General features: G+C 45.6%; 2 protein-coding genes and 1 long non-coding RNA gene across 13 annotated transcripts in view; 1 reads left to right on the top strand and 2 right to left on the bottom strand.

Moving 5' to 3' along the window:
• The window catches only part of zbtb16a (zinc finger and BTB domain containing 16a), an 80,470-nt gene extending 45,814 nt beyond the window's left edge, over positions 1-34,656 (bottom strand). Inside the window, exons 1-3 of the mRNA XM_076979445.1 lie at positions 34,481-34,656; positions 30,353-31,678; positions 3-70 (exon numbers count right to left, since the gene is read on the bottom strand). Of these exons, the coding sequence (XP_076835560.1) occupies positions 3-70; positions 30,353-31,587 (1,303 nt within the window). The 5' untranslated portion in view covers positions 31,588-31,678; positions 34,481-34,656. The remainder of the gene's footprint in view (positions 1-2; positions 71-30,352; positions 31,679-34,480) is intronic.
• Positions 34,657-45,302: 10,646 nt separating this feature from the next.
• Positions 45,303-201,439, bottom strand: ncam1a (neural cell adhesion molecule 1a). 11 transcript variants are annotated; one of them, XM_076980760.1, is made up of 21 exons: positions 201,181-201,439; positions 97,009-97,083; positions 96,158-96,367; positions 95,391-95,534; positions 94,340-94,477; positions 93,939-94,056; positions 91,795-91,955; positions 91,114-91,256; positions 85,958-85,987; positions 81,913-82,063; positions 80,379-80,563; positions 79,116-79,212; positions 77,577-77,744; positions 76,071-76,196; positions 69,377-69,424; positions 61,196-61,320; positions 60,766-60,946; positions 52,268-52,475; positions 52,025-52,141; positions 50,925-51,341; positions 45,303-48,042 (listed from the first exon to the last, which is right to left on the bottom strand). In XM_076980760.1, the coding sequence occupies exons 1-21, from the start codon at positions 201,230-201,232 to the stop codon at positions 47,919-47,921; spliced, it is 3,018 nt and encodes a 1,005-aa protein (XP_076836875.1). In that variant the 5' UTR covers positions 201,233-201,439; the 3' UTR covers positions 45,303-47,918. The 11 variants fall into 11 exon arrangements, with proteins under 11 accessions (XP_076836875.1, XP_076836877.1, XP_076836876.1 ...); XM_076980762.1 differs by lacking the exon at positions 69,377-69,424 and having other exon boundaries at positions 201,181-201,438; XM_076980761.1 differs by lacking the exon at positions 85,958-85,987 and having other exon boundaries at positions 201,181-201,438.
• LOC143481716 (uncharacterized) lies at positions 133,565-138,960 on the top strand. Its single transcript, XR_013122061.1, has 3 exons — positions 133,565-133,670; positions 138,378-138,526; positions 138,940-138,960. It is a non-coding gene; the product is annotated as an uncharacterized LOC143481716 (long non-coding RNA).
• Positions 201,440-285,396: the final 83,957 nt, after the last annotated feature.

Here is a 285,396-nt window from a genome sequence, read left to right as displayed (position 1 = left end):
ACGCAGGCTGTCTAGGAAGCGCTTGCCACACAGCTCACAGCCATAGGTCTTCATTCCGCTGTGCAGCTTCCTGTGGAGAGAGGCAGGGCAAAACAACATCAGGCCTCTGCTTCGCAGCCAAGTCCATTTATTTAACTTGCACAAAGACGCCGCGCCCGGAGCCCCCTGCCCCCCCCATCCCCCCCGAGCACACCGCGTACGTGATTTGATTAGGGTGCCGAGCGGCGAAGACAGAACGGCGTAATTTCACCCCGCAAATAGGACAGGAGCTGCCGTCCACACCGCACTGTTTACTGCAGCCGGGAAGGAACGGCAGGACCAGAATGCACTGTGCGCCAGTAAAACTGCTGGCCATCACAAGACAGATAAATCAAAGCGGGGAAGAAGGCATAATGACAAAATAGCTCTTAATCCAAAAACGCAGACACCCAAGAGCGGATTAAAGCAGACTCCCTTAAGAAAGTAGGAAGTGATTTTCTCTGCGCGACATGAGAGGCACGCTGTTAAAATTCTCAAGATTTTAAAGTGCTATTGTTCATTCACACAGGTCCCTCAGTGCGAATGAAGGGGCTCTTTATTTTAACAGAAACATATAGACGCCCTGTGAGCCCCAAGACAGTGTGCATTTACTCAACTACAGGGTGGGCTGCCTTTTGTGCCCCCCCCCTCCCCAACCCCCAACCCCTTTTTAAAATCCGGTGGCAACCTCTCTGGACAGAAAATCTAACATATATTGTCTTAATTATACCATTTCACACCAGTGGCAAAGATGACCAATCACAGTGGCTCTAGCCTGGGTACAGACTGGCAGAGATGACCAACCACAGTGGCTCTAGTCTGGGTACAGACTGGCAGAGACCAATGACAGGGTTTCCAGCCTGAGTACAAGAAGAGAAAGAACCTTGCGCCCATTTGAATTTCTTGGTAACATGTTTCACGGTTAATCCAAAGGACCGTGCTAGATGCTGGGAAGTAGCCTATATGCAAAGGTTTTGAGGCTATCACGATTGCAGCAATTAGCATACCAGCCTGACCCTGTGGCCTGGGTGGGGATTAGCATGAACATGTTCCTGTGTGTGTCTTTCTCATGGCTGACAACAAAGAGCAGGATTTCTGAATCTTTAACCAGGCCAGTCATCACAGCCATTGCGTCCTCACTGAGATAAGCCGACAGGACACATGAAGAGTCAACACTATGGGATTAGCAAACTCAGGCTGGTTAAAAGCTAAGTGACTGACGCCCATAAATAATATCAGCCCGAGCCCGGGCAGGTACGCGGCTTTATTGTTTTATGGATGCCCTTGCTTAAGAGGGCCGCTGAGGGCCAACAGGCCACTGAGAGTCAGAAAACTGCCAGTGTGTTACAAGCGCCGAGCTGAATTAGCTTTTATTAGCATACTTACAACATTTAGCAATTGATTCCAGAGTAGTAATTAGCTCATTGTCTGCACCTAAGTGCCAAAAGTATGTGTTTAATGAGGAATGAAGAAATACACCTCTTGTTTCTAAAAAGTTTAAGGAACAGTTATTGCCAAATATATGGTTACAAAATGTTTGCAAATAGCGTATTAAACGTTCAGCTTCTAGTCTGAAAGACCTGGGGAGAATATTCAGGGGAAGAACCGTGAACCATAGGTGAATGATAATTATGTCTGGTGGTATTGCTACTGTCCAGCTCAACTAATTGGTCATCAAATGACCACTCAGCAGTGGTCTTTTTGTTACGAGCCGTGCTCATCCACACCACAGACTTCATTGTGATGATTTACACATTTTTGTAATGCAGGCTGGGTTTACATGCATAATACCAGATCTTCTAAAGCAAGGAAGTGTGGTCTAACCTCAGAGAGAATAAACTGATGGAAAACCATTTTGGGCTCAGAGGAGAAAGGAGGAAAAAAAAAGAAACCTCCAGAAAATAAACAAAAGACTAGGAGGAGGGGGGGGGGGGGGGGGGACGGGACGATGACAACAACAACAACAACAAAAAATCCTCTTGCAAAGCGTCCAAAATCCTGATGGCTGTCTTCTAGATGGGGATTGTGGAGACCCAGTGAACAAAGGGAAGAATGAAGCTTCCAAGCCCTTTGGCAAGCTGTAAGTAATTAAAAAGGCCTGTAAACGCCTCCCAGGATAAAGGGCACTTCAAAAGGCAGGCGGGCGAGGGAGTGGAGTGGGGGGTGGGGTTCTGGGGCGTGGGGTGGAGCTGGGAAAAAGCCAGGGGTCTGGGCACCTTTGGGAGACAGAGCGAGACTGTCCTGCCCAGGGATCCAGTAGGGAGAACTCTCACTCAAAGGCCTTTGTGTGCCCTCAATCTGCTCATTGTCCTTCTGCGGAGGCTCTAGAGGAGAGTGGCAGGAGTGACGAGAGAGTGACGGAGAGCACACGCTGTCAGAGTGACACCACGCGTACGGAGGCCGAGCCCCGGCCCTGATGGAGGCCCGATCGGTCACCTAGAAGACTTCGCATGTCAGGAATTGAGCTCTCAAAACCAACATGTCTAGGACGGTAGTTCTTCATGGGTTCTGTGGATCATTAACAGGTTGAAATGATATATCTGGCTAATGAGAGGCTCTTTGACATGTGTGCTTTAACCTCCTCAACAGTGCAAGTGTAGGGACAGGGCGACTCCACAGCGCTTACGCACTACGCATTACCTTTGCTTAATGTCAAAAGGCCACAGCTAAAGGTTGTGAACTCCAGATATCATTACCGAGTTGTATTTTCTGTTCAACCAGAAATGACCCCTGTTTAAGGGACACACACATGCATGTACACGTGTGTGTGCACGCACACACACACACCCCCAAACACCCCTGATATGTGTGGCAGCTCCTTTACCCCTCAGGTCTCTGTAACCAGCTGTGCTTTTAATTTGCCGTAGAAACTATAGATGGAAGGTGTGTGTGTGTGTGAGAGAGAGAGAGAGAGGGGGGGGGGACTTGCCTGAAACAGACTGACTGTAGTCATTAAGGAAGCCGACATAAAACTCTTTCAAGCCATTTGCTCGTTTAATAAGCGACTTTGTCCAACAGTCAGTTTTGACAATGGCAATAAATTTCAAATTTATGTCAACAAAACATATGCTGAACACCTCATTTCAGAGGCGGAGTGGCGTGCGGGCTCGTAAATCAGGGCCGTGTTTGAAAGTGGAGTAGATTACGGGCCTGTGTTATTGAGCTGTGACAGCTCGGCCCGGAGAAATCGGAACTTTCTCACTCTGCTGTGGCCCCTGGGCCGTCCATCAACCGCAGGAGCTGCCGTGTCACAGGGCCCGCCCACTGCCCCGCCCACTGCCACCCCCCCACAGCGCAGCCGCACTGCACTGCTTACGTTGCTCTGCTCCTCCCCAAAACACACCATTAGGCAGCCTGACAGCACTTACCCACCACATTCAGACGATGAACCCCGTTGATAAAATCCATAAAACAAAACCCAGAAGGAGGAAAGGCTATGCTGCTGAAGCACTATACCTCCCTGTGAGGATTAATCATGCTCCACTATCCATCATTTACCATCCTTTTCTGGGTTCGTTTGCCCCACAACCCCTTCCCAGCGCCGACCCCTGCTCCAGATTCAGGTACTGAACGGGGCCTGGTGACCGGGGGGGCCTGCAGGGCGCGTGGTTTACATGCACGGCGTCGGAGGAACAGAGAATGAGGCCAGGCGAGCCGAGGCGAGGCGGGGGCACCGCCTGGGAACGTCCGGCTACGGCGTGCAGCCAGCCAGGCCCCCCATTCACGGGCCTCGCAAGGTCCCGCCCGGGCCTTCAAAAGCAGGCCAGCTCATGTGCACACTCAGATTAAGGTATTTTTCAAAAGGGGGCCCGACAATGTGCCTGAGAGTGCCAGTGAGAGAGAGAGAGAGAGAGGGGGGGGGGGGGGGGTGTTTGAGGTGGATTGGGTGGGGTATATGGGTTGGGGGTGGGGGGTGGGTGGGGTGGATTGGGTGGGGTATATGGGTTGGGGGTGGGGGGTGGGTGGGGTGGATTGGGTGGGGTATATGGGTTGGGGGTGGGGGGTGGGTGGGGTGGATTGGGTGGGGTATATGGGTTGGGGGTGGGGGGTGGGTGGGGTGGATTGGGTGGGGTATATGGGTTGGGGGTGGGGGTGTTTGGGGTGGATTGGGTGGGGTATATGGGTTGGGGGTGGGGGGTGTTTGGGGTGGATTGGGTGGGGTATATGGGTTGGGGGTGGGGGGTGTTTGGGGTGGATTGGGTGGGGTATATGGGTTGGGGGGGTGTTTGGGGTGGATTGGGTGGAGTATATGGGTTGGGGGTGGGGTATATGGGTTGGGGGTGGGGGTGTTTGGGGTGGATTGGGTGGGGTATATGGGTTGGGGGGGTGTTTGGGGTGGATTGGGTGGGGTATATGGGTTGGGGGTGGGGGGTGTTTGGGGTGGGGTATATGGGTTGGGGTGGGGGGTGTTTGGGGTGGATTGGGTGGGGTATATGGGTTGGGGGTGGGGGTGTTTGGGGTGGATTGGGTGGGGTATATGGGTTGGGGGTGTTTGGGGTGGATTGGGTGGGGTATATGGGTTGGGGGTGGGGGTGTTTGGGGTGGATTGGGTGGGGTATATGGGTTGGGGGGGTGTTTGGGGTGGATTGGGTGGGGTATATGGGTTGGAGGGTGGGTGGGGTGGATTGGGTGGGGTATATGGGTTGGGGGGGTGTTTGGGGTGGATTGGGTGGGGTATATGGGTTGGGGGGGGTGTTTGGGGTGGATTGGGTGGGGTATATGGGTTGGGGGGGGGTGTTTGGGGTGGATTGGGTGGGGTATATGGGTGGGGGGTGGGTGGGGTGGATTGGGTGGGGTATATGGGTTGGGGGGTGTTTGGGGTGGATTGGGTGGGGTATATGGGTTGGGGGTGGGGGTGTTTGGGGTGGATTGGGTAGGGTATATGGGTTGGGGGTGTCTGGGGTGGATTGGGTGGGGTATATGGGTTGGGGGGGGTGTTTGGGGTGGATTGGGTGGGGTATATGGGTTGGGGGGGTGTTTGGGGTGGATTGGGTGGGGTATATGGGTTGGGGGTGGGGGGTGTTTGGGGTGGATTGGGTGGGGTATATGGGTTGGGGGGGTGTTTGGGGTGGATTGGGTGGGGTATATGGGTTGGGGGTGGGGGTGTTTGGGGTGGATTGGGTGGGGTATATGGGTTGGGGTGGGGGGTGTTTGGGGTGGATTGGGTGGGGTATATGGGTTGGGGGGGTGTTTGGGGTGGATTGGGTGGGGTATATGGGTTGGGGGTGGATTGGGTGGGGTATATGGGTTGGGGGGGGGTGTTTGGGGTGGATTGGGTGGGGTATATGGGTTGGGGGGGGGTGGGGATCCCAATCTGTCAGTCTATCATGCTGCTTGCTCTTAATAAAGATCTCAGTCAGGTGTTGACAACACACTGCCACAACATTACCATAATGATGATTAATGCTAATTGACTTTTCTATAGAACCCCTCTTCAAGACGAAGGTTGACTGACCCCTCCAATTAAAGTGTCTTAAAGAGAAAAAGAAAATAAAAACGGTAAAGGTTTAATCCTGAAAAAACGTATTCATAAATATACAAACAGCCACCATTTCAGTCAAGCCACACAGAAGTTAAAAGCAAAAAAAAAAAAAAAAAAGCAAAATGCATGGTCAAAAGCATTTGCAATATATCTAAAACCTGGCAAGAGCCATTACAGTGTTCATGTCACGCTCTCATCTACGCCACATAGCTAGGCTAACTATCCCGAGCGTTTCGCTTTTATTTTAGCGGTCTTTGTAGAGAAGACCGGCGAGGCTTTTCCCCCTCAGCCCTTTCCACCCCATTAGGAGTGAATGAGGCGGGCAATGGCGAATCAGACGGCACGGGGAAGAGAACAAAACAGCAGCAGCACCGACACCAAAAAAACGACCAAACCGAAACTGAAAAGATGAGCCCACCCCAACACCCTGCGACTGTACCCGGGAGAAGCCATTACAGCGTTTATGAACCCTGCTGTGAGCACGCACGCACACACACACACGCACACACACACACACACACACACACACACACACCCATTACACTCCGACACAACAAATGAATAATCTAACATCCACTGTTCCCGCCTTTCTGTACATCCTTTAATCCTTTATCCTTTGTTTCAAGATCCCTTTTGCGCCCCCCGCCCCAGTCAGAATGTATCGAGAGGCTGGATAATGCTCGCCAGCGTGGGCTGTCCTGCCCATATCAATGACTCGGCCCTCCATCCCTGCGGCGAGACGTTCATACGAATTCCAGCCACACTCGGCCGTGCCGCTCACCCCGTGCTAACCGTATAACCGTAGCTGAGCACGGGGGAGCTGGGGTGGGGACAGGAGAGTGGAGCAGGATGCCGGCGTGGTGATGACGCCGATGGAGGGCGCTTTAAAACGCCCACACCCTCCTTCCACGGCCCTGCGGATAAGAGCTGTCCCCCCCCCCCCCCCCCCAACAACGCTGTGAGTCGCGTGGCACCGCGGAAGAAGGTGGGATGGTGTGAAATCGAACTCTCGAAGACGATGCTACTCCAATACCAACACACTCCGCCCAGAAATGGCACCGCAGCAATGAGAAACATGCAATTATCATTGGGAGGAGGAGGAGGAGGAGGTTACATGCTGTGTGGTGAAGCTTATCAATAAGGCAGGTCCTCGTTTTCCCGATCGATCCCTCCCTCAGCCAAACCTCTTCACCGCGCAGCTGTAGCTTTCTCCTGGGTTTGGGTTAAGTTCCCCCCACCGTGGGTTGCCCAGTTTGTGTGTTTTTAGCGTGCACACGCGTGTTGGTGGAGAGCTCTTAATAACAAGACAGTGAAGGCGTATTGGAAGATCGTGCCGCCGAACAAAGTTCAGTCATGTTGTCCGGAGGAGCCAAGCTGCCTCCCTACCAACGTCCTCCTGAACCCTCTTCTCCGTGTGCTCGTGAGGCAAAACCACGCAGACGTTGGGCACGACACACGTGAGGGCCCCACCAGGACCCAGACTGCAGGCAGCCACCCTAAACGTGCTACCTGGGAAAGAGAGACCGCTGTTCCTATGTTCCGCAATTTATACCCATAGCCCTCTCAGCTAAGAGTCAGAGCTAATGTTTCTTTTACCTTCAGCAGCTATATGGGCTGCGTCTGTCATTAACCCTCTGAAATGTACACGCCGACTACGCTCAGTACATTTTCCAATAAAGGACAACCACAACGTTTAAACATATCGACGGGCTTCTTGGTATATCCCTTCCTCTTGTTTTTTTATTAATCCCCACCTCCCTAGGACATTCATGTTTGCAAATATCTCCAGCTTGTGTTCAGCGATTATCAGGGGTGATTTGACAGTTTGTGACACCTGCAATAATAGCCGTGGAAGCCAATCAAGAGGGCGCGCTCCCGCAGCGGAGGTAACATAAAGGCAGGAATGTTTCGGGTTAACTCCCATCTTTAGACCTGTCAGAACTCCAGGTTAAATGCCAGCTCCAGCTCCCAAATCCTCCTTTTCTTCCATGTTCTATCCAAAACGGCAGGCTGGTTCTGCCCTGAATATAGCCCAGCCCCCCCCCCCCCCCCCCCCCCCCACACTCTCTCTCTCCACAGTTTGTTATGTTCTTGTTTTCTTCTGCTCCCATTTGTTGATCCTCAGATCTGCGGGGTTAGCGTGCGCGGGCCTGCCGCCACGCTATAAAAAGCTCCAGACGAGAGTTCCCTCTCCGCCATACATTATTCATGGGCATCACCTTCAATTGAGGGGCAGAAATCTCAAGGATGTCTAACTTTAGGTCTTTTGGTTTTGAAAAAGAAAGACAGAAAGCAGCCAGGAAGCATTCCGCCGTGTCTTGTATAATTTATTCCCTCCTCAGAAGACATCAAATGTTTGTGCCCTCTCGCGTGCTGCAGTTTATATCTGCCACGCTTTCGGGAGAGAGCCGTTTCTTCCTGTTCTAACAAGCGAGCACCTGTTACATTAATAAAGATGAAACCCAATAACAACCCAGAACACGGCGGAGTGTGCAAAAGATAAATAAATAAATAATTAAAACAAAAACAAAAAGAACAAGATGCCAAAAGTTAAGCGGCGAGCGACGTAGCGCGCTAGCGGAGCGACAGCACGGCACAGATGTTGTTTATCGTCGGAAAAACATTGCACCCCATCATATCAGTTCATATCATCAGTATCACCACCTGGTACACCATTCACTGTAAACAGCCGCGCTCGGCTCTCTGGGCAGCGCGACAAGTCGGACCGAGGCCTGCACAGACCAGTTGACGAGGAGGAGATTATCTGAGCTTTGGCTGCGACTCTCACAATATTATGCAACGACTCGAGATTGATTCAGCCGCGAGGAGCGCGTTTGCCGACAGAGCCAGGTGCCATGGTCGTTGCCGGGGGTAGAAATAACAGGTCTCGGGGGCGATTCCGTGTCTAGCCACCTTCTCTGTGTGCTCCTCGTGACTCTGTCTGTAGCCTGAGGTGGAGTAAATACTGCAACAGCACTGTGCCAATACCACGCTCCACCTGCGAGGTGATGGGAGTCCTCTGCATGGCCCCTAAGCGTAGTGTGAGGTCTCCTCACCACACTGCACAGTCACACTGGAGACAAACCTAGCACAGAGGGCCCTCTGAGGAGACCAGAACGAGGGACAAGGGGACAGAAGAGACACACACACACACAGACACGCAGGGGCCGACCATGCCAGGAATGCGCCGGATTCAATTTCTGCTGTACATGAGGTCATAATGCGGCTCTCAGGGGGATTTAATGTCACCCGGTCCGGCCGCACGGCTGTCCGTCTGCGTGAGGTTTAATAGAACAGGCCAGTGTTTCAGTTCAGCTGAGCGCTATTACCAAGCACATGGCTCTTGGCAAACTGCATTAAGAAAATTGTGAGGCAAATTTTTTGGGTAATCTAAATCAGCCCGGTGAGAACTAGATGCTGAGTACAGGGGAACGTTTGACAGCTCCTGGGCGCTGGCTATTAGAGCACTACTGACAGGGGGGACATTCGCATCAGGACGCAGGCCCCAGTCCAGCGCAGCACAGACGCTCTCCATTCAGTCTTTTGGTTTTTTTTCTTTTAACTGACCCAGGACCAGCTTATGCCAGCCAGTACATGTGGACCCTCCACACTGACTTCAGACCAGCGCAAGTCACCGGGGAGCCGTAATGGAGTGTGAGTCAGGTCCACCCTGGGCCTCATTACAGACCGCCTGCCGGTCAGGGGCGGCCGGAGGAGCCATGACTCGAGAACAAGAGCGTGAAGAGAAATCAATATGGGGTCTGATTCAGTCTCTCACAGGGAGGGGAAATCAAAATAGACTCCTGTACCAAACGAATAATCATCAGTGGCATGGTCAGCCTGCCAAGGTTGGGCACTCTAGTGCAGAGTGGAGCAAACAGAGAGAACGAGAGGTTGTTCTGCCTAGACTCAGTCTGGCTCTCCCTCACACACACACACACACACACACACACACACACACACACACACACACACACACACACACACACACACACACACACACACACACACACACACACACACACACACACCCCTCTCAGCAGAGGCGCTCTTGGAGCACACTCTTCACTGTTGGATGCAGGTGCAGTCAAAGTGCACAGACGCAGCGATCCTTTCATGAAGCCCTTTCAACTCCTCGCTCCTGTCATATTACATCACGGCGGCTGCTCCACACAGACGCGACGCCCCGCGCCACTCCCGACACGCCGCACAGCGAGATACACCCAGGCCCCGACGTCCAGCGGTGCTGCTGGCCCGAGAGAACAGCAAACCCCCCCGCATTAAATCACGTGTACCGCGCATACCGGGAACATGAATAATGCACGGAGGGGTGGAGCGTGAGCCACCAGCTGCCCCACGTCACCCACCCATCCGTCCCATTAGGTGTCAAGTCTTTCAGCAGCCGCACGTGACAAAAGAGTAATTAATAGCCCAGCGGCGGGCTCACGCGTCCCCCCGCACGCTTCAATATGTCTTCATTTGGCGTGCGGCGGGATGGCGCTTTCTCCAGGCCGCGTTTCCCCTCAGCGCACCCATCAGTCGGGGAGGAGAGGCGCAGGAGCAGAGCTCAAAGCCATCGCGCGAGCGTGCGTGCGTGCGAACGCGCCACACAGACGACGGCCGAGAGGACCTTTGCAAGGTGGCGCTCTCTGAAACACTCCAGCCTCTCTTGTGCTAGAATTATTGTGTCCACACAATTATTCAGTAATAACCACAATCAAGGGGGTTCTCAACATGCAACCCAAGTCTATACTTTTTTTATGAAGTCCTTTCATAAAAAATAAATACATATTATTCTCTCAAAGAAAAGCATTTAAATGACTTTTCTTGAATATGTCTTAACAGTAAGATATGCTTTCCTCTCGTCAGCTGAAATGAATCTGTTGTGTGGTCTGTCAGCATTCCTGAATGTGTAGTTCCTTTTATGATTTCATTCACATGTGATATATTAGTTCCTTGTATTAACTTGTTGCCAGACACATTTCCTGAGTTGAATATCGCCATATTGTGGGATTTACTGTAGAGTGCAACTCTCACCTCCAAGAGTAGAAAAGAAATACAAGCTAATAACTTTACACAGATCATTTCAGTTGAGTGGTTTAGCTTAGATAACGATCACATATAAATTCCACTTTGATACACAGACCACTTTATTCATGTCAAAAATGTAACTAATATTTGCTCTGGAAGAAAAAAAAGCACTCTTCTTTTGGCTTAATTGCTTAAAACCAATAGCACTGGAGTAATTGAATGTGTGTATGGCCTCTCACTTCCACTGTGCACTGTTCTGCCCAGCCAGTCTGCCCAGCGCTGTCCAGTGGGACAACCAGCAAGTTAGTGCTGATGGTATTTAGAACTAGGGGCAATCTCCAGAGAGGCTGGGGTCCAGTGAGCTCCTGCTCACCGCATTTAAATCAGCATCTTAACAAACGTCCCCAAGATCCCTCTACGAGCGAGGAACCCCCCCCCCCCCCCATCCACGCGTGCGCGCGCGCACACACACACACCTTCACGTTACTCAAGACAAGCAATTTGCCTTTTTTGTTGTTTGCTTGACCTAGAGAAAACAATTTCAAAGGGTCTTCCTGTGGACTTAACAGCTCGGCAAGGCAGGTAGGCAGCGGGCAGCTTTTTTCCTCACAGAAGATGAATTGGCGAGCTGTCGGCTCGAGACAGGCCGAGTAGTTGTGTTTCTGTAATGGGACACTGGAAGTGTCTTTGATTAATGAAAGAGCGATACTGAGCTGTTAGGGAGCCTTCCTACTGAAAGAGCGATTGAGACGCGGATACGCGGCGACAGATGCGGGAGCACGCCTGGGCCCGGAGGAGAGCGAGCGAGCGCGCCGCCGCCGCAGACGCGCACTCCTGGCGTATAGCGCGCGAGGGACGCGAGAGCGCCGCGATGCAGGACCCAGGCGCGCTCCAGAACCAGAGTGTCATTAGTGAGCGGCGCGTCGCGCTAATGATCCGCTCGCTGAGAGAAGCCGCACACTCACCACGAGCGAGCGGCACGACGGCCCACATCCCTGCAGTATTCTCATACACACACACACACAGACACTAAAAAATGGGGAACAAATAGAAAAATCTGGCTTACATTTTAAAAGAAAGGGCTTTCATTAATGAATGGCTGGATGGGATTTCTTCTTGCTTTTAGCGAGAACAGAGTTAATCTTCTCTGCCAGTCAGTTGTTCCATTCTTGTTTGTCTGAACCCATTTGTTCTGTCTTTTATTTAGAATTTCTCTCAGACCCCCCCCCCCCCCCCCCCCCCCCCCTTCACCGGCTTCAGTCTCAAACCCTCAAAAAACCGTGCAGTGCTCAACCAAACACGCCTTATTCAAAACATGCCGGAAAGGTTTTTTTGTTTACCCAGTTTTATGAATGCCCAACAATTCTAGGTCTGAGATACAAGAGTCCTCTGACTGGCCAAGATGTGTTCCAGCACCTACAGGGACCGTCCCCAGAAACGGGCTGGCAGCTAGGCACTTCTCCCATTACAAAAAACTTTACTTGAAGATAATACAATGATGTGAATATAATGTGTAAAAAAAAAAAAAAAAAAAGAAAGAATTGAAGAGGATAACTAGGCTGATTGTTGCTAGCCGTTTTGCTAATGTGCATTTTTTGTATGATTTTTTGGTAATCGCTTTAATGCATTTAAAGAAAGCTGATTTTAAAGGGTTGATTAGCTATCCCGAGATGCCATTTTTGGGAGACCACATAACGATTAAGGGCTTTTTCTCCAAGTGCTTGTTTCATGAGCCCTTTTCACACATCACCCAAAATGGTTCAAGATGGTAAAGGGACTAAAAGGGATTTAAACACACACGCACAAAAATTAAAAACACATTCCAATAAAGTACGTCTCTAGAAACAATTATGATTTTAAAGAGATGTGGGGTTTTTTTTGCACAAGCTCATTTTCACCCCTACAGCCCCCCGGTGCCTGAGCCTTGGCCTGGATTATTTTGGGGGGCACGGAAGAAAGGATGTTTATGTTCGTCTTGTTACCAGGCTGTGAGCTCTCCCAAGGGACGGCATTCCTCACCAAAGCATGACTAAAGGTATGTGAACCATCTGGACAAAGCCAGTGGCCACAATGCCCCTACACACCGAGCCCAAAGAGGTCTTTCATTCGCTGGCTGGGACCTTGATACGCATCTGCTCTGGAGGGGTCAACCATCATTTCCACCGTTATCAAGCGCGTTCTCTGGCTTTGCTGTGCGCCGACGGCAGTGGCTGTGAGGGGCGGGCAGGGCGGGGTCCTCTTGTTTGACGGACGATTGACGAGGCTTTTGGGATCTCAATGAAACCAAAGCTACGGGAAAATACAAACACTGGACCAGACCTGCTCAAATAAATGGATTGACTTCACAAACTGCAGAACTTAACGGAGATAACAAAGTTAAATGCTTAATTTCTGTCCTAAGTTTTATGCATTGCAGATACAAATTTCTCTTTTTTTACTTGCAGTTAGATTCCCCTCCCCCCACATACAGCTGCATTCTTCAGTATTTATTTTTAATAAAAGTGGCGACCCAAACCTCTGGGTGAGCCTGCAGTATAGCAGCGGCTGGGGAGATGGGCCTTCGAGTCAAGGCATCATGGGGAATGTGTGTATGCAGGGGCTGGACTGCAAGAGGTCTGAAGAGACTCTGATGGTCCACTTGTCTGCTTGCATCCATGTTTTGCAGAACTCATGGAGCAGAGTGTGAGGAGGATGTACCCACCCACACACACACACGACTACACACACATGCACACACACACGCATGAACCACACACTAGTCACATGAGAGACGGTAGTGGCACTAATAAAGAGGTGGATGTGATAATCAGCTCAGACAGTCCATTTGCAAATAAGTGCCTCTAGTTAATTAATCAATGTGCATTTCAACGACTGTACTGTCAAGGGCAGTCAAGTGCAGTTTGCTTAGACACTGGCTCTAGTAAACAAAACTGTCATTCATAACAGTACATATAGCACACGAAAATAAAGAATTGTGCTTATGTGCAGTCACATTTACCCAATAACTGCCCCAAAGCTCGGGTCTGTAAGCTCTCGTAAATATTCATTACCCCCAAAAAAATGCATTCAGTCCATTATCCTTTCAGTGTCGGCCACAAAACAATTCCACAATCTGAATCTGTCATTGAATTGAAGAAAATGCACATTGTTGGCCATACAAAAAGGCTGCGTGTCAGTGAAACAGCAGGGGAGGCTGTGGTGTTTTCTTCTTAATTTGGGAGATTAAAGGTTAACCTCAGACAAACTGCCTCCATTCTCTGGCCCGTTTGGAGTGAGTGGGGTATTAGGAGACGCAGCTCCATGTGCCTGGACGGCAGCGTCGAGTTCCCAGAGTCCTGGACCCTCACGGTTCTCAGGGTCTTGCAATATTGTGCCGCTTCTACATCCAGAGCGCATTATCTGCGATAAAGCCATTGAAGTGAGGAAATACAGAGAGAGCTTCCTTCATTTATTTTCTTTTTTCTTTTTAGCCCTGTTGGCTAAAGATGTGGGAGAATGTAAATGATCCAAGCTGTGACTCAGGCCTTTCATGCTACAGAGGAGAGTGAAGAACAGTGGGGAATATAATCTACTTCAGTCCTTCTGTTCACGCAGCCACGATCCTCACACGCTCATCCTGACTTCGGGAGCGACCGACTAAGGGCTTTGGTGGCGAACCAGTTGCACCGATTCACGGCTGTGAACCGAGACGCTGCCGTGCAGAAGAGGTTGGCATGGGGAGAATCTTAGCCCCCTCGCCTACAGAGGGCGCTATCATAAGAACACACTGCTTAAAGGAAACTAGATGTCTGTACATTCCAACATGGACGGCTAGAGCATATATCAAAGTCACACCACCAAGGAAGAACATGGAAAACTATTTTGAATACATGTCATATTAAATAACACTCCAAATCATTGGTTATAAGTGGCACTTTTTTTTTTTTTTTTACAATAGATTTATTTGATAAATTAAATGTTTTTACCGCATTAATTAAATACCATTGAAGGTCAGAAAAGTGGTTTGACCGAAAATGGTTGAAAGTTATGCAAGTGAGGGTGCAAACCTAAACTTTACCCAGCTACAGAAAAAAAAAGTTTCCATTGCTTGAGTTAAGGGGAAGGAATTTATGGAGGGAAGGGCTGAGGTGGGGTGGGGGGGTGGGGGTCAAAGGTCAGGCCTAGCACTCAACAGTCAGCCTAAAAGCCCAGATAAGAGCTGAAAGCATCCTGTGTGTAGCTGATACCAGCCCATGGCCAAACAGATACAGTAAAGCTTGACCAACTGGAATCCAGCACTTTAAGAGGTGCAGTTTAAACAGTGGACAAGTTGAGCTGGACATCAATTCCTGAAACGTCAACTGGATGTCAATAAAAGGTCAGGGAAGGTCACCGTGCAACTCAACACTCATGGCCAGGCGTCTAAAGGTGACTATTTGTGTATCAACGCTGAGACTGCTTATCTTCAGCACGCAAGGCAGAGGTGGAGGCCACACGTTTCAGAGGTCCGTGCCGCCAACAGCCCTTTGCTCTCTGCAAGGGCGCCATGCCCGTCTCTCCACACGTCATGTCGAAAAAAATCCCCCTCAATCAATTAGGGTTTACAGGCCTAAACGAAGAATTACATCAAGCGCACGGAAGCCATTTGCATGCTGTGGAGTGAACACGCCGCCTTCATCTAGATCAGACGCAGTCGCACGAGACGGGGGGACCTGACTGGAAAACCAAGCAGTCATCAGAAGAGCATTCATTCGAGAGAAGACACCAGCAGATACTTCTGGATAGACGGCACCCTTTAACGCAAGAGCCGAGGAGTCAGACGGGTCTTAAAATACCCAGGAAAGCACACGCAACACATCACGAGAGAGTAAGAACAGACGCGTTTGACAGGCCATCTTCCAGAGTAAGTGCCATTTTTGAGGAAGCACCAGTGAGCACTAAAGCTAAACCAATCAGTGTGAGAGGTCTTCCTTCCTCTCACGTGCAACTTCCTTTGTGCTATGTCAGATGCCAATCAACAGTGGAAATGACTGGTCTCAGCCGAATCTGTGCATGTGACGCACGGTGGCATGGGCGCACACACACACACACACACACACACACACACACACACACACACGTGAGCATGACACTGCAACTGTTACAAGTGTTCTTATACACACTTACCGCAAACCAGTGCAATCCATCAAACAACTGTGGCAAATATCACTGCGTTGCCCAGACTGACCATACAGGAATTTGCTTAATAGAAGACTGGATTTGCTATTCATGAATTTCACTTTTGAAATGACTTACATGTCAGGAAGGGGGAAAAGAAAACAGCAGGTTTGAACCCTGTGGCTGGCGTGAGCTCCTCCTCGTTTCACCAACACACACACACACGTACACACACACACACACACACACACACACACGTTTTTTTAGCTCATGGAAATGGGATTGTTTCAAGACTGCTGGCGTGCACCCTGTTGGCAGTGTGTAGGACACCAAACACAAGCATGCACAGGCAACACTGTGACTGGTATTTTACCATTAAAACAATGGCCAAATTTAATTAGCCTCATCCCAAAAGAAGCCTCTCTGGTATTGTATGAGGGGGCTGTTTCCCAGACTACAAGAAGGCCATATGCATGTACTAATTGATGAAATAACATTTTCCTAGCCATACCAGCAGCGTCTAGATAGGATCTATTTTTGAATGTGTCTGTAGACATCAGGCATAGCCATAATATTTCTCTCCTAGGCAGCGATGCTGTTAGTGCAGAATGAAAGGCAGGGTCGTCCCTCATTAGACGTGATCTGCCTGCATTGATCCCAGCAGCCGAGCAAAATGTCACCTTAATTAAAATGTGCCTGTGCTGAACCAGAGCGTGTGCAGGAATCGGAGTACACAGTCGTACATGCTGGGATTCACCTCTCCATACGCACGCACCCACAATATACGCACACACCCCCATTTACCCACTCAGATTCTCCTACGTCAACACTGCCGTGTTCAACACTGGTGGATATCATATTGCATTTTCACTTTTTTTTTCTACGCATCTTTTCTGTTGCGTCACAGAAACAAGGGTCAAATGGTGGATTTTATTTGTCTAAAATGGTCAAACCCTCAGAGCTGCGGGTACATTCTGACGGTTGGCGTTGAACAAATGCAAAGGGCACACCAAACTCTGCCTCCAGAACAGAACACAGGGCCCTGGAGGAGCTCCAGGTCCAATCAGTGCCAGTCCAGCTTTGGTTCTGGACACGGATCCAGCTGCGTTTGTGTTTGTTCTCTACAGGATGACGCTGCCGTGCCCGGTCAAGCGTGATCTCGGTACCTTTCCGTCAGAGCTGCTCCAGGAACCCAACCCCGCCTCCCGAGTCCCTGCGTCCAGCCCCCGCTGGGGGACTCGAACCACACCACGTGCGGCGCCGACCTCTGCCCTCTGGGCTCACGCCGAGACTGCCCCGTCTCTCCACCTCTGCCAGGGTGAGAAGGTGTGGAAGGAATTGCACTCGCATTTACATGCGCAAGCCATTTCAGGAGGAATGTGCAGTCTACTGATCTTGATCAAGCAGCATGCTGTTATGGGCTCTGCGTGCCCCGCCACAGGCTGCTGAAGTCAAATTAAGATGCACCAGACGCAGTGCATCTATTTGGGTCATAACTTGTTCCAGTGGTGAATAACCGAGCATTCAAAGGGACACATAAAGCTTGTAGTTCATTTTAATTTCATTACACTATCCAAATCATTCCTTACTCATTACTACAGCGCTGCTAATAGGAGCATATAAAAGCACAGGGCCGAAAAAGCCAGAAACGTTTCCAGCACGGAGGCGGCGGACGCCGATTTAGTTTCGTGTTGCTATACGGGACCCACCACGGCCACGGGGCTGGGCAGCTTGTAAAAATATTAGCGGCGGCATTCATCAGAAACGGAGGACCACTCTCCGGAAAGGGAGAGGCCGAATAAGGCGAATCCTGGTCTGTAGAGTCAGGAGAAGCTGGCGTTAGATGACTCCAGCCTCTCGGCTACGGCGTGCGTGCCCAGGTGCTATCAATTTGCCCCGGCGTGCCGTGGAGCAGCTTCAAGCTGACATGTCCGCCTGCACTGGGGCTGGAAACACATCAGTGCTGTGGGTGAACCGAGCCGCAACACACAGACACCACACCACACCGCCACCACACCACACCGCCAATATCCTCTCATCCATCACCCCACCCACCAGCTGCCGCCCCGGCTGGAACAGCCTCACGCCTCAGTATGGCCGACCACCAACGGTCGGAAATCCATAGCACCAACAAGAAAAATGGGTGTTTGTCCCGACGTGACTAATTGGCACCGTAAATAGTATTTAGAATTAATCACAAGCCAGTAAAATGAGTATTTTTGGATAACAAAAGTCTTGTATATATAAAAGTCTTGCTAGCTTTCCAATGCTTTTATTTCGTTTCATGAAGTGTGAAGTTCTCCACTGCTTGTGCTGGTTTGCCTGGCTGTCCAGAACACCTGAAACGCAGCTGAGATCATCGGGCCGGTATGCATTCCTGCTTCCTACAGGAAACTTACACCCATTTTATTCGAACTCGATCAATCATTTGCAAACAGCAGGACGCCTACAAAACACAACTGCAGCAAAGTGTGTTGTTTACCTCTATACATGTGCGAGAGTAATTCAACACGCCTTAAAAGAGAACATGCTATTCTACAGCGTGTGACTCATGATCATACTCATGTGACATCCAGTATGACAGAGATCCCCAGCTTGGCATGTAAGGTGAACAGAGCTGGATCTAACTAGCTCAGATATCGTTATATAAAGGAAGAATGACGAACCACACCTGCAGACCTAACCGAAACGTGTTCTCAAGCCAGCGTCGCTGTAGTCTGATCCCTGACCCAGCTCGCCCCGGCATCCAGAGGCCTATTCTGCTCGTGCCTGTTCCTGGAGTGGTTCTTTGGGTACAGCGCGGTCCACATGTGGTGTTTATTTTTAGCTACGCGGGCTGGTTTGCTCCTCCTAACAAGGTGTGATTAATCCAATACCGACCTCTCCTTTCCCATAGTACCAGCTACCTACTGTACATTTTATTCATCATCATCAATATTGTTTATTAATTTGGCACTCTGTGTATGCGACAGAGACATGACGCCACACCACCAGCACCTACGAAAGACATGGACCTGTTTGGAAGCCGGGTCTGGAGACCAGGCCTGGAGATGCCTTCAGCCTGCCTGCTGAGGCCATGTTAAACGCGATCTGAAGGCACATCAAGATGTTTTATTTAGATCCGTGTTGGATGGTCTCACATAAGGGCAGACAGACCAATCAAGCAATGTGAGAGTGTGGCACAACGTGTGAGACCGTAGAAGGGGGGGCGTGTCACTGCAGCACCTTAGAGCCAAGTGTGCATTGCTCCAATAAAATAATAAAAGCTCTTTGTCTGCTACTCTCCACTTCTCTCTGAATGGATCCAGGGGGCAAATCAAAGGGGTGAGGAAGAAGGAGAGATAGACAGCTGACCAGAGTGGCACCTTTGCTCTATATAGTTAAATGTGGAGGGGGGGGTTGTTGTGTGCGCAGAGAAGTATAGTACAAGTCAAGGTCAGTAACCAGGACAGAAATTAGGAAGTTTGTTGGAGAGGAAACAGAAAAAATATATATTTTTGTCTTATTATTACAAATATCAGGGTGATTGCAAAACAAGATTCATTCCACAGACATTCCAGAGGACGAAGCCAAATGGATCAGAGTTCAGACTCTGAGCGTAACTGTGCAGTTACAAAACCTGCTCATGTCACACTCCCCCTAAAAGCCAGACACGATGTGCCGTTCGGAGATATCGGACGTTTTGACGTCAGCTCCAGCGTCAGCATTAGCACGGTGGTGTAAAAGACTCGGTGGAGGGTCGAGGCCACCTGAGCTCCCTTCCTCTCCTCACTGAGGAAGAGAGCGGGAGAGGAATGAAGGTGTGGGCCAGGGCCCCCCCCTCCCCCCCTCCCGAGGCTGGGGGAAAGCTGGGCGTAAAAGTGTGACCCTCGGTGCGGAGGCGTGGCCCTGTGGGCGTGGAGGCGTGGCCCTGTGGGCGTGGAGGCGTGGCCCTGTGGGCGTGGAGGAGCTGCTGCTCCCAGACTCTCCGCACCGACCACGCATCAGGAGCCCTGGCCTTGCAGCCGCCGACTGTGACCGACGGTTCACCTCGCACCACCCGGGTCAAATGCAAGGGAACCTCTCCAAGTAACGGCTACAGTCCCAATCTAACAGGCCTTTTTAGAAGAGTTAATTTATTTATAAGAGAATAAGCCTAATTGTAAGTAAAAGTCTCTTTTCAAACACACCCACTGTTTTCCGAACTATGTGCGATTCCTTTTGCTGTGCCACCACTCCAGCTGTCCTCGAGGAGGTCCACACTGACCCATAACTCCCCAGACAGGAGACAGAGTGTCCCCCCGAGTGTTTACAGGGCAGAAAGTGTTGTAACAAATCCACACACACACCACGTTTCTCTTAAGAGAGCGCGTTTGAATCCCTTCACGTCATCGTGAATTTGAGCGGGCCGGGCCTCTCACGCGCGCTCCCACGAGGACGTCCTCACCACACGTTGTGCAGAACTGCTGTAGACCCTCCACCTACAGCACACACGTTCACTCCTCCTGCCCTTGATCTGTAGGAAGCACACAGGCCTCCGAGTCATCACCGCACTAGTGCTAACAACTTATCCCCCCCTTACTAGACTCCAAGCCTCATGCTCCCTCTCTCTCTCTCTCTCTCTCTCTCTCTCTCTCGATATTTTTTCTGGCTAGTGTACACAAAAGGTTTATTTTTAACCGTTCCACACATTAGACAACAGAGCGCAGCTGACAGGCCGGGAATGAAGGAGCCATTACCTCATCACAATAGCGGGCTGAGAGGGACGCAGAGACAATGGGGTGAGGGGGAGAGACCGGAGCAGCTCACAACACAACTCTATTTGGCCCTGGAAGACCGAGCAGAGACCCAGGGAGAAAAGCTAGTCATGCCCGCTGATCTGGGAGTGGAGTACGGAAATGACCACAGCCAGTGGACAGCGCGCGCGCACACACAGACACACACACACACACACACACACACACAGAAGACTGAAAAACACTAAAAAGGATTTTGAGGAAAACCTGAATCTCACAGCTCTGTTAGAAATATTCATTCTACAACAACTGGATATTTCCTAAAGTAGAAATGTTGTTAGAAGTCTGAATTAAGTGATTAATGTAATTAAGCAGGTTTAAATGTGAAGAATGAAATTCAATCGAAATCGCACTTTAATTGGAGTTTCAAGTACAATATGCGTAGAAAACTGTCCTTTATCATTTTATTTGGTTGTGCACAAAAAGCTCTTTCGTTCTCTGATTGGTCAGTGTTCTGTCAAGCAAATTCAAAGCCTCTGTCAAACTCTGCTTGAGTTAGGGCCAGCACAATGGACTGAAAGGCAGGGGTCATTCTGGACCCCAACACCCCACCCAGAATACAGACCTCTGCCCCATGAACTCTGACCCTGCTGGCATTGTGTAACTAAAAATAATAAAATCTGTTCCGGCAGACTGTTCTGCTCGGCGTATTGTATGTAGAACTCTCTTTCTTTGCTTGCTCTCTCTCGCTCTCTCTCTCCGCCCTAACATTTAAATCAAGATTATGCCAAGATTATGTGGGATCCTACTGGCAGATGGTGCTTTTGCACCACGCTTAGAGGAGCCAAGGTTTGGCTGGGCTACTTTCCCTTTCTTAATGAAGGAAAACAAATACTACTGGTTTCAGAAGGCTTTGGGGACTAGATCCAACAAGGAGGCATATGATAGTTCTTAAACGTGTCAGCTTTCATCTTGGTGTTAATCAATAACACACCAAACCGCACGGCCGGCATTATTACCAAAATGGAGATACAGGCGGGACGTTTAGGGTGGCGGAGCAAAAAAAATTCGGCAGAGCGGCGGAGCGGTTTGCACCGGCCGCTCGGAGGTACGGGAGGGTTTCTGGATTTCAGAAATTTTGCCAGTCCTATCGGATCCAAAGCCACGCAGACAAAAGCGAGCCTCCTCATTGTTTGCTAAGTCTCTGGCCCTTTGTTTATGTGACAGGGAGGCCGGTGCCGTGTTCTGTGCCATCGCCGCGCTGTCTGAGCAGCTCGGGCCGAAGCCATTGCACGAAGCCCCCTCCCCCTCTACTTTGTTTTACTGAAGTTTGCCTCTGTGACCGAATTCTTTGCTGATCAATAAAAAAAAAAAAAACCCTACCATGAAAACCCTGGAAGTCATCCTCCCCCACCCCCTCTGCTCTTTGACCTTACTGAAGGCCTGACTGAGCAAAAACACTGCTCTTCCCATGAGGCCCCTGGAGGCTCCCGTTTCACTCGGGCAATGAAAGGGACTACTGTAAATAATGGGGGCCTGTTTGACCCCTCCTTTGTCTGGGCCGAGACCCCTACATCCACTCTACTGTAACAGAGACGACCTCTCACAATGGAAGCTCTCATGGCTGTGAGACCGTGCGCCTCCTGCCACCGGGCCCGCAGAGGTGGGAATGAAAATGAGTCCAGGCAGACTTCTGCTCCGAGCTCCGGGGATCTCCACCCTCTCCATAACGCCGACTTTTGTTCCAGGCACCTCCACTGCAAAAAAAACCCCACACGTTTCTTAGTCTAACGCCAAGGTGTCCTCACTGATATAAGGAGGCTGCGTGGCTGACAAGGTCAGCGGCAAGATGCATCCTGAGCAGTTGCTCCAGCGCACCGAGAGCGTGCGGGGCAGCTGGGCACAGCGGGCTGAAGCCCGGCCCGAGCGTGGCGAGGAACCGTGGGTGTTCCATGCGCGTGTGCGTGCGAGAGGTCAGAGGCTAAGTGAAATATTTCCCCGCTCTGAGGTCTGCGTTAGCATGCAGGAAGCTGAGTCTCAGAGATAAGGCCTGACGTGGAGATAAGGAGGCAAACACCTGTTAGAAGCTCCATCTCCTCCAGCTCTAGTGACACAGGCAGAGCGAGGAGCACAGACACACACGCACGTTACACACACAAAAACAAAAAAAACGGCAAAACAACTAAAAACTTGTCACTTCAAAATGATACCGCAGCTAACCCTGGAAAGAAAGCATCAGTATGGTGTTTCTTTGGTAGCTAAGGTCAGGTGGGGCGTAAAACCACGGGGCGCAGAGGGCGGGGCGTGGGGCGGCGGCCGGGCTGGTGTCGCATGCCGCGTTTAATGGCGTACGCCGTCTCCTGACAGCATCATCCGTATCCTCCTGCCACGGACACAAACAGCAGAAATGATGCCGTTTGAGTCATGGCATGTCACTGCAGGCTGCTCCGGTGATCAGTCCAGTAAATGGAATGGCTTTCGGACGCCAGACAGCGAGAAAGCACAAAACACTTCAGCCTGAGCTACGGGAGAAAGCTCCCTCGCTGTAACACGCCAATAAAACTCTAGCACCCTTTCGGTGACAAGTCTAAAATAGCTGAGCAATACCGACGGTAAATGCTGTATCGCTTCATCCAGCCCGAAAATAAAAAAAAACCCAGAACGTTTTGCCGCATGTAGATCCGCTTTGGATTTAAACGGATGGTGACGAGAGATTGAGCTCAGGCCGCAAACTGCGTGACTTTTCTGGATCATGGGAACCCAACGGTGAGGCGGTTGAAAGATTACTCGAATATTTGAGTTTGACACAATGGACTTAGTCTTTTGGGTGATAAAGTGGCCCTAAATGTCATGCTGTTGACGGTGCATTGGCAGTTCTCAGAGAGAGCACCCTCACGTCGGGTCTAAATGAAGGTAGTGTTCCTGCTGAAATAATCTCTCCTCTATTGAATTAGAGGCATTGTGAATTCCATAATGGAAGTCTCTTAAGGACAAGTCATCGTTTCTCCACACTCTCCACCTGGTGATCACTACGGGCATCTCCGGTCAGCAAATACAGAAATCAATTATGGTTTTAAGCTCTATGCCATGATTTATCCAACTGATCCCACTGGATTACGGTGCGGATTAAAATATGTGGCACGGCTTTCTGCATTTCCTCACCGTGTCCATACTGGAACTCTCAAATGCCTCCAGATCCCAATGAAAGAGAAGACAGGAGAGAGAGAGAGTTTTCAGTCCTCGTCTAAACTAGCTCAACATATACACTTCACACACACAGGCACACACGCCTGGATGGACGCATGCATACACACACACACACACACACACACACACACACACACACACAGGAAAAGTGGGGGGTGGGCGAGAGAGAGAGCGAGAGAGAGAGAGAGAGAGAGAGAGAGAGAAAATACATCTCAGAGGAAATATTTTAGTCAATAGAAAACAAAGAATCAAAAGAATTGTTCTGATTATTCCCATGGATCCCTCTGGTAAAGATCGCCACCGAGCGAACGGCGCCTGTTGGCATGTGTGCGTCGCCCGGCCTTTCAAAGGCGGCGCGGTTTTCACCAGATAAACAAGCCCGCCACAGCCCAGCTCCACTGCCCCTACCTGTGCCGGCTGCACACAGATCTATTGTGATGGGTATTTTATGACCCCCTTTTTAGCACACTTGTATCACTCTATCGGGGGCCCCTTGCCAATCTCTGGCACCCCTTTGAACGGGCAACAAAGGAGCTAATTAGAGCCCCTCTTGGTGGAAGCCCGAGGAAGGTTCTGATTTGATACTTCCAGGGGACTGTGGAGCCCCAGCAGTGCATTCACACAGCCCCCATGCACGCATGGCTTGGCCCTTTACTCCAGCCCGGCATTGTGCATGCAGCTCAGCGCCGCATCAGAACCACCGAGGGGGAACCGACACGTCTTCTTTCATGTGGCCAGCGCCAGAAACCAGATGCTAATGGGAAATTGATGGGATTAAAAACACTGTACTCACTCGAGAGAAGGAAACCGCTGGCTCATAATGGCGCTCAAATAAAAACACTCTCGCAGTGAGGTCAAACGCTTTCTGACAGGAAAAGGAAGAAGCAGAACGCAAAGACACATTTTCAGCAGTGGTTTTTTTTTTTTTTTGTTTTGTTTTGTTTTGAGTTTGGACCCTGACTTCAAGCAGTGTACTTGTTTAAAACGGCTCTTGTCTAATGCAACATGATTCAAAATCACAGCCGCACAGCCCGCGTACCAAATATTACACATTTCTAAAGACCACAAATCTAGGACACATTTTCAGGAATTCAGCACCTAAAGGAAGTGATTAAAAAAAGATGTGGAGCTCTGACCCCTGTGCCTCGTTTTCCCTAACGAAGGGGTGTAGGGGACCAGTGGCCTGTCGGAGTCTGAGGGGAGAGAGAGCCCCAGTAAAAGCCATTTTGGCAGTGGCTGTCTGATGTGTGGAGAGTCTGAGTCCTTGCACCAGTCTGGCAGCTGTTCGGTGGCGTCGTGGGTCAGGTGAGGCAGGCCACCACCAACGCTGCTCTTATCTCAGCTTCCCTGACTGCAGCACGTGTGTGTGTGTGTGTGTGTGTGTGCACACATACATGGCAGGGCACATGCGTATGTGTGTGTGTGTGGTTGGGGGTGCATTCAGTGGAGCAGAATGGCTTTAGATGCTCACGGAGGGTTGGTGTGCCACCTGGCACCATAGTGGGCTCACAGCACATTTCCCTCCGACCGTAATCCCTCCATCTCCAGTTGCAGGCCAGCGATAAGGAGACGGACAGTGAAAAGCACCTCGCTCAGAGCAGCCGGCTACACCGCCGCCCTGTCTCTTTACCAGAGCACCCGCGATGCTTATCGCTTTAATAAGATGGGACCGTGTTGTCTGCCTATCAGAGTTTACTTTTATTTGGTATTCATGCGAGACTAGGCAACCCTGCGCCTCGCGCTACAGACGCGAGCGCCTGCCCCATGTCTAAAACGAGCCTCCCATATGAACGGACGAGACTTATCAGGCATGGAGTCTGGCGGAGGTGCTCACAAATCGCATCGCATCAATAAAAGAAGCGGTAAGCTTCAGCTGCTAAAACAGACGCTTTGATGCTAGTCCGGAGCTGTAGTCAAGGTGCGCAGTCCAATCCACATGATGTGACCCTGTGCTAAGCCCATAATCGATACATCTCACTTCTTGACAGGGAAAACAGAAGCCAAATCTCAGATCAGAGAGCTGCTGGTGTAAATCTTTACAGTTCAGCCTGGGTTTTTTTTTTTAAAGGCAGCCCATAATTGGGTGCTGGCCAACTGCTGCTGAACCTCAGCTGCATGAACACCAGCATGTAAGACACATAAGCAAGGCCTATTTATTAGCCTGGCAATGTCTGCCCTCCACCGAATACAGAAGTCACACGGCACAGTGCCACCAGTCCGACTTTACATCATACGAGCAGACATCATGCACTGTGGGACACGCTATAGCGACATTAAATAAATCACCTGCAGCCATCCAATAGTGTTCTGAACGAACGATTGAAACACATGGGTAATTTCTGAAGAAACTGAATCTAATTTCCTGTAGCTGATGCATCAGAGTTGAATCACACACAGATAATGACTCTTAACATCGCATTAACAAACCAGCACAAAATCATACAATGAACAATTTGGAGCCTCAGAATATATTTATTACCTGAAATCAAAACTGAGAAAAGTCAGAATTAACGTCACAAAAGCTTTCAAACAAAGAATGTCCCGGTTCCTTATTTCTTTTCCTGTGTTCATAATAAATTAATAGAAAGGTCAGATTATTCTACAGCACTTCCCCCATTTGTTAGGCAGCCTTGCGAAGTCAAAACAGAGTTTCGGCATTAGGAAATTTTAATTGGCCAACTTGAGAAAATGATGGGTCTGTTTGAAGTCTCTCACATTGCCTTAATTATCATTGCGCCCAATTACCATATTGCTGCAATGTTAAGTAGTATACTAACCAGTCCAATCAGCTGGTGAAAGGCACATTTTACACAAAACAGGGCAGATAAATTTTACACAAAACAGGGCAGATAAATGAACAAATTTCATTGGCTACTTTATAGACCCTTGAAATTTTAAGAGGTCTTTAGGAAGTTGGCTGGACGACCTGTTTGGCAGTCTGCCCCAACTGATTATGGAAATTAAGACGACAGTTCTGCGATAGAACTGAAGAAACCCACGTAGCACCTTAAATCTAACGTCCACGACGCAGACACCCCTGTTCCCCGCCGCAGACGAGCCGAAACTTCCAACCGACAAACGTTCGCGAACGAGGACTGTAATCTTTACAAGTTTCCACTAGGTGCTCGTCACGGGCCATGCGGTCTGAGCAGGGCACCACCTGCGGCAGGCAGCTCAAGCCTCTGGGTGGGTTCTGCGATGGCTGGCGTGTGTGTGTGTGTTGGGGGGGGCACAGCTGAGCTGCTGTGGCGAGTGGAGGCCGTTGGGAAGCTCCTCCCTCGCTCCACCTCAGCCTAACGCTGTCGTTATCTCGCCCCGCAAGCTCCTCTGAGCTTATCAGCCCGATCTGCTCTTGGTATACTGGGGAGGAGAGCGCAGGGTTATCGGGGCCTCCGATATGTGCAGATAAGGGGCCCGGCCTCCTGTTCAAACACGGCTAGCCGGTGCTCTGGCAGGGGGGGTGGGGGTCTGAGGCACGCTGCGCTGGGGTCAACGCCCCGCTCCTGGTGAAGCCCGGGCAGGTTCCTAGCCTGCAGGAGGGAGCGGTCCATACTACACAAGAGCCAAAACACTATGAAGTTAAGAGCATTCTCAACACCTCCTAGCATCGCTGTCATATGGGGTGTTTGTAGGAGACCCAACACCCACATCTTCCTCACAGGAGACAGACCTAGGGTGACCTCTGCCAGGTGGAGAGTGTGTACAGAATACCAAGCGTCTCTCTTTTCTCACTCATGCACTTTAGCCTGAATCACTGCTGTTCTGGGCACGCTGATTATTTACTTATCAGCTGGTAACTACAATATTTCATAATTCTGTCTCTCTGAAGTCGCACGACCACAAACTCTGCCTTTCTTAGCAAAATAAATCAAAGCTGCTGAAAAATGGCCCCTGGCTAAGAAAAAAAAAACCCCACCGTTATGCTGTTGACGGCACACTTTGATTTAGTCCATGTAAGGAAACCCTGGGTGACTGCAAAACAAACCAAGCCTCTCATATAGGTATCTCACAGTCATACATCTCCAAGACTTCCACACCAGTCCTGAGGTCCACTCCTGGAGGTAGAGGCTCCTCGCCTCCCCTCCACCTGGGACCTGATGCACACCTAATCCAGCTGTCATGAACGTTATGACATAACCCAGGGCATGGGAGAATGAATGGGGCCGTCTAAATTCATGCAGGAAGCAAGCACTTATTGATGCGTCCACTATAGCATATATGCACTAGCATGCACATCCCGGCACGGTCCGGGCCACATCTGGGAGCAATTATAGACAATTAACCTGACCTGTTTGCACCAAATGAACTCACCAAACAGAAATATTTTTCACATTTAGAACTGGAGATGGCGGGGACCCTTGCACAAGATAATCTGTAATTACTCACGAGGCCCATCATCTCCGCGTGTGCAGTAATCTGTCAGGAGATCAAGCCCCCGAAGAGCCTTTAGAAAACACGGCGGTCTCTGTCAAACAACAACACTTGGCTTCAAAAATAAACCGAATTATGAATGGATGCCTTGACTCGATACCACTGGCAATAAATGAGAAAGGCAGCGAAAAAGAAGCCTTTTGAATTTGTGTGAAGGCTTAAATTACAGAACTATCAAAATCAATCTGTACTTCAACCAGTAGTTTATTACTAAATAGAATCTTTCTTTGGCCTTTCTTAACGCAAACCATGACACGTTGACCAACACAGTCAGCAAATTGACTCACCACTTACTCATGGACAGACAACTTTTAAATGACACCATCACGTTATCCATTTCCTTTTCACCATAAACATGTGTAAATATCATGGAGAGTGACAAACCACAAGGTGGTCTATTATCTGGCCAATTAGAAGGTATTTATCCAGACGATTAGTAGGTAAAGTTATCTTGACCAGTTCCCACACACACACGCACACCAGTGTTTGCTGTTTGTGAGACGTCTGAAACTGAATCTTTGCCTGAACTTTAACCATTGTGCATTCCAGCAGATTAGGAGCAAAGTCAAAATAACCAGTGTCTACTGACTCAATCAGGAAAACCACTGAAACCAGGTCTGGGGAAAAATGCCATCCAGTCAGCAAGTGGCACTGAGACAAATGCTTATGTAAGCAACTTAAATTGGAATGTCTGCAAAAATTTGGAGGCCACTTCCTGCTCCGCCATGTCCAGGTGATCTTCAAGCCAGCAGGCACTGCGACCAAGGACCCCTGGATGTGAAAGGGGAATGTTTCTTGAAGGCTCCATACGTCTTCTTAGCCAGCAGGCCTCTGCGCTCACTGTGTCCTGGTGTAAGTGCACGCCTTGGGCTTAAGAAGATCGGTAGGTCTGGCACGGATTTCCTTGCTCTGTCCCCACTCACCACAACCCCCCCACCCCCACTACACTGACAAGAAGCAGAGGCCAGCCCGCATGGCCAAAAGGTTACGCCATGGAGGTCGGCCCGGGTCCTCTGCGTGGCCCTCATTTCCTGAGCTGGACAGTCTGTCCCTCTCATAAAGCTAATAAGGCCCTCCTTGTGGCTGCTAGCTGGGGCCCAGGCAAGTCTGCTCGTCACTGGCCACACCCCAGGGGTCAGGAGGGTGGACGGCCAGGCTGCTTCCCATTAGCCAGCCCCCTCCCCAGGTGCGGCTAATGGGCCCGGGCAGCACCTCCCCAGGACCACTCAGCAGGCACCAGAACAGGCCTGGAAATGATCAGGCACCTGGGACCAGGGCAGCTCCACTAACAACTACCACACACACACTCACACACATCATGACGGCGCACGGGTAAGATTTCTGATGAACTTCTCGTCACCTGTAAACATATCTAAAGCATCTGAGAACTAGTTGAATAGATCAGCTTTGTTTGTTGACTGAAATGATTCTGACTGAATACTTGATAAAGCTTCTTTGAGAAATAAAAAGAAGCCTTTATGTAATTGGTTAAATTTCAATTCCCCCTGTACTCATTACTTTAAAATAGATTATTAAAAAACAAAGATCTAATAAATGTTGGAAAAAATTACCACATTAAAAAAAAAAAAAAAAAAAAAAAAAAAACACACGACAGTCAAACAAGACTATGAAGACTAGATTCATACTCAAACAATTTCTAACTCTATACACTATACAGAATTATCTTTGAGAACACTATATCCTCATATGATATTATTGAATATATATATTCATATATATACACACAAGTTATTGAAGATTAGCACAGCCTAGCTGTAGAAGGGAGCCATTTTTTCAGTGTATTTTTTATTACAGAACATCAGTTTCCCCCTTATAAGAGAAAGTTGTTTTTGCATTGAGGAAATGCAGTATATACAACGTTAAACATTTTCATTTACATCCATCAGTAAAGGAGACTGACCTCCGTCATGAAGACAGATAAACAATCAGCCACTACCACTGTGAATCATTTTCAACTAATAGCTTCCCTAAAGCAATCGTCTTCAATAAAAGCATTTCTAAAAATATGTATGTTAAAGTTCTGTCTTTTCCTGAAGAACAACTACATTAATCATATGCGTACATATATTTCTCAAGTCAAAACAAGGGACATGGAACCATTTTCCCCAAAAATCAGAACCTTTGCCCACACGGTCCATTCAACATGAAAATCCACCTACACAAAAACAAAACCGCTATAAACACAGAGCCCAGCACGTGAGCACGGGCAGGTCCTGGGTGCCTCTGTGGGGGGGGATGAGTTGGTGAGGGGGTGTGGGGGTGTGGGGGTGAGTTGGTGAGGGGGTGTGGGGGTGTGGGGGTGAGGACTCACCTGTGCTGCTCCACTGCCTCGTTGTCAGGGAGCTCAGCGGCGCACACGTTACAGCGCTCGCCCTGGTTGCCTCGGCCGTCGGGCTTCATGCCGGCCGCCAGCTCGCCCAGCTTGCTGAAGAACTCCCTCTGGATGAAGGTCTGGGGCAGCAGGCCGCCGTAGGTGCCGAAGTCCATGGACATGGCGAGAGCCGGGGCCACGTGCAGCGACGGAGCCATGGAGGCGGGCATGGCCAGCATGGGCTCGCTCTTGTGATTGGGCGGCAGGCCGTAGAGCGAGGCCAGGTGTTTCTCCGTCATGCCGGCCACGCCCTCCAGGCCCATCTGGCCCACGTCGGCCTGCGATTCGCCTCCACCGCCGTCCTCGCGTCCGTAATGCAGCTCTCGCGCGCTGGTGATCACGCTGCTCCTGGTGGGCGTGCCGGGCCCCTCGCGGCCCCGGTCCGCCTCGGAGCCGTTGCCCGGGCCCGACTCGGCACCGTGAGGGCTCTCGGGCCCGCCGCCCTCATCCACCTGCATCATCTCCGTCTTGACCTCAGACAGCACCGGGTGGGTGCCGCTCTGCTCGGCCCCTACACCGTGTGGCAGCCCGCTCTGCAGAAGGGACTGGCCAATGCTCATCAGACTGTCCACGGCCGCCTTGGTCGGGCTCATGGTGGACAAGCTGAAAGAGGCAGAGACGGAGGGGCTCTGCTCCACCATGCTGGACAGGGCCAGAGCCTGCTGGGGGGTGGACGCATAGCCACCCTCCTCCCCCAAATGCTTCTTGGCACCCCTGCCATGCCGGCCCTTGCGCTCATCGTCCTCATCCAGGCCACCGTCGTTCATGCCCACCTCTGCGTCGTTCTCATCCGACGACTGGATGGTCTCCAGGATCTTCAGGCACTGCTCCTCCAGGTACTCGATCTCCAGGATCTCTGCAGCATACAGCAGGTCGTCCAGGTCTTCCACCTTGGCTTGGAGTGTGGCAGTGTAGGCGTACTCCAGGATCTGCTGGAAGGTCTTTGGCGAGAGAAAATCGAGGGTGTAATGCTGGCTGTTGCGGTGGAACAGGATCTCGAACATCTTGCTGGTGCAGGCCAGCACCGTCCGGTGAGCGTGGAACTCCTGGCTGTCCACCATGATGACCACGTCACACAGAGTGCCCGCCAGGCGCATCTGGTTGGCCTTGTGCAGGAGCGCCGTGGGGTGGTTAGGGTTCTGCAACTGTATCATGCCCATTTTAGTCAGATCCATAACGTCTCCGAAAGCCACCAGGCCAACTCATGAGTCTCTCTTTCCACTCAGCGGTGTGTTCAGTTATCTTTGTAAACAAGATAAGGTCAGTCTGGAGAGAGATGGAACAAGAGAGTTCTCAGTTAAACATCGAAAAACAGGAATGTGTATTCAATGCCTTTATTGATCTAAATTACAGTGCACCAGACTTGTTTTGTAACTGTATTATCTGGGCTATGGCAAAATCACAACAATAAAACTGCCCAAGACGTTGTCGTTAAAGAGACTGCCTGAACGAATCTGCTGAATTCAAATACAACGCCTAGCAAAAAAGGCCACACCATTTAGTCAATATGTGAGATACCCATGACATTTCGCACTATATGAAAACAAGAGTTAAATCTCAAACCGTCTCGGCAAAACAAGCTACAGTAAATTGCCACACAAATAGCATAACCTTTGCCTCGCCGTCCTGCCGAGACGCACAGCCCAATTCTTCGGCAAGGTCTCTCAAAATGTTAAAATGACAAGTGGCCCCGATGAGAGGAACGAAAATTTCACATTAGCGCTAGGAAACCCTGTCCGTAATCACGCCTTTGTTTCAGTGTGTTCGAGCTTGCCTCACAAAGCCCATCAACAGCCTCCTGAAATGAAATGGCATCTTATTCAGTATTCTCATCACAGAGTGGGACAGAGAGCAGAGCACGGAGGGTGAGGCAAGCTGTTGCCAGGAACAGTTGGAACAGAGGATGTCACAAAAGCTTGAAGCCTGTGTAGCAAACAACATGCCCACCTAAAGCTGCTTTTTAAAATGCCATACCATTTCTGGATTACCCAGAGATAAAATAAAATAAACACAGAATAAAAACGAATAAAATATTGATTTGTTAAAAAAAAAAAACAAAATGAAGACTACTCTCAAAAGATAAATATTAGGATACACAGTTAGAATGTCTGAAAAGGTTGCAGTAATGTTTGGGTGGATGTTGATGTGGTATTTTGATATCCTGGGGCAAACAACTCGTGAAATTGATATAGGCTACACAATATAATAAATTATATCAGGAGAAACGGTAAATCATGTTAATAGCTTGACTGCTATTCACATTTGAGGTTATGTGTACCTGTACAGTATGTAAAGTGTGTATCTATTACATAATAAATGAAAAAATGTATTAAAAAAAAAATAAACTTGGATTTTTTTCCCATAATAAACAACTCAAGGCAACGACCCTTCAAGATAACCACATTACGACGACTTTTACTATAATATGACCACAGGAGAATTTAATCATAAAGGAAAGCACATGACTGAAGTGAATGAAGGCGAAGTGAACCTCTCCTCACTAAATATTAATATGATGAAGATGAAGACTACGGTCGACGTTTATAACGGACACCAACACAGAGAGAAACGTTGGTTCAAGCGTACTGCTAAATATTTCAATAAGGAGGCACACTTTGGATATTTAAACAGCAGCGCCTTCACTCAAACTACCTCAAAACGAACACGCTTTACAAATACTGTTCTGTTTAACCCCACAATACAACCACCTGTTCTGTTAAACACAATATTTGACAGACATGAGGAAATTCGCCCAAGTTATTCGCCTGTGGCAGAATCAACTGACCGGGGGTAAAAATTCGACAATCGCGGCGCGAGCCCGCCGACACGCGCGCGGCACACTGTGGTCTCAGGCTTAAACCAGATCCAAGACCCGGACTAAAACACACGCGTGTCTAACGCCTCGGCTAGCCAAACTGTCTTGATAAAACAGCAACGCCAACAACAGGGTTCAACATTAATGCCAGTGTAATCCAGCCGTCGTAGCCTACTGTGCCTAAAGCGCAAACTGTAGTCTACTGCGCTCCGGTGTACAAACACATCGATCATCACTAAACACCAAAAACGGTCAATTATTATAATAGCAATATTAATAATACATAACATTATAATATTATATTACCCTCTGTCGCACCGAATAAATACTCGCAATGCATTAAATCGTTGTTGGGACCAATTATGGTATATTAGGCAAATTAGGAAATGGCAAATGAATGTCCACTCGAAGCTCGTTTGACTGATCAATGCGTGATTGAATGTGCAGCGTGTGTTGCCCATCACACGTGAATGTGAGTGAAGCAGCTAGTGTTTCAGATGAGGGTGCACAGAACGAGAAGTTAAGCGCCGTTTCAGTAATCGCAGTCCATTACACACAGTTATCCAACACGCGAAAAAATAATAAGTTAGTCTCCGTCGTCGCGTCGATATTACAATCGATTCCCAAGCAGACAGTTGCCAAACTGTGTGTGATAATGGTTGGAAAATGCAGGTAGACACCACCACGCTGCCCTATGCCTGAATTGATTAGACAATAAGATCTATTGATCACTCACAAACGCGTCATTAATTTACCTTTTAGCTTACAGAAACCCGAGACGGTGCAGTCGTGTAATATTCTAAGCAGACGGACAGTTTAAAGAGGAGAATCAGGCTGAGAATGAAGCGCACGGGAGCACGTCGCCCTGTCTGGTGATCTGTAGGTCCAGACCTCACGTCCTCCGGCTGTGATCCCCCGAATACTAAAACACACGCTCACGTCAACATCTCCCCATGTGCGAAGTGTTAAAACATGCACATAAACTCCAACATCCATCAGGTGCTCCGACGTGCGGCGGCACTGACAGCGACACTTTGAGCGCGCGCCTTAAACTTCGCGTGTTGCAAACCGGAGCGAGGATCGCCGTTAAACTTGTTCGTAAACGTGATCAATAGCGACGAGAGCAAACACGAGACGAGATCTTGCACACACGTTTGGAGGGGGACAAACTGCGAGCACGCACGAGACGCGGGGTTTGCGATGGGAGCCGCGCGTGTTGTGACGCACGCGCCCGAGCGCTCCGGGTTACTCACCTGGGCTGCACGCTCTGCGTCCGCTCGCGCGGTTATTGGGACTGCAGCATAGTAAAACGCGGTTCACGGGAGCCGCTCTCACGCGCACTGACTCCTCTCCGCTTTCGCCTTGGCGAATCAACACAATGGTGACGTCGACGCTCACGCGCGCCCGTTTTCCTCCGACGTGCTGCGCGAACGCTACGAAAGCGAGACACCTAGGGGCGTGCAGGACACAGGGCCACGCGCCTCGTCTGGTGCGCTCCGGCTGGTCTCGGTCTGTTATTCTAGTGTGGTTGTGTTTTCACGGCACGTTTCTGCAGCTCTGAGTGGCAATTCGTGAACATGTCAAAAGGAAAGTCCCAAATTTCTTACCTGACCAAGAACATCTTATCTTTCATGTTTTTAACGGGTTTAGTTTGCGCTCAGATGACCACAGAGCAGCTGTGGGGAACCTATTTATTTATTGCAGGGAATAAATGCTCTATAAAGTTATATTCTCTGCTACATGCTGTCTCGTCCACCTGTTACATGTCTCTCCCTGCAGGTTTTTTTTTTTTTTTTTACATCTACTGCTTCGTTCACGAATTGTAAATGAGAGGGGAAGGTTTACGGTGGTGTGAGTGTCGTGCTGGAGAGAGAGCCCAAGTTTCACACTGGGGAAGTGATCGCACAGCACGTCATCTCCTTTGAGCTGCATGCTCCACTGACTTACCCTGGGAGAAAGAAAAGGGCCCTCCATAATCTCCACTTAATCCCCATTTTAGCAGGGAAGAGCAAGATGAGAGCAAAATTATAATACTGTACTGGGTTACGGTGCTCATGAATCTCAATATGGTGATGGTTAAAAAGAAAAAATATATAACATTTATATATATAACATTTACAGAATATTGTTGAAACTCATGTAGCATATTGAACAAAAAACAACAACTTGTAGAACTGTAGAAGCACACAGTAACTTTTTTTATTTGTTAGTGTATGGCTGCCCCATTTTAATAAATTAACTTTGTGCTGTTAAAGCTATAAAATCTATGATGTCCCTCTGCTGTATATATTATAGTGAAAAGGTACGGCTGCAGTTGACCGTTGAGAATCTTGCTCAGATCCTTGCCTGAATAGGTTCTTTTTACACTCGTATAATCCTGGTGCTGTCCTGGGACTTGGGGCCCGCCTCCACAACCTCTGACCTCTACCTCTGACCTTGGCTAGATTTGCTCCTGTACAATCCCCCCCAACCCCCACTTGTAGCCAGCTAGGGACGTCTTTTCTTAACTCTCAGCGCCTTAAGCAGTTACGCTTATCTACCACAAAAGCTATTGTGATTGGGCAGCTATAGGTTTGTCAGTGGTACAGAAGTAACGATGGCCTCATGCAGTCTTTCTTGAAGACATTATCAGACGCCCCAAAGCGCTGGCACGAATACATTTGGAATGTGGAATGATACCCAGATAAAGACTGAAATGTACCCAAAACCGTACCTATGACAATGTGATCAGTTCAATCTGGTTGTGCCTTTCCTTAGGATATGTGAGCAGTTTTTGCATTAATAGCAACATTTATCTTCATAAATCACAGAGTACTGCAGCACTTGGACAGCTTCGCCAGAAATGTGGTGTTTTATTGAAATTACAATTCTCTTTGGTACGCTATATCAAGCTCAAACTAGCCCACCCAACATATGTCATCCGAACCAAGGCAGACACACTCCGTCTCTGTAAGCTGTGCTCAAGAATGCGCGATGCCCTCTTTGTTAGCAGGTTGAAATGGCAGTGTTGACTGAGCAGTTTTATTTACTGAGTGTTTGTTTACCTCCCTTCTTTCTGGGCCTATACCTGTTTGGTCAGATGCCAAGGTGATCCCCTAATCAATACCGATCTGCTATCTGTGAGCGGCAAGGAGACGAGCAGCCTCATTAACCCCTGCTGCTACCAGGTAACAACAATCTCCTTCTCAGAGGCAACTGAGCCCACAACCACTGAACCCACATCGGCCATTACAAGAAGCAAATACAAGTTAGCAATTAAGTCTTTCATTAACCTGTGAAAGAACACATCATTACCCAACAATTAGATTGACGCCTTTTACCCAGTCTTGTAAATATATACTATTGGATCTAAATTTGCGATAGTGTGTTTTTTAGAGTTTCGCAAACAGCTTGATAAACAGAAAAGTTAGTAAGTGATTTGTAAATCAAAGTCAGCGTTCCCCAGTGAGGCAACACTCCGAGAAATTCCAAAGCCTCTGGCAGAGGTGGCGGGAGGGCGGGGCTACGTCTGTGATTGATGTGTCTGTATTTGTGCTTTGTTAGTTGTGTCCTTCTAATGGACTGCAGATGCGAGTGTTCTTTGGGGCAACAGCTAAACCGGCTCTGTTTAGAAATGGATAATAAACTGCGAAGACACAATGACGTTGACCAGACAGAAAGTAATAGGAACCAAGTGGACAAAAGAAGTGGACAAGTAAGGTTTGTTTTGAGGGTCTCTCTTTCCTCCACCCCTGTACTTCCTTCTTCATAGTAAAAAATGAAGAATCAGTTCTAACAGCTAGGGCTGATAGAGAGAGAAATAAGAATGAATAAGTTGGGCTACTTATCCTGTATCCACATCCCTCTATTAGTGCCCTCCTACCTTATCTCCAATCTTCAGTACTTCCTTGTGGCTGCCTCATCTGATCCTAGTGACACTTGATCACGATCCCCATTCTCCTCCACAGATCACCCCAGGGCTTACCATTCTTATTAATCAGGCCTTGTGATAAATTATATTGTTTAAAAATACTTAACAATGTTTGCCCTCAAACATATTTTAATAAGTACATTTGAATTTGTCTTGGATTACCACTGAGATCACTTTACAGTAGAAACGATGGAACTTAATGTTACAGCACATTTGTTCTTTAAGTAAAAGTTTTTAGTTTAATGTACGTTTAGTTTAACGTCTCTTTTGTCCTTTAACGTAGCCTATATCATCAGTGTATCAATGGTCAATTCAGTGGACACAAATACAAAATGCACCTTAAAAGCTTTGAAGTATTTTTTTCTTTTTCTTCACTGATATTTTTCCTGTTGTTCATAATTGCTCTAAATTGTTTGATAAAATATGACAAACATTACCCTTAAAACATTTGGGAAGTGTGGAGTCTGGGGACGCAATTTAATTGGGACTTTTGGCTATGGCAGTTATTAAAATGTGAAAAAAACCCCAACCAAACACATTTTAATACTCATTATTTAAAAACAACAAAATATCTCATTTCACAAAGGAAGATGTGTCAGACACGGTTAATGTCTAATGTTTGTAAATCTATGAGTGAGTTATTAGGTGAGTGTATTCTAAGGCTGCATGTGCAGATCACCAATGCTTCATCAGCCATTTCTATGTACCCGGGAGCTCAGAGGATGATAACTGTGGACTACTTGGACCTTTAAATGCACATACATCAGTGTGAGAAGTGGACCAGCAAAGGATGAGCCTTCATAGTTAACTTCACCAATGTCGGTCAGTAATGTAAAGGTACCTGCAATGGTGAATTGTATAGCACATTTCTCAGCCCACCCTATACTCTCCAATACTCCACTATACTATGATACACTCTATAGAAAACCTGTCTAGATCGCCTCTGTAGGCACATAAAGGGGAATGGGTTACATTTGTGATTGTCCTATACCCTCAATGATCATTGCATTAGATACAGCTACTCTAAAACTGAACCAATTGGGCTTCCATACATTTTGAGGTCAGTTGTTAGTTGTAATCCACCACTGTTGATGACACCATTGTTGTCTGACAACTGTGCAAAGACCAAGACAAACTATCAATTGTTAACTTTCACATAGAATTAAACCAGAAAAGGACTGCTAACCATTTTATTAACACTACAGAGTGGTTGTATGTATTTAAATTAATCCTTAGTTTGTACTGAGAGACAATATAGTCTTTGTGAATTTTAAATTTGTTTTAAAAAAGTTAGTAAAACTAAGCTGTAGAAATCCTAGTAACAGTCACAGTGTACTAAATGATATTATGTTCAATAAAGATGTTCTTTGCCCAATGTTCTATTCTTTCCTTTTGCTTTGCTGTGACATTGGCTTCAGGAATAGATGTGTGTTAGATTGACCTGTTTTATATTGTAATTACATTGAACAGATCTTTTTTTCTTACTTTTCATCTAAGACGTATAAAGTGCATAGTTCATACAAGATGTGCTGTTATTTTATTTCTAGAAGCTTCAATTACTTTTCTGTGCAAAGAAAAAATGTTTTTGTTGTTCTTTCGTTACATGTGATTAGCTTTTTTTGCAGAATGCAGCACAACCTCTTTGGGTTTAGGGCACTGGATGTATACTTCGGAATAATAAAAGAAAAACCTTTTTGCCATTTTTGTCATATAAATGTTAACAGATGGCCTCCTTGGTGCAGCCAGGGAGAAGCTCTCACTTGACTCTGTAGTGTAGACTCCCTCGTCTCTGTAGTGTAGACTCCCTCGTCTCTGTAGTGTGGCTTTGCCGGGTAATTGCCCAGGCTTTTGGTTAGGAAGTGCCTCACCTCCGAGGCTCCTCCAGAGTAGCGCCCAGGTGGTGGGAGGTGTGGTGGTTTGCGGAGGCACGGGGGCGGACCTGCCACGGAGAGCGCGCCACTTTGAGAAGCAGCTTCCCTGCCGTTTCCAATGGGTGGAAATTTTATAAACTTTCTTTTCGGCCTGAGTCAGCTCGGAGAGGCTATTGTCTCCCTGCTGAACAGGACTCGGACACTCAATACAGTTTAAACAATGGCAATGATGATTAATGACAAGGCCGTCAAACAAACAGCGCTGAGTTAGGCTTTCCCTCCCAGAAACCCCGGGTCCCGAAGAACAACACTCCATCCTGTCCTGCTCCTAACCAGACAGGTTATATGTTCTGGCAACAGTCAGTGTGCCAGCACTCTTTAAACATTTAGCGAGGAGTTGAGGGTGTACTTTGTGAGGCAACAAAAGACAATCACCAATTGATATGAACACAAGCGATTTGCGCTAATGAAACGTTCCAGTGTGGAAACACTTGATGGGTGGTGCGGTCACAGAAGGGTGAGCTCTGACTTTACTGTCAGTGTGATCTTCCACTGCACGCTTCACGTCTAGGGGCACCGCAGCTCTGCGGTTTAATAGCGCTATGCTGTATCACTAAACACACTTTCATGCAGCACTGAATATGCTTTTTAAATCTCAATTAGTGTCTACAGAATGAAGGCATGTGATTTTGAATTAAACATCAATTTTTTTGTTTATTGTATGTGGGTGTGTGTGTGTGTGTGTGTGTGTGTGTGTGTGTGTGTGTGTTGGGGGGTGGGGGGGTTACAAGAGGGGACTTGTCCATATGGACAAACGTGAAGGTCCTGAGAGGCCTGTGTCCTGTAGCAGCCACAGGGGAGCCTGGGCCTCCACTGAGCTCCACAGAGAGACGCTGACCCAGGCCAGCCCGGCCCGGCCCACGCCGCCACTCCCGCACGCCGCACAGCTGCCTTTCATTCAGCTAAAGAAAAGAACAGGTTTTCAATCTCTCTCCCTCTCTCTGTCCCTCTCTCTGTCCCTCTCTCTCTCTCTCTCTCTCTCTCTCTTCTCTCTGAGTGTAAGACCCCAGCTGTCCCCACTGGAGCAGAATTCCAACCGTCCCTCCCAAAAAACTCTCTCCCTCCTTCCCCGGCCCCTTTGTCCATCCTGGAGGTAGTCAAGCCCTCTCTTCCATAGTGCTGAACCACTGGACCGGGCACAAACAACAAAGTAATCATATTACAGTGTCCCTGGGAACGAAGGGACAGCTGTCGGCGGGGAAGCTCCTGTGGTTAATCCCCGCGAGAGCTTCGGCTCTCCTCCCGCGGCCGAGCCCACCTATCACAGCGGCACCTCCGGAGGACCGGCCCTTTAACCGCTCAAGGATATCGGCCCCGCCAGCGGCCAGGGGACCGACGCCGTGTTGGCGACGTCAAATGCGTGTATACACACACACACACGCGTGCGCTCTCTGCTTTATCACTTGGCAGAGGTGCAGTTGCACCTGATTAGGTATTGTGCCTCCGCTTTTGCTCATTTGTTCTGTTTTATTTCAGGACTTCCATTACCACACCTTCATCCCCTATTCTACAATACCTCATTTTCTTCCCTCCTATGACTGCAGACACGATTGCGGTTTTATCAATAATTAATATGGCATGATAAATCACTTCTAATTAAACACATTAGTCGTACGGATGTGCAGATTTACCACCCTGGATCCCCATTCAGCCACAGTAACTCTGGCCAGCACACAGATGCAGGACAAACAGCAGGGTGTGTGTGGACGGCCCGCCAGCACACAGCCACACACACTCTGGAAACAGCGCAGTAATGCTCATGAATGTACAGCACATTCAGCACGTGTACACCAGCCTCTTCTGAGCAGGTGGACGTTCCTTCAAACCAGAGTTCAGGTCCACTGAAAGAGAATTTTCCCTCCAAAAACTACCCCCGTCTTTCACTCTCTCTCTCTCCCCCCCTCTCTTTCACTCTCTCTCTCTCCCTCCCCCTCTCTTTCACTCTCTCTCTCTCCCTCCCCCTCTCTTTCACTCCCCCACCCCCCCACCCCCACTGTGTGTCCTGTAGAGAGCCAAACTCACTGCTTCATAGTAATTAAACATATATTCACACACAGAAAACCCACATCCATTAAAACTGAAATGAATACAATTGTATTTCTGGCTGGTGTAAGACAGTACGAGTCCAGCAATGCTGACAAATGCCTCCATTTGACCGAAACTAGAAATAATAAAAATACGTAACCAGAACGAAGTCCAGGAAGGTGGAGGCACTGTGGTCTATAACGTGCACCTGCAGAGAGGGAGATGAATCAGGCATACAGCCGGCAGCTGGGCCCGTGTTCTGAGAGCAGAGGCTTACTGTCGATATGCATCTTGCCCGAACACTTCTCTGCACTACGAACAGCCTAGAGCAGAAGCTGTTAAGGAAGTCGAGAATGTTGACAACCACACAGCTATGTTATGTTTATGTATTATTGGTATATACTTATACGTCAGTCATTATTAAGCTGATTTTCTGGGATTGCCACAACTGCGTTTGCAATTAACTGTATTGTGGATATTTCTCATTCTGCTTCAGATTTCAAGAGTAAATCCGCTGAATTAGAAGGCTAACCACCACTCTTTCTGTCTCAGAGAGAATATTGTGCTGTAGGCATTGGATAAGCTCAGCCCGAAACTGCATTCCAAATAACGGCATGAGTGATGTAACAGGCACATGAATCAGGGCCGGGAGGAGCGTCTGATGCACTGTGTTCTCGCCTGGAATGCAGGCTGGATCCCACAGTGTGGAACTAGGCAGAGAGTCAGCGCACGAACTCTGCAACCACTGGAACTGCTTCCAGATCAGAGGTCAGCCTGGAGAGACAGGCTGGAATCCCCACTTGAGTTTTGTTGAGCGAATGCAGTAAATAGCTCTTGGCTTCTAGTATGTAATAATAAAACATGTCTTTGTCTAAATCTGAGTGTGTGCACGGGCCCATTGCAGGGGCAGGGAGCCTGGGCCTGGTGCAGCCCCTGCGTGAGAGACCTCAGCCTGGGTAACGTGTCTTCAGGTGGGCTGCTGGTGTGGGTCTGAGAGGCCCTGCTTGTCGTTGATGTGGAGGAGAGGGAGAGGGAGAAAGCGGCCCGGCGTTTGCTCCCTTCTCCTCTGTAAACGTCTTCGCGTCAACATCTTGAAGAGTTTAAAGCTGCTGTGTCTAAACAGGAAATATCAGAACACGGCTGGAGTGCCTGGTGTTTGCGTGAGGGGGTGAGTCACACGGCTGACCCACACACGGCATTTGACTTTATATAATCCACTCCGAGCCTGTCGGGGACTCGTCCCAAGAGCAGGGTCCAGGCCCGAGGCCACTGTCCCCGTCACATAATCAAAACCGCACAACACAGCTCCTCAGTGAAAACTCAGCACACTTGAGAGACAAACAACAGTGTTTTTGGGACGGCACCCGTCTCTCCACTCTGTCCTTTCCCTGTGTGTTTCATAACTGGGCAACAAACCGCAGCCACAAGAACACACCAGATTTGGCCTGGGGACGGGGACAGAGCTGCCAGTTCCTCTCATATTACTGTCACCGCGCAGTCAAACGTCCACCCGTCCGGAGAAGCAGCCAGTCCCCGTCCAAGGCAGTTGTTTTGCAAGCCATGTCCAGCAGGAACTTAAGGGCTAACACTCAACATTTCTGAAGTCTACTAAAGTGAGTCCAAGCAAGCGTCCCCGAGCATTGATGTAAATTACTAAAATAACGGCCTGAAGGAACAGTTTGCACTCTGGGTTCATACTCTGTTAGATGGATGACGAAAACAGAGCTGGCGTGGACATTTCGGTGTGCATCACTCATTTGCTGAGTTTGAAGGACAACATGATACGTTTCTGCCATCTAGTGGTTAGTATTGTGACTTGCAATTGTTGTTTTTTTAGACTATTCCCCTCCATTTGATATACACTGCCAATATATATATAGTGCAGGGGTAATCAATTAAATCTTTCCGCGGTCCATTTTTGGCAGATAGCTCAGACCTTAGGTCCGGGTCCGCGGTGGCGAACGAAAGTTGTTGAGCGGGGGGGCAACGTAACACTCCAATGGGTGGTGAACGTAACACTCGTCTAAATAACACTCGTCTAAGTAACACTCGTCTAAATAAATTCTCCGGTTTAAAGTATAGTCTCCCGTTAAAATTTTTTTGGCATTTGGGTCCGTATCCAGTTAATCAGGAATGTGATTGGGTCCGGACCGTACGGCGTTCGGGTCCGGATCCGGACCGCCATGATACCTGATATAGTGTATATAGTGTGCAGAGCCAGAGTGGCTAATCGGGAGATTCGGGAGGATTCCCGATGGGCCGGCTTATGTCAGTCTCTAGTTTGGGCCGATTGGGAGGGAAAAATTATTTTGGGCCGGATTTGGGCATGAAACTCCTGGACTGAAAAAGTGGCCCACTCCGGCCCTGATAGTGTATATATATATATATATATATATATATATATATATATATATATATATATATATATATATATATATATATATACATATATATACATACACACACACACACACACACAGTATATACACACTATATTACCAAAAGTATTCGCTCACCCATCCAAATTATCGGAATCAGGTGTTCCAATCACTTCTATAGCCACAGGTGTATAAAATTAAGCACGTCTGGGTCGCTCTCAGGAGCTCAGTGAATTCCAGCGTGGAACTGTGATAGGATGCCACTTGTGTATCAAATCCAGTAGTGGAAATTCCTCGCTCCTAAATATTCCACAGTCAACTGTCAGCTGTATTATAAAATGGAAGTGTTTGGGAATGACAGCAACTCAGTCATGAATGGGAGGACACGTAATCTCAGTGGATGCTGAAGCACATGTGCAAAGTGCAAAGTGGTCGCCAAGTTTCTGCAGAGTCAATCACTACAGACATCCAAACTTCATGTGACCTTCAGATTAGCTCAAGAACAGTGCACAGAGAACTTCATGGAATAGGTTTCATGGTCGAGTAGCTGCATCCAAGCCATACATCACCAAGTGCAATGCAAAGTGTTAGATGCAGTGGGGTAAAGCACGCCACCACTGGACTCTAGAGCAGTGGAGGCGCATTGTCTGGAGTGACGAATCCCACTTCTCCATCTGGCAATCTGATGGACAAGTCTGGGTTTAGTGGTTGCCAGGAGAACAGTACGTGTCTGACTGCATTGTGCCAAGTGTAAAGTTTGGTGGAGGGGGGGGGGGTATGGTGTGGGGTTGTTTTTCAGGAGCTGGGCTTGGCCCCTTAGTTCCAGGGAAAGGAACTCTTCTGAATGCTTCAGCATACCAAGACATTTTGGACAATTCGATGCTCCCAACTTTGTGGGAAGTTTGAAGCTGACCCCTTCCTCTTCCAACATGACTGTGCACCAGTGCACAAAGCAAGTGTACAAAGTGTACAGAGTCTGGTGTGGATGAACTTGACTGGCCTGCACAGTCCTGATCTCAACCTGGTAGAACACCTTTGGGATGAATTAAGAGCGGAGACTGAGACCCACGCCTTCTCGTCCAACATCAGTATGTGACCTCACAAGATTGGTCAAAAATAAACACACTCCTAAACCTTGTGGACAGCCTTCCCAGAAGAGATGATGCTGTTCTAGCTGCAAAGGGTGAACCAACGTCATATTGAACCCTATGGATTAGGAATGGGATGTCACTTAAACTCATATGTGAGTCAAGTATTATATTTGTAAGGCATACAGAATCATTATTAAATTGTCATGCTGAACCTAATTATAACATTTTAAGATGACTTTTATAACACATGACAAATTCCAGGTCCCCAGTATTGCAAATGTTTGCATCCAATCTCTTACGCAGCTAATCCTGGATACCACCTAGTGGCTTTATGGCAGAAGTGCAAGCGTGCTTTCACCCAGACTTCCTCACACATGGAGTGTGTAGTCCTCCTCAGCCACTATTGGTTACTAATAACAAAGCTCTCACCTCTAAAAACGACCTCATTATTCTGTGGTGTTTTCAAACACCACTTGAGTGACGGCAGTTCATTTTTGATCAGTAGAACTTCTTCGCGAGGTGACGTACACTGTTATTGACATTATTATTCGTTTGTTTTTGAAGTGATGAATGAAGAACGTGCCGCTTGTCTTTGTTGGGCCTCGTTAGTTCCTGCTAACTGCTGATTGGCTGAATCGTAGCCTCCATGCCCTGCAGATGAGACTTGCTGCATGAATCCAGATACGTCTGGCAAAATCAGTATTTTTTAATATTTAAAATAACGCAGAATGACAACCACGCATTGTTTCCCATTTTATTGAACACAAGAATTTTGGACAGAATGTCAAAATGTTTTTTTCAGTTAGTATATACACCAGTGACATTGAGGAGAGAGGTGGAACCATTCATTGGTTGACTTTGTAAAAACTTGTATACAAGAGTGAGAAAGCCCCTGTAGCTGATGGTGGATGGTTGGATGGATGTGGAGAGGAAGGAATTTGGAGGGGGGAGCTGTGATGGATGGATGGAGGGAGCGAGTGGGAGGGTGAGTCATCTCTCGTCCAAACGAGAGCGTTAGCTACACACTTGTTTGTTTGGCTCAGACGATGAGCTGTCAGAAAGAATCTTTCTGTGTTTTTGATGTTGAATTTTTCTTTTTTTTGTTATCTCCAAAATGCTGGAATGGCGGGGAGGCGGTGCTAAGCTCACCCGCATGTAAACTCCCTTAGAAATTTGGTCCCACATTAGACGGCAGTTGAATGCACGTGTCAAAAGCCATAGCAGTCTCCAGTACTTTTGTCCTTCAACGTATTCGATGAGGAAAAACCCGTGATGGGATTTTTGTGACATCGCGAGGAATGTTTCGTGTACCTTTGGGCAGAGTGCTGGGACAAGCCCGTCTGGTGTCATCATAACCCACATTCCTGACAAAACAACCCTAATGCCTTTTGTGTAAAGGAAGAAAAGCAAAACCAGACCAAACCAAAGTGACAATATGAACTGACCACATTTGACAGAACATTCAGAGATCCATATACAACAAAGAAAGCCTTTGTCACTGTTGTTCATTTAACAATTTACTGGCAAAACGTGACACCAATAACATCTAGTTTAAAATACATTGCATGCTCTTTTCAGACTTAACAATAGTCGTTATTGATAGGGTCATGTTTTAGATCGGCCCACAGCACTGCGAGTGATGCAGGGTGGCGTTGGGTAGCTCGGCCAGTCGAGGTGAAGTAAACCAGAGAGGGCAGCTCTCACGATGGGATGGGGGAGTGAAACGGTGAAGTCGAAAGGTGAACGTATGGTCCAATTTAGCATCAGTGCAAAGAGACAAGTGGCAAAAAGTCTCGCGTTTGTGGATTCAAGTGAGCACACCCGTCAGCACTCGCAGACCCCGCAATCATGTGACCAAGTGGCACACTTTGAAAAGAAGCTATTTTCACAGTTTACAGACCTGAACCATTCCACGTGTCTTCTCACTAGACCTCCAAAGGCAAGGACGGGTCTCTAACCTCGAGCCACGGCTGCTCTCTCAGTCCGACGCTAATCCACTCAGACTACAGGCCCGCTTTAGAGAGGCTGTTTATGTTGAAGGCACCTTCTCCTTTGTATCTTTGAGGTTCTTTTTTTTCTCCTTTCCTGCCCATATTGTCTGTTTCATTACTGTCATTATTGTTTTTGTCATTGTAAATGTTTAAATTTTATCTTACCAAGATGGAACATTATCTGAACTAATAGCTACACCTTTCACAACCTATGGATATTTGTTTCAAGTCTATGACAAAGTACACGTTGTATTCACACTAGGATATTCACGCATTCACAGTGCACAAGCTCGCAGCCTAAAGAATGGAAAACACAGTACAAATCAAATATCAAGTGGACATTTCGGACTCTTCCCTTTCCTCACTGGAGTTCTATGGCTTAAATAAAAAAATATATAAATTTGGCCATTCATTTCTTAATGCATAAAAATTATTTAAAACCTGAAACGTCTTTTTTTTTCCTTCTTTGCTAATATTTAAATGAGAATTGGTTGCTGCAGTTGCCCATTGGAGGCACTGTTTGTCAATTATCCAATCAGAAGCCGCCAGCTCGGGCCTGAATGGTGGCACACCTTGCGCAGCTGTGACATCATTCGTGTTGTTGTGCAGAGCAGGAAGGCAAGAGCTGTGTGTTCATGAGGGAAAAATCAAAGTAAACAAAGCAAAACCCATGGCCATAACAAACACAATAATGAAGAGAATTATGAGAAACACATGTGAAGCAAGCATGCGAACGATCTACTTCTAGCCCTCAAAAAGAAACAGTGAACAAACTGACAAAATAAAAGGCAGTTACTTTTATACATTATTTAAACACATGTTAAAAAAAAGTTCTCCCAAAATTCATACATAGAGGAAAAATAATGAATACAGCAATACTGCATGTAATAAAGCATTACACAACATGAAGGAGCATAGGTCAAGACATGGTGTACACACGTGTATGGTTGTGTGTGGGTGGGTGGTGTGTGTGTGTGTGTGTGCACAACATAAAGGCATTATTGAGGAGTAAAGCTAGAGTTTCCCATTGCTAAGTATTCCCACCAATATTAAGGTTCTGTCCCAAGTTGTGACAGAGATCGCAGTGAGCTTACAGAGAATGTCAGCTAGAGGGCGCTAAACATAAAGGCAGGCTCCTTCCCTCTGTATCTGAGAGACACGGAGCAAGTGAGACTGTACGATGCCAAAAAAAAAAAACCCAAAAACAAACAAACAAAACAAAAAATCCCAGGCATGTGCACGAGTTCTTTAGGCGTTCTATACATCTACAAACTCATCTTTTGTTGGGCAAACTCAGAGGAGACACAGAAGAACGGAAACCCTTTTGAAGTGAGACACGGCGAGACGTCCCGGTGTGGCGGAGACTCATGCCTTGCTCTCGTTGCCGTTTGTCTGCGGGGCTTCGTTGGGGACCGTCTTCACTTCAGCCACAGATTCCTTCACCTCTGTCTCTCCCCCTGTAATCTTCTCATCTAGGACAGTCTTACCGCTGAGGGAGAGAGAGAGAGAGAGGGAGGGAGGGAGGGAAGGAGGGGGGAGAGAGAGAGAGGGAGGGAGGGGGCGAGGGGAGAGAGAGAGCATTTTATCAGTCATACCTCCTGGCGTTGGGCACCGAGGCATGGTCTGCTGTCTTCATAAGTCTACGGAGCTGTCGTAGGACTTTGGTGTGGGGGAGATTCGTTCTACTGGAACCAATGTATTTCACACATAACAGGATGTGAATGGTTGCCTTATCGTGACATCAGAGATGGACAGTGGACCTTCACGGACCTTTTTATGAGAGCATGTGTCGAGGCACATCAGTGAGATGATGATGCAGAAGACAAGAGACTGGTGCTGGAGCTTACAGGTAGCCAGGGAGCTATAGCAAGATCACATGAGCAGGACATGTCCCACGGGGTGGATTCAAGGCCCTGCCGGCCAGATTCTTCCCCATAAAACTCCACAAATGTTAACCCCCCCGGCATTTATTAAATGGGCAGTAAATCATAGACACATGAAAGGGCTTCTCAGAGGAACTGCTGGAACCACATGGAAAAATATTAAGCAATCCCATCTCCGGAAACCCATCTAGAAATATGGCACGTGTCAATTTAAGATGGACTTTCTCCTCTGACGGGAGAGCGGGCGCTGACTGGACTGGAGAGACAGGTTTTCCCACATGATTTCTCACTGGACCACTTCATTCCCAGCACTGATTGCCAGTATTGGAATTGACCGGTCTTGCATCAGTGTACCAAATTATTTAAAAATAAATAATGAATCATAAAAAATGAATGCCGTGTCTCACAGGGGCCGGGGTTGGGGGGGGGGGGGGGGGGGGGGAATGTGTGTGTGGGGGGGTTGCTAATGGCACGTCTGTGCATGTGTCCTCTCTTCAGCTGGGCTGCTCCTATTTCAGACGGCCTGACCTGTGGAGGGGGCCGCTGTTAGCTGCCGGTCCCTGGTCACGTGACCTGTGGAGGGGGGCCGCTGTTAGCTGCCGGTCCCTGGTCACGTGACCTGTTGAGGGGGCCGCTGTTAGCTGCCGGTCCCTGGTCACGTGACCTGTGGAGGGGGCCGCTGTTAGCTGCCGGTCCCTGGTCACGTGACCTGTTGAGGGGGCCGCTGTTAGCTGCCGGTCCCTGGTCACGGGTGGCTGCTTGGTACGCACACCCAGGAGCAACAGGAGGAGGTGCCAGTGCTGTGGCTCCTTCCAGCTCTCCTGTCTGCTACAGAGGGCTATTGTTGCAGGGAACACGGGGGCGGTGGAGCACAGCCCTCTCTCATTACCATCTACACCATCTACACCATCTCAGCGGTGCGTCACAGTCCCGCTCGAGATACAGTCCTGGCGAGGCTCCAGACGATGGGGGGGGGGGGGGGGTTTAGCAAGAGGACCATAACACACTTCCCGTAGAATGTCCACTCTTAGTGTAGAGGGACACCCCGACTGTAGAGGGACGCCTTAAATAACTGTAGAGGTCCACTCATAGAATAAAGAGACACCCTAACAGAGGGACATCCTTATTGTAGAGGGACATTTTTGCTGTAAAGCGACACAGGGACAGCAGAGACAAAACAGCCAAGTTGGTCATGGCCTATTTACAGCCACACTTATACACTAACATTCAGAACGCACTAAACTCTCATCTCCTAAGACGAGAATACGGCCTGACGGCACTGAAGAGGTGGACGACGTGGAGACAGACAGCAGGAGGAGGAGGGAGAAGCTCCCCCTTGTGGAGCAGCTCGGATTAGACAGCTACAGCCAGCAGGTGGTGGGGGGGGGGGGGGGGGGGTGTGAGGCGGCGTCTATCTGAGCAGAGAGGAGGGAACCTGGGTGAGGAATGTCTGTGTTTAAAAATACCCTCTCCTTCCCTGGCACCGAGTCTGACAGCCCACGTCCTCCCTGAGCTCCAAAAAAGTACCAAAAGAACATGTTTTTACACCGGACTAGTTAGAACCGTGTGTGGTATGCAAATCAGCTGCTCTGTGTGTGTGCACGCAAACACACGCGCGCCTTTGTCGCAGACGCACGCAGACACACACAAACGCACACACACACACCCCGATGAGCAAACTCCGCTCTGATTTACGGCCGCCAAGGTCATAACCGGATTCTGGGCAAACCGACAGTCCAAGGTAACAACCATGTGCGAGTGATCAGAGCACATGAGGAGCTGTGGAGCCTCCTGCAGGAGGTAGGGAGGGAGGTATCTTTCAGCTCAGAACACAGAGCCAGTGAAGCTCTATGCCCAGGCACGCCGGCGCCCCCTGCTGCCCCGGGCGTGCACACGGCTGCCCCCGTAGTGCTCATTAGCACCAAGCTCTGCCTCTTTCGAGTCCCGGTATTCCCCTCAAACACACTTCCTCCCCTACTGCAAAGCACTGGCCCTGCTGTGGGAGATTCCTGCGTGTGGTCAGCTGTTGTTGGGAGATAATGGGAGAATCAATTAGCCCGTCCCTGACCGCAGACTAAACAAACAAAATGGAGCAGAGAGCCAACCAATTTCACACCTTCATAATGCCTTTCGCTTTGAATGGCTGCCATGAGTGATTTTCCCCAGTATTTGTTTGTCCTCAGCATTGTTGCTAAGCGGAGCAGTTTCCCTGAGGAAGGCTGTTCTTCAAGCTCAGGTGAGAGTAGACGAGGCCTGCAGCTACAGGACACACAGGACACAGGACCCTGTAGAGACCCAGGGCCCGCTTTCCTTATGGACCACACCGACAGTGGTGAGAGGGTGACTGAGTGAGTGGATGAGTGAGTGGAGGAAGAGTGAAAAGGGTGGAGACACACGGAAAGGGTGGAGAGTGGTACGCGCGCACACACACACACACGCACACACACACACACACACACACGATGAGAGATTGGAGAGGTGGCCATACTCGTCCTGGCTGGGTGCGGGTGGAGTGCTGGTGGGGTCGGAGGAGGGCGTGCACGGCGCCCCAAACGCCGGACCAGCGTCTGACGACCGCAGGGCGCTTCCGTCTACCTGGGAGTCCGTGGCGGAGGAGCAGGGGGCGGTGCCACTCTGGGTGGGCGTGGCCGGCCCCTCCCCCGACTTGGGGCCATCTGAGGGCTTAGCGCTGTGAGTGCGGGGCGCATCGCTCAGGTCCACCAGCGGGGCAGAGTCGGTGGGGGCCGCCCCGGCGGTGGGGGCACTGGGCGGAGGGGCAGCTTTGGGCTCTGTGCTGGGTGAGAGGGTGGTGCTCTCACTAGCAGGGCTGTCAGTGACCGGCTCGGAGTTAGTGGCTAAAGAGGGGAGTAAGTCCACTATTGTGGCACTGGTGTCAGCAGCATGCCTATGAGGGCGGGGGGCAGATGGGGGAGGGGGGGGTGGGTGGGGGGGGGGGGGTATGGGAGGGGGGCATCAGGAAGAAAATAAGATGGGAAAAGGAGGCCAAGGCATAAATATTCACAGTGAGTGCAACATGCAATTTAAGAATGAAATTTGTTAGTCAGCATCAGACAGTGAGATCAGTGTGATATTCACTACACCACATCCAAGATGAGCGAGTGTGTTAAGTTTTCACGTCCGTAAACCTGAACCTTCGGAGTGTATTAAAGGTGCATCGAGTTGTATCGATGGTATATGCTGCCTGACTGCAAAAGCCACCACCACCGGGCTTCTGCGCTGGCTGGCTCCGTGCGTGTGTGTGTGTGTGTGTGTGTGTGTGTGTGAGAGAGAGAGCCCAGATCCATTGCTACGCTCCGTGCATAATCAGCCGGTGCCTGGCCCGGGTTCTCCTTCACTGACCACACCACTCCAGCCGCTGTTCAGAAGCGAACGCATTAACATCTATTCAGGTCCCTCCCAGTGGTCACCGTTCCTGCAGTGCTGTCATTACGCCCCTATTCTCATAGAGCTATTTCTTTCATAATAAGGACTAATGTGTGCGCGTGATGAGGTCCGGCCCGAGAGCGCCGCCCTGACTCGGCACGCAGGACCGGTGTGTGGGTGTGTGCAGGCGGGTGTGGGACTCACTCCGGGTCAGTGAGCGGGGTCGTCTCGTTGGGTTCGGTGGGGGCTCCTCCCTCGTGGTTGGGGGTGTGCTCCTCCTCCGTCCTCACCTCCACTATGGGCTCCTTCGAGTCGTCCTTCCTGTCGGGGGAAAGACCAGACGGGGACGGTGGTGGACGGGCTTGTGAGACACGTGAGGTGAGGAGGGTGAGGAGAGAGAGGAGGAGTGGGGCAGGGGAGGTGGAGGAGAGAGGGGGAGGTGCTCACGTGAAGGCCGCCTTGCCCTCCTCTATGTCCTTGCCCTTGGCGGCCGGGCCGGACTTGCCGCAGACGTTGACGGCGATACACATGAGGAAGCCGCACTTGTTGAGGAAGTAGCAGGTGATATCCACGCTGAAGAGCAGCAGGAGGAAGACTACGATGAGGATGCCCACGATGGCCCCCGTGCCCAGGCCCGTGCCCCCGCCAGCCGTGTCTTAGGGAGAGAAGACGGCCGAGTCAGGGGATTTTCCGCACAGGCTGTAGTCAGCACCTCACTGGCCCTCACAGGCTCGGTGTGTGTGTGTGTGTGTGTGTGTGTGTGTGTGTGTGTGTGTGTGTGTGTGTGTGTGTGTGGAACGTCTCCGCTGAGATAACGGCGTGTCTCGTCCAATCAGTTTTGATTAAGATGATATATTAGCAGACCATGAACAACAAAAAAAACAAACCAAAACAACACCCTCGAGATATGCGGAGACCGTTACGATGTCACGTTAACAAACACACTTGTCCTGTTTAAGGGCAGTGAGGAGGAAAGTGCCACGCACAAGCGCACACACACATGCACGCTCGACTGCGCACACACACACACACACACACACACACACACACACACACACACAGTATTTTAGTTACACACAGCGTTTCAGAAATAGCGGATGTAGCTGATGGCTTTAGGGCATGAGAACTACAGTGTGAAGGAAACGTCCCCGTGCCCCAGGAGGTCCTGTGGTAGCGATATGGAGGTGAAGCAGCCATGCTCAGTCACCAGGACGCCATTAACTTTCTTTGTGTCAAGCATCCACAGACATTACAAAGAAGGTTATTCTGATCTTGTCTGGAGTGCTCCAAAGATCATACATTGAACCTCCACTGGCATGAGATGATAATCTTAATCTTAAGCACTCAGTGTTCAAGGGCTTCCATTCACTGTAGAGGACCCCAGCACGCACACACACACACACACACACACACACACACACACTTTCACATGCACGGACACTGACAAGCAACAGACTCCAGACCGAGAGACAGCGTCATGTTACATGTTGTAAAGGCAAAATTGGACAGAAGGTAACATAACAGGGCTGTGTTTCCACATGGCAAAACACAGACTACTTACCAGAAATTAAACCACCTACGGTAATACAGTGCCCGACCACTAGAGGCGCTACACACACATGTGCATGTCATTTCATCAGCAGAGCAGCGACCCGTGCAGTCTCAGGTAGCCTAGCAAGCAGGGCGTTTGTCTACAGCCCACGAGATGATGAGTTCAATCCCAGCTCATTCGCCTGTGGCCCTTAGCGCAGAACGTCTCACGCAGTAATCCAGCATGACGGGCAGGCCCATACAAAGCGTCTAAAAACACCAACTTTTTTTTATTAATAGCCCTATAGCAAATGCCCAATCACTGTCTGTTTGAAAAAACAAAAACCCAATCAATATCTGTTTGAAAGAGGGCCATGCACTCATACTCTGGAAGCGTAGCCAATGACTGGGAAGAGAGCGAGGTAGCTATGGGTCTGCACACCAATCAGGAGTTATCAACCTACAGGTGACTCATCAGTAGTCATGACTACGTTGTTAAAACGCTGTCCAATAGATGGCAGGCCTGCTCTAGAGTCCTGAAGGCTACTGCAGAGAGCGAAATGACGGGGAGTGCTCGTTTGCGTCTGGAAACATTTCAAGAGTCGACACACCGCGTGGCCTGTATAGATGACCCGTACAGGGTCAGCGATGTCGCATTTTACACGGTAAATAGGTGTAAGGCAACGGCAAACAGACAAATTGCTTTAACTGCTGCATCCTGCTGCAATTATATTCCCTGGGTGCGTCTGTCCTCGGCTTCTCAATAAGCAACCGCTTCAGGCTCAGCGCAGCCTCTGTGAAGCCCTGTTATCTTCCTGCAGCACATGGCTGTACTTTAGGCAGCCAGGCCCCAGTGCCAGTGAATCAGCACTTTAGGATCAAGGGCCTGGGACACGTCGGGCCGCCTGTGCCCGCACCATGGTGCTGGTTTGGCCGCACGCTTCTCTTTCAGTCTAGGACGTTCTCAAAACCTAGACGCCCCCACCCACCTCCGTCCACTGGCCACTGCTCCATCCTATTGGAACATTCTGCGTTCATCTACACCTCCTGGCCGTATTCATGGTTTCATAGTCGGCTGCCATTTTCTGTCAGGGAACAGGCTAGCACAGCTATGCTGCTAATGGCGTAAACAGAACTGGAATATCATGAATGAGATTGGACAGGCACAGCGATATTCTAATAGTTCAGTCACAGAGTGCAGCGTGTCGTCCTGGGTGCTGAGTGTCGCTAATGAAATGTGCCTTTAATTTAGAACCTTATAAAGACCTTAAATATGTCTAAATGCATCGGGGAGACTGTGAATTATTGATGCACTCAACAGGGTGGCAGAGGGAGAAACGCATTAGAGCCAGGAAGTGGTGTGATTTTCAGCACACCACATCATAACCCACGGCTCCAGGGTGCATGAATTAGAAAGGCATGCATGGCTCCGTTCAAAGCGTGGCGCACTAAAGTCGGTTTGCTTTAACTACTCAAGGCCTTTCTAACCTCCCTTCAGTCTAAAAACTGATACAAATTCAGTGAGATCCACACTAAGAAACATGGCAGGTACAACATGGGATATGTAAAACTACATAGTGAATTTTTAAAGTCATAATCACGGTTTGTAAACCCATTCATCTTCGCATTTTTCAAATTTGTAATATATAGCAGTTTCTCAAGGATTTAGCGTTTAAAAAGCCTTTCATTTCTCAAGGATTTAGCATTTAAAAAGCCTTACATTTCCTAATATTGCTACTTCACCCACTGTGAGCCAAGGTCATCAAGGTGTTGATGCCATGTTTTACAAAAATTATTTATGGTACTTCAGGGCCGTGTCTCTGAATGCCAGGAGTCCTATGCGCTCCGAAGTTCATCCTTTAACAGTTTAGAGAGTTTCGTGTTGAGGTCAATCAGTCTCTGTTGTCTCTCTGTCTCTGTTCAATGTTAGCGTCTGGAGGGTGAGACCGAGGGACGGCTGACAAACTCGGTTCACTGTCTCAGTGAGGATCAACCTCAGTACACTGTCCCACCACACACACACACACACACACACACACACACACACACACACACACACACACACTCTTTTGCACGCACACACAAACACACACACACTGCTGAGTCAACACAGTGCCCAATGTTTCCCACAGTCATCTCCGTTGTCTCCCCAGATCCCCACACACAGTGCAGAAGTGACACACACAGTGTCAGACGCTGAGAGAGCCATGCAGCGAGATGTTCCGGCCCGCTGAGCACACACGGCTTGTGCGTGTACATTTTTACTAGTGTATCCATGTGAGGCACGTTACAGTAAGGAAGGAAGTTCTGCTGATAAGCATGTAAGCTCGATTGACAATGTAACTAACATTTGAATGACGTATTTGTGTTTATATTAGTTAATTCATGTATGTAACTATGCATAGGTAATTTGCTTCGTTAAGTGTAGTGGTCAGAAAATGTTTGTCAATAAGATGCATGAAAACACACTGCTGAGTCAGTGTGATACAGGAAGATACCATGTATTGGTCAGTTGCAGCACGTGTAACTCACTCTTTGTTAACATACGTGCCAGCTGTACCTACGGAGCCCAATGAGGACATTTATGAACCGTTTAGTCCTACCACGCCCACAAGGGATTCAATGACAACTCCCTTTAGTTCAACGGACAACTCCGTGTCGTCTGAGCGTTTCGAGACGGCGGCGAGCTGCGATGCCGGGCCGCAGTTCTTGTGGCGGTCCACCGATCCGTGCAGGAGGGAGTCCTGGCGGCTGGGCCGTGGCATTGCCGGCAGTGGTGGACAGTGTGTGGAACAAACCCAAACAAAGACCCCCCGACTGGGAGCCTCCAATGAAAGCAGGCGTTTGCCATGTTGAGAAAAATCCTTAATCCTCTCCAGTGCTTTGATACAGAAAAAAAAAACCATTCAGCAAGCAAACAAAAATAGAAAACATGGGGCTACAGCTGAGCACACTGGCAGGGCGGAGCAGGGCCTTGTGTCTCTAATGCATTCTAAACAAGGACAGTGTGGCGCCTACAGAAGAATGAAACACCCAATCAGGTGACTGGCATGTCCACCAGACCTCCAGGGCACACCATTTTATTATTATGTGAATCAATTTGCAAAACAGGAACCAAACACGACTCTGAGACCATTTTAAAACACCCCTCACCAGCTCCAAACATCATACCAAAGTTAGGGGTTATAATACTGCAAAGACTTAATTACATGACTTAATAGACACCTGCCCTGGAAATGCTTGCACATGACCTGGAAATAAAAGACATTTTACCAGACGACACATCCTGGCACATACACCAGCCTCTTTTCAGGACAGTCAGCCGGCCAGCAGGGAATAATTCAGCGAGTGTCACAAACGTGTTCATTTATTACAAATGTTACAGAACTGGAGATATCAGGTTTACACAGACGTCTGTAGGTTTCGTGTTTGGCTTCTGGACAGGGTGTCAAATCAAGTCTTCATCATTAAGCAAAAAAAGTAAAAATAAAACATAAAATTATATATATGACTTTAGATGATTGATGTTGATATAGAATGGCAGAACGCACTTGCCTTTCACATCTGAAGGCTCTGCGGTTGAGTTTGACTTTCAGCACCGTATCAGTGTAGGGATACGCACACTACGGGCCATGTGGAAGTGTGATCACATGATCCCATGCAAGTCTATGATTATTTCTAGCATTATGGCTAGGACTCCAAATCCCATAGTGCTTCCTGCCACTCATCTGATAGCTCATATGACTCATTCACTAAAAAATACTTTTATCTCCTTTTTGTCATTTACCCTTAAAATGGTTATTGCATGAGAACACACTGGTATGTAGTTACAAAAACAAAGCAGAATTAAATCACACTTTTTTGACATTGATAGTATTAGTTTTAAATGCTATCTTTCTTTAGACGAGAAATTAAAAACACAACAAAGTCATCAAAAATCAAGTTGATTTTGTTGTGTGAACAAAAGGAAAAACAAATTATAAAGTAAAAAAGCAAAACAGCATACATTTTTTTTTTCAGAATTATCTAAAATTATGTACATTTTGTCAGAAAACCCATTTCAGTATCCACGCACAGGGCAGGAGCCAGAGGGGCCAACGGGGGCCGAGAAGTGGAAGAAGAATGAGAACAAACATGGACACGAGTGACTCCGGGACACGAGTGACTCCAGGACACTCGTGTCTCAGGGGCACGAGTGACTCCGGGACACGAGTGACTCCAGAACACGAGTGACTCCGGGACACGAGTGACTCCAGGACACTCGTGTCTCAGGGGCACGTGTGACTCCAGGACACTCGTGTCTCAGGGGCACGTGTGACTCCAGGACAGACCCTTGGCCAGTGTGCTCTCACAGTACGCTGAGAACAATGCCAAGAAAAGACAGTGGCCAAACATAGTCTAGATAGGAACAAGACTTTCTACAGTGCTTTGAGAAGTCCATGGTTTGAAAAATATCTTCTCAAACATACAGATGCTGCCTAATTTCAACAGAAAAATTCATGTAAAAGACAAAAAAACATTCAGAATGATACAAGTAGTACGCACTCTGCTTAACCCCATTTACATGAAAGTGATTGGATGGCTTGTTTTTTTTTTTTTTTTTTTTTTTTTTAAGCCAGCAGGAGGATCGAATGGTGCTGAAAATATTGTGTGTGTGTGTGTGTGTGTGGGGGGGGGGGGCAGGTTGGAGACTGGGTCAGACTGGGCTGGGGGCAAGTGCTCCTCTCCTGGGGCAAACTCCGGGTTTATGAGAGCAAGAACACAGTCAGCATGGGCAGCATGAGAGTGAGCAGAGCGTACGTGACACAGGTGCAGCCCAGGGTAGCTGATGTAGCCACACAGCCATGACCACCAGGGCGGCGGCAGAGGGAGACCACAGCGACAGGGCGCACCACCACCACCACCACCACAAACAAACAAACAAACAAACATGAACAATTGGAAAAGAACAAAGGCAAATAATAATGAAAAAAAAAACAGAAAAATAAACAAACAAAAATCCACATATCCAAAAACAGTTTTTAATGGAAAAAAAATTGAAGAAACCCAAATTAAGTATTTGTGTGTAGAAAAATGTGATGATCCAGCAGTGGTCGGATTTCACATATGGATACAGGGGAAAAGGGAGGGGTGGAAGAGGGGGAGACATTTGGAAAATGGGAGAGAAACAGAACAGAGTGAGAAAGAGAAAGAGGGACAGAGAGAGAGAGAGAGAATAGGTCAAATACAGAAACTTAAGTCTGAAGGTTAATTAGAGATTAGAAAGGAATATCAAAAGAAAATTCAAGCAAGTTAGTAAAACCAAAGTAAGAAAAGGCATAGCGTGTTAATAACACTTCAAATGACAGGAACAGCAAAGCAAGCCAGGAGGCAAGGAACTCTACATGGACCATAGGAGGAGGAGACAGGGAGACGCAGACGGACACACATGTACACAAGGTCAGGAAACTGCAGACAATGTCCCTGGTATTGAACCCGATATTCGTTCTGGGACCAATTGCTGTAAAAACTGTCCAAATAATAATAATAATAATAATAATAATAATAATAATAATAATAATTTTTTTTAAACTGATGTTTTAATAAAGTGTAAACACATCTATGAAAACATCTATCATTGTATGGGTCTGTTCACACCAGGGAATGTTGCAGGAAAAAAAAAGAATGAAACCAACAGGTTATGATGCAACATAGTGTAAATGGTGTAAATGGTATGACCGGCATGAGCATTGGAAGGTTACTAAAACTGCTCAGAGTTAGTGTCCATTGTTTTAGAACAGCCTCACTACTGCTGAACAGTAGCTGGGGAGATTTGGATTGGACCGAGATTAGGACGCGAGGAAACTGCGCAGCCAGGGCGGTACACGCCCGCACATTCCACTCCCGATAAGATGTGCGGAACGTAGTGGCTCACAACCTTCATCTCCGCCAAATCCCTCAGAGTCTAACATGACCTTCTGTGAAGTGTCAGGCTGACCCAAGAGACTCAGTCATCGAGGAGTCAGATAAAAGGTTAAGAATTACGCAGACCTCCTCCAGATCCCCCTGTGTTTGACCTCTCTTACTCACCGCAGCCCTGATAGCGACCGAGAACAAGAGGCCTGGTGTGTGTGTGTGTGTGTGTGTGTGTGTGTGTGTGGCGCTCCCTCAGACCTTCTTGACTAAGCCCAGCTGTGAAGGCTGAGGTGCTGCAGATGTTGGGTTAAAAATAAACGTCCTCCACGCCTTTTGAACACCCACATGTTCCACATCGGAGCTAATGACTCCGCAATGTGCAAGTGCGGAGAATGTTCAGCGCACGAGGGGCGGTGGGTGGAGGTGGGAGGTGAGGTCTCTGCACTCGCTCCGTCTGACCCTTCTAAGCCAAGCACTCTGAGATCCAAAGCTCCCGCTGCTATTTATGGGTGCGTCCCACCAAGCGGATGAGAGAAAGCGGGTCCCCGCGCCATGCGCCCGCAGATGCCCGTTAGGTCCTCAGGAAGCATTAACACAGTAATCCTGTAGAAGCATCACCATGCAAGACCAGAGGATGCGTCCCCACTGACGCCAGGGCCACTGTCCAATTAGCCCAGTGTAGACCCCACACAGCAGCGGGGCCTGAACTGGGCAGAACCTTAGCCCCGAGAGAGAGAGAGAGAGAGAGAGAGAGAGAGAGAGAGAGAGAGAGAGAGAGAGAGAGAGAGAGAGAGAGAGAGAAAGAGAGATTGTAAAGAAGGACAGAAAGGACAAAGAGAGGAGAGATTGAGTAAGAGAGAAGACAGTAAAAGAGAGACAGAGAGAGGGAGGAATAGAAACCTGACACCGAGTGGAGAGAGATAGAGAAGGGGGGCCCTTTTCTTGATCTGTGGGGAGGCATCTCAAGTAAGAATGCAAACTACCCCAAAACCACAGGCCTGCAAACAGCACAGAGCAGCCATATTCACAACAGGGGGTGGAGAGTGAGACTCAGTGTGCCGTCACCTCTCAAGTGCCAAATAGAAAATTTCATCTCCACTGATACGATCTGCGGTGGCTTTGAGTGGTTTAATATAGCTGGAGGAGGATGTGCATGGAGGCATGCCAGAGGGGTCCGGTTGGAGGCAGGGCTCCGGAGCGCAGCTGGGTGGTGCTAAGCTGAAGCTTTGGTCTCCAAGCTTGAACCCCCAGCTGCTCTCCAAGCAGCCCTCACTCCCTCCGCTCAGCCACGCTCCACCCACGCTCCACCCACGCTCCACCCCCCCAGCTCCGTCTCGTTAGCCTTAGCTGGGGTCAAACGACCCTTGGGGCTCGTGGCCTTGAAGGTTGTTGCGAGGGGAACCGAGAAAAGACCCCCTGCCAGAGCCTATGGGTTATGGGCTGCTGGCTGTGCTGTTTGGCAGTGACTGCGACATGGGGTGTGGGGAGGGGTGAGGCAGGGGGGTGGGGGGTGTTGGTACCTGGGATGGCGGTGGGTTCTGGAGAGGTCCTGAAGGAGAGGATGCCAGGCTGAGACCGGCCCTGCTGGTTCTCGGCCTCTACGTACACCTCGTACTCCGTGTTCCAGTCCAAACCTCGCAGCACCACGAACTCGCTGACGTTAGGGAGCCGGATCTCGGGCTTCCAATCCGAATGGTGTTTCTGTGAGAACACAGACGTGCACGCAATCACGCGCGAGGTCAGCGCGCACACACACTCGCGTGCGATTGCGCGCGCGGTCAAAACCGCGTTTTCTCTATGTAATAACCTGCAGTTAGATGCGCAGCACAAAAAGCCGCCCACGCGTTCTCATAAAAGAAACATGCGAGTGTGTAAGACACGCCAGGCAGCGGAGTAAATCTTTAATGCGGGGGGGGGAGCATGCTAGCTCACGTCTCACATCACACTCACCGGCCTGAAGCGCACTAGGTAGTGTTTGATGGGCGAGCCCCCGTCGTCCTGCTTGATCCAGTTGACCTTCAGCTCGTTGCCTGTGGACTGCAGTTTGGCCTCTAGTTTTGGAGGGTTGGGCTCCCCTGAGGAGAACGCACGCAGTGAGAACAGAACGGCACCAAGGCCCGCGTACAGCCGGAGCGTCCTAACCCAGGCCCTCGACACGGCTACGGCCAAAACAGGAGGCCAGGCGCTTAGCTCAGCTCGTTCCGGGCTACTCAAACGAGACAGCCTGCCAGGAAGCTTCTGATTAAAAAAGCCCCGATGGGAAACAGATGCTAATGTGCAATTTATGTTTTAACGTTACATTAATTTTAGCGTTAATAATACAATGGTTGCGTGTCAGTTGGCACACAGTGTTTTGAGCTAGGCTAAATGGCAGAGGATGTTATTGATTTTGTTCAAACAAGACATTTATTCAAAAGGTTTTGGAACTGCTGGAGCGGTTTAGCTGGTTTAAGCATCGTAAAATCTGAGCAGAATGGCTGGTAAACGCACTCGTCTTTCACTTTGCTATTGTGGCTCCTACATCTCCACATCATTAACCGTTGGGTAAATTTTATAGCGCCTTCTATGTTTGCTCGTTAGCCACTACACTCTATACAAAGACTGCAATTCTTTTCTGAAAGAAATCAACTTTCCAATTATTACTTTGAAACGATTTTAAAATCAGAAACAGTTTTATACAAGCTGACGTTTTTGTACATTTAGTTAAATATATGCTGAAGTTCTACAGTGTTTCCTAGCTTGGCTATTTGTTACTGATTTTTGAGTCCTACATCTTGTAATGAGCTTTTCATATGGGAGATAAATCCCCTTAAGGTCAGTAGCAGAGGTCCACACTGGATACTGGACACCAGACTGGAGCCAAGTTTAACACTAACACTTAATTTACCATAGCTAGCATGACTGTGTGGAGAACTCAGACTGTTTTACACCACTACGATTGTTGATATGTGGCTCCGTGGCGTCTGGTTGGGGCGGGTCTAACGATGCCTTTGCCTGACCCTATCTCTGAACAGCGAGCATCTGTGAGAGCTCTCAGTTCCTGAAGGGGGACGGGGGCGGGCTTTAATGAGAAGTGGGCGGGGCACCCGAGCGTCTGTGAGCGAAAGCCTCACTGAAATACACTCCCAGGAGGAGCTTGTTATCTTGCCCAGCCCACTGCCCAATGACAGCGCTCATAACTATCCCCTGCTCTTTGATTGGAGGTGCTCCTCCATTACATTACATCTCCGAAACCACAGGGGGCGGGGCATGAGTGTGGGCTGTGTTTGGGATGTTCGCTGTACACCTGTGTCACGAGGGACCTGGGAGGAGACTAAAGGCTTCTTTCATTAATCAATGCAAATAGGGTGTAGTCACATCTGCAAGCCCATTAGGACACAATATGACGCTATACCCACAGAACAGCCACGGCTAGTTTAGGTACACAGCAAAGACAATGAGTGATGTGAGAGACATTGGCCCAAGATATAACTGGAGATCTGGATGCATGTTCTACTGAGATGGAATGAGTGAATCTAATATTCATGACCCTGATGAGAAAAAACATCATGTAGGAGAATGGGGGTGATTATTAATCTTCATAAAACATATCACTATATTTTATGCCTTTAGTCCAAGACACTTAGAATCATTTCAGTCCATCAGTCAGTTAGTTGAAGCATGCATGAAACTAGATCTTAGGTGCTGCTTTAGTTACACTGTCTTGACATTGACCTAAGAGTGACATAGTGGATGGTTTGACGCTGAAATTCAAATAAACCCGAGTTAGGTGTACAGTAAGTACAGTATTTTGGAGCGATGGTACAGTTAAATGGACAGAGATCCAGTCATGAACATCATTCCCAGTTAGGTGAAGGTTTTCCAGACGCCACTAAGGGGAAAAAAACGCGTTGAGGGTTAGAGAGAGGACAGACACATGCACTACCATGCTGCAGCAGGAACACGGTCATCAACTCACACCGCACTCAACCATGATCACCACTATACATGAGCACAACCACCGTCCATGTCTTCACTACGTTTTGCCGGCGTGTCGGGGGGGGGGGGTTCGTTGTGATTGGTTCTCCGTGACTCTGGGTACCGCACGGGGGGTGGGGGGGAGCGCAAGAGGCAGTGTGTGCGGGTGCGAGTGCAGGGCAGCGAAGCCTTTATGCACCAGCACAGAGGAGTCCCGGACAGAGACGGATGGACGGACAGGGCGGGGGACGGGACACGGGCACGGGACACGGGACACAGACAGGCCATGCACGAGGGGAGACCACTAGAGAGCAGAAAGAAAGACGAGACGCAGGCCTGAACAGAAGTGTGTGTAAACGTGCACACATGCAGCAACGGCAGGCGCGTGGTGAGACTGCCAATCTGCAGAGGGTGTGTCGTTACAGAATATTACAGATGGAGCGTGGTCATCTCTTCTCTGAATCATGAGGTGTCGATCGTTATGTTGGCATCATGAAAAGCTTGTTATGATGTGATATTAAAAGGATCAAAAAGATGTTGTTAAGGTGCTGTGCGCTACAGTGCTGGAAAATGAAATTCTGAGTTATTGAATTTTAAGGTAAGCCCCTTTTTTTTTTTACTCTGCCCCAATCGTGAATGCCTGCAATAAGATATGAACAGAACAGAACTGAATGTAGGATTTAAAGAGCAATGCCGGCTACATTCCATACTCAATATCTAATGGAGCAGTAGGTCAGGACACTGGTTCTTTATGAAAGTGGATTATAGCAGAGGCCTGCTGGATCACTTTAAGCAGAGCGATTGTTTTAATGTCAGAATCAAGTGAGCAGCGTAAACCTCTCTGAGAATCGATGGCTCATGAATGAAATGGTGCCTAAATGTAGATGGCAGTGAGAGTCTAACTCATTACTAACATCTCTGCTTTCTGGCTTATTGCGAAATGGACCAAACATGACAAAGAAACAAAAAATTACCTTCTGTTCACCAGCGAGGACGACATCATCAGCACCATGCAAGAGCCACATGACAAAGTCACATGATACGCACGTGCAAGATTGGTTGAAAGGAAAAGTGGGAGGGGATGGGGTCACATGGAAAATACAAAACATTGGAAATAAAATTACACAAACATGGAACAGAAAACACAACAACAGTGTTAACATAAAAAAAACACAAACAGAATGACAAACAAAAGAGAACACAAATTCAAAACATAAGTAATTGTCTAAAACATTAGCGTATGTATACAAACCATGGACATATTATGATCCATAAGGCAGTTTCACAACTTTTAATTCAAAATTCAGAGTTTGGTGAACAGTTATCACAATAATAGGTAGCGCTATTCATTCTATTAACTGGTTTGAGAGCTCACAGTCCAAACTGCCTTATGAATCAGCTTCATTGCAAACAGTATTTTCTCATTAAGTCACAATTGAATCAAACTCTGTCATGACGTTGTTAATTCTGCTTGTGCTCACTGCGTGTTATTTAATGACACACTAAGAGGAGGAGCCAAAGCAGGACCAATGGAGAACAGTAGACAACATAAAACAAACAAACATGTATACAAACAAACAAAAACACACATGATCTAAGGCCATGTGCATATCTGAACATGGGAGCAGGACATGACGCCACGATCGCATGAAGCGTTAGCATGGAGACAAAGCCGGGAGGCCAGCACTGCCACGCCCCCTTTCAAACCCAGCCCACAGGAGGCCACGCCCCATTTAACCCCACACTGCACGCTCGACTCCCAGTATGGGGACACATAGGGAAAGCTGCACCATAACGACCTCACAGAACGACACAGTGCTCATTAAGGGCCCGGAGGGCTTAAGCGATCCAAAGATAAATAAATAAACAAATAAACAAACAATATGTAACTCTCATGATATACAAGTTCATCATGGGTAATATTTACTTTCTGAGTTTCATGTTCGGAAGCAGAATTTTTTTAAGGATAAGTACTCGTGAACCAAAATCTAACTGCAGTACACGACGTAATCTTTCACCCCAGATGCTCTTCTCAGTGGCTCATCTGCACTGAATGGCTTTAAAAGCTCCCCATGGAAAGTTGTAATGGAAATCAGCACAGCAAACTTTTTAAAAATCCCAAGTATGTCGGTTTCAGAACTGCGAGCCTCCCAGGCTAACGGTTCAGTCCTTTAGACAGTGCACATGCTGTTCGAATTACTCAGAATGTTTCAAGTCTTTAGAAAGACCACGAATCTCAGGCTCATCATTTCCTCAAGCAGAGTCCCATGTGTGAGCCAGGACGCTGTCATCCAATAATGCTGTCAAACAGTATGTTATTTATGTATTAACACATTGCACATGCACTATATAAACATTTGTTCAAAGCTGCTTTAATGTGTTCAATTATTGTAAGTCTGGCTTGCTACATTTTTGTAGACTCTCAATTAATTATTAGCAACACACATGCAAACAGTAACACTGATTTCCTTTGTTTCATTTTCATTTGTCCAGCACTTCAGTACAAGCTCCTACAGTTGGCGTTATTTACATCTGAGGGAATTAAAATATTCTTATGATTCATACGCCTCTCATATCATATATGGTTGTTTCATTTTGTATCATCTCTGATTCAGAATTATAGTACGCTTGATTTATATAACATTGGAGGTTTATGTGAAGTGCATTAGGAATTCACATTTTCTGAACGTCTCTGTGACTTCCTGTGTCATGGCACCTGTGTAGCAGCAGCTCCAAGGTCAGGAGCTCCCCTCCTCCCTCTCTCTCTCCATCTCCCCTCCTCCCTCTCTCTCTCTCCATCTCCCCTCCTCCCTCTCTCTCTCTCCATCTCCCCTCCTCCCTCTCTCTCTCTCCATCTCCCCTCCTCCCTCTCTCTCTCCATCTCCCCTCCTCCCTCTCTCTCTCCATCTCCCCTCCTCCCTTTCTCTCTCTCCATCTCCCCTCCTCCCTCTCTCTCTCTCCATCTCCCCTCCTCCCTCTCTCTCTCCATCTCCCCTCCTCCCTCTCTCTCTCCATCTCCCCTCCTCCCTCTCTCTCTCCATCTCCCCTCCTCCCTCTCTCTCTCCATCTCCCCTCCTCCCTCTCTCTCTCTCCATCTCCCCTCCTCCCTCTCTCTCCATCTCCCCTCCTCCCTCTCTCTCTCCATCTCCCCTCCTCCCTCTCTCTCTGCATCTCCCCTCCTCCCTCCCTCTCTCTCCATCTCCCCTCCTCCCTCTCTCTCTCCATCTCCCCTCCTCCCTCTCTCTCTCTCCATCTCCCCTCCTCCCTCTCTCTCTCTCCATCTCCCCTCCTCCCTCTCTCTCCATCTCCCCTCCTCCCTCTCTCTCTCCATCTCCCCTCCTCCCTCTCCCTCTCCATCTCCCCTCCTCCCTCTCTCTCTCCATCTCCCCTCCTCTCTCCCTCTCCATCTCCCCTCCTCCCTCTCCCTCTCCCCTCCTCCCTCCCTCTCTCTCCATCTCCCCTCCTCCCTCTCTCTCTCCATCTCCCCTCCTCCCTCTCTCTCTCTCCATCTCCCCTCCTCCCCCTCTCTCTCTCCATCTCCCCTCCTCCCTCTCTCTCCATCTCCCCTCCTCCCTCTCTCTCTCCATCTCCCCTCCTCCCTCTCTCTCTCCATCTCCCCTCCTCCCTCTCCCTCTCCATCTCCCCTCCTCCCTCTCTCTCTCCATCTCCCCTCCTCTCTCCCTCTCCATCTCCCCTCCTCCCTCTCTCTCTCCATCTCCCCTCCTCTCTCCCTCTCCCCATCTCCCCTCCTCTCTCCCTCTCCATCTCCCCTCCTCCCTCTCCCTCTCCCCTCCTCCCTCTCTCTCTCCATCTCCCCTCCTCCCTCTCTCTCTCTCCATCTCCCCTCCTCTCTCTCCCTCTCTCCATCTCCCCTCCTCCCTCTCTCTCCCTCTCCCCTCCCCCTCCCTCTCCATCTCCCCTCCTCTCTCTCTCTCCATCTCCCCTCCTCCCTCTCTCTCTCCATCTCCCCTCCTCTCTCTCTCTCCATCTCCCCTCCTCTCTCTCTCTCCATCTCCCCTCCTCTCTCTCCTTATCACACTTTGATCACACCCTTGTGTGGATAGACCGTCTGTTTGTATTAGACCAGCACCCTCATCTTCATCCTCATGCTGAAGAAGGGGAGAAACCCAAAAACTGATCTGAAGTTTCTCCACTTGTGCAAACATCGTCTCTTGTGCAAACATCGTCTCCTGAGTCTTCACGGCCGATTCTCTAACCCACAGAATACATACCTATTTCACGTATTTTTCCGTGTTGGAAAAAAGCATTCGCTGAAAAATTCCACCAAACCTATTGTTTCTACCCCTTAAAATAATACTCTTTAATTCTAGACATAATCAGTGTCTGCAATCAAATTCCTGCAAGAGTTCACAGACTGCAGCTACTATTTGTGTTTCAAAAGCATACTGAACATTCCCAAGCGATGTAGGAACAGGACAGTGTAGATTACCCATTTATGTTTGAACTCCAGAATGGTGGTAAATTGAGGGCATCGTGCCATGAGACGGGATTTGCTCACGCACGCAGGTCTGCTACACTGATCTGTAGGGTTGTTCCCCTGATGAGACTCACTGTTGCAGTAAATCACAGTGCAAACCAAGTCACAGAAATGTCTGGGATGAATGCCACTGAAGTGATTCAAAACCATTTGGTTGAGCTATCCTTTAAAGTTGAAAGCCACTATTATAATACCCAGAAGTTCAGAGTAATCCTTTTTGATCATACATCCTTTTTGATCACCCACAGCATTCACAGTTCTAACTGTAAATTTCCACTCCTTGTTTTACCTTGAGGTATTTCTGTGGACACAGACACTAACTAGACTTCACTTCTGCTTTGCCAGTTCTCCTCCTTCCTGTCTAAAGGTTTTACCATTATGCGAGAAGCCAAATACTGTCAAATACTGGACTTGAATGCCCAACCTGAGCTAACTCTACTTTACACAGACAAACATATACTGTACATATTAAACCTGATGAACTATAGGAGACAACATGTTCAGTCACATTATCAGACAGTAAAACCAGCAGGAGGTCATGTTCAACTATTTATTCTCAGAAACCTCAATCCCCATGCCAGATTAGTGTTTTAGGGCACATTATCATTTAGGACCCGTTTTCATGTGGGAGAAACTTATTAAAGAATATTCTTTTTGTGATTTGTCTGTCTTCTGACAAGGGTTTAGTCGACCATAATATCAGGGCTTGCCATTCAAAGCCCGATAACCAGACAATTGTCTGACAGAGTCCAATTCAAAATAAAGACCTTGTCATTCATCTTTATCAGGGGAAAAATAGAGTATTTATCCTTCAAATGTTACCCATCGAGTAAATTGTTGTAGGTTCCACGTTTTGCTGTCTGTGAAGATAGAGCGATTCAAGCTAGCACCAGAGGTCTGTACACCAGGTGAGAAGCTGTGGTGGCCCTCCTCACGGGGTCGTCTGAGGAGAGCCCCGCTCTTCAGCCTTTATGTCTACTTACGCCTCACGCCAACACCAAACACACAAACAAACACGCATGAGAAGACTCACTAGGGAATGAAGTTATCTTTGAAGTTGCAGGGCAGACACTAAAGAGCTCTAATGGTGCTAATTTTGGTTAACAATGTGAGGGCAGGTCCCTTGTTTCTCTGATCAAACAGCATGCAACACAGTTCATTAATGTATGCTAATGCGCTTGAAAATAAGGCCGGAACTCCATGCCGTGCTTCCAAATTAGAACGAGTCTAATCCAGTGTTTTACAGAGGGATAAAAATTGAAACACAGCACATCTAGAATGGCTTCGTGGCAAAAGTCCCACAGCCCTGTATCTCCTAGAAATGTGCTGACCTTGTGAACACTCCTGCCCGCCACGCGTGCAGGGGTGTTCTGGCGTGAAAGAGGGACACTACAAGCCTGTGGTTAGTAGCGGAGAGTATTCTACCTGGCTCCGAGGTGATGAGAGAAAAGTCTCGTGCGAGACACGAGTCTGTCTCACCACCTCAGTCCCCACGAGCAGCTCACTACAGTCGCTCCCTGTCGGCCCGCACGCCACGCACCAGCAGCGCGGAGCTGGCCCGGGCGTCCAGACGCCGTACAGGCTATGTCAGGCGCACACGCGCACATACGCACACACGCACTCGGCAGGCAGGTCAAGGAGGTGCAACCAACACAGCACACTGCAGGAATACTCACTAAGGACTGCAGTGCTTGGAGGGTTGGGGGTTGGAGGCTCTGAAGAAACTGGAAGATGTTGAGAACATGGTGAGATGTGGTTTCGTGCGGCCCACAAGGAGAGTCGATTTGTCAGGCGTCAATGGTAACTGACCGTATTGTCCTTTATACATGAGTGGCTTAAATCAATATGAACTAAAAAGTCACAGGCTGCATGCAACCAAAATGAACAGGCATCATAGGGGATAGACATGCATGCAGTACCTGCAAACAACACATTCAGTTGGGTTTTTGTTTCTGAAATGCACAGAGCTGGATTCTGAGGGAATAATATCTTTCAAAAAATTGTCCTTCGCAACTTTACAGCTGTAAATCATTGTCACGAATCATTAGAGGAGTCTTTCTGTAAACATTCTTTACACTTTCCGACCAGCACTGAAAACAAATGGCCAGAGCTCTTATAGATTCACTTTCGGGGACACAAGGCTGAGAGGAATCGATTTCTCTGTATCAAAACTTCTGAAACCTATTGAGAGAGAAATGAAAAACTGACCTAAGAAGCTTTGAAGTTAGAACTAGGACTTTTCCACCATTTTTCATGAACTACTGAAAGAATTCAATATTTCTTACTACCCCCATCCACATTCCAAATGCTCTTTTCAAGGTAGGCAATAAGTATTAATCATTAGCTACTACCAAGTTTTTCTTAACAAAAATCCACTTTAGGCATCATTAACATAAAAGCTGCCTCTATTTTGTGTAAAAAGAAAAGAAGAAAAAAAAAAGACAGTATTCACAATAAGTTTAAAGCAATCTAAAACGATATGACTCATGAGGTTGTATACGGCCACATGTACTGGAGCTGCAGACCAACGTGTAGGGGTTTCCCTGTTAGCGTGCCTGCCTAAAATTGGTTTGCCGCTGTAGGATAATTGGCTGGGAGACCATTACTGCTGATGACATTATCATGTCTGATGCCTCCTCATCAATCTAACCTGAGCCTTCACGTAAAGGATGGCTTCCTCCAAGAAGATCCCGACAGACTCGGAGTAAAAATGATAAGCACTTTGAGTAGGAGGTAATAATATGATAAGAGGCCAAAAAAATATTCCATATTTCCTGCGAGGTGCAAAACTTAATAAGGAAGACACTCTGCCTGTTAGCGCGCTGGATTTCTGACAGATGTCAGACAGAAACTGTTTTAGTGGGCTTTGCTAGCGTAACAGGGACTGCCTACCGTACGTGTGTGCAGCAGGTCTGTTTACTGATGCCTGTGTTTCTGTCTGAGTGGTGCCGGGGATCCTTAGACACAAAGGGAATTATGGGTACAGAGTAACATGGGGTCTTCACAGCAGCGGTCAGAACGCCTCGCAGGCTTCGTCACAATCGGGAATAAACACGAGGCTTCACAGCAGGGATGTATTTATCAGTTCCATGACTGCCAGAGTTACTGCTCAAAATAGCATTGGGCTAATGCTACACAAAATGAAATAATTTGGTATGTTTTAACTAAGTGACTCTTAGAAAGTCAGCAGTGATAGACTGCACACTTGGTGCCTGTTCATTCAGACCTGCCCTGTCTTGCAGGACTAAGGCAAGATCCTGGACTCACACGGAGCTGCGCTTGGAAATAGAGGCCTGAAAACCATCCCCACATTAGGACTGCTTCATGTTAAGCTGACTGATGGGGATAATCACAATTAAAGCAGTCTACAGTGCTGGTGCAGGACGTGCAACCTCCAGTGCTCACAATAATTATGTTATTACAAACATAATTTTACCTTTACATGACCGACTGAAATACCATCCACTATCCCTTGTGTACCACTAAAATGGACGTAGTTATACCGACATATCGGACCCGCTGACTGAAATGCATTCTGTGTTTGCTTTTAAACACAGAAGTGGGAATAGCTAGGAGTGGACTGTCCAGTATATGGTGACTGATATACCCCTTATGTGGTAATAAGCTGTCATCCCCCTTGCAACCTGTCCTAGGAGCCAAAGACCTCACGCAGAAGCTGCAATCTGTGCTACACTAGCAAGCGGCTCTAGAGCTCTTCAGAACGTTTTGGACTCCTCGAGATTGAGAACTCACTCACCATCGCGCTCATATTACACCTAGCAGTGCACGTCACTGTGGAGACGGCAGTAATTCCTGACACGAATCCAATGAATCCATCCATCTCTGACGTCTCACGCATCACGGGAACGAACACAAGGCGAGAACGAGGGCTCCCTGGGAGATGTTCGAGCTGTCATCTCTGATGTAGCTCTGCCTGGTGTCTCCACCCTCTGACGGGGCTGGTGGTACATGTCGATGAGGATTATCAGGGCGTCCTCCTGCCTGCAGTACTGCTCTGCCATGCCCCTTTTCGTCGATGGCCGTGCCCCGCGGCGCCTGCCCCCCCCTGCTGGTGCAGTGATGCCCCCCCCCCCCCCCTCCTCAGCCTCTGCCATCACTATTTCCTCACATCTGTCCCCGAGGAGGTCTGCTCAGAGATGCCTATTGGTTCTGTGGGAGAGGACAAGCCTACACTGTGGTACGGATGAGAGGATCCGCCTTCCTCGCTATGATTGGACCTCGCCGGGCTCCAAGGGCAAAGCTCAGAAAGAGGCAACGTGGACGCAGCCGTCAGGCGGCAACAGGGCCGTCCTTCAGCCGCCCACGCCAACACCGCCACCTGCTGGGGACAGGCCGTAACTCCGTAACACGCCTCCACGGGTGAAGAAGGCACGTTCCCTGGTTGCCAAGGTACCGTCTCTGGTTCCCTGGTTGCCACGGCACCTTCCTGAGATGCTGACTTAATGCAGAGTCTTCATCTGCTTCCTCCACTGGGGACTTGGAATCCAGACTTTGCCGGTGTGAACTTCAGTTTATAGGAACGTCCAAACAAAGCGTCTCCACTCTCTGGAGGACTGGACAGTGCTGTGCTGGAGCGTAAATGCCCGAGGAATCACGTCTGTGCTGTCGTCTGTGTAAACAACTCCACACACCCTGCGCTAACGGTGAGGGAAACACTCGATCAACGTCATCATGACACACTGACACTCACCTAAAATACAACACACACACATACACACACACACACACACACGCTGGTCTCCTCAGGCTCTGCTCACCAGTGGAGAAGCTGTTGCTAAACAGCTTTACATATACACGCAAGAATATAATCAATAAACCCCTAAAGTACTAATTGCAAACCGTCAAGTTCAAATGCCACACGCCCACCCGCGCCGATCTTTTTTCTATTTCAATTATTAAAGAGAAGTAAAACGAGAGAACAGCTTAGCCTGTTCAAGGAGAACAACTTCACGCAGCCCAACGTATCTTGTTGTCTGCTCCACAACCCCACGTTCTTCAGGGAACTTCCCTTAGGGCTGTCAGCAGGTCTCTTTAGTTGAAATGCGACACCGAAGGTGTCTGCGTGCTCCCGGCCCGCCTTTCCAGAACCTGATGAATGCGCGGTGAGTGTTTGGAGTGCTTGGATTATCGTCACCAGTCATCTTTTGCTCATCCTTGCAGACACACCTCCACAGCAGGAGCAGAGCAGGCCATCCATCTCCGGGGCGGTGTGACCACATTACACTATCATTACAGCGTAGGGCCTCCACCACGGCTGCCCCTCCCCATTCTCTTACAGCGTAATGGCCATGAGAAAGTGGCCCCCGTCAAATTGAGCCCCGTCACTGCCACGGCTAAATGAGGACCCTGTGAAGCCAAACAGAGACTCAACTGTCAGTCAAACTGGCAGTTTAATGAAAACGTGACCTGGCCTCTGGAAATGCTAAACGCTGTTTTTCTTCGGCTATGGGACGAAAACAGACCAAACTGTCTCTGCGTTTTTTTTTTTTTCAAGATGTATGCTGAGACACAAAGCAGGGTCCTCCACCCCGAGATGATCGGTGAAGCAGCCATGACCAGACCTCTGTGAGCCACGAAGCTTGGGGTTTAAATGGAGACGTGATGGTGGGAAAGTATGTGCTGAGGCTGACTAAGGCAGCGGTCACCACATCTCCTGTGGAGATCAACATTCCTGGGCAGATCAATCCCAAACCTCAACTTAACAGGCTTCCAAAGGCGCTCATCAGCTGGATTGTGTGTTCAAGACCAGTGTCTGCACAAAGGCCCATTTCCAAGACGTATGCTGGAGACCAACGCTAGAGAGAGCTGTTGTAAAACATCCAGGTTTCAACTACTGACATTAAGTAGCTGCAACCACAACCCTTTGTCCAGATTATAGTAGTAAAATACAATAGCAACCAGGAGAGTACGTGACACGAGACATATTGCATGAGCTCAGAGTCCATTAATGTATACATGCCTCTCATGTCCATGCTAAAGGAAATAAGCAAACAGCCACTTAATTCAGTGAGAAAACATAGTATTTCAAATCCAATTTCAGCAAGGTGTGCGGCTCTGTATGAGGCAGGAATACCTTAAGTCCTCATTTGAATTTCTCATTTAAGCTCCGCTACCTTTGACTAACAGCATCCTGATGGTTATGGCTGACTATAAATAACTGACAGAAATGAAAATGTAGCAAAACAAACATATAAGTAAAAGTCAGGGAAGAGTGTGTGTTGAGAGGAAGGGAGGGAGAGAGAGAGGGAGCAGAGGGAGGGGAGTGAGAGAGAGAGAAAGGGAGTGAGAGAGAGAGTGAGAGAGAGAGGGGAGTGAGAGAGAGAGAGAGTGAGAGAGAGCAGGGAGTGAGAGAGGGAGAGAGGGAGCAGAGGGAGAGAGGGAGAGAGGGGGAGCAGAGGAAGGAGGGAGAGAGAGAACAGAGGGAGGAAGAGATGGAGAGTGAGGGAGCAGAAAGGGGGGACAATGAAGAGATGAAGTGAGTAAGAAAGAGGGACAGATAGTGAAAGAATGTGAGAGAAAGTGAGAAAGAAAGAGAAAGAGGCAGAGAAAAATTAAACACTTGTAGTAGTATAGCCTGAATTGCCAAGTGGAAGAAAAACCATGAGGAGGTGTTGCAAAAGCAGGAAGAAACAGGGGAGGTGGCGGGAGGTGATTATAGCCGGGTCAGTCGTTTGGCCAACAGCTCTTGTCCAACACTGTTTATTCAGGAGTTGTAAAGGAAAGCAAACCTGGTCACACGCGCTAAACAGTTACATTTTGCTTTAACTTAAAAAAGGAAGAACCCTCAACATTTTTGAGGTCATCGACAATCATGTAATAAAAGAATACAGTCCAAGTGGGTTAAGCACAGATTGAATTATGATATCCTGAACAGATGACAATCAGTACCAACCAGCTGATGGCTAATGGACGTCTAATCAGCAATAACAACCCAGGGGCCTCAAATAAAGCTGTTCTCTGTCCGCAAGTCCACCAAATAAAAACAATGACTTCTTGTTTCGTCTTGGAGTCCCCCCCCCAACATACAGTGCTGTATGGCCCACCCCTTTGAGCTTCTCGTCGCTAAGCACTTCAGAGATGGATCAACTGCGCTGGCAGAGGAAGAGAGTGGTTTAATGAAAGCCAGAGAGAGAAAGGTAATTATGTGCATTTTTATAAAGTCACTTAAGCACTAGCTGAAGAGGAAAGTGAATTATCTGAACCATATCCTTTAGGTCTCCATCCAGACTCCTGGGCAGAACTGAGTGCAAAAATCTCTGTGTTATTGCATTCAGTAATTATCCTATGGGCAATGAAAGACAAACCCCCAATGTAGCGTGGTCTTTTAACACAACGTCCCGACACGTGATCAGATCATTCACCACATTCAGCGTGTGTGTTTTCTCCAACCTAATGAGATTAGCCCATTACTTTAGCATCTCTCCTTAATCCCAGGCAGCTGGATTAGTAAACATAAACCGTTAGGTGGGGCATCACAAGAAGAAACGGCAATAGATTCAATATAAATATAAAAATAAGAGCTATATTATTGCTTAAAATCCAAGGGGCGATTTCTGGATCTCTTAACAAAGCCCTGTCCACATAGAGGACAAAAGACACGCAGCTCTGGAACAAGCATATGAGCTTGTGCTTCTCACTCTCCTCTCTCTCTCTCTCTCACCACACACACACACACACCACACACACACACACACACACACACACACACACACACACACACACACACACACACACACACACACTCATGTACCAAGAGGAACGAGAGAGAGAGTCACTGTTAACATTGCTGTAATGCTTTGGCAACACTGTACCCTATATAGTCATGCTAATAAAGCTATATTGAATTGAATTGAATTGAAATTGAGAGAGAGGTAGATGAGAGAGAGAGAGAAAGGTAGAGAGAGAGAGGTAGAGAGAGAGAGAGAAATGTAGAGAGAGAGAGAGAGAGAGAGAGAGAAAGGTAGAGAGAGAGAGAGGTAGAGAGAGAGAGAGAGAGAGAGGTAGAGAGAGGTACACATTCAGAAGGCAGCAGGAAGCACTGGTGAGGTGAGAAGCTGCAATCAGACATATCCAAGCAACTCCAAGCAGTGCTGGCTTACACACACACACACACACACACACACACACACACACACACACACACACACACACACACACACACACACCACACACACACAGATGAAGGACTGGCTGTGCCCAGGTTAAGGTTCTTTTAGGGCAGCACAGTACGGTCTGCTGCGTGTCCGATGATGGGGAGGAGGAGAGAACGTAGTGGTTACGTGGTACAAAAGAGAGAGAGAGGCAGAGAAACACACAGCTAGAGACAGAGCGACAGGGAGAGGTACTTACTGACAGGCTGTGTTTTAAAGGTCTCTGGGGGACTGCTGTCTCCTTCACCTTTGCCATTGACGGCAGACATTTTGACCTCATATTTTGTCTCAGGCTTGAGGCCAACGATTGTGATCACACTGAGACCTGCGAGAGAGAGCAGAGGGAGTTAGGGAGCGTCTGCCAGGAACAGAGGGAGTTAGGGAGCGGTCTGCCGGGAGCGGAGCTCTAAGGCAGAGAGGAGACGGGCACTCGCTGAACGCAGCCTTTAGCTAGGCTGCACGCCAGCACTGCGTCTTCATGCCCGCTCCTTCCCACTCGCATCTGAACAGAAGCGTCTGAAGTCCCACACAGAAGCAGGAGGCTGCCATGTCTGGCTTAAACCCTGGATGCCTGGTTGGATGTTCGCAGCTTTTGAGGCTGGGACGATTCGAGCACGGGCGTGCGGGTAAAACCCAGTACCACAGCTGCTCCGCCCAGGGACACGGAGACACACTCATGGAAGGAGGGTGGCCGGGCATGCATGTGCATGTGCGTGTGTGTGGTGTGTGTGAGAGTGAGTGTGTGTGTGTGTGTGTGTGTGTGTGTGTGTGAGAGGGAGAGTGAGTGTGTGTGTGTGTGTGTGTGTGTGTGTGTGTGTGTGTGCTTGGATAAAGCTTGTTCTGATGAATGTCCCACAGAGGTCCGCCTGACAGAGCAAAGCTGTCAGCTGCGAGTGAGATGACATGGTCCCGCAAAGGAGAGAAATAGAGAGAGAGAGAGAGAGAGAGAGAGAGAGAGAGAGGAGAGAGAGAGAGAGAGAGAGCAGGAGAATGGGGGAGGGGCACATCACACCCAGGAGCTCTGAGCACTCTTAGCATTCGAGTGAAGCCAGTCCCCTCCCCTCTGCTCCCCTCCCCTCCCCTCCCCTCCCCTCTGCTCCCCTCCCCTCCCCTCTGCTCCCCTCCCCTCCCCTCTGCTCCCCTCCCCTCCCCTCCGCTCCCCTCCCCTCCGCTCCCCTCCGCTCCCCTCCCCTCCCCTCCGCTCTCCTCCCCTCCCCTCCGCTCCCCCTCCCCTCCCCTCCGCTCTGCTCCCCTCTGTGTTGGGGAAACACCTCACATTACATTCCACACGTGCAAGGATGCGCTCGTGACCCTCGTCCTGCTGGTGGAAAGGTCGGGGAAGGTCAGACAGGGCCGAGTGTGGTGTTTGTGGTTGGGGATGCTGTTGGGGTGTGTGTGTGTGTGTGTGTGTGTATGTGTGTGTGTGTGTATGTGTGTGTGTGTGTGTGTGTGTGTATGTGTGGTGTGTGTGTGTGTGTGTGTGTATGTGTGTGTGTGTGTGTGTGTGTATGTGTGGTGTGTGTATGTGTGTGTGTGTGTGGTATGTGTATGTGTGTGTAAGTGTGTGTGTGTGTGTGTGTGTGTGTATGTGTGTGTGTATGTGTGTGTGTATGTGTGTGTGTGTATGTGTGTGTGTGTGTGTGTGTGTGTGTGTGTGTGTGTGTGTGTGTATGTGTGTGTGTGTGTGTGTGTGTGTGTGTCTCACCATCTTCTACATCATACTCCTTGCTAATCCATTCCTGCCCCGCCACCCTCCACTCGGCCTTGTACTTGAGGACAGGAACACCACCACTCGAGTCTGGCTCTTCGAACTCCACCTGCGCCGTGCTGGGGTTGGGCACCACCCGCTCGATGGAAGGAGCCGATGGCACATCTACACACACACACACACACACACACACACACACACACACACACACACACACACACACACACAGCTTCACTCTACCTGCTATACAAATCTCCACATCCACATCATTGCTGGCTGCTGCTATACAGCACACGCGTGCTAATATGCGTATATCCATATCCATACACAGCCCCCTCTGTGGGTGTGTCTTTAACATAACCACCATGTCCAGAAATGAAAGTCTTAGGGCTTCCTGTGTCCTGAAGTACGATGTCTCAAGAGAAACTGGGATCTGCCGTCAACGAGACGACCTACAGGAAGTGAAACGAGAGAAGCTGCTCCCTCGTGAGGCAGCTAACCGGGTGGATCAGGACAACCCCATCCAGCAGGGAAGAGAAGCCCCAATAAAACCCGCTTTAATGTGAACACCCTCAAATAAAACCTGCTTTAATGTGAACACCCTCAAATAAAACCTGCTTTAATGTGAACACCCCCCAAATAAAACCCGCTTTAATGTGAACACCCTCAAATAAAACCCGCTTTAATGTGAACACCCTCAAATAAAACCTGCTTTAATGTGAACACCCCCCAAATAAAACCTGCTTTAATGTGAACACCCCCCAAATAAAACCTGTTTTATTGTGAACACCCCCCAAATAAAACCTGCTTTAATGTGAACACCCTCAAATAAAACCTGTTTTAATGTGAACACCCCCAAATAAAACCCGCTTTAATGTGACACCCTCAAATAAAACCCCGCTTTAATGTGAACACCCTCAAATAAAACCCGCTTTAATGTGAACACCCTCAAATAAAAACGGCTTAAATATGAACATCGCCCAAAAAAACTATAAACTATAACAATAACAGAAGCGTGTTTTGCTCCTGGAGTGCAGGCTGAGAAGCGGCGGACAGACGGGGGGGTGAAGCCCGTGAAGACGGGGGCGGGCCGCCGCTCTCACCCTGTCCACCGGCACCGAGACCAAACAGGCATCACCCGTCCACCCACATCAGCTCCCGCCCGCCCCATTTACACAGCACCGGAAATATCACAGCCGGCGGCATCTCCGACGGTCTGCTGCACAGCCTGCAAATGATAGCCCTGCTAGGATTATTATCCCAAATCCTGCACCAAAACCGTGTGCTCCAACACTGAGGTTAAAAAACCTCTCATTTACCTTCCCAGTGCTTCTGAAATTAGTGCAGGAAGGATTTAATGCTGGTTTTATGACACTAAGCCACTTACTGTAAAAAACTATGGCATGTGCACCTAATGAGGGGCATTATGTCCGGTGTTACATCATAACTGCCTCTCAGGCCATGTGGCTCTGGAGCTCGTGATGCACATTTGAGGTCTCCCAGCATGCTGTTAAACCTCTCAGTGGCGATGCACACCTGCCGGGATCAGGAGGAACTCCTTGGACTCCGAGCCGATGATGTTGGTGGCGGTGCAGTTGTAACTCCCAAAGTCGCTCTGGGATTCGGGGGTGACCTGAAAAAGAGGAGGCAGACAGGGGATTGGTCACACAGCTCACCGGGTCGGCCCCGCACGACACGGACGACACGTTTTTAGGTGCATTGCTTCTTGGAAGCTCATCACCATGGCAATGGCAGTAGCCTTTTGTTCTCCATGGCAGTCATCATACTTGATAATTACTGAGTACCAGAGAGAGAGAGAGAGAGAGGGAGAGAGAGAGAGAGAGGGACAGAGAGGGAGAGTGAGAGAGTGTGGGAGGAAGTGAAAGTCAAAGAACAGAGAGATGGCAAGAGAGGGAGGAGACCATAAATCTAGGGTGTGAGATGGAGAGAGAACGAAGCAAAGTGACACAGAGAGGGAGAGGGGAGGGAAGCAGGGGCTGCTGGGAAATTGTGTCAGCGGTACGGGGACTGTGTGTGCCAGAGAACACCGTGCTCCCCAGAGCGGCCTAAAAAACCCCGCAGCATCCTATTGGTCGACGCGTTCCCCGCCCACCCTGCTGTGTCGCCACCCAGCTCTAACACGCTCATAAGAGCGGGCCACACTTCAACTACCATTATCTGGGTTTCTCTGCAACTTATTTACTTGGGGTCTGGGTTCTGCAAAAAGGCGATAACAACACTTTTTTTACGTTGGCTAGGTACAATATATCATTATTCAAAAAGCAGTTTAATTAGTGTAATTAATACATTATGTTAGCTATGTGGGAAAACAAAACAATGAGAAAATCATGCAATTGAGGAAACAAAATTACATGTATTATTCAGCAGTATCATTACGTTGATAGAGTACACTACAATAAAAACTGGTCATTACACTCCAAGTGAACCCCTGGCTAATAAAGGTTTTGACAGATGCATATGCCAGCTCTGTAGTACAGAGAAAAGGGTGATCTGGGGTTCAGCAGAAGTTCCAGCAGGGTTCTAGCAATCAGCGCACATTCTGTCATGACTAATTCCTAATTGCCTCAAGTGGTCTTTGGACTACAAGCTATAATGTTGTGTTCCTGTGGAATTAGTCATTGCACAATGGGCCGTGACAAGCAGTGCCCTGCTCGAACTTTCATAAAGTGCATAAACAGCGGTGGATGAAAGTTGTTCAATATAGCCCGGGATACTGTTGAGCATGTCATGGAGAGGCTAGCTTGTCGTGCCATGGCTCTGGAGGGCAGGGAGACGCACCTCCAGGTAGCTGCTCGTTGGGGTGTAGTAGATCTTAAGGTTGGTGGTGTTCACGCCAGGCAAATGTTGGCCATCTCGGAACCACATCACGCCGGCACTGGGGTGAGCCAGTACGTCACAGGTGATGTTGGCGGGGTTGTTTTCCCACGTGTACACGGTCACGGCCCCCTGGATCTTCGGGGCGTCTGCAATGAGAAGAGAGAGGGTTTAGGTGTGCAGCGTCGAGGAGAACGCAACGGGAGTCGAACGTCGTACGTCCTCCAGAAAACGTCTCTCTGTAGAGGCTACTGTTTCTGCTGCCAGCATCCTGGACCAGCCATCAATAGACTGCTGTCTTTGGTCGTGTTTTGCGGCCATAGGGCCGGGAGAATAGTGTGTGTACTCAGATGGGTTGTCCGCTGGTACCCTTCTGTCGCCCCTGGAGAACTGACATCCCCGCTATTAGATTGATAGACACAGTACAGTCAGCACAACTCCCACCACTTCTCGTCGATAACACCCCCCACACACAAACACACCGGCCCTCAGTCTCATCTCCAGCGGTAAACACCTCTCTGAACCACAGGTGGCAATGCTGGTATTCAGACAGAACAAAAACAAAATATCTCCCTTGAGGAGAGATGGCAGGGTCTCAAAGTGAAAGCTTTCAGACGTGGAGAAAACTGCACTGTGGGGAACAGGCATCTAGCTTGCTAGCGTGACGAGAGCACAGGTGTGGGCCAGGAACGGTCCAGGTGTGGGCCCTGGGTCCAGCAGCCGGCGAAGGTGTGACCACGAAAGCGGTCATGAAGGCAGCCGGGTTCATCGGCTCCACACAAAGCACCTTTCTCACATCACTAATGACTGTGAAACGTTCTGCGAACTCAACTAAGAGGCTGATTACACTCCAGCAGAAGTGCGTGGAACTGCCATCGCACACAGCCCTTTATCAATCGCGCGCTGCGATGCTATCTCAGGATTGAAGCAGATTACTTGTTTTTGAGGCGAGGAAAATTAATCCAATTAGTCTTTCATTACACATGAGGCTTTTTTTCCCCCTCTTTTCAAAACGAAGGGGCCCATCTGAAAGTGCGAAAATAAGATTAAAACTGATTCTGTTCTAACTTTCCTGTAAATCTCTTAGACGGCAATGGCGCCTAAACTCATGCAGAAGAGAAGGTAATTTGATCAAAGGAAAAACGTTTGTTTTACCACCTCATAAAGAGGATTTGCTGCCATTTTAGAGCCGTGCAACGTTTGATGTGCAGGAGACCGTATCTGTTCATGTCTTTGTAGCACCTGATTTTATACAGCGTTGTGAGAACCACTGGTGCTTGGCAAAGACAACAGAAGCACGACGTGGAGCCCAGACTTTGCAGAACCAACCCAAGAACCTGGTGAGGATCATTGTATTGGCATGTAGTGGGTCAGTCACTTGTATATGATCACTACACTTCTGTAGAAGAAGAAAGAAGGAGAGTGTGCGGGGGAGGGGAGAGGCGGAAGAGGGGGAGGGGCAAGGAGAGGGGGAGGGGCAGTGGGAGGGGCCTCTTACAGCGCACTTCCAGATACATGCTCTGGATGTCCTGGCCGATGGAGTTGCGTGCGGTGCAGAGGTACTGGCCGGCATCGGTGAACTGCACGTATTTGAGCGTGAGCGAGGACACGCGTGCATGGCTGCGCACCACCACGTTCCCGTCCAGACTCTGAAGAGAGAGGGACACACAGGGGGAGAGAGACGTGAGACGTGAGACACAGCGAGACGGTGGGAAAACCGGCTCATAAGTAGAAACTTTCACTCGCTGCCCGTCTGAAAGAGACCCAGTAGATCGTCATGAAAGCAGAAAAAGCAAAGTGAGACATGAGGAGGAAAGGGAGTGAGGCTCGGAGTGGGGGAGGGGGAGGCTGTTTCTCTGTGGAGCTCTACCAGGGCATTCTGGGAGGTGGCCGGACAAGAATTAATAATGAAGTGGGTCACTTGGGGCTTTTTCCTTACAAAACCCCTTTAAACTGCAGTTTGGATGGTGCAATAAAACATTTTTTCTCTCTCTCTCTCTCACACACACACACCACACACACACACACACACACGCACACACACACACACACACACGCACACACACGCACATACACGCACACTGCATTAATCCTGCAGAAGTGTGCCATTTTCTTTTACTAGAATGATCTAAGACATATCAACCACCAGATCGACCCCCACCCCCCACAGACACACGGCCAGTTCCCGTCACCAAGACTAAGTAAGTGTGTCTGACGGCGGGCTGAGATAAACAGGATATGCTTTACTGTACAATAATGACAATCCAATAAAAATTGCCAATCCAAGCCCGCCCCCACTGTGTTGCTATGGTGAGGCGGCAGCTGTCTCGCCCCTCGCGTTGTTTGGTGAGGTATCAGTCTGGCACGGGGGGGTGGGGGGGTCAATAAATCACCCAGAGGGCGGGCGTCTCTCTCCTGAACCGCACCAGGATAGTGAGTCAGAGGATCCCCATTACTGGAAAACATGGAGCCCGACAACGCCCCCCCCCCCCCCCCCCCCCCCCCCCCCCGATCCCTTCAATGCCCCTCCCCCCATTTCCCTTCACTGCCCCTCCCCCTCTACATCTCCATCAGCATCATACTCCCTGCTGATTCCTGCAGGAGTCCCCGCACATGCGTCTTCTGTCCGGGGGGGGCCCGGGGGGGCCAGTGGGGCTGAGTGCACATTATCATATACACGGCAATTAATTGGCTGAGTACATCTGACTTGGGTAACGTAACCCATGTTAATGAGGCAAAGCTGCCTTTTCCATGACGTGACTTAATAGATTTATTAGTCATGCCAGCTGACACCCTATTACTCTATTACTAAAAAACCCGCGTAGCTTCTCCTCGGTGAAGACACCATGGCGGCTACGTGCCGGAGACTGGTGACAACCTCAGGAGTGCTTCCTACAGCTCACGTGAGCCACGCTCGTGTTCCGACGCAACTTTCTCGCCCGCGTGAGCTACGGCGCTGTGCCCGTGTGCCCCCCCCCGGCTTTTAATACGCTGCTTAAATTATTTACCACATGTGTGGAACAGCAAGACACCGAGAATCATCACCAACATCCTCCTTCATCGATCGGAGACTTAGGCTGGGCCGTGGGCCGTGGAGCCGCTGGAGGAGTCAACGGCAGAATGAGATGTTCCTAAAATTTACCGTGGCACTTCATTTATAAAGTGCCTGTTCAATGGTCAGGAAGAAATTTGACTGTGGTGCAGCATGGAGTGAAAGTGGCTCAGGAATCCAATCAATTCCCCAGACTTGATTTAGGGTGCTGTGGCTTAGTTATAATGGGCAGGAACCATAAATCCCCCCTGGTGCCTAACAGACAGGGCCCGATTAGTACGCTGCGGAGACCACACCCCTGCCCGTTGCTCCGCCCCCTGTATAGTAAAGGCAGTAGGTTGCGTATGTGCTGACGTAGGTGCATCCTGTTAACTACAGTTAGCGATGAGCTGAAGACACAGTATCGCCATTTTGCCACTGCTTCTTTGTACATTCCACAGAAAACTCGGACACTCGGAGCGAGAAAGAGAGAGAGAGAGAGAGAGAGAGAGAGAGAGAGAGAGAGAGAGAGAGAGAGAGAGAGAGAGAGAGAGAGAGAGAGAGAGAGAGAGAGAGGGGAAAAAATAAAAGAACGAGAGAGTGATACTAATATGGAGACTGAAAATGAAAGGGTGTGAGGGCTCAGGGCGTTGGCTGCGTAATGCAATCATGTGTTTGTGTGCATCTAATCTGCTTTAATGGAGAACGCAGAAGGCCTCATTTTGTTCAGCCACTTTCTCATGAAAGAGCAAAACAGTCAGCGGGCTGTGTGAGGGAATCAAAACAGGTCTTCACCCAGCTGAGAGAATCAGTCTGCTGAGTAAAGGAAAAACCTTTCACTTGTGTACGACCCCAACCACAAACGCACACGCAGGGTGTCGCAGCGGAAGCCTCTCACACCGAGGAGCTAAAGCGTAGCGTCCAAATCATCTTCCGCCGACACGGTCTGAGCACAGCGTGTCCAATGTCATGTTCGACACGTCCTGACAGGATGACACCCGCCTCACACCAAAACAACAGAGGAGAGACTTCAAGTGCAGTCACAGATGGCAGCCACAACACAGCTCAGCACCTCCCCTCACCAGCTGGGTGGGCAGCGTCCCTATCACCACAGAGGAGGTAGGGGAACCTCACCACAGAGGAGGTAGAGGAACCTCACCACAGAGGAGGTAGAGGAACCTCACCACAGAGGAGGTAGGGGAACCTCACCACGGAGGAGGTAGAGGAACCTCACCACGGAGGAGGTAGAGGAACCTCACCACGGAGGAGGTAGAGGAACCTCACCACGGAGGAGGTAGGGGAACCTCACCACAGAGGAGGTAGGGGAACCTCACCACAGAGGAGGTAGGGGAACCTCACCACAGAGGAGGTAGAGGAACCTCACCACAGAGGAGGTAGGGGAACCTCACCACGGAGGAGGTAGAGGAACCTCACCACGGAGGAGGTAGAGGAACCTCACCACAGAGGAGGTAGGGGAACCTCACCACGGAGGAGGTAGAGGAACCTCACCACGGAGGAGGTAGAGGAACCTCACCACGGAGGAGGTAGAGGAACCTCACCACCAGTGATTGAGGAGGCCACAGCACTGGTCCCTCACCAATGGTCATTGTAGTATATATTATACATTCCTATACACTCTGTGTAAAATGTATGGGTCTGAAATGGGTCTTAAGATTTTTATCCATAATTCCGTTGATCAAGACATGAAGTAATGTGTGGGTGCTTGTATAATTGTAGGCTTTCATCATCAAGAGATCGTGTGCTGATACCTTCCCACACAATCCATATGCATCTGAATCATTCATTATCAACTGCAGAAAACACATGAATATTTACAACAAACAAGGAAGGAAACAAGGCCTTGAGTCTTTGGTTTGCAGAGACGGAGAATGCCAGTGGCGTGCGGACTCACACCTTCTACAAGCGCTGGGGTGTTGGCTCAGGTAGTGTTAAAGTGTTATGGTTGACTCGGTTACATAGCGCTGCACATGCCCCTAGTGTTGGTTAGATGTTAGTCTGTTCTCTGCTAGATCCTCCTTCATGCTGACTCTTTGGGCTCTTTGTCTTGCCAGCCTCAGTCCTTGGAACGCTTTTCTTTCACAAGTCTCCTGAGAAAGTTTCTCTGAGGGCACTCAGGAGAAGGAAAAAAAGCCAGTTCATACCCATAGGAAGGCCAGGCAGTTACTGGAAATAAGTTTTTGCAGCTTTACAGAAGATATGATAGCATCTTCACTACTTCTGAACGTAAAACCCATCAGGGAAAATAATGGGCCAGATGCCACATATAAGAAAGAAATGACAGGGACAATTTCAAAATGGGAGGGCTATTTCATCATACGGGGGTCCGTGTGTGTGTGTGTGTGTGTTTATGAGGTGTGTGTGTGTGTGTGTGTGTGTGTGTGTGTGTTTATGAGGTGTGTGCATGAGAAGGATCTAACATCTGAGGTTCTACACTAGTAATGGGTCTTTCTAGCTTTCGAGGCTACATGGTCTACGAGGTCATTAGCCATACCTTGTGTTTCTCAGGGCGAGTCCAAGATGCCTGCAGAGGGCAAACACAAAGAAAAGACAACACAAAAGTCTTGTATATATTCCAACCTGCCACAGGAGTTCAAGACATGCCCAGCACATGCAAACATGATCAGCCCTCTCCACACCTCCTAACACCACCCTTCTGCAGTACGGATCAGCGCCAGCAAACCACACATCACACAAACGATAAGAAAGAGATCTGCTAGCTGTGTGATGGGTTAACTGTTAGACTACCAATTGCATATTTTGCTGATAAGTGTGACTGGATCAACATGTAACATAATATATAACCCAACACATGCAAATGAACCCATCAATTCCACGTGTGTGCATGCTGTAGCCATTTTAATCCACATTCAAACATTTCTAGGACTGCTACCTACGTTCGATCCACTAGACATCATGCTCAAAGAACTATTGTGGTGTTTATTTCTACCATCGGCTCCCTGCGATGATTAAATTGGCCCGTTTGAGAAAGCTGCGTGTGGACGAGAGTGCAGCTTGGAAGAGGCGTGTGGACACTTAACGAGTGGACTCAGCCCTTCCTTTGAGGCAGTCAGGGATGACACAGGCACGAGGCGACCAGCCTGCCAGGCCCCCGAGGCTCCGCAGCAGTTACGGAGCCGCTCAATAATTAACCACTAACAAATGAATTATGGAAGAAATGCCCCGCCCCTGCCAGTACAGACGGAGCGCGATAAAGGCAGGGGAGCATGCCACGACTGGTTCAATAACAACTCCATTCATCACTCCGATTCAAACGGAGATGACGGCAATCCTGATCAACGCATTAATTTAGTCGATACACCATCCGTCAGGCACCATTACACGGCACCTTATCTGGACCCGTCCCACCACATGACTCAGAGGGACCTGGAATTCCTTCGGGGGGGACAGTGACGAGTGGCTTTCTCAGGAACTCTTTATATCCGAGTCACATTAGTCAGGCCAAAATCAATCAAAAGCACCTCTGCTCTGGAAACTGTATGGTGGCAAATTTGCATGCCCACAATACCGCTCTCTAGCAGATTTTAATCTACACGGCTGATGAATTAAAAGGACGCAGATGAGAAAGGAATACATCTGCCAGTGCTCCCTGGTGCCTAGCGATGAGCTGTCTCTGACCCAGGGAGGCTGGCGGCCTGGCGCTAGGCAACAGCAGCCCTGTCTTCCATCCTTCTCCGCAGTGCTGAAGGGAGAAAAATTGAGGTTGAGAACGTGGCACGGCGTGGCCTCCAGACGTCAGGACAGTTTGTTCTGAGGGTGATCTTCACACCAGCAGGCCCACCGAAGCCTTTTGCAAAAGTATTTAGGGAACAGGGGCAGACAGGGACAGTTTGTCTAAAGGACTCGTACAAAGCTCTCTCCTACAACTCTCAACATCTGATGGAACAGAGCTTCTGTGTGCAGCTCCGAGCTCACACCGCTCAGGTGGGAAAGGGCGCGGCTTGGACGCTATGGCGTTTTTTTCCACCACTGTGACGTTTACGGTGCGCGTGTCGCTTTCGGTATTCACTTTCGACTCTTTACTTGCCTTTCTTACCACTGCGCACGCTGCTGTGTTCACACGCCACGGCCCGCTCTCACCCCGCCTTCCTGACACGCACACCGATGCCAACGCGGCCCGGCCGGAGCCTGGCCCGATACCCGGCTCTCTGCACCTCCAACGGGGGGAGAGTGCCAGCTCGTAACTGGGCTTTCAGAAGAGCCCCTTGGTGATGCCGGATGAGTGCAAAACGAACGGGCACGGATCGAAAGGAGCGAAGCAGCACTTAACTAGAGTGCTGGCTCCGCCCAGCCACGGGTTGGCTCCGCCCCACTGTTCCATGCCTGCCTACTAGGGCGATGCTGAGCAGGAAACAAGACAGAAAATGGTACAGGAGGCAAATCTAGCTGCACCCTCTTGAAGACATACAGGAGAAAAGGACCATTCCACCGACCCAGTGGAACCAGTAAAAAAAAAAAGCAAATGTAAGAGCAAACCGCCCAGTGAATACGCCGTTAGCCAGTTACTGGGAACTTCCACACTGGAGCTATATATAGCCACCTGTCTACACAGAACAGGCAACATTTACATGATTAGTTCATCTCCGAAGGCTCCTCATTCTTGATATACCAAACCAGCCCTCTCCCTCTGAGCAAATGCAATAATCACAAACAGCTATTGCAGCCTGGTTCAGGAGTCGGAGGGTAAGGATGAATAAAGCCAGAGTCTTCATTAGTTAGTTTGTTTATGCAGATAAAGCCATTCTTCATGGCTGTGCTACAGTACCCGCCGTTCTCCTCTTTGTCTGAGGTTACTGTGCATTTCTGACTTTTGGCAACGGAGTGTTGTGATAGAAAATTATAAACACATGAAAATTACAGACCAAGAAAGCCGTAGCCATGGTGATTATGACCCATATTAATATGCTTGCTTTCCACTCCAAACACAATGTTTTTGATCAAATCATTACACACTATTCATATTCAAATGGAATCGTATACAATCATCTGCATGAATATTAGACCAGGAGGGTTATAAATACCCAAGTTCATAAACACCCCTCTGAGAACATTTCAAACCAACTATAATCATTTCGTTTTCAAAGTGTAGTGTTCCATACGCCAATGAAACAAGCGTCTCTGATGTTTTAAGAAAGCGCTGCATTAAAATGGAAACAAACACTGCCTTGGTTGTAGGCAGTAGATCCATGTAAGCTTTCATAACAAGATTATCTTTTAGAACTAGCACAGCATGCCAGATTAGCCCGAACGCTGAAGGATTTGAAGAAAATAATTCAGATTTTTCTGACCACGTCTAGATATTTCAAATTATGTTCTATGAATGCACGTATTCGTGGTCCTGAAGAAAGTATATATATATATCTACACTGGTTCCTACACAAAAAAGATTTCGACGAACTAATAAAGTTTCTGCTGTTACTGTTCAAATGTCTATTTAAAGATATTCAAGCTGTCAAGGAGCACCATGCATTCCATTGGACATGCCCACTGAGACACACACACACACACACACACACACACACACACACACACACACACACACACACACACACACACACACACACACACACCCTTTTCCCAGTCACCTGACTGTTGACTGCTAGCACCTGTTCCGTGTTTGCCTAGACCTTCTTCCTCTACTTAAAGCCCACAGGAGCTTTGGGCCGGTGCTGTGTGCTGCTCCTGGCCCTGTGGAGCAACGGCGGGAGGGTCAGCGCTACACTGCTGTGTGGCTACGCCTGGAGAACCTCTGTCGGCACCCTCGCCTCGCTGCCTCTCTACCTCGCTGCCTCTCTGCCTCGCCGCCTCTCTACCTCGCTGCCTCTCTACCTCGCTGCCCCTCTACCTCGCTGCCCCTCTACCTCGCTGCCACTCTACCTCGCTGCCCCTCTACCTCGCTGCCCCTCTACCTCGCTGCCTCTCTACCTCGCTGCCTCTCTACCTCGCTGCCTCTCTACCTCGCTGCCCCTCTACCTCGCTGCCTCTCTACCTCGCCGCATCTCTACCTCGCTGCCCCTCTACCTCGCTGCCTCTCTACCTCGCTGCCTCTCTACCTCGCTGCCTCTCTGCTCCGCTCACCACAGTGCTGCTTTATTCTCTTTCAATGGAGAATGAACACACTTAATTCTCGCACTTGCGTCCTGCTCCAAGTCCTGCCGACGTCACGACAATTACTTGCAAGGCTATTTTTATATTTTAAAAAGTCTTGTGAATCTTAAGAATCTTATTGAGATTCTCAACGGTGTTATAATGCGCAATTAAAATCTCTTGGTTTTGGGAAATAATTATGCGTTTGATGTGAAATAGATTACTGTTTAGTCAATTCATAACCTACGACAAGAAATCGCCCTTGATTAACCTCAGAAAAACCAGGTCAGATGTGCTGTTTACTACTGTTCTGAGCCTTCCAGACCGTAGGCACTGTGATACTGATTTCAAAGCAGCGGCCCAGTTGTCATTTTCCCTGCTATCCTGATAAGACTGTTCAGTAGAAAATGCCGTGGAATGCAACCGTTGTGGCCTTCAATAAAAGCAATATGGCTGGAAGTGAATTTCTTTCCTTTGACATCAACTACTGACTGAAATGGCAGGCTAGCTCAGGAGAAATGCATGCACACACACACATAAACAGAGAGAGAGAGAGACAGAAAGAGAGAGAGACACACAAACACACACACACACACACTCATACACATATGAAACCACAGGCCAGCTCAGGCGCAATACAGGAAGGGGAAAAAAAAAAAAAAAACAGAAATCCAGGAAGCAATCTGGTGGAGTATTAGAACTCAGCACCACTTCAGGTGGCCAAGGCTGGACTGAAACACGAGGTCTATCTCCTCCCTACAGTCCGGGACCCAGCAGCCATCCCCGAGGCGGGGTCAGCGGGTCAGAGGGCGCGATGCAGGAGGCCGAGACACGGCTCCAGCACACCAGCCGTCCAGGTAATCCACGTGCAAAAGGATGGTGCGAAACGTGGTCTAGCTTTCACAGTCGGTGGGATTAAGGGCGGCGGGCGGGTGTCTAGCCCATGCTAGACTAGAGCTGCACCTCTGATAAGGCGCAGACGGGACCTACGGGCTACGGGACATTAATCTCAGGGAAATAAATGACAAAATAAATAAACAAATTGCTTCCTAACTTATCGGCTCCGGCCGCACACAGCTGCTTCGGGGCTGAAGCTTCCGGCTGCTTCTGTGCTGTTAGCTGGGTGAGAATGAAACTACCTGATGCCAAGAGACACAGGTCTAGGAGGGGTGGGTGGACACCGAGGGGACGAGGTGAAAGGGCAGGAAGATGAATACAGATAGACAGATGGATAGTGTAACATTTGATAAATAGATAGACAGATGTATAGGTAGACAGATGAATAGATGGTCAGAGTCTAATGGTCTTTGTGGTCTTTTGAACAATCTGCATAGAAATGTACTTCATCTAACTGATCTGAATTCATATCAAATAATGTGTTCAAAGGTCAAGACGACTCTGCTAAATGTAACACACTGGCTTTAAGTGTTGAGGAACATTATAGCCTGCGTAATATAGCATAATGTATAGCAATTGCACTTGCTAGTTGACCTTCCTGTGACCTCACATCCTCTGAAGCCCAGTGCCCCCTGACCCCAGCACCTGCTCTCCCTCGCTGAAGACCCGCCGTCCGAAGCTCCACACGATGCTCGGGGTGGGGTCTCCTGTAGCCTCGCAGGTCAGAGTGATCTGCTCCTCCAGCTCCGATGTCGTTTGGTTCTCCAAGAACGTGATCTTGGGTTGCACTGCAGGGACACACACACACACACACACACACACACACACACACACACACACACACACACACACACACACACACACACACACACACACACACACACAGACTCAGAGGTTGACTCAGGACTAAACATTTCTGCCCTACCGAGGCAGTATTGATTATCCCCGTGAAACCGTTGAGCAGATGCAGGTCTAATGTTAGCTTGATAAGCTAGGAATCACACAAGTGTAGCCCGCTTGTCTTTCAATATTTAATCAAATCATTGTTCGTTTACTAAAGGAGAGTGGACGTAATGGCTGCCGTTTACTTAACTACTTCCATTTTTGACATGTCAAACTTTCATTCACATCCAGTTTATTCTTTAAATGTTGCTTGAAGTGTTGACGGGAGATTTGTGCCGTTGTTACAGGATGAAATGGTAACATCACAGAATGACTTATGTTTAAAATTCACTCAAGACGACAACGTCAAATATCCTTCATCACTTCTAATTCGAGTTGTCCTGCTGAGGCAGGGTCACTGCGGGACGCCTGTCCGCCCCTTACCGAACACATTCAGGCTGATCTCCTCTTGTTTCTCGCCAGCTTTGTTGCGGGCGATGCAGACGTAATCTCCTTCGTCCACTTTCTTCACATCTTTGATGGTCAGTTCAGAGCCGTCCTCGTTCAGACTGTACTTCTCATCTCCCTCCAACACTATGTTATTACTGCAGGAGAGACAGGGGGAGAGAGAAGAGTAGGAGAGACAGGGAGAGAGAGAAGAGTAGGAGAGACAGGGAGAGAGGAGAGTAGGAGAGACAGAGAGAGAGAGAAGAGTAGGAGAGACAGAGAGAGAGAGAAGAGTAGGAGAGACAGGGAGAGAGAGAAGAGTAAGAGAGACAGGGAGAGAGAGAAGAGTAGGAGACACAGAGAGAGAGAAGAGTAGGAGAGACAGAGAGAGAGAGAAGAGTAGGAGAGACAGGGAGAGAGAGAAGAGTAAGAGAGACAGGGAGAGAGAGAAGAGTAGGAGAGACAGAGAGAGAGAAGAGTAAGAGAGACGGGGAGAGAGAGAAGAGTAGGAGAGACAGAGAGAGAGAAGAGTAGGAGAGACAGAGAGAGAGAAGAGTAGGAGAGACAGAGAGAGAGAAGAGTAAGAGAGACAGGGAGAGAGAGAAGAGTAGGAGAGACAGAGAGAGAGAAGAGTAAGAGAGACAGGGAGAGAGAGGAGAGTAGGAGAGACAGAGAGAGAGAAGAGTAGGAGAGACAGAGAGAGAGAGAAGAGTAGGAGAGACAGAGAAGAGTAAGAGAGACAGGGAGAGAGAGAAGAGTAGGAGAGACAGGGAGAGAGAAGAGTAAGAGACAGAGAGAGAGAAGAGTAGGAGAGACAGAGAGAGAGAAGAGTAGGAGACAGAGAGAGAAGAGTAGGAGAGACGGGGAGAGAGAGAAGAGTAAGAGACAGAGAGAGAGAGAAGAGTAGGAGAGACAGAGAGAGAAGAGTAGGAGAGACAGAGAGAGAGAAGAGCAGGAGATGGAGGAGTGGTGAGACGAAGCCAGAGAGCGAGAGAGGCAGACAGACAGTTCTTATATTCCTACATTTCTCTGGCCTTCACACTCTCTCCACCTCTGCAATGTCATCAATGTGTTTTCTTCATTCCCTTGCTTTCCTCTCTAAATACTAAGTGCATAAGAAATGGCTGCTGTGAAAATAATTCCTACTGTAGATTCAGACCACGTGCGTGTGTGTGTGTGTGTGTGTGTGAGAGAGAGAGAGAGAGAGAGAGAGAGAAGGAGAGAGAGCACTAGGGCTGCACAATATATTGTTTGATGATCATTATCGCAATATGCCTTTGTGATACTGATATCACAGAAGGTCAAAATATGCAAATGAGCCCTTTAACAAATCACTACTTTTTAAATGTGATCTGAGCATCCTGACCAATCGCAGATGCTCCTGATACACATCCTGTGGGGGTTTGATGAATCACTGCTTTCATACGACAGAACAAATGTAAATCATTTTGGTCAAAATAATGCAGTCCAGTCTTTAACATAACACAATAAGGTTACAGTGTGTTCGTGGCATATTGAAGGCATTTTATAATGGCAGTCTGCAGCAGCGGGAGGATGAGAGTGATCATTTGCTTCGTCATGCTTCCTTGTTTGCTACTGTGCTTGCTCTGCTCTGCCACAGCTGCTGTTTAAGGATGTCCAGAGGCACTAAAAATCAAGATGATTTCTTACAATTTGTTTCCCAAAAGAATTTTGCCTCTCACTCCAAACTCCATTTCGTGGTTGTCTCAAATGACCACCAAACTACAGCTCGGTGAGCAGAGGGAGACCATAAAGACGGCTGCAGGGAGCGAGGCCAGGAACCTCCTCTGAGCCTCCTGCTAGGCTGTGCTCTCCCCACGCCCTCCACCGGCTCGCCCTACTGCACCAGGACAAGGAGTCTGGAGCATATCGGGCTTGAGGCCAGGGCGATACTCGGGGCTGCCAGGTGCATCGGGTCACCGGCGCTGTAAAATGTTTCACATTGCAGAGGTTCAGAAAATAAGACGCGTCAGAATTTTGGATCAGCTACCTAGATCTGTAAATTGGCTCAGGCCGGTGGATATGCTGCCCAGATCAGCGAAACTGACGACATGCTAGAAAAACATGTCAGGACCTTCACCTTCTCGACCAGGAACCTGCAGACGAAGCTGGCTGCTTACCGTGCCCACGTGACGGTGGGTTCTGGGTAGCCATCCACGTAGCACGCCAGCGTCACTGCGTGTCCGATATCAGCGGTTGCATTGAGCTCGACGTAACGGGTCCGGATACTGGGCAGGACTGAGAAAGAGAGAGAGGGAGGGAGAGAGAGAGACAGAGAGACAGAAAGAGAGAGAGAGACAGAAAGAGTGAGACACGCCGTTAAGTGAAAATAGGGCACATCTGTTCAAGCACTATATATAGCAGGTGGGTCAGTAAGGGATTTTCAGATGTACAGACCATGTCTAGCATTTCCTGTAATTCACTATTACTGGTAACCAGGGATGGGCTGGGGTTATCGATGCCCCCCCCTGCCTGAAGGGATGAGGTGAACCCGGTGTCAGGCTGGTAGAAGCGCCCTCACCGTTGACGATGACCTTGATGAAGCGGAAGTCGATCTCCCCCCGAGCCCTGTTGCGTCCCTCGCACGTGTACTCGCCCTCGTCCGTCTTCTTAACGCCGCGGATCTGCAGGTGGTTGTTGCTGAGCACCTTGAAGCGCACTGAGGGCGTCGGGGGAGGGGAGGAGAGGGGAGGTGCGGAAACACAATGAGTCAGTAATTGCTCTTCTGCGAGATAAGGAGGCCTCGCTAACGAGCCCCTCATTATGTGCCGATTGGCTGAAGGAGACGGCGCCGCTCTTCAGCCCGCGTCCTGTCCCCGGCGAGACAGCGTCTTTACGGCCGAGCCAGATCGGCGGTGCCGTCTAGATTTCCACCTCACTGTAAAGCGCGAGTAAAAAAAAATAACGCCGTTGTTGTTGTAAAACAATAAAGCCACGGCTAGAATGAGAGAAGGCACACAGTCCCCCCGGGGAACACAAAGCATCAGGGTGCGTTGCCTGGGAACGGCTCTCGGGACGCTCGGCCCCTGGAGACGTTAAATGCAGATGTGGGCTAATCGTGTTACGTACACATCGCTGTTTGCGTTTCCGGCTATGCTATAATGAGCGGCTTTCCTAGCGACACGCACATTCACCATCGGGCTCCAGAGCTGACGGCCGGCGGTGGGGACGGGCGGGGCTGCGGTCAGCACTCGCGGGGTTAAAAGGGCTGCGGCCGTAGCGAAGCTCAGGGAGACCGACGGAGCAGCTACATCAGCAGTGGGCGCCCGTGCGGCCGCAGCGTATGAAAACATCACCAGTACGGAAATCTGCTCCTGCTGACAGGTTCCATTTCTCTTAATAAGATGGGGAGCTTCAATTTCACACCGCTTCCTGCATGTCAGCGCGGGTGAGTGTGCGGGCAAGCACATGGGGGGGGGGGGTGTGTTGGCTGACAGGGAGAACAGATAAAGACAAAAAGAGGAGGAGAATGTGAAAATGAGAGAGGGAGAGAGTGTGTGTGAGAGAGAAAAACAGAGTGAAAAAGTGATGGGGAGATGAAGGGAGAGAGGAGGAGAGGGAGGGAACCTTACCATCTTTCTCCAGCTGAATCGGGGTCTTCTGGTATTTCCAGATGATTGTGGGTGGTGGTGAGCTGATGACATCACAGACAATCTCTGCATCATCCCCCTCGTTGAACTCTTGAGGCGAAGGGGCATTCTGGATTGTGAGCTTTTCTGGAAGAAATAATGAGCACTATGTCAAACATACAAATGAGTGCGGGCTCGTACGGCTCCTCCAGCACGGCGTCTCCCGCGGCGCACGCGTCCTGCGGAGCGGGATGATGGGCAGGACGTACGTGCTCCTCTGGCTCTGCAGCCGTCCTGAGTACAGGCAGAACATGGCTAGCCATCAAGGAGCGGGAGATCCCTCAGCAGGCGGAGGAGAGTCCGCTCTGCTCGCTGCAGTCTCGGAGTTCGAGAAGAGCGACGTTTCTACGATCTTTTAAAGCAGACACGCTAGTTCACTGCCGAAAGGACACAGAACGTTGCTGTAAAATGGAATACATCACCTCCATCTTATACCCCGACTTCTCATTTAAAGATTTTTAAGGGGCGTAATTTACTAGCTCTTGTGAATTAATTGGTAGTTACGCCGAACGTACTACGAAAATTACGTAGCCACAAGACCGAAGAACTAAAGGCAGCTGAAGGGTTTTCTGACATGTGAACTTAATCCAGGTACATGTTACGCTGATCTGCTATGTGCTGCTGTTCACAGCTGGAGTTTCGAACCAAACAACTAAATGACAACAGGATCTAACGTGAGACGAAGGGGCGTGGCGGGACCGGCCACTCACGGTAGATCTTCACGTTGACCGTGGCCTCGCTCTCCGCGTCCCCGTCGCGGGCCACACACTTGTAGATGCCGGCGTTGTCCACGGTGGCGCTGTAGATGGTGAGGGTGGACGAGGTCTCATCGTTGCGGCTCACGCTGACGTCCTGCCGGCTGGGCAGCAGCTTCTCGCCGCTGGGAGCGAACCAGTCTATGTCCTTAACGCTGCCCACCACTGGCAGAGCAAAGGCAAGACAGGAGACAGGTCCAAACAGACGGTCAGTGCAGCAGCTCCAGGACAGCTGGCCCGGGAAAAGCCGGCAGACGCGTAACTGCCTGGCTTCTCCCCTTTAAGCTTAAACTGCACATGGCCGAGCTGTAGTACTCCCGATCCCAGGCCTTAAGGGCGAGGGGGACTGAGGTCATGCATGCTTAAAATCTATTTACTCATATAATGTACTAACTGTGAATAAAAAGTTGTCGAATGAAACTACTTTTAAGGTCTTTCGCACACTTTTCCACTCTTTGATGTCTGAGAGAAAAGCAAAGCCATGCCATCCTCCTCTGAATATTTCAGGTGTTTCTCATACATAATAGAATAAAAGTTGACTCTGCCCCTCTCTGAGTATTTTCTGCAACTGGTGTTGTAGATCTAGTGAGGCACAATAAAAGGGATGTTGTGGATTTCTGCAGGTGAGGCAGTGGATGTTAACGCTGCGATGCTAAGCAACTGTATAGACAGGTATACATATAGCATGGGCCTGGTCAGACCTTCCTCCACTGGTCGTCACCCAGAGGGCCAGATCTGGCAGCAGAGAAGGTGCAGGAGGTTAAGGGCTCCTGCTTTGCGTCGTTATAGAGACAGTTCCCACCTACCTTCACAAAGAAAGAACTTGGATTCTCCGACACTGATCTCTCCGTGGGGCGGTGTGATCTCCACCTGCAGGGAGACTGAACGAGAGGGAGAAGAGATGGAGAGAGACAGGAGAGAGAGAAGGGGAAGAGAGGGGGATGAGATGGAGCGAGACAGGAGAGAGAAGGGGAAGAGAGGGGGATGAAATGGAGAGAGACAGGAGAGAGAAGGGGAAAGGGGGTGGATGAGATGGAGAGAGACAGGAGAGAGAAGGGGGAAGAAAATCCAGATGATACATCAGAACATATTCACTCTCACTCACGTACGTTACACTGAGAACACTCCCCACCATTCGTAATTAACTACCCATATAGACTATGTGAGATTCTAAACAAATTCTGGGAAGAGAGAGATCCATATGCCGCCCAGCACAGGTTATTCAGAAGGCCAACCAATTAAAACATCCTCCTGGGAACGAGGGAGTCAGGGGAGGATGCGTTTGTGGCCCTACAGATAACGACATGTCAATCGTTTGAGTCCGGGCTTCTGGCGAGTGGTAGCGAGGCAGAGGCCACGCCTGCATTTACTGAGCGAATCAGGGGAGGGGGGCGGGGCAGAGGGAGGGGTGCAGCCGAGTTAACGGAGGAAGAGAGCAAAGTGGCGAGGAAACCTGTAACCATGGCAACCCCTTGAGTACGGTCAGGACCACTTTTTTTTTTTAAACCGCAGGCAGGTTGTTCCACTAAATATGATGATTAGAACTAAATAAAGAATGACAGCATGGCCTATAATAACTATATATAACTAGTTATGTATCTGGATAAACCAGCTATATTCCACTTATAATGCCCTCAATCCACTTAATTATTACAGCCCTCAAATGTGCTTATGTACATAAAATAGGGATAACATCCCATTTAGTAGTATATTATTGAAATAAATATATGACTTGCAATACAGGGAATTATAACACGAGGTATACATTGCATGTGACAAGTTTAGGAATAATAATTTTTACATATATACCTTTCTTTGTTTTAAAATCGTTATGCATTTTCTTGTGAATCTCCAGATAGAAATCATAATTTCATTTAATGTAATGTAAACACTTATGATATTAAATTTGGATTTTGCAAGTTCAATATTCACACTGAAATTTGGACACAAAACTTTACTATCTTAAGTATAACCATTGATAGGGTGATTTTGTCAGTGTATACCATATGCTAAATGGTTATGTACACAATAGTGTGGCTAATAACGCATTTAAACATTTAGAATTACAATATTTTAACAAACGTACAAACATAGTAGAAGAAATATGTTTTCATGAATATATGTTGCAAGTTAACTGCCATTGTAAATCATTTTATTCCTGCTTTATAATGTAAAATTGTAATATATGTGTACTTATAACAGCTAAAACATTAATTATAGGACATTATGCATGCCATAAGCTATCATACACTGAGAACATCTGAATAATATATGATGTGTATAACGTTCAGAGGGATCGCCACCCTTATTTTCCAGGCCCAATCACCTGTGGGTCCTGTGATATTTCACAGTAACTCTATAAACTTCAATTTCCACCAGTTTAATCAAAGACACCTGATGGAGTTCCCATAGCCCTCTCCTCACCTACCAGAGTGCAGTAGGGAAGAGTGATATCATGAATCACAGCATATTAACTGCCCGAGATGAATCTGATATATATCCTCTGCCTTCATCGACTTGAGCTAGCCACAGTCTGTCCTGGTGTTAGTCAGGTATTGTTTGCTCTCTTTTGCTTTACTGGATAAGTTAGAAATGAACACGGATGTGAGGCTCTGGGCTCAACAAGATGGCCTTTCTGCACTTCCTCGAGGGCTGCAGCCAGCCAGGCTCTCCTGGAGCTAGCAGGGCCCGCCATTACGGCTCCTTCCTGTAAGATCTGAGGTAGGTCTGGCATTCCGCCATTACAGATCCGTCTCGCAACAGCTCTGCCATTACGGCTCAGTGCTCTGTGGGACCAATCGGTTATTGGGCCGGACACTCAGAGCCACCCGCTGCTCTTCTGCTGCATGTGCACATCAGCTAAGGATGACTACAACTCTGACAGAAAGGCTCACGGGGCCGCGACGGTCTCAGCCAGAGACACAGGCCAGAGAAGCAGCTTTTGTTACATTACGCAAAAAAAGTCACTTGATTTTAACTGACTTGATGGCAAGCCGCATTACAGCAACGCAATAAAACCATCTGAGGTGTCACTGTAACCGCGCAAATGAAATTCAGCGCGGCATTCCCTGATTGCTGAAAAGCACTTTCTTCATAAGAGGAACACAAGCACCACCCTCGAACACACAAGATGGAGCTGCGGCGTGTTTGCCATCGCCTGCAGGATCTGCGTTTGTTATTTTTTTTTTAAAAAGGAATCCTTAAAAAAGACAGAGAAAGGCTCGTCTCCGACTTTGGCACAATGTTGCCTGTTTTACAAGAGTAAAAGGAAGGGAGGTGTGTAGCTAAAGCACTGCAGTGTCGACGCCATTTGAACTCGTTAGACTTCCAAACGCGATGTGGAAGGTGCGGGCCGTGCAGAGCATTGGCACCGCTTCGCCGAGCGAGCACGTAAAAGGCGCGAGAGCGAGACTGCCCTCGCCACGAGCGGGCGGAGACACAGGTGAGCATGAGGGGGTGGCCAATCGATAAGTCTAATTACAAAATACAGGCCCAGGCCTTTTCTCCTTAGTCACACACACACACACACACACACACACACACTCCTCGCGCTAAGAAACGGTTGCGGCCCCTCCCGTGAACAGGAGAGGGATGAACAGCTCCGGTTCTCGTGTCATATATTCCCGCTCCCTAGAGACAAGCCTGGGTTCAAATCCATCAAGACTCACACAAACTGAGGTAGATATTCCCTTTTAATGGCCACCATTCATCATGAGGGGAAAACTCTGCTCTATGCTTGACTTATTGTCATTTATATTTTCAAAGTGTGATATACAATTAATGTCAAGATTTCCTCTCTGTGAGTACATTAATCTCGAACAGCAAATGGAATCAGCTCATCTTTCATCAGCGTGTTAATATTCCACATGCATGCTCACACGTGGGTTACAGCCACCACGCACTCTATCCATTAAACCAGTGAAGTCATGCAAATGCTCTACTGTGGGAATTAATTCATACTAATCTAGAACTCTGCCAACAGAGCCAGCCTTCAGGCTTGTGGGATCGATCCTTACGTAACCAAGGCACTGACGGAAGTTAAAACACTAAGGAGCTTAATCAGAGTGGGTTCTGAGAGCCACGGAAAAGAGGGGCTGCCCATATGTGCTTGGCATTTGATGTCAGCTCTGAAAAAAACTTAAGTCTTTCTGAACCAGATTAAAGAAATGCCATTTTTTACTATATATTTTTTTTTAACTATTTTGAGGCAGGAATAAAGGTGCTTTGAAACGTGAAGCTAGACAGACCATGAAGAGAAGATGAAGGAGTCCAAACCAGCCCTGCTGCAATAATGGCAGATTTTCCGCACCCCAAACAGATCTAAGACCAAAATAACCACCACAAGTTCACATGCACAGACATACCGTCTCACCCAGACAGACCTAGGACATATCGCGGAGTTTGTAGGTTCTATAATATTCTTTTTTGGGCCTGTCGTACAAAACATTATGAGCTGCAAGCATGCATGCTAGAAAGCATAGTCTCTTCTAGGGAACAGCAAGCAAACACAGACACAGTAAAAACACACATGTTCACCCCTCATCAGGACATGATAAAAAAAAATTATCTCAGTAGGTCTCACCTTGGTAAGTCTTAAAATGAGGTAAGTACATCTCCACATGACATTATGCCATTATTTAATAAAGATTAATCCAAAGTGGAGAAGCCATTTGCGAAAAACAAAGTATCCCCCATGAATCAACAGCTTGTAGGAGCACATGTTCCAGCGCTAACCTGTAGTAACGTGCGACCTTCAGTCTCTCTCATATAAGAATTCAAACCCGCTCTTCTTTACAATGTCGCTTCTGTTCGTTGTGGCTTGTGGGCATTTGTTCATGCACACCTGCCTTAAGGCCCTGCCATAGCATTTCAGGTCTGTGTGGACTGGCACATTGCAACCTTGACTCTTTCTTTTTTCTCATCCAGCCACACTTGTTGTAGCTTTGCAGGTGTGCCTGGGATCATTGTCCTGTTGTGTGACCCAATTTCAGACACGCTTAAGCTGTCAGATAGCCGGCCTCACATTTGACTCTAGAATACTTTGGTGTATACTAGAGAGTGCATGGTCAACAAAATAAGCCCAAAATAAGCTGCAAAATAATCCCAAATCACCCCCTCCACCACTGTGCTGCTGGTGTGAGGTGTTTGTGCTGATATGCTCCACTTGGTTTTCTGTGAATTATGGCCAAACGTCTCCACCTGGGTCTCGCCTGTCTAAAGGACATTGTTCCAGAAGTGTTGTGGTTTGTTCAGTTGCGATGCAACTTTACAAACAAGGACTGCTGCCACGTTCGTTTTAGAAAAAAAAAGAAGCTTGCTCCTGGCAACCTTTCCAATTCAAACTTGTTCAGTCTTTTTCTAACTGTACTGTTATGAACTTGAACGTTTAACATGTAACACGCCTGTAGAGTCTGAGACATAGTTCTTGGTTTTTGCAATCTCTCTAAGCATTTCCAAGTCTGACCTTGATGAGAATTTGCTGGGATTTCCACTGGGAAGATTATCAAGCATCGAGTGAATATATTTCTGCTTGTGAATAAGCCCTCTGACTATACAATGATGGCCTTCAAATTGTTTGGAAATGGCCTTATAACCCTTCCCAGACTGACGGGCTGCAACACTATTGCTTCTCTAAGTTCACTGATGTCTTTCCTCCCTGGCATTGTGTTAACACACACCCGAGTGGTCCAGTCACACTTGCTGATGCTCAATTAACCAAGGGCATTTGATTAAGGCTGCGACTTACCCTGTTCACTCCTATAGAAGCATTAAGGGTAGCCCTTCTGTAACGCGTTGCCGCCGATCACGGCGGTGACGCGTTGGTTTAAACGTGGTGAGAACCCAAACGCTAACCAAAAATAAAACGGCAAAAAGACAGCCAACTGAAACCTCCGCCGATGCGGGAAAAAACGAAAATAAAACTCAAGGGTAACAACAGAAGGATAACACGGAGAAACTCGACGTGTACAGGTAAGTAAACAAACGAAAAACACGCGGAAGAAATACAACGCGTCTAAGAAGGGAAAAAAACAGGAAAACGAAAAACACACGGAGAAACCTCAACGTGTCAGAAGGAGAGGAGAAAAATACACAAAATAAAAGACGAAGCTTTGGTACAAGACCAGCGGCTTCTTACCAGGTTACCTGTCAGACTGTCAACCAGAACACTGGAGGACAACCGACGAAGAACAGAGGGAGAAGACAAAAAAGAAACAAAACCAACCTGAGAACACTCAGGGGAAAACGAGAGAAAGAGAGCAACGAGATCGTAGTAAGAAGAAGAGAGAACTTGGCTTAGGCTGTGAGAGTGCGTGACTACAGACAACTTCAGCAATGCGTTGCTGAAGTCGCCTGCTTTAAATAGGCAGCCGAACAGGTGTATCCTATCGGGCTCGATTACCCCTGGTACCAGCTCGCGGGCTCCGCCTAGTGGCGGCAGGAGGCACGTGCCTGGGTCCAACCCTGACAGAACCCCCCCCTCTAGGCCCGAGACCCCGCGGGCCCAGGGCAACAGCCCTGTCGCGGTAGAAGGCCGCGATCAGGGAAGGATCCAGGATGCGTGCCCTGGGAACCCAAGACCGCTCCTCAGGACCGTAACCCTCCCAGTCCACCAGAAATTGATCCCGCCCCCGGACCCGACGGACATCCAAAAGACGCCGCACCGTGTAAACAGGACCACCACCAACCATACGCGGCGCAGGAGGAGCCGGGGCGGGAGAAGAACCACACAAGTAAGGCCGGAGATGGGACACGTGAAACACCGGGTGGACACGCATGGACGGAGGGAGAACCAAACGGTAGGTGACCGGGTTGATGCGACGGTCGACTTTGAACGGGCCCAGGAAGCGAGGAGCCAGCTTCTTGGTGCCGCCCCGCACCGGTAAGTTACCCGCCGCCAACCACACCCGCTGACCAGGACGGAAGGACAGCGCAGGGAGACGATGCTTGTCGGCGCTGCGGCAATAGGCGGAGGAGGCCTTCAACAGGGCCGAGCGAGCACGCGACCAAGCCTTGCGACAGCGCCGAAACTGAGCCACAGCAGAAGGCACAGCTACGGCCTGCTCGTGATCAGCGAACAGGGGAGGCGCATACCCAAACAAGCATTCAAAGGGCGACATACCCAGAGCGGAATGCCATAGTGTGTTGTGGGCGTACTCGGCCCACAACAGGTGATCGGCCCAGGACGCGGGGTTAGACGACGCCAGGCACCTGAGCGTCTGCTCCAGGTCCTGGTTGACTCGCTCGGTCTGACCGTTAGACTGGGGGTGGAAACCCGATGAGAGGCTGGCGGAGGCACCGAGGAGGGTCAAAAAGGCCTTCCAGAAACTGCTGGCAAACTGAGGTCCTCTGTCGGACACCACGTCCTGAGGAAATCCGTAGTTACGGACTACATGAACCAGTAATAGAGACGCAGTTTCTCGGGCGGAGGGTAGCTTAGGCAGGCCGATGAATTTGCTATACTTAGAGAACCTGTCTACAATCACAAGAATGGTGGTCAGCCCTTTGGAGGATGGAAGACCGGTGATGAAGTCTAGGGAGATATGGGACCATGGTCTGGAGGGAATAGGTAAAGGGCGCAACAGCCCCCTGGGCTTGTTACGAGGGGCCTTACTCCTGGTGCACACCTCGCAGGAAGCCACGAAGTCACGGATCTCCTGATCCATCGCAGGCCACCAAAACCTCCTTTTTATGAGCTCGGCGGTCCGCCTAGCACCGGGGTGCGCCGCATACCGTTCGGTGTGTCCCCATAAGAGGACCTTACGCCGGACGGTCGAGGGCACGTAGAGACAGCCAGGAGGAACACCGCTAGGGCCGGGTTCGTTAGCGAGTTCATCCTGTACAGCTTTCTCAATACCCCACCGGATAGGTGCGACAACGACTCCCGGGGGAAGCACGGTCTCAGGGGGACTGTCGATGAGAGGTGGCTCCCACTGTCGGGACAAAGCGTCAGGCTTGGTGTTTTTTGAGCCAGGACGATACGACAAAGTGAAGTCGAAACGACTGAAAAACAGGGCCCATCTGGCCTGTCTGGCGTTGAGGCGCTTGGCCTGCTGGAGATAGGTCAGATTTTTGTGGTCCGACCAAACCAGGAAAGGATGGCGAGCCCCCTCCAGCCAGTGTCGCCACTCCTCTAGGGCCATCTTAACGGCCAGGAGTTCTTTGTCCCCTACGTCGTACCGTCTCTCCGTAGGGGTGAACCGGTGTGAAAAGTAAGCACAGGGATGCAGCTTAGGAGGAACCCCGATCCGCTGCGAGAGAACAGCCCCAACACCCAGATCAGAAGCGTCAGTCTCAACAACGAAAGGAAGCTCAGGGTCAGGAACCCGCAGTACAGGAGCACTAGTAAAAAGGCCCTTAAGGGTCTCGAATGCTTTCTGGGCTTCTGGAGTCCATGTGAACTTCCCCAGTTTTTTGCTAGTGAGAGCAGAGAGCGGAGCCGCGAGGGAGCCAAAATTTCTAATAAAGCGCCTGTAGAAATTGGCAAACCCCAGGAAGCGTTGGACCAAACGCACGGACGTGGGCACGGGCCATTGAGACACAGCTTTAATCTTGGCGGGTTCCATTGCCAGTTTACCGTTGGCAATGATGAACCCCAAGAAGGCTACTTCGGCGACGTGGAACAGGGACTTCTCTAATTTAACATAGAGGTGATTCTCGAGTAGCAATTGGAGCACGCGGCGTACGTGTTGCTGATGCTCTTGGACGGTACGGCTATATATTAAAATGTCGTCTAGGTAGACGTAGGCGTAGTTATCCAAAGCCTCCCTAAGGACGCCGTTAACAAACCGCTGAAAAGCGGCGGGTGCGTTCATGAGACCAAACGGCATGACTAAGTACTCGTAATGCCCGGAGGGCGTGTTGAAGGCGGTTTTCCACTCGTCGCCCTCCCTGACACGCAACAGGTTGTACGCACTTCTCAGATCTAGCTTAGTGAAGACCGTCGCCCGTTGAAGGGCCTCGAAGGCAGAGGACATGAGAGGCAAGGGGTGGCGGTCTTTGATAGTGATCTTGTTAAGCCCCCTGTAATCGATGCAAGGGCGGAGACCCCCATCTTTTTTCCCCACAAAGAAAAATCCAGCCCCGGCGGGAGAGGTAGAGGGACGAATAGTACCAGCCGCGAGCGCCTCCTGTATGTAGGTCTCCATAGCCTTGCGTTCAGGCAAAGCTAGGGAAAACAAACGCCCCCTAGGGGGAGTAGTACCGGGCAGGAGGTTGATAGCGATATCGCAGGCTCTATGCGGGGGTAGGAAGCCTGCTTTGCGTTTGCTAAAAACGTCTTTGAGGTCGTGGTAGACAGCAGGAACCTTTTCTATGAACGCTATCTTTTCTTGGCTCTCCCCGGTTTTGCTGCGGTGGGGCGCCAAGCACGACTGTTCACAGACCTTACTCCAACGGTTAATGGACAGATTAAGCCAATCTACGTCGGGGTTGTGGCGTTGGAGCCAGGGAAACCCTAGGATCAACTGTAGTTTGGGTGCAGCGATGACATAGGGGGTGAGTGTTTCGTGGTGGTTCCCTATAGAAATGTTCAGAGGGACGGTTTGGTGGGTTATGTCCCCGGAAGTGAGCAGCCTACCGTCCACAGCGGACACAGAGATGGGCTTTTCTAGAGGAACCAGAGGTATGGAGAGTGAGGCTACGAGAGCGGTGTCTATGAAATTACCAGAGGCCCCTGAGTCAACGAGAGCCAGGACCCGATGTTCCTCAGAACCTCTCCATGACACCACTACATGAGGCATCAGTCCACATGCGGGGAAATAAGTGCCATGACCCGTCGGTGCAACCCCGTTCACCGACGGGTCTGCCCTTTTCCCTGTAACTCAGGACACTCTGCGATACGGTGGTTAGCCCTGCCGCAATAAAGACACTTGCCCTCTCGTATGCGGCTTTGTCTTTCCTGACGGGAGAGACGAGTGTGCCCTAATTGCATGGGCTGTTCCGATGACGCGCCCTCTTCGTGTGTGGTCTTACGCACAGGGGATACTGCCTTAACACTGGGCGAAGTGAACAAACGGCGGTGTTGTTTACGGTCCCTCAACCGATTATCTATTCTAATGGTGAGGTCTATAGCGTCGTCCAGACCGCTAGGAGGCTCCCTGAGGGACAGTTCGTCCTTGATCTCTTCGCTCAAGCCTTCTATGTAAACGGCCCCCAGCGCCTCCGAACCCCAATCACTTTCTGCCGCCAGTGTGCGGAAGTCCAGAGAGTATTCCGCCACGGTAGATCTGCCCTGTCGCAAACGTAACATCTTAGAAGCGACCATACCCCCTGAAGCAGGATGAAAAAACGCCTGCCGCATAGCCCGAGAAAACCGTTCGTATGAGGAACAGAGCTCCGGCTGGTTCTCCCATACCGGTGTAGCCCACCGTAACGCTTTCCCCGAGAGTAACGCCATAACATAAGCCACTTTAGCACGTTCGGTGGGAAAACGGGACGGTTGTTGTTCAAAAATAAGAGAACACTGTAACAAAAACCCCCTACACTCGTTGGGATCCCCGTTATAACGCGCCGGAGCGGGCAATGCGGGCTCAGCACGAGAGTCAGCAGGCAGCCCAACAGCCCCGGGGGAAACCAGAGGGCTGGGAGCCGCAGCAGGCGGATCAGGCTTTTGGACAGCGAGAGCGATAGCCTGGAGCTGAGTGTGAATTTCCTGCAACGCCTGCTCATGCCTGTCAATAGTCTGCCCTTGTATGGCAAGGGCGTTTCGCATGTCGTCGGCGTCAGGGTTAGCTGGGTCCATAATAGGCTGAAGTTGTTCTGTAACGCGTTGCCGCCGATCACGGCGGTGACGCGTTGGTTTAAACGTGGTGAGAACCCAAACGCTAACCAAAAATAAAACGGCAAAAAGACAGCCAACTGAAACCTCCGCCGATGCGGGAAAAAACGAAAATAAAACTCAAGGGTAACAACAGAAGGATAACACGGAGAAACTCGACGTGTACAGGTAAGTAAACAAACGAAAAACACGCGGAAGAAATACAACGCGTCTAAGAAGGGAAAAAAACAGGAAAACGAAAAACACACGGAGAAACCTCAACGTGTCAGAAGGAGAGGAGAAAAATACACAAAATAAAAGACGAAGCTTTGGTACAAGACCAGCGGCTTCTTACCAGGTTACCTGTCAGACTGTCAACCAGAACACTGGAGGACAACCGACGAAGAACAGAGGGAGAAGACAAAAAAGAAACAAAACCAACCTGAGAACACTCAGGGGAAAACGAGAGAAAGAGAGCAACGAGATCGTAGTAAGAAGAAGAGAGAACTTGGCTTAGGCTGTGAGAGTGCGTGACTACAGACAACTTCAGCAATGCGTTGCTGAAGTCGCCTGCTTTAAATAGGCAGCCGAACAGGTGTATCCTATCGGGCTCGATTACCCCTGGTACCAGCTCGCGGGCTCCGCCTAGTGGCGGCAGGAGGCACGTGCCTGGGTCCAACCCTGACACCTTCATTTTTTTCACACATTCCTTCTGCATTTTGGTCTAGTTTCGGTTAAATAAACAATGACATGGTGAAATATGTCATATGTTGTTCATTTGAGGTTGAAATTACCTAATTTTAAGACCTGTCAAGGACCAAATGATTTTTTTTATTATGTCCTGATGTATAAAACCATAGAATTCGAGGAAACAGTCATGTGAAAACTGCTTTTCACATGACTGTATCTTTAGTGACATATCCTTTTTTACGGAACAGTAAACATGCATATTTGGCAACATATTCTCTCCTAAGCAACAGCAAGCACATATGGTGGCATAAGCTCTTCTAAGGAACAGTTCTCTCCTTTAGCCTTACTAGAACGTAATCACATGACATGATTTATACCTTACTTTGGGAAAGCAGAAGTCTGGAAAAGACCCAAAACTCCCGACTGCACCCAACGAGAGGACAAATAAACATGCCCATGTTTAACAGGTGATACAGGCATATAAGCATCTGACAGTGGTACCTCTTCCTTATTGTACGTCTTAGATCACTGTAAGGTATTCGGTGTGCCAAGTCAGAAGGCACCAGGTATTTAATGGCAAACTTAATGGTATTTAATGGCATGGTATACCAGAAATGGAAGTTGGATGGATAAAGAAGAGGCTGGGATGAAAAGGAGGGGACTAATGCAGAGGAATATGTCCAACGGGAGATCGAATTGAGATGAAAGGGGAGGGGCTAGGATGAAGGAGGAGGAGCTGAAGTGAGGGAGATCTGGACAGCAAATGAAGGAGTCGAGATAAACAGCAACGGGGTGATGGTGAGGGGGAGGGGTGTCAGTGGAGCAGGGGATGGGAAAGGGGATGTAGATGTGGATGGGTGGAGTTGAAATTAAAGGGGTGGGGTTTGGATCATTAAAAGGGGTTGGGGTATAGAATGAATGGGAAGGTATCTCCTTGGTTGGCTGAGAGTAAATTGGGAATGCTGGCTGTTGTAGAGGAAGCTGAAAAATAGTTTTGGCAGGGCCAAGATCTTAGGGTATACACGCCTTCATGGAGAATAGCAAGATTGGACAGAATGAAGCTCTCTGTGTCAAACACAGGCGTGTACTTTGAGTCTACAGCAGTTTCTTCAGAATTGTTGGTTGTGGCATGAAAATTCAACATGAAGTCAATGGATTTGTGTAAGATGATGGAAGGATGAAAGCAGCATAGCAGGGCCAGGCAGACGAGTGCTGTCAGTTCGGCATGTAGTCATGTGCTTTAGATCGGCAGTTAAAATCTTTATACCAAGCCTGACGGCTCCAGCTTGAAATTCGAGATGTTGTGAATTCTGCTGGCTTCTCTGTGGACGTTAGAGGGATGAAAGAGAGCCAAGATACCTGATGTTGCCTTAGAGACATGAGAAGCCAGAGGGGCAAAAAAGAAGGCAAGAAGTATAGGAAGATGGAAAGAGGGAGGAGAGGTCAATGCTGTCAGCCATTGCTGTTTCGAGATGACATCATCATGGGCCTGACACACCTCAGAGGGAACTTTGAGATTTCAATTGAAAAAAATTGAACATTAAATGAACATTAAAGCATCCTTGAGGGCGGGTTGGTGCGTGTGGCGTGAACAACGCTAAAAACCCATTGAAATGGCAATGCCTCAACATATTGCACTCTGCTAGTCAAACAGCGGCTAGGCTTCACGAGGGCTAGCTTCTGAATGCAACTCGAGCATTGTTCTCACTCTGAAAGTAGTAGCCATTCCATAATGATATAAGCTGGGTGCAAACTGTCGAGGATAATGCACCGGCGTTATTATCCTGGCCTTTTTGTTGTTAGAAAAATGTAACTCATACAATTGAATTAACCACCAACCGATTTAAAGGTGAACAAGCTGAGTAAATGAGACTGAGGAGGGAAGTATCATTCAAACTAAAGCCCAGATAACTCTCCACCGTGGAAAGTGCGGCGGTGTTAACAGTATGACCTGTCTGCTTTCCACAGGCGGCTAGTCATAGTATTGTGAGCTATATCTCTTGCAAGCCATAGTAAACTAATGTTGTTTCCTCTTGTTTTTTTTTTGAGGCCCTAAATATCCACAATCAAACATATACCATCAGTCATCGCCACAATCTCTGTGCACACTCCTCTCCTTCCGTAGCGCTCTCTGATGAACGACGGAGGCAAGTCATTTTTGTTATTCCGCCTTAAATCCACAGGAAAGCATGCGTGCCTAATTTGTGGTTGTCAGAATAGAAGACGGACCGTGTTACATAAGAGGCCTACACCAAACCGCAGGTTCCAGCCACGTGTCCTGGCCCGCCGCCACGTTACGCCTCAGCTCACAACTCCGAAACCCCGACGTGCCCGGTAGTGTCGCAACCCTGCCTGGTTTCTATGGATACAAGAGGGCGAGGATCTCCCTCAGGCCGGCCCTTGGCCACTCGTGGAGAGAGTGATGGCGGTCAGCAGCGCTGGCCCGGGAGGACGGGGTTGAGAGGAACTGGGCACCCGGCTCGGTGGAAGAGCATCAGAGGGCTGACCAGTCTGGCCTGGCTTCTCCAGTAGCAGGGTTTCCACGCCAGGCATGATTCCACGCCAGGCATGTGGCACCAAAGCAGTGTCCTTGGGCAGACAGTCCTAATGCATCTGTAATGGCCTTCTCAGCACGTTGCCCTCTAACACAAAGGCACGCTGCAACACTGTGTTCTGTTACAGTGCCACAGTACAACTGCACAAACGTACAACAGCTTGTGGAACAAAGCACGTTCGAGCCTTTTGTAGACACGTTCTACTGCACATCACAGGCAGCGAAGCCAGTGGAGCGACTCCTAAGCTCTGCATTATCGCACGATGAGGCAGACACAGATGAGGAACGCAATTCGCCACACATGCGCGCTCCTCCCAGATCGTAATTGCATTTTTGTGAGACCTACGACGTCCATTTGTAGACCATAAAGCACAGCTGCCAAAAGTTTGCTTTTCTCTTCACCCCATTTACAAAAGTTGACTGAAAACAATGGGATGAGACAGTGGTCCGCTCACAGTCATTACAGGCACTCCTACACCTCACTGTTTCATACTTGCCCCAACCTGTCTACTCTTAAGAGGCCCTCATCCCTGACTAATTGCATCAAAGGAGAGGACAAGAAGATAAAGTGAACCACTGAACGTCTCCCTAGATGAGACAAGTCTAAACAACCACAGTGTGACAGGTGGGTTAAATCAATGCAGACAATACGAGCTGTAACGCACATTACAGAGATGCAGGGGAGTAATGAAAATTAATTAACTTTTAAAATGCAACTAATTATTTGAGATGCCTTGGCTTGCGTTGAAAAGTTCCGAAGTGTTTAGACGGTGCTTAGATTGGCAGTATATGTGGAACTATACTATATAAAGCTACGCACATCCAGAAATAAAAACACTCATATCCACAAAGCACAAACACATGAACATAAAACGTCTTCATATAGGGAGAATAGTCTCAACGAAACTGATATCATGAGTCCTAACATAAAGCACACATTTACAACACCGCAGAATACTCATCCCAATCGGACTGGGTTTTGTGACAGGAAGGTATTGCACTGGGGACCAGTATTCAAATTTGTGATCTCAACCAGAAGGGCCCCTCACCACGGTTAACCAACTGTGGGCAAATACGTATGCATATGCCATACACCCTGGCACTTTCCCAATCTTGGTCCCAAGGGCAGGGCTACCCAGCAGGACCGAATGTGCTCTCCACCAGGGTCACCCAGCAGGACTGAATGCACTGTGCTTCAGGGTTACACAGCTTCAGCAGGCTGGAGATAAAGCCCTGTACACAGTCCAGCACTGCCTGCACTTGTTGTAGATAGGCTTGCTGCCACGTTTGAGCTGCACACAGATAAAGGGGATGGAGGCGGTGGTTTAGATGTCCATCACTGACACTGCAGTCTGTTATGGAGCAAGCCAGCCTCTCTTTGTAGCTTGGGCACAGGGGTTCAACAGACCAAGCACTTTGGGATAGACGGATTGGGGCCACAGCATTTCTTCTCTTTTTTTTAAAGGTACTTTGAAAACATCATGCTCCTTCTTCAGCATTAACAGATAATGGTTCCCAAGTCCCCAGCCACTGCAACTCAGATTGATAATATGACAGTGTCCAGATGAGCAGACTGTTGACAGTGAAGAAAAAGAGCGAGACCATCACAGCAGCCTCTTAAGTCATTTAGCTATGCTGAAACCAGCACTTCTCTTCCAGGGTCTATGGCCCCTCTCATTAGCATGGCTAATAGTTGTTCCTCTTGCTTTTCAAAACAACAATTATCCTTTGCAGTTGTTCAGTCATTTTTTCTGCCCTTAGAGCAAGTTGTCACCGCAATTCATCATGCCCACCTCCGCTGTGGGAAACGTCCTTCAAGCAGAAGTACTCCTCGGTCACAGCCTCACACCGCCCTGCTGTGCCTTACTCTCGGAAACACAGGTTAGCCTCAGTACGGCAGACACAGCGTTAAGGATAATGAAGCCTTGTAGGCTTCACAGGAAGAGGCCAGAAAACTTAAAAGGCCACCACCATCGCTGCTGAGCGCTGTCTGCAGAATGTTAATGAGCAGGAGATCTGGGTGACTATACACAAGAGAAATCAAGCTCATTCTCCACAGCGTATCCGTAGCTAGCACGGACACCATTAAAGAAGAAGCACCATGCCCTTCGGCCTCCGCTCTCGTGTTAGCAGAGGACAGAGGCCAAGGGAAAACATGTGCATCCTCTTCTCTAGCCTCGACTTATTTGAGTTCATCGAGGTGGACCGTGATGAGTAACCCTCAGACGCCGAGCTGGTCAACCTGAGGGAAAAGTGCTGGCAGGAACAGGGCGAATTAAGCACAAGGGTGAGATGTTTAGAGAGAGCAGGAGGAAGAAGCACACTGGCTAGCTCCGGATGACGTCTTAAGACTCGAGACGCGTCTGCAATCAGGCCTCCACATCCTGTGCTGTACAAGAGTGATGGTATATATCGTAACTGGGGTTAACTGGCTCCAACGTGGCCAGGAGCAGTGGAGTGTGTGCGGCGCAAACAGACCAGCGGCAGGTCAGAGCAACTCTGCTAAACGTTCAGACCTTCGAGATGTTCCCGCTCAGCGCTGCACCAGGGATCTCGATGGAAAACATCGGCGGCGCTTTGCGGGCTGATTTTAAATTTGACTTAATGTAGCGGAATCGGTACAAGCAGGGAAATGTCCCGTTTTAAAGAGGCAGCCGTTTGATCTACTCCAAAACAAGTGAGCCGCGCTAAGCTAGCTACAAATGTGCTCATCATCTTTGCTGGGCTAAGTCAGCATGGCAGAGGGCGCCTCCTTTAGAACGTGCCTGCTTGCTCTCTGACTTTTCAATCAATGAGCAAAAAGAACAGAAACTTAACATCTTAAACTTGATGAGTACAAATGGATCAAGAAGTCGTGAATGTTTGGGCCACCCCGAACGTGGTAGAACAGGTTTACTCTTATTCGCCATCAGTCATAAGGGCCCCAGATTGGCATTAAGCAGAGAGAGTAATTTGTTTGTGCTACAGACCATGGGCCCCCGGTGTCCCGGGCAGTGTCCAAGCAGAAGGCCGGTACGCGCAGTAATCCTGACTAAGCCGCCGTGTGGAACAGCGCGGTGCCTGTCTGCGGGCTGATTAAGAGCTGGCGTTCGGGCCAGACGCATGTGGGCAGGGAAGCGGGCCAGACGCCGTCATACCTGACCCCTGCTAGCAGGTCCGCTGAGCTGTCTAAACGCTTTGGACATAAGGACAAAGCTGGGAATGTCAACATCCCTGGAGGAAATGGGAGAATTTCATGAAGAGTGAAGGAAACTGTGAGTATATTGAGAAAAGTACATACGCAGAAGAGCAGACGATATAGCCAGTACAACACAAAAAAAAGATGTACATTTCCTTTTCTACAATCTGAAAGCTATTTTGTAGCCAGGGACTTCTATTACGCTTCTGCCTAACTGGCTACACAGAAACTTGTGGTCCTGAATCCCAGTAGGTCTGGACATGGTCAGGGGTCAGGCCTGCAGTAGATGGGAAGCATGTGTCACAGCAGCCGTGGATTGGTCCTCCTCCACCCCACACTGCTCCGTACCCCCAAGTGCTAACAGAATCGAGCTTTACTCCTCATGACTGGAGCTCAGAGAGGTGGTTAAATCACGTACCGCTGCCTAGGGGGGTAGAATGGTGCCCGGTGTGGGCAGCCCCATCTGATTTCCTCTGAGAGAAGTGTGGGCTGTGAAGCAACTCCCCAGATCCACTCTCCACTGAGCTCATCTACAAACAAGACAAAACAGACCCAAAAGGCCCTCTCCACGACCCGCCATGAAAAAAAATGAGTTGGAGCGAGTTCCAGGAGGACCGTGTGCATTTTAAGACCGAAATCCAAACGCTTGTGTTTTCATTTCAGTAATGACAGAGGGCAGTACTGTTCATGTAGGCTGTTCCATAAACAGTATGGAGTATTGCTCTTATTATAGTAATTTAAGCCTGGTGAGAATATGCACCGGGCATAAACCATCACATCCTTTATATTGGAAATACAAGCCAAAATTCCTACATAGAAAAAAAAAAAAAAACAACAAAACATCCCATTTTGTTTTGATCCTTTAAAATACACCATAATCCCAAGCCTGATCTATGATGGCCTGCTCTGATGCATGTCTCTGGATGCTGGCAAGGCCGTTCTCCCACTTCAGAGCTTTGTGGATTCAGCGAACAGATCCGAAACGTGTGTTCTCCGCGCTTATGCATCGCTCCAGTGCTCCCAGCTTTATTCTCATTTGGTAATATTGTGAATTCTTCCTAAATCCTTCCGGTCCGGCCTGAGAGCGCCTAACCATGAAACACTGATGTGCTAACAAGCAACTTTCACACTGTCTGGCCCAACAGTGGCTTTCAGAGGACTAAACACCAGGCTAACAAAGCTAACACCAGGAAGCTAGCAGTGACAGCTAGCTTGTCTGACCTGGGAAACCATGAGAGGGATGGCCAGCAGATGAAGGCATGTGGACAAACCAATCCCCCCCAGCCCCACCCCTCCACATCGCATGTTTTTATTATCTTCATTTGGACTTAATGGGAATGAAGTTCCAGGGGGTAGATCATGATGATGGTAACTGACAAGGAAACATTCTTATTGGGGATAGTTAAAGTAGGACATCTATAATGGGAGTTATATAGCAGAATAAACTACATCTACGACAGCCACACACACCACACGTCACACCTTAAATTACGTGACTAGCACAAAAAATATTTCTTGATTGTGTGTGACAGTGCTGCCTCTTGTCCATCCATATGTCCTTTAGAAATTGAGATAATTTTAATTTCCCAAACTAACCTATAAAATATAGATTACCATGGTTACCATAGATGCTATATGTTTCAATTTCACAGGCGGCATGACAGTTTCTGGCATTTGGAAGAGCAGCAAATTAAAATCCCTTGGAAACATGCAACTGTGCTTCTGTGCTATATTTTAGTATTTTAGCCAACATATTTCATGACAGGTGCGTAATCCTTATATATATTGGGGAGATGTTAAAATGTTAAAAATTGTAGTCAAGTACACAAAGTTTCAGACAGAGGAGACAGAGGTCCTTCATCAGCTGTGCAAGCAAAGTGCTTCACAAGTGTTTTTGCACAGCTGATGAAGGACCTCTGTCCGAAATGTCCTGTTTCTCTGGAAACGTTGTGTACTTTACTGCAAGTTTTAACATCTCTCTCTCTCTCTCTCTCTCTCTCTCTCTGTGCTAGTCTAACTGAAAAATTTTGTCAATGCTCAATTCTATTTATACTTCCTTGTGTGGAATCATATTGCATGCAGGTCCCATTAACAAAAACATCTCATCACGTTTAGTAAAATGCTACCTGCGTGAGAACAGTCAAGGGGAAAACACTGAACAGAAAGATAATGCCAGTGCTAAGCAGGTGTTGCTTGGCTTATCCACAAAGGACCAGTGTGGTTACCAGGTTTCACTCCAATCAAGCCCAAGCACACCTGATGCCAATAGTTCAATCAGACGGTCTCAGTCTTTAATCAATTGATTAGTTATACGAGGTTTGGGCCTGCTTGGTTGTATTGAAAACCTACAGACACGTTGGCCCTTTGCTGATAACACTAGTATGTCCTGGGATAAAGGAAGGAGATGCATACGTTATAGAAAATTCAAATGCAAACTATTAGAATTTTAAATGCATTTACATTTAAGATGCTTGTGATGACTCAGAAATGCTTCTGATATGACAAATGATATGAGCATATAGCTTTAATAAGGGTTTTCCCCCATGGTGGACCTCTTTTGCAAACTGGCTGAGTTTGCTTTCTATAAGATCCTCAACCAGGTAAGCAAAAACAAAATAAAATCTGGACCCCAAACTTGGCAGGCATAAAATAGGCCTTAGGCTGAACTCGGAGGCTGAAGGTCATAACCTCAGCCTTCTGCAACAAACTCCACTGGACAAAATAGGAGGCCATGTGCATTTTAACTGAAAGACCAGGGTGACCTTTTGGATAGATGACCTTAAGTCGTGGTACCGTTGCATAAGACTAGGAAATATTTTTTGCATCAGTCAAATATAACAGAGAATAGCATGACTAGATTTACATGTCATAGTTTGTCATTCCAGTGCAGGAGAGAGGCATTATTTTCCTTTCAGTACGAATATCTTATTATAGATGTCCTACTTTAGCTAACCCTAATGAGAAACATGTGTTTCCCTGTCATTTACCACAATTCTGACCTGAATGATCACTGACATTAAGTCCAAATGGAGACGGTCTTCATTCTACCATTTAAAAAATCAGCTTTGTATTACAATGTTTTGGGAAAACCCAGCTGTAAAACACACATATTAGCTTTGTTCAGTTATGAGGAAATAAAAAGGTGATGGCACTGTTGCAGAACACAAAGCACAGATATGGGGATTTGTATGATAATTTCCCACACGCAGAAAAATCAAGATACTCCAACGATATGTGAGTGTCACCAAATACCCTCCGCCATTTACATGACGTGATTGGCAAACAGGAGCGATGCCGGGTTGTTCAGCAACATTATTCTGAGTCTGACAGTCTGCCAGGGGAGCTGAGGAGCTTCAAGATATGTGGGCCATTAAAAATTCAAATCATAATGGTGAAATGTTGATGATGATAGAATTCTCACAACATAATTAAAGAGCTTTCTAGAGTCGTTTTGTGTGTAGACAGATGTAATAATAAAACAGAAATTAATGGGCATTCGAAATTCAATAAATATATGCAAAATTATACTTTGCAAGCTTCATGCAGGGCTTCATTAAAAATATGAAAACTTATCCACTGGGGTTCAAATATACCTAAAAAAAAACCCATTCTGTCACAGCTAAAGCCTTCATGACAGCCACGAACACATGAATATATAGAGGGTGTGGTCAGTCAGTCATGACTTCCACTAATCAGCGTACCATTGGCTAAAAAATGCAGACAGATTCATCACCAACAAAGAGAGGAGCAGAGAGCACTGGGGGGTGGGGAGAAAGAGAGAAAAAGTAAAATTGCAAAAATACCATCTATTTAAAAGGGTGAACAGTCAATTTCTCCATTTTCAGTTAGGATCTTCACATAATGAAGCATCACTCCAGGGATTCGCTTCCCCATAATTCATTGCACTTTTGTATTTGGCTATTCTTGCATTTCTGGTTAAGTTGTTGTTTTTTTTTTTGTTATTGCTGGAAAAAGTGATGTAGCGAATAAACGAATGACTCATCAGTTTGGAAAGTGTGGCTAAATGTGCGTTCTGACCCATGACGGCACTTGTTGTCTTCTTTGGAGCCAAGTTAATTTGAACCAGTGTGTCAAACAATGGAACCCAATCTGAATAATGCAAAGGAGAGTCTGAAAGATTGACAGTTGTTTGCTCTAAGACCATTCTCATCTAAAACCTTTCTAAAAATGCAGCTATCACTAAAAATGTCAAATGTTTAAATGAAAAGAAAATGTTTTTTCTCTTTAATTTAATTAAATGAATCCACAGAAGCATCACTTCTGATACTCATGACATCAATATAATGTCTAAATCTACCCCACTGAACTTTGTCCAACAATGTTTATGCTGTGGCATACAGCACACTCGAGATCCGCCCACACTCGAGATACACACACACACACACACACACACACACACACACACACACACACAAACACACACACACACACACACACACCTGCACACCCATGCACTCACACTCACACAAACCCACACACACTTTCACTGTATTTCCTTGAACTTCTGATTGGTTATGAGGACTATCAGAATAAACTCCCATTTCAATGCTTTTAAGTAATCTAAAGGCATGTCATTTTTCAAAGTCTTCATCTAGGTACAAAATAATGAATTATTCGTAGGTACCTGGGATCTAACTTTGCTGTATGTAAAATTCAGACAATAAAATACAGATTAATAGGCTTTATTAAATTCACTGTGAATACAAATAAATAAACCCCTGCACTGGGTGTTAAAAAAACACAACCACAGATATAAAAGCTTCATATCTCGTTTGGGAAAAATCTTGTTTGGGAAAAATACATCTACTTTGCACAATAAATGAATTATCTAGTTTTTGCACTGGAATGGCTAGGATGCACTAGAATGGCTTTGATAGACCCATTTCTAAGATGGGAAATTATACTATACCAGAGCCTAGGAGAACTAGGTGCCCTCTCGCCCTCTCTCTCTCTTTCTCTCTCTCTCTCTCTCTCTCTCTCTCTCTCTCTCTCTCTCTCTCTTCCTTTCCCTCTCTCATATAAAAGGGCAAGTGTTTTCCCCAATCCAATCAACTAATGAACACAAAGAGCTGCTCCAGTGATGACATTGGATTTCAGAATGTGCCTACACAAGATCTAGGAACACTCGGGTCATCTTAACATGACATACAAGATCTGGCAGTGATCAGTTTCCGTTAGGTTTGACCTTTTGAGGTCATGTGCCTTGTCTCTTAAGATTTATGTGCTCAGCTGCAATGCTCCCCAGTGTCTGGAGCTATGGAACGGTTTTATTTGTGTATCACTCTGAAGACAGCATTGTAGCCTAACTACTGTAGCGCTTTAACTATTGGCTTATTCATTTCCAAACCGATTACAGAGTGGATTACAGTAATAAACCATTACTATGGTTTACTAAATTATCCATTACTGTGCTAGATTTGTCATAACACATGCCTGTTCTTTGGAACCCGAATACAACAAGCCTAAACTTAGATGCAGGCCACAATCTCACTACTGCTCTTGGGTACAATTCATAACTCATAACCCAGAGGCAAGCTGCATTCTTTGAGTCAGTCTGGTGAGCATTAATGCAATATCCATGCAATACAAACAAACAAAAATTTGATAAGGTCAGTCCACAAGAAAAGTGCGAAATTTTTGTCGCTGGTTCAGCACCTTGGGATAACCGGGCTTCATGAGCAATTTCCTTTTTCTATACAATGCTTGAAAAAAAAAAGTGTTTCCTAGGAGAGGGGAATATGGTCACTTACAGGATGGCCTCCCTAACTGTGATCACGACTGAATGACCCGAGGCAGCTAGTAGGAGCCGAGTGAGGAAGGTGAACTCATCGTGTCTACACCAGGTTCATCCGCCTCTGAGAGAACTGCCGCTAGCGCCCATCATGGCCTCTCCAAACACCGGAGCGAACGTTTAGCTTCGTTCTCAGCTCCTCTGGTATGACATCTGTAGATAAGTGTACTTGCGCTTACACAATTCTGTAACTCTGGATACTCTACAGTAATGAAACTACTAATGATTTGTCCACTTCAGAGTAGCAGGACCGGGCAGAGTGTTCAAGCTAAGCTTTCTGCATGCCTGCTAACACAAAAACAGCTGCGGGGTTAGAAAGGGGCAGGCCCTGGGAATGCCTGCGCATAATTATTATATCACTAGATTTTTATTTCAGGACATTAGTGATTGAAGATTTATGGGGAGTTGGAAGGCAAACTTTAGGTGTGATTGTGCTGAGTTGGGAAAAGCTCGGTATAATAGCATTTCCGGGACTTCTGGAGAGCTGCCACCGAAAAGCCGATTTCATCAAATCTATTAATGCGAAATAGTGCTGCGTGGGTCGAAACAAATCGGAGGCATTTACAGCCCATCGACACAACGGCTGGCATCTCTCAACACTTGGCACATGTGTGGCAGTTAAGTTCTACGAGCTGTGGAGGAGGGGCAAGGGAAAAAAAAATAAAATGAAGCCCATCTTGGGCATAATCTGTTTGGCTGCTCTCGGGTGCTAGAGTGCTCTGAAGGCGAGGAGGTTTGTCCATTATCAAGCAGACAGAGCCCTGCTCCCGACACCCTCCTCTTTAAGAGTGACCTACTGAGTCTAGAAGCCCTTTTCTTCTTCTCTGTTGCCTGGCAACAAACCTTAAAGTGTGTCGGTTTCTCGCGTCCGTGCCCTGCCAAAGTGTGCATCGGAGGCGGAGACAGTATGACGAGGCTGGTGAGGCGTTCATGGTTTATCTACGCACGGTCTGAGCCTGGCTTCACCTTTTCCTCAGTCGTTGGCCCCACCCACAAGCCCCAATTTACATAATGACAATTCGAGGAATGTACCTGTTGTGTTTCAAAAATTCATTCTGCCCATTTACCCCCTAAGATGAGGATTGATAGCTTAATCGTCCCCCCCATCGTTTTTTTTGTCCTCCCTGGAGAAAAGGAGTAGAGTGCCAATGAGAAACAGCACCAGCACGTCTACAGGCCACAGAGTGAATTAGGCATTCCCTCCGGAACCACGCGGGCCGACCCCCTCTCCACACGGTGACAGGTCATGATCACGGCATCATGACAGCGCCACACAGTTCCTCCTGGCTTAATGACAACATAGCTGGGGGTGGGAGCCAGTGACCTAGAAATACTGAAACAAAACGTGCTCTGGTTCAAGTTCACAGACAAAAGGCAAATCAAATCCAAGTTCACATCTTTGAAGAACACACTTCTAAAAATAGAAGAAGGCTAGTACAGTCTGATCAAACCACTGTGCTTGATCAGTGTTAACCAAGTCCATAACGGATGGCTGACTACAGCATGGGGCTTCTTTACAACGGTGGTGGTGGTCTGAAGACCCCAACCAATGACCACGAACAGAAGAGACCAATGTCCAACAGCACCAGCGTCCCCAAGTCCAATATTAAATGGCTTACTTAGAAAGGACGGAAAATGCTAGCTAATGAGCATGAAAATGTGTGGATGAAATCTCTCATGTTACAGTCATGTTTAGTGCCACAGAAAAAAACATCGCCGTTGCTAAGATATTGTCTGTATTGTTCATGATTACTGGTAAAAGGCTGTCCTTTAGAAACTCAGGGCCATCTGAATCTATCTCCCATTTGCGCGTGCGTGAGCGTACGTCTTGTACGTGCAAGAAAACAAGGATCACCCTTCTGTTCCCGGATAGTTGAGAGGGAAGAGATCAGTGAACGAGCCAAAACTCCAGCAGCACAAATCAGCTCCTTCACTTTGATAAGAGTTCACACACAAGCAAGCTTGAAATTAAAAATCAAGAACACAAACAAAACCAAACTAGGAAGGTGCAGCACTTCCACAATTATCAGTTCACACTTTGCATGCGAGGTTGAGAATGCACTTCCTACGACAACTACAAGATATAAATATTTATGCTTTGAAAAGCAGAGTAAAAATGTTTTACATCTATCAGTGATTTTGAAGCTTAAACACCAGGCTCGGTTACACCCAAACAGTTAGGCTAGCTAGTTTACCTGTTGCAAGGCAGTAAAATAACCAGCAAAATGAGCCACAAACAAATTACATTTTCAAACATGAATCAGGTGTTGTTTGCTTGAGTTCAGTCGACTCTCTAAAAAGCCTGAGGTTACTGCTGTTGTATTAGCAAAACAAGCCTCATTCCTCTCTCGGTGCATAAAACGCGCCACTTCCATACCTCTCGCGGCTGGCACAGATAAAGCCGGGCTGGCTCTCGACAGCTGCCGCGGCCGCGGAATGTGATTTACACCGAGCAGAGCTCGTTCTGCCCGCGTCTAAACAAACTGTAGCTAAACGCCCGAGCCATGTCAACCTGTCATGAGCACAAAGCCTTATGATTGATTCTCCCTCCTGCATTCCATTATGACTCAACCACGTGTCACCACTCCAGTGGCGACTCCCACTAAACCCTCCTCTCCCTCCTCCTCCTCCAGCTCTTCCCTGGGCCTCCTCGCCCTCTCTGGTCCCCCTGGCCTTTAGGGGGAGAATTAAGAGTGCACCTCCTGTCCGAACATTTTCTGTTTTCTTTTGTGCCGGAGATTTGTAGTCGTTCAGCGGCGACTTTCCGGAAGCTTCCCTGCGTCTTTCCTGGCTCGGTGATTTGCGAGCCGCTCCCTGGGTGATCGCGCCGGCCAACCTGGCCCAGGTGCCATCAATCAGTGCCGGTGGGCGCAGGGAGCACGGGCCCAGGCAGATGTCCATGTCATTAAGAGGCCCGCAGCGTGGCGCCCCCTGCCTTGGGAGCGAGGTGATGCAGGGTGAGGTTCGTGTTTATCTAGGAGCCCAGCGGAAAGGCACGCTTCCACTCCGCGTGGCCGCCCGCCACATTCCTCCTGACCTGAGCCCCATGATTGCATATCTCCCACATCCTCCAAAACAGTGCGGACCAAGAATGAACCATTTGTTCTAAGCCCACTCTCCAAGGAGACACAAGCATTAAAGGAATGGTTCCTGGGGACTCTGAAACCTCACTGGATTCTTGTTAAAGGGAAAAAAAAAGTTTAAATAAAATATAGAAAATAACAAAATGTCGAGCAGCAGGGCGGGAGTTTAGGCTGTGCTCATTTTGTGGGATGTCTAGGTGCTTCAGAGTCTCAGCATCCACACGGGCACTTAATATTTCGTTTAACTGCTTCATGAATTAGACAAGTAAGTTTATTATGAAAATCCCCACGGGATTAAGTACACATTTTTCTTTAAAATAGCAACAGAGAGAAAACAAATCTTTGTTGCCGAGCCAGTGATGAACCCCTACAGCTCGCCTGCTTTGCCTTTCATTAAGTAAAGGACTGCTGCAATTTCAGAGAGCTTCACACTGTGATCAGATCCAATCGCATAAACATATTACTACAGAGCATGGAAGCATGGCACAGAAAAAAATTAAAAGACTGAAATTTATCATGGAAACGAGGAGATATTTTAAGAATTGATCTCAACCCTCATGTTCCTGTTGCAGGAGCTCCCCATTCAAAGCTCAGATATGTCACTTTAAGTCTACAGCAGAGGAGATAGGCCCACATATTATAATGGTGGTTATCTCCAATAGAAGTCCTGGAGAATACGATATATGTAGTAATAGAGATAAGGAGAATAGAGGAAAGCAAAATGGAGGGATAAAAGTGAGACTACACGGCTATGGCAGTCTTAGAATAAGCCTCCAACAAGAACAACAAAACAGGGGTTCATCTTGTTCGTTTGTAGTGTGTGTTTCTCCAGAAAAGGTGCTTTAATTGCTATCTCCCTCAAAACACATTGAGCAGTTTATTCCTGATCCAGTGAGCAGTTGCCATGGTTGTTTATTGCACTGCACAAAATGGCTCCGACTTGAGAACTGACTAATTACAAACATGGATTTACAGCCCTTAGTATTCCACTTTCATTAATGTCATCCAAGCCTGTTGGGAGTTTTGCTCCGAGTCCTGCTCAGAGTCCTGCCCCGGGTTTTGCTCCAGGTCCTGCTCCAGGTCCTGCCCTGAACTGGGTACCAAGCATGGCTACTGTAGACACACTAGTTTGGAGGCCCACTGTGGCTGCGCTGTCTCAGAAGCACAGAGGTGTTCAGAATAAGCCGAGTGGAGCCTTGCACATGGCAGACCGCATGTCCTGCTGGGCTGAGACCGAACAGTCATTAGTTCTCTGTTCCTTCCACTCGGCATTAATGTCATGAAGTTCAAACTAACACTCACTGATGTGTATTTCCTACTGTCTCAGCACTACATCTGTTTACTGAGCACGATGAGTCTTAATGTGATAACGGAATGAACTCAATTGTCACTGTACTACTTAGGGGACACTCTCAGTGCAACTTACAGAAACGCTTCCCGGACACGGATTAAGGCTAATCCGGGCATTTCCAGGGGAGAACTGAAACTGGCATTGTAGACCAAGGCTTAATCCCTATCATTTAAACTAGTCTAGAACCAGGCTTCACCGTCAGCTGTTATGATAATCCTCTCTAGCTGAAACAGCCCTGTGACTGACATGGTTCTACCGGGCCTGGGCTGGGATGGATGAGCTTGTCCCGTCATGCATTACCATGAATATGGAAGACACTCAGCTAGTCAAATAGAGAGCCTTCCTCCCTAGATCCCATTACTGATCACAGGGAATGAAAATGTTCGTCCATTTCATTTTAAACCTTTGTTGCTATAATGCATTGTCCTAAGTGCGTATGATACATTGATATGCTAGATCAGTAACTCTTGACACTTGCTAGATTGGTAAACCTAGATAGCTCTATCTTTAACCTTTTAGTGCTTTAACTGCAAATCTCATATTTCTAGCATTAAAAGAGAATGCTAAAAAAAATCATTAAAATGTTTAAAATAGCTGCAGAATTTCCTATACACACTTATGCAATATTTCTTAGCAATAAGGATGTACCCATTACCTTTAGAGGTATATATGATATTTCTTCCCCCAGGCAACTACAGAGAGAAGCATGAATTGCAAATTTTACTGTTCACTAGTATAGTGTGTTCCATCTGCTTTCTGGAAATATGACTTCTGAACCAGAGATTTTTGACGAGCTAAACAGTGGAAACATTAATTCCAAACAAATAAGCCAAGAATAGTTAGGAAATGCAGTCTTATTCATCCTAGAGATATCCACACAGCCCAAGGTCATAAGGAGTGGTGTGCAGTAATGACTGAAGACCCAAATTGTCAAGATTTTCAAATTATACACAAATTAATTCTATATGCTCACCACTGTGAGCAACATGCCTATTTTCACATCTAATTTGAATGTGTCTGGTGACAATCAGTAGAGATAATTACACTGACTGCACTCACAGCTATTATTTTAATCTGACATGATTTCCCATTGCCCCCATTCAGATCAACAACAATAAAAAAAACAGCAGTTATTAAATGAGTTTGTTCTGTGTGATAAATTTATGACAGGTGATTTGTCACTTGTTTTTTTTTTTATCCAAACAAGAAAATGGAAGATGTATTAGTTTCCCATAATGAAGCTTGATCACCTATTTGACGATAGCCTGTTTTGGCTTGGCACGAAGCATCATCTGGATTTGAGATAAATGCCCCATTTGTTCCATTTTCTAAGTTAACAGCCCAGCTCTACTCATGACGACATGCAAAGTACATGATCTAGTACACCGCACCCACTCTATGTAGGAGGAGAAAACTGATTTTTTTTATCACCACCACCACTGTGGCAGCGAGGTCCATGTGAATGCTCATAGCAGCACCTGCTCCTTCTCGGAGAGCGCGCTCTAATACGCTAGTTTGTGCTCATCCATATGTTCTCCTTCATTAAAGGTCTACAAGGAGCTGCTCTAAAGTTCTTGTTTAGAAGTGACCTTATGCTTCCCTAGCTGCAGGTCTGCAGTGCGATCACATCAGCAACTATTACCGTTATCTATGCAAGGGCAAGGCAGAGCACACTTCAAGTGCCTTCACCTGTGGAGAAGCATATCATTATCTGATGATACCAGGTATGGCAGACAACACCCGATTAAAAAAAGTGTCTTACTATAAGAAACAAGAAGATCTGCTGCTGGCTACTGCCCGTAGAATAGCCATAGAACTGATTAACATTTCTACTCACTCTTCTCAGAATGTTAATGAAGGGGTTTCTCCCTTCCAGTGACTGTAATAGAAAGGCTGAATTCTGCACCATGCTATATATGCTAATTTGCAGTTACAGTACTTTCTGAGGACATGGACAATGAAGGTTCCCACCATAAAAAAAAAAAAGTTCCAAAAGTTTCAGACTGCATTACGGGGCTATTCCTGCCATTGGGGAAATGTGCGGTTGACGTTCCAGCATCCTAGAACAGGTGCCGCTAGGTGTGAGCGTTGCTTTATGGATTTCATCAACCCCATGACATTGACTCAGGTAAAAGAGCTGGTTTGAACAGGCTGCCGAGCGGTGGAACAATGCCTCACCTGGTACTTCATGCCGTCTGTCACCACACCGCTGCCTGCCTTGCTAGGAATCTTCCTGTCAAAAACACTGACTTTGTTGACCAGGGTATGAGCGCCATGCTCTGGCTGAATAATATTGACCTGAGAGACGGTTAAAGATGTCTCAGTGGAGACCCAGTGGAGCGCTAGCTAGCGCTAGCCGTGTACTTGTGTAGTCGGAAGACAACAAGATAAGCCTCACTGAAATGATGCTGTTCCACATGTGGATTGACCATGTCCCTCCTTTTCTGGGTCAAAGTGCATTTAAGACCAAGGAAAATCTTTTAGCCAGAGGCCATGCTTTTGGTTTGTGCCAAGACCTCCAATCCATACTTCTTCATAAAGATAACACTTCCAAGCCACACCCCTTATCACCAAGCCACACCCCTTCTTAAGGAGAAGGCCTCCAAGTCACACACCTCTTCTCAGTAAGCCACACTTCTTATAGTGGTCAAATCACATTGTATTTTGATTTGTTTTGGGAGACAAAACATCACTATAAATTTGTAATTGTAACAGGATTCAAATTTTTCAATTTTCTAAACACAAATCCTGTATTTTAAGCCTCTGGTAACACGGGGCATCAAAGGACCTTTAAATGCTACCGTATTGAAACTGTGAAATTATGGCCTCACACAAGATCAGATATTTTTTTAGTTCTTCAGGGCTCTCGTTCTGCTCATGCTTTGTACATTACATATTGTAATGCTTTGGCAACATATCCAGCACCCATAAAATCCACCACATTGGCAGAAATGTACTAGAATATACATGAATACACTTGATAAATGTGTGAGGGTTTTTAGTATATTATTATACAACAGAGGTGGCAGGGATCAATCCAACTAGCGCGATTCCAAATACCTTTGAGGAACTGGTGATGAGTACACACTAACCAGGTGGAGATGAGTACACACTAACCAGGTGGTGATGAGTACACACTAACCAGGTGGTGATGAGTACACACTAACCAGGTGGTGATGAGTACACACTAACCAGGTGGAGATGAGTACACACTAACCTGGTGGTGATGAGTACACACTAACCAGGTGGTGATGAGCACACACTAACCAGGTGGAGATGAGTACACACTAACCAGGTGGAGATGAGTACACACTAACCAGGTGGAGATGAGTACACACTAACCAGGTGGTGATGAGCACACACTAACCAGGTGGAGATGAGTACACACTAACCAGGTGGAGATGAGTACACACTAACCAGGTGGAGATGAGTACACACTAACCAGGTGGTGATGAGTACACACTAACCAGGTGGTGATGAGTACACACTAACCAGGTGGTGTTTCTGCTGAAGCCACAATCTCACCACACAACTGAAGCCCAAGTAAACAGCTACGGTTTGGAAAAAAGTTTTTCTTTATGTGAACAATTATTTTATAAGAAAACAAAATGTTATAAAGCACAGCACAGAGGGCTGTTCTAATGAGCACCTCTCTGGAGACTGATCTCTGTCTCTCCAGAGGACATGCTGTAAGCTAACAATGAAAAAAATCATTACAGCCCTCATGAAGGCAGGGAGAGACAAAGTCAGCCAAAATGTCGGTCGGCATCTGCGCGTACCAAGAGCAGCGAGCGCCGCACGTCAAACACGCACGCAGCGTCGCTTTCTTCAAAGTCATACTACACGCAGCTAATTCCAGCCCACCTGCACATACGGCGGCAAACACGCCAATTACTATTGTGCCGCGAGATCCATAGCAAAAGGCCTTAAGGACGGGGCGATGATGGCAGGCAGCAGAGCAGGACGATATACGGCTGCTGCCGGCCGGCTTGTTAGCATGGTGCAGGGAGCCTGCCGTTTGGTAAATAATGGATGACACAAGGCTGCCTCTGGCTCGGAGGACAACATGCAGGAGAAGAGGCAGGGGCTCCCGACAATAGCTGCAGCTCGCAGAGGGCTGTTTACCCACAATACTGCCCTTGAAACAGAACAACAGCCGGGCCAGACGCAGCCGAGCCGGGCCCCCGTGTAGGGAGCTGGCGGGCCCCGCGCTCTACCGCATCACATCCTGCGCTCCTGGTTGTGCAAGACAGCCGTGATTCCGGCCACACCGGGATGGGGGGGCAAGGCTTCATGTCGGCCATTCCTCTACACAAACAAAGGGCAATAAACGAGAACGACATTATCCTCCAGTGTCCAAAGTTTGTACCGAGTTTGTTGGAAGGCTCAGGTGCACATAAATCCCGCGTTTCATAACCGCATCGAGTTGCGAGAGCGAGTCCTAGAACCGCCACTTCACCACTGCACCCCAAACCAATCCCACGTAGATCACACCGCAAGACTACGCTTTACAACCCTCTCCTTCCAAAGCTATGGAACATCGACCCGATCCCAGAAGCCGCGAATCCGAGCCCGCTGCTCGTCTTCCAGCTACGGCGAGTGTGTGGTGCATTTTTTATTTTTTTTGGCTTTATCTACCCGGGCAGAACTCCCGTGTGCTCACCCCCTGCCGACCCCCTGAACAGCTCAGCGAGCTGCGAACGTGGGGAAGGGAGTGCGGCCCGCTCCCACACAGGTTGCTCCATTACTGCCTTTTGAGCAGCACGTGAGCACCATGCCAACGGCACCGACCCTGAGACATGATTATCAACACACACGTTTGGACCAGCTCGAGATAGTTCCTATCCCCACAAGGTTTCCCCACTGAACGAACCAGTTACATGCTCTGTTCTCTAGCCAAGAGCACACCGAACAAGATGGGGAAGAGCCCCAAAGGGAAGCTGATTTATCACGCTGTAGCACTTCTCCGATAAGAGCAGATGGCATTTTTAACGACGGAAAGCCCAACATCTAAAACGACCCCGGTACAGTCTGAGGAGACTCTGACTTCCTCTAAACCGTCATCTACTGAGAGCTGAGATAGATGTGAAAGACATGAACATGGACTACCCATGAAAATGGTCTGACTGAGATGATGGTTAGAGGGGGAACTCTGGTGGCAGGGCCAGGACTGTGTTTAAACAAAATGATTTAAGAAGAAGGTGTGAGGAAAAGACAGCTGTCCAGACCGAGGCAGCCAGCCCCTACAGAGAGCAGCATCTGAGGTCTGCAAGGAGCCAGACAGCTGTTACAAAGTTAAGCTTCTGATTTGTGGCAACAGTTCTGTCCAATCCTGTCTGCTAGCCTCCTTATGCTGGTAGGTCCACATGAGAAGGTTGTGGTTGTTGGGTGTTAGAAGTTAGAAAGAAAGGAACGGATGACAGAAAGAGAAAAAGTATGAGAGAGACACACAAAAAAATAGTCTAACAGAAAAAAGAGGTGAGACATCTCTGGTTGTCTATTCCAGACTTTGAAAATGGTGTTTTAACACAGCTCTCAAAGACAGAGACAAATTAGATAAGTTGGCCTCCACACACTTATGATGAATTTAACATTCAAAGAAAATAAAGGGGAAAAACCTGATTGGCCCACCTGGTTGCAGAAGTTAATTTTCTCCATTTATTTTCCTATGAGAGCACGTGAAGAGGCATTGGATCATCACCTAAATGCTGCCCACATCAAAATATCAAATGAGCCATGAGAGAAAATGAAAAGAGAATGAACTCCAGAGAGAGAGCATGAGAGAGAGAGAGCGTTAGAGAGAGAGCGTGAGAGAGAGAGAGCATGAGAGAGAGAGAGCATGAGAGAGAGAGAGAGAGAGAGAGAGAGCGAGCGTGAGAGAGAGAGAGCGAGTGTGAGAGAGAGAGGCAGCAGGGTCCGAATGCTCTTCCAAAAGGTACTGAAAGAAACACGTCACCAAGACGACGTGTGGGGTATTGAAAGAGATTTTGTAGCAGAAACTAGCTTAATGTTTGTCCTCTAGCATCTGTTGCTAATCAAGCATTTTCTGGCCTCAATACTTGTGGTTGCCAAATATCAAGAATTTGCCATGTTGTGCTAAAAGGAGGTTTTGTGGGGAGGGGTGAGCGAGTGGAGGCTTCTTCTCCGACTCGCCGTCCTCTCCGACTCGCCGTCCTCTCCGGCTCGGCTATGCCCCTGGCTCCGTCAGAATAACGAGGTGCCTGTGGTGCAAACCTCTGTTCATGGTCACCCCGTTCTCCAGGCAGGCACGGAGAAAGACACCTACTCGGAACATTCACAGGAAGAGACATGTTGGCCACCTACCAGAATTTAAAAAAATGCTTCTCCCAGGGAGGAGAGCCCTCCAACCAAATATTCTAACTAGATGCTTCCAAGATGCAACCCCATTTTCATCTGCATTGGATAGCCTATAGGGGTGCAAAATGGGGTCCTCATTCTGATCCAGTCTAACAATAGGGCAATGTAGATGGGAATTGGTGGTGGGGCATGCAGTCATGCCATACGGGAGGTTTTGGGTGTTGCGCAGAGGCTAAAAATAACCCCTTCATTGAAACTGAGCAATTTCTGACTATAAAGCCGAAGACGTAAACGCCGTTCAGACAAAACCAGAATGAATACTGACGTGTTTGTTGTAGGGGCTGGCAGGGCCTGTGTATACATGTGTGGGTGTTTACACACACATTCAAATATTCAGCTGTGTGCGCGTTTATGGACAGCGCATCTCAACATGTGCTGTCGCGTTCGTACACCCAGACTCCACATTGCCGGGGATGTCCGCTGCCGTTCTACACGAGGCCCACTGTGGCAACCACGGAAGTGCCTGTACGAAAGACGCTGGGGCAGGAGTCTGGCTCCTCCAGGAGAGAACGGCCCCCGTTCGCCTGGCGGGATCAGTGAGGTGACGTTGTGTAGCGTTGTATGTGGCGTTTCCCAGAGATACAGCAGCAGCACTTCTCCTGCAGGCTAAACATGCCCAGTTCAGGGATATATGGAGGGTTCCCAATTCCCAAAGCCATTTATTCAACTCTACGCCTGTCAGGAATTACTCGGGGTCAGAGGCGTTGCCAAGGAAACATTCTACACCAATTAGACAAGAGCGCATATGGAGACAGAGGGAGACAGAAGTGTAGGATTTGCAAATGTAATTTGCGGCGAAACTCTGGATTCCGCCTTAGCCGAACGGGCCTCGACACTGTCTGTGTGTGTTACATCAGAAGCAAAGGAAATCTATAACACTGGCACAAAACTTGGCTTTTATTCTATTTTGTCTTGTTTCTCAGTTTCCTTCACTTAATCCAAAAACCTTTGCGCCCACATCAAGCTGCTCGTCTCACTTTGATCCCAAAAGGAGTCATGTGTGTTTATTTAACTCAATTATTTCAAAGAGCTATATATAAAAGGAGGAAGGAGATGAGAAACCACACACATATAGCAGGGCCCTGGTGACGGATGCACAGACACTTTTAAACAGTTTATCCCTGGATGCTATAAATCTGGGAGAGCAGATGCAGAGAGGAGCTGAAGGCAGCAGTGGGCGTGTCTGTGGTGGCCTGAGTCAGGTCTACAGACTGGGGAGACCAGGTCTTCATCATTGATCCACAGCGCTGCCGTCAACAGCCAGACACAAAGCCAGAGCGGCTTGTGTTGTGCAAAATGCCCAAGAGAGCCACACACACACACACACACACACACACACACACACACACACACACACACACACACACACACACACACACACACACACACACACACACCACACACACACACACACACACACACACACAGACGGCCTGCAGCTTGGCTGACCTCCCACAGCAGCCTACATACCACCAAGGACTAAAACAGGCCAGGCCATGTCAAGCCTAAAACAGCTAAATGAACCGCAGAGAATAACTGTCGTCCGTGTTTGGCGCTATCCGAAAAAAAAGTGATGTCATCTAGATGCCTCCGTGCCTGCCTATTCTGCGCCTAAATTAGAAGTGAAATCATTACAGCCCCACATGGATCTGAGAGAGTGAAAATACTGGCTTAGCGTGGCCGTCGGGAGGATAGTGTGTGGCACTGCAGAGCAGGTGGGTCCTCAGTCTCACAGCTTTGTCTCACAACCCCCCACTGGATAATCCAAACGCCTGTTTGGCTTTTGGGTTTAGGGAGTATAAGATTATGATTGGAATACACAATCTGCCCCTGTTGCTTGGCCACAACGAGGAACGCTTCAACCTTCCAGGGCAACGTCATCCTCAGACAATGGTTTTTTTTTTCCCAAAGCAGGAATCACACAGTTCAGAGATGTGGGCAGTTGAAGGGATGATGGGAAGTGAGAGGCTAAGACTAACCAGAAGTGTCCTAAACTTCCCACACATGATCAACCTCCTGCATAACAGGCCCATGAAAGCCTAATTGATTGTAACAGAGCTCTAATTCTTTTGTTGCCAGAGAGGCGGTCTGGGTTGGGGGGGAGGTGGGGGGGGGGGGGTTGCCTCATCTCTGCCCGGGCTAGTCTGGGAGACACCTTACACGGCCCGGCCAATGCTAAGAAGATTATCCTGCCAAACTGCACGCAGACGCTTCACAAGCCCAGCCAGACGGCTGCGATGGACTGTCAGTCATTGGCTGCAACGGCTGAAAGAGCAGCAAACAGGCCCCACGTGGGTCGTCTGCTTCCTTCACAACCCGAGTGTGGGCGGGGTGAATATGGAAGGGGAAACAGGGGGGGGGGGGGGGGGTACTTCAGAAGGGGAGGAGGACGTTCCCTCCCTCACAAAAGGCCTCGCGCTCATACACCACACCGCTGCTGCACGCTCTGGCCCGCCCCACCTGCTCGCTGCCATGGCAACGGCAGGCTCCCTCCTCTGCTCGCTCCCTCCTCAGTGCTCGTAATCCTGCTATGAATAGGACGCACATACTCAGGGGGGGAAAGGGGGGGAGGGGGGGTGTGACAGCTTAACATGGCGGAGGGAGGCAGGGCCGTTGGGGAAAAGTCTGATTTTCGTGCAACTCCCATTACAGTGCAGTGTGTTGTTCTCTCTACTGCATCCTTCTCTCCCCTCTAGCCGTTTTAAACACAGTGCTGTCCGAGCGCGAACACTGGCATCGAGGAGGAGGAGACCGGTGACTTGTGGCTCCGTGTTTATGCCAGAGCTAGCGTTTTATAAAAACACATTTTTTTGCATGTGGTATGTTTCACAATTTCATCATTTTACACAATAGACCTTTGAAGTCGAGGGTCTGCAGAGTGACTAATTGCTACCAGAAGGAGAATGAATCCCACGAAGGAGTTAGTCAACAACAGAGCTGAGCCGCAAAGCCACCCGGAGCCTCTGTTGGGGTCAAGTACAGGTCAAGAACAGATATCTTTCAAGAGTAAGTCAACATGACCAAAACTGACCCACAAAATAAGAAGATGGTTCAAATATTCACCCAAAACCAAGTGGCTAACTACAAGAAGGACGTGTATTACGTCTGCAGCTAAAATGAGTAAACCGCCCGGCTCAGGCGGAGTTCATGGTGGCTCTATTTTACGACATTTCCTTCCATGAATAATCAATGAGAGACAGCCAGACAGAGTTCTGTGAGACAGTCAGGCAGAAGCAGACTCCGTCCTGCCAGTGTCATCCTTCAATTAACGGTCCCTTCAGGCAGGAAGGTCGGCAGCGCATGCTCAGATTAAGTTATGGCAGTCTACAGACAAGGGTCGTTCGTCTGTGGGCGAGCGCTGACTTCATTGAATGACCTCCACTCTTATCGTGCTCCTATCAGGCAGGGTGGTGGTGGTGGTGGTGTGTGTGTGTGTGTGTGTGTGTGTGTGTGTGTGTGTGTGTGTGTGTGTGTGTGGGATGGGGCTTCTCACCCTCCCCAACAAAAGCCGGGCAGGAAGGAGCTGCCTTTCATTGGACGAGCCGCTATCTCATTGGACGAGCCGCTATCTCATTGGACGAGCCGCTATCTCATTGGACGAGCCACTCTTTTCTCCCGACTTCAGACGAAAACACCCACTGCCTCGGGAGCAAGTGCTTGAATTAAGTAAGTGAAGGAACATCCCTCCGGGCAAACGTGCCACTCACTGTAGCTCAGATCTCACTCTCACTGTGGGCTCTGTTTTCCATACAGCTGTTTCCACACAGCTAAAGTGTAGCTACAAGAAGGCAGACACAAAAGCTAAAGGAAGAGGAGATTAGGGCCAGGGCTGCAGTTATGGTGAGCATGTCAAAGAGAGGTAGCTACGCCTGGGCCCCTTACTCACTCCTCTCATCGTCTCTCTTCCACTTGCATCAAAATTAACCGAAACACCCCCCAATGTCACCTTTTTTTGTAGTGAGAAGTAGGAGAAACAAAAAAAATATGTGACAAGTATGTGAAATATCTGAGGCGAAGCCAAGATGACAGAGGCATTCGTGGCAATTTTATGGCAATGTTTTAGCATTTGGCTACAGCCAACGAGGGCTAATTTGGCAGGAAGCATGAAGCTGTTTTTCACTTCCTGTTATTTATGCATTCCTGATGCTGGGCGCGAGTTAAGCAATGAATGCAGTGGAATATTTAATACAAGAGTCACGGGGGACAGAGCAGTGTGCCTCTTCCTCTTCACGTCAAAAAATAATGATCTTCTCTTAGGACTACTTCATGTACCCTGGGACCCAACCAAACAAAAAGTCCCTCATTCATCACTGATTTAGCAAAGGGATAAATGTAACAAGAGAGGTTTGGAATGAGTAATAAATCATTGATATCTATCCATTGTTACTAATGGCATAATGCAGCCAGTCTTCTTTGGTTTGCCTGCTGTGATTTGACTTGGCCTTGCATGCTCATTAGCATAATTAAAGGAGCGTGAACTGTGTGCAGTAAACAGGCATTCTTACCTTTAAACCGGAGGAAGGATGAATGTCAGCCAAATAATCAAATCAGTGAACAGGAGACAGACATAGACAGACACGGAGAAACAGAGAGAATTACATCACGTTACTGTACGATACCAGGAGAGCAACGAAATAAATGAATGTGACGAGTGTAGAAATGGAGAGTTTGTTCCCTTTATAAACCAATGAGGACCTCTCCGGTGGGTAAACACCTGGAGCTAGCTAACAGGACGACGCTAACCATGCTAACAGAACGATGCTAACACTCCACCGGCCAGGCACGGAGGACAGGCCGATTACTGTACACAGCCGGGGAGCAGAGGCGTCATTAGCCTGGTGACAGGCGTGTCCTGAATCCTGACCTCTTACATCCATCAGTCCTGGCCCGCTATTTACGAGTGTGTGCGGCAATACATTTTCCACCACATATTCATCAACACCCCTGATCATGTGTTCCGAGAGAAATACGTGCGAGATTATCCTCGCTCTCTGATGTGTAAATTAACGGTTATAACTCTTGTCTCTTAAACAGACCGCTCTGATACACACAGCCGAGCTAGGTGTGTCTACGAGCGGTTGGCAAAGGCAGCGAGACTGAGAGTCTGAATTACTGTGTCAGTAGGTGGTCTGTTTGGCCAGCAGCTGCAGAGGGCAATTTGAGAGAAATAACCACATACTTAACATCTATTAAACAGTTAAATAGACTGAAGTAGATACTCAAGAAGTATACAGACAGATCCAGATAAAGCTTCGTTAGGTAAACAATGGGAGATTAAAAAAAAACCTCTCTCTCTCTCTCTCTCTCTCTCTAAGGAGCACAGGCCTCAAAGTTCATCCACTTTTTTGACAGATTTAGACCCTGGAGCTGCATAATGGCCACACTGAGAGTAAATATGATTGTTGGGTATAATGGAATAATTCTTCAGTTTGGCTAGAGGAATCCTGCCTTGCACACAGTGGAGCTCACCTAATTATTGTTTCAATGTTTCTGAGAGTGATGCAGTGGGTCTTGAAGTACCGTGCGGCAGGAGGGCACTGCACTGGGACTGCATGATGACGAGAGGTAACTGGGAGGAGGGGTAACCGCTTTCCCCCGGCCAAGCTCAGCTCACGTGTTCACATTTATCTCGCCTCGAGTGGATATTGAATCAGAATACATAGCCCCCACCCCACCCTTTCTCCCCAACATATCTGACCAATGAGATCTGCAAAGTTAACCAGAGTATGGAAAAGCAATGCCCATAATCCCACCGAGATCCAATTTAGCCCTGTGTAATCCGCACACAGACAGGGCACGCAGAGGAGAGAATTAACGGCAAGCAACTGCGACGTATCAACATGTCGCAGTGAAGGACCAATGGCAGGGGCAGAGGGAGGGGCTTGGAGGCTGAGGGGCAGAGGGAGGGGCTTGGAGGCAGAGGGGACGGCTGGGGCAGTGACAGCAGGGCAGCAGGACAGCTGGTCTCTGGACAACAATAGAGATACACAGACAGGGAGCACGGGCGACACTACCACATACACGGCCCATATCTGGGGCATCTAGCAGTGCTGGCTGCTGCTGGAGAGAGAGGCAACATGGAAGGGAGGGGTGAGGGGGCGGGGTTTGGGGGAGGGGGCGGGGTTTCACACTGTAGTGGAGATGCAGGCGACTCCCTGCAGGTCTGCTTCTTTCCTTCTCCTCCAGCTAAAGTGAACGACCTCGCACACCCCCCGGCTCCTCCCCTCCCTCGCAACGGGACCGCTACCAACGTATGCGCATAATTACAGGAGGGAGGCTCCTCCCCCCCCGCACAGGGGAGGCTTCTCACTCCTCCATCAGGCCCGAGTCGCCAGACCCGCCGGCGCACCGTACGCGGCAAATTGCCTTTCAAAGATACGATTGCATGCTCATTATGTGTGAACTGCAGAACACAATACAACATGAAATCGCTATCTAAATGGATCAACGCAGCAATCGGTAAGGCTTGCACAAGCAACGCCGCGCTGGTGGCCTGCCATGCCCGCTGTGGGTGACAGGTCTGTAGGTGGCCAGAGAGAGAGAGAGAAAGAGAGAGAGAGAGAGAGAGAGAGAGAGAGAGAGAGAGAGAGACGCTGATGGAGATCTTGTGCATCACCAGGACCTCCGTAGCCGGTGGCGTGGACCTAGGCTGGCAGCAGGGTGAAGGGGCTGGCTGCACCATCAGCTCTACATCACTGCTGCGCTCCCTCTACACGACAGATCACATGTTCACCCCGAGAGGAGGCAGCTATCGATTTCTTAGAGGCATGAAAAAAAGTCATCAATTGGACATATTATGTGTGCCTGGCCAGCAGTAACCACCGTTTTCACAGCCACAGTCTGTAATACCCTGAGAAGAGGCTTTCGTGACCAAGGAACATGAAATCTGTGATTACGTTTGACTGATTGACTGAAATATATCAAAAACATCCTCAGAGGGCACAGTAGAGCTCTTCACTCACAGTACGACTACGAAAAAGTTAATGTATGTTTTCAAGAAAAACGTAATCATAATACAAAGTTAGAGACAGTATCTCAAAGTTGCTAACTGCAAATGCACCGCAGAATAATTCATAGAGAAAATGTAGCCATTCCTTTTCCCCCTTTATCTGAACTGTGGTTTCAGCATCTATTCTTTGGAGGATATTCTCCAAGACACGTTTCCAGGGCCATATAGCTAAAAAAGCAACAGTCCCCTAATGTGAACTGACTGCAGTGCAACCATAACTTCTGGAAGACCCAAAACCATTCCAGCAAATATAATTAGCTAGCTTAGCTACTCGCGCATCGATCAGTAACCGCAGGAAGGCATACGTTCCCTACAATTATCATAGGAGCGGGCGGCTTTGTAGCCGAGCTAAAGCTAGCCACGTAAATGGACCCGCTGCACATGGAATGCTGGGTAGACTCTGCTCCTGCGTGTGTAATGGGAACTGAAGAGTCTGTTCCATGGTGCTTAGCCTTCTGTGAGAGGGGAGAAGCGGAGATGTATGACACAGAGAGCCGGGGAGCAGACAGTGTCTCTGCACCACACTGTAAATCAAGCCCTGACTGAATCTCTATTAGTCCAGATGTTGAATTAATCATCTTTACTACTTGCATGGAGGAACTTGCGAGTCATAATATGCTGAATTATTCACTTTCCCTCTACAGGCAGTAATTTCTCTCTGAATTATTGAATTCAGCAATTCCGAGATTGACTAGCTGATTGGCCTTTTAACGTTGCTCGGCCTACTTTGAAGTTCCCTGCCTCTCAGGCTGGTTTGGAGTCACCTTGACACCTAAAAGGCATTTAAGTCTACCTAATTTGAATAGGAACAAAAGACAAGGGTGGCACCATAGCCAAAGTGGGCTTTCCTAAGTGACTGACTGTGAGAAAGAGACAGATGCTTTAATGGTTAATCACCATCCGGCAATCAGTGCACAGTACCCTGCTAATTTGAACTAAGATGTCTGATGAAACATTAATCCCTTAGCTTTCAAGTGTGGTTCAAAAAGAGAATCGTGTAGTTGCTTGGGATATCATACTGCTATTCTACAGGATTTAGCAGCATTATGCCTTGCTCAGGGGCAAACGCTCTATTTGTAATCATTTATCATCAAGACTAGGCGACCGTGAGCTGTAAATGTTCTTTCCTGATGCCATATTTCGCATGGCAAGGGGTTGAAAGTCATGATTGGTAAAATATGATGCTCGATAGTGTAATTTTTAAGAGCATATTAAACAACAAGTGTGATTTTGGTGAAACATCTTGGTATCAGTGGACACATGGCTCTACCACGCGATAAAAACCCACAGCTAACTCTTTACACATAGCAAAGGCAAGTGGAGGAAAAAGACTGTTTTGTGACTGTGAAACTTCCACCTCGCAGAATCACAGTAGCGGATGAATTCTCCGGCTAATCTCCACCCAGCCCTTCAGACGAGCCCGGCCTTCTCCCTCTTCAAGACCCGTCCACTGCCACGCAGTCCTGAGCAAGAGCAGCGTGATCACCAGAGTCGACATCAGTCCCAGCTTGAGGTGCGTGGCCACCGCGGTGTGGACCAAACCCGCCACCCTTCCTCATGCAACACCGTGACCACGGCTATTAAGAAATCATCCCCGCTTTGCATCATCACGAATATTACACAGAACATTCCCAGGTACAAGCTTAAAAAGAGAACCATTGGAAAACTCTCTACTGCCACTCTGACTGGTGGATGGCGACAGATTTGCTTAATGTAATTAGACTGCATTTGCACATTTTTCCCCCCCTTTTACGCTTCCTGGTACTCCATTCCTAAGTACACCTTTCAGAGCAATAATTAATTAATCAGTACGTTTAGAAACAGCAGGCTCCCTTTCCATCCTGGCAATTAATTTTCTGTCTGCTGAACGCGTCTCATCAGCCGCAGGTGAGAGAATGCATTACTTATCTAACTTCTACTCTCCAGGTTGCTGCGGCCCACTTCTTCAAGGCACAGCCCCCACAATCCCCTTCCAGCTGCAACGGCAGCTCCTGATTCGTCAGGCTTTGTTCCAGGGCTCGGAGCTCCGGAGGCGGGTGGTGCGGTGTCACGTCAGCCCGGTCCGGCTGTTGCACCTCAGACGCCAGGACCTGGTTCTTCTCTCCTGCTCCATGTCTCCTCCGGCTGGGCACCTGCCACATCTGACTACCACCTCATCCAAGCCACCACGCACGAGCAGACCCGCCCCAGTCATATCGTGCGTACGGGCCATGGTGATAAGCTTCGAGCCATCAGGCTGAAATTGTGTCCACAAAAAAAAAGAGAAAAAAAGCGGCTGGCAGCTTTTTGCACGTCTCAGAATTGATTCGCTTCTTTTCCTTTCAGGTCTTGTTGAGTCAGACATAATGCAGATAAATGTGCCAAGGTGTTTCTCTTTGAAATTAGCATCTTCCATAAATTCTCAGGACAGCGACAGCATCTAAAATCCGAGAAATCTTTCCTCTTTCCTAAAGTTGTTCTGTGGAGGGATTTCTTGTCTCAGAGTCTACAGCCTTCAGCTAATGATCCCTATGATCTTACATCAATAACATTTATTAGGATTTATGACATCAGAGGATTTATGCATGCAATGCCGTCTCTCCGCACTCTATATTTGGTAATCATTAAAACTAATCAGAGGAATGGCCCACACAACATTTCAATTCATTTACAGAGTATGACTAGATCTTGGATGACCAAAAAAATCATCAAAGCAAAAAAACATTTTGAGGAAAGCAAAGATGAATCAGAAGCAGCTCCGTCTACGGGGCACGGGGGAGGGGGGCTGGATGACGGCCGCTTCTTTCCACGCAGGCACACTACGTGTCAAATGAAGAGCCATCTCAGCTCAAGTCCTCAAATGTCTACAATATTCTCGCAGTGCCATTTCAGCACACGGCTACACACTGCCTTCTAATTCATCCCCCCAACATCCCGCTAGTTAATCCCAGCATGTTTGAGTTCAGAGAGTGAGAGAATGCAAAAAATAAATAGAGTTGCGCTCTCTGGGGTCCGGTATGCTCTGCTTGTTGTGAGAGCACTGCAGACCACTGACATGAGAAGATCATCTCTGATAATACCGCCGGTCTGTTCTCTCTGGCACGGGTTCCTCAGTAGAAAACCGGCCATTTTCTTAGTGCTGGCAGACATTCCAAGGATCCTGCCTTTCTCGGTTGGAGCGCAGACGCGCCGTTCTGGGGGAGTGGGGTGAGAGCGTGTGGGATAAGCTCGCTGGGAACTCGTCAAGAGAAGAGGATCAACGGGAGAAGAAGGAGAAACAGTCCTGATACACAATGACAGCTGTCTCACCTGTCGCGCCCGTCTCACCTGTCTCGTACAGGCTTGCGTCTACAGCCATTGTGGAGCAGAGATGCTTTTCTCTATCGGTCCAGTTCTCCTTTCCACTTAAATTGCTTCAATTGCAACGAAGGGGAAACAAACACTATAACGCAGGATTTTATTTTCAATGACACAATCGAAAAAATCCTCATTAAACATTTGTGGGAAAACTGACAAGACAAGTTGACAGACAACTTATTTTGCCATGAAAAAAAACAAAAAACAAAGCTATTATTTCCCTTTATGTAATAAAAGTCTGCATCTCCAGACATCTCACGATCATGCTAGTAAGCGTAATACTGGAGTCAAACACTCCCATATTGACTTGATAGCTTGATGTAAGCAGCCCTTTTCTCTCAATGCAGTTTCAAGGCATTTTAAAAATCTTACTAATGGAGGCAAACCAGCAGAGTAATGAAAGAGAAAAGACTGGCTGTAAAGAGTGTGGTTATCCTGACAATAAAGCTGTAACCCCTCTACAATCAGCTTTTCTTCAAGAAAAGATTAGGGCCGTGATCAATGAAGCTGGCTGTCATGCTGTTCTTCTTTAAATCCTGCAGAAACACTCAGATGTGGAAGCTCAGTGTTGCTTAGAAGGGTTTTTTTTCCATCAATGAACAACTGTGTGGTCACACAATAAAATAGGCAAATTACATAAGTATGTCCAAAACAGGAAAGTCAGTTTAAGTCAGTCATTTATTACATTTGTCTGAAAACGCACTTATTCTCAAGGGGAGCTTTGACATTCAGATAACAAATATTTCTTTTGTTTGAATTATGAGAGACTGGCGATGTGAAGTGCATAACGATTAACGTGGTTAGTGTCTCCCGAGTACATACGTGTCTATGCTTGGGGAAGCTGGCGTTTCAGAGCTGTGAGGAACGGCTAACGGCTAACGGCTAACCTTGCCTGCTCCTCCATCCTTGGGACGCGATTTTTCATGTGCGAGATTTTCACACAGCGCCACCATAAGATTGAAATGCCAGAGCGCACACTCCTTCGCTCGCCCGCTTCTCCGTGTTAACAGGATACACATCAGCTCTCCTGGCTAGCCTCCAGCTCCGCCCCCACAGACCCCTCCACACACACGCGCGCCGCACGCTAACAGAATGCAACATAACCAAAAACACCCGCAGACAGATAGCATGTTGACACGCGCCAGTGACACAGCCATCAAGCTTCCCCAGCCCCCCGCACCTGGTATCTACACGTTCCTCTGGGAGGGCTAGGACGGCCCCAGCAGCATCTGAGCAGATCCACCCATCTCCTCTCCCCAGTCTCCCGCTCCGCTCAGCCCAGCTCCGTGCACTGATTTACATCCCTTTGTCTCAGTCTGCATATAATCTACCCCCGTCACATTGTGGCCATTGTGGAGAAGGGAGAGGGAGGGAAATAGATGAAGATGGGGGTGGGGGCGGGGCTAACATCGCTCCATCTACCAGAACATTGTTCCATCTAGTTTACTGGCCAGACACCAGTCATTCCCATCACTGCTTCAGGTTTGCTGTGAGCAGGTTCTTGGACAGGGGCCAGGCATGCAACAATAGCAAAGGCAGTGGACCTAAAAACGCCCAGCTTATTACAGGGGTGATTTATCAGCTACAGCTATGACATAAGCATTAAGCGGCAAATCACATCACGCTCGAAGCTATTTATACGCGGCAATACGGATCCAACAGCTCGGACGCAAGACCCGTGCAAGCAGGAACGTGCTCACCCGCGTCAGCCCGGCTGATGGGAGGGAAAGCCGTCTCGTGCCATTTTTCGGCCGGGCGGTGGGTAAATAAAGCCATCGCACATTACAGGTAGATGGGCAGTCCTGTTCTCTCCACCCATTCTGATGAGTCACAGGCAATTTGAAGAGCCCTCGAGGGAGCCTGAGCGTCACCCACTGCACTAATGAACACTGGGAAAACAAAAGCCTTTCACTGGCCCCCAGGGGCCCCTGGGCCGGCCAGTCTGATGTCATTGTGCTTATTCAGTTACAAAAACACCAAGCTCCTTCACTACACCATGGCAACGGAGGTAATTGTTCCTGTGAAATCGGGGGAGAGGTGAGGGGGGGGGTGTTTAAACAAATGCACCGGCCCCTTTTTATGATTAGCAGATAGCCAGTTTCACAAGAGCAGAGGGTGTGTGGTTGACCCTGCCATGTGCGAGCAAGTGCTTCAGCATAATGCTATTATATACAATGCCAACGCCATGAGCCGATCTACAAATGTTTTGCTTATCTGGGCATTACCATGAGAGCTCGTGAAGTGTGTGTGTGTGTGTGTGTGTGAGTGTGTGTGTGGTGTGTGTGTGTGTGTGTGTGTGTGTGTGTGAGGGGGTGGTAATACGGAGAGGGCAAAACAGGCTGATGAAAATGAAAAACAGTTGAGGGAGATTAGGAGCTGTACTAGAGAATGAGAGGAACCAGCGTAGGAGCACGCCCGGGGGAGCCTGGACCTTCTGAACGGGTCGGCCACTGGAGCCGTGAGCACTCCAGCACTCCCGCCCAGCTTTGACCTTCCCCTTAGACCGGGCTGACGGAGCGGGAGTGTTCATTTCTCTATCTGATGAGCGGGCCGCTCATCTATGCCTGGCCAAACACTCTTTAACATTCATTATTCTCGCCAGGCTCTCGTGGGCAACAGAGCTTCCTGCTTGCGTACTAGGAACACCGGGGCCGCAAAAGCTATTTTCCACAAAGTCAAACGCCTGCTGAGACCACGACTGGTGCCGCCGAAGCACCGGAATAAGATCACAAGTGCCAAAAATGCACTTGTGTGTTCATTGTGACTTTCATTATGGAAAATCCCAGTCACTGCAATTCAGTGCAACACAAACAGCTTCTGGTGGTTGTGCCAGGCCACTGTTCACCACGTCCACTCTTCACCACGTCCTGGTGTTGGTCTGCCTAGCACTGACTGTTAGGTGTTACGTGACTGTTAGACCATTAGACGCTCACATGCTCCTTAGACTAGCACCCAACTATTCACCATTTTTGTCTTATTACTACCAACACTATTAGAAGGCTTCAGTTTTGGATGAATCGCGTGTTGTTCTGTGATATTTGTGAACAGTAGCTGCTGTCACATAAAACAGTTCCAGGTAGAGTCGCCCGATCCAAACAATGCCCAATTTTGCCATTTGGGTTCACTGATGATTATGAAAATCCCCCGCTTCAGTATTTGGGATATTGTCTACAACCGAGCACGGTTTGGATAAAAAGACACCTGATATTCATCCTAGATGCTTATTAAAGCATTAAAATTAGAAAATAAATTAGAAGATAAAAATAAATGTGATAAGTCATTAACTTCTCCCTAAGCTAAAATGAACTACATTTGATCAAATATGAAATAACATATCTTGATTTCTTTGCCAAACGCACAAACTTACACTGTTTGTGTACAGTAACTAAATACCTACAGCTGGAGTTTTCTTCCATTTTGGCTGTGAAACTAAACATATTTGGCAATAAGGCAACACGTCTTCAACGGCAGACAGGAAAAACACTTTCTGGCCATGTTTCAAGTCTATTTTAACTGCAAATAGATTTATAAAACATTATTGTAAAAACTAATTAAGAACCAGCTTACAATGGTGTTCATGATGACCTCGAAATATGTTCAGATGAAAGTAAATGTCCCTAGATATCTTCTGATTAAACTGCAGCCTTTGTAAAGACCTGTATCACCATGGAGATCGGTAGAAGGAAATCATATGACTGGATACAATAACCAGAGCATGCAATTTTACTATTATGGGATGGGGATGGTTGGAGGAGGGGGTGCGGGGGGGCGTATGGAGTGGGGTGTGTGTGGGAGGAGGGGCGGATGGAGTGGGTGTGTGTGTGTGTGTGTGAAGGGGTTGGGGGGGGGGGGGGGGGGTGTGAATGCTGCTCTAGTTTAGCTCATTGATTCTTTTCTCGGTACACCATGACATGACCAAAGCAAAGCAGATCCATTCATTTGGGCAGATATGCAGCTGCTTGGTGAATGTCTATCTGCACGTGTGCCTGCACATAAAACAGGGGCACACCAAGGTCCAGAGAGGAATGTCAGGCATCTCAGCATGTCCCCAGAAGCCCTAAATCACTCCTGCAGAGAAACCTCGCCATCCGAAGGACCAGCAGCTCCCCATACCTGGAGGAAGAGTGCGGCACACTCTGGAGGAAGAGTGCGGCACACTCTGGAGGATGAGTGCGGCACACTCCTGAGGAAGAGTGCGGCACACTCCGGAGGAAGAGTGCGGCACACTCTGGAGGAAGAGTGCGACACACTCTGGAGGAAGAGTGCGGCACACTCTGGAGGAAGAGTGCGACACACTCTGGAGGAAGAGTGCGACACACTCCTGAGGAAGAGTGCGGCACACTCTGGAGGAAGAGTGCGACACATTTCTGCTGAGGGTTTGCCCAGCACGGTTTCTGGCTTTGCCATCTCGCATTACATAAACCCTCTGTCCCGCTTTGTAGAATGAGCTCAACAATTCCTCCTGTGGGTTTGAGCGCGTTTCAGACTGACAAGCCAAGCAGATGACACATTTTCTCCAGTTTTTACAGTGTCGGGGAGTGGGTGGGGGGGGGGGGGATGTGGGTAAAACCATGCTGACTGATTCTTCACGGGCTCCACATAAGTGGGGGTGAGCACTGGCCCTCAGCTTTAGGACTCAAACATCATCTATGAAGCTCATTTCTGCCGTGTCTACAGACTGCAGCTTTTCACACAACACACTTCTGCTGGTGTCCATTGTCTGGCTTCTTGTTAATGAAAAATTGCTCATGGATCTTGCTACAATGCTCATGTTTCCTCCCAGTATTTTCCCTCCAGCACTGCAGGCTTGTGCTCTCTTTAAAATGCTTTCGTCTATGAAATAATAACTACCCAGCGCAGCCCTCCATGGGTCAAAAATGATTTACGTTCAGCGGGGTGGTGTAATGATTTTGACACTGCCCACATCTTGAGTCAGTTGGGCCCACACGAACCTCCTGTTTCACAAAAAGAAAACTGAAGGTAATGGCTCTGAAAGCTTTCTCCAAAAATAACTAAAGGATCGACGGGCATTTTATCATAATAAAAACGGCTCCACAATTAAGCACAAAAACGTCGTATACAAAATGGGAACGTTTGGTTCTTAACGAGCGCTTTAAGCCCAGTCCGACAGCAGGGCACCGGGAGTGCGGGAACTACCGGATAATCACGGCGAACCGAGGTGCAGCAGCAGCGATTGCGTGTGAGGACCATGTCCGCAGATGTCCAGAAGCAGCAGCACACGCTGCAATCGCTCGCGACCCCACCTGCAGGAGGAAGCATACGTGGCTCTGGTCCATATGAGCGATAAATGGATCCCAGGAGCCCCACAGGAATGGCTCCGTTAAAGACGGGAAGCATGCATAAACAAACCCGAGCCATTATCCTTTGCTCATGCCAGATGATATAAAGGCGGTTTTTGTTTCAGGATTACCTTTTTGTTGTTTTGTTCCCCCTGTCCCCCCTCAGCCTTCTGGATTACCATTATACACCGCACCAATTTCACTGGTTTTGTTTTTAATTAAACCCAGCTGGTTTCTATATACAGGAATTACAAGAACAAAACATTGAAGGGAAAACAAAACAGGCACTAGGATTTTAACAGATGGAGATATTAAGTGTGTGGTGGTTCTCACCCAACCAAACCGGAGAAGACTCGGCTTTAGACCGACTGACTACACCAGTTAGTAGAGACGTGCGCATCCTTCTACAAGCAGGGAGCATATTTGGTCATAAATGAAAATGAAGGCTGGGAAGTGACAGTGAACTATTCAGCAAACGATGCAGGCACGGCTCGCTTTGCTGAGCCTTATTTAGCGTCCTTTTCCCACAACGGCCCATTTCGCCAACATTACGAGAGGATTTTTTCGCTGTCAGCAAATGCTTTCATTTGTTTTCATCTAGAGAGATGCATCGAAAAGTGGCCCAGGAGTCACTCACCTGGGCCGTTCTGTGAGAGCAAGCCGTCCCTCTGGAGTCCACAATCTTCTCCTTATGGTGAGTGCCCTATCATAGTCCTTGAATGGGAAGCCAACTCATATAAAATTATGGATTTTGAGTAAAATCAAAAACTTCTAGCTTCTTTGCAAATGCTGCTTACCTGAGGCTGGACTCACTTGTTTACTTACTTACTTGTCTTACTTCCTAGTGGTGATGCGTCCAGATGTCTGACTAATCGGACAGCCCTTTGTCTAGTAAAGCAGGTACACGTTCTGAGAGAAACGCATCCGGACCGATACTGCAGAGCCAAACCGGTCATCGGCAGTGAGTGAAACAGCGACACAGCCGCAGCTCACCGCACGACACCTCCGATTTCTCACGCTGCTACGTGTGATTAGGCAGAGCGCTTATCTCACTCACTGGACCCGACACGCTCACAATCCTTGAGCTGAACCCAAATCCACCTTTGTGTCCTGACCTTTCTCCTGGAGCACACGACTGGTACGAGTCTGGAGGACATCCACGCAAAAACAGCTGGAAGGTAAAGGTGGGGTGGACAGAGGACAGGACGGAGGACAGGATGGAGGACAGGGCCGGGAGCAGGACCAGGAGCAGGACGGAGGGCAGGACCGGGAGCAGGACTGTGAGCAGGACGGAGGACAGGACCGGGAGCAGGACTGTGAGCAGGACGGAGGGCAGGATGGAGGACAGAGCCGGGAGCAGGACCGGGAGCAGGACGGAGGGCAGGACCGGGAGCAGGACTGGGAGCAGGACGGAGGGCAGGATGGAGGACAGAGCCGGGAGCAGGACCAGGAGCAGGACTGTGAGCAGGACGGAGGGCAGGATGGAGGACAGGGCCGGGAGCAGGACTGGGAGCAGGACTGTGAGCAGGACGGAGGGCAGGACCGGGAGCAGGACCAGGAGCAGGACGGAGGGCAGGACCGGGAGCAGGACTGTGAGCAGGACGGCGGCCAAAGATTTACACATTGCCAAGACTGAAATTAAAAGTAGGCAGTGACTGTAACTTTCAGCGCTGAAATATTTTAGATAGTTTGAAAATCTTTCAAATTTATGCATATATCATGCATCTGACAGAACTAAATACAATCTGGAAACATCCATTTGAATAGTTAATGATAACGACGTGATAAAAAATAAGAAATGAGTTCACTAGCAACACGGACGTTATTAGTTATTAGCAGTTACTCCAGATTTTGCTATCTCTTAGAGAAGCTTGACATCGTTACACATGTCCTAGTTTTAGAAGTTTTCCTGATTTGCGCATAATTGGTCTCTTGGTTAGTCCTGCAGTGTCTAATTGTTGGCAGAATGTGAGAGCAGCCATTGTACAAATGGGCAAACGCACTCACTCACTCACTCACACTTGACCGGGCCCTCTGACCTGTAAACCTTTTTTTCCTCACTTATCTTCTGAACTCGTGCATTTTGTAAGCCTCTCCATTCTTTACTATAATTCATGTGTGTGAGGAAAAATATAACATAAAATACTTTTATTGCTTTCATTAACACGGACAATTGCACTTAAGAATAATGCCTCCCTCTAGGTGGGCCGTAAATTCATTGCGATTTTAAAGGAGTATTCACTGATTGCAAGTTTGCCTATTCATTTGCTGCTCAGCAATTCCATAACCCTCAGTGCCTGTCGCTTAATTAAAAGCATCTACTTCGTGAACATTTTCTTAAGTGAGTTTTATGAATTGCCCTTGCATTAAGCAAAAATGGGCAGGACCGTAGCGTGCATCTTAGCACCGGTTCAGCGGCTGAGTATGTCACACTGCACAGCCCCTCCCCTCCGCCTGACCCCACGCTGCAGACCCCACCCCATCTGATGACACACTCTGCATAGCCCCTCCCCTCCATTTGACACCATGCTGCATAACCCCCCCCCCCCCCCCCCCCCCCCCGCGCCTCTTTCTAAGAAGCTGCTTATCTGACCTAAAGCGAATCTCTAGGGGTTCGCAAACGGAGAGAAAGGTGGGGATCTGGTTTTAGTAGAGCACACATAAAGAGCAACTGCGCTTTTTCTCTTTTTAAGCGGAGGAGCGATTGACCCACGGTGAGGGTCTGTGGAGGAGTGCAGCACATCAATGGGCCACAGAACCTACGCTTAGCTTGGTCCGTGCACCAATGTGTCTCCTAATTAATAAAGTGACTCAAGCCATTCCCTCTGTAGGAGTGACCTATACAGACCACACAATCACTGTGTTGTTTCTAATGGAAAATATTGATCCGGTTGAGGGAGTAAAACAGGGAGCCAGAGCAAGCATGTTTACCCAGTTCCCATGGAGAGGTTGGGTTACTTACAACCTCCACTGGCCTTCAGCTCCTGCACAAAACATTCGGTTGTTGGGTTTTTTTTGTACACTCTTGAGAAACGCTGAGTAATTTAGAGTATTTTCTGGATGGCAGTCTAACAGGAGTGAGGGTTCCAGGGTCTCTAAAAACAACACCACCACCACACAAACACACACACACACACACACACACACACACACACACACACACACACACACACACACACACACACACACACACACACACACACCTCAGCCCTGTGAAAATAAAGATGAGGAGATAAAGAGGCAGTCAGAACAGGTGACGCTGAAGCCCTGGACTTCTTAGCAAGTTTCTGCAGCAGTCGTGAGGTCTGGGATGGGCTACACGAGAACCACGTCTGTCTGTCTGTTTTCTTTTCCTTTCTCATGTGTTAAAAACTTCAAAGAGGAACGGAGAACTTCACTCAGCATCACACCAGACGGCATAAACGAAGTCCCTTCTGCTCTTCTCTAACATGGAACAGAGGTCACTCCAGACCCGCCTCAGGCAGCCATCTGCTTTCACATCTTAAACCTTCCTGAGAGCATTTGCAAAGTTAAAAGGATCCAAGAATAAGAAAAACTTATTAAAACAAAAGCTAATAATGATCAAACCAGTCCAAGTCCAAGTTCGAGAACCAGTCATGTTGGTTGGGAAATTAAGCAGTCAGGTTTGTAATTTGGACTTCCTTTACATTCACACATGCCTCCGATTGCAGTGGACATCACATTGGGGAGACATAATAAAATCTATAAAAAAGGCACGAAAATAAACTTTGTGCCTATGGCAGTGATTAGGTGACCTTCCCCCTAAAAGTGAGTCATTCCAGACAAGATCTCCCACACCTCTGCCACACGGCGTTACCCAGCCGTGTGAGGAAGACTCAGAGGCAGGAGCGTGCGCAGACACCTCACCTCATTACTCACACGCTTGCACCTTGGGTAAGACTTATCGGCACACGCTGAAGACCTTCCCTGGCTGACAACACAGAGGAATGCCACACATTCTCCTGGTCGCTGTGTTCAAAGAGCTGGATCTGTCATAGCTGACTACGCTTTAGAAATTGGCGGGAAAGTGGAGAGATCAATAACGGGGCCATACTTACCACAGGAAAGACAAGCCTTCCACAGAGGCACGAAGCGGCTAGTCGAGAGAGAGCTCAACAAGCCTTCCTGAGTGTGACTGCTCTATGAAACAGACGCGAGTGCCGCTTCCGTCGGCCGTGCCGTGAGCTCTCCTGCTAGATGGTCTACACCGACGGCTTCGGCTTATTCCACAGGCTCACCGCTCTACACTTCTAACACATGCTGGAGCTGAACTGTTCTTTTTTACTTCAATGAGATGACCTGGATTCACAAGCAGAACGAGGCTCTCAAATCCACACAGGGAGCATGTGATGTCCTGGGGAGCTGTTCGCACGGGAGGTGTTGTGGTGGCATTTCTCTCCCCCATGATGCACCTGCTATTCACCAGAAGAGCTGCAAACCCGCAGGGCAGCAGCGTTCATCATAGAAGTGCACGGCGTTGCAAACGCACAGGTAGAGAGACTCCTCCCACCCTGAGCGTAGCTCCGCCCAGCACCAGGAGCCAGTGCACGTTTACTCTCACTCTGCACCACCAAACGTTTCCCAAATCCAACCCTTGTTTGTAAACATTTGCAAACTTGGGCAAACAGAAGTTACCTTTCTGTCTATTAGCTTTACGTTTCCAATGAATGTTTGTCAACACAGGCAAACAGATGCAAAACTTTGTTTGCTGCAAACATAAACCACGCTAGGAGACTCGACACGAGAGCAGCGCCGTCAGGAGCAGCGTGGGCCCCGACTAGCACCCTGCTCCGTCACGGGCTGGACCAGCCTTTGATCCCTCGCTCCACAACAGCTGCAAACGAGCAGGCCGGGTCGGGTTGTTGCGTAATAGCGCATTCCGCCGTCCGAGCTCCAAATCACTGTTTATTGATTCTTCAGACAGAACGAATGAAGACGGAGGAAAAAAAAAGCCATTGGACTGGAGCGGCGGAGAGCCGGAGGAGAGCGCGGCTGGCGGCGCATTAGTGGCCCCTGCTCATCTTTGAATATTGATCTTTGCCTACAGCCCCAAACATCTACATCCCGACCCCACTTATCACCATAAAGATCTACGTACACATCAATGCGGCCGACAGCTGAAATCCCACATCTTAATCATTGCTTTGTTATTTTTAGCCGTGTAGTCTCACTGGTCCTGGAAGGGGCGGCCTGCATGCACAGCCTGGCGAGTTCATGCATGTTTGGGTTGAGCTCGGAGGGGCGGGACGGACGGTGAGCAGCCAAACTGTGACGCTGATGGCTGGTCTCTCTCCGGCCTGGCCGTCTGCAGTGCGCCTGTAGCCACTCAACATCACCGACATGTGACAGCATAAATCAGCTCTGCTCGGTCTCATCGTAAAAGACTATGTCAATTTGTCATTGCTAATGGGTGCAGACACAACAAATTAATCCGGCTAATGTCTCTCTTTATGAAGTTCTAGCTTTGCAGACGTGCAGGTTTGAGACCCAGAACACTTATTTTCACTCAGAGTAAAGTAGAGAAGGGCCTGGTTTTCTGTAAACAGACTGGGATGTGCTGTATGGCTGCTGGCGTGATGAGGAGCAGCTGGAGGTTGTGAGTGAAGGTGTGTTTTCTGGGCGTGAGTGGAGGAAGCTGCTTCTCCAGACTCCTGCTGCTGCTGCCTGCTTGTTCATTGGTGCGGCTGCAAACCTTGACGAATAGTTACTGAAGATATCAATCGCCTTAGATCACTGGAAAGACATGGCTTGAATAGCGCCCCCTATTGACTGTCAAGAGTAATAAGAAGCTGAACCTCAAATACATACATGCGCGCACACGCACACACACACACAAACACAAACAAACATGAGCACACACACACACACACACACACAGGCGCGTGCACACACACTCACTCACATGCACAGATAGGTCTTGATCAACATCAGCAACTGGAGGCCAACCGGTTGTCATGACAACATACTCTGCTGTTGAGAGAGCTGGGAACACGCTTGTTGAATGACAATAGCCCAAGCACGCTGACTTTAGAAAAAAAATAGCCGACCGTTTTTCAATGGGCTAATAATTTCAGCAGTGAATCATGAGAGTTTTACTACTTTAAAATAACGCCCAATATACAAGGCTCTGAAAAACTTCTGAGGTGATCGTTTGTAAACTCTGGCATGTTTATGCCACTTTGTTTGAGGAAGCGCTTATTTGTGTAACTGATAAATTTCTCCCCTTCCCTAGCGAGTTTGAGACATCGATTAGCAATCCAATTCTCACAACTTATTTTCTAAGTGATTACGAAGAGATGAAAGGAAATCTGTCTGCTCTCTCCGTCCACCGCAGAGGCTCAGCAAAGCTGTGGTAATTATCTATGAAAGTCTCACGGCACGACAGGTTCAGAAGGTCCCTCTGTAGAATGTAAAGATGATGAGATCCTTTTTCTCCTGAATGCCACCCTTATCCCATCAGTTCTTCACCTTGAGCCCCTCGTAAAGCTCTGCTGCAGAGGGGCGAGTCTGGCCGTCTGAACCCGGCCACGGTACCAACCGTCTGGGAGACGTCACGGCGGCGGAGAGGGGCCGGGCTGCAGCGCGTGAAGACGCCATCGTGGGAGAGGGTCGCGACCCCGAGCCTTCTCCTGCGCTCAGGTATACGTGTCAGCGTGCGGGGGATCTGGGAGCACTCGGCTTGACGTGATTCATACACCCCGTCTCATTGGTTAGATGCTCCTTGCTTCGCAAGCCCCTAGTCTGTGCATTTTTCGGTTTGAACATGTGGCAAATTAGCCTTAATAAAGCACAGAACACTTTCACCTCCCTTTAAACAAATTCCATCTGCCTTCATCTTCCTCATTAAAACGACTGGGACTAGTTTCCTCGTTCTCCTTATTTTCGTCTTCTTAAGGACAAAAAGTCCCCATTGTTTCCAGAAAGAACAATCTCACGTATCACACTGAAGAGCAGGTTGGTGCACATGAACCGTCCAGGGCGTTAGACCCTTAGAGAGACGCCGCTAGTCATCTTACAAAGCAAAGTAGAATAAGCCGGACGTCCTCTGGCGACAGGGCTAGCCGCGAACACAAATCCACTAACATGTCGTGCGGAGGCAGACCAGTGTGGAAAGGATCATTTACCCCTCTCACGCTGACACAGAGAACAGCGTGGGGCAAATCTGCCTGCCAAGACGGGGGAAGAGGCAGAGACGGGCCAAGAACCAGCAGAGAAGCCTGCGAGAGGCCAGTTCCAGCCCCGAGGCCCCTCTCTCTTGCCCTCTCCGGCCCTACTAATGGGGTGAAGACTTCACCCGCTCCCATGTCTCAACACCTCCAGGAGCAGAGCACCTGGGGGGAACGGGCCCGGCGCTTTGCTACGGTGTCTGTGACAGCCCAATGAAAACTTGAGTGCCTCGTGGTTTAAGGCACATTAAACGGTCACAGGTGAATGAGCTGTGAAAACACTGCTGCCACAACTCCTATTCATTCGAATTTGTGTGGGATTATAGTGCATGTACAACCAATTAAAGCGCTAGCGCTCACAAATCTGCATGTTTTTTCTTTCTTTCTCTCTTCCATGAGGTACTCAGACCTTCAAAATGTCAGGCCAAGGAAGGATGTGGCAGGACTAGTTAGAGCAAATCTACTTCACTCTTTTTTTTTCCCGTTCTCTCCCACAGCCTTTTGGTGAGGAGCGAGGGATGGGAACCATGTGTGTGTGTCCAGAAGGATCCGGAGGGAGAGGGGGAAAGAGAGCGACGTGTCAGTCCATCTCTCTGGCTGCGTCTGGGACTCCACTGAGCCCATCAAGGCTACTGGGAGACTTTTACAAATTCCCTCTTTCTCACCATGGTCACGGGCGGCGGGAACGGGAGCAAGGAGGGGCGTGTTGGCGCTGGAAATCAATCCAATGTGCTTGGACTTCCATTCACGACCTGACAAATGAACTTCCCTTTCCCTGCGAGACAGCACCACAGAAAAGATTAGGCCCCCGGGCTATTAGGAGGCTGCAGTGACCACTGGAGTGCTATGAGATTCCACTCACGCTTTTAAGTTCTAATCGGGCACTCGGCGAGCCATACCAAACATGAGTCTGATGGCATTTAATGCACGCAGAGAGCACGGACTCCATGACTGAGAGAACTGGCATGTAGAGAAGAACAGATGCTGCTTCACCTGGCCGTCCTGTGCTCCAAAATAACCTTTCCTCTGTTCCCGCTATACTTAGACGGCCATTATTCTTAGCTGGGTCTCAGGCGGGGGTTCACTGAGCTATCTGTTTCAGCTGGCTGATGACTGGGGAGACAGCCATGTTTGAGAGCTTTCCTTTTGTCTATGGCACAAGTTTCTATATGTGACAGTGGCACTGAAATGGAAGCTACAGTCTACAGCAGTCTGCTGGGAGTTGCCCTGTATGACAGAAGTGCCAGGCAGTCAAATGAATTATATATATGACAAACAAATTCTTCACAGAAAATCCATAAAACCAGGCAAATATAGAACTATTGGGAGGTTTTATTATTTTTTAAAAGAAGAAAACTAAACACTAAACATACTGCAGTAACCTAGGTTGGTAAAATTAGTGATTCCGTCTACATGACAAAAACCTACAATATATAGCAGTAGTTAGATGCAGAGCAGCGTGATTAAATGGGCCTTGTTTTAGCCTGTAAAAAGGCCCACAGTGTATCTGATATTATATACTTCCCTCCCTGGCCTGACATTTATTATATACTGCCATCAACACTGAGGATGATATGCATTCTCTAATGGGACGTGTTTTTTCCATATCAGCGTTAGTACTACCCCAGCCAACGTTACAAACATGAGCATTCAGCCTCAAAAACATCTTGGTGGATTTCAAACCTTTAGCAGAGCTACATGCAATGAAAAGAGACTTCATATTAGCTCCATATCAGAGATGCATTATTCCTATTGAACAACAAAATATTCATGTACAAAAAAAAAAAAAGAAAATCACAAGACGACCTCCATAAATACAAAAGAGACAGAAAAAAAAAACTTTGTGTTATTTCTTCTGTATCAACTTGAATATACAAGTAAGTTAAATCTACCCCCAGGGAGTGATGTGATTGTGCCATCTGGATCTGTTGCTTCAAGCGCAGATCAAGATGAGAGTGGCTTGGGCATATCACGCACAATTGGCCACTTGTGGCTGCTTAGGAAGGAGCAGATATTCCCTGGCATGTGAAAGTCTCCCGGCCTCACATCCCGTCTGAGCGGGGCGTGGTGGTGGGACGGCGTGGAGACGCCAGCAGCAGCTGAAGATCACTTGTGTTTGAGGGGTGCACCACCATCATTAGCTGTAAGTGGCACTAGGAAAACAGCCCGAGTCTGGCCACGGGCCCACTCCACGTTATTTACAGCAAACACATCCTGTCTGCGTGTAGCGCAGCTGTAGCTACTGCAGGTGGAGAAGCCAGAACTGGGGCCAGAACTGGGGCCTGAACCAGGGCCTGAACCGGGGCTTGAACCGGGGCTTGAACCGGGACCCAGCCCCACAGATCACCAGCCGTGAGGCACAGAGAGTGGAGCTTTTGCTTGCGGTTATTGCTTTCCTGATGTCTTTGTTCTAGCTCTCTGGCATTGTTAGATCTAATGGATGTTGCCATGCCGGCACCCCAGGAGAGCTGTGGTGTCATCAAAGCTGGGGGAGAAGGGGGCGGGGCGAGGGGCGGGGCTGGGGACTTGCGTGCGTGGCCTTGGGTCAGCGTGGGGGATGAGGTAATGCCTCCTCCAGAGTCTCAGCGTGGGGAGGACGGTCCCGCCCCCTCCTCCTCTCCCCTGCCTCCCCCGCTACGGCAGGCCCTACATCACCAGCAACAATGAGCCGACAGCATGTGTGCAGAGAGCCCTTCATGCACCATGAGTGTGGCGAGAGGAGCTCCTTGAAGGACAAAGCCTGGCCGTGTGCTGTGCTGAGCTGGACCATTGTCTTCCAACACGCTGTGTGTGTGTGTGTGTGTGTGTGTGTGTGTGTGTGTGTGTGTGTGTGTGTGGTGGTGGCGGTTGGATTTGCATTCAAACACATCCATGCCCTCTAGAGTTCTGAGAACAGTCCCAAGATAAAAACCGAACACACCCCACACCTCTGGAAGGTCGGGGGAAGAATGATATCTGGAGGATGGAGAAATAAATCAGAAGCATGCTAAGAAAGACTCGGCTGCACATTGTCCTGTAAAACGCCGTCTCTGCGACCTTGTACCTATGAGGTCCTGGTCCCGTTGCTATGGCGCGCAATCTGTACCATCCACCTCTCGTTGGCCAGGCTCTCTGTGAGAACACATTGACCTCATATTGAGAACGCTCTGCCCCTTCATCCCCTTCATCATCGCCTTCGTCGTTGCCATTCACACAGCTGAAGAGTTCCTACAGGCTTCAGACGGCCCTCCACGAGCTTCTCCGCGATCTGCAGCTTCTGCCGCAGGAAAACAAAAAAACACGTCGCCGCTTCATACTGCCGGACGACGCACCTGGCAGCGGCTGAACCGCGGAGCGGATTCTGTTGTGTGAGGGGCAGAAAGAACGGGCTGCATTGTTTTGTCCAGAACTGCTTGTCCTTGTTGGATTGTGGGTAATCGTATGACGACAAATATGCAGATAGCGCATCCCCGATTGGTCAGGGACAAAAACATATGCGACTTGTTAGAGGCCTCATTTACACGGTGCGGCCTGGCGGAGAGTAATGATTGACGATCTCTTGTCGAGGTCTAGCGGTAACCTCCTCGTGACCCCTGCCCTTACGCCCCTAGCAGCGCGCGAATTCCGGGCCTTTCACTACCGGGCGTCATCTCCTCAACCCACATGCTGCTCGGTATAAACAGCTTCTGTAATGGCTTCATAAATCTTGAAGAGTAAACGCAGCAGAAATAAATAAGATCCGTTGGGTTTGTGCTGCATCATCCCACAGGATATGCTTAGCAGTGCCTAGCAGGCCTGTGTTTTTACTACACAGACACACACTTGCATAAAACATACACAGGTTCCTACCCGCACACACCCACACCCGCATGCACACTCCCCAGTTTTACTCACACTAAACCACTCGCCAGGACCCAAATAAGAGCTTACTGTTACAAACTCTGTAGAATTAGGATTGCTGTATTTGGCTGTAGTGTCTTGGCACAAGAAAATGCAGCTCCATAAAAAAAAAAAAAACCCTTCTAACACAAGGCTGCAGACGTAATTTGGGAAGGAGATCGTCGATCCGCTGCTATTTTTTTTTTGACAGTCTTTGAGGCGATGCTTTGTGTCGGAGAAGAGAGAGTGAAGTGAAGGATCACTGCAGAAGTTTCAGCATCTCGCTGTGGTTTGATGGATGCCACACACCTCTACTGTGCTGGCAGTCTCGAGGCTGACGACCTCCGAGGGAGCCTGCCAGGCTAATCCTAGCGCTCCTCTCTCCTCCGTCATTAACTGACAGCTTCCCGAGACACGGAGAGGAGTCAACAAAACAGATTCCAATACCTCCAGCACCTTGCTGATCTTCACCTGCATATTTCCCCTGGGATATTTTAGGATCTGTATTCTTGGAAAACCCTTTCTGATGCGAGTTTAGCTCCCTTAAATGGACACGTCCCTCCGAGGTTCACCGCGCCCTCTACGGTGTACCGCGCACCGTGTGTTTCGGTTTGGTTGTTGTGGAACAACGGGAGAGTGAGACAGAGTGTGTGAGACAGAGTGTGTGAGACAGGGGAATCTTACCTACGAATCGCAGTGAAGGCAGGCAGACAGCAGGAAGAGATGTAGCATGGAGGGAAGAGAAAGAACCTTTAGTTACAGCACATAATGAACAAACACTGCTCAAGTAACATCAGACCGGCAGGCAAAAATGTCTGGAAATTGAAGACAGTTTGTGTTATAAGGTTTCATGGCTAAAGTTCTGAAGTTTGCTCATGCTTTCTGAGGCACATGACATCTACAAACATAACACTCTGACACACAGACTCACACAGACGGACACAAACAGACGGACACACACTTCAGTGTGACAGAGACATATAAATTCATTCATTCATTCATTCATTTTCTGTACCGCTTAATCCCGCTAGTCGGGGTCACGAGGGCAGGGGGGAGGGGGGCTGTAGCCAATCCCAGCATCTCCGGGCGAAGGCAGGGTACACCATGGGCAGGTCGCCAGTCCACAGAGACATATGACTCTTTCAAAAAGGTAGCGGTCACCAATGCCCCGACTGGAAGTCCAAGGATTAGGCCACATGTTCTTACAACGGGCATCCAAGTGTGAAATCAATGGAGCCCAAAGCACAGTTGTCTACGCTGCAGTCAGGTCGGTGCCGATACCTGCCATGGGCTTTTGTTTCGTCTTCAGTCACCTGCAATCACTCTAGCGCTGCTACACTCCAACACGACAAACATGGTGAAGAGTGTCAGAGTCAGCCGCCTCTACGCCTCTGTTGCTATATGACAAAGAATCTGCCATAGTGAGAAGCTGCTATCCAACACTGTTTGCAGGCATATAACACGGTAGCATAAAGTAAATTTTATTCAGTTTTTCAGACGGAAATTCAGTTCTGCGGAATCTACTTAGCCAGAAAAGATGTGTACGAGCACTATATCTGTGTGATATAGTGGAAGATTAATAGAGGACATGGAGTGAAGACCCCTGCTAATGTGTTTCCTATTGCTTGACTCTTAGGTCACCAAGTGGCCTCAAGGTCAACCTCTTAAAATAAGAAGCTTTTGTAGTCATTATCTTTCCCTGTGCGCAAGGAGACGGCAGGCGCAGAGCGCAGACGCCCGTGAGAGACTCACATCATGTTTGGCATCTTTCACCAGGCCTTCTGGATTTCTTCTCCTGATGAACCTTGACCCCTGCCTGAGTCAGCACTGCCAGATAGCCTGCAAACTTTTGCAGCGTACGCAGACATACGCGGTATTAGAGGAGAGAGGATGTTATCGGGGCGGGCGGTGTATACCCAAGGGGGCTCACTGCCATGTGCAATGCATCATGGGGTGCAGCAGTATGGCGCTTGATGAAATACTGGGATGTCACTGAGCCTTATCAGGCACTGCGATTCAGACGATAGGTGAAGGTGGGCGTGTTTTCACTGAGAGGACCATATTTATCAGCAGGGTGAGTTTCAGACGCAGCTGTTCCATTCTAAATTCTCCTGCTTTAATGTTATAATGAAGAGCTTGCTGTCTAGGGGAAAAACAGCATATTCATGGCTCTTTCATGTGTATATCATAGGTGCGGCATCGCTACTCTGATAGGACGACCGGCTCGGCGAGGAACACAACCTGCTCTGCGAGGAACACGCCTGCCTTTCTTCGGCATGTCTCCAGGTCTCTAAATAACGCTGGCATGTGTGGATTTATAGCACTGCTGTTCTCGTGTGCTCAGAATAAATCGGAGCCATTGCTCTCCATTATATGCCCTGGATGGGGTGTTATATGACTGCCTGCAAGAACTAAAATCTGCTTAGCGAACAGGTTTCGATGGGTTTTGGCTGCCTGACAATGGGGAACTTTATACACATGTGTCACTCAAGACGGTCTGTATTACTTTGTATCAAATTTTACCTTTTCTGTCGATTCTGGTCATTATAAAGCAACTTGTGGATACAAACAACTGAATTCCTCACAGAAGGTAGCCTTCTCTTTAAAGGTATACCAGTCCAATCTATTTAAAACAATGAAACTCATCAGTAGAGTATTAAAGAACTCTAAGCACGTATGTGCTCAATAGAGAATCCCCTATGCTTTTGGACTATTTAGGTAAGGCCTAATTCTTGACTAGAAGCCAAAAGAATTTAACAAATTGGGGAATATTATTTGTAATTCAGCAACGCTAGATCTGAGATTCCAGTAATTACAGACTCACCTCATTAGTAACTTGGATATGTCTATTTTAAGGCGGCTGAAGCAAGAATCTAAATTCTTGCGGCAAAATACTTTTAAAAATAAACACGTTTGCTTTGGCCAGACGTTGCTGCAAGTCAGCTTGGATTAACGGTTGGCCAAGGGTTCAACAGTCTGATTAACATCACATCGCTCCTTCTGCTCTGCTACTTAAGGCCAAGCAGCTGGTCTACAGGTTTCCTCCCTCCAGAAGGTAAAGAAGTGAGGGGGGTTCCTCGGACTCAGAAAAGATCCTGTTTACCATTTCAAAGGGAAGTATTGATTTTTTCCTCATCCATAAAGCTAAAGCAGGACAGTTGTGATGTATGCATACGTAGGTTTAGTTCGAAGTTAAAAGGGGGACACACAAATGTGACAAGCAGCACATAAGTGTGGCAGCTGCATGCAAGAATGGGTTTTCAGGAATGCAGCACGCGTTAGCGGGGCTCAACGGTTCAGCTCCTGTCTCAGATGTACCACATGGGTGCCGTGACTCACAGTCTGCTATGCCCAAAGCTTGTGCAGCAGAAAGCAAGGCAGGAATTATCCGCCAGAGCCGCGCGGCAGCCTCCACGTGGCTGAGGGAGACGTCACGTGGAAAACCGCATGGGAAAGAAAAGTAAGATGGCGCGTGTGTTTTTATGGGCAAAACGTGACCTCTGCTAGCACGATCCGGCCCTTCCTCTTCACTCCCGGATATGGATCAATCAATTGATTGGGAAAAGGGGAATTCTGGGAAATACGAAAATAGAAAAAAAAAAAAAAAAAAAACTATGCTGTGCTCCTCTGATTCGAACTCGCGTTTGCCGAAGTCTAACAAACCCAGTCACACACTGCACACTGGCACACGTGCACGCAATCGATAGCCATCATCAAGGGCAATTTGATGTAGTCTGGATAGAACCATTGACAAATCGAATGGAAATGAAAGAAGGAAATAAAGGGAAATAAACATGGCGGCAAACGTGCAGTTAAGTGTCACCCTGAGGCCTGCTGCCTGAGCGGAGCAGGGGCTTCACACCCAGGGGTGCTTACAGCCGCTGTCAGAACCCATCCTGCCACTCACAGAGCGGAGCCATCGGCGGATTGCCCGTCAGCTTAAGACCAAAAGGCCTCTCGAAACAGTCCCGTCACTCGTGATGGATCTGTCTTCGAGTCCGGACCACACGTCACCGCCACCGTGTGCTAAACTGTTGCTAAGTACAGCGGAACGCAGCATGCGTGTCAAACACTGCACATTATTCCTTGAACTCGCGTTTCGAATTATACACCAGTAAGGGATAATCCATTTCCCATGGGAAATGGGGGGGGGGGGGGGGGCAGTCTGCAAAGCTCAGGGATACTGCCTGGGTTCTGGAGTCGGGGGCGGAGGTGAAGAGTCGGACCTGTTGAAGCGGCCTCCTTGTCGGGCTGACGTGAGGTGACCGGAGCAGGAGTCTCGCGGTGGGCCATTAGGACGGCCAAACAAAAGAGGGAACCGAAACGCAGCTCACAGATTAAAAGGTCACAGCATATCCAATTACCGGTGACATTTTCCATTCAAATTCTCGGAGACAGGGCAGCGAGGGTCTGTGCGGGACCGGCGTGGTGCTTGATCTGGGCATGCTTGCAGAGTTAAGGCCCTGCCTCGCGTCAAACGTACCTATCCATCAGCACACTCACGGCCTCCTGGATTTTTACAGGTCAATAAACCAGAGTCTCTCTCCACAGCCGCCGTGACCCCATCACTGCCAATAATCCATATCAGGTGCTTGCTTGCTGTTCAGTGCCAGGTAGCACACACAATGGCAGGACTCTACAGCGGCCGGGTCCGTTTCTGGGCTGACCGAGGCATGCCGCTGTCTGCGATACAGCCGGGACAGTGATGAATATGCGCGTGATGCACTCTCTTCAGCCCCGTTGGACGCCAGCCAGAGGCCGAGTGGCGTGATCCATACAAATCATTTGTTTTAACCATTCTTCCCTGCACCGTTCCACCTGACGGCCAATTCTGCACACCCATCCTTTCAACGCCCCTGAATCTCTCCGCGGGACCCCGAGGCACAGGTGGCCACGGCGGTTCAGTCCGTCTTTCACCGGGGCAAATTTTACGGGCGTGTGTGGGCCACCAGCAGACGGGAGCGAGGGTTGGTTTTCCTGGGGCGGTGCATTTGCAGTATTCTCACAGGCCCATAAAAGCACAGGCGAAATGGCGAGTTGGGACGCAGTCCGGATTCAGGCGGGCTTCTCCGCAGAGCACTGTGTGCTGGAGAGCAACTTCACCTCACTTCACACTGCCTTGCTTTGCTCTAGGGGCTAGAAATACTGTCCACACTCGAGAGGACCCTTAATTACATGCTGCGCTGAATTCCGAATGTGCATTTGGCCGTCTGCGAACAAACATGCCCTCCCTGTGTGCGATGCAATGGAACCCCAGCTATAATTACCCAACAGGCCTTGCAAGCGTGTGTGCAGAACTCCAAACAATAATATCCAACCCATGGCCACATGTGAAGCTGGACTTACAGCAAATGGATGAAACCGGTGCATTCTATGGATGATGTGGGGAACATAACGTAGAGAAACACACGGCCACTGTGTGCATGCTCGGTGATGTGGTATAAAGTAGCGTAGTCTCTACTAACAATTCATGAGGCTTTTCATTCAGCTGGCAGAGCGGGGCATATACCACATCGAGCACGCCATGCTTCAAAGGCTTTTCATAGAAAATGGCAGCGACCCACTCTCCCCGTTCTGGAGTCAGATACGCTCCTGCTGACAAATTGCCCATTGAAGAAACATATGGTCTAGCAGAGGTCTGCAGACTCCGCCTCCTCTCATACCCTGATCAAACGAATGAGAATGGACCAGATAAATGGCCAGCCAAAACAGTAGTGAGACGTGGCCCGGGTGCTGTCTGCACCGCACAAGCACGGGTGCATGTAGCGGGCGCTACACCTTGGCATGGCCAGCACGATGAACGCTGGTGAGTGGGCATGTCCCCGGGCAGCTGGAGCAGGCTGACCCCCAGATGACCCTTCTTTCTCTCAACACTTTAGTCGTGTGCTAGAGCTCACTACCATGGAGACGAGAAAGCAGTAAGAACCCAGAGAAAGGGATGTGCGCGCACACACACACACACACACACACACACACACACAATGCTGATAAATTGATGGGCTACGGGTTAAGCATGACACAGCTGATGCTCTTGGGAACTGCTTCCCCTACCTAAAGCCTTTATTTATTACCATAAAATGGTGTGTCTCTTAGAAAGAGAAGACTGTAGCCACAGACAGGAACATTTACTGTACCACACAGTGGCCTATTACTGATTCTCATGTATACTTGGAAAATCTGTTCATCGTTAAACATATTGGTCACTACATTCCCAAGGAGCATGAGGATGTGATATATCATCATCATATGGTATGCGATTGTCTGAGTGATCATTGCAGTTTGATGTAGCTTGATTTAAGGGCAGCCCCCACAACAAGGTCCAAACACAAGCAAACTACAATAACAGGAGCAGAAAACATTCATGAGGTCTTCCATGGGTCCTTCAGCAGATCTCAAAGATGTGGAGAGCACGTTCTAAAAAAAATGCAATTAGATAAAGAGAGCAAAGCTCCCATTTTTCAAACGACACCATCATATCGGACTTCCTGAAACCCAACTCCGTCTAGACAGGGAACACCGGCTTTCAGAGCCGTCTCTGTATAAACGGACGCATCTCCGCCTCCACCTCCAGACTAAAGTATCAGGTTTCGTATTGGTGTGTCCTCATTTCAACAGGCGACGGCCTAAGAGCTGCAGACCTCCAATCATCTGCCACAGCTCCTGCACTGGGGAAATGATTAGAAAAGCCTCATTTAAAGTTCCCAGGCCACTGGGGCAGATGCATATTTTATTTCACCATGTCATCTGCTAAAGTCTTTACACTACTGCAGCCCTGACGCACTTATTCCAGTTTGGGGGTTTTTTTGTTTTCTGCAATATAAACCCCCCCCTATGAGCGTGACGCCGGGAGATTCTGAAACGGTGTAAGTGTTCACAGCTGGGATGAACCACAGATATAAAATGTAGAAAATGCCAATGTAAAAAACATTCTGATCTGTTTCTGTAGAGCCAAAAATTAAACAGGATCAGTCTTTGTCTGCTTCTGGTGGGCAATCCGACAATCCAACAACCCAACACAACCCTGACAGTAGCATGCAACAAAGAAGGATTGAATGATTTGACTTGCATGCACACACACACACACACACACACACAATAACTTGAGAAGATGACTACTTGCTTGATTCAACACTTCTTCTATACCCTAACTTCAATATCGAAAACAATATTAGGATAGGATTCACAAAGTTCTCAACTGGGGGAATAAAAGGTTAAAGGGTTGGCGGGATAGGTTGGATAATGGTGGGAAATAAAAGGTTTGCGGGATTCCTGTCAGAATATTCTTGGCTGCCATTGAAGATGCGACATGGGTGTCTAATAAGCATCTGAATGAAGTCGACTCTAGAGCTCCCAGACACCATCACACAACTTTGCCAGCAGGGTTACCAATTCATTAGCAACAGAATTAAAAAAACATCACAGTGTCATTCTAAGAGCATGAAAGCATAATTTACACCAGGCAAGCGCACAAAGGAATAGGGTACTCTAATACAGACAGGCACACCCACATTCGACCTTTGACATTTTGGTTTATTAGGTATTGCATTGTTATTGGAAAGCTGACAGGCCAACAATGTTTTGTGTAATAACTGAAATCGTTTCTTGGGGACTTGTATATGTATACAGTCACCAGATCACATCGGACAGCTTTCAATTCCACGTTACTAGGGAGACCCTAAAATGATTAAGCCACAGTTGTTAGGGACAATGGGAGGCATTACCATGACAATAACGGACTGGAATGATCACACATCTAATATCAGTCTCATCTCGCTCGTTTTACCGCTTGCCTTTGTTTTCCTTATGCAACAAAGAACTTTTTTTTTTCTATACAAATTCAACTACAAAGATCTATCAAGCATCGAGCAGAGGAGCCATGAAAAATACACACGTCCAGCTTGAGATCAGACATCGTGTGGCCGTGAAGAATAGAATAAAACTGCGCATTAAGGATCAGAGAGGACTGGGCCATTCTGCTCCACCAGGCATGGGGAGAACTTGCTCTCACCCGTTCACACTGGCGGGAAGAAAGGAAGGCCGCTAGGGTAGCCGCTGCTTCGCCGGCCTGTTTAAAGGCTCCGCCGGGGCTCGTAAATTAAGACAGATCTTTTTATTTCTTTAGAGGGAGAAATATAAAGAAAGAAAGAGGCACACCGTGCACGCTACAGGAAGCTCGGAGAAGTATTATTTTCTACCGAGTTCTTCGGCTTGTCCCACTGAATTAACCCTTGTTTCTTTAAGGCCAACTGTGGTTTGGTAACAACAGCCCAACCTGGAACTCGGTTCTCCGAGGAATACAGGGACACGTCTGCATTACACTACTTTTCCAATAATCTAATATCATGACCTGCAGTTTGAGCCGAAGAGATTGTATGTCAGCAGATAGCTTTTAAATGTAATTCTACCGAGTGTATTATCCAATTTTAGACCATTTTTACATTTGTAACTTAAAATGAAGTATACGTCTTCAAGCCAGATGGACCACTCGAAGGTGGCTCGTGTCTAATGGCGCCGAGGCTGGTTTACCCTCCGATGCCTTTACCCTTTGTCATATTTTCCCCATTAGCTGAGGCAATGTGTCTAGCAGCTGGGGGATCTCCAGCTCTGTTTTCCTACTAATATGTGGGATTCTTAGCGTACAATAGGATGAAGCACACAGCTGTCTAGACAAAAGAAAAAAGACCAAATATAATGGTGCAGGAAAGGGTAAATCCAGACACTACTCGTGTAAATTCCGCTTTGAGACTCAGCAAAAAAGACACGGCATTAAAAGGCTTTTTCATCATCAGTATTTGGGGACGCTTTATGAATGTTTTATTATATAGAAAAATAATATAACATTCTTGGATTCAACCGTATAGCCCGTGCATCTACATCCCATAATATGAAGCAAATTGGGATGAGGCGCTGCACTAGAGGATGTAAGAGTGGTCTGGTGTTAAATATACCACATACAACAAGGAGAGGAAGAGAAACACCATCTACAGCAGAACACCATAGAGAAACCTCCATTCATTATGTTAGTCTGGGAGAGGAAACCGTAGCACTGTGCTGCCACTGCGACCACTTAGCTGGAGAAGACTGCTGCCGAATCCGTCGGCATCGCTCGCAATTCAATTGGTCAGTTCTGCTATTTGGCAGTCTGGGACGGCTGTTGAAACATGGACGCTCCATCCAGAGTTGCAGAAGGCACAGATGTAGTAACGGTAATGTATACCACTGATCACATTAAGAGGCTAATCCTTATACATGAGCCCATTATACTTCCTCCATAATTACATTGGCTGGCCAGAGACAATAGAGGACGCTATAATGGTTTTAGGATCAATAATAAGCTCACAAGACATGTTATTTGATTACTCCCAAACTCAAACCCACGAACCGGATTACCCTTACAGGTGACTTCCACAAAGAACCCTGATTCAGCCGTTTCTCATTAATATGAAATTAGTGACGTTGCGTACGAGACTACAGAGGTTCTGCTGGTGCATTGAACTAAATGTGACAGAGGAAACTCATGACAGTAAACTTACACATGCATAGACCTGCATGGGTATAGACCTGCATGGTTGCCTTTCTCAACAATATCCTTCTGTACAACTGACGTGTACAGGCCCTCACAATTTAAAATGGTCTGGGTTGACATATTTCTCCTTCCTTTTCATGTGTAGCCACTCATGCCCCTGATAGATAACATATGTCCCCTATATATCAAATATATCCCTCATCCGGGGGACCTGGAATGTTCTACTGGGCTACTTCAAGGCCCTTCAGTTCTTACAGTCAGCCTACAGTTCCTACAGTGATGGAAAAAAACGAGAATTCAAATGTCTTTTAATACAGCACATAAGAACCAGAGACAGACCGGCAAGGCTGAAACCACAACTGGAAAAATCACACATGCAGACACTCTCACTCTGGCATTCTATCCCTCTCTATCTGGTTCTCTCTCTTTCTCTCTCTCTAGCTCACACACACACACACACACACACACACACACACACAATACAGATGATCACAGTAGGAGTAAGCACTAAAGTAAGTGCAGGTCCTGTTGCAGTGAGGAGTCATCCTTGTGTGTATAGAGGAGAGGGGTTATTCAGTATGTAGGAATGCTATGCGGCAATTCAGGCCGCATTACGGTAGCCTTGGCCAAGTTAGGCTAAGCTTACTTCTGCATTCTGTGTTCGATTATTTTGGACTTGTGATTTTCAGTAGCTTTATTTAACCTGCAAGGCCCCGATGAGGCAACGGCCTAGAGCTGTTCTTTTTCTCCATTTCAGTGTGCTAAGTGTGTGAGGAGCCAGACTCCTTCCCTTTTAGCTTATTTCCATCCGTACTGAAAGCTGATAGTCTAATTACATGCTTGTATGTGGCTCATTGTGAGGACGTCCATTTCACACTGTTTTCAGTGAGTTCACTTGCACTGGGCCTGATCCCCAACTCCGCTAAGCTCTCCCGCCAAACCCTGGCTGGCTTCATGCCGATCCAGAATCGTTTGTCAAGGTGACCGTTGAACGATCGTTGAACGTCTGATGAAGCGCGGCTGCATTCGCAAAGCGTCGGCCACGTCAGCCGGCGCTCACAGGGTTTGTTATTATGGTCTGGTTAATGTTTGGTTGAACACGGGCCTTTCAACCAAACTTCAACACATCAAGCAAATTTTAAGCTAATATCTACTCTGAAATGTGCCTGCTTGTCTGGAGGGCATTCACTGGTTGATGAGCAGACTTATTTTTTTGTGCATATAATTTCAAGGCTTAGCCCAATCCCAGCATGAAGAACACAAGTCACTACGCGTGGCCTGACATCTCCCGTACAGCCAGTAAACATATTGCTGAATTTAAAAAGGCATTTGCTCCTTGTAAGATTAAATGACACTTTATAACAGTCAACAGGGCCGTGATGCTTGTGTGAACGCTCCCCTTGAATAAGCAGGTTTTTTAAGCGCTGACAGCCGTTGCTAGATTGCCTTCCAAGGATCAAAGAGATTAATTGAACCTATTAGAATGGGATGATTCGTAAGGACAAAATTAAAGTGAGAATGATTTGCTACTAGTGGGGGATTTCTCTTGAAGGCCCCACTCATTTACCAAAAAATGGATTTCCATAAAGAAAAAAGATTTTTGTCTAGAGTCAAATATTCAAATCTAGCAATGAATTTGCAATCGTAATGCCCTATGTAACATGGCATTAGTGGTCCGATAATACCCTATGTAACAAGGCATTAGTGATCCGACATCATTAAACTTGCACTTAACCATTCTTAACATGGCTAGAACGTGGCCATTCTCAGCTTAATCACAGTCAGGCAAGATAAGGTATGTTCTTCCAAACAGCCTATTACACATGCACTGGACCCCACTTGACTTATTACAGTAATAATGTGGATTGGTTGGGGGCGTCAATCTCCACAATCTTCACCACTCTGCATACTTCAGCTCACTTCTCTAGCCTTGTTTATTCTTTTGATACAACGAGAAGCAAACCCAGGCTCACAGCTTCGCGTTTCTAAACGAATGAGTTGCCTCTGTTGTAACCTCAGCCTGACGATCAGTACCCACAGGCTCGTTTGTTGCCTGCTAAAGTCATATCCCTCCTCTTCCTCTGAAGTCCTGATCCCACATAGTTTTAAGACCCTTTAAAGTCTTACCCATGGACACAAGCAGAAAAACCAAAAGGCAAAAAAATAAATAAAACCCTCCGCTGTCTTACAGCATTTTATTCATGCAGTATCCTAGGACGCCTCTTCTGTCTCATTGTTGTAGTAGGACCACCACAAAATGGAGATGATCCCAACCGCACATACTCCGTTAAACTCAGTGGGACTTAGAGTGCCGTAACAAAACCGCACAATCGAAACCACGTAACCCCCACTGCATCATCCCACTTTACATATGAAAACCTAACGTCCTTTTCTCACTCCTCAGGCTCTGCGTGGGGTGCTAATGGCAAACCTGTTTAGAAGGGGAAGTCTTGCTAGGACTAGTGTATAGGTCTAATGGACCAAAATGGCAGCAATAAACACATAAATAAACATTATGGGAAGGGATAGTGTTCCAGGGGCAGACAGCAAGCACTATGGGTAAGTGCCAGGAAGCCAGTAAAAGCCTCTGTCAGTGCTCTAATCGAGTTTGGGCAGGACTTGGACTGGGGAGGAGGGGGTGGAGGTGGGGGTGGATGATTAGGTGCAGAGGGGAGTAGTGTGATGGATGAGGCACGCTCCCTCTCTCCCTTTCTCCCTTTAAGCGGCGCACAAAATGGCAGCGCGCAGGCTCCCTTAATGCATCGCTCTCTCCCATTACGCCGGCCGGCCCATATGGCTCCAGCCCCTCACCACACGTGTGCAGGGCCACGTCTGCTCACCTGCCCTAACCTCCACGTCTTTCTCTGTCCCTTCACCAGCGCGAGCATCTTTGGTTGGCTGTTCAAAGTATTGATCCGCGGGCTTCTCACAGCTGCAGCGAGACCCGAGGGTTTACCAAGCATGCCGCCATTTATTCAGCGTGTCTGTATTAATCAGCACAGGAGAAGGGCTGCGCGTGACAGACTAAACACTGACCGTGTCGCACGTTGAAATAAGCACCTCATAAATACTGAAATAAGTCTGAAATGGTGTTAAGACGGTGTTAAGATAAAAGCAGGACTCCAGGACAGCTGTAGCTGAACATCCTGAGCTTTCCAGGAAGTGCTCAGGTGATGGAGAGTCACTGTGGTGAATGAACTGGCTGTTGGGAGTCCGGCTCATTCACGTAACGTAACCAGGAAGCTAACGTAACCAGGAAGCTAACGTAACCAGGAAGATAACGTCAGTGTTCCAGCAGGCCTCAAGACGGATACTTTTGATTAGTCTGAAAAAGGCTCTGATGCAATCAAACCGAGCAGCACTTGCCCAACTGTACAGTGAGACATGCGCACAGTGCACTTAACTGGTCCTTCTCTGGTTAAAATACATTAACCATCAACCAGTATCTCGGGTTAAAATACATAAACTATCAATCAGTATCTCGGGTTAAAATACATTAACCAGAAGCCAGTCTCTCTGGTTAAAATGCATCAAACATAAGCCAGTCTCTTTTTAGGTAAAAAAAATATATTAAGCATAAACTGTTCTCTTTCTGGTAAAAATAACATATAGGAATATTGTAAAAATGCACTACCTATGCTGCAAGCATCTAGTAACTAAATTCCAGGAGACAAAATTCATTAGAATAGATAAATATGTATGGAAGCTATTTTTAATAATAACATGGAAAATGTGTTTTGCCTTAGTGAGAAAAGTTAGTTTGGAATGACTCATTCACAGACGGAGAATATTTCTCAGAGTGATGGAAGCATTATTAGAAATATTACACCAAGGAAGAAAAAATCCAAAAAAACAAAGTCAAGTCAAACTAACGCCATGACAGACAGGGCACGTTTCTGAGGAGTGTCACTATTACGAATAAACATTGGTTGAGCTGCTCTTGCTACAAGCAAAAATGTCTTTTCCCAAACATGCTGGGAGCGGCCCCAACCACAAACGTCAGCTATTTAGAGGAGCGGACACAATTCAGTTTTGTTTGTCAGGACAGGAACGGCTCCCAGACCTATACCGCTACCCAGGATAGAATGGGCACACTGCAGACCAACCCCAGGGGGTTACTGGGGCCTCAGAACTGCCGCAGTGGATGGAACAGCTTCTAGCTTCAGTTTATTACTACAGAAATGCTCACATCAGCTAAAGCTGAGATATAAATGCTCTGAGAGTAAAACAATTAACTACCAAGCCCCACATTTACTCAGGATTGAATTTTAGAATCCTGTTACACACACTGAAATGGATTCTGAACCATTACGCAAAGTAATGAATCATCTTTATCAAAATTAATTTGATTTTTGCTGATATCAATGGCTGTGTGCTGAGAAATGCCATCAGAATATTAATCAAAGATGTAAAGGTAACAAAACAAGGCTAAAAAATCTAAGTGACTATTAATTTGGCTTCGCTAAACCCTTTGCATATGGATAATAACAAGCTCTAAAAATAGTTAGGGGGATAAAAGCTCAAATGATGCAAGTCAAATCCCTGACTCACCCAGATTTAACTTGACCTCTTTTGCTTCACCCCCCCCCATAGAGACGCAGCCCTGCCACTCCGTATGAAGTCTTAAGGTTGTAATTGTGGCTGGTTGGGGTAATTTTGAGGGCAGCAGTCCCTTTTTAGAAACAGCAGTGCAGTAATCTTGAAGGCCGAGCCCTGCTGGCGCGTTACTGCTGCGATGCTTCACGGACCCAACAAAACGCGTCACGTGTTTGACCTCCATTTTACGGGCACAAACGTCAGAGCACGGCCGGGAGGGGCCGGGCGAAGCCGCTTCGCCTGCAGGGACCAGCCGAAATTGTCACGTCCTCGGGGAGGACAGTCATTAGCCAGGATCTCAGTAAAAAGGGGGACGTCCTGCTTTCAGACTGTTCAATAACGGCCTGACAGATGGCCTGGAATACCATTTGCCACAACCGGTGGCAAGCGGCCCCCCCAGCGGCCAATCAGACGCGGCTGTAAAAATAGATGACCACCACAACAACGGAGCGTTCTCTGGGCAGGAGGTGGGGCGGCCCTGGCAGCCTCTCCTGCGTTCTCCTGAGCCTCCCTTACGGAGGAGCCCAAACGAGCCCCTCATAGCTCATCCACCCTGCCCAAATATGCACAGCATTCGAAGAACCTCCTCTATTTGTATTCAGCTGCAATCTGAGGACACTAACAGAGGGAAGAATGAAATAATAGACATCACAGGAAATGAGCATACGGAGGGCAACAGCAGCCCAGGGGAGGCCTCTCATTCCTTCGCTGGAGCACAAGAGCTCTAATGGGATCCGAGCTTAAATAAACAACAACAACAACAACAACAGAGTAAACATCTCAAGCTTGTGACAGGGCTATGTGCTCGACAGAGGACAATGTTTTCCCATTAAATTAATGAGTCGATTTCAAATCCATCACGGCTCATCTGAAGGGCACTTTAGGGTTTAGTTAACCTTTAAACAGATGTGCTTGCTAAGACCTAAATTTGTGTTCCTGCACATAGCGGTAGTGGAATTGGCAGATTGATTCTACCAGCTTTGAATATGCGTTTAAAATAAGGAAAAAATTAAAAAAGAAAGATCAGTTTACCTGTGTGTGATGTGGGCAACATGAAAACCACAGATGCTGAGAATGTTAAAATGCGAACTTTATTTTCAGGGTAAAATCCATCGCTGCAATACGGTACAGTGGTCGATAAAGTGTGGGTTAAAGTATACAGACACAACCTAAATCTGAGGTCATAAACAATCCAAGTAGATTTCACAGGAACACAGGCGGAACTGAGCAGAGGTACAAAGGGGCGTCTCCAAAAGAGTAAACACATCCACAAACCAGGTCGAAGCACCAATAGTAATGCTGGGATGACACTCGGTACGCTTTCCATAGGAATGTACGCAATACTTGGCAATGAGGGGAAGAAACTGCAACACTGATGTAGGGAGGGAAAGATGGGAAACAGGTGTGGATTAATAACGATGGGAGGAGGATCTGGGTAGGTGCCGATGGGAATTCTGGGAATTCTGGGCGTTGGAGTCCATGAAGCCATGCAGAAATAAAAACAGTAGCAGTGTTTTGTTAGTGATCCTTCACTTTCCTCTAAGGTTGTGAAAGTTTTGATGTCTTTCAGTGTGTGAATGTTCATGTCACCGATTCAAGAGCACGGGAATGACACAGATGAGAACAGAAGTGACATCATGGCCCACATATTCTGCACCAAGCCTAATTTAAATGTCTATACCAATTAGAAAGCTTTCAGTGAAATCTAGGAGAGCGTGGCAGCCAGACACCCACAGGCATCTGCCACAGAGAAAATGTGTTTATGAGACCTCTCTAAATTAGCGATCAATATGGGATGTGTCAGTCACGACTGGTCAAGTGCCCAAGCTTTCGTAAAATGCTGGTCTTGTGTGTGGCCTCACTTGTAGACCTCTTCTAAAGAAATAATGCCACTAAACGGAACGTAACATTTTCTTTTCACATCTGCGTGGACAACGTATATAATAAATAGTAAAAACCCTATTAAACCTTATGCTCGGTTGTAGTTATTAATGTAAACATATAAAATTGCTGTTACACTAAAGATCAGGTAATAATACCAAATAGGTAGAGGCCCACACATGGTTTCCTAGCTAATGTGTGTTATTCGGTGAATATTCCATTTTTTCGTGTCTTTGTCTAGTTTCCTACAAATTACAGTGTTTTTCAGTTGATACAAATGCATATCGAACCATTTCCCGTTGGCAAAATGTCAGTGTGAGAACTTCATTGTTCACTGAGTTAAAAACAATGCACCTGCTCACACTGCCCCTACCCTTCCATCTCCTGTCAGACGAGAGGGCCGGCTCAAAGCGCGGGACTCCAAGCGCGGGACTCCAAGCGCGTTTCGTTCTTCTCATCAACCATGACATCCCGTCCGGCGTAGCCAGCGAGGGAGAGGACGGCTCTCCGACAGCTGTGGGAGCAGCTCTGGCCTCCTGCCATGCGTGCAGTTGGTAATGACAGACGCCAGGGGCTCTTGGCTGACGGGCTGGGCGAGTCCCGGCGCTGAGGGCAAACACTGGGTGAGGACAGCGTGCTTCAAGTGCCAGTGCAGAGTGCGGTCCCACAAACAAGAAGCACTACAGCGCTGGAGGCAGTCCAGCAGACTAGTGACCACTCTCAGGTTCAGGCAGGCTCAGACTGCCTGGGAGAGCGAGACAGGAGGGACACGTGCTTGTGAGGTGAGATGATGAATTAAACGACAGACAGGCAGGGTGTGTGTGTGTGTGTTGTGAGAGAGGACAGTGTTTGAGGGTGTAAGCCTTTATCTTAATGTCCACTATCATCACAACACAAGCATGTCGTTCTTCTGAGCCCATCATCAGTCCTGCTGAAATCACTGTGAGCCTCTGCCAGTACACACACACACACACACACACACACACACACACACACACACACACACACACACACACACACACACACACACACACACACACACACACTTTAATTACTGCCAATGGGAATGATAACTAAGCTCCCTCCTCCTACAGCAGACCTGGTTCCTCATGACTGCTCCACTCACATTAGAGTAACGTGCCCTCCTCTCTGCTGACAGAGACCAGCTTATGGGGATTACTAAAACATATTTTACATATCTGACTTTTTTTTTCTGTGGAGTCCTCCTTAACTTTATTTCAGCAATAACACGCCAGCACACCCTCATGCCCGCTGAAGTCTGACCAAGAACAAAAGCCTTAGAGTGGCGAATCTCCGCTTCACCCCAGGACGCAATCAATTTGGACGTGATGGCAGTGCTGGGGCTTCTTCCCCGGAGGACGAATAATGGAGGTGTGTTGGGGTCACTCTGCCCCTCTCGTTAGGCCAGGCCCACACTTCACCCTGCCGCACCCCAACATGATGGGCCCTCGGCTAATGTGGCACATTGGAGCAGTGACAGGTAGCTAGCAGCCACTGTTCGAAGGCCTGGCCTTGACCCCAGCAAAGGCGGGGTGCACGCAGTGTGCACATAATAGTGCTCAGAAAGACAAGCAGCCCATGGACAACATCCAGAGAGGATTACTGGGCTGCTTAATCACAACCAGATTCGGAGCATTAAGATGGAAACAGAACTCAAAACACTCGTAAAATTTATGCGCGTGCGCGCATGTTCGTGCTTTTTTTTTAAGGTTTAAAGGAGTATATATTTAAATTTTTTTAATTTGCCAACGTGGTATTAAACCTTTAAGTGAGTTTTATTGATAAACGAAAGCGCTCTTAAGCTTATAGGAAAGCGTGATGGTGATAAAAGTGCTTAGGACTCACACCAATCCCAAAAAGAAGCACCAAAAAAAGAAAGAAAAGAACAAGCAAATAAATCAATCTGCTCCTTTAGAGAAGGTCACCAGGAAAACACGGCACTGCACAAAGCCCTCACCATCATGCTGCCCATAACCCCAGCCTGCAGGAAATGAAAAAGCCTGTTTTGTTTCTCTCTGCGAGCCATCTCAAGGAGATGTATTTCAGGAGGGTGCTGGTGGCAATAAATCACAGGGTACAATAAAACAGAAACAGAAGCACCACCAAAGTTAATCATATTTAGTACAATTCTGATTAAAAAGATGGGCAGAACAACTGCATTATACAACAGCACATTAAAAAAAAGAAATTTGCTGTCAGGGCCAACGTTCATTGTCTGGCGGTGGCTAGTTGCTAGCAGCTAAGGTATCGGCATGTTTGCTGTTGGTAGTCGAATGCGTGTTAGCTTTAAAGATTAGCACTATCTCAGTTTGCATGCCGTCCTGTCAGTGCTGGGTGATCGGAGGGGTGGGTGCGGAAATTGACGAGGCAGGTCAGTGCCGTGTCATGGGTTCAGGCCACATGATGTCCACAACTGTGCAGAACAGGGAGAAGTGTCCGGGGAGCCATTAAGACATCTGGCAGGTGTTTCCAAACCAGTCACTTTTATAAATAGACCTGCCTCCTGACGGCCATTCGTCTGTCGACCGAAACGTAATTCACGAGAAGCGCTCGACTTAAGCAGATGAGCAGAGCGCCACCCTCCCCACCAGCCTCCACCACGGACCACACAGGCGCCGTCCCGCTGACATGGGCGAAGAACACTCATCCGTTTGGCATCTAACGACGTTGGGATGAATGCGTGGGCCCCAGGGCTTGGGCCGGTCACTCAGCATGCATGGGGGAGTCAAAGGGCTCTCCCGAACGATAAAGAGGCATCATGCTCGTTGGTCATCGGGCGTGTAAGCCCTGCGCTAGAGTTGTAATTGGTACAGCAATCAGGAACATGCTGGAAGCCAAAGGGCAGAGGGAGACAGGGCGGCTGTCCGAGACTCATGGGAAGGGAAAACCCCGCACATCAGACCCACCTTAAATCAATCCCCTCCTGGCTTACATGACTCCGCTTAAAGCCTGAATCCCTTAGCAAGTAGTCTGTTTATCAGGGGGGAAATGTGGTCACCAGGTTAAAAGGAACTGGAGATATGAAAGAAATGGCAACGTGTAAACACCGAGTCACGCAGGATACGGAATGCGAATTCCAAACTGTGCTTGACATTTCAGTACTGTCAGTGTGACCCAACATTGCTCTAGGGCCAAAGAAGGGCTGGAGTGAACACAGCTCTCTGGTTTTTCAGAGCTTGCATTGCTCTAAACATTGCTCGGGCATGCAGATAGAGCACCTATTGAAAAGTCAAGTCCTCAGAGTCATTTCAACTGTATTTGAGAAACATGGCCCTGTTGTAGCTGGGAGCAAGTATCCATTCACACAAAATGGAGGCAAGAACCTTGAATCTAGATGAAAGGGCCCTCTCTAGCTGCCCTCAGCTCAGCTCACTCACTTACACAACCTTTCTCTCTCTCTCTCTCCCTCTCTCTCCCTGTCTGGTGTCCTCGCTTTGTGTGCTGAGGTACAGTAGGATAAGCTACACTTCCACCAATACCTCTGCTCCTCGGCTGCTCCTGGCCAGGATTTACTCCAGGGACATAGCCTCCGTCTTGAGTTTATGGTCACAGGGCACGTTTCACTCTATTTCTTCTCCATGACAGCTGCAGAAATGGGACTTGGAGCACAAATATGTCTGCCGGTTGCATGTTCGATCGTCTTTGCTCAAAATAGGCCACCATACGTTGAGCCCTAACTGGGGTGGAACACTAGTGGGGTTTTTTCCAACTGTGGGATTGCTCATGTCCTCTGAAGCTTCCCAACTGTGGCAGAGCAGTTGTTACAGACCCAACTTGGCATGAGACATTTCCAGTGGCTATCAGCATCTCAACACAGATGGAAAATGTTATGTTTGTTAAAATTATTTTTAGCAGTGTAACTCGATTAACTGTATCTGTTGAGTTGCATCAGTTCTCAAATAAATTAACAAAGGGATAAAAACATTGACGATATCTGACAAAGTCACTTCTAATTTACATGTACCCCCTCACACACAGATATCCAACATCCCACTCATACACAACCAAAACACAAAAACACACAGACCTCTGTTAGCATCAGACCTCTGTTTTGCTATTTTGGAAAACAGCTCCAATATGGCTTTCAAAAATATGCATTCAGGCAACAACAGCAGACCGAAGTATTGCACTCATAAGCCACTGCCACAAACATACAATGATATCACTAGAACATGCTTCCAAAGCAGACATTGCTTTACTGAAACAACAAACAAAGAAAACCACAGAGACTCTGTTTTTATTAAAGTTCCACTTAGGACCAGCCTATAAATTTAGAGTGAACTACTCCGAGTTTTCAGCAGAAGAGATCTGGGACCACTCGGAGCCCACCGTCTCCTAGTTTATGTCAGATGCCAACAGGACGCCAGCGTTTTGAGTGATTCGCCTACAATACAGATGAAAGCTGCAAATAAAAACCTGAGGAGACGTGAAGGTTCAACAACCCCACTGTTTAAGCCTCGACAACCAAGAAGAACCGTCTTAACAGAAAACATGCTCGTTGGAAAGAAGTCCCGAATACTGTTTTCTCCCATGATTCCAGTGTCATGTCCAGGCTCTTGTTCTGCTCAGCAAATCGCTGCTTTCCTCATCACTTTGTCAGCTAAAATGTGAAAGGACAACAATGACTGTGGTATAATAATGATGTACGGCCCGCATCGTGCCGTAATAAGTGGCGTCGTCTCCGTGCCGACTGAGAATGAGCTAACACATTAAGATCAGAACCAGGAGAAATGGAAGGAGTAATCAGCAGCTCGTTAGCGAGTAAATGAGCATGCTATAGGGCACGAGGAGAGACGGGCAGCGCTCTACTGATTCCAGTCCACGCCGCTCCTAAAGAACACAACACCAGTCTCTCTCTCTCTACAGCACCTCGATAATTTATGAGTGCTGTGTTAAAAGAACGAATAAAACACCTCAGGGGTGCCGGACTTACAAAAAAAAAAAAAAAACACATTATGAAATATGAACACCTTCATTAAGCAAAGATGATGTGGAACACAAAAGTAAAAATCGGACAAAAAAAAAGTTCCACCAGTGGCGAGTGAAGTGGCGCAACACGTTCCCGAGGTTAAAGGTCATACTCTGGAGGGAAGCATTAGCCTGATGATCAATGCTGTCCAGGACGCCCCCCCGCTTCTGCCTTCACCGTTAGGATGAAGCTTTAAAGCAACCTGAGGTGCTTTATACCGCTCGGAAATGTAACACAGCCCTTAGTGTAACGTCTATTACTACTTAAATACTATTAGGAGTATACGGATGTTGCCGTTAATGCCATGATTTAACAGTTTTGGATGGTCACAAGTTAATAAGTAATTAATCATAGCAATTTCACAGAGCTTAGTAGCTCTATATGCCATGTCAATATCATAATTTCTGACTCTTTAATTCCCTTATCGCCGCAATGTAAATGAAAACATGCTATGCTGTATGCAAGCCAAGGAGAAAACATGAAATATTGCATATCTGAAAATGAACTGTATACTGTAGCTTCATTTCACTTAATTAAAGGTGCCATTCTGCAAAATATGTACCACAGTATCTCCAGTGGTCCCCATATTTACATGTCCTGGCCATTACAGTAAGGCAAGTGTCACGGTTAGGACTTTTAATATGACGGTAAATTCCACCCTTCAGTTGAAGTAAAGAAAACAATCCATTCAGCAGCATGCCAGAGGTCTAATGGACTTGATTCAGCTTCTTCATTCTTATCTTCAATACATTTACCATGACCACAAATCCATACCTTCACACAGTGCATTCTGGGACTGATCATGCCATTGCAACCACTAATTTCAATGATACAATCAAAGTCCGTGGGCACTTCAAGCAGTTATGCCACTTCATAAAAAATCCATTTTCTACCCACACTTCTGACAGTCACATACATGGTGGTCCATATTAGAGAACGTATGAACATAATTCTGCAGCCGTTTTCCAAAAAAGTTCTCCAAAACTAGAGACTTCAAAAAACTCAAAAAAGAAGGTTCTGCCCATTCAAAATCCTGACATCCGGATGCAGAACACACAAAGATGGTACTTCATATTTCATGGAGTGTCCAAGCAGCCCTGTCAATTACACAGACATGTCGAAAATGGGACAGGAAGGAACTACCTATGGTGTAGGTCCCCGTCCTGCCTGGTGAAGTGCAGCAACTTCATACGGCATCAATTACACAAGTGGATGAAAGACGTGTGGAGGGATGATGAGCCCCTTAGAACTTGTAGGTGCAGGACATTCACCATATCTCATTGATGCTCGATTGGTCTCACGTAGGGTGAACGTGCAGGACAAAGAACCCATCAGTGTTCCTCAAACCAACATGGACAACCTGGGCCCAATGGCACAAAGGTCAAGGAGGACTGTAAATGGTCACCAAGCAGTGAAACATAGCAGACACTGGTACATAGGGTGTTTAAGTGGACCAGTCTAACCCATGCAATGGGAACGCACCCTTCACCAGTATGGAACCACCACCAGCCTGCACAGTACCTTATGACAATTGTGGTCCATTTCTTAATGGGGTGAGGGCCTCACACAAACCCTACTATCAGCCAGAGATAATTGATATACCTTGACTCCTCAGACCACACCACATGTTGCCAGTCCTCTAGGGACCAGTTAGCAACCAGAGTCCAGATGAGGTGTTGTTCCAATGTCTGTGCGTTGAGGCAGTCCCGTGGGTCTTCTGCTCCTAAAGAATGCTGCACCGAGCTACAGAATATGCATATGGGGCCACCTGCATTGAACATGAATGTGACTTCTGCCATAACTGTTTGTCTGTTTGCACAGACAATTCTAGCCAGATGCTGCTGATCATCGTCATTAAGCACATGTGGGTGTCCGCTGTGCTGCCCGCTGTGGGTGGTAATACCTTCTATGATGTGTTATGTGTATTCCTGGAACACACGAGACACTGTGGATTGACAAATGTGAAACGCCTGCACAACGTTAGAAACGACATTCCCCATTCATCTAGCATCCGCCGTCATGGCACATTCAAACTCTGATAATTCCCGTCGCCTTGCTTTGAGCAATGTTCAACCTCACTCACAACATAACACCTCACGGCTTATAAGTGTGAGTGTTCCCAAGCCATACCCTGAGGTGCCTCCTCTTCATAATCAACTTACATACTCTTATACCATGAGTTTTGGCACACCAGTACATATGAGACATTGAGCACTTAAACATCTCTGTCACAGGACAGCTTCTAACTCAAGGTACAACTTTGAAAACTCCCTTGGCCAAGACTGACACTTGGTTCTTATACTGTTTTTCATGTCCCGTTTGTTCGTGTTTACACAGAAGAAATGGTGAGAGCCCGCTTCACTCTCTCAAACTTACAAGGATCGAACAACCAAAGACAAAAACACCACAGCAGTTTAAAATTTACCAAATATTTTGGAGGGCAAAAGGAACCCCTGGTTTCTGCAGAAGATGAAAGCAACCCTCACTCCTCTCTTCTTCCGTTTGTTTAGTTGAGGATCTTGGCTTACAGTGATGGAGCTTATGTCAACACTCGCCCAATACTGAATTACAAAATGAAGGAGGGACCTTGCACAACACCCTACGGCTTGTCTACAGGAGGCAGCCCGGGCAGGCTTTGTCAACACCCCCTACCGAATAAGGCAAAAAAATGGAGAAAATCCTCCCAGTAAGCCATCTCTATATATCACCTGAAAAACACAGGCACTCAGCACCTTGCTTGCCACAGTGAGGAATACTTCTTCTCATGACCACAAAAGGATAGCTGCCACGGTCATCAGTCACCTGTCGTGTATTATACGCAGAGATTCTGAAACCTGGTCCGATAGCATTTCCACCGCGCCACTCCCATCGTGTCAGGACTCACCCTGACTACAGGAGCAGCCTTTACGGCCCATCTCCTGACGTTCGTCTTGGTGACTAACAATGCACCATGACAAAACAAGCTAAGCAGGAAGACAGCAAAGCCCCGGCGCCCTGCGATGGAGCACTCTGGTGCACCGCTCCCTGTCGCCCCGGCACTTTGGGGAGGCAATTTTCTGAGTGATTGTGCTCTGTGAAACATAGCTTTTTATTAAGGACATGTTTGATAACTGCCTCAGCTCCTGGGGAAGAAAGGAAAGGTTCTAAGCGGTAATGGAGCTCGAGGCTTTTCAACAACGAGCATTTACCTTGAATATGTGCCATGTAAATTCAGGTGAAGATGAATTAAGCAGCACCTGCAAATTAGCCCTGGAAGATTATGTCAGCGTATGTGCCAGGATCTTCTGACAGGTTTATCAGACAGCCCCGATTCTCCAGCACGTCGAAGGCAACCTTATCTCCTGCACACTGCAGAACCGGGGTTCCATGAGGCAATGTTGCATCTGCGATGCGTCACACACACCTGCAAGATCTGCATGTCCAACAGCAGTCTCACCCAGGCCGTGGTACTCCAGGGGCTATCTGATATGGAAAATCTGTCTCCCCAAAGAACCTAGAAGATACCAGTGGAAATTTTTTGATGCCAGGAAATCCCCCCCCCCCCCCCCCCCCCCCCAGTGCAAACCGTCGCTGAGTCACATTCCATTTAATTCACTCCTTTTTCCAGCCGAACCATCACCCTCTGGCCTTACCGTCTCAGTTTATCCTTCCTGTTTGCAGCATACAAACTGAATAGTAGTGAAACATAAACTTCCAATACAGTAACAACAAAAAGTGACTTTCCTTACAACACACTGCATTATGGGAAGGGGACGGGGAGGGGGTGTCCAGTATCTCAGGAGAATCTGAATGGTCATAAGAATCCAACTTGGGCAAAAGGGTTGACACTCTGAGCATTAAGGAGAGGTTAGCATGTGTGTGATGTCTCCCGTGATGACTTAAGGCTTTCATAGTCTTTGTCTCAATGAGTTTCAGATGTTTTCTCTTCTGATTTGCACCAAGTACACTATAAATAAAACAGCCTGCTGAAGCGCAGCCAGTAAAACCCAAAGCATGCTACCGATCCTGTGATAGTCTCCACGGCACAGGGGGCCCTCACGAAAGAAAACAAAACCCTTGATTCAGCACATGCGACTGGCTTTACGGCCTACCACTCAAGAATGCAATCAATTGTGCCATTCAACTTCTCTCACACTTAACAGATTTCAATAATGTTTTAAATAATAATAGAAGTTACGGGTAATAAAAGTTTCCTGATGTTGAGATGTGGCGCGAGGTGTGGACGTTGGTAGTGAGCGCCAGACTGCAGGTGAATATATTTCAGCGTAAGTTAATTTAACTTCTTTTTTTGTGGGGCTATCTTTTACAGCAAGGTCAGCTGTCACGCAGAAAATTCCGAAGTCGGGCTGAAATGAGTTTGATCAATGGGATTCGCAGACAAACTGTGAAGGCGGGGCAGACTGGCCACAGCCTGAGGGATGTGACCCTGGTCTTCAACTTCCTCCAAGTCTCCGCTGACCGCTGAATGAGCAGCTAGCACATTGATTCAGTGGCACTGACACACACTCACACACCCATCCCACTGGAGGGCTTAAGATGTTATCCTTTATGGTGCTTTGAGCAGGCAAAGCACGATGAGTGAGTGTGATGTTGACCAGAGAGTGAGACAAGGTGCCCCCCAGGGTGCTGAGCAGTGTGCTGCATTCAAATTCACACCCTTGAGGAAGTAGCCAACTACGTAACGGGCTACTGTGAGGTGTCTTTGTTAGTTGGTTCTATCCAAGAACAGCATGGTGCATCAGCTCCATAATACCAGCCACAACAGAGGACAAAGCAGACCGTCATTAATATCTAGCAATTCTAACTGTTGCTACACTGTCATTAAAAGATAAGAACATGCGGCATGAGTCCTGCAGTTGGAATCAGCTTCAAGCCCTTCCAATAACAAGGGCATTACAGAGACTGACGGACACTTTTAAATGAAACAAGTAATTTCCTCATTAAGCCTTTCAAATTGAGCCCTCAGTTCAAGCAACTCTTGTTAATATAAGTAAGCTCAATTTTTTTATATGTTCAGACGAGCATTTCCTAATAGGCCACCATGAAACCTGAGAGCTTCACGGTCTAATTAGGAATAACTAACCGAGGGCTATTTATTCATATTAAGAGGACTTCTCCCCCTTCACAGGAAGACAGTGGCTATGCAGAGATTCAACTGCTAATCTAATCACTCAGAAATCCTACAAGTTCTCTTGAAATGTGATTTCAAGAGGGAGTTGCCAGGAGGGTTGCTGGTTCAGAACCAGAAGTGACTGGTGAGCCAACCAGCCAGCTCTACACAGGGCGTTCCAGGAACACAAGAACCATGGATCAGACCTGCACACACACACACACACACACACACACACACACACACACACACACACACACACACACTCGTGTCTGGCACATCAACATCAGGATGTGATACAGTCACTTTAATCCTCAACAAGCTGTTAAAATTGTCTCTATAGCTACAAGCCAACCAAAGAGCAATGCGATACCATGTATGCAGGTTATCACAAATCTTTTTTGACCATTTTGCATCTACTATATAAGACGACCCATGCTTAAATACCCATGGACTGACAGAGACATGTGTAGCAGATACTCTCTGGTGTGGGACATTACACGACATCATCTGACCACTGTGGAATAATTTCAAGGATCATGAGAAGTGCTTGCTATTTCTTGCCAGCATGCTAGACTTCTTTGCACTGCTGACATGACTAAAAATAAACAGCAGGTCTTAACATTAGGCCAAGATGTTGTGACTTCCCTGTCAGCTCTCCTCTATAATAATCCTAACTTCATATAATATATAATTTTATAATTTTGCACTCGAGAGGATGTATAGAGACCATAATGCTTTTTTTATACCCCAAGTAAAACTGAAACAGAGAAAAAAAAGATTTCACACTATGTGCTTAGCACCATCAAAACAGCAAAGCCCAAGTTTGTGCTTTATAGGGTAGTTCTGCCCAGAGCTCATTGGAAGTATTTACAGAGTGTCTTGGTGCTGATGGCCATGCAAAGTCAGCCAACTGCAATTGCGTGTGGAAGCTGATGGATGTAGTCTAAAGTGCTGATCAGACTCACAGACCTATACTCATTCATTACAGCATCGGGTCAGAATGTGCCAACCAAAAGACTCAACGGGGAGGGAATGCATCATGTCATTTAAAATGCATCAGATGCAACGGCGCCATTCGATTTTCTCATTCAAACAGGCTTGCAGAATGTATAAAGGCAGCTGGTTAACTTTAATAAAGAGATTGTAATTTAGGGGATAAAACGTGAAAGCAGGCACTTCCACAATTGTTTGTGTGTGAGAAATTAATCCAACAGAGTTCCGCAACCAGTCCACGAATTTCAACCCTGGGTCTGGAGAGGCACCGGGCCATCTCGTTTGATATAAGCGACTTTTTATCATTTTGATCATTTGACTTGAATGCTCCAAGTTCCAGAACACACACCGAACATCTTGTAGGGAGAGCAGAACAGAGACTTCCTGGGTTACCGCCTCCAGTTGAAGCCAAACCACGGCCATACCGAGTGGGCATGAGTGGGGCGAAGAAGGTTCACTTTCAGTTCAGGTGTTCAAGTGTTTCCTTTTTTGCCTTCACACATCTTTACCCAGCAGTGACACTGACAGCAGTGAGAAACAGCAGAGAGATGCCGCCAAGCTCACCTAACACACTAATGTGAAATGAAGTCTGGTCAGTTATTTTGCACTGCACAGCAAGTGCTTCTGTATTTAGTCCATTTTATGTCCTTAAAACAAAAAATAAAAATAAAAACCTATAAGTGCATTGTATTAAATCACAAGGTGTGATTTTTTTCCAGTTTGTTTATGGGTTTTGCAACCGGTGATTCAGTGCTAAAAATTCTTCATTGCAGCTACAAAAAAAATAATGCAGACTATGAACTAATCCAGAAAACGAAACTGAATGTAAAAACTGGATGTAAAATGCAGAATTAAACATACATAAAAAAAATACTCAGAAGAAGCCTGGCAGGTACAGTGAAGAGAAAATCGACTTTTTGAGACCGGAATACAGAACAGAGACATTCGCTTCAAGCCGAATAATTACTTTGGCAGGGACTGTAGGGATTAAATCCAAATCCAAACTAGTTTCGCTCCAATACACTGAACAAGACGAAAGAAAGCAGCATTGCGGTTGACTCGAGCCATTGTGCCCCCCCCAGAGGCCATAGGTAGCGCTTTTGTCTCCCAGTGGCAGTGTTCAGGACAATGTGCAGCAGGGTTCAGAGTAGCTACAAGCAGAGGGTGAAAATGAAAATCTACTGAAGTCAAAAATGTGAACAATCAAGGCGAATATGGCCAAGGAGACGCCCCTGGCCTGAGAAGCCATTGGCAACCAATAGTAGTCTCACCAACAGCTGCATCAGAACTGTCCTTTCCATTGGCTTCCCTAGGACTCTCAATGGTGGCCTTGTAGTCTTGCCTCTCAAAGGCATCCTTATGCGGTCCCCTCTCAAGAGTACAACTGTTTAAGTTCAGGAGTGTAAGATATGCATGCCATAGAGGAGTTATAGTTCCTCCATAGATGCAGCACAGTGCTGCACAAATCAACGGGGAAATATGAATTATGTTAACATGCCAAAGTCCAGTAAGTCAAACGTAACAATCTCGTTCTTTGAGCGCAAGGTTTCCAGCAACAATAGCGTCCATAAAAGAGCAATGCAGACTGTCAAAGTTCATTTCTATAATTGGCTATCCTAAAGACAAGGCCAGATCTGGGAAGAAATTTTCCATTAAAAAGCTTTAGATATAAATAAATCAAAACCCAATATAAGAAAGGCCCGTAGGCCATTCCCAGCTAGACCAGTAGGCCTGCAGTGTAGTACCAGTAGTCCCAGCTAGACCAATAGGCCTCCAATGTATCCACATGTGTGGAAGTGGAAAATACCAGTGAAAAATAAGCAATACAGCTTATGGCTTTGACTAATTTGTGCATCATAGGCAAAAAAAACATGCAACAAAGCAAACAAACAAACAAGTGGAGACAGTGTTTTTGCTTTGAAGTCTGCTCCTCAAATGCACTGCGCAAATAAACCTCAGACTTCTGGATATTCCAGGGTGCAATTCTATCTCCTCCACCGTAACTTCAAGAGCAAATTCCTCCCACCACACGTCCAGGCTACGATCATAAACACATAAGATCTATGGCACGGCCCACCAACCACTGCTGTGCTACACTCCCACTCTTAATACAAACTGCCCAGAGTTACACTGTTAAGTGACATTTTTTTATATGAACTATGTGTGCTTATACAGGCCAAGACAAACAAGTCATTCAACGCTACCCACTCTAGCATCCCGAGGTTCAAGGGGACCCCTGATCCCAAGTGCTGAATTTACTCTTCCAGGAGTTAAGTATGTTGCATATAAATGGTGTCAACCTGAAGAAATACAAAAGCACAATCACTCTAGACATTCCATTGAATCCATTAAATCAGCAGCAGACACAGAGTCATACATCAAAGTGTTTGAGTCTATAGGCCATGGGTGAACATACCAGAATGATTCCGGGTCTCATTTATTTGTTTTCTACTCTAAACTTGGTTATTGTTTTGTGTACTAAAACCCCTTCTGTAAGCTGTTGCATTTTGGGGTATTTGGGATTATTAGATGATGTCATCTCAAATAGACAGTATGGCATTTGTAGCACTGGGAATAGGCTATAGGGAGCAAGGCAGGGTAAGAGCTGTCCCTAATGCAAAATGGATGACAAAAGCCCGTGGTGTTGTGCTCCTGGGCCCAGGAAGCACCCACTCTACTGGTTCATGCAGTCTGCTCCGTGAGATCACTCTGTACAAGGCTGGGAGACTCCTGAGAAGAAAGCCATTACTGTAAGATTGTTCGAGCAGCACACACAGAACACTGTCTGCTGCTCCAAACGGTTCAAAGCTTCTCAGAGTCTTCTCCTATTCACAACGTAAAATAAATAATCTTCTGTATTATTTCTGCTTGGTGAGCGTGAAACGTTAAATGGTGGCATTCCTTTCAAATGAGGATAATAGGGAGCACTGTAGTTCGCTCGTTTGCTGGATGAGCCCAAAAGCCACAGCTCCGGAACTCCAAATACAACTGACCATAAAGGCACCAGAGCCATGAAAATGGCATTACTGGTGGGGAGGCGACCTCCCAGTGTGACCTCCACAGAGCCCCAGCAGCCCCCAACATCATGCCCAGTTGTCTCGAGCCCAAATATTACCGCAGAGGGGGGGATTGGGGTCCTGAGATGGGCACCGTGGGCAAATCCTGATGGCAGCAACTCCATAGCCTCTGTTTTTTTCAGGAAATTAACATAACCGTGTTTGACATTTATGGGAAGAAAAAGAATGTTTTGAAGTTCCCCGAGTCCTTCGGAGATGAAGAGTTATATTTCTCAGACTAGTATCATATATCTATGGTTATACATACACTTTCAACAGTAGAATAAACTGTGTAGTATAAACTGTGAAGCCAAACAACAAAGCATCACTTCCTGAAAGAGTTTAGATCAACTGGAACGCACAGAGAGATGAAACTAGCAGTGCTTCGCTGACTGGTTCACTAGCTTTTTAGAACGTAGCCCATTTCTGAAATACAACTAGGAGCTACGATGAAAATAAATCCAGCCAACAGCTGCTTCTTTTGCACACTGGACAACAGGCAGGCCATAATAACATATGTCCCCCCCCCCCCCCCCCTTCAAAGCCTCACAGCTGATGTGTGAAAGCAACTGTGGACACAATGAGAAAGCACCTATGTCTCAAGTGTGTGCAGGACACTGAGGTCAGAGATGCAAATGGAATCCCAGCTCAAACCTCATTATCCCACATGACACAGAAAACAAAACCAATCTGTATTACTAGGACATAAATGGTCTTCAATTGCAAACACACATTTGTGTGGCCACCGTGTGGCTTTATCTGTTAGCGAGGCACGATGCACTACAGTGAACGAGCTGGCCACCTTGAAGCAGAGAGACGTTAGGAGAAGGAATGACTCATTTCATCCTAAGAAGGTTAACACTCATGTGAAGTCCACACATCAGTTCCACTGCGTAGTTTCCATAGTCAACGACTTATCGCATTTCCCAAGATGGGAAAGTGGTCATGTTAGATAACCTCACGGGAGTGAACCGTTTCAGTCTAACCTTGACACATTTAGCTGTTGTCTCCTTGGTGCTATTTTAGGAGCGGAGAGAGAAGCTAGGACAGGAGCTCGAGCAGCACACCACTCGTGGGAGGGTGGATGAAGGGAGGGTGGAGGCAGGATGGAGGGAGGGAGGGTGGGTGTGGTGGAGGAACTCGACCTGCTCCTTCTAACCCGCTGCCTTCACCTTAGACTTATATGCAACCTCAGCATACGTTCGGGAAGTCTTCGAGACAGCAGCACTGTGCACACTGAGCGGAAAAAAAAGCACATGGTGTCATTAAGGCAGACAAGCTCACATCAGGGCCCAGCAGCAAGAAGGTCCTGCACAAATCACTCCTCATCCAGGGACTCTGCTAATGTGGAACAGCAGAAAGCTAGCATTGTGCCAAGAGATACACGGTATGCTGTACGAAATGTCAGCAAATAGAGACGGCGATGATACATTTTTTTTTTTTTTTTTTTTTGCCCCTTGCTTCCCAAAGTGTTTTCATAAACACTCTCTTAGGAAAGAAACAGACAGCAGCTTCTCGCCTGATTTACTCTGACCCTTAGTGTGGTGCTCAGGCTTCTCTTCTTCTGTTCCACCCCCACACACACACACACACACACCCAACTAACCCCCGCCCGCACTTCCTCCCAATAGGCTGTGAGCAGAACAAGCTGCTCAGTCTGCCACTGTGGAGTTGACTTTAGAGCGAGGAGATAAAGTCTGACGTCAGCGAGCCAGCCTCAAGTCTGAGGCTTGATTGTATCTTCTAATAACAAGGTAGCGTGAGAAGCCATGGCTAACAAGCCCACTGAACAATGCCCGAGTGAGTGCGCTGTCCCCGTGAGACGACCCGGCACACACTCTGAACGGGTGGCCAGCGCCGGGGTCTCCCTGCTCGGTCCCTCGGTTCTGTACCACCTCCACGGGTTCCAAACATGCACTTGGAAGGGAGTTTGGAAGAACTTTCATTAGGATATCAAGCACCTACTTGTGTTTTGATTTTTCTTTTGTCGCCTAATTTCTTAAAGCTCATTAAAGCCCGTTCTTTAATTTTTTGAAATAGGATATATAAAATATGCACTGTCAGAAATTTGAGGTTGTTAGTTGGTCTTATTTTTTTGTCTGACAAGCCCCCCCCAACACACCGTCCAGACAGGTGAGGGCAGCCAGAAGACATCAGGCCCTCGGGGGTGGGGCGGCGGCTCAGGTCTGGTGTCTCCTCTGACTCCCAGCGGAGTAGTGAAAGTGGTCTCAGTGAGAGCAGCCGCACGCCAGCTTGGCGCCAAGCCATCTGCCACCCTCACCTTCCATCAGCACCGCCACGGTCCCGTCCCCCCAGAGAGTAACGCCCTGAGGCAGGCGGGGCCCACACCCGGTCCCACCCCCGGCCCCCGCCGGACCGAGCACCTCAGTGACTGGCTAACACTGTGGTATCACTATTTATTATTTAGGATTTCACTTAATTATTCATCCGCACACAGCTCTGGGTGTGCTCTGGAGACACGCGCGACAGCCCCTCCTAGTTCCACGGTGGCTCGGCTGACACCGGTACCGTCCTCGGGGACAGTGTATTCCTCAGTTTCTTTATCATGCTGAATTCTGCTCCGTTAAGTGGCTCCATGATATTTCATAATCCTGCCGTTGCAGCGTGTGCGGGTGATACATGAGCTTGTGCGGAGACACATTGTGCACAGCACTGCTTCATGTGCATCATATTTCATCAGATTCTTCCTCAATTACAGGGATTTACCACGAGGAGATACAGGGAACGCCTCTTTGAATTTAAGTCCATCAGCTTTACGGGCGCTGGCTGCTTCTGGTAGTAGCGGGAAAAAAAAACCAGAAGCTCCTCCGCCATCTTTGTCACCCTTCAATTAGATTAGCAACAAGTGTGTCATTTCAATCTTATCAAATTAAGACGCTTCTCATCCAGGATTGTAATAAAATTATGCAGACTTCTCCCAGTATTGTGTGGTAAATCAATAAAATATTCAACTCTCTATACATTGTATTAATTTTTTTCCTCTATTGTACTGCAGTTGCTCTGTCCGTTTACCATAATAAAATTGACCCGGGCACCACGAGCTTTTCTGTGCGCCGCTTGTATCTGCTTGCTCAACTTAATGTGAATAAAGCCGTGGATCCAGCCTACACACGCCCTCACCCCTGAGGCATGTGCCACTTCCAAGGCATGTGCACGCTCACGTGCACGCTCACGCGCACTCGGGCACAGCAGCGCAGCCGACGCGTCTAAAGTGGCACACGGATAATGGGTCTCGTTTGGTACTGATTAGCAACCAGAGGGGGTGAATGTACCTGATGGCACCGTCAAATAAAGGATGGGTGTGGACAAAAAAAAAACACCTCTTTCTCCTGCCAACTCCCATACACGCCGTGTCACAAGCAAACCGGGGGGGGTCACCATTTAACGAGGCCACGTGCGTGCCCGGGGTCTTCCTGCGATCACCCAACCCAACCTCTCCTAGTCTATTAAAGGCCGGCTGTTCTCAATGACAGATTCATATCTGCTATTGGCAAACAATGCAGCGTGTTTGCAGAGACGCAACGAGGGTCTGAAGTGCGTCCTGCCGCTCCGTCCCGGTTCCGTCCATCTGTCAGCACTACAATCATTTTATCAGTGCCGAAATCCCTCACTGTGCCTCGGGACTCGCAGATGGAATAATGATCAATGGGAGCGCGGGACCTCAGCTTGAGCGCGGACGGGGGAACGTGCAGCGCGGTTTTTGCAACAGATAAAACAGATGCAGCGCTGCCATTCAGGTTGTTAAGAGATTTCCTTTGTAGGTAATGCAAACTATACAGGGCATGTGATATCTTAAAGGAAGTCCCGATTTTCTTCGGCTGGAAAGAGAGCACCCGGTGACAGAATAGTAATGCGGTTGTTCAAAGACAGCTGCAGCTACACCGCCAGCGTTCACTCCGACTCGCTCGCTCGCTCCCTCTCTCCCTCTCTCCCTCGCTCCCTCTCTCCCTCACTCCCTCGCTCCCTCTCTCCCTCTCTCCTGTGGACACTCGCCTTTCATCTGCATGGGGCCTGCATTACAAAGCAATGCACAGCTGTCACTCCGTTGCCCGGAAACGCAATACCTACACACGGTCACTCCCAGCCCCGCAGCCCCGTTAATGACCACAACACTCGCGGCTGTGCCCCCGCCGCTGAACTGCCCCTCGCAGTGTCATGGGTTTCAGCTGTGGGCTTCTGTTATTCGATCTTATTGGTCATGGACAGACTGGCGTCCGCTGCTATGAAGCAGAGCCTTAAAAGATGATCGTAGCCTCACTAATCAGGAAGAGGGTCATGCGTTAAACATTGGTCAGTTATCGTTCTGGCGCGACCCCTCTAAACGGTTAAAATAAAGACGGCACCAACACAAAAGCTGTTATAACGCGAGCTGCAAAGCCTCCTGGCACAGCTGCTTCGCCATGTGCTGGCTGCGAAAATATCTTTGCAACTTTTTCCTTGTTCTACTTGAAAAAAGTATTTGGTCCCAGAAAAAGGACAAAGATAAATATATATATATTTCTGCGGAAGACCCTGAAATGTGACCAATGTGTCAGAGTTCCTCTCAGCAACCTTGTGCTAAAAATGCATTTGCCTTCGGAAATAGTGAGCACGGTGCCCCAAAGTAGCCCCGTGGATGAGGAGGAGCACGCCGGCCATTGACTAATTAGGGCTTTTCCATGTCCTGGGTAAACTGGTAGCCAGCAACTGTTCCTCCTAATAACCGTAATGAGGGCGAGAGAGGGATCTTGATGGAGACAAAGCCTGTGGTGAGAGCCGGTCTCTGTGCTCTGGAAGAGCGGACCTGGCACCGGTCCAGACGGTCCGAGTCGTCCGCACGCCTCTCCTTTGTTCAGGCGCCCGTTTGCTGGGACCCTCATTAAGCTCCATAAACAATGGGAGTAGCTCCTCTAATGAGAAGCCCTCGAAGCGGCCTGTCCTGGGGAAGTCGGGCGTACCGCATCTGCATGTCTTCTGCTACAGCAGAGCGAGCTTTTGATTCTCCACAGCCAGTGAAGACACCGCCTCACCCGGTCGCGAGACTCCCCCCCCACCAGATAGCTCAGTCCTCATGGAAGCCACCCTTTCTCCCTGACATTTTGGGGATGACTCTGGTTATAATTTGCCCTACAAAGATCTGACAGCATGATTAATGATGACTCTATAGCCACTGGCTCTGGAAGCTGCCTAGAAGTGGAAGTCAGACACTGCCCCTCGTGATGGCACAGGCCATAGGGCGTCCTTATCGTGGAACTGCTGATGCATTTTTCTAAGCTGTACACAATAGCGTTAGTCCCAGATCCAAACTACCCATGCCCTCTAATCCATTCTCAGGACCTTTCCATGCGAGTGCCCTTTCCAAAGGTTGCACGAATTTTATTGACGTACACCGAACAAGCAATCCTAGCCCCAAATTAGATTAAACCTTTATTGAAAGGAACGCCATGATCTTTAGACAAAAGCAATCAAACTAATAATAAATAAAAGTAAGAGTTTAATAGTTTAACTTTTCTTTTTCCTACACAACAGTCTCCACCAAAACAAAGCCCTGGGAGGGACAGTAAAGGGTGTCACTAGCTTGGGTGCTCTCTCACTGTGGAGAGGAGGTGACTAACATAACACTCACAGTTGTTACTCTATTGACACAGCCCACATCTTGCCCACTCCACACCATCTGTCCCAGTCACAGACAGATGAACAAATGAGGACGCCCGTGAGCCATAAAGATCACCAGCCTCCTGCAGCCTTTTAAAGCAATCTGCTCCTAATTCATTGGCCTCATCCTAAATGGTTGTCAATCCTGATAGATTTTCTCCACCTGGACTGTAGCTGGAGACACAGCAACTCATTAAAATCAACACCCAGCCGGGCTCTGAAACGCTCTGTACCCATAATGCCCCAACTATCTGCTGCGGTGCCCTATTTGAACAGGATGATGTTTGAAAGTCTTCATTAGTTTTGATGAACTGGAGCAACAGTAAGAAATCCTGTTTTTTTCTTGGCAGCTGGCATTTAAGACTAGACTGAGAAATAAAAGTACATTTTCAAAGAATGATTAGCAGATCCAAAGACACACATGTTTACTATAAGCACAGGTACCGTGGGGGTTTCAATCACAGTAGTGTAAACAACCTTCATAGAAAAAGCAAAGAAGTGACCTCCCTGACTTAGGCAATAGTTTCTCAGAGAGTCACAAGTGGTTATCCATCTCGGGGAACCTTATCACTCATCTGTGGCTTGACTTCTCTTTGTTCTTAAAACCTAAACAGATGTCCAAACTCACGGGGCTTTGAGTGAGCACTGACCTCACTGATGCTGTCCAAGCTACTATAACCCACAGAATATTTTCAGAAATGAGAACTCTGGTTATGAAAACATCTTTTCAAAACGCTTCATCCGCAGCAATATTTTCATACACAGCAAAGTAATTTCATACCTTCGTGATCAAGGCTTGTAAGAAAAATGACCGTACTGAGAAAACAGACACACTTTGCCCTTAATCCATAACCTTTGTTAGAGCGCCCTAGTCCTACAGAGAGGTCTATGCCAGAGAAGACTACTGTTGCTTTGAATCACCTATAGCCTCTAAAGTCCTTGTGGTGTAGTGGCCACTGAAGACGTCTGCTTCTCAGTGAGCCCCGCACCTGTATCTCCCCAAAACACGAACGAGGATGAAGGGGCCAAATGTTATCGACACTTGCTAATTAACGCCGGCACCGTCACCTCCGCACGCATTTTGGCTAGAGGGAGCTTTTCTCGTATCTCACGGCTAACAGTTAGAAACGACGGTGTAGCCGTTTCGTTCATCGGACCTGACGGAGCTGCCCGTTCCGAGCCACCGGCACACGCAGGGGTGCCGGCACGTTGGGGAGAGGAATGAGGGTGGTGACATGAGGCAGGGTGAGGGGAAGGCGAGGGGGGGGGGGGGGCGAGGGGGGGGCGAGGGGGGGGCGAGAGGGGGGCGAGGGGGGGGCGAGGGGGGGGCGAGAGGGGGGGGGGGGCGCGAGAGGGGGGCGAGGGGGGGGGCGAGGGGGGAAAGGGAGCGCAGGGGAAGCACTCAAAAGTGAGGAGGCAATCACGGCAGCCCAGTCCCGGCAGGATGGCCGACCGAGGGAGGAATTCATTATGTCAACAAACACGGTTTGCGCTGGAAGTCTGTGGGAGTACACGGCACGGTACAGTAGCCAAGCTCACCCAGGACCTGCAGTGTCCCGTTGCCATGTCAGACATGTCCTTACCGTCTCCTCCAGGGACGCCGCTTGGTATTACAGAAATGGATGCTGACCTCAAATTAAAAGCCGTGTGACCCAACCTAGAGCCTCTGACCACATGGGTCAGGGTACATTTAAACCTGCCTTAGATAGTACAAACAAAAGAGTAAATATGTTACCTGAACACATACAAAAAATTACCCTGCTTGGGTGAATACCATAGATTGAATTCACAAGTAGACTGACCTTGACAACTAAATAATACTAGTGTTAACATCCTGAGAGGAATTACCTGCATACTATGTTATTTGCAGACCACAACAAACACATTCTGTAGGTACACTGCCATCTTCGATTCACATGTATATGTGGCTGCAAGGCCCTTTTAACAAACAATGAAATATGTGGAAAACAATTATAAGATTAAATAAGACATGGTGTTTATTAAAATTCTAACTTTGAATGTAAAGCATGAAAGACCGTCAACTCAGTGTGGAAATGTAAATAGCATTAATGCTACTAAAACATCAGTCATGTAACATTAGATAACTACCTTCCAGCCATGCCCTTGTTTCCTCAGTCAAGCCCACTACAGTAGCAGCGTGTCAAAGAGGATGTGTGTGAGGGAGGTGGGGAATTCAGTAAAATAAAGAAAGTAATATCCTGTTGTCTCCTTTCATAATTTGGGCAAGGAAAGGTTTGGTCTACACACAACCTTACTGATACAATAACAACTGCAGGGAACCAATTCCCCTCCATATCTTCCCCTTACAAAACACTCCATAGGTCAATTACAGTGGGAAATATTACACTGAAGACAAGTATGAACATTAAACTGTTGATTATGTGTATAAATATAGCTACAGTGCAATCTTTTCAACTAGAAGGAAAATGTGTCTGAAGTCTTTCTGGGGCATGTTTTATCTACAGACGAAGGCTTTAGCACACTACTGCCTCCAGTAGGTGGGAGGATAACATTACACCTAATTAGAAGTTTAGAAGCAGTTAGACCCCAGCAATGGCGAAAAAACCAATCAAAGTTTCTGCTGGTCTTCAAATTCTTTCCAACAGAAACACACACACACACACACACACACACACACACACACACACACACACATATTATACTATATAGATATAGACACATACATATGTACTCACAGAATAAAATGATAAAATGCACACCCACAATGACTGTCTATGGAGATATATCTAAACAAGACTAGTCTGGAGGCTTTAATGTACCATGTTAAAACTACAATGCCCCTCAACCTCATTACTCTGAAAAGGAAATGCAAAGCGAGACTGCAGTGCACTGTGAAAGCAGAGCCGGCTCACGACCCGACCACTGGCACAATGGAGCCCAGTGAGGCCCTGAGCAGGGGGTACTAACACCCCCCGGGGTGAGCAGGGGGTACTAACCCCCCGGGGTGACCGGGCTGCCACAACTAGGTATGACATCAGAGACTGATGAGTCATTCAGGATCAGGACCCAGGATCACAGCTCCAAAACTCCCAACACATCAACACCCACAGGCCCAAGAGGGAAGGACAGAGAGTGAAAGAGACAGACAAGCAAAGGGAGAGGGAGAGAGAGGGAGGGAGAGAGAAAGAGAGAGAGAGAGAGAGAGAGAGAGAGAGTAGGAGAGGGACCTTCAGGGTGAGTCAGTATAAAAGAGAGAGAGAGAGAGAGATTTGGTTTGCTGGGGGGTGGGGTGTGGTTTAGTGCAGTAACATCTGCACTCTGTGAGACTGCTTCTCGGCCTACAACTTTAGGAGGCCCTATTCCATCAGTGTAGAGAAAGCTTTTCAGAGCCAGCCTGGACACTGAAGGGGGGTGGGGAGGAGGGGGGCTTTTCAGCATGACAAAGACCAACCCCTTTCCCTCCTTTTTTTTTCTTTTTTTTTCCATGCAGAGCTCTATGGGGCCTTTAGAGCTAGGACAATGCAAATCAGTCGGGGTGCCCATTCATGGAATGATTAATATGCATAGACAGCCCATCCTTATCAAATGACAAGCAGTGGAAAACACCAGAAAACAACTGGGAGGAATTCCGCTCTGTCAGTTGAAACATATGCTTCACATACCAAATTACTGTGCTTATTTAAAGTATTTATTTTTTATGCAGTCACTGTGTAAATAACATTTAGATTTATAATCATTTGCAACAACTGTAAAAATGTGTCCTGCATTACAAAAACAAGACTCTAGCAGTTCACATTTTGGCTTCCTGCTCACTTTTCCAGGGTGTTAGGTTTTGTTTACACAGCCCTGTGGCCTAATTCTGCTCTGTCATTCTTTTCTAATGTTTCTAAGGTGATTTTAAAGCATGTTCTTGTAAAAATTAATGGTATCTAAATTTAGATTTTTTTTTGTTTCAACAATTACAAAGAGGTAAAAGTTGCACACAGTTTCAACAAGTACAATGAAGTAACAATCATGGCCAGTCTTCTTCAGCCAAATGGCACTAGAAAAACACTCATTTTAAAGACACTATTACCAAATTATTTCTTCATGGCCTTTGAAATGGTCATAATCCATTTAGCAGTTTTAGTGGTGCAACAAAGATCCCTCGGGTCAAATATGGCTGTCCAATGAACTCTGTCCAAATGATAAGCATAATGACTTATGAGCTTTCTCAAGACAATCACTTTCATTCTCACTAAATAAGATTTCACTATTCTTTCAGCAACAGCTCAGTGTTTCAAACCGCCAATTACAATCCAAGATTAAATATTTGAGACAACAGGACGCATTAGAAATATCACGATGCATGCCCTCTTCTGTGCCGTTAGAAACAGTTAAGACCATGACATGACACACTTTTCACTGTTTCGCACAGATAACAATCCAACCTTAGAGATTTACATGACTTCTGGAAGAGACTGTAACGAGACTTAAAAATAGTTCATTGTTTCGTCTTCACAGTGCGGTATCACACTAAAAACTACCTTCCTGCTTCTGAGTGTTGATATGAACTAAAAGACTCCAGGTAAGGTTTATGGTGTATGAAAAATGAATGTGAACGACTGGTCGATTCTGCCGTTTGTGTTGCTACTGCTGCATTTTGATGGAAATTGCTGCTCCTCACATCAGCAGAGAAGCACAAAAAGTGAAACCACCTGTGTATTGTTAGAGGACACAAACCATGGTGCTCACCAGAAACCAAAGACAAATTCTTTGCGGCAAAAAAGGTCGAGTGTATGTAAGAAAGGTAAACGAACACTTGGAGTAGGGGACAAGAAACCTGCCATACCAGATATATGATTTGGGCGATGCATTCAGGAATAATGATCGCGGACTTGTGCCTGCTTTGTTCGGGAGGACATGGGTGGGGAAGAGAAGGAGAGAGCAGCCTAAGGGGCATCATCTACCCAGCTAGTCTCACGCAGGAACGCCAGCAAGGCCAGAATAGGGACCTGAAAATCTTCACAGGACACATTTCTGAGAGAGAACAATTTTCTAGAGTAAGCAGGATGCAATACACAGGATGACTGCATTATCAAATGAAATTATAAAATCAGACAAATTAATTGATTAGTCATACAATCATCAATTAAATTTATGTTTCACTATCCAGCCATGCATCAATTTGTCTTTCTCTGTCTAGTGTTCTCTGACTTTCAGTTATTTACTACTATTTTTTGCTGATACTTGCTGTACTGCATTTTCATATGTACATATATACCTCAATATGCTCCTATACATTGCTTTTAACTATATTGTAAACTACAATTTTGTGTATTTAAGACCACTCTACTATATTCTTTTATTCAAAAGGCATGCTATACTGCAGGGGGCACAATAGATGCCCTCGTACTTGTGTAATGACAGTAAAAATATTGCATTATGATGTCTGTTTCTCTTTCACTCCAATACATACACACAAAGCTGGAAACCATCTTTTCAGATCACATAAAAATAGCTTGAGAATATCAAGAATACATGTCAAACTTCACAAAGGACTATACAACCCATTCCTTACAGGAAAAACATGCATAATTCAGATAGTGTACAGATAAATTTAATTAAATTCTGCATAAATTCATAATTTTTTACTGTTAAGGTAAGAGTAAAACACATTTTGAAAGCTCTCCAAGAGGTATTACTATGTGTTCTTGAGCCAAAATCAGAAATAAGTATTTTCTATCAGCCCAGCAGTGGAGATGTCTGGGTAGTATTCCCCTTTAACCCACCGGAACAATGGTTTTACAATCACCCAGCAATACTGCTAGACATGCAATTGCAGAGCAGACCAACAGCAGTATAATTTTCTCTGTTTCTTTTTTTTCAGTTCCCTTCTCTCAAAAATAGGCTACTTTGTTTTCATAATGTCTTTGAACTTACCACAGAAGTTTAAGTTCCAGATGTGAGCCATCTTGGGATTTTTTTTCTCCACCGCCCCCAAACCACCACTGCACCCCACTCAACCCCCAACACCCCACCACTCCACCCCACCCCACTCAACCCCCAACACTCCACCCCACCCCACTCAACCCCCACACCACTCCACCCCACCCCACTCAACCCCCAACACCCCCACTACTCCACCCCACCTCACACAACCCCCAACACCCCATCACACCACACCACTCCACCCCACTCAACCCCCAACACCCACACCACTCCACCCCACTCAACCCCCAACACCCACACCACTCCACCCCACTCAACCCCCAACACCCACACCACTCCACCCCACCCCACTCAACCCCCACACCACTCCACCCCACTCAACCCCCACACCACTCCACCCCACCCCACTCAACCCCCACACCACTCCACCCCACTCAACCCCCACACCACTCCACCCCACCCCACTCAACCCCCAACACCCCCACTACTCCACCCCACCTCACACAACCCCCAACACCCACACCACTCCACTCCATCCCACTCAACCCCCAACACCCACACCACTCCACCCCACCCCACTCAACCCCCACACCACTCCACCCCACCCCACTCAACCCCCACACCACTCCACCCCACTCAACCCCCACACCACTCCACCCCACCCCACTCAACCCCCAACACCCCCACTACTCCACCCCACCTCACACAACCCCCAACATCCCCACCACTCCACCCCACACATCCCCCAACATCCCCACCACTCCACCCCACACATCCCCCAACATCCCCACCAGTCCACCCCACCACACACAACCCCCAACACAACACTGTTGACTAATCTTATACATTACTCTTTTCTTGAGGTGAACTGTATAGTAAAACTTATAAACAGTGTACTATATTTTGTTTTTAGGATCTAATTGTATTTATTTTATATGTACTGTTATCTATAATTCAGGTCACTTCGGTGTACTTAAAATATACAGGAATCTAATGAATGTGCTGAATGCATAGTGAAGACATAGATGCCTGATTACTGTTCTGCTGCAACTCTCTCCCTCTACCTCCCCTCTCCCTCTCTACCCCTCCCTCGCACCTCTCCCCCCTCTCACTCTCACCTCTCCCTCTCTACCCCTCTTTCACCTCTCCGCCTCTCCCTCTCTCTCCCCTTCTCAATACACTACAGCAGCTGCAAGTCAACATTAACATGTCAGCACCCCACAATGCCAAAGCAATACAATCACCCTGTAAGAAAAATGAAGACAGACAGAGGAGAGAGAGCGAGAGAGAGGAGAGAGAGAGAGAGAGAGAGAGAGAGAGAGAGAGAGAGAGAGAGAGAGAGAGAGAGAGAGAGAGAGACAGACAGACAGACAGACAGTTGCAGGTGCGTTCTACAGTTACCAACTGCATTGTTTAGCGCTCCCCCCTCCCGTTCTCAATTCGGTATATGAACACATTGTTAGCCTGTCATCATTGTATTATATCACCATATTTTTTGTACATTTACTTAATCAATGCTTTCACAAAATAAAACAGAGTCACATATGAGAGAGAGAGAGAAAGAGAGAGACAGAGAGAGAAAGAGAGAGACAGAGAGAGACAGAGAGAGACAGAGTTGGGCTAAGCTATAACGCGCACTTCGTTCTCATTCCCGCCCAAGCAAAAAAAGATGTTAGGACAACGACATGCGCGCAATATCTACATATCTAAATTTATATAGATCTATATATATCTATATAAATATATATATATATATATATATATATATATATATATATATATATATATATATAGATAGATAGATAGATAGATAGATAGATAGATAGATAGATAGATAGATAGATAGATAGATAGATAGATAAATAATGCAATGTGACTTATGCTTAGTCATGCTAAATCTTGATTTGCGAGGAAAAAAAATCTCGTTTAAAAGGCGATTTGTTAGATGATATCAGCCCTGACGGTCTGTAAATAGGGCAGAGGGTCTATACGTGAGAGAGCGCCTGATTCTTGTGAACCTGAGCAGTCACACAAAACTAACTTCTTCAGGTCTGTCTTAGAGGTGTGCTGAGAAAACAACAAATACGTGCACGTACGGATCCGACCCGCTATTTATGAAGTGGGTTCAACTGCCACGAAGCCCGTTCAGGACCGTTCAGCACCAGTACCCACCAGTACCCTGAAACAACGGAGTGGTCAAGCCGAACATCAGAGTATCTGTGGTTCACGGTGAGGGATTACTTAGTGAACTGATGGTACAAAGGAGATGGTGGTCGTTTTTCTCTTTCTCCTCTAATCCAAATCTTTGCGGAGCGATCAGGAACAAGGAGAGACGCTACAGCACGACTGTACTAGATACTGTAAAACAGTTCAGTAGTCTTATTATTATGATTTACACAGTCACAACTCAAACATATTCTGACATCAATGGTAAATAAGCTGATGAAGCAAATCAGGGCGAATATTGGCTCCACGATACTGTCCTCCACGCCAATTACCCCGTGTCCTTAAGCCTAATGCTCGGAATATTGTTAGGATATTATACACCGCTTCACGAAATGACTAGAAATGCATTCAAATCTAGAACAAGGCATAAGTGGTTCAGCTAATTCATATCTGTAAGTGCACTGACGCACACAGCTAAGAGTAGAGGAGAACATACCTGCATCAGCACCAGACGCGCAAAGGATGCAAGTGGGACAAGCTTAAAAAGTTCAACCGCCCAGTGCCTCCTAAAACCATTTCATAATATTATAATCTTACCTGCATAACCAAAGAAAAGCAATGTCCAGATGAGATCCCTTGTTTGAAGCATTGCAATCTCTCTCCGTGAGAAATGGGTAGAGGGATTTGGGTAGTCAAGCTCAGTTATTTTCAGGTCTAACGCGGTGTTTTCTTGCTTTTCTCCGATTATTGTAAAGTGAGTATGAATTGATCCTTCACCGTTTATAGGGGACGCACTAAAAAGCAGCTCGCTCAATGAGTGACAAGGAGCAGCCGCAGCACACGCTACATGAATTAATCCGCCGTTGCAAACGCGTTCACGTTCACGTTCCCGCTCTGTGATACAAACACATAAAATAGTGCGCACAGTGCTCCGCCACTTTTCGAATATGGTGTTGGCGATGCCGCCGTTCACCAGAAACAGCACATTAGGCGTTTGGGAAAATCATCTCAGGAATTACTGTTGACATTAGGATTAGGAAGGTCGCAAATTATTTATCGTTGTATTCAGAGGTCAGCCTTTCACCTTTCTCCACGTTATCTCATAAAACCAGAAGACATGGAGAAATAAAACAAACAAAAACATATATATAGGCTTAATGAACTGGACTAAAAGAAAGATAATTGAGTACTAAATAAATAAGTGCTTATAAAAAGTTTCTTTTCTTTTTCGTACTTTACCGGCTTGTTCTTATCCGGATGAAAGAAAAAATTTATTTATCTCTTCTAACTTGCATTTATACTCTGATGGATTTAATATTTGCTCAGTGTGAAGTTCATTTTTCAATAATGGCTACTACAACCATCTGTTTTCTATGGTGGCTGAGAATTAAGCCACCATTTTTAATTTTATAAAAGCATGTCTGAGAAAATGGAGCTATAAATAATGAGAGAGAGAGAGAGAGAGAGAGAGAGAGAGAGAGAGAGAGAGAGAGAGAGAAAGAAGGCTGACCTCAGGTCTTGGAATTATCACCAAAATAAATAAATAGCCATTATTTTAGTCTGTGCTATAAAGGTATCTTTCTGGGAGAGCACTCTAGCTGACTGGTCTCCAAAGGAATGCAGAACCATGCCAGAAGGGAGAAGTGTTATTATCAGAGGATCTTGCATGAAGAATCCGTATGTATTTTTTTACAGTTTCATAGCTTAAAGCAGTAGTTCCAGAAACCAATCTTCTGGTCTTGAATTTTGTGCTTATAAGCCATGTAAAAGAAACTATACACAAAATTATCACCCTGACTTTATATGTCAGGTTGTTTTAGGAACATTAACGGATTATATGAAGTGTGAATGTTGCTGACCGAGAAAGTCATTATACAGGTAGGCCTATAACAAACATTTTATTTTCCTACAGAACTGATATACAATGTGCCATCCATTTGTGTCATCTTTAGAAGCCTTTCATTAAAGACTTATAATCACAAGAAGCCATGAATACATCCTCGGGAAGTAGTCACTAAGGTTTTTATTAATGCATTTTGCAATGTGGGCCTTATTCATTTCATTCATCAATGAGGGCCTTAATAGCTCTCATCGTCAATACAACCATCATACATCACGTGACACTAATTTTGACATGACTGAATTGGTGATTTGTGGAATTGGTGGATTGCAACCCACAGTGACTGGCAGCATTTCCTAACATGTTTTTGGTGCCAAAAATCTGCTAAATTTTTTCACATATTAGACAAATATATAAAAGCATAGCTTGTATGGCAGGTAGGACATGTCTGCTCTCCATAAACACACACCTGTAGTTTGCTTGGTGCATTTCCAGCAGGGGAGATTTAATCTCCCTGAAGCCAGCAGCAGCAGACTGATGAGGAACTGTTAATGAACGATGGCCCCCTTTCATATCTCTCCATCTCCCACTGCCAGTAGGGATATGGAAGAGGACTCTCCAAGACAATAAGGACAAGCAACTATCTGAGTGAGGTCATCTAATTATCTAATTACATCGGCATTATCATAATGCAATCATATCGCCCGCGTGAGTTGCACTTCACAATGTCTAAGTGAAGTATCATCAGAGGAACTTTAAAGTATGTCACGGTAATATTAATAAATACATAGACACTTTAAGTGGTGTTAGTATCCAATAAGAATAGTTGCAGCCAATTTTGGAAATAAATTACTATCACATTATGATCAGGTTAGAAACAAGCTTGGGTGACGCAAAGCTAAACCGAAAACAAGTTTCACTTTTGTCTTGTGTTTGTAACCCTGAAAAAATGTGACAATTAAGTTGTCTTACTGAATGAAAGTGGAAGAGTTCAAAGTTGGAAAACATTTTTTTATAATAGAAGATAAACTTTCTCAAAATTAGGAAGAAATTCAAACAAAAAGTGAATGTTACATCGAGTCACTGAGAACAAAATTGTTACGCCCAACTCCACCCTCCTCCCTTGTCCCGCCTTGTTTCCCCGTTGCCATAGTCCCCTCTGTCTGTCACACCCATGTCCTTAGGATTACCACCTGTGTCTCGTTTCTCCTCCCTGTTTTCTGTGTATTTAGTTTCCCCTGCCTTATTCCTCTTTGTCTGTCATTGTTTGTACGATCTTCTGGTCCCCCCCGCTGCTACTTACATGTTCTGTGTGTTTTGTTGTCTCCGGTTTCTTCGTGGTATGTCTTCTGTGTCTTTTAGCTCCTTTATTTCTCTGGGTTAGAGCTCCGTGTTCCTCTGTTACTTGTGCAGTATGCCCTAGTTCCTGTCTTGGTTGTGTTTGGTATCTCCTCATAGTTTCTCTGCTGTTTTTGAAGTTGTTTAGTATGTTTTACATTGTAGCCAGCTCATGCCTTTAGTTCAGTAGCTCCCTTGTTTCGTGTGTATGCGCTGTGTTCGTTTTCCGTTATTTATCTATTGTATTATTGGTTCTTGTTAAGTGTTTCCTCCTGTGAGTATTGTCTGGTTGGTGATTGTTTCTTTCTGTTTTGCATCTCTCGGTTCTGGTTCTCTCCCTGGGTTCTGTATATTGTACGTAGTGTTCGTCACTTGAATAAATTAGTTAAATCCTGCACTTGCGTCATGCCTGCCCATCGAAAACGTTACAAAAATGCCCACCTGAAACCTTTTTAATAAATTGTATGTGATATATTCTCTGCATGCATGAAACATAATTCAATTACCCACACTAGGTAAAAGTTGTGTTTTTTTAAATGTTATTTTGATAAATTTCTGCATAAATTTAATAACTGACTTCGATTTATATTATCATTGCATCCTACTAACTATGCAGACTAGGGTGCTCAGAAGTGTCTGGATGGAAGCATGTTTCTTTAAATCTCATTCGTTGATCTACAGATGGCCCCATAGGCATGCAAAAATGAGACTTAAAAGGCATTTCTTGCCTAATGCAAATTCAGACAGATACCTTGATAGATTTTCCAGTAAAATATCAATGGCCTTTCAGAATACTTTTGACTGGAAAATAGCAACACCTGTGTCTTTTCATTCATTTCTTTAGAAGTTTGTGTGGCACACAATAAGAAGAAGGTAGGAAGAAATACTGATGTCATGAACAGGTCTTGCTGGAGACATTCTAGTTTGCTAGACTTTTCATTCGACTCATAGACCCTCGCACAGTGAATGATTAAAAAAAAAAAAGATTATGAAAAGAGCCCAGAGTATTTCCTTCCTGTCTTCAGACACAGTTCACGCATGCAGAGTCTAGGAATACCACAGATACAGACGGTGCTCTAATCTAACGACGTGAGCACTGTGACGGTCTCATGCATTACTCTCACAAATGTTGCATCACACTCGGAGCCCAGCAATTATGCTGCAGAATTGAGCTGTGGTGATTTACCCAATTAAGGCCCATTTTGAAGGAAAATGCAGCACAACCCAGTTCCACAATTACAGTTCTTTATGAACTAATTACCTGTCAGATGGAAATCAGCAGAAGGAGTGAAAAAAGATGCAATGAAGGGTTCCAAAAACTTGAGTGCAAAAAAAAAATAAAATGTTTAAGTGACTAGCGAGCCAGTGGATACTGCGTAAAAGGAAAAGGTAATAATAAACCTTCACTGTACCGATAAGTAACTGTCCCTGACAGCATGGTAATTAGAATGAATTCTGGGGGGGTGAGAGAGGGCGGTGCAGTGAATTCTCTCGGTTCACTTACAATAGATCCTGTGTTTGTTGGGAGGCTGCTCAGTGGTCTGTGAAATCAGGAGCATCTGACACCCTTCCCTGGCTGCGGAGGGTTCCTGTGTACACGGACGCTGGGCTCCATCATATGCACCTCACATCCCAACATAACCTGGCAAAGAGTGTGTCAGCAAACCCCTACAGCCGAGCTGCGTACACAGCATGTCACCTCAATAAATGCCAAAGCCCTTATCATGCCTTGGCAGGAAACTCAATTTTGATGCAATCTTGTACTGGCCAGTATCGCTATTTCTACAATAGGTGCTACGGGCTTCATTACTCTCCATTTTGGAAGTGTTACATCCTCGTGTTTGCAAGTTCTCATGTTGTTTAAGCTTCGTTGTTACACACTGCTTCCAAAACTAGAGTGTGAGAGCAGTAAATGTTAAATCAGCAGAGGTAACATGAACAGCACACGTCTGTTAAACCGTGTCTTTGTCTTACCAACAAAATCATATTTTGCATTGTATTCCACTCCTCACTTCAACATCCGCAGGTGCCATTTCTAATGTTGAAATTATGGAGAAAAGGGGCAAAATCACTTCAACTTCCATAATAATAACAGATACTGTGTATAATATTCAAACAAATGAAAACAAATGATGCTACATTGACTTAGCAGTGCCATATTAATATTGCGTGTACTACATATGTACTCAATACAACTAGTATTACCACTGTTGCTCCACTTCTCCTTTGCTGTGTCTTATTAATCTATGAGCTAATATAAATAAATTAAAGCATAAATAAATCAAGGGGAGGTGAAAATGGGTGGTGAGAGCTGAACGGACCAATGGGGCGAGCTTTAGCCTTGTGAACGGGAGAGGAATAAATCAGAGAGCTGCACCGAGTGTCATTTGCAAGAAAGAGCTGGACCATTTTACATGAGCCATAAATTAACTTTAGATGTCTGCTTCAGTTTCGTCTCTAGTGTATGGATCTCAATAAGCAGGAAATTAAAGAAAGTTTAAGCTCCCTGACAGATTGATCTATCACTTTCAACTGGGAGAAGGTACATTACTAGAAGCTCGATGTGGAGAAGAGACTGAGACTTAAGCAATGATGAAGAGTTGTTGTGGTATCGATTCAGTAACGCAGGCATGGGACCCAAAGACGGCAAAGATGTAAAATGACCTTGAAATGTAAAATCAAAAAGAAAGAGGCAATAAAAATGAAACACATAAAAGAGAACATATAACAACTTGCATATATATGCATATTCATATGAACCATGAATATCATGAATATACATTTGGACGTACATTATTGTTGTAGTCAGCAGCAAAGTTCTAAAGCATTAGGAGAACGGGTGATTTTGGCATGAAGATGTGGACCACTGAAGGATCCTGCCTTCAGACTCATGGGCTAGTAGCTGTAGGTGGCAACTCCTAGCAGCTGGTTCTTGTCAGTGAGCTGTCAGGACCCAGAGAAAAGGCGACTGCTCAACACCCCCTACCTCACATCCTCGTCCAGATGTCTCAGGTTCCAAGTCCCTGTGCTCCTCTTCATCAGAGAGGAGTGTAATCCCAGCCGTCGTGCAGAGCACATTTACACACGACAGGGAGCCTGCAGCACTGCCTGCTCAGAACAGCCCAGCCGGGCCGCCAGTCCTCCTTTACTCCGCTTTGTTCCTGAGGAAATTACCGTACCGCTTCCTCACGTCCTGCGCGGGAATTTTTAGTAATTTTACATTTTTCCCACAGCAGAATCAGGGCGTGTGGAGTGAGTGATTCTTTTAAGTTACAAATTTCAATTTAAATGAGGTTTCGAGCACAAAATAATGTAAATTTATGTTCACCTTTATGGGTTACAGCACATTCTGAAGGTTCCACAATACATTTATCAAACATAAGTAGAACTCGCCCAAGTCAGCATATTAATAAAAATGTGGCTTTGCAATTCAATGAAATTCAGTTTAGTTTTATTTTACAGCATTCTTAACTATATATATATATATATATATATATATATATATATATATATATATATATATATATATATAAAGCAGCTTTACAGGAGTCTAGGTAGACGGTAGTGGATAAACCCCATGGGGGCATAAAGAAGAATCCTGGGGACACTATGACATCCAGAGTAGCATGTGAAAGCCTTGCAGTAGCATCCAATCAGAATACACGAGGAAAAATGTACAGCAGAAATACACCTGATTGTTAAGTACACACAGAGAGAGTGCTATACCTGCATGGCACATGTAGATGCACATAGATACATGTAGGTATCATGAAGCCAGCTGCAGTGAGACCTCGTGCCATCAGGGATACACACAATGCACCATCGTCATGATATTTGGTGTGACAAAGGGACCATCGCAGAAGTAGAACTTTGCACCAGCACTGAATCAGACATGTACTTTGATCCTTAATCACCCCATCTACAATCACCCAACACCCAGCAGGGAGACCTAACAGATTATGAAGTGTACATAGTGGGTATGCTAGTACAAACTTGATGTCATGTTAGTAATGTTTGTATGCCCGGTGGTACATAGCATGTATAAGATCTTTGGGCTGTATTTTATTGTCACATTTTAGCAGCATGATAGCTGAATGCATTACGTTGACATACATAGCCTCTTTTGATTATGTATAATGACAATAGATGATTTCAGAGATTTTATCAAGCAAACCTTTTTTAATGTCTACTAGTACCTGCTGCAAGGTACTGATGCAGTAGCTGGTACATAATGGGGTGTTAATGCAGGTTATAGTCTTTAGGGCAGACACACTAAATGCATCTTCGTCTATGTGACTCCAATGACACACTGTGGGAATTACTCAAAATGAAGGTGAAGCATTACTAAAAATGAAAAATATGGGCCATTTCACACCATTCAAGTTTAACTTAATGCCAGTGAAATCAAGACTTTGTCATGATGCAACAGTGCCGTAATTTACTGTAGAAACCTAGCAGCTCTTTACTTTAATATGAAATGTGTAGCTTCAACCACTATTAGTCAGGTCATCTGGACATTAAACAAAGTCTAATTTGCTGCCGGTTTAAGCAGAGGACTGAAATTTTCAGAAGGAAAGTTAAAAGCAGGTAAATTGCACATAATTTGAAGCAATTTGTGTAAATAGACTGTTTGCTACAATGACTTGGTAGTGTAGCTTGGCACTGCATGGAGTAGATTGAGGACTGTGTTTGCATTGCAACAGAACCATGAAAAGAACCACAGAGCGAGTCCAACACTGTCTTACCCTCTGCTGGAGACAGATGGATCTGATGAGTAATAAATAAACCACAAACATTCATGGATATTAACCCAGGCAGGCTACAATCAATAGCCAACCTAAGCCTTAATTTCATACAGTAATAGATATTTGAAAATGTCAGAGTACACAAAGAGATTGCCAATTCATCTGTTCTTGGAACGCATATGGTCTACAAAAGGCAGCGGAGTCAAAGTGGAGAAAGCTGTGTTGAAGCGAGTTCCACAAAAGGCCTTCACAGCTCCACTGGATTTGAATGTAGCTACTTCTAGCAAGTGTGCTGACTGAACGCAGGAAGCTACACATTGGAAGAAGCTGCTGATTTTCAGAAGATTACCACCTTCTGTGGAGCCATGGGTATTTGTGTATGCTGCTTCAAATACTAAGCCTACAGTCTTACAATATCTGAAAATTTGTATCTGATTTTAGAGGTGAGGTGAAGTATCATTGATCAGATCAGTTTTTTTTTTTAGAAAATTATTTATGCACTGTTCCTCATTAAACCAGAACAAACAAAGTGGTTGGCTACTATTATTTAGTTCAAGCTAGCCTGCTCCCCTTTCATCCTTTTTTGCATTTCACAAATAAAAACATTTGAGTGGACAATGGAATATTCACTCATATGGTCCATCACAGGTCCCTGGAGTGTAAGCCTGGTAGGAGAATAGAGAGAGAGACAGCATGATGCCACACCCTTCTGTGCAGGACATAGATAAAAATGACATATCATACATAGTTTAAAACTCCATTGTGTCTTTTCTATCTTTCTGAACATGTTAAACTTTTGTGTATGCCTGAGATTTGTTTTTATCATTTTCCTTGTTAGTTATGTTTCTGCATTGTTTTGTGTTTTGAGTTTTATTAAAGTAAGCACAGGATAGTGAACTGGTTTTTTGTTTGTTTTTCTCTGTGTTATAATATCCAATTGGACGAATAGGCCATAGGTGATTGTGATCAAAGGCTGATCTAAGGCTGATCAAAGGCCGTGATGAAGGCTGACGGCAGGCTACCCTAGCATCCTAAGTGATGGTCTCTGTGACAAAATCCCTCCCTTTAAACGTCACATCAAGTCAAATCGATCAAATCGTTTCACACTCATTTGACTAAGTAGCAATGCAAGTTTGGGAATGTGTGGCTCGCACTGGTAATCTGGCCAGACATAGACCATATTATTGCTTGAATGTTTGACATTTTTTTATGTTGCATATTTTAATTCAAATTCCACTTTCTAGCATTGTCATTACTTTCTGTTTCATTTCTGTGTCATTTCATTTCTTTCCCACACCAAACTGTAGGCTGTACTGATTGTTGATCTTGATGTATCAGTAAATGGTTCATTTATTTGCCCCAATTTTTTGTAATACTGAGGCCTGGTGCAGTGTATCTACTGCACTCATTTGAGAAAATGTAATTTTAATGTGTATAACAACCAATATAATTGGTGTCTGGCCTGTGATGAATGGGAACTACTATAGCAGCCCATCTGCAATAATGCAGTACTCACGTCCGAAGATATGTTATTACTGCATATACACTTTTACAGTTAGCTGTTACAGGGGCTGAGTAAAATGCACTGGTCTAATTGGCCGGTGGAATAGGAAGATTTCATGAAAAAAGGTATTATCCATTTGAAAACCTTAATTTAAATGACAGTGTCTAAGCTCTCAGTCTCTGGCAAGATACAAGCTCTCAGAATAGCTGAATCTGGTTTGAATGTTGAGTTCACGGCCAGCGTGAATTCTGATCATCTTGCTGCACTTACGCCAACTGTTTGTTTTCACCACAGCACAACAGTTATTACTAACTCGATTAATAACTGCCCTGACCATCAACAGCCAGACTTAAACACAAGCTGCCACACCAGTGGGAAAAACACATCACCGAGCTGTTAAAATCTATGATACTGGAGAGGATTAAAAACCATTTAGAAATATTGTTATTATGGTTGTAACATAAAGAAGCACGATACCTGAGATTCATATCCTGAAACACATAGCAGTTGAGTGGCAATATTTTGAAATTTGGATGTATACATAAACTAAGACATTTTTTATCATTTGCCAAATAACCTGGAAGTGTTCTGTCATGACCCCTGGCCCTGACTCCATATATCAGCCCACTACCTCCAGCAGCTCCGCTGTCACTCAACATGGCTCCAGCAATTACCATACACTCATCGGATCAGGCTCCTACATATTAATCATTGTCAACTGGTTTCTATTGTCATTCTATCTATATAAATTCATTTGTAACACGGACGTAATTTTGGGGGGGGGGGGGGGGCGGGGGGGAAATGTCCCCCCCACTTTTTCAAAAGCCGGCTTTGGTCCCCCCCAGTTTTTACGGTTAAAACCAAATATTTAAAAAGCGACGAATCTATGTCCCCCCCACTTTTGACATCAAAATTACGTCCATGATTTGTAATATGTTTGTGCAGAATTGGCATGGATGATCCTTGTATACTGAACAGGTTCTCTGTTTGTCATTTTGGCTACTGACTATTTTTGCCTTCTAGTTATTAATTCTATCTACTCCTGGTCTGGTTAGTTTGCTCTCTAGGACCGGTCTCTGGTTTTGTAAGTTTGGACTGGTCTCTGTTTTTTTTTTTGATTCTGTTGTGGGAATCACTTAAGTGATTTCTTAAAACCCTCTTGCAAACTGACCTGTGCTTGTTCTCTATGATTCTGGATTACACCTACATAAATACATACTTTCAGGTTCACATTGTTTATATCTGCAAGCATCTGACTCCAGTCTGCAATATTACAATTCTGATTGATATCTACATAACTATTAGCTTATGAAGGAAAGAGCTTTACTTCCATGTTTGTGCGCCCAGTCTGGCCATCACTGTGACACCTGTAAAGACTCCAGCAGCCCTGCTGTGCCTAATGCACTCATACCAGGCAACACCCACTGACACGCATGTTAATATGTCAATGTCTCTGCTATGTTCAGATTGGCTCACCAATGAAAAAAATATATCCAGCTACAGTTTAGTCAGTTACAGGGTGGGATGTTGGTGGAGGCATCATGGGTTCCCTTTTATTTAGTAACCAGCAGTCCAATTTATATTGGAAATAACTTCAAACGCTTAATGTTTCTGCACAGCAGTTAATTTTCCAATTTGAGTGGTTTGTGTGGAAATGTGAGATATTTTGCTTAAGTGGCCTGCTTTAAATCAGGGCAGGACTTTTAGAGGAGTTTTAGATCTCACACAGATATCCTGCTGTGTCACTGTAGAACGTTCTCATACATCTTGAAATCCATCGATTCCATCAGGTGACATTTTATAAGACTTTCAGGCTTTAATCTGGCAATCCAAAACTATGTGTCTATGTGTGGTCTATGTAATAAAGTGAGTAGTAATTGTAGATGCCAGGTGACTTTTCATAATAAAGTGGGTGATGAGGGTGCTAGACAGGTGTTTCTAATGAAATGGCTGGAGAGGAAGTAGTGGGGACTGAACTCAGTCAAGTTCCTGTCCTGTGGCTTTGCACGGAAGTCTCTTTACCATCAAACGTGGCTTTATTAGAATAGACTCTTTGGACAGACAGAGTGAAGCATGATGAAATTTCTTATTTCCAGCTTTTAAAAAAACCACAGTGTGAGTAATTATAAGTAATATACATCAGATATAACTGGCGATTTTAAGCTACCTTTCATCATGGTTTTTCAGGGAAACATATTCTGGCTATCTGGAAATATCCACTGAAGCAGGGTTGTTATAGCAATAATCGATGTGTCAGTAACATGGCTAGGTGCAACTTTGACATTGCTCCGTGCTGCTGTAGTCATTAATTAGTGGCATTTTTCGAAATTTCCTGGGTATCCAGCCCTTAAACATTTTTCATAGAGGTTTTCTTTTTCTTTCATTGTCTGTTAGACATCCTTAATGATGTGCTTCTGTTATATTCTCAGTGAGAGTCCACCTAAGAGTCATGTTGTTTATTTTTTAATTCAGTAAAAATATACCCCCACAATTCACTATAATGTTGAATTCACATAAGAAATCCACTGTGGTGAGTTCCCTAACTCAGCTAATAGAACGATCAATTTAAAATCATCATCTGTAAAACTCACCAGGACATACAGGAGAACATATCTAGGCTTAGCTCAGAATAGCATCACTTTGAACTCTTTTGTGTGGTCCTCTGTCCATGCAACACACACACACGCACACATCTACCCTTTCTGTGGGGAACTCTTGGGTGAAGTGATGAGACAGTAGGTTGCATTCTGCCTGTCACCATATTTGCTGCAAAAGTCTCCACAGACTCACTCACTGACATTTGCTGTAAACATCCGGCTCGCCCCGAGTTTGTGGGGGATGGTGATGAAATGGAGAGTCACGCAGTGTGCACGCACGTGTGTGCGTGTGTGTGTGTGCGTGTGTGTGTATGTGTGTGTGACAGCTGGGGCTGCAGAAGAGGAATGCTTCTGATATCTCCTTCACTGGGGGGCATTGAGAGTGTTTAGGGTGAGGAATAGCTGTTAGTGACAGTATAACTCCAGGTTATGGAGAGTGTATGTGGATTTCAGGGAATCACGGCTTGTTTGCTTAAGCAGGTGTTCTGGTAGCTTGGCCAGAATCTAACAGCTACTCTGTCAGTCAGGAAATGGCCAGAGATAACAGCATTCAGTGGCTCTGTGTGTCAGCAGCCAGAGATGTTTCCCTTTCCTGCTTATGGTGCAAGGGCCTCTCATGGGTGAGATCAAAGAGAGACTCCTGTCAGTTAGTGTTCACCATCAGATGAACCCAATCAGTCAATGAACTTCTGCCTGCAAATGGAGAGATCAATGTAATGGGTTTTTTTTTTTTTTACCTTTTCCTACTCTAGAAAGATCTCAGATGACACAGTGACCAAGCAGTTGAAGAGCAGGCTTAACGTGCTGTCAACTTTAATCTGATGGTACGTCTATCTATCAGAGTTCATTTACAGCGCTTTTAAACAGAGTGTACCAAATCAAGAGGACCAAAAGCAATTGGACAATCGTTTCATTGTCAGATGTGTGTTGGGTCATTCGTTTTAGGCACATTCTAAGGTTACGATACAGTCCAAGTGAAATATTAACAGTTCACATCCTGTCAAATACCTCACATAATTTACCTCAACATCAGAGCTGCTGTATCATTTCAAATCCACCAAAACTATAAAATCCTGCTCACTGAAGTCTCAATAACAATTATTATTAATGAAGCATTTACAAAAACCTGAAGAATTTGTAGCTTGTATGCCATTTTCTGAAAACATGCTGTTCATTCTAATAATACTTTGACGTGTCATTCACCATAACATGCCAAGCTGTCCCACACGGTTAGCTGTGTCATTCATTAGTAAAATGATGTTTCTCTTGATAGATTAAGTGCCATAATTAAATAACCACCCAATACATTAACAGACGAACCATACATCTGAGTGCACACAACAGAAGTAGCTAATTCTGTATTATACTGTAAGCCTTGTGGTTGGTAATAGCAAGGAAATATGGAAAAATGTCTGGGAGAGCAGTTCGACTTCGGTATCACACAATTTAAGATATGTAACTTAAGATACGTTTTCTCCTTCTATTGTTTTTGAATATGTATGCTCAAGATAGATTGTAAATCTGGAAGGCTTTATTTAGGAGAGTCACAAAATAAGACACCTTCTCATTTCAATCATGAGGTTTATAATAGTAACCCAATCTTCACAGCCTCTTCTGTTCGGGTTTCTGTCGATAGCTAGCTTTAAATGGGTAAGAGGCAGAAACTGTAGAGCAACATTTATGTCTAGTCACGGCTGAGCAGTTTAGGTGAGGCATTAAAAACATTCGAAAGGTTTCATATATTTAAAGATTTGTAGCATTTTTGACAGCAGCCATTTTTCAGAGTAGTACATGAGTAAAAATAATACAAAATGAGTAGGCGGGATAAAACATAGACCAGCACACACTTTTAAATGTGAGTACAGTAATATCAGCACTGAAGCAGGGCTTTATTTCACAGAACATAATAAATGACTACTTACTACAAAGGTATCAAAAATCATTTGCTGACATATATCTCAACATAATAAAAAAGATAAATCTGTACTTAAAACATTGTAAAATAAAATCATAACATTAAAATATGACAGATAGCCAAAAAGGAGCTTGCACCACTTAATTTTAATGAGATTTTTTGTAATTCTCTGGAGAAATTTTTTTAATTGGTACTAATGCCAGCTTGTCGGTATGAACGTATATAAGTTTTGTCTTGCCAAAGATACAGTACTTTTTTTTTTACCAGAGAAACCCAGATACTATCACAAGTGGTACAAAGATTCTTCTTCAGATTTTTTTGCTGCATCATGATAGTTCTTATGTATACCTTCGAGGAGTACCCTGATGTAGATGTTCCTGTAGAGAAGTTCTCCATATTCCTCCATCATCCAAGAGAGTCTGAGGAACACAAGCTCCCTTCCCAGTCCTCGTATGGAAGAGGGAGGGAGGACGCTTGGCTCTTTGGTCCGGTGATCGGAGTTTACATTTTTCACCTGAAAGTCCCAAGCTGGAGACCAGGCATTACAATTACTACAAATTACCTCATGCATAGGAGTACAGCTATATGGTAGAAACCTATGTTAAAAGGAGAATTACACCTACGGTGGCCGATTGAATGTCAACCAATTTACTAACCATATTTACCTGTAGTTCCTCTAACTGACAAAAGTTCCTATTGTTTATTCAATGATCATGAACTATGCCCACCCATTTCTCAATGTTTCGATACAATTTGCTCAGGTTTAGACAAAAGATATTTTACATTATTAAATTAAGTATTCAAACATCAATTTCACTGCATGCCAGCAAACAAATGTTATCTTCACAGAATATGACAATGGTGAATTATACGTTTCGGACCATTAACGTCTTGCTAATCAAGTGTACTTTTTTGTTGTGGGAACAAATCTTAGTCTTAGTTGGAAGAAGATGCCTGTCCTAGCAAGACAGAAACTACAGATTTCAGCAGAGTCAGCCGATGTCCATATGAGCATCGTTTTTATACTTATCTACATTACTTGAGTTCAGAACATATTGAGTTTTCATGCGAGTTGTACATAGAAAAAGCTTGCGTCATAGCAGTCTTAGAAAAAGACTTTCACTGCATGAATGCCCTGGCCTTGCTGTCACTGTATGTTTCTGCGTCCGGTCTATTCTGTCTACAGAAATGACCCTCATGTGCTACTTTTATATCCTATTTGAATTTTAAAATACCCTTGGCTAATGCAGAGAAAACAGGAGATAACTGCCGGTTTCATCCCAAATATCTTTCTCCTAGGACATTCTACATGCCCATAAGGACTCATCTCTGCTCACAGACCAGATTAATCTATCTGTGGAGTGATCAGCATTTGAGGGAGGGCTGGGATAGCACATGGCCTCGAGCCACAACGCTAAAGGTAACAGGCTGCCCAGAAAGAGTAAGTTAGGATAAATGCAGGGATCAATGTTGGCAAAGGTCAGGGAAGGGCAATTGATGTCTCCTAGCAAGTAAGCTGTATTAGATGACACACCAAAGCAGCACTGCTGGAGGGTATTAGATTAGACTCAGACCTGCTTAGCACATCAGTGACCAGCAAGGAATCCATAAAGAGCATTGCATACTTCAGTCAAAGAGCCGTGTGCTTGGCCTAACTACAGTGGCAAGATACATCATGCCTTGAATCCAGTCAATACAGTCCAGCAAATGCTACTGAACCAAGATGTGGTATAATAGTTTTTATGGGTCTAACAAATTGGCAAATGATTAGACACAATGCCTCATGAGCGGCACAATAATGAATGCAAAGCAGACATGTAAAATGAGACAATAAGAAACACAACTTCAGTGTGACAGAGCACCAAACAAACCTTTTACAGGCATAGAAAGAGACACTCCGACTGTTTTTTAACTGAGGGGAAATGGCCAAACACTATATCCAGTTAAGCTCCAGTAAACAGAGATCCAGAGAATCCCCTGACAACAAAGCCTTCCAATTCATATTCAATTAAAACTAGTTTTGTTATTGAAACCCTAAGCCCAACTAAACAAAGAGAGATTTATTTCTGCTTTATAATCATAGTAATCATTATTCAATTGAAAACTGAGCTTGATTTTCCGAAATGCAAACTTGACTAACTTTTGTCCATCTTTAACTCATTTCCCTTTTAACAGTACAAAGTGTTCAAAAACATTGGGTAAAATAATTAAAACCAAGACGTGATTATTTTGGTTTCATGTTCAGCCATTATGTGCTCATAAAGGTCAGGGAATAATATCTTGTCTGTGTGGGTAATGATGGTTCTCTGGCATTAATGAGGCCTAGTTCATATTTATTTACTGAAATGTCCTCACATCACCTCTATCGGTCCACACACAGTTAATGTATTTAGACTCCAGCTCTGATATATCACTGTAAACTTTCCAGGAGGTCACATGTCTAAATGATTCCTGAATCAGACATCTATTTTAAACTGAGCTGAAGCAGTCCCTTCTCTTTCAGGCTGGGGAACTGTACAGAAATGACATGGTGAAGAATCACTTGTGCACGTAAAAAGAGAAATGCTATTTATTTCATACACCACCAATTATATAATTCCAGGACAATTCATGAACTGTAGTGGACAAAAAACGTAAATGTGGGATCTAAAAGTGGATACATCTTTATAAGACGTTTGTATAAGAAGTTCTATGCTCAATGTAGAACATTTTACTCTGTCTTCAGGTCTGGAGATGAAACAATAACCATGGAGCCTTGTAGACTGCAACATTCTTTGGTGTGTTTACAAAAGCACTGACGAAGAAATGCAGGGTCCCGCGTGAGCGGCCCTCAAAGCTCTGGTTTCATGCGGTGGATCGTAAGACCTGACCTTGGACCCAAATCCGTATTGGCTCGTCTCTCTTCGCTGGTCGAATATATCTTGTCACAAAAAATCAGTTACAGTGAAGGCATGACTGGGAAGATGGCTGATTCTTCCCCAACTCACAGCCAGTTCTGTCATGGGCCCTTATGTTGAATTAGAATTTCATACATTATGCAATAAGCTGACAAAGCTCACATCTCGCACCCTGTCAGTGTTGTCTTCAGTCTTTCCCAGAGATGCACCAGGAGCAAATCACTATGCATGACGCGCATGCACTGTGGATCTGTAGATGAGGTCGAATTCCTACAGGAAATGCAATTGAATGTATATGTCTGAATATATGTTTGAACCCACAGTTGGAAATAAATAAAAGATACAGTATGATGTATCTCTTCTTTCAATGTTATTGTGCCATATTTTATCATATTTTTATCCATCATAATCCTGGGAAAAAAATCCTTGACTTGTGTCTCAGTCACTTGTTTTGAAAAAAGTATTTACTTGTAAAGTACGAAGCTTTTTTCAAATACGTATTCAGATTCCAACATTTTTGCTTTCATGTCTGTATATCTGTAATGTTTTGTACTCAATCAAGACTATTCACTATCCTGTAAAGGTCAAAATTCCCATATTTAATTGTTTATGACAATTTTGCTTGCTGTTTTGTGCTAACAGAGGGCACAGTTTTCCTTGAAAAGGTTAGAAGGCCTATCAGTGGCTCCTGTCAATCAAAGCTTGCTAGTTTTAAATGTGTTCACTGTGGGTGGTAACCAATCAGTTTGGTATTCATACAGGCAAATGGAGATGTGAACTTCACAGGGGGAGCTCTCACAGAACTAGCCACACAGATGAACATGAAAGGTAAGACTTCATAACACAGATACAGGTGACTGCTTGCATGATGCTCTGCAATTGTTCTCTGGAAAACAGGCAACACCCCCAAATGTTTCTACAGGTCATTTGCATAAGAACTCAAAAGGAGGTCGAATTGCAATACATGGTTTTGGTGGCAGCTAAAACGAAACTAGATTGCTATCATTTGCAAGAATGGGTTCCCAGAGACTTCTGAAGGAAGATGAGCCTTTTCCCCCTCCATATGTGTCCACGCATCGGGGAATGTAAGATCAGAGACGTCACAGCTTTAGAAATGCTATGGCGGAACTGGGAGACACTGTCCCATGTCCCACAATGTCCTTCTTTCACCATTTGAAAGCTCCATGTGTTTTTGGGGTTTTTTTTGTAGCATTAGAGGTTGCTCATTGACGGGCTGCAGTGACCCTCAACAGCCCTACAGGCCTGGGCCTCTGGGGCTTGTGTATAGTCATGACTACCAAGCAAAGAGCACAAGCCTTGCAACTATGGCAACTAAACTCCATCACTTTGTTGTGCGGAAAGGCAGTATATGTTTCATTTTGTTAGTAAGCGCAATGTCAGTGAGCCAGCACTTTTTTCTGGTGAAACAACTGCCAGTTGACCAACACCCTGAGCACCAATAAACTTTGTTATAGTTTTCTTTCACCTCTCATCCAGTTGTGGTATTAGCAGTAATCTGTCAATCAAAATGTGACTACAGTGCCACAGTGCTTTCACACAGGTATCATAACAACTGCTTATATCAGCAATGGAAGCGTCTGAATGACTGTGTAATTTAAATGAGTGTATAAATGCATGATGGGAAGATTCTGTGCTTAATTTTAAACTTGCTCTGCGTCTTCCAGGCATACTGGTCACAAGAGGAAGGTGATTTAAAGATTGTCTGATTGTCAAACCTCATTAAGATGATCCATGAGAATTTAAACATTGTTTAAGGCATTAGTGACAACAAATATATAATTGAAAGATCATTACTGGACAGAGTAGTATATTTGAAAGGGTTATTACTGGACTGAGTAGTATATTTGAAACAATCATTACTGGACTGAGTAGTATATTTGAGGTGATCATTACTGGATGGAGTAGTATATATTTAAAGGATCACTACTGGACTGAGTAGCACATTTGAAAGGGTTATTAATGGACTAAAGGAGTCAACCATGTTTAAATTCATAATTACAAATATAGTTGAGTACTTTGAGATACCACCTTGGGGATTAGGGATGAAAAATCTATTTTGCAGTGGCTTCTCTGTCAAGGTTGGGGCTGATGGATTGTGTATCAGAGAGATAACTCTATATATCAAGATAAGACAAGTCTTACCTGATGCTCTCTGATACAGAACAGTGCACAGACTCAGGAAACATACACAGAGTAGAATGTGTAGATGGGTAAACTGTTGATTTGAAGAAGTCTCCTGGTTTGGTCTCTAGAGGTCATTTGGAACAGAACATGGGTACTGAGCTGCATGCAGGAAGCTCATTTGCAGTCGTTTTCCTCATCTTCCTGTTCGATCCTAACGCCTTTCATTCACTGATTCATTTACAACTTAAGACCCATACTCTGTGGTCAGCATAAAACGCTGACATAAAATGAGAATGTATTATTTAGTATTCCAACATGACTGAAATATTAACTGTAGTTCCCCGTTACATCAGGGCAGTTTCTCTTAAAACTAACTGATGCATAAAGAGCTTTTAGGTGCTGTTGTATTTGGAGAAATTAAATCAAATCATTAATGTGAATATTTTGCAATGTTTTTAATCTCTTTTCCTTGGTAACTGTCCCTCCCTCATCCCACCACCATAATCCATATTTGTAACTGGCCTCCACGCACAAGCCTGTCTGTGTTAATGCATGAATGAACCCGGATTATGCTCGGGATAGAACTGACTCACCACACCGTAATAACATTTTAGCTTTTCAAGTGTTTGCAACCTTTCAAAGTCTTTTCAAAGTTCATTATTATATTGTTAGTTTGGTTATTTTTATCTGTGGTCATTTGTGGCTTAATGCCAAGTTTTACAAAGGTAACCAGTGGCATTTAGAGACCTCCCCACCTCAACGTGGTGGATAAAATGGACCTACATTATAAGTGAACTGAACTGACCTTTATTTGCGCCCATGTGAATGCCTTTCAGCTGAACCTCATTCATCCTCTCCTCCATCTTGACTTCTCTGAGAAGAAGAAAGACCTTAGAGCACTCTCGTTTTCATTAGACTTTAACAAATGAATGTTCATTTAGCTAAATATGAAGGACATTTATGTTCTACATGTAGTTTGCAAAAGAAACTTGGACCTATAGACCGACTTTCACAAAGAAAAGCACCAGGTAAAGAGCATCAGAGGCGTCTGGACTGACGGTTGTATTTAGAGTTTTACAGCCACTCCCATGTGGGATGACCCATAAATCCACATTAGACTCTAGCTCCTTTCTTCCCTTCAGCAAAAATTCATCTGCATTCAGAGAGCTTCAAGAGAGGTGATCCCATTTAGCTGCTCCTCAATGTAAAACCGTATCATCTGTGCAAATCGTTTAACTTACCCCAGTGGCCTAGGAGAAATGGGCACTGGAATAATTAATAATCTTCCATCCTGCATAGAAGATCATTTCAAACGAGAAGGAACTGTATGTCTCAATGATGAAATGTCACTCCTTCAGATTTTATTATTTAGGGACTAATTAACTTAGTCTTTGGCATTTGTGAAAAGTTTATGCATAATGTGCCCCTAATATTCGGTCTCTGCACTATGCATATATCATGCACTAAAAATACAGAATTTAAAAACATTAAAGACATTTCTGCTACAGTCTCAGGATATTTATATGGCACCACTCAATATTAATCTGAAAACTTTATTTACATAGCCCCTTTCCCATGTAAGATACACTACAATTGGTTTATGTGGTGTGCCTCGGTGGGCAGTGAGAAGGCTGTTGTGAATGACAGCTAGGACACAAACCCTTTGTTATACCCTGCATGCAGCTCAGAGGAAACATCTGTGGACCCTCTTCAGTCGAGGGGCAGTAGAAGGTAGAAGATGGAAGACGATGTCATGGGTGTGTAAGATTCTACAGTACATGCCTGATTTGCGTCACCTCTTAAAATCCCAAATATGAGTCTGTTCAAAAAGGTTACATCACCATGTATTGATGTAAGAAAGTAATAGTCCAGAATAAACAGCAACCTTGAAGACCTCCCGAATAACTGCATATACCATAGAGTTCGCTGGACTCCATTTTCCAATATTGAGTGTTTTCTCTGCATTGTGAACCAAGCCCATTGATTGTTTTCAAGGTCACCCAATTATTTCCCTCACTACAGTGTTTTTTCGAGTTTGTTGCAACCATGAACAGGCACAGAAGGATGACAACTCCTTTTGACTTTTGGAACATTATCCCTTTACACTAATGTGGGATGAAAGTATATTTTGAATACATTCATTTTTTTTAAAGCTATGAAGACATAGACCAATTTGATGAATGTTCATTTAAGATGTATTGCCAACCCATATCCATCCTTACCTGATCAGGGCTGCTTTGAACTTTAAGGCAATTAGTTATTGTCACTAAGACACCATAAGCTGTACAGGATATGACAAAGTAACTTTTAAACATTTCGCCAGTGTGAGGATTGGGCAATAAATGTGCATATTTTCAAGCTTTGCCTGTAGGTGAGCAACCTATATAGCAACCAATATAGACAGAATGCTATCCAAGCTTACACCAGTGAACTCGAATCCCAGCAAGGCTAATATGCTTTGGCTCTGTGGTGCATGGCACTGATTTTGCCTAATAAATGTCAACAAAACTTTAATTCCAAAGGAAAGCTTTCATATTTAAATTGATTGAGTATGCAGTGCTAATTGGGCACAGTTTAGTAGGGAAAATGTGTAACAAAGCTAAATCCCTTTCATAGTTGAACTAATGGAAGTACTGAAGTATTCAAGCACTAATAGCATACTTGCAGACTAACCATGTTAAATCGTAAAAACAAAAAACAGATATCTTCCAGATTTTTCTCTATGCAACAACGTACATACAGATTTTAAATGCATCTCAAAATCTGGCCGCTAAACACCCTTACTGTCATAAATGGAGGAGATGTAGCTAAAAGCTTCCTAATAGCTGCTGACAGAGAGGCACATCTGTGCTGTGGGCTGTGCCTGGTCTCCATTAGGATGTGGGGGCGTCTCTGGGAGACCCCTGGAAGTGCACCTGCTTCACTCGGACAAGAGAGCATGCTGCTGGGATATGACTGGGGGTGCCCATACAACAACCTCATAATGGCAGTACCTGTTACCATCTCACACACACACACACACACACACACACACACACACACACACACACACACACACACACACACACACACACACACACACACACACACACACACACACACAGGCTACCTTGAATGAATCTGTTCCCATATGTGAGAACATTTCCTTTTTTAATTCAAAATTTTTCTGTCACCATCAGAAAAGCTGCAAGCTCTATCTATCATGAGATATAAAGTGCTGATATCTCTGATCAAAGGTGCCTCAACGCTGAAAATGCGTTCAGTGTTCTGTGTACAGTCTGGTGTTTTACTATTTGGTTATTTGGAGACAAATATTTTCTGTTGGACTAATATAAACAGCACAAACCCATGACTAAGCTCCATGGATGTGTTCAGAATAAGAAGAGTGCTAGTTGAGAAGCTCTACCACTCATTGGTTGCTTCTTTATAACTGGTAGTGTAAAAGCACCTTTCAGAGGTGCTTTTATACAGACCATTATTTGCAATCTAAAAAATACAGGGTCTGTAAGCAGGGTCCAGATCCCAGTGCAAGAATGAGTCCTTTAATTCTGTTTATTAAAACATGCAGAGTTTCATAGAAATACCAAGTTTCCATGTATTTTATCACAGAGAAATAGATGATATTAACCTCATGATCAGTGCACTTGCACTTGGTCTACTTGCATGGCTACTGGTGAATAGATGTTTTGGGGTTATTGACAGCTGTCAAACCTGCAGAGACTCTGCTGAGGCTGAATTCAGTGCCGTCTCCACAGTCATGCTACCACCATGGCATCAGAGAGTGGCCTGCCGCCCAGGTAATACCATACCCCATCAGCAGGGGGCACCGTGGTCAAAACTTGACCAGTGAGAAATATGGTAGAGAGTAGAAATAAACGGGCATCAGGAAGGTTAGATACACTTAATAAAGTGTGTGGTGAGTGTGGAGGCAAAATGAGCATTGATAATGTAGGAGGAAGAGGACTAACAGAAAGGAAATATGCCATAATACACCTATGCATTTCTATATAACGACCTCTCCGTGGTGAATATTGCATCACACACACCTACAAACCAGCATTCAAGATGGTTCTGTGTGACAGCATGTGGTAAATGTGGCAAAGCGGTTGGACCTCAGTCTAAATGAGCTCTGATTATTGTCAGTGCTTGTCAACACGGACAGGCTATGATTCGGTAGATAGAGGGTTTTTATAATGAAGATGGTATAGGAGACAATGCAGTCTATTTGGATATCAGGTTTTTTCATTATTTAAATCAGCAAGAGTTTTCTGTATGTAACTGGATACCTATTTATAGTACACAACCTACTGTAAAAGAGCTGCCTGCTTATTCCAGAAGAATCCAGAGAAAATATGTTTAAAAGTGTGTAGTGATGAACCATATGACATCAAACAGACCACCAAAGGCAGACCTCCGGCACTGTTGCCAAGTTTTTTGTCATTTGTAACTTATCACTAAGAACAGTGAATATAAAAGTTGTTCTTGTTCCTTCCAATTGGGTAAATTAATATTTAATGAATAACTCAGTGACTCACAATACTAGCCTGATGACCTAACAGTGCTCCTAATCTCACATGTAGTGCTTCATAGGTTAGAGACAACATTTCAAGGTCAGTTGTTAAATTCTCTGGTAACAGCCTTCACTGGAGTAACTGAACAAAACACATTTTGAATGCTTTTCTTAATATCTTAGCAATTTCTTATATTTCTGCCAGATTTCTTATTTGGAAGAAACTGGACTGAAAAAGACAGTTAACATGCTGTGGAAATTTTCAAACAAAGGTCAAGGATAACACCTAAATGTCTAGAGAAAGGATTAAACATCAACTTCAAAGAACCAAGGGTGAGCTGTAATTTCACAGAAATGTCTCCAGGACCAACAATGGGGACTTCAGTTTTCTCTTAAGAAAAGCTGTAAGATATCCAACTCTTAACAGCCACTAGACAATCTACATTTATAATGGAAAAGCCACTAAAATAGTCACTAGACCAGACAAGTCATTACATATTAAAAATAAATACAACCAGGCACCATCGGCATATGAAAGAAAGAAATGCAGTAAAGTAAGTGACTCACAGGAAGCAAATAAAGGGAAAATAAAGTTAAGCACAATATGGAGCCTTCTGGAAGCTCACCGCTGAGATTTGCTGTAGACGAATGCAGATGCACTAGATAAACACTGCAGACATTCTAGTAAATATGAAATCAACCATTCAAGGGCATCTGCTGATATACCCTCCCACTACCTAAGCCTGTTGATCAGTGCACTATGGTCAGTGGTATCAAAGGCTGCACTCAGATATAATAAAGCCTGTACTAAAAGCTCTCCAGCCTGCATGGCAATATCATTTAAAAATCCAAGAGCTGTATACTTGCTGGGTTTTTTTTTGGCTATAATCAGATTTTGATGTTTTGCCTCTAAAAATAATCAAAAACTTGTTCTGAGGTAGCCTTCTGTAAAATCTAGAAGTACAAGGCAGAAAATATATATGACTGGTCCCTTTGAGGCAGTGGATGCATGAGGGTACAATGAATAATTTTGACTAGCTACTCTATGCTTCCTTCTCATCTTTGCTAAGAAACATAAATGTCTGAAAAAATATAATGTACTTGTGGGGAAGAAGAAAATGACATTACGGTTCACATGATTGGCTAGTCTGTATGGAAATCTGATAGAATATATTACAAGTAAACTAAAACCTCTTTTAAAGATTTAGTGAAAAAAGAGAGAAATAAAGAAAGAAGCCAATTAAATCAGTTAAATATTTTAAGTTTGAAAGTATAAAGAGAATGTAATAAATTGGCTGGTGTCTTTGTCTGGCCAGCACCAGTCTCTTCTGCAGTAATTCCTTACCAAACTCAGAAAAGCGTAATGACTGATATTCAAAATGTGACCGTACAGGAGCACCATTGGAGCGAATATCCAAACCCTTACATCTTCAGGCTGAAGATATCACTCATTTCCCAGACTGTGAAACTCATACTGCAGGGAGCCCAGCTAAAGAGAACAAGAAAGTCCACAAATGCCGATCCATCTCCATTTATCAGGCCAAGCCTTCCAACAAGAAGACATTTCATCAAAACACATTTCTGAAATTATAGTGGTTTATAAAAAGTTCTGCAAAAATGACACTTTTTATTCTAATTCCGTTATAATTCTTAAAAAAAAAAAAAAAAAAAAAAACTAATACATAAATAATACACAATGGTTCTTGACGACTGCGGACATGCGAATTCCAGTTCTGCTTTGTGGCTGGGTGTACCCCACCACGAATTATGACAGTGAATACATACTACCGCAAGCTTGTGCAATAATAAGAAGGAGTCGGCCACATACACGTTTTAAGTAAATGAGTTGTTCAAATCTAGAATAATCAAAACTTTTTTTCCCCTTCTCTATGCCTCGACAACTTTCTATATATATGCAAATTGTAAAATAATTACAGACACAGTCACCCATGTTTGCTAGCTTCCGACTTCCCTGTAATCTCCTACCAGAACACGTTCTCCTCCATACAGTGAATGTAACGGTAACCTCACATTTAATGAAAAGAATTCTGACTTTAGAAATTTGTCATTGAACCTGTCAGTCAGAACTTGGAGTGAGTTTCACATCAGTTTTAATCACACATCTGTGACTGAGAATTGCTTATTACAATCACCTTCAACAAATTACAGTTCTCTTGCAATAAAGTATTCCGTTATGATATTTGATTTCTAACCCGGAGGCCCGGTGAGGGGTTCTCCTTCCGTGTCCTCTCCTGAGCGCATCGCCAGCACGCCTGCACCACTCATTTAACCCAGTGAGCTGGAGAGGTGTGGAGGGTGGAGGCTGGGTGGAGGTTTGGATAATGCAAACCTCCTGAGGTGGGCTTTCTGAGGCACTGTCGTGTTGTTACCATGGGCAGCACCTTGGGGCCCTAATCGGGTTCACCAGGTTCACAGCAAACAAAGGAAGCTGCACTCTGCTGGTTCCTGTCTGTGTCATGTGACTATTACATAGAACACTAACCAAGAAATGTGAATACTGATAAGATTGGGGCTTCATGCCATCACAAAAATAAAATTTTACCAAATGATAAAGACTTAAAAGCTCATGTTAGCACTTCATCTCTGCTGCTGTTTATATTAAAGATTAATAGAAATGAATATCAATTTAATATCAAATGAATTTCACATGAATTTTAAAACAATGTTACGAGGGAACGTCAGCATGCCATCCAGTTACAAGCCTCGAGTGTCACACGAAGTCGTATTTATATGTGTGGTTATCAGGTCAGGCCTTTTGTTAGGACCCTCCTGTATTCATCTTTGTGACTGCTTCCCAATCCAATACTGTAACCTTTACATCGCATACATTAGTCCTGCTGGCACAGCAAGACTGTCAGGCTTACTGCCTTTAATGAATACTTAATGCCTCGTAATAAATATAAACATCACAAATGGCTCGTAGAATGCCAACACATACGTGGCTAAAGCGTTATTTAGGTAAATATTTCAGACGTACTATACAGTAGGATGTTGATCTATAGTAATGCGGTGCCTAATAGCACGTTGTGGAGACGTGAACATGGTGTGTGTTATGGCTACAGTGTGAGGGACGAGGTTTCTCAGCCAACACTCTGCAGAGCGCCACACGCTAGCTCATGAAGAGCAGAACCGTAGTTCATGTGGGTTCAAGTGTACTCCACACCACACCACAGCTACGGAGAAAACCCCAAAGACTGTATCCGTGGCAATGATTAAGAATTTAATCTCTCCTCAAGACTCGTAGTGAAGGCGAGTGGAGGTATGAGGTGGGACTTTATCATTCTAATTAGCTCGTGCTGATTACACGGAGGACTCTGCCCTGTTTCCAAAACGCCTGGAATGTTCCTGTGGTGACTCAGATAGAGGTGCAGATGTGGCACCAGGCAGTGATGGCACACCTCACAGCAGAAGCAGTTCAGAAATCCTGCTGTGGAGAAAGGTCATGATTCTCTTGCACCACACCTCTGAGCTCACCGAGATCCCTGACTGAACTCAACCTCATTCACTAGAAACCGTGAACCAGGCCAGCAAGCCCCCATTACAGATTACACTACATTAAAGAAAGCAAAACAGTCTAATTGAATCAAATTTGAATATTTCATACCAGTCAATATAGAATGTAATGAAATGAGAATGCTGTATTATTTAATCCTTCTTGTGCTCATCAGTCAAAGAAATTAATAATTAACCTCATAATCCAGGTTCGGGGAATTGGGAAGAGAAGGAATTCTTTGTGGAAGTATGCTGCCCCCTACTGATCAGTGAGTCTCGTTGCAGGTAATATGTTACAATCTTGCTGACATACAGTGTGAGGCAATTTATGTGAACGCTTATTTTCGTTTAGGATTTAGGATGGAATGGAAGTAGATAAAGGCTCTTGTATCCGATTTGTCACTAATTGGACTGTAATGTGATCCCTCTTCTGTGGAGGGCCTGTTAGCGTTAATCTTCATTGTGTTGGAAAGAGAGAATTCTCAAAAAAATCTCAAAATGTGTGTAATATTTGCATTCTATTTATTTATGAAATCTAAGTCTCATAAGAAAATATGTACTCGTGATAAAGGTATAATAAGCAAAAAAGAGACATACATTTGGTCACTCAGATAATCATTAATATTGTTTTGTTAGAACACCTCCATCTAGTGGTAATTTTTAAGAACTGCAGGATGGACCAGCAGCTCTTCTCCTGTTTGTTGTACATACCTAGTAAAAATCCAGTGTAAAACTACTTTAGAAGTCCCCAAAAGATAAGTAACTTTAAAATTACTTTGTCCACATGTAATATAAAATTAATTTAATAATTAAATTAAATTAATTTTGGGCTTAAAACGTATTGGAATTTGGAATTGTGCCAGATCAAACTTTAAACTCTGTGTAGGCTATGTAGAGTTCGAATCAGCAGTGAGGAAGTTAATATAAATAGCTTGCATGAAATGGAGTTAAAAGTTGAAACTATTAATTATTAGTATCTCTCCTTAGAATTAGCCTCTAGGTTCACATAATTTTTCATCTTTTTGCTTGCATATAATTAAGCTTCAAAAACTTTGAACGTGATTAGTGATCATACCAGAAACACAACAATTCATGTGTTTATGAAGAAGCAGCAGTGTATCCTATGCACATTAAGGACATGCACCGTCTTCAGGCAAGATAGATCAGTCTTCCTTCCAAATAGCACTACAGTGCAAAGATCTTAAGATATTAAGAACACTCATCACTCTTGTTTCCACGACCCAACATGTTGGCTGTGATTATGAATATATTATGCGTAATTGCATCCTGCACAAATAAAAACACTCCTGCTTACAACATGCTCTCTTGCTTTTCTCCGTCTATGCAAATCTTACTGAGAGCTCCTTCGTGAACTACCAACACAGAAAGAATGATGCGCCCTAGGAATACAGTACATTTTCATTGTCAAAAGGTGGAAAATGAATAGGGCTGTAATTCTATGGCACTGTTTAGAGGTGTTTAGAAGTAGTGAGGTACAAATAAAGGGGGGGGGGGTGTTTGGTGTTTGTGTTTTCCATTCTTCATATGCAGAAACCATAGTCTTTTTTCCCCCAGTGCTCAGGTGTTATATTCATAACATTTGTCAGAAGCTCTTAGAGTGCCTTTCATATTCATCAGTATAATAGTATGTGTGTGTGTGCACACACACCATGGGAATCAAACTCATGACTTTGGTGTTATTAGCACCTTACACCACCTGCTCCACCCAGTGAGCTACAGGAGATGTTGCCTGGTGTTCTCATTACTTTATGGTGTACAACCTGATTCATGTTTTATATATGAACAATTGTTCACTTGCATACACGCGCCACACACGCACACACACGCACACACGCACACGCACACACGCACGCACACACGCGCACACACGCACGCACACGCACGCACACGCACGCACACGCACGCGCACGCACGCGCACACACACGCACACACACGCACACACACACACACACACGCACACACACACACACACACACACACACACACACACGCACGCACCACCTCTGGTTTAGAGGTCTCTGGCTGGATTAGTAGTCACTAATCAGTGTGCCATTGTTATAGCCTAAAGCAGCTGGTTAGAAGCTGTGAGACCAACACAAAGGGAACTAGAGGGAAGAGATGGAGGCTCAGGACACACAATACAGCAAACAGCACAAGAGAACGTTTATTTAGGAGCTCCAGTGTGTTACAACCATACATGCGAAGTAAGAGAAATGTAAAGACCTTTTTCTAAAAGCCTTGTTGCTAAGACTAGGTGAGGGGCCAACTAGGGAAATGCCATAAGAAAGAAAGAAAACAAAAGCTACTAAGAAGTTAAAATTCCAGACGAGCACTCACCTGCTGACCTGATATTTTTAGACAAAAGTCACCTACATGATAATGGAGGAGATGACCTGATCTTACCAGCTGGACTCCCCAGTTTATCATAATATATGGTGTATTTATGAGTGGTCCAGGTCAACCACCTTTAAATGTAAGAAAACACCTAGGAAAACAACATCTAACCAAGACAATAAACATTATTAGATGAGTACCAGATGCAGTAAGGAGGTTCTTATCTCCCACTCACTGGAGGAACTCTGAACTCTATCCTCAGTATTGTGATGTTCAGACCAGGGTTCTACAGATCAGTGTTCTTCAGTGTTCACTTCTCTCACTATCAAGATGGACTCTGGCCTGATTTCAGATGAGCACAAACACACAATCTAGAAAAAGCACAGACAAAGCCATTGAGCATGCTCCATAATAAAACCATTTGAGATGGAAAATATGTTCAGGCACTCACTAATTGTCCAATATATGTCCAGGGTGTCACTAATTGTCCAATATATGTCCAGGGTGTCACTAAATGTCCAATAAATGTCCAGGGTGTCACTAAATGTCCAATAAATGTCCAGGGTGTCACTAGATGTCCAATAAATGTCCAGGGTGTCACTAAATGTCCAATAATATATGTCCAGGGTGTCACTAAATGTCCAATAATATATGTCCAGGGTGTCACTAAATGTCCAATAATATATGTCCAGGGTGTCACTAAATGTCCAATAATATATGTCCAGGGTGTCACTAAATGTCCAATAATATATGTCCAGGGTGTCACTAAATGTCCAATAATATATGTCCAGGGTGTCACTAATTATCCAATAATATATGTCCAGGGTGTCACTAATTGTCCAATAATATATGTCCAGGGTCTCACTGTCCAATATATGTCCAGGGTTTTCTCATCTGTCCAGAGAATGGACTTCCAGAAAGCCTCTGGATTGTCCATGTGCTCTCTGGCAAAGTTTAAATGGGCAACTTTGTTGTGTCTTGAGAACAGAGGCTTCCTTCTAGGAACTCTCCCATGAGTTGCTGCGCCATTTCTATTGGTTTCTCACCTGTACATTTATTCCAGGTACTGCCAGAGAGGTCAGCATCTCTCTGGATGTGATGTGTGGGTTGGCCTTTACCTGAATTATTATTTTTCTGGTGCTTCTTGGTGTTTTCATGGCCGTCCACTTCTGGGCAGAGTGGATGTGATGCTGAGTGACCTCCATTTGTAAATGATTTGTCTTACAGTGAATGGATTGAGCTGGAATCTTTTGGAGATGGTCTTGTAGCTTTCTCCAGACTGATGGGTTCTCACCACCTTCTTCCTGATGTCCTTGAATGTCTCCTTTCCTCTCATTATTGTTGATATATGTGCTGTATGCTTTGGCACAACAGTGGTTTGGTCAGTTCCTTCTCCCTTTTAATCACTGTGGCACAAATAATTCCCAAGAATGTCTCATTTGATTGGTCTGCTTAATTGATTACTCGACCACTCACATGTGTTTCACATTTCCCTCAAAACAAGTAAATGGACATTACATAAGCAAAAACGGATGATAAAATAAGAGAATCGTGGTAAAATGAAAAAAATCAAAACTACTCAAGTAGTTCACAAACTTGTAAGCGGCACTGTATATATAACAGTATATAACAGGATACATGAGCCATAAAAAGTGAATTGTTTTGCAGAATCCTTCATAGCTAGATCTGGTTTAGTTAAGAACTGAGGTGTCACTGATATAGAGGAAGAACTGAGTAAGATGCCAGTCAGTTGAAATGGCTATCCAAGGTAAAGATCATATAAAACTCATACAATACGATATGAAATGCTTTTAAAGCTATTCGTGCCCTCATAGATCAAGTAGGATGACTAAGTAAAACGCAGAGTGAAAAGCTTGTCCAACGGCTCTTTGAGCTCATCTAGAAGCACAGGAGGAAATTCATTCGTAGGTGACGAATCTCTTCACCTTCACTCAGATTGCTTCAAACAATTCTCCACTGTGGCATTCTGTGCCATATGTGAGTCATGCCTTGTACTCCAGAAGATCTGACTTCAGCAAGGAACCAAGGTTGTGCAGAGAGGAGCATTTATGGAGGAGTTCATTCTGCCCAGCGAGAACCATGGCATCTCCGACACAGGTTCCAGTCCTGAGCAACAGTGTCTTCAGATAGAACGTGAGGCTAAAACATGCTCGCGTAGATGCGGATAAGAAACATTCACTAACCTTACCCACGTGCAGTCATATCTCAACACTGCTTGTGAAACACTATCGCAGTCTGAAGAGGCATCAAGATTGTCAGTTGATGAAGGATGTCAGAGGGTCAGAGAAGCAGGTTTCGGGATAGTTGAAGGTGAAAGCTTATGAATTTCATTTTACACCAGTCTGTCATTTCTTGCAGATTAAGAGGGAATGTAAAACAACAAAGGATGACAGGCCTTCCGCTAGAATGATTAAGCATATCGCCTCCCTTCAAATAAGTGGACTTGGAAATCTTACAAGACAAAACAGAAGAGGTGTTTCTCAGAGTAAACGTTGGGCAGTGTTTGTATGTTGCAAGAATACGAGATCTGTACGTGTTGAAGTGTTAGAGAATATGAATGTCTCAAACTGAATACCTTGCCTTATGTGGACCAGCAAACATTGTGTTACCAAATTTATTGGAGTTTTTTGGGAGCGAAGAATGAGCTAACTGCAGGAGGGAGACATCAGTATCCACAGATAATTAAAATAACAGGGATGTGTGTGGAAATTCAGTTCACCTCATTCATAACATTGGAGGCGGGTGGGGGGGGGGACGCGACCAAAGGAACAAATGATTAATTTAATCTGAAAGATTCTTCACTCCATGCTTCTACAGACTAGATTTGCTCATCTTATGCATGAATACCCTTGCACACTGATTGTAGAAATGTCTCCACTTATAAATGCATGGCTGTTTGTTCCAGCCTCTTCTGATCATAATTCACCACTTCTCCTAATGCCAACAACAGTCCTTACACAAAATGTTGCTGCCCCCTGCTCCAGACAGAGACTTCACAGGCACAGACGTCTTCAAAAGCCAGTGGAGGAAGGTTCAAACCTTGGCCAATGATGTCTGGAGCTGCTGGATGTAAGAATATCTTCCCAGTTTGCAACACAGAAGGCAATGGAATGAAAAATGCAGGAACTTAAAAGAAGGAGACATTGTTCTTCTAAGAGAATCTGCCAGCTTGTAATCAGTGGCCCATGACCACGGTTACATCTGTCTTTCCCAGCACTAATGGTGAAGTGCGGGAGACTGAAGATCACAAGGTACCAGCAAGGTGTTCTTTAGATCAATGAAGTTGTTCGAATCTTAACCAAAGACCACTAAGAACTGTTATATAAAGGTAAGATTAATGTCATCAAATAAATGTCAAGAATATTATATAGCTGGCTTTTGTATAACAAAGTTTAAACTGGCACTACATACCTAGACTCATTTCATTCTGTAAGTATGCCTTTTATTTGTTTGTATTTGTATGTCTTCAGAAGGACGGTCTAACTTTTTCTATCATGTGCTTGAAAGGGTTGTGCTCACTGCCAAACTGTGTAACCTCAGCACACATACAGGGAGGGCAGTACAGTTGAGAAGCAGGCTGTTCTCCGACTGGAGACATGGGGGTGCCACGATTCACACACTTGCAGCACAGCTGGGGACGAAGGCAAACACGTGACTTCACTTACAAGGTATCATCAGTACTGTAACTCGGAGCGTTACATACAGTGCTTACTGCAGCCGTCAAGACAAATAGTCTATTCTGGGAAGTATTGGCACGTGGGTCTCCGAACAACCCATCCCACAAGATGACAGAACTGGTTATAGAAAACTGTCCTGCAAGCAGGATAATGACTTTTGGATGGTCCTCATGTTCAAGTTGCACTTGAGCATGTGCTGGTGTGGTACACCCCTGTCTGCCCCGCTTTGACAGTCCCTGCCGCCTGTGTGGTCTGCTTTCTTTTATGTGCTTTATTTTATTCTCATTTACAATAACTGCAACATTTGAAATTTCAATATGAACGTGCCACTGTCATGACAAAAAATAAATAAAAAATCTCGTAATGTACAGTAATTGCTGTTGATTTCTAGTGTTTTACACCACTTGTAAATGCCAGTTGCCCTTTACACTAGTAGTTTAAAAATTACTTGGAATTAAATCTCATAAATACACTGGCAGATGTTAATGGCTTTGTTGTCCTTATAAAGTCACCATTTCGTAGATATAAGGTTTTCTTACTACAGAGACAAAATGTTTATATTGCTTTTTAATAAAAGCGTTTTGGAAGAGAATTGTTAAAACTGACCTCTTCGCTGCAGATTTAAACATGGCCACTGACCCTGCAGTCAGAATGTTTATGTAGTGTCTGGTGTGTCCGACCTATTAACCTAGCTCATGTTGACTGCATTCTCGCCGCTGAAAAAAGATTGCATCTATTATCTAAGTGGTGGCTACCGATTTCAGCCTTAGCTAGAGTCATAAAATTAACGAGGACGCCGGAAACAAGTTCCTCTCATTTATTCTCTTCCTTAATCTAGGAATAAATAATTGTACTCTCACGGGTTCTGTACATCTAGCTCTGTGTTTATTTAATGTGTCAGGCAAGGCAAATATTGCTCTTATTGGGACAAAGAGCAGACTCTAACCCCCACTATTTGCATTTTAGCATTTCTGCCTGGCAATTTGACAAGCTGCAATAGTTACAACAAAAACACTTACAAGCTGCATTTAAACATCAGCAAGCGGTTAATGTGCTATTGATCGCATTAGCAAACACCTGGTTGCTTTTGTCTCCCAGTGGTTGACTGCTGGGTGTAACTGTTGGGTCCTGTGGGCGTGAATAATCACTTGGGTTTTCAGATGCTGACAGTGCAATTAGAATTGCTATTAGCCAATAAGCACTAGATAGCAATTAAGGTGTCAGTATGTTATTTACTCCACTAAATGCCATTTGTCTTTCATCAGCAGCAATTTAATTTCTGCCACTTTAGGTTAAAAAAGCATACATACTAACAGTGGGTGGTCATTATCTCAGAATTACACACCCATATGTTATAATCAAGAACCTTCTAGGAGTAATGTCGCACTTTCAGTCCTGCCTTGACATCCAAGTCATGAACCCTGGGCAGTGTGATATAGTCATGAACCCTGGGCAGTGTGGTATGGTCATGAACCCTGGGCAGCGTGATATAGTCATGGACCCTGGGCAGTGTGATATAGTCATGAACCCTGGGCAGTGTGATATAGTCATGAACCTTGGGCAGTGTGATATAGTCATGAACCCTGGGCAGTGTGATATAGTCATGAACCCTGGGTAGTGTGATATAGTCATGAACCCTGGGTAGTGTGATATAGTCATGAACCCTGGGTAGTGTGATATAGTCATGAACCCTGGGTAGTGTGGTATGGTCATGAACCCTGGGCAGCGTGATATAGTCATGGACCCTGGGCAGTGTGATATAGTCATGAACCCTGGGCAGTGTGATATAGTCATGAACCTTGGGCAGTGTGATATAGTCATGAACCCTGGGCAGTGTGATATAGTCATGAACCCTGGGTAGTGTGATATAGTCATGAACCCTGGGTAGTGTGATATAGTCATGAACCCTGGGTAGTGTGATATAGTCATGAACCCTGGGCAATGTGATATAGTCATGAACCCTGGGTAGGTGATATAGTCATGAACCCTGGGCAGTGTGATATAGTCATGAACCCTGGGCAGTGTGATATAGTCATGAACCCTGGGTAGTGTGATATAGTCATGAACCCTGGATAGTGTGATATAGTCATGAACCCTGGGTAGTGTGATATAGTCATGAACCCTGGGTAGTGTGATATGGTCATGAACCCTGGGTAGTGTGATATAGTCATGAACCCTGGGCAGTGTGATATAGTCATGAATCCTGGGTAGTGTGATATAGTCATGAACCCTAGGCAGTGTGATATAGTCATGAACCCTGGGCAGTGTGATATAGTCATGAACCCTGGGCAGTGTGATATAGTCATGAACCCTGGGCAGTGCGATATAGTCATGAACCCTGGGTAGTGCGATATAGTCATGAACCCTGGGCAGTGTGATATAGTCATGAACCCTGGTTAGTGTGATATAGTCATGAACCCTGGGCAGTGTGATATAGTCATGAACCCTGGGTAGTGTGATATAGTCATGAACCCTGGGCAGTGTGATATAGTCATAAACCCTGGGTAGTGTGATATAGTCATGAACCCTGAGCAGTGTGATATAGTCATGAACCCTGGGTAGTGTGATATAGTCATGAACCCTGGGTAGTGTGATATAGTCATGAATCATGGGCAGTGTGATATAGTCATGAACCCTGGGCAGTGTGATATAGTCATGAACCCTGGGCAGTGTGATATAGTCATGAACCCTGGGCAGTGTGATATAGTCATGAACCCTGGGTAGTGCGATATAGTCATGAACCCTGGGCAGTGTGATATAGTCATGAACCCTGGTTAGTGTGATATAGTCATGAACCCTGGGCAGTGTGATATAGTCATGAACCCTGGGTAGTGTGATATAGTCATGAACCCTGGGCAGTGTGATATAGTCATGAACCCTGGGTAGTGTGATATAGTCATGAACCCTGAGCAGTGTGATATAGTCATGAACCCTGGGCAGTGTGATATAGTCATGAACCCTGGGCAGTGTGATATAGTCATGAACCCTGGGCAGTGTGATATAGTCATGAACCCTGGGTAGTGCGATATAGTCATGAACCCTGGGCAGTGTGATATAGTCATGAACCCTGGGTAGTGTGATATAGTCATGAACCCTGGGCAGTGTGATATAGTCATGAACCCTGGGTAGTGTGATATAGTCATGAACCCTGAGCAGTGTGATATAGTCATGAACCCTGGGTAGTGTGATATAGTCATGAACCCTGGGCAGTGTGATATAGTCATGAACCCTGGGTAGTGTGATATAGTCCTGAACCCTTGGCAGTGCGATATAGTCATGAACCCTGGGCAGTGTGATATAGTCATGAACCCTGGGTAGTGTGATATAGTCATGAACCCTGGGCAGTGTGATATAGTCATGAACCCTGGGTAGTGTGATATAGTCCTGAACCCTGGGCAGTGCGATATAGTCATGAACCCTGGGCAGTGTGATATAGTCATGAACCCTGGGTAGTGTGATATAGTCATGAACCCTGGGCAGTGCGATATAGTCATGAACCCTGGGTAGTGTGATATAGTCCTGAACCCTGGGCAGTGCAATATAGTCATGAACCCTGGGCAGTGTGATATAGTCATGAACCCTGGGTAGTGTGATATAGTCATGAACCCTGGGCAGTGCGATATAGTCATGAATCATGGGTAGTGTGATATAGTCATGAACCCTGGGCAATGCAATATAGTCATGAACCCTGGGCAGTGTGATATAGTCATGAATCATGGGTAGTGTGATATAGTCATGAACCCTGGGTAGTGTGATATAGTCCTGAACCCTGGGCAGTGCGATATAGTCATGAACCCTGGGCAGTGTGATATAGTCATGAACCCTGGGCAGTGTGATATAGTCATGAACCCTGGGTAGTGTGAAATAGTCATGAACCCTGGGTAGTGTGATATAGTCATGAACCCTGGGCAGTGTGATATAGTCATGAACCCTGGGCAATGCAATATAGTCATGAACCCTGGGCAGTGTGATATAGTCATGAATCATGGGTAGTGTGATATAGTTATGAACCCTGGGCAGTGCGATATAGTCATGAACCCTGGGCAGTGTGATATAGTCATGAACCCTGGGTAGTGTGATATAGTCATGAACCCTGGGCAGTGTGATATAGTCATGAACCCTGGGTAGTGTGATATAGTCATGAACCCTGGGTAGTGTGATATAGTCATGAACCCTGGGCAGTGTGATATAGTCATGAATCATGGGTAGTGTGATATAGTCATGAACCCTGGGTAGTGTGATATAGTCCTGAACCCTGGGCAGTGCGATATAGTCATGAACCCTGGGCAGTGTGATATAGTCATGAACCCTGGGCAGTGTGATATAGTCATGAACCCTGGGTAGTGTGAAATAGTCATGAACCCTGGGTAGTGTGATATAGTCATGAACCCTGGGCAGTGTGATATAGTCATGAACCCTGGGTAGTGTGATATAGTCATGAACCCTGGGCAATGCAATATAGTCATGAACCCTGGGCAGTGTGATATAGTCATGAATCATGGGTAGTGTGATATAGTTATGAACCCTGGGTAGTGTGATATAGTCATGAACCCTGGGTAGTGTGATATAGTCATGAATCATGGGTAGTGTGATATAGTTATGAACCCTGGGTAGTGTGATATAGTCATGAACCCTGGGTAGTCGGATATAGTCATGAATCATGGGTAGTGTGATATAGTCATGAATCATGGGTAGTGTGATATAGTCATGAACCCTGGGTAGTGTGATATACTCATGAACCCTGGGTAGTGTGATATAGTCATGAACCCTGGGTAGTGTGATATACTCATGAACCCTGGGTAGTGTGATATAGTCATGAACCCTGGGTAGTGGGATATAGTCATGAATCATGGGTAGTGGGATACACTCAAGGAATACAGGCAGTGGGATGATGTAGAATTTCATGAACTTCTTCAAACCCATCCGCTCATTTAGGGATGAAGATGATGGAAATCCGCTTCACACTTGGCTCCCCCAGAGCTTCCAAAATGGGGTTTAAATGTAATTGCGGAAACCATGGATCACTTTGTATTTGTGTCCTTGTGAGTATGGGTGCATTATTATGGGATATAAGAACATCCTGAACTTTTGCACTACACAGCACACCTGCTCTTGTAAAGGCCTCAAATGTCAACACAACTATACGGAATAATCTTTGAATCTGATGACACCCAGTAAATGGCTGCTTAATATTATAACTCCACCACCAGTTTTAACATCTGGAAACAGCATGTGTTGAAAAATCCTTTTGCTTTCTCAAAGTGTAAACAAGCATATATGAGGCAAAAAAGTAATATGACTCATCAAAGCCCATTTTCTTTCATTGCTGAGAGCCTTGAGAGTTTGTGCCACCCACACGAGGTTGTGTGTCTTTGTGCTTTGGCCTTGCATGCAGGCGCTTGGTGAATGGCGTGCCAGTGGTAAATGACAGCTTGGTGAAATTCAGGCCATGCAGGTTTACATGAGGCTGGATCAGCTGCTGCAACAGTGGAGTGTTTTCTGAGGCCGCAGTTCTGTGGCGTATAGCTTATACCATCTTAAGTGTCCATTCAGTCTCACTGTTGAGAGACCAGAGTTCCTCCTTTATACTGATGCACTAGTTCTGTACTGGACTGGACTGTACTGGACTGGACTGGACTGTTCTGGACTGGACTGTTCTGGACTGGACTGAACTGGTCTGTACAGGACTGGTCTGGACTGGACTGTCCTGGACTGCTCTGTACTGGACTGGTCTGTACTGGAATATATTTTCATAATTTTCAAGGCTGTTCCTCTTGATGCATTAGCACATTTTTCAGTATTTCTGATGCACCTACCATTGTCCCACTGACCAAAATGCCACATTATGAAAAATGAATACCAATCCATATAAAAATGTATATAATTGAAGGAAACATGTTACTAGTTAGATTGCAACTTCTAGTCTTAGCTTAAATCATTAGCAAAAATGAAACAAGGGTTATTTTGTAGCTGTAGAAATACAGTTGCTTACAGCAAAGGTGATTTTGCTCATGAAGACAACAGGTAGATTCATTCCCAAAATCAGTTAAATAAAAATACAATTATATTGTATTTTTTTTAACCCAAACTTTAATACATCCGCATCACACTGAGTCAAACTAGCATGAAGTGGCTGAGAGGTCTAATTATTTTTAAATAGCAAATGTCATCAGGGTTGCCAACTCTCACGCATTGAGCGTGAGACACACGCATTTGACCGTTTTCACACGCTCTCACGCCACACTTCCGATATCTCACGCCGAAAAAAAAAAATCCAGTTTATTTACCTCAAATCCACATATATGATTCAATACGTTACTAGTTCGCTAGCTCTGGCGCCATCCACCGGCGATATAACACTGAATCTGTGTCCATTTTACGTTCGCCCCCCCCCGCTCAACAACTTTCGTTCGCCGCCCCCACCCCCCCCCCCGCTCAACAAAATACACTCGGCTCCAGGTTAAAATCTCACTCCAAGCGAACGTCAAAAGTTGGCAACCCTGTGTCATTATGAATGAATGTAATACGGAAATTGGACATTAAAGGCTTAACTAATTCGAACAGTCACTGAGTATTCATACGCTTAAGCAGAGTGGTTGCCAGGTAATGTAAACTTAAGCATTATGCATCTTTAGTGCATTATCAGAGTACAAAGGAATGTGATCTGTCTCTGTGAGATCTGATCAGGACTCCTGTCTCAGAAGCATCTGGAAAAGTGCCAGTGGTCTCTTCATTGTTTTGATCAATCAGGGATATGAGAGCTGCTTCCTCTTTGTGACTTTTTACTGCTTTGCTGTCACACTGTTGGCAGTTAATCATCCTGAAACAGAGACTGTGAACTCACATCCCTCCCAGTCTGTCCCGTGTGCCACCTCAGTGTGGATTCACCTCCAGCCAGATATCCTAAACAGACATTGAATTTACCCAAACATGGTTCTCTTACTTCTCTATAAGGGTCGGCTCTGGTTAGTTTGTAGTTTATTATGAGCCAGACCGTATTGTCTTTAGCATACTTGCTATCTGCTTCTGAGCTCTGAAGCTTTAGTGTTATATTCCTCCTTGGTCACTGTTTCCGTGGTCACTGTCTCCAAGGGCTGCAGTAATGGCTGCTAAAAGTGGCACTTTATGGCACTGCAGCATTGGAGCGTGGGATCCACGAGTTACCTGATGGTCACCTGCTACACATTCACGAGGACGTAAAGCTGACATGCATTTCTGCGAATCTTCCACTTACTCTAAATGAATAGGTAACTGGATCATAGCATGAAGTAGAGGACTGAGGTTTACAGGGACTTTTGCAGAGGGAAAATCTTTGGATCAATCTAATGCATTATAGTCCATAATTGAAATCCCCAAGCAGCCAGTATAAACACTGAGCAGTGGAAGAGGGAGGGCATATCTCCATATCTGTGATTAACACCAAAATATAAATAAACTCCATATAATCTTCTCAATTGTCCATAAACTGAACTCTGCAGATTATGATTTGCTCATTCATCAATCTTCTGGCTGCCTGGCAATAATTTCCAGTAGCCTATCAGAGCTTTTGTCACTTGAGGAGAAAATGCTCTGTTGATCTTAAAGCTTATATTTCAAAGGTCATCGCGTGACATTTGAAAGGTTATCGCTACACATCCTGTCCCTGTCTTTGCTTTGTCTCCCAGGAGCTTAAAGTTATGTTGACTCACAAAAATACCAGACTGTTGTGTGATTTTCAATATGTATTCAAATCGTTTTAACCAACAGTTTAAGAAAATGTTTAACGAGAAGCAATAATAAAGCAATGTATTAATGTCACGAGGCACCTTGGTGTGAGGTAATCCCAGTACTTACCACAAATGCTGCCAACACAATGCAATAGTGGCAATATTGTCAGTTCTAATATTTTCTCTGAAAGTATATGCTATTGCCATTATAATATGCCTTTGCAGGAAATCAAAACCTGCCCCTAATCATTAGTCTACCTTATGATGAACTGCAAGCATTTAGTCACTGATAATGTCTGTTGCCCTAACCCCACAATTAGCAGGGGCTGATAAGCACTTCACTAGATTCCAGCAAGTGTCTAATCGAGCTCCTGCAGCTTGCTTCTGAAGTCGTTAGTGTGCTTAGTCTGCTGCTCAAAAGTTGGTGTTTCTAATTTAATTAGTTTCTTAAAATGGAAATGGGCAATACTTTTGATTTCCAAAATACACATGACCATATCCTCCAAGCTCTTGAGGTCAGACTTGTACAGTCAACATAAACATTCTCCACCATGTGCCCCAAAGAAACAAAATTTCACTTATTACTGATGTATTAAAGCTAACTAGTTGATATATGATGACAGATATTTACATCTTCAAGATCTACTATTGTTCTAAATAAGTGAGTTGGGGGCAATGCTTAACATTAAGCTTTCCTTTACTAACATTTCATAAATGTTTTAGTTAGCATTAATAAACCATGAACTTCAGCATTAATAAACCAAAGTAGAAATATTCTAATAGTTAGCAATATTCCTGGATTTGCTTTAGTGCAAGTCTGAGCCAGTAATGGCCATAATTATTCAGTTAACATTACTTTGGTTACACTTTGTTAACATTATTATGGTTTGAAATATGCTTAATTTCCATTGTTTGTTAATGTTAATGAATGGTGCAAATAACGTTAAAGGGTCTTAATTCTAACATATTACCTTTCAAAAATATGCTGTTTGGACCTTTTTCAGTTTCAGTAGCTGAATGCTGATTTGAATGTCCTTTGATGGAAGCTTTAAATACTGAAGTGTGTCTTATGTGAAGCCAGAACTCAATCAGCCAGCAGATGGCTGTATCACGCCAGCGAAAAGCGAGTCTCTTCACAGTGTCTTCCCTCAGTCGTAAGTCCTGCAAGCACTTGGTGCTGAGATCAAGGTGTTTTGCCTGTCCAAACTGCATTCATTGTCTTAGCAGAAATCCTCACAGCTCTCCAGCCATTACCATCTCCCACTTCTGGCGGCTTCATAGCCCGAGCCCCGTCCCTAGACGAATTTCCTTCTCTGCTTAGCCGTCCACTTCATGAGCCAGTGCTGTGTTGATGGGAAATCACTCACTTTATTCTGTTCCTCCATTATACCCAAGCCCAGAAGAAGTGTGCTGTGTAGAAACTGCTTTTGCACCACAAATAATGTTGGCTTGCATGAACATGTTTTGGGAATATAGCCAATCCTGCACCAGAAGAATAAACTGTTCGCTTAGAAATTGTTAAACTATAAGAACATGTCAGTTTGTGTTTTGAACATTTGTCTAGTTAGATGCTTTTTAGACGTTACAGAAACTGAATGTTCTGAGAGGGCTCATCACGAATGCGTGGCGTTGCTCTTGACTACAGCACTGCAATAACAACACAGACATTGTCTGATGCTTCTTCTGATGTCCATTTTATTTGTATTATCTTGATTGTGTCATTGTGACATTTACCACCATCAAAACGTCCGCAGATTTTCAGTGTTACCAGTAATTCACGTGAAATACTTCAACCTGAACAAAGTGGACTGCAGTAGCCGTGACTCGTCCCAATTTATGCAGGTCGTGATCTTGTAGTTTTAGTTGTAGTGGCGTGTATGTGGAATCAAAAACGGTGGGGAGCTCGTGCTCCACGCGTGATGAACACGCGACATGCGTCGTTACCTCTGTGACACCCATCCCTCGGATCACGTGATTTGATAAACATGTGTGTGTCATGTACAGTTGTGATCAAATTTATTCAACCCCCAATGCTGCGAAGGGTTTTATGGAATTCAGTGCACATTTGTAATTGTGTTCATAATGAAATCTTACAAGGACTTGTTAAAGAACTAAATGCAACTAAGATAGCATCAATTTTTTTTGTCATAAAGTATTAAATGGCCTTTTTGTGATTTCTTCATTGACACAATTATTCAACCCCTTTACGACTACCACTCCTAAGAACAGAGGTTCATTCCAGTGTTTTCCATCAGGTATTGAAAACATCTGTGGATGTCAATGAGCAGCAATCAAGCATGATAAGCACCAATTAGGCAGATTTAAAAGGACTGTGATACTCAGCTCCTTCTAGACATCTACTGGTGTGTTTCCAAGCATGGTGAAGGCAAGAGAATGGTCCCAGAAGACAAGAGAAGAGGTTATTGCTCTTCACAAGAATGGCAATGGATATAAAAAGATTGCGAAGTTGTTAAATATTCCAAGAGACACTATCGGAAGTATCATTCGCAAGTTCAAGTTAAAGGGCACAGTGGAAACGTTACCTGGTCGTGGCAGAAAGAAGATCCTGACCGCGACTGCTGTGCGCTACCTGAAGCGTAATGTGGAGAAAAATCCCCGCGTGACTGCTAAGGAACTGAAAAAAGACCTGTCAGATGTGGGCACTGAAGTTTCAGCTCAGACAATAAGGCGCGCACTGCATAACGAAGACCTCCATGCCAGAACGCCCAGACGCACCCCCTTGCTGACTCCAAAGAACAAGAAAAGTCGACTGCAGTATGCCAAAAGTCATGTGGACAAGCCACAAAGGTTTTGGAACAGGTTTTGGAAACTAAATTAGAACTGTTTGGGACAATGGACCAGCGCTATGTTTGGAGAAGGAAGAACCAGGCTTATGAACAAAAGAACACCTTGCCTACTGTGAAGCATGGCGGGGGGTCAATTATGCTTTGGGGCTGTTTTGCTTCTAATGGTACAGGAAAGCTTCAACGTGTGCAGGGTACCATGAATTCCCTTCAGTACCAGGAGATCTTGGAGGAAAATGTGATGGAGTCAGTCACAAACCTGCGGCTTGGGAGACGTTGGACCTTCCAACAGGACAATGATCCGAAGCACACATCCAAGTCCACTAGAGCATGGTTGAACATGAAAGGCTGGAACATTCTAGAGTGGCCATCGCAATCACCAGACTTAAATCCAATTGAGAACCTCTGGTGGGACCTAAAGAAGGCAGTTGCAGTGCGCAAGCCTAAGAATGTGACTGAACTGGAGGCTTTTGCCCATGAAGAATGGGCTAAGATACCCATAGGTCGCTGCAAGACACTTGTGTCAAGCTATGCTTCACGCTTGAAAGCTGTCATAACTGGAAAAGGATGTTATACTAAGTACTAAAAAATAATGTCACTAGGGGGTTGAATAAAACTGATAATGATGTGAGCACAGTAAAGACATTTGTGGTTATTCCATCATAAATATTATGTTATGTTTGTCTAATTTATAAGTGCCTCTTTGATATAATTGTAAATAAGATGACTGAAATGATCAAAATCAATGTCAAACTGGCCAAAACACTTTATTTCAGTGGGGGTTGAATAAATTTGATCACAACTGTATGTTGTTACAATTTCCCAATATAGATTTGACCTTGCGATATCACTGCAAACAATATCAGAAAGAAAGGTTACAAATGTGTCCAGTGATCCTATGTATTGCTCAAATACACACTACTTTTGAAGCAGTAGGTGGAAGATGCTTCCTAAAAAGCCCACTTAAGTGGGAGTAGTCTATTTAAAGGGCAATGTCGACACTGTGGCAAATAATCTTATGTTTCACTTGCTTTTTTGCAGTAGCGTTGTGCCGACAGTTTTGGCATGATCTCTGTTTTTCTGTTATAAATTTAGCAAAGTAGATAACCTCCTCCATGGTTTATATTAGGCAGAGGCCAGTGTCTTGCAGAAATGTTCAAAATCATGGAAGTATACATATTTTCACAGTCTCACTCAGTAAATCTAAATTTATATTAATTACTTTATACAAGAAAAGAAATGAAAAAAATAAAGTAAAAGAAAGCAAACAGAGTGTTTGGAGACCACCGTGCTTTATCTGGCCTAATAAGGTAAAAGAGAACTCTGCCCCATACTGTACTACTAATGTGAAGAGAAATTGACCAACTAATCAAGGAGTGGATATTTAAGTGAAGCCACTATGAGGTCAGCAATTAATCATGAAATGATTTAGACCTGAGTAGGACGGCAAGAAAATAGGAGAGAACCATTTTCTTTCCAGTCCCAGCTTGCTGAATGTACCACAATAGTTTTTCTTTGTGCAATCGGGTGTGTGAACCATGTGTGCAAACATATCTCACAGTACATATTACCCTAGAAACCATTCATGTCGAACAGAGTGGCAATGGCACAACTGCTGGATGGAATGAAATTGCTTGTCCTCGACTTCAACTAAGAATCAACTTGAGCTTAAAGGTAAAACAAGAGAGAGAAATACAGACTAGACCTAATACGATTTACTCCAGTAAAAATAGATCCTAATTAAAAATCCAGCGATGACCTTTAAGTGAAGCTACTGGACTAAACAAACGCTTGCACACTCAGCAGCACCACAGACCCAATTTGTCAGCCATGCCCAACTCTGTTTATCACTTCCTGACCACAGGGCCACTCCTGAATGGATATTATTCGGTGGCAGGCCGCTCTAAAGGCAGCAGTGACACTGACATGGTGGTGGTGTGTCAGTGGGTGTTGCACTGCTATGAGTGCATCTGGCCGAGCAGTGTTCCTGGTGCTCTTACACATGTCAATGTCACTGCTGGGTTGACAGTTGTCAGCCACCCCAAAATATCCAGCCCATCCTGTGGTCAGAGGCTGCCCATTGATGAGCCGGAGAAGAACTAACACAAAGGCAACAGATGGGATATAGTCTCGAACCTACATTGTGGTTCTAATAATGAAATCTTCTAATAACATCAGCTAGTGCACACATTCCGTTCATTGTGCTTTGAATGTTAAAATTGTATTGTCGTTGAAATGTGCAGATATTACGGTCCCAGCTCCACCGAGAACCTCTTGTATGAGAAATTATGAAGAATAGCAAACATCACATCCTCCTAATGTGCAAAGCTACCATACATAAAGTGATCTCCAAATGTCCCACAACGGTTCTGACCGACAGAGCCCCTCTTTAAGGATAATTAGTACTGAACAACAACATATCAGATGAGCATTTAGGAAAACAAAACAAAACCAAAACAAATCTGTAATGAAACGATTAATATGGGTAATAACGTGCGGCCTCATGCCAAAGTCTCATTCCTACCATGCTTGTGCAGAGGTGAGTGTGAAGATGGTCCTGAGTTTTCGAGGGGTCATCAGGTGTTCGGAGCATCAACATAGCCAAGCGGAACAGGTGGCCCGTCTGCGGAGGTGGAATCCAATTTGGCACGGAGACCTGGAGCAGAGATTAAAGGGCGAAAGCAAGAGGACACTGTCAGCATGAAGGCAAGGACTGTTCGACATGGGTCACTGGAAAACGGCCGCCAAGAAAGGGGGGATTTCAGTGTTTAAAAAAGCTCCATTTGTGGATTATTAAAGGAATGTGAGGCAACCGTGGGGTTTGTGTTGGAATTCCTATTTGAAACAACAGTGACAAACACAGATAAAGATGCAGCTGTTAATCGTGAGGCCATTGTGCGATTTGCTTGAATTCATAATTGAAATTAAGTGGAATTTTATTGAAAACAGGGATTATTTATATATAGGATGCAAAAATAATCATTTTGGATAATGGCATTCCATTCCTCTGACCCTTTTAATCTAGCACATGTCCAACAACAATTTAAACATTGTTATTTAAAAATGAAGAGATGCTTTAAATGTTAGCACCACGCTCAGTCCACAGTGGAACACAACAATGAAAAAATAGTCAAAAAAGTGTAAAAATGTGATGCAGGTGACTTTATTAATATCGGGTACATTATGTACATCTTTATGCTATGAAAACTTCATTCTGATTTTGAAATGAGCACAAATTCAGACATCCCACATGTGCATATCACTGATTTAGCACTTTGTTTACTCCTTTAGAATGACCCCATGACCTTAAACCTGTTTTAGTCGATTCTCTGCTTCTTTATCCAACCTGATGAGCTATCATTGTGCAAAATCAGTTGTAAATTCTTTTGGCCCATGGTGAATGTCTGCTTCAGACACAGTTCTCCAAATTCTCACAGAAACGGAGAGAAGAAATATACACAAGGCACCCTGGTGTATTTCCTCATTCCTGGGTAAGGGTAATCTTTCACTTCTAGCATTGATTGATTGCTCCAATGCAGGCAGTAGCTACCACAGAGTAAAAATATATCATATGAATGTTTGGCATGCTATTATTCCACTTTATCATAATATGTACTTTTGGCCTACCATAATTCATACTCAGGGCCCGTTCAATGCACTGCTTGGAATAGAAGCGTTGACAACTTCTCTACCAATGATAAATGTTTGAATAAGCACTAAGATGTTTCTCCCGGTTTGGTGAAAATGTTATGCAATGCTCAGGGGAGAGGCAGACGCCTTTTGATTCTTCCCTCTCTAGTGCTTGCTTTAAGTGTGGATTGTGAAGTAATTCCATTACTCTATTTATAACACACTCCCAAATCCACATCTACTGTACTGCGAGAGAACATTTTGCCCTGTGGTTTTCAATGGATGAACATCACAAGCACGTAAGGGAACACCAGAAGCTCTGAAGAAGGACAGGTTACATGGGGTAGCAGGCCCAGATCTAGCTAATGCAGGAGCTTAGACGGCCAGGTTGTCAATGTCCTAGCAAATGGTGAAAATACATTAGGCCATTAGTTTTACATTAGATTACAAATATATATATAGGTTTTCCTCTTTGTAACAGATGTTAGATGTCTGTTGGGCAGCCATGTGATGCAAAACTCAAATATCAAACCTACATGAAAGACTTATAATATCCATACAGAGAGAGAGTCTAACCCAGGAGAGCTATAGGTGGGCCAAATAACAAAGCATAAATGCCCTAAAATATGTTTATTGCATATGGAATATTTTTTAATAGACAGGATCACATTAAGAAGATAAGATAAAAATTAATGAAAACTGTAAATCCCACGCTGTACTGTTTCCCACTGCTGTGGACGAGCCCATATCTCACGGACTCTTTCCTTCAACCTGGCATGTTGTTCAACCTGGGTCATGTTTAGAAGGTCGATCCAGCATGAGGCAGGATGTAAAACGCCGATGCCTGGTTGCTCGGGAAGCACTGCATTATTACTGTGATATTAAAAATAACGTCCACCGACTCTGCGAGCGTATAAGAAGAACAGGTATTGGTGAAATGAGGCCATTTTGTTTACCCGAGGTCGTCAGCAGCGGTTGGCCCGAGCAGCTGCGGAGCGAGTGAACCCGGAGCGTCAGATAACCTTCAGATAACCTTCACGACGCACAGGTCGAGAGCTCAGCGCCGCCGCTCGCTTCCGCGCTGTCAACCTGCCCAGCTCCGCGTCCGTCACCGCCTTCTTCCTTCCCGAAATGGAAATGTGGAGAAAGGAGACATGACTTCTCGCCAGGCGCTCGGCGAGTACAAGTCTGCTCCTGTTGCTGCGGAAACGTCAAGCAACCCCGGAGAGAGGAACCGGGCAGAAGGCCGAATCCACACCTCTGTGGAGCGAGCCGCCGTGACACACACCTCTACTCACACCCTCAGAGCCCACTTTCAGGCTGGGAGCTTATTGGACATTTGTGGAGGGGAGATCAGTACAAATGTGACTGATTTTGATGTTTATGACAAAATAAAGAAGGGAGGGAAAGATTCTTTAATAATGAAGATATAAATAGAGCGTGATTGTCCTTACACTGTGGATATTAATATTGATCTGCAGTTCAGTGATAGATAGGCCCAGTAAAGGTCAGGAATTAGTGTAAGATTATAATGAATAAAACAGGCTTCTGTAAATGAACATATCTTTATTAGAAATTATCCATGTATTGATGTACACTAGACAAGGAAATCTCCTGGAACCCCCTGGGGAAAATACCTGTGACAGTCACCATTTGTTTCACAAGGTTATAAAACACAGGGCTGAAACCAAGATCAAGATTTTAGTGAATATGTTGAACACACCACCAAATATGTTGCCTTTGTTTAATCCACAATTTAGCTCCTCTAGACCCTTCAGTTTTTTGAATGAAAGAACATATGTTTAAGATTTAGAAATTATTGTTTTATTATTCAATTATTGTTTATTACTAAAATTTTTTGCCAATTTGTGTCTGTTAAAAAAAGCATGCTACTTTATACATTGTAATATTATACAAATTTAGTTTCTCTCTCTCTCTCTCTCTCTCTCTTTCTCTCTGGAGGAAAGACGTCTGCTTGTCCTTGTACTTAGTCACTGCAAATGATATATACATTCAGTGTAATGTATATTTCAATTTAATGCATTAAGCTGTACTTGTACTTGTGTATATATTATTTATATTGCACTTAGAAAATACAGCATTATTGTACCTTTATGCACCTGATTATCTTCTAGGAATTGAGGCCTTTAGCGCATGCTAAAGTACTGGTGAAGACAGGTGGGAGTTTGGTGCTAAGCATGTCAAGAAGGGTACTGTTAATACTGAGGCAGAACATAACCTGCATCACCAGCTGAATGTCTAAAGATGGTGGTTTGTACGTGCATCCACTTGTAAGCTTCACAAAGATTCGGCAAGACGTTAGTTATTAAAGAGTAGACGCCGAAGAGGATAAGTGCATTTACTATATACATAAAATGGATTGCATCTGCTGTTGTATCCTTTGTGAATTACAAACAGTGCATACACATCGGCAACTACTATGCCACGGTGCATTTTGCTGTAGTTCATTTTGAATTGTTCATTTCCAATTGAGCTTTCCATAGAGAACCTATCGTTAAAAATGTCACTTCATTCTATCAGTTAGCTGTGCGCTATTCAATAAGGGTTCAGTGTGTCTTTGTTGAATGTAATTACTTGGCAAACTGAATGACTGGCTGTCCTTGTTTGGAGTTCATTTGATGAAAAATACCATATATAAGATGGCTGTACCTGATGCTACAGGAGCAGCTAAAGGCTTCACTCCGTCTACACATGGATGTTTGCTAAGCAGACTAGGAACAAAGTCCATCAATCCGCTATTATTATGTAAAAGGAGAATTCAAAAGTAAACGTGTGAACAGAGACTATTATATCTGCTATTAAGTAGATATGAATTTCACCACATTGTCTTTCCTTAAACTCATCATTCATATTTACATTTTATTATACTTTATGATTTACTTAGGTGGAATTCAACATTTTGTCAAAACCTAGTTGACCTCAGAGGTTTGTAATCTGACATGGACAAAATGACATTTATAAGATAAAAACATCAATGTTAAAATGTTAAAACTTCACCACACCAATGTTTCTGTGATGTATCACAAGTTAGTGTGCATTGGACTTGTGGGCAAGCATATCCCCCTTTTAGACCGTGTCTTCTTGCTTTTTAGAGTGTTAATTCTGCAGTGGTCTTGTTTTATAAGAGGCCCCTTGAAGGCTGACCAAGACCTACTCAGGGGCTTTGACTGATCCACAAACACCTACAGTTACAAGTTAGTGACAACTCCTGACAGGATTCATTTAAATCACGCTGTTGTGCAACTAGACACGTTTTAAAGGCTTTTAGCGTCTTGCAGAACAGACAACATTTGAGAGAGGTGTTTGCAATAGTGCACTCTCCCGCCTTTAGGTCATGGTAGAACGTCTAACAGCAGATTAATAAGCACAGAGCACGCCACGAGAGCAAAAAGAACATGGTAGATTAATGATCTGGGACTTCTTGCAATAAAATGTGGAAAAATAAAACACTTGTGCATCTGGACATGTGATTGCAATATAAGACTGTGTAATTGTGTGCAGTGTCAGCAGTGTTATGGAAGGAAGGCTTCATATCCTCTTGAATAATGAGAAGTCCAGATGTAGCGTAATCTCAGTCACTGCACCAACTATCTAGGCAACGAAGCTGTAGTCATTTGCACATCTTTTTTTTTTCTTTCTCTGAACAAAAAGGTCACCATCCAAATTGCCATTAAGCCAAGTAATTGCATCCTGTGCCAGGGGAAAACAACAAGAATTTGATAATCACACAGTAAATTTACCATGATAAACTTTTTAAAGGGTCACTGGAAAAGACTATCAACATTTATATGAGCAATCATGTTGAAAGTGCCGGAGAAGCTGTCTTTCTCGCGCAATGCAGCGATATGGCTGGAGCCTTTGGATGGTTAATAGCCATTCATAATTGCTTGTTTTCTTTCCATCTGCACAAAATTCCATGCTTTTCAGATGCAATTGCTATCTATATCTGCAGCACAATAACAAGAAGTGTTTTGTTTGGATGTGTTGTGATAGGTACTCTTCTAAGCTTGGGCTAAATTATCAGGCTGTGTTTATTTCATTGCTGGTGAATCGTAAGTTTTGTTATTTGCAACATGTTCTTTAAATGTTACTTAACAATTGATCCAAAGCGATGCTCATTTTCTGTCATACTGAAGCGTGAAGAGATGTCTGCATTGCTGGCACCTGTTGAATAGAATAATACTGTATGTCTATAGTAAACAAGCTATTGACAGTGAAGAGTCATTGAGAATAACTGCAACAGTTACACATAATGTAACTGAGTGGTGTGAAATGGGTTTTTATTAAAACATTCTTTTTTCATTTTTAAATGTTAAATATACTAAAAATAAAGCTTTAATCCATGCTAAGGGCTCATTTAGCACTTAGTAATAAAATAATTTCTACTTTTTCTTTAATGGCGTGTCAGCTTAAGATTCATTTTGGTACTCTACTGTACAATTGAACTGTTTATGCACTTGTGTTGTTAGAATGTCTCTGTTTCATGGTAAAAAAAAAAACACAAAATGGACGACATATATGCCAGAGGTTTTCAAATCACACACACACACACACACACTCACACACACACACACACACACACATTTCAAACGGGCAATCTTCTGTGCTATTTGTAGATATTGTAATTTATCTTGGGTAGAGAGACGGTGAGTAGTGGGAGGGTCAGTTGTTGTTTGTTTGCGACCAAATGGTTTATGAAATGTTTGATTTTCCACAAGGTCAGTGGGAGGATTCCAGCACGCCCATGGCCCATACTTCTACCTGATGAATCCCCAAGGGGAGGGATTCTCACGCTAGTACACAGGTGGGCCTTTAAGTGGGCAGGACGGCTGGAGAACACAGAGTAGATTGATGTCTTACTTACTCTGTTTGATGCACTGTGCTGAGATTAGTTAAATTGGAATGAAATTGGGTGTTAAATAAATATCTGGCTTGAATCTGACAATGACAAATGAAACAGTGTTTGTAAATACAGAGGTTGGCTTGTTTGGCCACGGTGAATGCACTGTTTTTAATATCTGCACTGTCACCATTAACTTTCATCGTCGCAATGCAAGTGTTTCACTCTCTTCTCTGAAGTAATGGCTTTCACTCAATTCAATGGCCTGCACATAATTGAAATGCAGAAGACCATATTTCCTTATATTTTAAGATATTTTTTACCAGAATTCATAAACTTTTCAAAGATAGTTTTCATGCAACTAGGCCTTCAGATACAAAGACTTTCTTTTCATTTAAACAGTGGCACATTCCTTTAAGAGCCTTGCATGAAGTACTGCTAGGACCTTGACACTTCCTTCATAGCTGCAGTGAACTTTTAACATGACATCATTTTCGAACGTGGAGATTCACTGTTGGCTTTAACACATACACATTTCAGTCACATTGCATGCAGTTTTACTACGCTAACAACCACGTTTGCTTATGCTCTTTGTAGAACTTTACACATACATACAGATTTTTAAAATCTGTTCGCTGTGATTTTAAAGAGATGTCATCATAAAAGAAATCAATTATGAATGAACTCAGGTCATGGTCACTGCCAGCATCTCGAACAGATACTGTGAAGTTGCCGTCTTCAGTGTTTGGTTAAGTGTACTGTTCAGCATACTTTGATTAGGGCGATGAACCCTTCCCCGTCATGCCCCTCTTCAGACAATATTGAGCAGAATTTTTTGAGTAATTAATCAGCTAAAATCCTAATGAAAATAAAATAAATGTGGTGAATGCACAGGACGGCAGGACTGAGCTCTATGGCTTTGGCTAGCAGGAACCACTGCCATACGACGTCCCACTGAGATACTTAGACTCTTAGGACTTTCCCTTTATATGTGCATGGTGACAGGGGGTGTGTGGAGACGAAAAGTAAGTGCCACCTCTCACCTTCTCTGATTGGTGGATCTGGAATACAACAGGGGATGTTCTAAGTTAAGTAGAGCTTTAAAATATTTTAAAACAATGAAAAATTCATAAATGTCACAGCCTTTATTGGCAGATGCCCCCCATACCAGTAGCTGGAGGACTGCTTGTTTAAATCCTTTGTGATTTTGACCAAATAAAAAACTGCTATCGTGTTAGGGATGATGTGATATAGTAGTGGGATTGAACCTCTGTAATCTCTCTACCCATCAGAGGTGGGGAGTTAGGAGTGTGCCTGCGCATTTAAAGCAGCACTCGTAGTATTTCATAATATTAGAGGAGTCTAAGGTTCCGGCTTAGGGATTTGAAAACTAAATTGGTCAAAAGAACCTGATCTTGTCATTAATTGCGGTTTGAAAATAACAGGAACAATGAAGACCACAGCTGGCAGACCAAAGACCTGGCAGAGAGCGGCAGTCCGTTCACCATAACTGATCTGCTCATTCGTTCATTCATTCCTCTGGACTGCTTACGCCGTTGCATTCAGCTCACATTATTAGGTGCTGTTCTCTCTGAAAATATAGAAAATGTGGCAGAAATATAGCGTTAGTCCATTTGATCTCATTCAGTGCCCAGAGGACGGGCAATTTATTGCTCATATATACACTCAGAGGCACTAGCCTGCATTTAGTTGACACATTTATCTTTGAAAATGGCATTTATCAAAAGAGGTTGGCAAATTATTGAACTTAGGCTGTTAAAAAATGAGGAATAAGTCATAGCTGTATGTGTGAATCTAACAACCGGCTGTAATAACAAGAAGTAGGAGCCAAGACACAGTTCTGCAGGTCCGGGTTCTGCTGCCAGCACAATCTCCAGCTCCTTCCTGTATCTTCACACTTTAGCATTCATGTGTCATGTGTGTATGCAGCGGTCTTCTTTCTTCCCGCTTCGAATAGTCTTATTTTCCATTTGTGTTAGAACCACCAACCTTTAACACCAGGAAATAGCAGCGTTTAAGTGTCAGCACTTCTCTAAACCCAGTACAGCTCCTTGAAAAAAATGTTGCAAAGTTATCCTTCAGTCTTGATCCTTCAATCCTTTCAGTCTGATCTGAATACATCATCAATCATGACAGGTACTGACGCAAAATTGTGTAACAGAGACCTGAGCCCTGGCCCCAAAAGTCAAACACTCCAAAGCAACAGTGACAAGGTGAGCGTTCACCAATATGATATGGTAGAAAGCTGGAGAGAAAAATAAGAATGCCCTTCTCTTTTCATACACCCCCAGGCTTCATTACTCCATCACAACATTCACACATGACCTACATGGACTCCACTAACCGGAGCTTTAATATGATGCAGCATGCACTGGAAAACTGAGAAACTATGAGACCTAGCTAACAAATTATTTTCGCCCACGCTAAAATATAATGTTGACTATTAATTGATATATATATATATATATTTTTTTTTTTTACATGTAGAGAATATATTACAATGTCTCCCAGTTTCCCCAATAAGGTGTAATGTATAGATGTGATGAGAAACATTATTAGTGGATGTTGGTATGGAATGATATTTGGTGACATGGTTATGAAACATTTATCATTTGTTACCTTGTGATTGGATGAGTTTATGCACCAGCTACATTTTTTCATTTTCCTATTAAATATGACCAGACACATTAAAAACAAAACATGAATATTTTAGTTAGCATGTTAGGCAAAAAATTTACACTAGAGTGTAGTTTATGCAATCTTACATTTACATTTTATGGCAATCATGATATAAATGTATAATTCAGTTTCAATTATTTTCAGTTACATAAATTTAATGTGGTCCAAGTACTGAATAATTTATCCACTGGCTTAACTAGATAAATAAATATTTGAAAACAGTAGTCTAGCAGAGCTTTGATCCATATTGTTTGGTACGTAGGGTTACTACACAAAATAATCATGTGGAAAATTATAGGAGCTGCAATTTTAAAACAGGGCTGATCTTTTCTCTAGGATCCATTACAATGCCAGTAATGAGACCGACAGGTTAGTTACGAGCCAAGTCACTAATTAAGTCATTAACGAGCCTGGAATGCCAAGCGCGTTATGAGACAGCAGCCACAAGCTTGTGCAGGGCAGCTCCATCTTGTTTGACCAGCGACATTAGCGGAAATGCTCTCCACACAATAAGACCAGGCAACACGGTGCCGATGAGATTACAGGAAAGGAAACAAACTGGCCTCCCACATTAAAAAGCCTAAAAGACATAAAATATTGTTTATCTCAACACGGAAATGAAAGCAAACACATTTAATTAGGTTTAAAAGGGACATTTCTGAGCCTGTTCATGGGCAAACATTGGTCATGTTAGTCAACAAGCATCTCAAAACACATTTCTTCTAACACGACAAGAAAATATGCATTTTTTCAAAAACCATACTCAAGGCTAAACTAGTGCACAGAATTGGTACTATTTGTTGGAATTAAAGGGAAAATGACTTGATTCAAATTGCATTACCAGTTACCTGGAGACATGTAATTCTATGACAGCTATTGAAACTGACTCTAATGTCCCTTTGAGAACTTGGTTATGACACGTTTGATGTCATAACCAAGCCAGTGTATAATTAAGTATAATTAATAATTTCTAATTTGAAGTCTTTTAAGCTAAAACACAAGCAGTAACTGCTGAACCAATATTGGTGTATAATTAAATTACCTCCTCAAAATACCCATCTGTCTTCCTTAAAAATCTACCACCATCTCTGCCAGGCAGGTTTGTGTCATCACTGATCATTATATGAACACCTTCTACTTTCATTTTGTTCTGCAAACGTTTTAGTATCAGTCAGCAGCCCCCTTCTCCAAAAATAGAGAATTATTAGGAAATTCTACTTATTGTAAATAAATGAAAAGGGATTGGGGGAAAAAAAGAAATGTCAGTGATTTGCTAGCTGTACACCCACTTTTGTCAACTGAAGAGAATGACTTAGTGACAGGTGCCCCCAGGCCATGTGGCCAGTACACTGAGCTGAAAAAGGCTCCAGCCACCATTTGTGGAATACATGCTGCATTACATTTCAGTCAAAATGGAATTTCACTCTATTTCATCATAATTTTGGTGGGATTATACCAGCAGACCTTTTGTTGTCCTTGATTTCATTCTGTCTAAATGGGGTGCAACATCAGAACGCTCATATCATGACAAGAAAGTTTTACATTACATGCTGTCATTATGACATTATTTTAAAAATCATTATACATTATAGTGGTCATTATGCATAAACAAATGGGTTTTTACCATACAGTTGAAAATATTTTCTTTGTTGCTTGTCACAAGGACACAATTATTCCCAGAAACTGAATATATAATAATTTTGTAAGTTTTTAATGTTTCCTATTGTTAATTACCAGCAAACTGGAATCTTGCAATTAACTGAACTGTCACATATAATTCTGTTACAAAAAATGAAAACTCACTATCTACTTTCTCCCTAATACACTCTGAAGTCTTTCCCTTCAGTGAGGCCATGTCCCTGATCCACACTGCGACATAATACAGTTATGCCATCTATGAATGTTTTACAGTCGTATAAAGATATGAGAAAAATGTTTTTCAGCAAATTAACAAAATGTCTTGGACGGCCATATTTCTGAGTGGTTTGTTTGCTTCCTTGTTTAATACACAGTGCCCACACAAATCATTACGAGTCTCTCTCAGCACAGAAAATTAGTCTCCGCTCTAATGACTTTGCTGCTTCAACATCCAGAAGAATCCTCTAAGTATGTATCACTGCGCAGAAAACACAGAAAGACAAACAAATGCAGCCACTCAGGGTGGAAGACTGCAGCTCTGCGGTAGGCAGCTGGCGTTCTGCAAAGGTTGAGCCCCATTAGTCTTGCTGGATTGTGTCATAAGGCAGATGCTGAAGAAAACACAGGATATATTCTAAAGTATGTCGCGCAGTGTTGTAGGAGTGATTCACCATGATATTGAATTGAACTGAAGAGGATTTAGTTATATTGAACAGGAAGAGAACGCTCTACCTGCACCTGTAGGGTGTTAACTAATGCTGCCACATTTATTCTACTGACGAGCAGAGATTCATTATTAGAAGAGACTCTGGGGGTTCACTAATCTGCTCTAAAATGTGGGCGTGCCAGCTCATCTAATCAATTTCTAGTCTTTGGATTGCAGGAAGGTCACCTGCCACCTCCTCCCCACCCCAACAGAGACACAACATCCCCATCTCAGTAGAGGTGGCACTTTCCCATTTCAATAGAGGTGGTGGCACTTAGATAATACACTTAGATAATGAGGACTTAATTATAAGAAACCTGATTAAAGTGAAAAGGTTAATACAGTTAAAATAAGAAGGAGATGAATGAAAGAAAACCGGGGTATAGAAATACAGACATCTTAATGTTTGAAATTCATCTTAATGGTTGTTATTCGTCTAAATTATTGTTATTCTATTGTGCAAATGCAAGAATCTCAGTGATCAGCTTTCTAATTCACATATGTCAAGATGTCAAAATCTTCCTTTCTGTCCTGAGATTTTACCTTCTAGGACTATAACCCTTTCTCTGAGGACAAGAAGGAGAAATATGTAAGGATGAAGATAAGGATGAAATTCTATATGTAGGCATGACAAAAAGATTATTCTATTCTGTCCAATAGTCATTATTAATGAAAGCTTATGAAAACTATTTACTCTGAATCAAAATAACCAATATAAATGCGCATCAAAATGTATAGTTCAGCTGTAGAAAAAAGACACCGTGGACTGATATGGACTGTTACTGGTTCTAATAGATTATATTGCTTAGATAGCCACATGAGTGCAGGCTGTAGATGTACTGTAGATGCCTGCTCTGATTTCCATGCAGTCTGTCAGCGTTGGGTTTGGTCTGGCACATGGGATGGGGAGAGATCCCAACAGCCGGAACCAAGCCTGTTTTTCCAAGCTCACTAAAGCAGCTAGCCAGTAGCCATCTGGACATCTGCGGTCGCAAACAACACAGAAAGCAAGCAAGCATTACGCTCTGCTGTTCACACCAGGGTCGTGGGAGCAGTAAGCCCTGGTTTTACATAGTAGCTTTGAATGTATGTCAAATGCCATTCACTCTAAGCTTAGACTTTGTGCAAACTGAGAGGACACTGTATTGAGGCGACCTCTCAGTCAGCAGCCCACAACCTCAGTGTCAGCCTGAAGTCTTATTATATGAGGGCGAGCGACCTTGTGGCATTGGTGCAGCCAGTCACGGAGAGGGTCAATAATTTCAATTAGGCTGTACTAACAGTAGAAAAACAAGGCAAACATCGGTGTCAATGAATACAGTGGCCCCTGCACCACACACCGGCTCTGTAGCTGTGTCAGGTGAGGATTGATTTAAGGCTTTCCTTTACATTTCAGCGTGGGTTGAGGCTGGTGTCACCAGGCAGCCAGAGATCAGGGTTTGGGTCACATGTGTCTCACCCTTGCTCCCCGGAGGTTAATTTACTTCTCTTAACCCACACAGGCCCTAAGCCTACCAGGGCTCCCTCACAACACTAATAATAGCTGCCTCTTCGTATACCAGCCACACAAAGCCACAACACTGCCTGGGCCGTTAATTAAATGAGCTGGAGTTAAAGCAGCACTGGCAGCACGCTCTTTAAAATAATAATAAAGGAAAAATGCTGAGGGCATGCTCACTACCAAACATCCCTGGCTGTAACCCAATCACCAACACAAACCACATTCAAGATTTTAGATGAATTGTTTGCATTGAATCGTTTGCAGGCATCGAATCTCAAGTGTCAGAATTTCAGTGCACATAGACGCTGGGGTCCGAGGTCAGAACTTCCGTCCATCCGCAAAATTTTAAGCCTGGTTCAGAAAATGTTGTTGGCCCACTCTGCGGTCCCGTGATGACTAACAGGTGTGCATTTGCTGCATTCGATACTCGTCATTAAACACACTCAGAGAAAGTTAGTTCCACGTGCCTATCTCCGTTTGCATTAGTAATGAACTGAGGATATCCAAGGTATGTTTTACTTTAATTTGCCCTTGCAACACTGCTTTTCTATAAATATTTTAAATCCAAGTGGGCCTTTGATCAATACATTTCTAGGCAATACCACAGGCAAGATAAAACTTTGATAAACTTGTTGAAATAATATTTGAGAGCAAGCTGAAAAGTTACTGCTAGAAGCAAAAGCATAATTGGCTGGATATTCTCTACAATTAGTGAGCTTATTATAATGAAAATTTCCCCAAAGAAACATCTATATTTATCACGCAATATGTGAGATTGATGGTTGATGCACTGTGATTACAACACATCTGAGAATAAAACAGTCCAGAGGATGGATGACGCCTCTAGCTACTAGCAATACAAGCCAGGGAAGAATTTCCATTGATTATTTTTTTTTTTCGTTGTCCAGAATCAAAACTTAAATCCAAGAAAGAAAGAAACAAAGAAAGGAAGGAAGAAAGAAAGGAAGATAGAAAGAAAGACAGAAAGAAAGAAAGAATGCCGATGCCGTTGTTTCCTAGGTTAACCTTCAACCCCTTGGTGGAAAGTTAGCAAAGTCTGAGTAGGTCATTTCAAAATGGGGAAGCAGCGAGCAGCGCATGCAGACTGCAGGGGGTGATACCAACAGATGGCATTATTTAATGACGCTGACACCATAAAGGGTTAAGAGGGCTTTGTGTTCCAATGTTAATTCATCACATTAGTGCGTTTCGTCCGACACCACGTTCGATTCCTCCTCTTGCTGTTATGCTGCGGTGGTAGATATTTGGAGCGATTGGGACTGCCGCTGAGATGACCTCTTTTTCGCAGGCACCAGTGACTCTGGAACAAATGACTTCTTCTCCCCTGCCACGCACCCGAGTGCCCCCCCCCCCCCCCACTCACCCCCTCATCAGAATTGCCCCATACTGCTGGAATATGACAGAGATGGAGCACTATTTGTTATTATTTTGACACTCAATATAACATCACATGCATTGTTATGGGAAAAGATTAAGAATCAATATCCAGCACCATTTGCCGCTGTCCTACATAAGTCTGAACAAGGATGTGTTTGATGAGTGAAACCCACATCCCCTGCCCAGACCTCATGCCGTCTATTATATTTACTGTGGAAGTATAATATTACTGATTCTCAGATAGACTAGAATGATTCAAAATACTGCAGTTTTAATGTGCCATGCGGCAGATACTCACCGGCAGCAATATGAGAAGATATTGAAAATACATCATTCAAATAGCATGGATCTACATATATTCTTTACCCACATAGATGGAGAAAGAACAATATTGGATACTTTCTAAAAGCAAGTAAGCCTGTGATGTAAGCGTTTGACTTACCTGCAATAACACGGAGGACACGACATCACTTCCTGCGGCTTACGAAGATGCACGTTAGCAAGTGTTTTATTTGGGTGAACAACAGAGAGCCTGGAAACACAGAACAAATGCAGTCAGTGCAAAGGAACAGAATCTGCTGTTGATAGTTAAAAGTGTTTAGAAGTCACACCAAAAATGATCAACTGAAATTTAGATTACACGTTTATACTATATGTCACCCCGTAAATATAATAGCATAAAGGATGGTTTCTCACCCCTCCTTCATAACTCCCACTTACAACACAGCATACAGGTTCGTTATGTAAGACAGCACTGTTTATGCATGGCTCTAATATATCCAACATCTTTTCTACAATTTTTCATAGAGGGGTTGTTTTGAGGCCAGAAAAAGATGAATACGATGTCCATTCATGGTCAGAGTATTACAACTGATATAATTCATCAAATGCTGATTGTTATTGTTTTGGTGTAGTTGTTTATTCAAAATGAAGATGGACCGGTCAGTCAAGACAATGGACATTAATGCTTCAGTTTCTCTTCTACAATTACAGTTAAACTCTCTTTTTATATTTAGCCAAAGAAAGGGTGATGCCTCAGTGCAGTATATAACCATGTGTCCTTAGACAAAAGAGGTACCAAACCTCAATTTCTCTTGCAGGGATAGAATCACTTAACCTAATAAAGTAATTTGAGCTTTACAATAGATGCCATATTGAGCAGTCATATATTTGATATTTGCTTTGTTCATATTTTTAAAATGTATCACTTTTTGCATGCATATATTGTAAAGGCCATTAACAGTAAAATGACCTGATAATGTATATTAGTAACGTCCTGCTAAAGTGTTTAATACATTAATGATTTTGTTCAGGACTCCTCTAAAGCATGTTAGGTTAAGAAAACCTACTGATTACATTTTTGTAATCAAATTCTTTAGATAGTGATATATCTAATGTTATTTGACATGAGGTGGGATGACCATAAATTCTAAGATCAAAGCCGACAGATATTACTTTACTGAGAGCAGAAGAGAAGTCATCTTTATGATAACTGGTGAAAAGGGGCTGTTCTCTGGCCCTGCACTGTGCTTGCTTTATTCATTATAATTGGTTTTGGCTTTTACTAATTAAAGAACCTAAATATTTTAATTTGCCTCCATAGACTTACAAATTTAGATTGATTACAATATAAATTTCTGGAAAAAAATGATCTGATTTACTTGTTTAAGATGGCAGTTAATAATTGCAAGTTAATTTAAAGACCTTCAGTTTGTGATTTTTCTTCAAATACTTATCCAAAGAGTATTTAAGGTCTTGTGCAATTTGCAGTAGGTTTCGCCCACAGATAATAGCATCAATATGATTAAGAAGCCTTTTCCAGTAGAAGCAATTAGCCTTTTTCATGCAGAGTGATTATCTGTAAAATAACAAATTGGTAACCTGAAATAACAATTGAAATTACTACAACTTCAGTGCACTCAATGCTCTGGAAATAACAGAGAAGTTAATTCGAGCCCTGCAGGAGACTTGTTGATAGACAGTATGAAAAGAAAGAATGATTGACTCACAAAGATATCAATGTGTGTTTGTTGTAATCAATCTTTCAAAGTGTGAAATTACCCTGTCATTATTTTAAGCTTTTGAAAACAGCAACAGGATGATTTTGAAGTCCTTCAATGCTATAATTGTAGTGTTTATAATTAATTAATGTGAAGACATTTGGACTCGGGAGACTGAAAAGTAGTTCTTAATCATTGTGCCCCTGCTAGTTAATCTGTTTTATAGGGATAAATACAGAACCAGTCACCATTGTTCCTTTTTAACAGAAAACAATATTCTAAAGCTTTGCCCATATTACATGTATTTGGCAGTGCTATTTTCCCCACAAACAGAAAGAGCATCTGTTCTTAGCTGTGATTTAAAGTGAAACACACACAGCCCTCGGCATGTACAGTGGTACCAAGTGTTCCGTACGGCAAGAGCACAATATCTCTTCTATAACTTGTAAAACGACTGACAGGTCAGCAGAAAGAAACAACTAGAAAGTTTTTCTTATGCATCTGCATAACACCTAGCAGTGGTCTGAGGCCTGCGGCTGTGGGTTATGGGGTGTGAATTTATATCTCATATGCAACCCAGGCCCAGTCAGCAGAGTTTAATGAACTGGATTGTATTAAAGGCACTCTACTCAAGTCAACCTCGCCACATTCTGTTTTACTATTTAAAAAAATGTATTTCTTTAGTCCCCTCCTCTGATTTGAATGGAAAGTATTTCACAAGTGGGCTTAATTATAAGATCGGCTCGAGTTGAGAGGCAACTACACGAGGAAACAACACGAGTTCCATGGGAAACATTCTGATATATTTAAGATTAAATGCTGTTCTTCATCATGTGTGATGACTTCATCATCATCTTCTTCATCATGACTCAGGGTAGCACGGACACTCGGATCTTCTGGGTCCTCATTCTTTTAGAGAAGAGCATTGTAATCACTGTAAACTTGTCAGTTACTAATAAACTATTCTGTAGGTGGCTTATGTCATACATTCATCTCTCTAATAGTGGGTGTGGCCCTGCAGGGCTGAAGGGGGCGGGGCGAGGGCAGGGTGGGCTAATTGGCTGGTTCTGCTGCTTTCTCATTTCCTCGTTGCCCAGGTCAGTGGTATTTAAATTTGGGCCTCGAATTCAGTCCTGAATGTTGTAATCGCCTGTATCTGATTAAATGAATCATGAAACTGGTTTGCCACTTTGTCAACACACCTGACTCCTAGATAAAGGAACAGTGGAGAAGCTGGTGGATCTGGACCTTGAGGACTGTGATGTGAATAGCGCTGGTCTACGATATTCCTCCATCTCACCTGTAGGACATCGGCAGAGATTAAGAGGTGAAGATAATGACAAATGTGAGATTATTTCTTGCAAAGAAATGGAATGCTCTGTCATCCACTGTAAGATCAGTGGACTGTAAGAAAAGACCAGGTCTTTGTATTTGTTTCTTGGGTTTCTTCTCTGACTGCCATTTTCCTCATCCCTGCAATTTCTCATATCATCTGTGCCTCTCTAATCACACCATCACAGTAAGAACACTGACCTGCGGATATGGCTTTCAGTTTCACTGAGTGATATCTGATATATGCCTCTTTAACATTTAGTCAGACTGTGCAAAAGCCAACAATATGATGGCTACTTAGCAACAGAAAGCACAGTTTATTAAGATAAAACTTTTAATAATCAACATCATAGGTCTGGTTAGGCTTTTCTGATAGGTGCAGACATTAGAACCATGAACATGCAAGGTCCCCGGTGGAAACCAAGTGGTAAGTTCAAATAAAGCATAAAACTGTTTGTCAAGTAGCTGCCTAATTGACTAGTGGAGATGACACAATTTTTTCTATAATTGCAGCAGGTCATAATTAAAATGAGTGGTGCGTGGTTTAAAGGCCAGAACTTTCCAAACCCAATAAAGCAATATGAAACTTCTTAATTTCTGTCTAATTACATGGCATTCATTAGGGTGAATCATGACAGCAGTGGTACACAACTTTCTTCATTTATTTTCTTAGATTCATTTTAGCCATTGTCATCAATACTTAAAGTTAGAATAGTTCACTTTCACTGTTGCCTCATTAGAGTAAGGGCTATTTCAATACTTTGGTGTATTTTATTAGTTTCACACTTCTGGTTGTATGGCTTGCCAAAACTTCAGGACCTCAGGTTAACTTTATTATTATCTTCACAGTAATTTAATAGCTCAAAAATTTAGTCTTATTCAAGCAATAATGGATTCATTTAACTTATAATAGTCACATGCATTTTGGACAGTCCCAGCAGGCTGGTGAGCTCAGCGTCAGATTCACTGACTCTGTTGTGGTTTTATTCATTACATCTCACAGTTCTTGATTACTGCAGCTAGTGATTGGCCGTGTTTCAGGATGCAAATCATGATCCCGTTAATGGGGGGAGCAGACACGATGACCTCAGTTTTACTACGGCTTTTCAAGGGCCTGATCTAAAAATGAGAGTGTATGTGTTAACTTTGAGGAGACAAAGAGACAAGGCCATGAAAACGCATAATTGAACTGCTTACGTGAGGCCTTAGACTGAATGCACAGGGTTATTGGTAGCACTGAGGTTACTCAAGGTCAAAGACGATGAGGCCCACAATTGCATTATTAGTTGCATGTTCAGGCATTATTTTCTAGGTACAGGGAGAAAATGTCCATCTGAAGTAAGAACCGTCATAGACAGTTTTTGTTCTACACTTTCACAGGCCCTTTCACCATGCTCTGTCCAGCTCCTTTTAAAGCTCCTGTTTCTGTCTTCACCCCAGGCTGTGTAATTCAGAGCTGGATTCAAGGTTTCTTGTCATCTCTGTATTCTTGCTCTGTGTTGCTTCAAACTGGTTTTTGATTCAGCGCCTGGTATTCTGGTTTTTGATGATAGGATCAGGCTGCCATCAGTCTGCTTCCTGATCCTCATTTGGGTTATTACGGTTCTTGGTTTGCCCCAAATGAAGCACAGTCATATTAAAATCCTGCTACTTCTCTTTCATTATAAATATGAAAAATTTAATACAGCAGTTAACTGGACAGATGTGAAGGTAGTAGACCTATGGATTAGGTTTATGTGTCATGATTTACACTGTTATACTGAAAATAAATCATGTTTATGATCAGTACCTCAGGGAGCACCTCCAATTTGGAAGGATCACAGATATTTTATTAAATTCCTGCTTAGTTTCACCTGATTCAGCTCATCTGGGCCAGGTATCTGAATAGCATTTTATCTCAAAGATCGTCATTAAATGGGAGAACAAGGATCACACTGAGCACCTCTATCTCTTAAGATGACCTTAACCTTATGATGTTTTGGAAATGGGGCCCTGATCCTCTAATTAACATGCCCTTAGTGAGTGAAGTTAGGTGTGAAAGAACATCAAACTATATATGTCTGTAGTTTAGGCAGTTTCTGCAATAATCCAATAGTACAGATTGGCCAGTGGCCAATTGGTGACCGGCCCTTGTAACTGATCCAGAATGCTGCAGCACGGCTGTTCACATCTCTATGTTTCCCATGTCACTCCTCTACAGCATTTACATCATTGGCTTCCTGTAGCTGCTTGCATCAGATTTTAAACTATGCTGATTAATCTCAAGACCAATAATGAACCTGCTCCCTCCTACTCGATGGCAATGGTCAAAATCTGACCTGCACCTCAAGACCTTCAAGCTTCAGTGCCAGCATCATGTCTCCTTCGTCCTTACACCCAGCTGGTCAAATGAACTCCTTTTGTCCTTCACTTTCCTCACATGCTGACTGAAGACTCTTTGTGAAAAGCTTTTATATTTATCCTAATCATGCACTTTTTGTATTTGCGCTTAGAATTTCTTGTCTACTTATAGCACCTGAATTGTCTTTGTATTGTAGCTCTGAATGTAGGTTTCAACAAAGGCATTTGTTTCTGGTGGTATTTCAAAAATTAAAATACAATTTTTGGACTCTAATTTATTTGTATTAGCTAAGTCTTCTTTTCTGAGTAGACAATTAAGTATTTTTGTAAAATACCTCAGTTAAATGCCATAAATGAAAATGTATTTTTTTCTTTTTCTAATTTCAGCAATTTAAGATCTAAAATTGAAATTGCTCTATTTACACTGAACATCTGAAAACCAACAACTTTACATGGGTATGTCTTTGGTAGATTGTTGAAGCAATTACAGAAGTCTCATTTGGTTGGGCAAAGTAAGTCATAATATGTATACTTTGATGAAACACTTTACAAATCTCATCTGTACCCATGGCATCATGGGAACACATGCCAGCACTCTTTCCTTTCAAAGCATATGGCATGTAAACCAATTAAGAGTAAAGAGCCACTTACCATATGTAACCATAATACTCACTCTTCCTGCTGTGTGGCAGGTGGGATTTTTTGATTATATCATCTACAATTACGATTTTTAATTAAATGTCCCATCTAAAGGAAGATTCCAAAAGTTCTCAGGATCGGCAGGAGGATTAAGTAGCTAACAGCTGCTGAGCGTGAGCCAAGGAGATAAATATGAGAAAAAGACAATAATTTAGAGAAGGAAAACAAAATTCATAAACAGTAGCAGTTGCTCAGCAACAAAGCTGCTCATTCAGTGGCCGATGTCCAAGAACCACAAAACCTCGACCATGAGACAAACCCTCTAAACAATCCTGGGCACTATCGACTCTCCGTACCGCCGTATGACACGACAGAAGGTGGGGAAACTCCCAAGATACCTATCCAAACATTGTTTATATCCCTTAACTGTGCATTGACATTCACATACAGTACACTTAATATCGTCACAGGGATTATGCTTAGACCTTTGGATGAGGAGGCAGACAGCCAGCACACAAATTTGTGCGTTTAGTACCATGGAAAACAGGAAATGATTGACAGTGGAATTGAGCTGAGCCTTCAAACTAACCATCTTGTTTTCAAAATACATATCTCAGACAGAAAATGTAATAATAAGACAAATGATTTTGGTAAGACCCGTGGTTATCCATATACCATCATGTATGTGCAAGTAACTTGGTTTCTTATAGGTGTGATTACACTGTTGGCTCTTAAATACCCTATAACGGAACTATAACGGATGTTTCTTCTAAATTTCATTTAAATTTACTAGGGTCAAATCTGAGTTTATAGCCCTTAAGAGAAAGAAAAAGGGCAAGAATGGAAAGGGATAGCTCTCTGAAAGAGGGCACATCTCATACAAACTGTACATACAAACCTCATCTTGTGATTGCTGCAGAGGTGTAAGCTGCAAATCACCTGTTCTACAACCCACAGACACTCTATTGGGTACAGAACTGGTGACTAGAGAGGTCATAGACTTATACTGTCATAGTAATGAAAACAGTTTGAGATTATAAGCTGGAGGTAGGCATTATAAGGGGAGTAACGTGTGGCCACAAAGGGACGCACATGGTCAGCAACAATACTCGGGTAGGCCGTGGCATTAACATGAAGCTGATTGGTTTTAAGAGGCCCAATGTATGCCACACCACCACACCACAACCACCGGCCTGAACTGTTACCAAAGCGCATGTTGGGTCAGAGGATTCATGCTGTGCCACATTTTGACCCTACCATCTTTTTGTCACAGCAGAAACCAAGATGCATCGGGCGTCTTTAACTGTTCCGTTACAAGAACTTTTTCCACTCTACCCTCAGTGTGCTGATTTTTTGGCTAACAGGAATGGGATGTTCTATGGTCTCTGTCATGGTTCCCCCAGTCTGACCAAGTGTTTAACTGTCACATGCATTCCATGCTCCTCCCATGTCTAGCCCTCCACCCAGCTGGGAGAGTGTTGGCCTCAGGGGGTGCTCAGGGGTCTGTCTGCAGGTGTGCTGAGGAAGACACCACTCAAGAGCCCTGCACTGAGGAGGGTACCACGCCAGCCCTGTGCTATGAGGGAATGCTGGAGAGAGGAGAAAGCATGACGTCTTCCATACAGAAGATATATGAAGAGAAACAAACAGAGAGATCCCTGGGTTTCCCCTCAAGGCCAGCATCCTCCCCCAAACAGGGGTCAGGCACGGACCTGTCTGGGGAAGAGGAAGACTAAATCCAGAATCAGACACCAGATAAATAATGGGAGCGGGCTAAGGCGAGAGACTGGGGACACTGGGACATTCACACATTCTGTTCTCCATGGTTATGATAATTAGGCATGAGTTACTTTAGCCCTCCACAACAAAAATTGTAATCTTCTCTACATTCTGTAAGAAGCTGGTTTCTGAAATTACAAATATACACAAAATCACTGCAAAAATGTACCAAGATCATTTCGATTTTTATAATGTAAATCTTGATACATAAAATTTTCATTTAATCTTCTATCAGACAGATGGTCATGACTGCTTCATAATATTTATCAATTCTCTCACTCAGCGCTCCATCTACCTGTGTCTACTGCTAAGTAGAGCTCTCAACTCCTGAACGGAAATAATGATTGTATTAACTGAAAGTTGTGTATGGAACTAAAATAATGTTCTGTTTCTATAATGGATTCATATTGAGAGCGTATTTTCTTATTTTAAGAATGCAGTATATCATCAAATGTATTTTTTCTCAGCCATTGATTCACTTTGTATCTTCTATACCTTTGAAATACCTTAAAATACTCCATCAGAAGAGGCCTGGGTTATTATTCCAGCCATACATAACTTGTGCAGCATATTATTTTGGACAGTGGTTATCAGGCATGGACTCTGATTTTGTCCCATACATAAGAACTTTGACCATTTAAGAAACAGACAATATGAATCTGCCCAAATCACACAAAACTACCACTTTCCTCACACTTGTATTAACAACAAAAAACCCAGACATTCTGAATGCATTCCACTGACTCAAAGCCCAAGATCTCAGATCCATAATACAATTTGGGAGCAGCAAAAACGGTCAAACAAAAACAAAACTTGGTGCTGACTACACTATTTAATCTATACTATTTGTTCTATACTATTTAGTCTATACTATTTGTCCTATACTTTAAAACAAACCTCATTTGCCTGATGTTGATGAGTCTTCCACCATGATTTTGGTGTGAACCATATATCCATTTTGGCAATGGTATCCATTATATCTTATACCATTATGCATTCTTCAAAGAGTTGCATTAGTAACCTTTTTCTTCACACAGACTGAGGCAGAGTCATATGAATTTTATAATTATGGCAAATAACAAGGTCAGTGTAATGCAATAGTGCAATATTGCACTAGTGCAATAGTGAGGCAGAGGCAAACGCTGTCTGGATTTATTAAGGCCAAGTGCATTATCAGGATCGTTATGACAGTTCAGAGTCAGAGAATCAATGTGAACAGAAAGGGGAAACATTAAACAAAACAGAGACACGACAACAGAGCTACAAAGAAAGACTAAACCCCGCAGAACAGAAGACTGATAGAATAAAACCAAAACAAGGCCAGAGCACATCGACTGCACCAGAGACTACACAAACACGGCAAAGGCTTGTAGACACCAGCAACACTAAACAGAGAACACAGGGTTTAACTACATGAACTAAAGAGAGAGAAACGAGGGACAAGTGGAACCAAGGGACAACGAACAAGGAAGAGAAAAGCAAGATGAAACATGAGGGGGGATATTAAGGAGATTGCGGTGCTAGGGGAGGGCAATATCTCAAAATCCAAGACATGCAAAAAAGCTCCAGACAAAAAGGTAGGAAAATTGCAAAAATAATGTTGCCATCAAATAATCCTTAAAACAAAACAAAAATTTACAATCAGTAGTCTGTTTAAATACTTAAAGAAACTATTTCAAAGCAAATTTATGTACGTACTATATACATATAGGCTATTACATATATACCAATGCTATAATAATATTTTGCCACGTTTATGCAGAAGGCAATGCAAGTATAATCTGCCATCGAGCTAAGTGGCATAGCTCTCATCGTCTGACCAAATTTCAATCAGATAATGGATTTTCCCAACACAGGGTCCATGCCCTCACTATTATGTGTCTTAGATTTAGGTCCTTGAATGTCCCATGACAATATGATGATATCTGGACCACAGTCCTACCTCGTAGCAGCATTTACTAGTACCATCTAACAATCAGTTCCCACATTTATGTTACTCAAAACATCATTAGTTGTCATTTTATGCTAGTGCCTCCATAACAACAATCTTACTATAAACCAAATCTAAATCAAATGGTTTCTTTTTTACATGATACAAGGTAATGGAAGGCAACTTCTATCTGATTTATCATTCCATTAAGGTTGATCACTTTGCTTTATTTAGTTGTGGTTATCACAAACTCTAGAGAACTTACAAAGGCTTATATCATGGCACAGATATTATCTCTTTTGATAAATTTGCTTCTGGATTGAAGTTTAACACTAGTGAAATATGAATCCCAGGGAAAAACTAATTTCTAAGAATATTTTATTTCTTTTCACAGACGCATTAGGTATAAATAATGCTCATAATTCCCCGATGATTTAATAAACAGAAACAGAAAAGTTGGGGCCACAGTTTTACATATATACAGCTTCAAGGAAAACTCATTTTGTTGATTTGGCTTTTAGGTTGATGCTAATGGCCATTATGAAGAATTAAGTATCTAAAAATCCTGCCAGAAACATGCTGCAGTGAATAAGTACCACAGAGCAGTAAACAGAAAGGCAATGGTCTGAGTCTCAGGCAGCTGAGCATGAGAATGTTCTGGAAAAGGCGGATTTCAAAACCTGCCCGTCAGCCTTCAGCCTATGGACCCTCAAACAAAGATCCACACTGTACAAAAGGCAGTATGGCAAAGAGTTACATAGTTTAGCTGTGCAGAAGACAATTCACTGATGTCAAAGAGCAATTCCTTGATGAATCTTTCATTTGCCTTTAGTTCAACCGGATACCAACAAGGGTTCAGGGAGGCAGCCCTGTGTGTTTCTACCTGTGTCTATACCATCTGCTCGCCTTAGGCATCCTGTAAATTTACCATTTCATTCAAATCACTTTGTTGCTGTACTCCTACTATCCCCCCCCCCCTGTATTTGACCTTGGATGAATGGCCTGTCCTGTTGGGCTCCAAAAACACTGGCATTTCGTCCTATCTCGTGACGGCCACCATCAAGTTAATCTCTCAGGCTGCTCACCTCTGAACTCCCCATGTGATTAGGAGATTAGATTCAGCCACTGCTGTGATTGCATCCAAGAAGGTCACATCACGATGAGACACTTTCTTTCATTCATTTCCCCCCACTCCATGCCTACAGTTCTCGTGGAGCCAGGACAGTACAGAGCAGCTTATATGAAAATCTGCCCTGCTGGTGTTGTTACTTTAGAGATTTCACACAGTACAAGAACTGTAAAAGACTTGACTAGCTTTGACTGGATTGCTGCTCGAAGTGAAAGGCAATAAATAAAAACACATGGAGATGCTTAATGTGGCTTTTGATGGTTTCTCATTTGAGTCTTTGGCAGTATATAGTTGAATGCTAATGTGTATACAGAAGCACGCACCTGTGCTGAAGTAATGCCTATCAGTGTTGTTCAGACACAAGAATATCAGGGTTGGACTTAAAGGACATATTTCATGTATAAGTCCATTTGACAAATCATTTCTTATTATGCTAGTCACATATCAGTGGATCCCCCCCACCTTTCTTCTAAGTCATACAACACACCCTATCACCCTATTGGTTTTGAAGGCCACAGACCAGTCGTATTTATTAGACTCATGGTACAAAGCCCTTTGTTATGATTTCAGAGTGTTCTGGGGAATTCTGAAGTACTGGTGAGAAATAGGAGGATGATGTGATTCTTTGATAATTCTATCATCAAAGCCAGGTTTTGAATTATGACATGACTAATAACATATACTTTTATTTATGTCTTTTATTCCCAGACATCAGAGCAGAGTTAGATGTCTCATCCATACAAATTATCCTTCGTGCTCTGAGATCAAGAGGTAAGATCTAGTCAGATAAATAATCTACTCCTGAAATAAATCAAAGGATAGATTCATAAGCAATTTGAACACCTACAGTATGCTATGTGAACAAACTTTTCTTCACCGCTGTGGCCCATTTCTTGCATCAATGCATAAAATGGTGAAAGCATACTTCAGACAACTGTCAGTACTGAATCGCTTGTTAAAAAGCTTCACTGAACTGATAGTGACATAACTATAGTTACCCATGTAACAGTTACATAAAACCTTCTCCCTCGAACAACCGTGATTGTACAGGAGTCTCTTAAGAGTGTTTTTTTTATGTAAGCAGGTGATGATCTAAGTAGGTGATGATCGTTGGTCATACATGTTTTAGGGAAACCAACAAAGTATTCACAGACAAACAAATTAACAGCAAAACAACACAACAACAAACGTATGAAAACCTTCAAGAACACCCAAATACAATACAATTAACACATTTTACACTGTTAAATAAAATCATGATTAATGTCATTGTCTTAGGTAAAGTAATTAGTTATTGACTCATCTGAAATGTAGCCTACATATTGAAGGTCTGTCATGAAATCATTGATGGAAACATTGACTAAGCTATCAGAGTCCATGGCTAATTGCAGTACTTTGTGAAACTTTCAGTGTCTCATCACACCGGAAGTGTTGTTTAGCCCAGACACCTGGAGATGGTCGCATACAGTGCTTCAGCATTCCAGAGTCTTAACGAAGCAGCGTTTTACCATTATGAGAAGGCAGATGTCAAACTCCACAGTGCAACATAAATTCTTAGATAAATGGATAGATTTCATTTAGACAGGCACATTCCAACAGCGAGAGGCTCAGAACAAGTCTACTGCAAGAACATTATTCATCTTTGCAGCTTACTGCTTCAAAAATGAATCATTCTGTGTCAAAAATGCTTTTCTCTAAGACAAAACTGTGTGCATTTTAAATGTTCTGCTTATTTTCCATACTCTACAACTATAACACAATGTCCTTTCTGAAATGCATCAGCTTTCAATCCAAATGGTACGCTGCATTGTTTTCATTACATTTACATGCATGGCCGTTGGCATGTGGTCTTGTCCAGAGTGACTCGGGCATTTCTGTACCACAGTGAGCTCACACCAGCTCTACAAGCTAAACTGCAGGAGGTTGTGTTTTTCTTCTTTCAAATCTCAATTACTCAGTGATCATTGTAATGTGCAATATAACAGTTTGGAATCATGCCAGCATTTAGTGGCTCTGTTATAGTTTATTAGTTGAAGTATTAAAGTTGAAAAAATCTATCTATCTATCTGATTTCGGGCCACGCCTCTCGTAGGAGGCGTGTGTTGCGTCTCATTTGTCTCCCCAGCAGGGGGTTATGTTTATGTTATTATGTGTATCTCTTTTATGGTTCTGTCACTGATTGTCGGTCATTGCCGTTACACTGGCACGTTTCTTTTGTTCTCATACTGCACGTTTATTTCTCCTTATCTACTTTTCATTAAACACTTCTGCTTTTGCTTTTGTCCTGCAAGTTCTGCATCCGTTGCAGAATGACTGACTGTGTTACAGCCCAGACCCGTTTGGGTCTCGCTGCGTCCCAGAGATCTTTGTGTAGGTAGGAACGTCCTAAAGTTCTCTGGGAAAATAAGGACATTTCCTTAAAGCTACACAGGGGATGTCAGTACCGCCTCCACTCCAGTAGAACTGGTCCGGTTTCTTCATCTAATGCAGCAAGGAAGTCATGATCCCGGTACTGCTTTGCGGGAGAAGAGCCCACAGCAAAGCATCCATACTTCTGCCCTAGATGACCCATGGCTGAGGATTCTGGTACCACCTCGGCCCTGGGGAGGGAGGGCTAACAGCTTCTCTTTCCAGGATCCAACAAGTCCACTCCTGAGCGCTATGTGGACATATTCTTTCACATGTGCATCTGTTTGATTGCTTCGCCTCCTTCAGGTGGTGTGTGTTGTGCTTTATTTGCTACACCACCTGGGGGATGTTATGTTATTATATTCATCTCTTTGTATTCAGTTTATGTTCACTTTCCTTTTGTACTTTCATTAAACACTTTAGTAGGAGACTTACGTGAGCTTTCTCCTGTTCTTCTCGGACATACAGAATATGTTCATAGATTTGCTCAGAAAAACAGGGAAAATGAATAAGTATAGTGGTCATTAGTGGGCAGTAGGAAGTTCATTATTGAAAAATGAAGGGGTGTTCATGTCCCACCTGGCCTGGACTTCCTGTTCATCATCACTGTTCCCCAAACACCATCTGAGAAAGAGCCCAGAACGTCATCTCACCCTCGCACACTCTGCCCATGATTCATTGTCCTCTGGGAACATATTGCCCAATCTGTGATGATAATGGTTTCTTGCCCACTTGTGTTTGTTTCCAACTTGCGATCACTAATCAGTGAACTTGTTGCATGCTTGCGTCCTATAATCACTATTTATGACACTTCCCAACTTGTTCCTAATAGAAGAGAGATTGATACGATGCCTTAATGTTGTAATTATTGCCGTCGGTTGCAGTCAGCCTGCGAGGCAGGACTGACGCCCTGCAGGCTGATGACACGGACACGTGTTCCTGCTCACTGTTTTCGCTGGTCATAATTGTGAAAACAAGAGGAAAACACAAGGTGAAAACTGACAAGATACATGCTCAGAACACTGATTAGCATGACAAGAGAGCAGCACAAGCTCTTTCTGCTTTCCATCCGCAAAGGACTAGCATTAGCACAGGACGCAGAGGAAACAGGGACTGTTTATACGAAACGTGATTACATGAATAACAAGACACAGCATACTGCATTCGTGGGAGGAGGACCGGGGCAGAGCAGTGGGGTTTGTGGTCATGGTAACCCCGATGAGAATCAAAACTACTGATACTGATGCATCTTAAAGGAATGTGATACATCAAAAAGCACAACATCAAAGATATCTAAACACATTGTGAAGTACACTTTTAAAATACAGAAAAAAATGCACATTTTGTATGTAAATATATGTGATTTCTGCAGTATTCTCAGTATTAATAATAATAATAATAACTTACATGGAATAATGGCAATATACTAAGGAAATAATTTTTTTTGACAGATTTCACACACACACACACACACACACACACACACACACACACACACACACACACACACACAACACACACACACACACACACACACACACACACACACACACACACACACACACACACACGCACACACACAGATCTTGGTTCTCCTGGGAGGATACTGATGTTCTTTGTCCTCACCCAGTGTTCCCCTCAAGAAATAAAACACTGCCGTGTTTCTTCTACTAGTTTAGGGTGAATTTACAAATGCATGAAGCATGAAGCAGTTTGGATTTTTAATTGTATGAAAATTGTAGCTGTTATTGTAATGGGTGTTTAATAAAAAATTCATTTGATATTATTTTTTGAATTTCATGCATAAAAAGTATTTGATTTTTGAATTAAATAAAAATCTCATAAATCCCAATTTTGGTGAGGAACGACCCCAAAGACCCATGATTGGAAAATATTCATATTTCTGAGGTCTCAAGGTTGGAAAAAACATCATACACACAGACACGCGCACGCGCACACACACACACACACACACACACACACACACACACACACACTGCTTTTCTTTCTTTATTCACATATAGTGCTGTCAGAGCATATCTGTGACAAGATGATATTCCTAAGACGAAATACTAATGATGACACAGTGTTTTCATCACCACCTCACCTATTAAATGATCCACCACCCATCAAATCACCTCACCTATAAACTCATGTAAATGATCCACCACCCATCAAATCACCTCACCTATAAACTCATGTAAATGATCCACCACCCATAACTTCACCTCACCTATAAACTCATGTTAATGATCCACCACCCATCACTTCACCTCACCTATAAACTCATATAAATGATCCACCACCCATCACTTCACCTCACATATAAACTCATGTTAATGATCCACCACCCATCATTTCACCTCACATATAAACTCATGTAAATGATCCACCACCCATCACTTCACCTCACCTATAAACTCATGTAAATGATCCACCACCCATCACTTCACTTCACCTATAAACTCATGTAAATGATCCACCACCCATAACTTCACCTCACCTATAAACTCATGTTAATGATCCACCACCCATCACTTCACCTCACCTATAAACTCATATAAATGATCCACCACCCATCACTTCACCTCACATATAAACTCATGTTAATGATCCACCACCCATCACTTCACCTCACATATAAACTCATGTAAATGATCCACCACCCATCACTTCACCTCACCTATAAACTCATGTTAATGATCCACCACCCATCACTTCACTTCACCTATAAACTCATGCTAATGATCCACCACCCATAACTTCACTTCACCTATAAACACATGTAAATGATCCACCACCCATAACTTCACCTCACCTATAAACTCATGTTAATGATCCACCACCCATCACTTCACCTCACCTATAAACTCATGTTAATGATCCACCACCCATCACTTCACCTCACCTATAAACTCATGTTAATGATCCACCACCCATCACTTCACCTCACATATAAACTCATATAAATGATCCACCACCCATCACTTCACCTCACATATAAACTCATATAAATGATCCACCACCCATCACTTCACCTCACCTATAAACTCATGTTAATGATCCACCACCCATCACTTCACCTCACCTATAAACTCATGTAAATGATCCACCACCCATCACTTCACCTCACATATAAACTCATGTTAATGATCCACCACCCATCACTTTACCTCACCTATAAACTCATGTTAATGATCCACCACCCATCACTTCACCTCACCTATAAACTCATGTAAATGATCCACCACCCATCACTTCACTTCACCTATAAACTCATGTTAATGATCCACCACCCATCACTTCACCTCACCTATAAACTCATGTTAATGATCCACCACCCATCACTTCACCTCACATATAAACTCATATAAATGATCCACCACCCATCACTTCACCTCACATATAAACTCATATAAATGATCCACCACCCATCACTTCACCTCACCTATAAACTCATGTTAATGATCCACCACCCATCACTTCACCTCACCTATAAACTCATGTAAATGATCCACCACCCATCACTTCACCTCACATATAAACTCATGTTAATGATCCACCACCCATCACTTTACCTCACCTATAAACTCATGTTAATGATCCACCACCCATCACTTCACCTCACCTATAAACTCATGTAAATGATCCACCACCCATCACTTCACATATAAACACATGTAAATGATCCACCACCCATGGATGCTTTTGACACTGTGGTTGGGATAAATAGCAACATCAGTGCAAAAAAAAAACAGACAGGCAGACCCAAACAGATGATGCTCAGTTAAAGGAATGGCATTTTAAATATTGATTTGGGTCTCTGCACTGATAGTTGATGTCGCCTGCACCCTCACTCATCGTTTGAATTACTCTGATTCATCAGAAGAATGATCATCAGAGAAGATCAATAGAGTGTCATTTTCACAAATGAACTCCCAATCCTAGATACAGGGATTATATTATAACTCTCTTAACAACTAAGCTTAGCAGTAAATGTTTTTTCATAAACATTGTCTTTGTGCCACCGAAGCACAACAAATAAACAACCAAATGAACAAACGACCAAACAAGCATTCAAACACGCGAGCACAAAAGCGACTTCTAAACGATTCCTTAAAATTCACTCAGTGGAGCTTGGTGCCCGAAAAGATGTCCTGGTGACATCTCCTCAAAAGCACGTTCATGCATCTTTAATCTTAAATCGAATTGTTGTCACTTCGTCTCTGCCTACAGCGGGCAGGGTCAGGCTCATTTCAAAGTTAACTAAGCTATCCAGCCTTGAGGAACGCTTCGTGGGAGCAGCCTATTGTATCCCTGGACAATGGCAACAACAAACAGACCAAGGCGATCAAGAAATAAATGGACACCGATCCGGCGTCTTACACATCAAGATGTCAGTCTCAGAGCGGTGATTACTGTGCCCACGCACCGGCCTCCTGCCTCGCTTTACTGTCCACCCTTAGGTGAAAGAGAGAAATTGGAATTGCCAGAGTCTCCAGTCCTGGCAATTTATGGGTCTTTTCGGCATTAATTCCTCCTGATGTCTGGAGTCGGGAGTACACACGCAGGCCCAAGCAGTCTGCTCTCCTGCCGAGGATTAAGTGCAGTGCTCCAGAGCTCTGCTGTGGCACTCAGCCCTGGCCAGAATGTGATGGTTGTTACCGCAGGGAGGCTGAGTGGAATGACCCGCTGGGGCACTATCTATGGTGGGAATTAAATCTTTCTGCACCTCTCCGTGAGTCCATTATCTCCGTTGCATGGGAGACGGAGAGCGTGTGAGCGTGTGTTGGAGCATGAGAATACACAACGAGGGCTGGAACCGGGATACTGATCAGGGCTTCGGATACGGGAGACGAGACTTGGCAAACTGTGTCATCCTCTCTGTGTGACAGCAACGGTGCACTGATGTCAAGACGGATGCACTGAACTGAACCGACGCACGGCTTTGTTTTATGCTGGATCCTTTTGCTGGCACTGCTAAGATGGTTGAGCAATAGTATTGAATAGTTTTGCCAAGCCCTAAGGTCAGTGTCTCCTCTCATTTCATTAAGAGCCCTGGGTTTTTTTTTAATGACCGGATGGAACATGGCCTGGCTTTTATTGTAGGTACCCTCATCATTTCGAGAGAAGCCTTTCAAAGAAACGATGTTGGTTTAATACCCCTGCTGGCAATGGGCATTTGGTGTAGCGTGATAACACAGCAATGATAACCGTGCAATGTTAAGATGAAACACCAAAGCAAATGTATGTTTTTAGACCCTTGGATTTCAATACCTTGCTAATAAGTTTAGAATAATGGGAAGATTAAATCATAATGCTGTGATCTTCTCCTTGCTAAGCCAGATCCTTCAGGCCAACGTACCTTGGTGTTTTTGTTCTGCTGTTAATGTAGGTTCATACTGCACAATGCCCATAATAATGAAGTCCTCCCTCCCAAGGGAACTGTCATGTGAGGGACCTCCCATCACACTGACAGTGGCCCGCCCTCTGCCTGACCTCACAACTGCACGCTACAAGAAGAGACCATGAACTACTAGCCTCCTGAGACAGCGGGTCAGGCTACATGGCAACTCAGTTTTGTCACTAACGCAAAGGGAAAATGTTCAAATGTATTCACCATTCAGTTATTTATTTTTTTGTTGTTGTTGTTTTGTTTTTACCGAAATATCAAAATGTGAAGTATATTACAATGCTTGCAACTTAGATTTGCATGATGAGACTAATGGCTGAGCATGAAGGGAAACGTTGGAACAGGTCAGTCTGAATCCATAATATTTGTACGGCTGCTCATTGTGCTCTGGAGATACTGTTGCCTCAAAATGTCCTTGTGGAGGATTTAAAACGGGCTTAGTCTAGCACTGGGGGAGTGACGCTTCAGAGGACCCCATCTCCTAAGGGCATCAGCTGCACGAATCTACTCGGTTTCTATTCAGTTCATATGGTTGAGCAGCTACAAATGTTATAAAATTCTGAAGTTTAATGAGCAAAAAAGATAGTAAGGTTCTAGCAACCATGATGCAACTTTAGCAATGTTCCTCCATGATCAATGATCCAAATAACTCCGCATGTCAACCAAGGACAGCACATTTTTCTAAAGTGGTACCAATTCCTTAGAATCTATTCACTTATAAAGTCATTTTTGTGGGATAAAAAATCAATTTTTTTATTCTTTCCTTTATTCCTGTATCCTATGTATGAGTCTATGACATAGGAATATTGCAGTATTTTTCAACTTACTTCTGTCTATCTCATATCTGGAATAAGGTCAGTTACCACACAATAGTTTCAGTGCATTCCCCTGTACTTAGAAAAAGACAAAAATACAAAACAAACCAAAACCCTGAATATTTTTTTTTATTGTTAGCAGAAACAAATATAAATCAAAGCCAAGGTTAGGAGTAAACACAGATGTAATAATATAACATTATGCTAACATGCAAATTAAGCATATTTCTATGAAAACTGTTTTATTCTCTTAGGATTTGCAGTCATCCAAAGTTTCAAGAACCTGATCAAAAGAGGGTCTCGGTTTTATCATTGCAGTTAAAATAAAGTATTATTTCACAAGGGCCCTTTTCTTGAAGCTAGACTGGTCATATATATTCCTATAACAGTCCCTGGCTAATGATCAGTAGCAGTGGAGTCCATAATTGGGCCCTTTTGTTGAATTAGCTCTACACTCCAGCACACTGCAATAAAATAATGACTATAAGGTTAAAGTTCAGAATGTCGCCTTTAATTCAAGTATATTTACATTTACCCTGAATAAACCATAAGCGCTCCATAGCGTTTTAAAGCCTTTGACTGAACATGAGCACTTAGGATACAAACGCCATCCTCAGTGAAGTCGATCTCACTGTCCACACCACCATGTGTCTACAGACACTGTCTTGCTTGGGGTCATTAGCGGTTCCTGTTTCTTACATATTTTACTGATTCAATCAGTCTGTTATGGGATAATCTTCAGCTCATTTATCCATATGAGCTCTGTCATCTGGAAGTCCTCTTTTTTTTGTTTTTCTATGCCATGTCTTAGCTTTCTGACTGTAACTCAAATCATTCTTGAGGTTTACTTCAAGGTTGGTATCTTGTGATAAATCCATTTTTTTATTCTATCCTGAATAGTGTTATGGATGTTTGTATTTTCTGACCATCAGCTACTGTGCTATTCCGTGATCTGCCAGGTTGTTTGCTACTGCTAGGTTTACTTCTTAACAATGAACCAGAGAACACATGCTTCATGGAACTGCAGTACCGGAGAACACATGCTTCATGGAACTGCAGTAAGTGCTGGTGGTAAGAGTTTTGAAATATCTTCTTAAACTTCTAAAAAGGAAATTACAAAGTATAACAAAATTACTTAAATATGTGCCTGCAAATTTATAAGCAGAAATTATTGCTTGGACAAACAGTTCAGCTAATGAGGCCTGAGGCAAAAAAGATACATAGAACAGCATTTAGAAAAGCACACACATGCACACACAAACCATGGATGAATGAAGTTAATTAATGCCACCACTCCATAGCCTGAATAAACCAAGCTAACAAGAAAACTTGTGCATTCATCATTAGGACTTAGAATACAATGTAACAATGTTGGCAGGCTTATCAGGACCAATCACGACAAAGCCACAAGCTGCCCGGACAACTAGCCTCCAGACACAATCTGAAAATGCCTCAGGGAACTGGAGCCTAGTTACCCAGGAGGCAGCAGGCTCCCGGCCTACACGAGGGGTTGTGTACCACTTGGGCAAGACAAACAGAAACCTAACAAGGTCCATATAGGATCTCTCACACACACACACACACACACACACACACACACACACACACACACACACACACAAAGAGTGAATGAGAGCATGAACAGGATGGTAGCTCGGACAACTGAAAGCCAATAACATTGGTCGGTTGGACTTCTCGGGGGATGCAGTTAACTACAACCACCTCCAACCGGCATACTGTCAGACGGGTGGAGAATCTCTCCTCATCGATGCCCCAGCTTCAGCAGCTGAGCCGAATGCACAGTGGGCCGCCGTGATTTCCATAAACCGGCCCGTGATGACAGTGATTGCCATCCTCATTAACTTGCAGTGCAGAAAAGCTCCGTGTCAGGCACAGATGAATGATTTGTGCATTTCCTAATAAACTGTTCCTCTCCGACAGTGATAAATGCCGTGGCATGCGTTGGTGTCTGGACACTCTCTGTTACACCTTTGTCATTTTCCCCTGTTGTAACGCACTTTGTTTGACTAGAGCAGAAATCAATAAATGACGCTCTCCTTCCTTAAATCATGTCCTCACACAAGAAGCAGCGTGTATTAGGAGATCCGCACACTTTATTCCTCTGTAATCCGCTTTTTTCATCGCGCCCCATTTGCTTCCGTGTCTCCTTCAGTCTCTTGTGGCGACGTGAGCGGTTGAACGGGAAGGCCTTGTTTGTGCTTCTAAACCAGTTCCTTCAGAACCGAGCCTATGTTAAACGACAGCTGTCAGGACAGGAGACTCCGTGTTTCTATGTCACATTTAGCCCTGCTCTCTGGGGGGTGTTTAAAAAAGGAAATAGATGTGCCCCACGGATAAAGACGTCAAGCAAAAACTTCTTGTTCAAATTTCAATCCGCCTGGGATGTATCATGCTGAGAGATTTATAAGGATAGGCGTGCTGGGAATAGACGATCCAAAGTTTGGACATTCCCTCTGTCTGCAATTCCAGGCTGGGTGACCTTTCACATACAAGCATCCATAAAAACTTAAGTTAAGAGGCCATTTAATTTATATTGTTCTCTTGTGTATTTTGACAAATTGTTTCTATTGAGTTTATATGGCCCAAGTGCTTTATAGAACTGCAATGAATTAAACACAAATTGAATAGTAAAAGCTTCATCATTACTTCCTCTATCACCTCCTCAATACACACACACACACACACACACACACACACACACACACACCTCACTACTAAACTGATATGGTTGGTCAATTAAATAATTAAAGTTTCATTACACAAAATCTAAGCACCTGAAGGTGGTGTTTAACATGTAATGTTAGGTCCTCTAGCTTCAGAGGAACATGACACAAACTGAACTGCTAAAACATTTTATACTTCTGACTATTTGTAGAAACCACGAGAAAACAACAACAACAACAACACAAAATTACACAGAAATGATTACTCTGAAACATATCTCTTTATAACCCTGACTGTGCTGGTAACGTGGGCAACATGAGCATGCCGGAGATGCTATTACAATCCATTATTTCCCAGTGAAGAACAAATCAGTCAGAATAAGAAGGGTTTCAATAACTGGACCAGCCCAGCGGACATGTTGTAATGCTGTAGACGTGGAGGACTGACAGAACTGTAGCTCCTAGCGAGGTGCTAGTCTTTGCTGCTTATTCCTCCCAGCACTGCGGGCACACACGCATAATTACGAATGTCCAATTATGGTGCCATCATATTTAGATGCTGTAATTCTATATGAGCTTAACATCTGCATGTTCTTCACATAGAGCCTCTGTCCTCGTTTGGTAATTTTCTTCTTAATAATCTGTGTCATGTTAACCAATTAAAACAACATGACCCATCCCAGCTCTTGTCTGTCATTTGACAGTGTTACATGTATATGTAGATTGATGGTAAGCTCTATGAGGGGTCGGTGACCTACATAAGCCATATGTCTACAACAGAACTTATGCGCCCCTATTGGACCTGTCGGCATGCAGACACTATGGCACATGGACACCAGTTACTGCCGCAAAATGAATGATTTGTCTCGGACCCCTTAGAGAACAATCGAGCCAGTGATACTTACTAAACTGCTGCAGTTTCAAGATATTGCCTTTCAATTCAATAGATATAAAAACCTCTCCCATTAAATTCAGTACTATTACCCAAGGTTCACAACACTGACAACTCTGTGCAAGATTAAAAAAGCTGGTGGACCACCAGGGGACCCAGGGCGGTCTATCAGATGTCTGACACAGGGTGACCTCTACAACGGGCTCTTCGGTGGTTGGCTTGAGCACGCCGCAGCCAGTCAGCTACGCAGAGCAGTGTTTGTAGAATCGGAATGTGTCCTTTTACGTTTGAGAAGTATATCCTTCATAATTTCTGGCTATTTCCATTTCTGCTTTCACTCGGTAAAAGTACAAACAGCTGTGAACATGCTGCCTCCAAAGATTCCATCGCTTGGCACATGTGAAACGAGGCGTTTCCATGGAAGCTCGTGGCACATTTTTAAGAGCCAATCAGAACGTGTTTGATACATTAAACACATCCAGCTACTCCTTGTTGTCACATTAAACACAATAGCACATATTTGTTTGAACAACAAAATGAAATAAGCATGTTAACCATCACATACCCACACCGTTGTCACTTTTTACAAAGTACTGACAATTGTTTGCTGCATGATTGATCAGATATTTGCTGTCTTTTTTTACTTTACTGGGTATCACAGTTTTATGTATTTGGTTAGTAGAGGTTTTTTGCCATGTTTGTAGTGTGTATTGAGGCTTTGTTGCACCCACACACTGAAAAATCGAGATCCACCCCTGGGTGACCTGCATCATAAAAAATATTTTCCCAAGATCCTATATGAACAAGATCTTCTCTCTCTCCCTGCCTTTCTTGGGATTTTTGTGTTTGCAGTTACATACTCAGCTACATACATCTAGCTGTATCTGCTGGATGATTTCTGTCACACTTTAAAAATATTTTTGGGTCCATGCAGGTTAAATGTGTGAGCTGCGTTATGCCTAATCCCCAATGGTAAACATGTCATTCTAGGAGAGCTAGTGTGACCTCGCTTAAATTTTTAGAGTGCTGTAAGGTTCGGAAACCCAAAGAACCTACAGCCAGTACATGGTTTTAATCACCTGCCTGGTCTTTACATTCACTTTACTGGCTTGTTATGCACTGTGGGCATAAGCAGGTTAACTGCTATGCTGTTCATCCAGTGTTTTGAGTTCTGTAGCTTCTGTTCTATTGCAGCTGTTAATGTCAGCTGATAGGATTTAAGCTTGTGGTAGCTCAGTGGTGAAGGTACTTCACTAATAATCAGAAGGTTGTCAGTTCAGTTCTGAGTAATGTCAAGTCCCTGCTGTTGGGTGCCTGAGCAAGGCCCTTAAGACTCAATTACTTGAATTGTATTCTGTTGTTATTCCAAGTTGCTTTGCATAAAGCTGTCAGCAAAATGGTGTATATTTGTATGCTTATGTTCATTACCTAGCCCAGGGTTAGACTTTA

This window comes from Brachyhypopomus gauderio, chromosome 18, assembly GCF_052324685.1.
Source record: "Brachyhypopomus gauderio isolate BG-103 chromosome 18, BGAUD_0.2, whole genome shotgun sequence".
Classification (NCBI taxonomy): Eukaryota; Metazoa; Chordata; class Actinopteri; order Gymnotiformes; family Hypopomidae; genus Brachyhypopomus; species Brachyhypopomus gauderio.
The sequence above is the reverse complement of the archived record's forward strand: the minus strand, read 5'-3'. Positions and strand labels throughout refer to the sequence as shown.

What these genes read in the sequence shown, in the direction of transcription:
- ncam1a (XM_076980760.1), bottom strand. Translation starts at nt 201,232, where the DNA reads ATGCTTCAAACAAGGGATCTCATCTGGACATTGCTTTTCTTTGGTTAT. An exon ending in CATGTATCTGGAAGTGCGCT is followed by an intron (nt 80,564 to 81,912) that starts GTAAGAGGCCCC and finishes TTCTCATTGCAG; the next exon opens with ACGCCCCGAAGATCCAGGGG. An exon ending in TCCAAGCACTGCAGTCCTTA is followed by an intron (nt 61,321 to 69,376) that starts GTGAGTATTCCT and finishes CGTTCTCCTCAG; the next exon opens with GGGAGCCCAACCCTCCAAAA.